The sequence below is a fragment of the Narcine bancroftii genome, chromosome 6 (assembly GCF_036971445.1).
Source record: "Narcine bancroftii isolate sNarBan1 chromosome 6, sNarBan1.hap1, whole genome shotgun sequence".
In the NCBI taxonomy this organism is placed as follows: Eukaryota; Metazoa; Chordata; class Chondrichthyes; order Torpediniformes; family Narcinidae; genus Narcine; species Narcine bancroftii.
The window spans coordinates 146,511,286-146,718,842 of record NC_091474.1 but is presented as its reverse complement, the minus strand read 5'-3'; the positions used below and the strand labels follow the sequence as shown (position 1 = coordinate 146,718,842).

Here is a 207,557-nt window from a genome sequence, read left to right as displayed (position 1 = left end):
ACAATGAAATAGACAACAGACTCGCCAAGGCAACAGACTACACAAAAGAGTCTGGAAAAACAACCAACTGAAAAACCTCACAAAGATTAGCGTATACAGAGCCGTTGTCATACCCACACTCCTGTTCGGCTCCGAATCATGGGTCCTTTACCGGCACCATCTACGCCCCTAGAACGCTTCCACCAGCGTTGTCTCTGCTCCATCCTCAACATTCATTGGAGCGACTTCATCTCCAACATCGAAGTACTCGAGCTGGCAGAGGCCGACAGCATCGAATCCACGCTGCTGAAGATCCAACTGCGCTGGGTAGGTCATGTCTCCAGAATGGAGGACCATCGCCTTCCCAAGATCGTATTATATGGCGAGCTTTCCACTGGCCACCGAGATAGAGGTGCACCAAAGAAGAGGTACAAGGACTGCCTAAAGAAAGCTCTTGGTGCCTGCCACATTGACCACCGCCAATGGGCTGATATCGCCTCAAACCGTGCATCTTGGCGCCTCACAGTTCGGCGGGCAGCAACCTCCTTTGAAGAAGACCGCAGAGCCCACTTCACTGTCAAAAGACAAAGGAGGAAAAACCCAACACCCAACCCCAACCAACCAATTTTCCCTTGCAACCGCTGCAACCGTGTCTGCCTGTCCCGCATCGGACTTGTCAGCCACAAACGAGGCTGCAGCTGACGTGGACATTACCCCTCCATAAATCTTCGTCCGCGAAGCCAAGCCAAAGAAAAGAAAAATATATATAAATAATTACTTTTATACCCTTTTTTGATCCTTTTTATGTGGTCCATGTATAGCTGCCAGACCTTTGCAAAAGTATTATATTTAATCCTTGTATGACATAGGATCTCAACTTTCTTTTATATATTTTGGACTAAAATGTTCCCATAGGTATATAGCTGTTCATTTCTGCAGTCCATCATACTATAAGTAGAGGGGAGTTGGGCTTCCAAGTGATCATGATACATTTTTTCACTATCGCCAGTGCTGTTTTTATAAATGAGATTTGATATTTGGTCAATTTGTCACTTATTTCCATGAAATTGCCTAATAGATATAGCTCTGGGTCGCCTATGAAAGCCACTTCCATTATCCTGGTTAATTTTTCTGTGATTTCTTGACAAAATGGTCTCACGTTCATGCATGACAATGTGGCATGTAGAAAAGTTTCTGTCTCAGACCCACATATGAAACACATCTCTGAAGTTTTGGATTTTGATCTGTGTAACCTTTTGGGGGTAAGTTATAATTGGTGTAAAAAAATTAGACTGATATCAATTATAATTGATATCATGCTGACCTTACACCAATCTGACCAGCTTCTTTCTGAAATCACCACACCCAAGTCTGACTCCCATCTTTCCCCTGGCCTTTCCAACCCTGGTTTTGCACTTTCACTCTGGAGACCATAGTACATTTTTGTTATAAATTTGGATGTACAACAGCCCATCCAAACCATTTGTTCAATTTCACTAGCTTCCCCATCTTTCTCTTAAGAACAATCTAGGTGGAGAAAATAGAAGAAAGTCCCATTGGCCATTCCATATTAATTTTTAATTGTTCAAAGGACATAAGAGTTCCTTCTGTGTAACACTCCTTAATATATCTTAGACCTTTGTCATACAACAAATTTAATATTCTGTTGCCCATGTTCTTAGGCAATAAACATTTTTACACAATGGTGCTTTTATTGATATTCCTATATTTTCCCTATTCATTAATTTCTTGCCATGTTCTAATCATATATATTAGAATGGGTTTATCTGTCTTTTTCTTAAGTGATTTGAAACTCAATTTATAAATAAAATCCTTTGCTTCCCCCTCTCCATTGAGTACATTCCCATTTGAACCCAAGACAGAGGGTTGTCTTCAGTGAATAAGGCTGTAGCTAGGTAATATTTTTTTTAAATCTTGAAGTCTAAGTCCTCCCAGCCTGTAGACCCATGTCCTTTTTTCCAAAGCAATTCTGGGTACCTTATTATTCTATAGGAACTGTTTAATATGGTTGTTTAGTAGCTTTAAAATGTTTTTAGGTAATGGAATGGGCAGCCATTGAAAAAGGTATTGCAGTCTTGGCATCACTTTCATTTTGAGGCAATTAACCCTTCCCACCAAAGTAATCGGTAAGTCTCTTCATGTCTGTAGTTCTCTTTCTCTCTTCCCAAGAAGAGGAACATAATTTAGTTTGTACAGATGTTGCAAGTTATTGTCAGTTTCTATTCCAAGATATTTTATTCCATCCATCTTCCATTTAAATTTACTTCCTTTTTGGTATCTTTCCTATTCATTATTTGTTAATGGCATTATCTCACTTTTATCCATATTTATATTATAGCCTGATATTCTTCCATATTTTTCCAATGTTACTTGTAATTTTTCCAAAATTTTAGCTGGGTCTGATAGGTACAATTGCACATCATTGGCGAATAGACTGATTTTATATTCTTCTTGCCTGACTTTGAAGCCCTTTATATCCAAATTCCTTCTTATTATCTCCACCAGTGGTTCAGTCACTAAAATAAAAAGCACTGAGGACAGGGGGCATCCCTTTCTGCTCGATCTACTCAAGGGAAACACCACCGACATTTGATTATTTGTTATTATTTTAGTTTTTGGTTTATGGTATAAAGTTTTTATCCAATTTATAAATGTTCTGCCGATACTACATTTTTCCAATGTTTTAAATAAAAAGGGTCATTTCAAATGGTCAAATGCTTTTTCTGCATCTAGGAAGACTGTAATACTTGAATTTTGTTCAGATTTAGCCATGTATATTATATTAAATAATCTTCCTTGACTATTTTAGGAATTCCTTCCTTTAACAAATCCTGCTTGTCAAGTATTGTCCTAACCTATTAGCCAATGCTTTCGCTAATATCTTATAATCAGCATTTAACAGGGACAGTTTTTTGTGGGTCCCTATTTTTTGGTAATACTGTAATAATCATGGTTGAGAATGATTCCAGGAGGGTCTATGTTTCCACAGCTTGGTCCATGACATCTCTTAAAAGGGGCATTAAAAATTCTTTGGATTGTCTATAAAACAGGTGGAAATACATCCTCACCTGGTGATTTATTAGCTTGTAGGGTGTCCAGGGCCTTTTCAATTTCTTCCCTTGTGAAGGGAGTATCTAATTCTATCCTCTCTCGTTCTCTCTTCCAGCCTTGTAAGTTCGACATTCAGCAAAAATTCTTTCATTTTTTCTCATCTCCTAGTAATCTTGATTTGTATAGTTTCATGTAATATTGTCTAAAAGTGTTGTTAATTTTGTTTTGCTTATATACTGGAGTGTCTGTTTCTGTTTTTATAGCATTTATCATTCTTGATGACTCCTCTGTTTTTATCTGCCAGGCTAAAACCTTGTGCACCCAGTCACCCAACTCATAGTATCGTTATTTAGTTTTTAATATAGCTTTTTCTGTCCTATATGTTTGTATTATATTATATCTTAGCTTTTTATTCTCCAGTAATCTGTATTTTTCTTGAAGTCCTGTTCTTTGATTTTTTAAAATTCTTTAATATCCTTGCCAAACTGTTTACTTCTGCCATATGTTCCCTCTTAAGATTCTTCATATGGGATATAATTTGTCTCTTTAAATATTCTTGATTAATATTCATATTAGAAAACTATTTATTAGTAGATGGCAGACACAAAATATTTCTATCTGTCTGTTTATATATTCACAGAAGTCTGTTCTTTTAAGCAATGTAGTATTGAGACGCAATCTCTATACATTCTCTTGGTTTTCCATTATTGCTATAGATAATATTAATGGAGAATGGTCTGATAGAAGTTTCACTCGATATTCTGTTATTATCACTCTACTTTTTAACTGGGCAGACATTAAAAATAAGTCAATCCTTGAATGTGAGTTATGCACCCTTGAGTAAAAAGAGTAGTCTCGCTCTGTGGGATTTAATTGCCTCTATACATGGATAAGATTTAGATCTTTGATATATGAAATTATGGCTTTTGCTGTTTTTGTCCTCATTATTGTTCTTGCCAATTTATCTAGTATTGGGTCCAAGCAGAAATTAAAGTCTCCTCCTCCAACTAATATATTTTGTCTTCCCTCTGCTGTTTTAAGAAGATGCCCTTCATAAAGGCTTCATTGTCATAATTTGGGGCATAAATATTCATAAATGTCTATGCTTCTCCTTAAATTTTACAGTGTGCTTTTACATACCTTCCAGCTTGATCAATAGAGGTATCTTCTATTAACCCTGCTGTATTTTTATTAATTAGAATCACCATCACTCTTGCCTTTGAACCAAAGGAAGACAATATTATTTGTGCAATCCATCCTCTTTTTAATTTATCATGTTCCAATTTGGTAGGATGTATTTCCTGCAAAAAGATTATATCCACTTTTAATTTCTTTAATTATGCCAAGACCTACTTCCTCTTCACCATACTGTTTATCCCATTAATATTAAGACTAATAAACTTATCCATACCATTTTTTACACAAATATTGTATAACAATAATATCTTCCCAATTTTCTAAATTCTGTTGTAACATTTCCCTATTAAAAGACATGTCCAACATATACATTGACAGTAGTACCCGGAAGCCTGCTTAAAAAGCCCATGGGTCCTTCCGAAGAAGAAGAATAAACCCTTTGGCGCCCTCTTTTAAAATCGTTCCTCTCCTAGTGCCATCATTCCCCCCCCCCCCTGCCAAGTTGGAGTTCCCACCTCACTGCTTGCCTTACTACCTTTGTCTTTTCAAAGCTCTCCATATAAACTAATGTTTTTTTTTCTTTTAACAGTGAAAACAAGACAGTTCAGTACTATTACTATAAATAAAGATACATCTTTCAGTTAGTCCCATTTTGAAATGGTCTTTTCAGTTCTTTCAGCTATCAACTTTAATCTTTTCAAAACTTTCTTAAAAATTCTTCCACTTATTTATTCCAGAAAATTCATTGATTACATTCTTAGACATCCACCCTCAGCATTGCTGGATAAATCATTGAATATTTTCAGTTTTTAGATTGCAATTGTCTCTTTACCTTGTCAAAATCATTTCTTTGTTTGACCAAGGCAGGACTGAAGTCTTGGAAAAAAATTACTTTTGTGTTGTCCACTACTAATGAGCCTTATTATTTATTTGAATATTCATATGCTGCTCCCAAGATCACATCTTTCTCTTGATAACTTAAAAGTCTTACCAGGACTGGCCGTCATCGCTGTTTGCTGGTTCTTCTGAGTCCAGTGAACCCTTTTAATTTGCAGCTTTGCATTTAACTTATTTTGTCCCACCATTTGTAGGATCTACAAAAGAAACTCACTGGGTATTTTCCCTCTATTCTTTCTCTCAATCCAATGATTCTTACATTGTTACGTCTGCTAAAATTTTCTATATGGTTGATCTTTGTCCATCAGTCCTTTCTTTTGTGTCCCATATTTTTGCTTTTTCTTCCAGTGCCTTCAACCTGTCTTTTGTCCAGCTCAGCCTCTGAATGAGTCATCCGTTCATTTAAGTCTTCCACAACTTCTTTAATTTCCATTACCTTCTCTGATATATATCCCATCATTGATTCCATACTCATAAAATGACTGTATAAAGTTTCCATCATGTTCAGGATTGTGGCTATATCTTGGGCCGACTCCCCAGGTTTGTTGGCTTTAGCTGGGCCCAAGGCCTCTGCTGAGTCCCTCCTCATCAGGCTTCCACTCGATGTTCTTGGCTGTGCTTTTACTTATTCAGTTTTTATTTTTGGTTGCCTTGGTCATTTAGCACCAGTTTTATCCATTTTTGACAATAAATTTTGGTTTTTGAGCTTTTAAACCATCTTTTTAATAGTTTTTGTGGAGACCTCTTTGAAAATGCTTCTGTTCAGCTCATTAACATGACCATTCCCCCCGTTAGAATGTAGCTTTTGCCCTGCTCATGACCTGTTTCCCTAATCAATGATGGAACTTAATGGTTTTAGAAATTTCCATCATGCTACTGGGCATCTGTACATAAACTGATAAATTGGATGTCTGTAAGGGCTTTGGATGTGGGAAAGGCACAGCCAGTCAAAAATCTACCAGTGTGTAAAATACTGTAACTCCTTATTTTAAAATAACTGTAGTACATCTTTACATTGACCAAACTACTTTCAATCACCACTTTCGTCCTGTCAAGCATTGTTGACTGCTTTCTAGAAGACAAATTAAGTGTCAGATGAGGCCTCCTTTCTCATATGGTAACTATGACACTATTTTGACTCTAGGCTTTAGAAGGGATTCCAAGAGACAAAATAATGTAAAGGATATTACACACAAAGTTGAACAAGCCTCTGGACACATCCAGTAAGTGTAATAGGAGTTTGTACAATGAGCCTTGTAGAGCGCTTCAAAAGAACCAAAGACTTGTTGATCCAAACCAAGGCTTTTATTAACTAAAAGACTGGAGCATATCACAAGTAGGTCAACCAGTGCAGAATGATCTGGTCTGGCTAGGAGCAATCCTTTAAGACCTGCCAGTAGGTGTGGCTACACTCTCAGCCAATCACAGTCATCCTACACTACAATCTGTACATATACACATTAATGATAGAATCTGTACTATCACAAGCCTGAAATATCAGTACCTTTCCTGGAGTCAGTTAACAGTAGCCAAATCAGTCAGAGAGGTTTAATGTACCAAAGTCACCAAAGTAACTTGTTTGGGCATCAACTTAAAGGCATTTAGATCAATTGCCATGGCTAAGCAGAAATTGGATAAAGCTATGAGACTGGGGCTCACTGGTTCTAGCCTGTGAGAATTTCTTGAAGGAAATGGGTTTGGGGATATGGGCCAAACACAGGAAGGTTGGACATTTTAGTTTGAGTGGGTAAGTTGGACCAAGGGCCTGTTTCCACATTTTTATGACTATGACACACTGGGTGATAATGCTTGCGACCTTCCTATCCACTATAAGAAAAGTTTCAGGATATTGGACCATTAATAATGTACCATTATGTCCAAAAACAGTTTTTCCAAGAACATAGTAAGCACCAGATTGATAAATGTTCTTATTTGACATGCTGTGGAGAAGGAAATTGCTTAAATGTCAGGTGACACAAACCCTGGCTACTTTTCTGGCTAGAGCATACCAGATGGGCCCACATCTGGTTTAAGATCAGAGCTGATGCACCATTAATAATCACAAAAGACTGGAGTTGTAAAACTATCAGGCTTTTATTAACTATAGACTGGAACAGCTATCAACTAATCGAGGCAGAGTAGAATGGGGAGTATCCAATGGCCTATGAGTAGGATCTGTCCTGGGAGGCATGTCCAGCTGGCAGCAGCCAATGGTTTACCACACTCACCCCTACTTTTTAAGAAAAGTCCTGCAGTATGAGAAAAAAATGAAACATATATATGTATATATTTTACAGATTAAGACTGTCAGGTGGTCTCCTCTGCTGCAGCGATTGATGTGGTAATGGTTGGGGTGCTGGTGTAGTGCCCTGAGCAGCTTGAGGGGTTGGCCTGTCATCACCAACGCAGGTAAGGGGTGTGGTGCTGGTGCATCATTGGCAACAGTGCCCGGGGTGGAGAGTGGTCAACTGAAGGCTCAGAGACCCCTAAGGTAGAAGTGGAGAGAAGTGTCTATTGATGGACAGTGGTGATTAGGGGCCTGATGCTGCCAGATCTCAGACTGAGACCATGTCCTTGTGCCTGTCAGGGAAGACAGCATAGGCATACTGAGGGTTAGAATGGAGGAGGCAGACCTTCTTGACCAGTGGGTCAGTCTTAGATTGCCTGGCGAGCTTCTGAAGCAGGTCCAGTCCTGGGGAGGTAAGCCAGGCGGGCAGCATAGTCCCTGACGCAGACTTCCTCGGGAAAGCAAACATCCGTTCACATGTTGTTGGTGGCCATATATAAAAGTGACTAGATGGAGTGGAGTGCATCTGGAAGGACTTCTTGCCATTGGGAGTTGGAGAGGCCCCGTGACCTCACTACCAAGAGAATGGTATTCCAGACCATGTCATTCTCCCTTTCCACTTGCCTTAGGGTTGTAGCTGGGGGTCCTGTTCATGGTGATCCTCCTTGACCATGATACAACATCACTCACAGCAAAGAGATCCACGAGTAATGGGTGTCTGCAATGCCTTGCCAGAGATGGTGGTGGAGGCTGAAACATTAGAAGCATGTAAGAGGCTCTTAGGCACATGGATGGAAGGAAAATAGAAGGTTACTGTGTAGGGAGGGTTTAGTATTTTTAAAGGAATATATGGTTGGCACAACATCAAGGAGCAAAGGGCTTGTACTGTGCTGTAGTGTTCTATGTTCTAGGTGGCTTTTGGGACCATTGATGAAGAATAAGAGGAAACTCAGTTTGTTTAAAATGGAATAACATTATGATATGTTTAATTTTCTTAATCAAAGAGTACAAAGAAAATGTGTGAGCAGGCTAGTCTTTTATGCAAAATCAAATTTGCAAAACTATACCCCTATATGATTGACATATTGAATAAAATATTTCAAATAAAATCTTGTTTTATGGAATGAATATTAATATAATCTATTGAATTTATTGGTTGGCAGACAAGATTTTCTATTAAGAGAGCAATGTACAGATTTTATAATTAAAAATGTTCAAAAAAATAATCATAGCACACGTTATATCAATAGAGAGTTAAGTATAGATATAAAACTAATTCTATACAAAAAAAATCAAGCAAAATCTTTGTTTTCACATTATGGGTAAAGGTTTACTTAAAATTAAATAAGTCAATGTCAATCTTGAAGTAGACATAGGCATAGTAGTCTTGTTGGCTGACATTCAATCCAGGGATATCCATGTTGGCCTGCAGTAAAATTAAAATAAAATGGGTTAACAAAAATGGTATTGGGGTGATCACTAAATTTATCAGTGTTAATGTCATTTGATAGATAGAGATCAAGCTGTTCTTTTATGACCATGTAGCTAATTCTTTCAGAATAGCACCACCACTTCCCCTTCCCCATTTTCATGAAGATCATTAAATGATCCTTGAGCATACACTTCTATCTTCTGCATAAATTATGTATAAATTACACAGTTTAATATATTTTCCTGTTGTTTCTTTTTCCATGCAAGTTAAAATTTTGATGTATATGTACATTGGTCAATGTGCATAACAATAAACTTTTTATCATTAATTATTTGCAAATATTGATAATACTTTATATAAGGACATTTGTCCTCTGGCATTATAATTTATGGATCAAAGTTCTTTTGGAGTAGTTTAATGCAAAATAATATTTCAAATTTACATTTATCATATAATTTATTGGGTTTTTTTCTTCTTAAAAGCTGTTTGTCAGACACTTTCTGTCAAGGGAGAAACACGAAAGTCTGCAGACACTGTGATTTGTAGTAAAAATACACTGAAATACTGGAGGAACTCAGTCAGTCTTTTCAGAGTCTATAGGAGACAAAGATCTTCAAGGAATAACAATTCCTTGAAGAATCCCTTGAATGACAATTCCTCGAAGGAGGGCAATATATCTTTGTCTTCTATAGATGATTCAAGGACAGGCTAAGTTCTTCCCAGCATTTCTGTGTGTTTTTACTTTCCCTCATGGCTCTAGTATTCATTTATGACTCCATTAACAACAGAATCCTAATTTTAATCTCTTGCAGTATTTAGCAATTTAGTGTTTTGATTAAATTATTAACAACCTAGCACTCACTGACTCTATAATGTGCATGTACTCATGTGAACAAATATACTTAAGGCAGCCTTGTTGAGCTTTGAAATTGTGATAATGGCATTCACACTTCAATTCCATTGTGAAATCTCCAGTTGATGCCATCATATCCAGGTAAATTTGCAGAAAAGTTTAGCAATGTAAATTAGTTGAAATATTTCATTTAGACTCCCAACAGCCTCATGTCATTGATAGTGGGACCATTTTGGAGAGTGGTCTGGTGTTTTTAAATTAGGGCTTAGAGTTAAAATGGTTATGGATAATGTGGATTAAAATTAAGAATCTGATGACCAAGTTTTTTTGGGGGAGTGAAAGATTTTTTATACATCAGTTATCAAAGCACTATGCAATTTTAAAATAATTTATTTGAATGTGTACTTTATTACATTGGCAGAAAAATTCAGCACTGATGTTTATTATTTGCTGTCTTGATTGGACAATTTATCAGATTTCTATAATTCTTATGTGATTCAGTTCAAATAATAGGTACATTATTTCAATTAAACTTGGGAACTGTTGGCTGCAGATGGTAAATAACTTTGAAAAATATCTTTCAAATAAACAGAAAATGATGTGAACACCAAGTTCAGGCAGCATCTGTGAAAAGAGAAATTAAGTCAATGTTTCAAGTTACAGACCTTTTGTCAGAATATTGGGGAAGAGAAATGAATTAAGATTTAAGTTGCGAAGAGGGTGGGGAGGGATGGATAAGACATCAGGAAAACCTTTGACCCAAATGGACCTGGATTCTTTGGCGAACTTTTAATGAAGCCAACTGGTTTATAGATTAACGAGGACTATTAGAGAAAGGGGAAACAAAGTTGTGAAAGTGTCAAAGATGGAGGACATGGCATAAGAACTGTCATGGTTCAGTCTGCAGTTCAAGCTATGCCTTTTGTTCTGTGGAAATATGTGGAATAGTCCTTGATGTTTGAATGAACTGTCAGATGCTGCACCACTGTTTCCAGGCCAATGAACATGAGACTTTACTCCATAACAATCATTACTAATTCTGGGTATTTTGTGCAAAATTAAACCTAAAAAGATAGATGTTGAGCTAGGAACAATGTTCTTCCAAACAAAGAAAGATACAGGCTACGAGAAAACTATGGACTGCCTAAGTATAGGCCTGCGTCCTTCAATTTGACAGAACAGGAGCAGGGCAAGGTGTGACGTCAGGAACTCAGGGCAGGGGAGTGGCTGGAAACATGAGGCTGGGGGGGTTGAAACCTGGCCTGTACCTTGGGCATGTGTGCAGATGGGACATAACCATGAATGCAACAAGTGAGTGGAAAGAGCGCTATAAGATGTTTGGGTATGTAGACAGAACACCTTGGGGAATGGGGTTAAATATGCAGTCAAAATGTGATTAGGATTATAATTGGGGCCAAAGCATGATCATGGATGGATACATGTGGATAAGTGTGCTGATGGAGTGCCGTGGAGTTGGAGTATGACCAGGTATGTGTGAAGTTGAGCAGACACAGAATTGCTGGGTACGGTACAGTCTGAACAACAAGTTAGATGAGCAACTGGAAGCCAGAATCATGAGCCAAGAGCTGGAGTGTGGTCAGCATCATCTGAAATACGGATGGATCATCAGCACATGTGCCTGAAGAAAGAGCTGAATGGAGGGGGTGTATGGAAAATCAAAAGTTGATGAGAGAACAAACCTACAAACATTGGTACTATGCTGCTCTTCTATGTTAACTTTAGTGAAAGAAATAACATTTTATGATACAAGTAGATTAGCTCTGTAAAATTACATTACTAAGTAGTTAATGTGGCTCTCACATTGAGGGCTCCTTAAGTCATAATGAACATCGCTGGATGGACTGATTTCTTTGTGAGCTATTGATCTCAATAATTACTCAATTGTAATGCAGAAAATTTATTTACAGTGAACAAACCCTTGTCAATTCATTGTTGCATATTATGCAGAAACAGTCAATTACTTAAGGAAGGAATTTCAAAATGTAATATGGTTTTGAATTTACTTGTGTTACAAGATAAGTTAGAATAGTTATGGGTAAATTATGACTTTAAAGATGTTTAGTGTAGGTTATACTTCACAAACAGTAACACTTCACAAAAGACAACTCATTTAAAAAGCAAGAGCTTTGCTGAAGCTAGACATTGAGGCTCCAGTTGACTTCGCAGAAGCAATGAAGAATGCTGATCTCTTGTGTATGGGCAATGAAGTCCAGGCTCAGAGATACTGATAAGATCTTTCGACTATTGGGTTTGGAGCCCTGGAAGAGGTCATGTGGTTTTTACAAGCAGAGAAAGAATAAACAAACAGGTGATTTCTCTTTTGGAGAGAGAGAGAGAGAAGTCAGTTCAGACTACAAAATGGCAAGCTGGTAGGCTTGTTGGAAAACCCCATTTTGAAGAGGGTTATGATTTCTGAGTTCAGCCTGTTCAAAATCCTTGTAGCCCTTACAAGAGGATATGGCTGGGTAGAGTGTTTCTTCTGAAAGAAGAGAAACAATAGGAACTCTGTGGTGACTTGGAAGAAGGGGTTATCATTTGGAAAACCCATGATGGGGCAATTTCTTTGGCAAGACACTGAAGTGACTGATTGGAGGAAGTCAGTTTGTGTGTGTCCAACAAGCAACAAATATCTCTCTGAAACCAACAAGAACCTTCCTGAGCAGTAATCATTTAAACATCAGAGCCTGGTGAAAATTCATAAATGTTAAATTCTGTGCACAGTATGAGAATTGCCTGCTACCTGTGAACCTGGAGAAATGAAAAGTGAATGATTGGACAATAAAACAACTTTCCTGAACACATACACATTACATACACATGTGCTTGGGGTTAAGTTAATAGTAATAAGTTCAAGATTGAGCTTGTTATTATGTTTAAAGAAAATTAAAAGCAACTTTTGTTTAAGAAACCATTGTCTGGGTGAATTTCTATTGCTGCTAGGTTTTGGAGTTCTCTGGGCTTGTAACACTCTAAGGACAGGTGCAAAATTATCCTACGAAGATGGTGGGCCTTGTCTTGAACCATTTCCATACAGGATGCGTTCCCCTTATCCAAAATCCATGGGACCAGAAGTGCTTCAAATTTTGGATTTTTTGGGATTTTGGAACATTTTAAAAAATGCACTCATTCACTCAGACTTAAAGATACATGCATTCACATTACAATACAAATATTTACATATGCATCTACACCCAATAATGCACTACTTACGTCCACTACATCCCGTTTTCTGATCAGGTTTCTGAACTCTATTATGTATTACCTTATGGGACCACGGACTAAAAAAGTTTCAGATTTTGGATCATTTTGGATTTCGTGTTTTCAGGTAAGGGGTACTCAACCTGTATCTTCATAGTGTAGAAATGGTATTGTAATCTTAAGCTTTCCAAAACCCTTGTCTATTTACTTAGCTACAAATCTGGACTCATTTTTGCATTGGATTAGCTCTCGTTGGGTAAAGTTGCCCTTTAAGACCTCAAATGGACAATAGTCAATGTTTACACCTGACCACAATTTTCTTTATGAAGCTTTAACAAAAAATTTTTGTTAACTTTCTGTAAACTCTGAAATACTTTGCAGACTTTATTATTCACTGGTCCCTCGTAATTTCCCACCATAGCCTCATTTCAACCTTGTGTCGTGTGATCACAAATGTAGGACAAATTTCAAGCAGCCATCTGCAATGAAATAATTTAAATCAGTTTATGTAGAATGTGGCCAAGATCTTGATTTGGCCAATATGCAAAATGCATTAGCTGCTGGTATTCAGGGTGATACTCCATGCCTCATTGTCTCTCTTCTGTTAGTTACTGTTCTCAAACATAATGTCAATTTGGGGTCACATCTGGAAAGTTATTCTGAACATTAACTAATCAATTGGCCATAAAAATTTAAAACTTGAGTTATAACTATTCATAGGCCTAATTAATCTCCAGAATAAATGGCCAAACAAGTTCCCTCAACCAGTTGCTAAATTATTGGACTAATAATCCAGAGACCTGAGTCCAAATCCAATGAATTAAAAAATAAACAACTACTCTTAGGAATGTGTCATGTTTCCAGCATTTTCTGTTTTTATTTCTAGCCGTGTAAGGATCATAACGGGAATGTCATCCACTTTCAATGTGCAAATAACACAGAGAAGTGATTGGTTACAGGCAATAGTATATAATTTATAAAACTGATTTGCAATGTCTTTTCCAATGCATTTGCTTTTCCTTGTTTATTTGGTTTCTATTGTATTATCAGACTGATGATCACTTGGCTGTTTTTAAAAAAAGGTTGAGGGTGATGCTGAATAGAGGAGGTTACTTGTATTGTTCATAATCATTTGACCATTTGGATCTCAGACCAAAGGGGCCGTTAATGTTGAAGAGTTGCTTCCTTTCCCTATTCTCCTCCTGCACCTTCTACTGCCATTAGCTTCTTGACTGATAAGAAATAATGTCTGGGTTGTGCGCCACAGAACCTAAAAATCAAAAGTTTTGAAATCCACTCTGTTGCAGAACTGTAGCAGCCCACATCCAGAGCCACTGTTTGAGAATGCTGATGTTCTATAAATGTCCTATAATGTCCCAGAGAGAACATGGGTTTCATTGCATGCACGAGTTTTAAACTGCCACATCTACCTCTGAAAGTTGCCAATGTATTAAAGGACCCTTCTCACGCTGGTCACACTCTCTTCACCCTTCTTCTGTTGGGCAGGTGATGCATTAGCTTGAAAAAACACATTTCCAGATTCAAGGATGGTTTCTGTCCTGCTGTTATCAAATTCTTGAATGGATCTCCCATTGGTTAAAAGGTGACACACATGCACTATTTAACTGTACCTTTCTCAATATCTTGAACTTTGTCCTAGTAATCCTGCACTTTTTGACTTGCTGCAATGCTACAACCTCCACAATTGTTTCATTATTGCACTACCCACTATGCTTAAGTATGGGTTGAATGGCTTGGAATATCAAAGCAAAGCAAAGCACCTCACAGTATCTAGATGCATGAGACAATAAGCAATGCAATTCAATAAGTGGAAATACTTGTCACCTGGTGAACAAACTAATCATTGACTTACTGTGGCAATTAAAAGCTGGGGAAATGCTGCATCATGAAGGGATTGTGATTGCTGTTGAAATAATTGTTAATCATTTGCATGCTTTGTGACCTGTGATTACATATCAGTGAATTTTCCCTCGCTTCATGAAAATGGCCATTCGTACCAAGTCATTGTTGCAATGCACGATGGGAAAATTTGCAATCTATCCAAAATTATACTTGCCTCTTTAACAAAAAAAAAGTGAAATGACAGATGCTCACTAGTAATCAAAATGAATGGCAGAGCAGGTATTAAAGGGCCAAAGACCCGACACCAGCTCTTAATTTTTAGGTTCTTCTGTACGTGGAGAATCTCTGCATCCTCACTAACATATCAGGGTACCCTGAACTCTGAGATGTTGCATTAGGTTCGGAAGGCTGAAAATAATGATTCACCAAAGTTAAGTGAGTGCTCCGTATTTATTCCCATTCTTGCCTCTTTTGGTTGCAGAAGTTTACAGCTTTCAATTGGAATCTCTCTTCTGCAGGGAGCTCGCCTCCTTCCTGAAGAAACTATATCAGGTTGTGAACTCAGGAAACTCAACATAATAACATCCCTAAGGAAGAAAAAAAAACTCTAATACCAAGTCTATGAGAAAGAAATGCCAGGGAAATGACTAGCAGAATGATATTTCGGCAAGGACTAGAAGGGCCAAATGGCCTGTTTTCAGTTCTAAATAACAAATTATTAAAAATCTATGATCAGATGGACGGTAATTCAGAATATCTTGGAGCTTTTTACACACTACATAATTGTTGGAGTATTTTTAAAAACTGAATTGCATTCAGAGCACGTTGAGATCTAAAGGCCAACAGGACAGACATTTATAAGATGATGCAATTTGAAAAGACTGTAAAATAGCTCTGTTAATAGTCAATGTGAATTGTCCCTCCTCATAACTTCATAGTCAATGTATACTGCTAGGCATGCATGCAACATGCATCATGGGATTTCCTTCAAGGAGAAGTCTTGCCCTGAAGCTAGTTCCTCAAGCTGAAGAAATTGTCATGGAGTCTGCTGTTGTATTTTTCATGAAGGGGTGTTGAAGTGAAATGTTAAACCTCTGTCTGGTTTCCTACAGTTCAGTAGAGCAGGAAGTTGAGAAGAATGGAATGTCAGGCAAGGACCAACTTCCCTCATGCAATGAAGCAAACTTATCATCTATTATGAACTCAGCATTGCACAACACTTACATCAACAGTGCTTGCTGCAGCAACTTCATCTAAGTGTTTAAAAAGTGCATTCAGCACATCACGTAGTCGTTTCATTGTCTTTTTATTTGGCTGAAGCAGCATGGCCTGAAAGTTAACTGGAAGCCCATATCTGAAAAAAATTCCAATTGTGTGACAGTAATATATTAATAATCGGAAGTAGTCATTCGGAATAATGATATCCTTATATATTTTCACAAAGCAAACCAGAATTAACATCAAATCAAATTGAGCTCTTGAATGTGGCGCATATTCCAGAGTAATCCCAGGTATTTTAATTATTTTAAAATGGAAATCACAACATCAAACGACTTTAACCAATTCTATTCATGCAGTTCTCCCTCCCTTTCCCTGCACTTGTAATTTTTGTTAGTTCTGACAAAAGGACTTCAGCCTGATTTACAAATCCAAGTGAAGCAGTACTGAACACAAATTCCCATGGCCAGAGCTCCACAAGATCAGTGAATTTTTTTTTTGTGCAAGTGACTCGCTGCTGATTGCAAATTCTGGACCATTAGCTTTGTTTCTCTCTGCAGATGGTATCCAGCCTGATGAGCATTTCCAGTGCTTACATCAACAGCAGCTTGCTTTTGTTCATTGTTGGATTGGAGGAGATGGGATGAAAGACTAAGCTATAAGAGAAAAATGGTAAGGTTACATAGCTTGTTGATCAATATCTGGGCAGTGTAAGCATATCTTGTCAGAGGTGTCACCAAGATAGAAGACAACCACATTTCAGCCTCAAAATAATCTATGGTATCTGAAAAAGAATTCACAGAATGTGAATCTAACTCAGTGTCCACTGGCCAATTATATGCGAGTTGTAGTTTGCTGAGATATCTATTGTACTCCAGATCAAGTTTGAGCAGCTGACCCTGAAGCAGACTCTGTGCTGTTTGACATTCATCAAAGGCTGGATCTGGCCCATGAAGGGCTTTCTAGTAATATCAAAGCAGATAACATTTTTATCACTGAAGGACAGATTAGCTGATGATAACATCATAGTGGGCTGCATAAAAAGGGCCGATTAAAAACTTGGTTTAATGGTGTACTAACAACAACCTCTCACTCAATGTCACCAAGACCAAAGAGCTGATAGTAAACTTTAGGAAAGGAAAACCAGAGATGTACGATCCAGTGATCATTGGGGAATGAGAGGTGGAGAAGGTGGGCAAATTTAAATTCCTAAGAGTCACTATCTCAGAGGACCTTTCCTGGACCTAACATACAAATGCCAACATGAAGAAAGCACGTCTATAGTTGCGTAGTGCAATGTGTGCATCCCGGCTGCCTCATGGCTAGGTATGGGTGTGCCAATACGTCTGAGCAGAAAGTGATACCAGCCCGGTACATCACTGGCAAAACTCTACCACCATCAAAACAATCTACAGCAGCAATCAAGGATCCATACAATGGGCTAAAGGGCATGTTTCCGAGCTGCGCCTCTCCATGACTCCATGGGGGACTGGATGGATCTAGGGTGAAGGTGACATCAAATCTATTGTGGTCAAGGCCACAAACTATCTGATGGTAGTTCATTATTAATAATAATTAATTATTATACCTATTTCCTGGAGATTGACTGCCTCTATTGAATATGTTTTAAGCCATCATTCACATTCCAACTGCAGTCCAAGCAAGGGAGGGTAAAAAAAACCAGCAACATCAGGGAAGCCAAGGTATGGTACAAGTTAAGCCGGGCTCTGTTGTAAGAATTTGATCATGACATCAATAAGGGGAAAGAATGGAAGGTTTTTTTTTAATTTATTCTGTTGCTCTCTCCACAATCCACAGACAAATCAGCTAAAATCAACAAGAATTCATAGAATGTAGAACTGTACAGCACAGGAACAGACTCTTTGGCTCATGTGCCTGTGCCGAACATCATACCCAAATTAAATTTAAACTCTGCTTGCACATGATGCATATCCCTCTAGTCCCTGCATGATCATGTATCTATCCAGAAGCCTCTTAAACACAACTATTGTTTCTGCTTCCACCACAACTCCTGTTCTAGACACCTGTTCTAGACTCTGTGTTTCCTTTTAAACTTTCCCCACTTCACCTTAAACAATGTCCTCAGAGTAAAACATTTTTAACATGGGAAAAAGATTGACTGTCTATCCTATTAATACTTCTCATACTTTGTACGCTTGTATCAGAGGTAAACAACCCAAGTTTGTCCAACTTACATGGCCTTCTTGTAATGAGATAACAGAATTGCACACAACGCTCCAAATGCAGCTTAATTAAAGTTTTGTCCAGCCTTTTTTACTTTCATATTCAAATCCCCATGCAATGAAGGCAAGGATGCCACTTTCAAGGAGCTATGAATGTGAATCCCCAGATCCCTCTGTGCATTGATGCTTGTAAGAGCTCTGCCATTATCTGTATATATTCCTTTTATGTTTGACTTTTGAAAGTGCAACATCTCACATTTGTCCGGATTAAACTCCATCTTGTGTTTTCTTTTGCCCCTAGGTGGTAATAATTTACAACCATTTGTGTTCTGTGAGAGCCCTCTACACTACAGCTCCATCAATCTTAGTGTCATTATATTCACATTCTGCTTTTGGATGGCACCAGAAACAAATGTGTCACCTGGACAACCTTGGTTCCATACTCTTATATTCTTCAGTTCTCTCCATCTCTGCTCTTACTTTCTGCAATTTTAAACTCACACATTTTCTCACTTTCCAGTTCCTATTAAGGGATGTTCATTCTGTTTCTGTCCCTTGCTACTGCTTAACCTGCTTAATATTTCCAGAGATTTCTATTTTCATTTCAAATTTCCAGCATCTGCAATTTTCACACGTCAAACTAATGAATACTCCTGATCTCCCTCATGCTATCTTTGACTAAACTTTAAAAAAAAAGTTTGACTTTGACAACTTCTGGTAAGGTTGTGGAGCCATCCCTAAGGTGGGTGACAATTTTTGTAATTGCAGGTTTTCTGACACTTTCAGCCTCATGTGACATGATCTCAGAGAGCTAAATTTTTAACAGTGGATCTGCTATGATGCAGATGGAATCTAATGCAGGTTAAAAGACAGATTTAAAGACAGCTATTTCCTCCTCTGGCTGCCTTTCTATCCTCCTAAAGTTTCAATTACAATTACTCAACAGCTCACTGTTAAAGAATCTGTAAGCTATATTATAATGCAGCTACCGCAACAAAGTTCTAATTTGTGAGATTAACTACTCGTATTTAGGAGTGATCTTTGAAATATGATAATCAATATTATCTACAAGCCTCTATGCTAGGAAAATTGTTCAGAATTTCATGCATGGCTTCAGTACAAATGTTCCCAGACCTAACTTTTCTTCTTTTTCAATCTTTTTATCAATCATATTATGAGGAGAATAGGAGTACATAACCAAAAAGGGGGGAAAAAAATCACTATATGCCATCTTTTAACATATTGCATTACACCACAATTAATGAATATGTTCTTATCTCCTCAAACTGAAATCTTCAAAACAAAAAGTTTTTTTAAATTATTTAAAACCCCACCTAATCTTTAAAAAAAAGAAAAACACTGGGCAACCCATAATGAGAATGTATTCATGAAATTTAATCATTTGGTTTTCACCAGCAAAGAGAAAAGAAATTAAATATAGTCTGGAAGGGAAAATAATTATACTAAGTCATGTGGAAATAATTTATAAAAGTTCGCCAAGTCTTCAAATTTAACAGAAGTATCAAATGTCTGACTCCTAACTTTCTCTAAACTTAAATATGACATAATTTGAGAGAGCCACTGAGTCAAAGTAGATGGATTAGAATCTTTCCATTTAAATAAAATAGCTCTTCTAGCCAGCAATGTAGGAAAGGCTTCAACCCGATATATGGAAGTGGGAACTTGTGCCACTTCCAGAAGTATAATTCCAAAAAGACCAGTAAAAGGGTTAGATTGTAAACCAATATCCAGTATAGCTGACAAAGTCTTAAAAATATCTATCCAACACCTCTCCAATAAAGGACATGACCAAAGCATATGAATTAGAGAAATCACTTTTGATTTACATCTATCACAAATAGGACTAATGTTAGAAAAAATATGAGCCAATTTGTCTTTTGACATATAAGCCTGATGCACCACTTTAAAATGAATCAAAGAATGATGAAGTATTAACCAATCCAAAGATCTTCTCCCATAATTCCTCTGGAAGATGTAACTGAAGTTCCTCTTCCCAGGTCCTTTTAATTTTGTCATTAGAATTTGATTGCAATCTTTGTTTCCCAATTTCATAGCTTTTCCGGTATAAATTGAACCTTTATAAGAGTGAATTATTCCCAATAAACATGCATTTACCTGTTTATAATCATACACCTTTTAGAGTGGTTCAAGACTATTTTACTGATCTTGGGGCTAAAATTACAAAAACATTTAAAGATCTATATAAATTTAACTTTCTTCCTTTGGTAGATTATGTCAGTGGTTTTCAACCTTTTTCTTTCCACTCATGTACCACTTTAAGTCATCCCTTTGCCATCGATGTTCTGTGATTAATAAGGGATTGCTTAAGATGTTATGTGAGTGGGAAGGAAAGGTTGAGAATCACTGCTCTATACCCAATTGTTACTGAAATGTTTTGCTTGAAAAATTGTCATTTGTCCATTTCCTTTGGAGTTCTGAAACCATGCACATAACAAGTCAATGAAGTAGAATTAAAACAGTGGTTTTCAAACTTTTTCTTTCCACCCACATACCACCTTAAGCAATCTCTTACTAATCACAGAGCACCAATGGAATAGGGAACACTTTTTTTTAATATTTAACATTAATCATCACAAACAATAATAATTACTGGATCTAAGTACATATATCATATGATCAATCCATTTATGTATATATATATATATATATATATATATATGTAAAAAAAACCCAACCTCCCAGCTAATACCATCCCTCCTCCCTATCCCAACTACAAAGAAAGAAAAGAGAGATCATTATTTAATCTTAACATTTTATAACTAAAAAGCTTCTTGGCTGCAGGAGTGAAGACATCTGCTGGAGTGGACCGAGACCTCATACGTTAACATCAACAGCTTTCAAATAAGGGCTCCAAACTTTAATGAAAAAAGAATGTTTATCTCTAAAATTATACGTAATCTTTTCCAAAGGAATACAGGCTTTCATTTCATTATGCCATCTTTTCATCCCTAAATTTAAATCAGATTTCCACATAATAGCTAAGCATTTTTAGAGACCACTAATAGAATTAAAGGATGAAGCAAATACCTGGCCTACCCATTCTCTTTTTAGTTGTTTATGTTCTTTCTCTGATAAGTGGGTTTCTTGCAAAAAGTCAATATCCTAAGAAATTAATGAGCCAAAACTCTCTTCCTTTTAATTGGGTTATTGAGCCCATTCACATTAAAAGTTACATAATTCCAACTTTGTTTTGACATATGAATAGATCTTTAAAAAATATCGAGCTCCCGTCTCCGCTCCAAGAGGCCTCCACTCCACAGACCAACCACAAAATTCAACATCTCCCAGAAAGAAAGTAGGAAACCCCAAATAATAAGAAAAAAAAGAAGACAATTAAAAAAAAACCAAAAATGCTGATTAGGTCAGCACTAACTCCCTTATTTAATGAGAAGTGTCCCTCGTCACTAGCAGCACGAAGCCTCAGAGAAAAGAAGCAGAAACAAAAGAGAATCTTCCCCCCCCCCAACAGAATATAATCAATATAAGTCAATCTAATAAGACGTGCTTCTGCAAGATCCACATCTGTTTGCTCTTCCTCAGTTTCAACTCAAACTTCAGTCAGTAGCCCCCCCCAGATGAACTCTTCCCTCTCATCTTTTCTTGATCTCGTTCTTTTTGAAATACAGGCATAAATTCACCATTTTGCTTGATGTTAGGTAGTGAATTAGCAAATTCCAATGCTACAAATTCACTGGAAAAGAATTGAAATTGATGTTGACCATAGAAATCTTTCAAAATGGCTGGATAGTGACATGCAAATTTATAACCTTTATTCACAAAACTGATTTGGCAGGGTTGAATTATTTTCTTCTTTTGACAACTTCATTACTCAAATCAGCATAGAAAAGCACTGTTTTTCTTGATTGTTAAAGGATCTCCTTGTTCTCTTGCTTTCTGTACTGCCATTCTTAAAATAATTTCTATGTCCTGATAACGTAAACATTTAATCAAGGTGGTTGTCCTAGATACAGTTTTTTCCTTAAAGCTCAATGTGCCCTGTCAATTTCCGAACCATTTTGAAAATTCTTCACTCATAAAATTTCAGGTATCCATTTTTGGAAAAATTCTACAGGTTCATTACCCTCAATATCTTCTGGCAAACCAACAATTTTCACATTCTCTCTTCTGCTTTGATTCTCCAACATGTTAATTTTCTGTGTCAAATTCTTTTTCACAACTTCCCAAGCTGTAAAATTCTCTTCAGTTTTATTGACTGGATCTTTACATTGCTCCACATCCATACGGGAATCGTGAAAATCGTCTTCAATTTTCTGAATTTTAACTTTAATTTTATCCACTGATTTGTTACATTTTGATACATCTACTTTTATTGCAGTTATTTCTTCTTTAATTGCATCCAGCTGATGAGTAAAATCTGCTTTAACTTCATCAAATCTAGCATCCATTTTCTGACTTATTAATTCAATTTTATCAAAACAATTTTCAAAAATTTGAGGGTCAAGAGGAGTAGGGGTGACAGTATTGCATTTTACCTTGAACTTCTTGGTCCGCAGCATCGTCTTCAGTCTCTTCTCCTTGTGATTGTTGAACATAACTTTCTTCTTCTACCTTTATTTCTTCTTCTCCTTCTGTCAATGTTGTCAGTGGATGGAATTTCGATTGGGCTTTCTGTTTAGCCCTCGTATGTCCAGCCACTGAAGTAGTCTGGTCCTTCACTTCCCTGAAGGCAATTTCACTAACGCGCATGTGCACTGACTCCGGAGTCAGGTCAGAGTGCTTTTTACAAGCTCCAGCACTGTCCTCCACAGCTCTCCGGGAGGGCAGCACTGGTGCTTGAATTCTTACCCGGGAGGCCTTCTGGAACCAAGATCAGAGGCTGAATCTTCAAGGTAGGCCCATGTTCTTCTAATAGTGTTAATTCAGCTGTAGGTTTTTTTTGATGTTTGAGTTTTAGGTTTCTTCACAGCCATCTTCTGGGAACTTTTAGAAGCAGTTTTTAAATTATTAAAGTAAATAATTTCTTTTTAAAATTCAGGCATTAATTAATTCTGTCAGGAGAGGCATTTTCCACATCTTCCTCCTACGGCATCACGGCAGGCTCACCCGCGCCCACCCCCACCCCCCATAGGGAATACTTAAAGTGAAATGTGAGTGGAAAGAAAAAGGTTAAGAACAACTGGATTATGTGAAACAATCTCTTTCTAAATAGTCTCCTTAACTTTATCTTCAATAGGTCATATTAATGCTATTAAAATAATAATCTTACCTAAATTTTTGTACTTATTTCATGCTATCCCACTTTTTATTCAAAATCCTTTTTTAACAATATTGACTCTATCTTATTATTTAGAATAAAAAGAATCCCAGATTAAGTTCCATTTGCAGAAATTATAGAAATATGGTGGTATGGCTTTGCTTTATCTTAGATTCTTTGCAGACGATGCCACTTTAGTTGCCCATTCAGAGCCAGCTCTCCAGCGCATGACGTCCTGTTTTGTGGAAACTGCCAAAATGTTTGGCCTGGAAGTCAGCCTGAAGAAAACTGATGTCCTCCATCAGCCAGCTCCCCACCATGACCACCAGCACCCCCACATCTCCATCGGGCACACAGAACTCAAAACGGTCAACCAGTTTACCTACCTCGGCTGCACCATTTCATCTGATGCAAGGATCGACAAAGAGATAGACAACAGACTCGCCAAGGCAAATACCGCCTTTGGAAGACTACACAAAAGAGTCTGGAAAAACAACCACCTGAAGAAACACACAAAGATCAGCGTGTACAGAACCGTTGTCATACCCACGCTCCTGTTCGGCTCCGAATCATGGGTCCTCTACCGGCATCACCTACAGCTCCTAGAACGCTTCCATCAGCGCTGTCTCCGCTCCATCCTCAACATTCATTGGAATGACTTCATCACCAACATCGAAGTATTCGAGCTGGCAGAGTCCACAAGCATCGAATCCATGCTGCTGAAGACCCAACTGCGCTGGGTGGGTCACATCTCCAGAATGGAGGACCATCGCCTTCCCAAGATCGTGTTCTATGGCGAGCTCTTCACTGGCCACCGAGACAGAGGTGCACCAAAGAAGTGGTACAAGGACTGCTTAAATAAATCTCTTGGTGCCTACCACATTGACCACCGCCAGTGGGCTGATATCACCTCCAACCGTGGATCTTGGCGCCTCACAGTTCAGCGGGCAGCAACCTCCTTTGAAGAAGACCGCAGAGCCTACCTCACTGACAAAGGACAAAGGAGGAAAAACCCAACACCCAACCCCAACCAACCAATTTTCCCTTGCAACTGCTGCCACCATGCCTGCCTGTCCCGCATCGGACTTGTCAGTCACCAACGAGCCTGCAGCAGACGTGGACATACCCCTCCATAAATCTTCGTCCGTGAAGCCAAGCCGAAGAATCTTAGATTCTGTTATTGGGCAGTTAACATTGGTTACATTATTTTCTGGATCTACTATTATTGGGAAGATTTGGGTTTATTGGGAGCAGCTCTTCCTTTTACACACTCTAAGATTAGTAGGCATACCTTCCACCCAATACTTAAACATACATTACAGATTTGGTTTCAATTTCAGAAGTTCTTTGACTTGAAAGCATTTATTTTATCTAGCACCATTTCTCTTAATTATTTTTTCAACTGTATAATTGATCAAGCCTTCTCTTTCTGGAAAGTTAAAGTAATTGTTTGTTTTTCAGATTTGTTTATAGATAGTAGTTTAATGTCTGTTGAATAATTACCAGTATCTAATAAATATAATATACCTAAGTCACATTTTTAGATGCTTTCAAATTGGAAATTTTCTGAATACTTTACCCCTTAACTTTCCATTATCGTACCAAATGGATTTAGTTGATACTTTTTTTTCATTTGATCCCTTCTCATAACTTTTACCCCTCAGTAATTCTGCATCCTATTACTTACCGAAGAACAGATTCAACAAAAACTCTTAAAGCCTTTATGTGAATCCAGGCGATGTATGCTTCACTAAAATTAACCTTTAACCAACGCAGCAAAGGCCCCTGAAATGAAAGTGATAAAATGAATAAATTAATCCAATTTAAATCAAAGCAAACATCTTTTCACAAATCCAACTTTGATTCTATACTATTTTGACCAAAAAATTCACTTGTTTCTGTTACCATCTTAATTTTGAGATCAAGGTCGACCAGTTCATCAGGCCAAATGGATCATTTAAAGGGTGGAGATAATAATGCTGGGCGCATAGAAACTCTTTTGAACTGTCTTTCTAATGAGTTTCAAAATCCCCTGAACTGAAAGATCAGTATCATAAAAGATGACTAAGGTGTCTGTATTGACAATAACCACACCAGCAGTGTTAATATAAGACAGCTTTAATAAACTAATATGTACACTAAGAGGTCTTGTCTCTCTGCAAGATGAACTTGGAAGGCTAGATGGTAGCTCTGGACTGCTTTATATCCAAGGTCACTGGGATGACCCCTGGTGACCTAGTGGTGTAATTACATGTCACCACTGTCTCCAGTATTTTATTCTGTGGAGCATAGTGACTTATACTGTATATACTTGTGGAATCGTCAATACTGTGTAATAGTCGACCCCAGCCCCTTTTGCCCCAAAAATCACTTGTTTCGAATGACCCGTGTAAAAGTTGACACCCCCCTCCATTTTGCCCCTGACCACCCACCCATCCGAGCTCCCAACGCCCCCACCTTCCCACCCATCCAAGTTGCCGTTGCCCCGACCTCCTGCTCATCTGAACTCCCGACACCCTGACCATGGATCCTTGCCCCAGCTGCCCGCACACTGGAACTCCTGATGCCCTGATCACAGACCTTCACCCCAGCTGCCCACTCAATCAAGCCAGCACCTCGACTACAGTCTCTCTCTGAGGCTCCGGCCACCCATCCAAGCTCCCGTTACCCCTATCACAGACTCGCCACCCGGTTCCGACCATCCAAGCCTTGAACAATGCCGGTACTTAATGCAGTTAAAAGTATGACCTTCATGAAGGTCAACCCCTCCCCAAATTTGACCCAAAAAATTTGTCCAAAAAATTTGATTATTACACGGGCATATACGGTAAATTTTCATGACAGGTGCTCCATTGAACACACAAATGGAAATCTTCTAATTGAAAATCATGGAAGAAAATGAGGTTTTATAAAACTATAATTAGCAGGGCACACTGTTCAAAAGTTACTCTATTGCAGTGGTTTTCAAACTTTCTTTCCTCTCACATGCCACCTGAAGCAATCCCTGTGCCATAGGTGCTCTGTGATTAGTAAGGGTTTACTTAAGATAGTATGACTCTGATGGTGAGGCCCCTCTCACTGCAACCAGCAATGGCTTGGTGCTTATTGGTGAGTTGTGGCAATGAGGTATCCTGCCAAATGGAATTGGCAGTCTGCATGGAAAACCATCCCACAGAATTCATTGTGTTACTATCCCACAACATTTGCAAGAGGTTCTGTGCTGATCACTGCATTATGTTTTCCAGAAAGAACATTTTCATGAAGGGCATTCAGTGCAAAAAGGTCCAATTGCATGGAGCTCCACATGTCAACAAGACCAGAGCTATTCTTCGCAATGCTGGTGCAGGTACAACCTCAGCACATACTAAGCTCAACTTGATGCAGCCACACAGAAAGGTGGCCATCAAGACAAAAGCAATGTTGTGTGGGCCTTTCTTCCCATTGTCTGGCGACTTGCACATCATGGTCCATCAGACCCATCCTATCTTAAATTTGCATAAAAGGAAAGCTAGCTCAGTTGACTGACAGGGTGAAGGGGCAGGATATGGGCCACATCTACAGGCTCCAAGAGCTTGCCATTGAGAGGGAGCACTTCTTCACATGTTATCAAATTTTAGTTGCATCTTGCCTAACCGCCCGAGCTAATTTTTGTTGCATGCCACACCTTCAGAAAGTTGGATGTGAGAGTGAAGGGGAAAGTGGACCGGTCAAGCAAGTTGCTGAAGAGCATGACCTTGCTCTTCCTACAGTTGACTCTCACACTGGTCACAGATGCTGATCAATCTGTGGACTTGGATTTGGGAAGAAGATGGTGACATTCACCATGTACATGAAGGCTTTGACTTGAGTGATCTTACTGCCAGACATCTCTCATCTTAAGCCAACTTCCTTCCAAATGGATTCGACAAGAGTTTCTATCCAGTGCACAAGAATTAAGGGGAGAGCTGGCATCCTTGCCCGACTGCAGACTTGATGGGGATGCTATCTGTGCCATTTACACCATTACCACCACAGTGGTACCTTGTCATTACTCCCTGCTCTGTTTGAGGGGCTTCTCTTCAGTCTCATCCCCTCAAAGATTGGTAATGGAAGGCATCTAGACTGGGATCCTTCCCCAGAGCATGCTCGCGTTGGCTGCAGTGAGCCTCAGTGCAGCCCTCAGCATGTACTCATGCAGCAACTTATCCATGTGCTGAAAGACCAACAGGTTTTAGGCAGACCAAAGTTTTTCTTCCACCAAGTTGATAGTCTTCCAGCAGTTCTTGCTGTCTAACTCTGTGTCCCCAGGAACAGTCTGTAAATCAGAATGTCCTCTGTCACACTGCTGCTGGAGATGAACCATGACAAGGATTGTTGCATCCTTCCCCACAAACTCTTAGCAAATCTGCATTCTGCAAAGAGGTGGGCGACTGTCTCTTCTCCACCACAGGCATCTCGGGGTCAATGTGCATGGAGGGTGATGTTCTGGTTGTACAGGAAGGATTTGACGGGGAGGGCTCCTCTCAATGCCAGCCAGGCTAACTCTTGGTGCTTGTTCACGAGCACCGGCAATGAGGCATTCTGTCAAATGATCTGGATGGTCTGCTCAAGGAACCACCCCACTGAGTTATTGTCTCTCAGTGTCTGCATACATTCCATGCTGACCATTGCCTGGTGGCCTTGTGATCAAAGGGGTTCATCTGGAAAAACTTTTTCACAAGTGATAGGTGGATTGGTAAAGTACAGCTGACTGTGACATTGCACGGCAATGGGGACAGACCCATCCTTTACCACACCTGGGGCAGGTAGAACCTCAGCCTATAGTGGCATTTGGTGCCCTCATACTTTGGCTCCATGCACCCCCTTATGTAGCCACACATGAAGATGGTCATCAGGATGAGGGTCACATTGGGTACACCCTTACTCCCATTGACTGATGACTTGAACATGGATTCCTTCGGACCCTTTCCAATTTTGGATCCCCATATGAACCAGAAAATTGCTCTAGGGACTGCCAAGGTAGAGGTAGTGGGGATGGGCACTTCATGACTGGGTTCTTCCCTGTTATCGAGAGGGAATGCCACACCCAGAGACCCACTTTCTGATGGACTTACACAATCTGCTCCAACCAATTCTTGTTGTATGGCTCAGCCCTTCCAAACCAGATCCACAGCACCTTCAGGTAGTCATATCTGACTGTGAAGGGGATGGTTGATTGGTTGGGCTAGATACTGAAGAGTATTGCCTCGCTCTTCTTCCAGTTAACTTTGGCACCCGATACAGATCCTGGCCACAGATGCTGGTCGTGCATCTGAACAGATAATGGTGACACCATCCATGTACAGGGAGGCCTTGACCTGAGTGCCTCCACTGCCTGGCAACATTACAGCATTTATGCCCGCATCCTTCCTAATAGATTCAGCAAAGGGCTCTATGCAGCATGCAAATAAGGCTGGAGAGAGAAGGAAACCCTGTCTGACTCCAAACTTCTAGGGGAAGCTATCTATTTCCATCCCATTGATTTGGACTGTGCTACAGATGTCCATGAAGAATAGTGTAATCGAATTCCGTATTCCCTCCCCAAAGCACATTTTGAAGAGCACGTCCAATGTGTATGTGCAATATCGGTTGAAACCCTTCTCCTTGTCTAAGCTGACCAGGTAGATGTCCAACCCTGTCTTGCACACAGGCGATGGTATCTCTGAGTAGCATGAGGTTATCAGAGATTTTCCTGCCTGGAATTGTACAGGTTTGGGCTGCCGCAGGCAGATTTGATTCGATTGGTGATGGCCTTGGACAGGATTTTGTGGTCAACGTTTAACAATGTTATTGGTCTCTAGTTTCTGATCTCCTCCTTCTCGCCCTTCTGATTAAAGATGAGGGTGATGATGCCCTTCCTCGTGGATTCTGACATCCTGCCTGCCAGGAGCATAGTGTTGTTTATTTCCAACAGGTCTTGACCCACCCTGTCTCACAGAGCTGTATACCACTTAGCTGGTAAGCCTTCACTTCTGAGAGTCTTACTTGACGCATTGGAATGGATGGAGTCTGTCAGCTCCCTCAGGTTGGTCCAGTCTTTCCCACTTGCTGTTGTCTAAAACCTCCATGATAAAGGTCCACAAGTTTTGAGGGACCATTCTGTCTTCAGCCTTCTTATCGTACAGTTTGGCATAAAAGGATCGGCAGATCCTCTGTGACTGATCTGTCCTCTTCTGTAAGACTATGGATAACAGAGCTCCCTCTGTGAATCTTTTGGAAAAAGAAGCGTGAGCACGTCTCATCCTGCTCCACTGTGTCGGAAGATGTTCTTGGAGGACTCTGAGGTGAATAGAGCTCTTCACCTCTTGGAGTTCCTGTTTTTGGGCTGTTGTATGCTGACCTGTTGATTCACTTTATTTTCCTTTAGTACAGCACTAACATTTCCTGCGTCTTCACCTTTGAACTGACAGATTTTGAACCATTCCAAAGGCTTTCATAAATCATTCTATTGCCCCATTCCCTAAAGCTTTGCTGACAAACAGTGTTCTGTTCTGGACCACTAGACCCAAAAATCTGCTGCTGAACCTGTAATTATGTAAATTAATTGACTCAGAACCAAGAGGCCCAGTTTATAAACATTAAGAATTGACTCACACCAGCAGGCAAATATTACCCTGGGGACACTAATTCAGTTACTTATTCACATTGCCATTAGTTCATCTGCCAAAGTAACAAGTACTAGTCCTTTCACAATAACATTGGTTTTATTTATGCAGTATCGTTAAAGTAGGAAAACTTCAAGGAGTATTATCAAGCAACAGCATGTTGATCCATAAGGAAACAGTAAGGTCAATTACAATGATTTTGAAGATTGTTTCAAAGGAGGGAAGAGTGAACAGTGGTCTGATTAATTCCAGACCACCATCTCACCTCTTCTTATCATGTTCCAGCATTGAAACATTTGTCTTCTAATCACCCACCCCACCCTGAATGACACATCTTCCTCTACCTGACCCCTTTGTTTTTCTTGCTTCCCTTTATCTGGCATTGTCAATCTACTGCTTCTGTTTATCATGCTTCATCTCCACTTGGTTCATCAATCCCATGTGGCATCCTCTTTACACTGGCTTCCCTATTACATTTCTCCGGTCTCGATATATGGCTTCATCTCAAAATGCTGAGCCTTTTTTTGGATTTTTAAAAAATCTCCCATTCATGCTGCCTGACCTGCTGAGTTCCTCTAGAAGAGTATGTTCACCTGTCTGATCTGCAGGCTGCTTTCCATAACTCTGTGAGTGATGTGGCGCAGCGAGTAGATTTCTGCCTCACAATTCCTGTAATCCATGTTCAATTTTGACCTCCAATGCTGTCTGTGTGGAGTCTGTGCTTTCACTGCAATGACTGTGTGGGTTTCCGTGGGTGCTCTGGTTTTCTCTCTCATCCCAAAGACATGCACGTTGTTAGGTTAATAATTTGTCCACAGTATCTACGTGAGTTGTTGAATATTATAAATGTAGGGAGAATATGGAAAATTGGAACTAATTAACCTGTTAATTAAATTGCTTCAACAAATTGTGGCGCAGCAATCCTCCAGATCATATTATCAGATATGTCCTTTGTCCTTGCCATCCCTATGCACGTTAAAGCTGACTTATTTTTCTTTTTCCCAGTTCTTAAACTTTAACTCTGTTTCTCTTTGCACAGATGCTGACTGGCCTGTTGTGAGTTTTCAGCATTTTATTATCTATTTCAGATTTTCAATATCTTGAGGTTCTTGATTGTCAAACTTTTATAACTCTGAAGTACATTCACAATTCAACTTGTTCCATGTTCCAATATAATTCTGTTTGAGCTCAACATCATTTGCATTTATTCTAAGATCATTTGTTTCTGCTGGGTGTTCCACAGGTCATTTAGGCACGAGTGTTTGGATTATATTTCCTATTTGATATCAGGATTACAATACTCACATACTGTTGTTTCTTGTCTGCACTTAGTCGTGTCATTTCCTCCTTCTCGGCATGCAATTCCTCTTCGCTGTAGTTAAATTCTCGCACCATAAACCTAGCACAGAACAGCTTTTTAAAATCTCTGCTGCTATTTTATACAAATTCTTTTGCGAGAACTTAATTGTCAATTCATTTTCACCTTCTGCAAAACCCAGCTGATTCACATTCCACTGGAACTGCTGGAAAGAAAATCAAGCAGGGTGTATAAATGTATCATTCCACTTTTAAAGAAGAAAACCATAATGTACTGAATTCTTGACTTCCAGGCCATCCAATGGAATTTTCCATCTCAAGCATTCTTTGTCGAACAGGTATAAGAGGTGACCTCAGCAATGTAAAATTCTTGAATGGATCTGTTCCACAGCATCAAAATTTCCTTCCAGATCTTTGTGGATAAATATGAAGGAATTTTTCCAACTTTTCTTAACTCTATGGACAGACATCACTTCAGCATGTTTATTGTATACATGGGTTAGAGAGAAAAGTTCCTATTAATGACTGAAGCCTGGAGACACATTATGTACTGCCATAAAAAATTACATGGACAAGACTGTATTAATGTATGCATATGGTTATCTTCTTTAAAGCAAAGTATCAAGAAAGGCATTAAAGACTTAGGTCAAGTTAATAACAAGATTGTAATAAATGCTGTATAATTGCACAGATTAGACCACGGAAAATTTGATTTTTGTCTTGTGTTATAATAGTTGTTTAATTTTGAAAGTAGGAATTATATTCGTAAATTGACCTGCCCCTGCTCTAACTTTGATCTCCCAAAATCTTAATTATTTTACTGTTGCACTTTCATTTGAAACATTACATTCAAAGCACTGATCCCTTTTAATTAATTTTAGCCAAACAAATAATTTATGAAATGAAAATTCAAAGGAGTGAAAGTGAGCAGTGATCCATGTAGGGACCAATAACATGGGTAGGATGAATGATGAGGTCTTGCAAGGAGAATTCAAGGATTTAGGAGCAAAGTTGAAGGACAACCCATGCCACCTGCTAGTGAGGTTAGAAATATAGGATAATGCAGCTTAACACGTGGCTAAAGTCATGGTGTAGGAGGGATGGCTTCAGGTTTCTGGATCATTGGGCTTGCTTCTAGGGAAGGTTGGACCTGTTCTGAAGGGATAGTTTGCATCAGAACTGGAGGGGGACAAATCGCCTTGTTGGAAGGTTGTGCTGCTCCAGAGGGTTTAAACTAGTTTTGCAGGGGGATGGGAACCAGAGTGTCAGAGCAGAAAGGGGAATAGAGGAGGGAAAAGATAATTTGAAAATTGCATATACCATTAGAAGTCAAGGGGCTGTAAGTGGTGGAAATATTCCAAGGTGCATCCATTTCAATACAAGAAGTATTGTAGGAAAGGTAGATGAGCTCAGAGCATAGATTGACATATGGAATTATGACATTGTGACCATTAGTGAAACTTCGTTGTAGGAAATGCAAGACTGGTGTTCAATGTTCCACACTTTTGTTGTTTCAGATGCAATAGAATGAGGTGGGATGATGAAAGGGGGGAGGAGTGGCATTGCTCATCAGGGAAAAGCTTAGGCAGAACAGATCAAAGGGCTCATCTGCTGAGGCTATATGGGTGGAGCTGAGGAACAGGAAAGATATGTCTGCACTCATGGGGTTATATTATAGACCGCCCAATAGTCAATGAGGATTGGAGGTGCAAATCTTTACAGAGATAGTGGACAGCTGGAGAAATCATAAGGTTGTGATAGTGGGTGATTTTAACTTTACATATGACTGAAACTCCAATACTGTAAAAGAACTGAACGGCTTGGAGTTTGTCAGATGTGTTCAGGAAGTTTTCTAAATCAATTTCTAGAGGTACCAACTAGAGAGAGTGGAATATTGGATCTCCTATTAGGGAACAAGACAGGACAGAAGGATGTAAGGGGTTCATTTTGGTGCAGTAATCATAATGCCATTAGCTTATTTATGGAGAAGGATAGATATGGTCCTCCATTTGAGATTCTTAATTGGAGAAAGGCCAATTTTGAGGAAATGAGAAAGGATCTAGAATGTGTAGATTGCGATAAAATGTTTTCTGGCAAGGGTGTGCGAGTTAAGTGAAGGATCTTCAAAGGTAACATTTTGAGAGTACAGAGTTTGTATGCTCCTGTCAGGATCAAAGGCGAGGTTAGAAGACATAGGGAAATTGGGGATCTGGTTTGGAAGAAGATAGAAGTGTATAGCAGGTATAGGCAACATGAAGCAAATAAGGTACTCGGTGTGTGTATATATATATATATATATATATATATATATAGAGATATATATATATCTCTATATATATATAGATATATATCTATATAAATATACACATATATATAAACTAAGAAAAACCTCAACAAAGAAATCATGAAGGCTAAAAGAAGATATGAGGTTGCTTTGGTAGACAAGGTGAAGTAAAATCCTAAGGGTTTCTACAGGTACATTAAGACCAAAAGGATAGTAATGGACCAATAACCCTAACCCTAACCCTTGAAGATCAGTGTGGTCGGCTATGTATGGAGCCAAAAGAGATGGGGATAGATCTTCAATGTTTATTTTGCATCAGTATTTACTCAGTAAACTGGCACAGAGTCCAGGAAAATTAGGAAAACTAGCAGTGAGGTCATGGAACTGACACAGATTAAAGAGGAGAAAGTGCTTTGCTTGAGGGACACTAGTGGAGAAATTGCAGGGGCTCTGGCAGAAATATTTAATATGTCCTTAGCCACAGGTATGGTATTGGAGGGTAGCTCATGTTGTTTCATGGTTTAAAGAAGGCTCCAAATGTAACCCTGTAAATGATGGGCCAGTGAGTCTGATGTCAGTAGTAGGTAAATTATTGGAAGGTGTTCTAAAAGATCATACATTTGAATAGCCAGGGACTGATTAGGGATAGTCAACATGGCTTTGTACATGGTAGGTCATGTTTAACCAATCTGATAGTTTTTCAAGGAGATTACCAGGAAAGTTGATGAAGGAAAGGCAATGGATGTTGTCTACATGGACGTTAGTAAGGTCTTTACAAGGTCCCACATTGGGGGTAGGGTGTGGGGGTGTTAGTCAGGAAGGTTCAAAAGCTCAGCATTCATGGTGAGGTGGTCATCTGGATTTGATATTGGCTATAAGGGAGAAGCCAGAGAGTGGGGGTGGATGATTGCTTCACTAACTGGAGGCCTGTGACTAGTGCTGGGACCATTGCTGTTTGTCATCTATATAAATGATCTAGATGATAATGTGGTAAATTTGATGAGCAAATTTACAGATGTCACAAAGATTGGATGTGTTGTGGACAATGAGGAAGGCTTTCAAAGCTTGCAGAAGTATCTTGTACAATGGAAAAATGGGCTGACAAATTGCAGATGGAATTTAATGCAGACAAGAGTGAGGTGTTGCATTTTGGAAGGACAACACAGAACACACATGCATGGAAAATTGTACAACACCAAGAAGTGCAGTAGAACAGAGGGATCTAGGGATACATAATTCTCTGAAAGTGGCATCACAGGCAGATAGGTTTATAAAGAGAGCTTTTGGCATATTGGCCTTCATAAATAAAAGTATTGAGTATAGGAGTGGAGATGTTTTGATGAAGTTGCATAAAACATTGGTGAGGTCAAATATGGAATATTATGTGTAGGTTTGGTCACCTAACTACAGGAAAGATATCAATAAAATTGAAAAAATGCAGAGAAGATTTACTAGGATGTTGCCCAGACTTAGGGAACTGAGTTACAGGGAAAGGTTAAACAGGTTAGGACTTTATTCCCTGGAGCGTAGAAGAATGAGGGGAGATCTGAGAAATGTATTTAAAATTATGGGGGGGGGTATCGACAGAGTAAATATAGGTAGGCTTTTTTCCACAGAGGGCAGGTGAAATTCAAACCAGTGGACATGGGTTAAAGGCAAAAGGGGAAAAGTTTTGGGGGAACATTAGATGGAACTTCTTCGCACAGAAAGTGGTGGGAGCGTAGAATGGTGCATGAGAGCTAAATTTTAACATTTAATAAGAATTTGGAAGGTACGTGGATGGGAGAGGAATGGAAGGCAATAGACTAGGTGCAGGTCAGTGGAACTAGGCAAAAAAATTGTTTGTACAGACTAGAAGGGCCGAAGGGCCTGATTCTCTGGTGAAATGTTCTATGGTTCTAATGTTCACTCCTCATCTGCTATTTTCTGACATCTGGCTCAGGTCCAAGTTGTATGAAAATACCATTTATAAAGTTTCTGAACATGCTTGTCATTAATTGAGAAAAAATAATTGTTGCTCATTTTTTATAATCTAGAAATCAAAAATGCATTAAATGCAAAGACATCAAAGGAGCAAAAAATCTGCTTGCTGGACAAAATAGTGACTTTTGGAACTAGAACAATAATAATATAATTGAATTAATTCTAAAGGCAAAAACACAATGAGGTTTGGTAAAACCGTTTGGAACAAAATTTACTTGTTTTCTCTGGCTCTGATTTTGAATTCATCCACAGTTTTCTTGAAGAGTGTTACCGTAAAGAGAGCTCCCTCCATGTCTTCAATGATCATTCTGTAAATCAGAAATGTTCCAATTTCAATGAATGTTCGTAGATTTGGAAACAAGTTTGTCCTTAAAAACCCACGGAAGAATATGGAGGGAGTTTTGCCATCTCCCTCTTCCTGGCTGTGGGGGTGAGACCCATCCTCGGAGGATTTAAAATGTCAATATTATTATTTTATTTATCAGAGTGAAGTGCAGATGGTAAATACTGGTTGCGTTTTTATCATTGGTATTTCTGGCAACCTGTACTTTACCATAGTAAAAGAAATGACAATATTGACATTTTAAATGCTTCAGGAGAAGTTTGGCTATCCTAGGATCCATTGTCAGTATCCCCAATGTTTATCTTTGTGCAGTAGATTTATTTTGAAGATGGACTTAATATTTATTTTGGAAGTGGGACTTAATATTTATTTTCATTCATTTATTACAATTTTTGGGTATAGTTGCACTCCGGTAAAAATACATGCTCTGAGTTGTTTGCCCAATTCTTCTTTTTAATGGGCTGCACAGTTGAAAAAGTGCTTAATCTAGGATGTGACATTTTTGCATCCAATTCTTATGGTCCTAGTGCCTGTTGGGAAATGCATGTCCTAAACTTTTGTCAGGAATTTTGTTACCTTTGCATTTTAAAAGCCATTACAGGAAAGCAAATGGCAGTTTTATATGATTCGCAAATGAATATTTTGGAAAATGCATGAGAGTAGCATTCTTTATCATTATCAATGGTAACCACAACCATTCCCTAAAACTGGTCAATCATTGGGCCCATTGAAAGCTTTTTTGTTTTCATCTGTGAAATCAGACCTGTTTATAAATTGATTGCGTGTTTAGTTGCTGAAAATGCAAATTATTAATGTACAGGTGAGAAAACTCTTCCAGGAGCAGGGCCGATAATGGTGTATCACATAATTAAGAATATGCCAATACCATTGATGACAATCCTAGCATTCTGTAGCATATTAAGTGAAAATAAGACAATGTTATGCCTTTTCAGTGAATTTCACTGGTATGACAGACTGAAAATGCCATTTTCATGAGTTTGCACAAAAATGCTGGTGAAACTCATGCAATTTTTTTTTTAATTTAGGGAAGATTGATGCACAACCAGTTTTCAGATCAGAATTTATTGTCATGGAATTTGCTGTTTTGCAGCAGCGACACAGTGCAAACATTCATACAAACATTACAAAAATAAAATAGTGCACAAAAGTAAGGCCGTGTCTTTGGTTCATTGATGAATCTGATGGCAGCGGGGAAGAAGCTGTCCTTGTGCCACTGAGTGCTTGTCTTTAGGCTCCTGTACCTTCCTCCCCTCCACTCATAGGGGGCATCACCTGTATAGTGGGGGTCCTTGAGGATAGCGGCTGCTTTCTTATGACATTGCCTCTTGTAGATGTCACCGATGGAGTGAAGTCTGGTGCCCGTGATGTTGCAGGCCGAGTTAAAAACCCTCTGGATTTTTCCTATTGTGATGAAACTAGCCAGAATGCTGGTGAGCCGTCTTTGTGGTTGCATCAACATGGAGGCTCCAGGACAGATCCTCGGAGATGTTGACACCCAGGAATTTGAAGTTCTTGACCCTCTCCACTACTGAGTCCTTGATGAGGACTGGATTGTGTTCTCCTGACTTCCTCTTGAAGTCCACAATCATCTCCTTGGTTTTGCTAACATTGAGCGCAAGGTTGTTGGTGTGACACCACTCAACGAGCTGATCTATCTCTCTCCTGTACGCTTCCATTTTTGCTCATTGTGATTCTGCCAACAACTGTGGTGTCAATGGCATATTTGAATATAGTATTGGAATTGTGCCTTGTCACACAATCATCGGTGCAGAGTGAGTAAAGCAGTAGGCTAAGCATGCATTCTTGAGGTGCACCTGTGTTGATAGTCAGTGAGGAGGTGACGTTGTTTTCAATTTGTACTGACTCCAATTTGTAATGATGTTTTGGGTCTGAGCCCTTCATTATGGTATGAGCAAATAGCAGAAAGGCATCTGAAATAAAATGGTGAAGGGAGAGGCATGTGAGGACAACAGGCCCACAGGCAAGAGGTCATAGGGATGGGAGGGCACAAAAGAAAAAAAGCTGAGAAGTGATGGTAGAGGGGATAGCTCTCTGAATGGAGAGGGGAGGGGGTGGAGAGCTGGAGGAAAGGAGTCAGAGGAATGGGGAAGAGAAGGCATTTGGCCTCATGCAGTCCCAAACCAGGTCACCTGCAAATTGAAGGAACAACACCGAATATTAACAGGAACCTCGTTTCTGACTTCTCTCCTCCAGCTCTCCAGTGCCTTCCCTCTGCATTCAGAGAGCTATCCCCTATCACTGCTCAGAATTTTTTTCCCACTTGTGCCTGCCCACCCATGTGCACCTACAAATTCTTGCCTGTGGCCCTGTGCTCCTCGCCCTACCCTTCTTCCCCTCCACCCCCACCATTTTATTCAGGTGCCTGTCTGCTTTTTGCTCATACTTTGATGAGGCACTCAGGCCCAAATGTCAGTTATGTGTCTTTATCTTTGCTACATACATAAAAAACGCTGTGTGACTTGCTAAGCTTCTCCAGCATTTTTCTGTAAACTACAATCAACAATGTGTCTGGAGACTTTCTTGTTTAACATGTTCGTGAGTTTAATGGTAGAACTTGGGATAATTAACTCTTTACGTAAACTTATTAAATATTTACTCATGAACAACAGTGAGCATCATTGGCTTCAGTGGTGTTTTGTAAGTTAGACTTGATGCTTTATTGCATACAAATTTATTTTTGGAGTTTCACTTACAAAAGATTGCAACAGTAGAATTTAACGAAAGTTTTTTAGAAAATCAAATACTTGCAGTCCTAATGATAATTATTACAATGTTTTAGTTTATACAAAATACAGCACATGTATCCATATTTACGTGGATTTTTCATCTGTTTATAATGCATGAAGTTAAAGTTCCATTCCTATGCTTCAAGCCTGGGTTATAATACAACAATCAAAGTTAATTATTCCTGTAGTACCTTCAGCATGCTTAAGTAAGTCATAGTTCAAGAGTCTTTTGATTTTTCCTACAAAATATACTTATGGTAAAATTTAAGAATTAAATGGTTCTCAAGGATCATTATAAATGAAGCAAATAAATAGAAAACAGGCATTAATAGCCATTTTATAATTTGGAACAAGATTCCCTTCGGTCTCCCCCCCCCCCCCCCTCCCCAATCTTGAATTGATAACTACAGATAGTTAACTTGTTGGCCAATTACATTAATTCATTACTCCCTCAATAATTAAGAAAATAAAAGGTATGGATAGCTGCTTTAGAGTACAATTGTACTATTTAGCTTGGGATGACATAATAATTAAGAAAATACAACCGCTCATCAAGGTGCAACAGATTATGTTGTATTTTATATTGTATATAGATATGTTTTAAAGGAGATAAGTTGTGGCAAGATTTTTTTTTAGTGTAGATCACAAACAAACATTTCAAAACAGATCTCATTTAAAATGCTGGAGCTCCGAGTGCCTTTGCTAAAACTTTGAAGGGTGCCTACAGGGACTTCAGAAATGGATTGTTGTTTTGGAAAGCAACAGATGAAAGAACTCGGAGGATTAGATTCAGAGCTGCAATCTGTCTGAGTGTAGTTTGCTGTTCTAAGAGGGTCATGTGGTTTTGCAACCAGAGGAAGTCAAACAGGCTTTTCTCTGAGAGAGAGAGAGAGAGAGAGAGAAAGAGAGAGAGAGAGAGAGAGAGAGAGAAAATCAGTTCTAGAGTTCAGCAGCAGCACAGCAGCTGGGACTGGAACATGACAAACTGGCAAGCTTGTGGAAAACCCCATTTTGAAGATGAGTTGTGAGTGCTTAGTTCAGTCTGGTCAAAGCCCTCGTGGTCCATACAAGAGGAGAGGACTGGCTGCCTAATGTTTCACTTGAAATAAGAGAAACAAAAATGAACTCTGTGGTGACCTGAAAGAAAGAGGTTATCATCTGGAAAACCTTGAGGGGGCAAATTTCTTCGGCAAGACACTGATGTGGGTGATTAGAAGGAATCAGTTTGTGTCCATCAAACAACAAATCTATCTCTGAAAACCGACAAGAACCTTCCTGAGTGGTAACCATTTACCTTTCAAGCACCAAAGCCTGGTGAACTTCATAAATGTTAAATTCTGTGCACAGTATAAGAATTGCCTGCAACCAGTAAACTTGGAGGAAATAAAAAGTGAGATTGGACTGTGAATCAAAGAACTTTTCTGAACTTATATATACATTACATTAGAAAGAGGTTATGTTAGGTTAAGTTAATAGTAATAAGTTAAAATTTGATCCTGTTTTTATGTTTAAAATAATTAAAAGCAACCCTTATTTAAGTAACCATTTGTCTTGGTGAATTTCTGTTGCTGCTGGGTTTTGGGGTCCTCTGGGCTCATAACAAAAAGGTTAACAGTTGCTAGATGTAAACTACAATAAATTTTCTGCCTTTCATTTATTTATGTATATAGTATAGGAAGCTGGTGTAGATTATGTTAAAAGATGCAGGGTTTGTTCTAAAAATGGATCTGCATATAACCCAACATCATTTTTACAATGGATAACAGGTGGTTTGATTTTAACTCATTACCCACCCGTGACCCCTCCCAAGCCTCAAAGTATGGGGGGCTGGGGGTTGAAGAAAGGTTAAAATATTAGATATGTCATTCCCTGTCAGTGGCAAATCTTTTTCTAAACTCATTCGGGGACGTAGACTACTCAGACTGAGCCAGTAGTCAATTGCCCATCCCTAATTGCCCTTGAGAAGGTGGTGATGAGCAGTTTTCATGAACTGCTGTAGTCCTTGAGGTGTAGGTATACCCATAATGCTGTTAGGGAGGGAATTCAAAGAGTTTGACTCAGCACGGAGGTAGGACTAATAACATGTTATGAGGGGGGAGGGTGGAGGGTATTGCTAGAAAACCTTCAGTGTCACAATTTCTGTGATGAAAAGTCATATCATCTGCACCTGCATCCACAAAGGCAAATTGAAAAAAAAATGTATTTATTTATTTACTTTTTTAATATGTATTTCATGAGACAAAATTTTATTCCCCATCTCTAATTTGTGAGTGCTGATTTGTAAATCCATAGGGAGAATTTCTGTTAACCAAAAGGCTGCTACCCAGGAGTCTCCTGCACTGTGCCAAAGTTGTTGCTTAATGACATCATCAGTGCAGTAAATTTAACATTGAAGCCTGAATTCCATCAAGAACAGCCATTTTTGGGTAAGCAACTCTTTCAGCACACTTGGTGGGCTAAGGCCTTCAAGGAAACTTGTGGTCTGCCAGGTATATCATTTCACATGCACACCCAATAACAAGCTACAATAAATCTAAGTTGTCCCCAGTCAGATCTCTCAGCTGATGCTCACTCTTAACAGTTTCCAAACTTGTCCTCTCTTCTGATTGCTAACCTCTCAACCAATCTCTACTCCTGGACCTCTTCACTCCCAGTGTTAAAGAAGCTAGCTGTAGCTCCTTGCTATAGAATAGCACCCCACTCACTGTTAAGCCTGCTTGTGCATTAAACATGAGGATACTATTGTTGGGTGGTCACATGGCCTCCCCATTTGAAACTCATTTGGAAGTCATATCACCTGATAGTACATGGTGTACTTTTTGTTTCACTCAAAGTTATAGACAAAGTTACGGTTTGCAGGTGGAATGTCAGTTAAGATTGGTCTCAGGCCGCTGATCAGTGCACACCTTGCCACTGGCTGCTTCAAATCACCTAGCATCCTTATTGGCTAGAGCCCTGTATTTAGCACCAGCACAGAGGATACTCGCTCTTTCTGCCTTGTGGTGATAGCCCCAGACACTGCTCCATGCCAGGTCACTGTTGCAGATATCACTTGGAAGGGTTGCAAGTAAGGTGCACACTGCACTGAAGCTGAGCTGTGGTATTGCTATAGCTCAAATTGCTATAGATCAATATTAGCAGAAGAGCCGCTGCTCTCAACTGATCAGGCATCCGAGAGTGTGCTTATATCCCTGTGGGTTCAGTGGTACCAGATCCACTTCCTTTTATTCAAGGGTCCGGAAAGGTGTGTATAACCCCTGCATATAGTGTGCAAATGTCTGCATCACCTGGTAAAATAATTGTGTACTTTTTAATGTTCTCCCATTTGTTTCCTGTCATGAATTTTCCTACGTTCTTTAATAATTGTGCATGTGTTTTATTCCTGTTACGATTTTTTCCCACACTCCCTTATATTTTCCCCGCTCTTTTATTGTTTGTTGTGTTAGTAAAGTTACGTTTGATTGCAAACCCTTGTATGTAGACTTGTCTCTCTTTGAACCCACTGAACCTGACTCTTTTACAACAAATCAACTAGATAATGCAACCTTGGCATCAACTAGAATTGGATCTCCATGTCTTTACTTTACTGGTCCTTGGGAATTATCACCCAGCCTCCTTGCTAATTTTAGGGCAATCCTAAGGAAGGTGTGCAAATGTTCAACTATAAAATATAGTTAAATTTGAGGTCAAGAATGTTACTAAATTATAATACACCAAGATATTTGCTCTCTGCTTTTCAAAAAAAAAACTCAATCAGAATTTAAGTTACACAATTACCAATAAGAAAGTTTAGTCCTGGATTTAATATTTCTTTCAGAATCTAAGAACATACACCATTTCCTTCCTTAATTTCTCCATCATAAACTCCACCTGCCGACTATTTTAACATGCTTACCACAACACAAGCATATCTGCCTCCCATCCTGCATAACACGATCTGCTATAAACCACCTTTCCTCCACTTGATTGGATCATCTACCCCTCCACAAACACTATCCCTATATTTCAGGCCTACAAAAAGCTTGCAAAGAAGCCTACTTTCCTATAAAGTAATAGGCAGCCCAATAGCTCATTTCACGTGCCCCTCCTTAATATGCTCCAATTTCTCAATTATCTTCCCAATTCCTTCTTGTACTCTCTTGCTACAATCTCTGCTCTGCCCTCCCTCTTGATTCTCACTCCCCACTCTATCAATTCGTTATCAATCACATTTTTCCCAATTCTAACTTCCTCTTTCCTCCTCTCTCATATCATAAATTATTTCTCCTCCCAATCTCCTTACCCACCATCATTCTCCTCTTTAATTCTTTCTCCCAGCTTGCTATTCCTCCTTTCTTCCCCACACATCTCACAGCTATAAACTGGTATCTAAAGTCTTGATTCTTACCTCTGCCAACCCACCACCAATTTGGAGTGAAAATATCAGTACAAGCTCCCATGTTCAATTTTACTGGATTTGGAAGACCAGTAATTGCAGGATTCATTGTCAAAACACCATTCTGCCACTCCTTTTTCTCAAGTATTAGTGTCATGGCCTCATAATAAGACATCAGAGGCTAGAATCAATAGAGGATTGAATCTCATTTAGACCTAGATTTCTATAATAATTATAAATTACCATTCAGTTGCAACAGAATTCAATTAGAAGTAGAAGTGCTATAAATACACAAAACATCTTTCAGCAATTATTCTTACTTGGTTGATCGAGGAACCACCATGTCAGACAGAGACTCATATGTCTTTTGCCAAGAACCATAGTTGGACCTAATGCACAATGAAAACAATGTAAATAGTAACTAGTTATAAAAGCATTCAATAGGACTATCAAAACTCATCTTCACAAATTGTGAAGAAGACTTACTTTGGGACAAAAGCCAGAAGAGTTGTGAGATATTCCGAATCTAACACAAAGTCTTCTTTATTTACAATATCTGCTAAGGTACGGGTCAAAAGACTACCCCTGGAAAAACACAAATGGAGAAAATCAGAGAATGTATCATGAAGGTGACATACAGAGTCAGAGCCTTAGCTCGTTTGGTCTCTGCACAGTAACACCAAACACATCTCCTTTAATCACAATTATTATAATTATAAACATAGTTCACTTTAAGTAATAAGGTTCCTTGATGAGTTTAACTCCAAGCTCCCTCTCATCCTCAACATACTGTTTAATTGTGAGACAGTTTTGTTTATAAGAGTTAATGGAGGTTGTATCCTATCCAAACTAAGCAAAACAGATATCTCCCACTGACTCATTTCATCCCATATGTGTACTTGTGATTCATGTCAGTGGCATAAAACGGGCCAATTGAATATCAGCAGTCCATTTTACACATCGCTACGCTCTCTTTATAATGAGCTTTCTTGCATTCAGACATTCAGAATCGACTCACCTAATGCTAGTGGCATGGACCACTGTGTTATTATTTTTGTGTATTAGGAAGGAAACTGTCTTCTTCCTTCACCATTTAGTGAACTCTCATTTTGTGCTAAAAGCAGGTGATAGAGATAAAAATACAGCCTGAGAAAAGATTATTATTCAATTCATAACTAGAACTGAGTAATATATAAAATCTAACATTTGAAAACCCACAATTGGAAAATGCAATCTGTTTAAAGTAGAATCCTGCAGGTTTCTGTAAAATGTAGCAATAAATACTTTTAGAGGAAACATCAGGTAAACCTCAATATGCATTTTGACTACATTAAGAACTTTTTAACTGATGAGAATAATCTTCGACCTTAAAGGTGAGGAGGTGAACTGCTGATCATTTTGATTTGCTCATATGTTATACGTTCTATACAAATTGTATTTCCACTTTTAGGAAAAGAAATTTGGTAAACTGCCGATATCCATATTCAAGAATCGAGATTTTGTAATATGTTGATATTTCCCACTCTCATGAATTTGTAATAACCAAAATTATATTTGTACTGTTTTATCAGAATTTATTTTCATGAATATGCCATGAAATTCATTGTTTTGCAGCAATGTTACAGTACATATATTGCTGCAATTACATTTCAAAATAAATAACTAGTGGCAACAAAAAGGAGAAAGTGAGATCGTTTCTGTGGTTCATTTTCCAGACATCTGTGTTTTTCACTGCACGGTTAATAAGAAATGACAACAGTTTACATACACTGCTTTTCTTTCCAGATTTTGTAGGTTTCCCTTTGTGTTATTATATGTCATTGCACGAGACTTCAAGTCAGTGTCAATCTGTGAAATTTGCTAAAAATAAGATACAGAATGGATTATTTTTAATGATGCAATTTTATATATAATGTAATTATTCTTAACTATATTATATGCAAGAATCAGATAGTAACTTATTACAATTTGATGCAAGTTTTGCCAATTTGAGATATAGAACAGTATCCATTAAATTACAAGAAAAACACCATCAAAGACCATGACACCATAATCCATTTATTGGGGACAGTTTGGTGACTCTTTTACTCTTATTTGACTTGGCATACAAAATGTTGTTCATAACAAAGGAAAATTAGGTATAATACTGACAGAAATTTAGTGACTATAACTTGCGCATAAATGTGGTGATCGAAATGATTGGAGATTTTGGAATGGCTGGTGGAAATTTCGGCTCAGTTTCCTGCAAATGTAACCTCCCATCAGCTATTTTGGTTCTTGTTGACAAATAATTACAGTAGTTTCCATTGGCCAACTTGGAAAACATTACTCAAATAGATTATGGTGAAACTTAGTGATGGAGGTGTAGCTATTTTTTATCTCCGTATATGCATGACATATGTTTGTGTACAAGAACCATTCATTTTTAGCAAAAACTATTCTACCCTTTGCTGTCCTTGTGTGCTTACATTAATTAACCAAATATTTAATTATATTTTAGTTACCTTGATAGCAATTTAAAATTAGAAGAGGAAATACCCAGATAATTATCAATAATTAGTGGAGACATAAACAACAAAAATATTGTCATTATGCTCAATACATTACAATATTTTGTCTCCTCTTAATGAAGCACTAATTGAATACTGCTTCTATTTAGATAATTGAGAGGGAATACTTACCAACACAATTACATCCTTATGTTATTATGTACTGCCAATGGAAATTTAAGTTATAATTTATCATTTGCTTACATATCATGGAAAAACAAAATGTGCCACTGTAATTTTCAGAATGTGATAGATGTTGCTACACTGGAAGTCATATGGTAACTTACTGATTAAGATAATAATGTGATACAGGCTTGCATGCATTTTCACAAACAGAGTAAAGTTATGAGAAGGTGCCACAGAAATTAAATATGCATTTCCTCATTTCAGAAGTTAGACAGACGACCAACCAACCCTTTCCAGCAGGGGTAACTTAAGGAACTTTGGATGGTTAAAAGGGGCTGAAGAACTTCAAGAAGAGAATATTCAAACCTTAGAAAAAGATGTTTAAGCAAATATCTAAAAGTTTTTAAGAGATAACCAGATAATTTTCTGTAACAATACACATGGAACATTATGATCTGTACAGTATTGTAAAAAAGACTGTGTTCCTAAAGAATGCAATCAATGCAAAACCAAAAGAATATGAGGGAAAAACTTGAACAATAAGATGCAAATTAAAGATTAACACACATTAAGTTCAAAAATTAAATCGCAACAAAATAAGTTATTTTTAACTCCATACCATAGTAAAAGGAAAATTCAACCCAGTTTAACTAATCACACAGATTATCATTCAATCACAACAATAAGTTACACATAAACAATGCAGTGCAAGGATGAGCAAAATGAAAGTAGATATAAAATACTGCTACATGAATAATTACCTTGGTTTTTAGCAAACATTTCCAAATCAAAATATTATAAAACTTAGCAAAAAGTGGATTAATGAAGTTTCAGTCAAACCAACAATTCAATTGAAAACTGTACTATTCAATAAATAAAATATTGGAAACACGGGAATTTTAAAAAATAGAAAGATGCATCAGATATCAGTAAATTAATGAATAAAGTAGCTGCCATCAGAAAATCAATAAATCAGTACAGCAAGCAGGCACAACAGAATTGAAACAATAAATTTACACATTTCTGCAGCTTTCCTTGCTGGCTGGTGGATGTTGCTGACAACTAAAATACTCCAAGTATAAAATTAAAATATTTTTGTTGACAAGAAAAGAGATGACTAAATGGGCTTCAAGCTGAAAAATGATCTCGGTCATGTTTATGAGCAGAGAATGATTCAGGGGAAAACTGTTGGAGACAAGCAGTGAAGAACAGTGAAGAATACTGAGGAAGCACATAAATAATGTGATAGGACTCGTGGCTGAACCAGAACATAAGGCTGAGCAAACAAATGGAACGAGATGTACAGTGTCCTTGTTCAGAGGAATCTAAAAAACTCAAAAAGAATTGCATTAAAGATTTCAAAATGTGATAAAATAGCATATAGAATCTGTACAAGGAATGGGGTAAGTGACTGAGCTATGATAATGCAGATGCTTGGGGAAGCCAGAAAAGACATCATGGTCTCACCTAGCAGCCAGCGTACACAACTGCATCATAACAATAAATGTTGCCAAAGGATTTATAATTACATCATGACTGACATGTAAATGGGTGGCAGAAGCTTGTCACTAGATTGATTTTTTTTCTTCCCAAGACTGGGTAATGAGTTGATGTATATCATTAGTTTTTGAATTGCTGTCATGCATTTCTGCCAGAGTTGTATTTCATCACCATTTGTTTGACATTGTATATGAAGATTTCAATGCTCTCGCAGCAATATATCAAAATAATGAGAATGAGAACTAAGGTCCTGAATTTATGTGGCTTCTGCACAATGTTAGATGTAAAATAGTAAACTAATTTAACACCTTATTAAAATTTCACCAAGAAATTTCTAGATTTCAAACAATATTGACTCTCACCTTGGTAATGACTTCTGTTATGTACTGAAGTGACTGTTTTATAGGATATTTAGCCATGTCCCACTGAAAATGTGTCACGTATCTATGAAGGTCAACTAAAGACAAAAAGCAACAATGAAATCAGTGAGAAACACACACATTGCAGAAGATGGAACCTTGAGTGAATAAAGTGAAGCGGGAGGGACTCTGAGTCATAGAGAGAAATGGTCAACCTTTCAGCTCAAGACCCTTTAATGACGAGTCCCAACTGAAAATGTTGATTGACCATTTCTTTAGACTCAATAAAGAGTCGTGACCTGAAACATTGACTGATGATTTCTGCCCATGGATGCAGCCTGACCCTCTGAAACCCTCCAGCTGCTCTTTGTTCACAAATTAAATCAATGATATAATTGATATTTCTATATTACAATTCGCACATCACTGTAGTGCCACAAACAAATACAGCTCAAACTGTCAACATGTGTTCTCCAAATGAAAAATTTAAATATTTTAAATTTATACATTATGGATATTACAATGCTAAAGTCTGCTTTTTTTCTCCCTTTCTTAATTAACATCACAGCAAATAGGAGGTAATAACAGGAAGTGCAGCTTCTGTTTACCGTTATCAATATTATAAAATATTCGGTAGGTTTCCATAAGCTTCTATTAATGACATAACTTTTCGCTTGGTCTCTAAAACAATTAATTGTGATAATGTCAGAAATTAAAAAGGAAGACGATGCTCCCTCCTGCCTAAAATCATAGTGTTTCTTTCCATGTACCAAGGGTATCTTTACATCAGAACAATCCAACCAGACCTGACTAATAGATTGTCATTTCCTACTAAAAGGTCAAAGAGTAGCGATTCCCAAGAAATTAAATTTGCTCCACCCCTCCTTAGTTTTGGTAACATTGAGTGCAAGGTTGTTGTTGGTCACCATTCAGCTGTTTTCAATCTCCATCCTGTATGCTGACTCATCCCCTTCCTTTATACAACCCACTACAGTGGCATTATTGGCAAATTTGTATATGGTGTTATCGTCGTACCAAGCTACACAAATGTAGGTGTAAAGTGAGTAGAGCAGGGGACTAAGAACACAGCCCTGTGGTGCTCCAGTACTGATGGAGATTGTGGAGAATTTCTTACCAATCTTCACTGATTTTGGTCTGAAGGTGAGAAAATCCACGATCCAATTACACAGTCGGGCGTTACCTCCCATGTCTTGGAGTTTGCTGATCAGTTTTGAGGGGACGATGGTGCTAAATGCCAAACTGTGGTTGATAAAGAGCATCCTAATGTATGCACCTTTGCTCTCCAGGTGTTCCATGGCTTTGTGTAGAGCTAGTGAGATAGCATCCGCTGTAGACCTGTTGCCGCGATAAGCAAACTGGAATGGATCCATGTCACCGCTCAGACAGGAGCTGATATGCTGCAACACGAGCCTTTCAAAACAATTCAACACTGTTGATGTGAGTGCTACTGGTCGATAGTCATTAAGGCAGATTATTACACTCTTCTTGGGCACCAGTATGATTGACTCCTGTTTGAAACAGGTGGGTACCACACCCAGCTGGAGAGACATATTGAAGATACCCACGAATACCTTGGTAGGTTGATCAGCACAGATATTTAATACTTGGCCAGGTACTCCATGCAGGCTGAATGCTTTCTCTGGATCCACTCTCCTGAAGGCAGCACACATGTCATCCTCAGATGGGATGGGATCATCAGGGGGCATGAGGGTGTGGAGGAGTAGTTTTTTGCTGTTACTGTCATCAAATCAGGTGTAGAAGGCATTGAGTTCCTCTGGGAGAGAAGCTTTGGTTTTGTAACAGGTTATGCCATTTAGGCCCTGCCACACCTGTCAGGTAATCCTTGTTGTTGTCTCCAGGAAGGAAGGAGATTAACCTGCAATGTTAATTCTGTTTCTCTCTCCACCAAAGCTATGTGATCAACATTGAACCTATCTAGCATTTCATATTTTGTTTCAGACTTCTGGTCTTCCTTTTTTGTTTATCAGCGTTAAAGGTTGGCCTCTGGTTCATTGTCATTAAAGGACCTCAGAAATGTTACTGAAGTCACCTCATGATCTTTATGGCAGCAAAATGCCATCAAATGCCAAAATAGATTTGTGAGAAATGTGCTGTTAAAATTTGAAACATAAAGTTTGAAAAAGCACAATCATTAAGTATATCAGAATCAGAATTTATTGTCATGAACAAGTCACAAAATTAGGTGTTTGGCGGCAGGATCACAGTGCAAACATTCATATATCATAATTGCTGTCCTATGTACCAACAAAGCTGAGGATGAATTATGTACACTTAGTTCAGAAAGGAATGTATTGTATTCCATGCCAGTTAAGTCATGCAGGTGAAGGATCTGCATTGATGATAAGACACTGAAACAATGTGGAGTTCAATCAAAGTAACTGGAGGAGAGGTTTGATTTCCACTAAGGACAGAACATTCAGCAAAGGTCACTACTCATTATCAAACTATTAAAAGGAGCTTTTGAAATATACCAGACATACTCTGTGAATACCTCAATGTTTTTGTCCCCTGTGCAATGAGAGATAAATTAATTGTGAGTTCATTTCATGTACCCTACAAAAATTTAATACTCTGGAAAATTGTTCAATTCTCCATTCAAATAATCTGGATGCAATTAAATTCCTGGTTTTTTTTTAATCTGCAAAATGTAATGGGAATTGAATAATAAACCCACAATGAAACTTCTTTATACTGTTAAAATAAGACACATATGCTAGTTCTAGAATCCTGTTCGAAAATTTGTATGATTGGTACCTGACTCCAAATGAGAAACTTCCTCTTTAAATGAGTAGCACCTTATAAGATTACGATGGAGAAAGCATAACCACACAATACTGTTGGACTTGTCTTCTTAGCCTGCTGGTTATTAGCCTTCCCAGCTATTTTTCCCACTCCACAAGTGGTTGCTGGATGGCTTTCCAGTCTTGGAAAAAAGATAATGGGAACTCTGATAGATTTATTGTTAGGTGAAAGAGGAAAAAGCACAAAAAAAGGAGAGAGCTGTACATGTTAGGAGGAAGATTAGAAATTGCGCAGATGGGGGTGTACAAGCAGCATTTCTAAAATGACATATCTAACCTCATTTCACTGAAGAGAATTACACAAGAGGATTTTCCTTTGGCAAAAAGACTGTCAAATAATTACATACATAATTTGCTGCGATTATATGGATGTATCGGATAAGGGCTTAGAAAACCAGTCTTCATTGACCTCTATTTCTGCAGCAAAATGTCAGTGTTCAATATGATTTTTTTTCTCATCTACAATGTTCAGATGTGCCAAAATTCTTCCTTGCTGAAGCCGAACAAGTATATAAGATACACCAACTAAATAGTAAAAATATAAATAACCTCAAATACAAGACAGAAAAAAAAATAATAAATATCAAAGGATAAATAAATATTCATAATGGCACTTATCATATATACTCATGTAATAGTCAATCCCATGTAAAAGATGAACCCCCCACCAAATTGCATATTTTCCATATATCCCATGTAAAAGTCAATCTCCCCCCCCCTCCAAAATTTGACCTGACCACCCGCCCATCTGAGCTCCCGACGTCCAGACCCTTGCCTCGGCTGCCCCCACACTGGAGCTCTCGACATCCTGACCACGGATTCTCACCTTAGCCGCCTGCCCATCTGAGTTCCCAAAGTTCCCGCTCCCAATGCTTGATTGATGCAGGTACTAACCGCGGTGAAAAGTAGTATCCGTGTCAAAGCCGACCCAAAATATTGGTTCCCAAAACTCAACTAATACATGAGTATATAGAGTATTTCACCAAGAAACTTTATGGTTAGGGTTAGAGTAGTATCTGGAGGTTTAAGAGCCTGGTAGCTGTTGGAACATAACTGTTCTTCAAACTAGAGAGTCTGGACTTCAGGCATCTGAACCTTTTGTCTGAAGGGGGCAGTGAGAAGAGATTGTGACCAGGTTTATGGGGGACCTTTATGATATTGACTGCCTTCTTGAGGCAGCATCTCTCATATAAGCTGACAGTGGACAAGAGGTCAGTGTCCATTAAGGTGTTGGCCGTGATGTGACCAGTCAGTACACTTTCCACAGAAAACTGTAGAAGCTCAAAAGAGCATTTCAACGAAATGCCATATTTCCTCACAGTACTAGAAGGGAGAAGTGTTGGTGTGCCTTTTTCACAGTTTCCTTGATGAATTGACTCCAAGAGAGGTCCCCTGATATGGAGACCCAGGACTTGAAGGTACTAACCCTCTCCACTGTTGTCTTGTTCATGTTGTTACTAGGCTGCAGCAATTGGCATCAGAAACACTGCTGAATCATTGGGGTCACCATGACTTTCTGGATCAAGAAGAGCTCATTCAGCTCGATCCTCATGTCAAAGCAAACTATTAGCAGGATGAGGGTACAAAACATTTTGCTCACACTGGAGGATTATCAGAAAAACAATGTCATAGACTGCACTTACGTTGCCCTGTGTACACCCCACTATAGAAAAGGGTGTCAACCTGTTTTATGCTCTGCTCTGTGCCTTATTTTCTGGTGCCATTTGTATTTCATTCATTTAAGTGTCATTTCTCTTGATTGCCTTTATTTCAACAAAGCCACCAATTCCCAGGCTGATTATGAAATGAGAGATTTTCTATAGACATGGCTCCTCTCATTAATCTAAAAACAACTTATTCAGGAGAATCTGTAATATGCTCCAGACTATGTTCCCACATTTCTGATGGTCTGATGTTTCACTACACCGAAGGATCAACCCTTAACACTTGGCTCACAGGAAATGAAGAATTACTCGAATGGTATTGACCATCAATCAGTTGCATTGACTGCCAGAGATTGATGCAAAGGACTATTTCATCTGAGCCACGTCTTCTCACCAGTAATCCAGACATTCTTTTAACCATCGTCCTTCTAACCATACCCATTTGACAACCTTTGTGGGGTCTTATGTTCCATTGATTACAGAGCTCCCCATCCCCAAGTTCCCTCTTGGCTATGTTCCTGATCTGCCCATATCCCACATATGAATAGTAGTCAAGTAACCACCTGCACTTTACCAAGGATGGCAAGGTTGCAGGTTCAGCAATTTCAGGCAATGTCTTAATTCACTGGTGTAGATATCCCCTTTTTTAAAATAATTGCCAGTTATCTATTCCTAATTATTTTCTGATCAATGATCAGAAGACTAAATATTTTCACATTTTTAGTTTTCTTCATAGAAGGAGGTTATTCAAACCATTTAGTGTAAGATCATCAATCCTTTCCCCTGTAATCTGCTCTGTTACACATGCTCATAAAATCTGCTCTGATCTTCCTATCACCTACCTCAACTGGAGTGATTTACAGCCACCAATGCCAAATGGAATAGCTTTAAGATACAGGAGGAAACTAGAGCATCTTGTCACAGGGAGAGATGAAAAATCCACACACACAGCACTGGAGTCAGGATGTAGTCTGTGTTTTGTGCTGGTCTCCTCAAGTTTACCATTGTGAAAAACATCATCATTTTGCCACAGCTTATCTAGTAAAATAATGTTCTAATCCTCTGCCATTCATAAATGTTCCATCTACAATGTGCAAACAATGTTCCTTGCCAATCCTTTACATAAATGGCATAGGTATGCCGTAGTTAGAGCTGTTGGTTCAACACTCTGACATTTGGCCCTATCCATGTGGAATTTGCACAATCTCCCTGTGAGAACACACTTTTTTCATAAATTGATAGGTGTATTGGTTACTATTGCAACTACCCCTTGTGTAGGTGGGGTGGGTGGAGGATTGGGTGGAATTAATGAGGCATCTCATTATCAAGAATTAAGTGGGGGGGAATAGCACTGAGATTGCTCTGAGGACCTCACTGACTTGCTCAACTGAATGGTCTCCTATGAAATTTTAAAAGTACCAGATCGTGCCATTTTCAATTATTTGAAAATTTATATTTAAGTTCAACTAACCAAGTTTATTCATTGATCAAATATTAATTTTAGACGGCACCTAAAAGTTAAGATTATGTACTTCATCGTGAGTGTGTCAGCTTCATGATAAAAATTGTGATGGACTGAAATAAATAAGGAGAACTAACTTTGTTGCTATACATTAGAAATAAGAATTTTGACTGAAAGCTCTGATCATCTGTAATGTCACAAAATTCTACAAAAATAATTTAAAGACATTGTTTTTTTAAAATGTGCCCAACACTTTTTTCAAAATTGCACCATTTGTTATCACTTCATGAGAACATATTATGTGAAGTATTTCATGGAATTTACCTCCATTGGCCAATAAATTTTCTTGAGCTTTATCTTTGGAATCCTCCATGATGTCTGCTGTGTACTGTGCCAGCTTCTTCACAATGCTTAAACAAAAATTAACAGAAACATCTCTAAATAAATAACTGCAAATACGATTAACAGGATTTGAATCAATGAAACCATCGATCTCCGATGGAACTTAAGTGCAAATAAAAACAGCTGTAATTTATCTGATGTGCTAACTTCAAAATAGACTCGATAAGATTATTTTTTTGGGGGGGGGGTCCTTTGTTTTCCTTAACAATGCTCCTCACTTATTCCCATTCACCAGCCCAAGGGGAAAAGAGGTCAAAGCAGTTGGTGCAGGACTCTTAGCCAAATACTAGGGTACAAAGACTAAAGTCATACTTGGGGAATTTAAATATTATTAATAAAGCATCAGAAAAGGACCAAAACATTTACAAAACTATATTAAAAAAGAAGAAAATTATGGTCATTTGCTAAGTGTCTCTTCATGTTCTCAGATTACTTTTTTTTCCCCATTCCACAAATTATACTTTATAATAATATTTATATATTAATTTTCCATATGCAGTATCCTTGTGGCCTTACTGATCATCGGCAGTTGGACAGGACAGCTTAATCTTGTGTCAAGAGAGAAGACAAGATTTAAAAAAAGAACTGATCCACTCAGAAGAAATCTGCAGCAAACAAGAAGTAGTGAAAGGACAGTATTTTACAAAGTGCTGATGACAGAAAATATTTCCCCCCCCGCACACAATAGGTGATGAACACATCTGGAATTCTCTGCCTCCCTCCCCTCTCCTCCCCTCCAAAGAAAAGCCTACTGAGATTCAGTCTGTTGATAATTTCAAAAATTAGACTGATGAATTTCATAAATCAAGGTTATTATGGTTTTTAAACCAAAGCATGGAGGTAGAGTTATAATGCAGCTCATTTCTGATCTAATTAAATAGACGATAAGAGCGAAGGGACTAGTCTATTCCTGTTAAACCACGGGCTGGGCCAGAACATGCACCCATTGCCAGACATCCAAGGTGTACAAGACTATTCTGCATTTTCCCATTAAGTCAGTTTGTTCTAATTAAAATACTCTGATCATTCCTGTAAATGGTGGATAATTTAGGCCACATTAAGATCTGAATACATAATCATGTGTCACCATCCCGTCTTTGCATCAGAGGAACACACTTTACAGTAGGTTGTTAAATCACATCAAATCATTGTTCCCATTCTTTTAATTTAGTGCTCTCCATCTCCATACATTATCCGATTTTATTGCCACAGGCCACAGTCCTCATTATCTAATCTAGAGAGATATTTGCTACCTTCCTTATTCTGGACCACTGAAAAGTGCAGCTTCATTCAGTATTACTGACATGGAAATGTCTACAATAACCATGAGCACTGATAGAATGAGGGTGTTGCTTTTTTCCTATGTTTGATTAAAATAAAAATGCAATCTCCTCATTATGTTCCCATATCTTGCAATAAAATGTAATAATCTCAAAATATAGATATTTAATTATTTTAATTAATAGGAAGAACTTTATGAAACTTGGGGCCCCAGGAACACAGGATGCTGCAAAAAGTGGCTGCAAACTCAGCCAAGTCCATCAGGAACTTGAACCTCTTGCCTGTACCCTAATCATAAAGATAAACATTTCCAGGACCACCAAAATATTTGCACTTTTGAAACAGCAGTTATTTTCATGCAATAATTGCAACAGTAAATATTATCTTGTAGCGGCAGCTACACTGCTCCTGCAATAACACACGCAGCCAGACGGGTTGAGCTCAGTGAGCAGACTGTTTTATTGCAGACTGCTGGGCTGCACTTATACTCCCAGCCCGGACCTGGCTGAGAACCACGCTGGAGGGTGCTGACGTCATCCGGGCATCATGTGATCCCCAAGCGCGGGTTTTTGAGCTCCGAACTGGAAGGAAGGGAAACCCCCGCTGGTGCCAATTTGGCTGGCTGCCCCGCGGTGTGGCTTACAAGCAGGGCTGGTTCGCCTGCCTTGTGGTGAGCTGCCACACAGCCGTCCCAGAACCGGCGCCAATGTCCTTTTTTGTTGGGCGGCCTCGCTTCTTGGGCTGGGCAACGACTATGGGCTCGGTGGGATCGAGGTTCGCTGGCTTCAGCTGTGCATGGTAAACAGCTCATGCCTGCCGCCCAAATCCAGCGTGAACATTGAGTCGGAATGCTGTATAACCCTGTACAGCCCCTCGTACGGTTGCTGCAGAGGTGCCACAGTCAGGCCCCGCCGAACGAAAATGAACTCCACAGAAAGCAGCTCGCCAGGAACATGAGTTGGGTGGGTGCCATGCCTGGGCAGGGGTGGGGGTTTGAAGGAGTCCAAGCGTGCCCTGAGGTGAGGAAGTAGTTCATGCGGCGACCACTGGGGATTGTGAGGTGCATTGACGAACTCACCAGGTAGTGCCAGCGGTGCACCGTAGACCAGCTCAGCTGATGACGCCTGCAGATCTTCCTTGGGAGTGGAGCGGATGCCCAGGAGCACCCAAGTCAGTTCGCCCATCCAGTTGCGACCGGTGAGGCAGGCCATGAGTGCCGACTTAAGATGGCAGTGCAGACATTCGACTTGGCCTGTGGGTGGTAGGCCGTGGTGCAGTGTGGCTGTATCCCCAACCTGTTGGCGAGCTGTCCCCAGAGCGCAGATGTGAACTGGGCACTCCGATCGCTAGTGAGGTGAGCCGGGACGCTGAACCGGGTGACCCAACCATGCAACAAGGCTCGGGAGCAGGAGTCGGTGGAGGCATCTGGCATCGGGATCACCTCAGGCCAGCGAGTGGTGCAGTCCACCACTGTAAACAGGTAAAGGTTGCCCCGGGAAATGGGTAAGGACCTGACGATGTCCACGTTAATGTGGCTGAACCATTCCCGGACGTGCTCGAACTCCTGTATGGGCACCCTGGTGTGCCTCTGCACCTTGGATGTCTGGCAATGGGTACATGTTCTGGCCCAGCCCATGATCTGCTTCCACAGCCCATGCCATACGAACCATTCTGCCACCATCTGGACCATGGACCTGATGGATGGATGTGAAAGGTCGTGGATGTGACGGAAGACGTGCCTGCACCACTGCTGTGGAACCACTGGCTGCAGGGTGCCCAAGGAGATATCGCACAGGATGGTGCCTTCGCCGCTCGGAGTCGGGAGGTCTCGGAACCGCAGATGGCGATCTTGAAGGCCCTCGTCTCCTCATCAGCTTCCTGGTCCCGGGCGAGCTGGTCAAAGTTGAGGCCGGGTGTCGGCGCACAGATGGCTGGTCGCAAGAGTGCATCGGCAACCACATTGTCCTTCCCCGCCATGTGCTGAATGTCAGTGGTAAACTCCGACATGAAGGAGAGGTGATGCTGCTGGCGGGCTGACCAGGGATCCTTTGCCATTGCGAGTGCCTTGGTGAGAGGTTTGTGGTCAGTGAAGATGGTAAAAGTCCTCCCCTCCAAAAAATAGCAGAAATGCTGCACCGCCAGGTACATGCCCAGTAACTCGCGGTCGAAGGCATTATACTTGCGTTCCGGTGGGCAGAGCAGGCAGCTGAAGAATGCCAGTGGCTTCCAATGTCCATTCGCCTGCTGCTCCAGGACAGCACCGATGGCTGTGGCAGAGGCATTGACAGAGAGTGCCATATGCAGATCGGTGTGCGGGTGGGCGAGCATGGTGGTCTTCACAAGGCCATTCTTGATGGCCTCGAATGCGGTGCAGGCTTCTGGGTTCCAAGCAAGCGTCTTGTGCTTGGCTGCGATAGGGGCAAACAGTGGGTGCATGATGCGCGCAGCTCCCGGGGTGAAGCGGTTGTGAAAGTTGACCATACCCGCAAACTCCTGCAGCCCCTTGAGGCTGTTCAGGCGTGGGAACTCCCTGATAGCTGCAACCTTTGCAGCGGCAGTCGTGGCTTCTTTGGCCGTGATGGTATGGCCCAAGAACCGCAAGGACTCTTTCCCGAACTGGCACTTGACCGGGTTGATGATAAGGCCGAAGTCGGGCAGCCAGGAGAAAAGGGCACGTAGGTGGGCCTTGTGTTGCACCAGGTCCTTGCTGGTGACAAGGATGTCATCCAAATAAATAAAGACAAAATCCAAGTCCCTGCCCATCGAGTCCATGAGGCGCTGGAAGGTCTGAGCAGCATTCTTAAGCCCGAATGGCATGTGCAGGAATTCAAACAGGCCAAAGGGGGTGATGATGGCTGTCTTGGGTATTTCCTTAGGGTGCACTGGGATCTGGTGATATCCATGCACTAGGTCAACCTTGGAGAAGACCCTCGCAATGTGCAGGTTGGCCGTAAAGTCCTGGATGTGAGGGATGGGGTAACGGTCAGGAATGGTTGCCTCGTTAAGCCATCGATAGTCTCCGCAGGGATGCCAGCCGCTGGAGGCTTTCAGGACTAGGTGGAGTGGTGAGGCCCATGGGCTGTCGGACACAAATGATCCCCAGATCCAATAGGTGCGGAAACTCCTCCTTCGCTACCTGGAGCTTGTCAGGCTGTGTCCTTGGCCAGCCACTGCAGCCATTAACGGCGACCAGCCTGGTCATTTCCCTGCGACGAGCAGGGCTGATGACACTTCTGAGCCTTGGCTCCCCAGCGCTGGTGGTAGAAGCAGAGGCCTGAAGCGGATGCTGTGGCCTTGGTTATGCTCTTGGGGGCCCCTGCAGGGGCTGGGTGTTCTACCACAGCACTAGGGGTGGGCTTGGCGTGGTCGTGCCCGTGCCTCATGACCTGCTGAACCACTGAGCCTTCCAAGAATCATGTGAGCCATAGCTCTTGGGCCTTCTGGGTGACCTTCCTCGGGTCAGTGAAGCTCTCCTGAACCAGCAGCAGCCGGATGTCCCGGGGCATATGTTCAAGGAAGATGTGCTCAAAAAGTGGGCAGTTGGTGTGCTCACCCATGAGTGCAAGCATCTTGTCGATCAGTTCCACTAGGGTCCTGTTCCCCAAGGGTGTCGAATTGCAGCACCCGAGTGGCACGCTGGTGTCTGGATAGTCCGAGGGACCCGGTAAACACTCGCTCGATGGTCTTGTACTTGTCCTCAGATGGTGGGTGCTGAACAAGGTGCAGCATGTGTCTGGCGGTGGCCTGGTCCAGGGCAACGACCACATGGTAGAATTTGGTTGTGTCGGACGAAATCTGGCAGAGGTGAAAGTGGGCCTTCGCGTAGACGAACCAGGTGTCCGGCTCCTGAACCCAGAATTCAGGCAGTTTCACGGATATAGCGCTGACCCCAGGCTCGCTCATGATGGGTCAAAGACGTTTGAGGTCACCAATTGTAGCAGCAGCGACACTGCTCCTGCAATAACACATGCAACCAGATGGGTGGAGCTCAGTGAGCAGACTAGTTTATTGCAGGCTGCTGGGATGCACTTATACTCCCAGTCCGGACCTAGCTGAGAACAGCGCTGGAGAGCGCTGACATCATCCGGGCATCACGTGGTCCCCAAGTGCAGGTTTCTGAGCCCCGAGCTGGAAGGAAAGGAAACCCCCAATGGCACCAATTTGACTGGCTGCCCTGCCGCGTGGCTTACTAGCGGGTCCAGTTCGCCTGCCTTGTGGTGAGCACAATCTATCCTTTGATACCTAACATCTTTTCCGTCTTAGCATATTGTGGTTGTTTGATTTTTGCTATTTTAATTGATGTATCTTGTATACCTATTTAGGTGCAAGTAAGACTTTTAGTCCATCAATACTTAATTAAATGATAATAGATTCACGTTAACAGTGAAATTGTTATTCAGTGCAGTTAACAATGTGTGGTGTGGTCAAAATGTTCCAAAGACATATTTAACCCATGTTTGCAGTACACTTTGACATAAAAAGGCATTGGAGAGTAAAATTGCTTTCCCCTTTAATTGTTATTATTATCTGTTTATATTTTTCTCTGTTCTCTCACCTTGACTGCTGAACTGTGAATTGTTCTGAATTTCAACTTCAGGCCTTGCAGATCTCTGTTGCTCTGTGGTGGCAACAGTTTGGATAAATCTGCTTCAGCCAAGTTAAATCTGCATCGTTTAGAAAAGTTTCAGGTAGAATACCAATGGATGATTCAAATTCACTCTAACTCATTTGTGTACAGTAAATAATGTATGCTTTACCCTTCAACAAAGGTATCAAGTTTTCCTAGTTCATCGGAGAGGCCAACCAATGAATCCAATGTCCCCACCTAGAGGAAAAGGGAAACCATCAGGAAGCCAATGACTTCTAATCAAACTATTTGAAGCAATGAGAAGCTCAGCCTACATACAGCTAGAGTTATTTGAAAAATTTCAAATCAAGTATTTGATCTTAATAGTTAGCATTAAAAATAAGGCTACAAAAAGGCAATAACTTCCCTTGAGAGAATGAACTGTTTGATAAACTAGAGAAACAAGTTCAAAAGCAACTGGGATCTTGAGCAAAAAGAGAAGCTGGAGGGACTCAGAGGGCCAGGCAGCATCCACAGGGAGAAACTGGATCGTCAGTGTTTCGGATCGGGTCCAATCAAATGCAGACTTTAAAATGATGGCCGCTCATTTCTGCCTCATCTTCTGTGTCCCTCCACCTTTCTCTGCTGCGCTCAATAAAGTGTAATCTTATCACAATATCACCATATTTACAGCGAGAAAGAAATGCAGGTCCCACTACAGAAATTGTTTCCGACGGCTTGCGAGCAGAAAATGAAGTTACCTTGAGTTCTGGGATCGGGAATTTAAAATTATTCGATAAACTGGCTTTTTCGGTCACAGTGTTCATTCTCTCCCATATTTGTTGATTCGATTTGTCCACCGGAGCCGAAATTAGCCAGTACTCGCTCATATTGTCCTGTGGTGCGCAAACTTTTCGCTGCACCTGAGATGTCAAACAAATCAGAACTCTTCATGGGGACAATGAAAATCTCGAAGACATCAAACATCTACCTCAACACAAAATTAAATGTGTGGTTTTCAACTAGAACAGGGATACGGACTACGGATATAAACGGAACATATCTAACTAAAAGAAAAAGGAAAGCTAAATCAAAGATTGCCAGGTCAGTAATATTCCTATCTGACTCAGCCGTTTTCACCAATTTCATTGCAGTAATATCTAGTTAACGACCCCTACACCAAATCTACTGTACCTTATAAACGGTGGTAAATCACAATATAAAATGCGAAAAATAAACTATCACCGAAATGATACGATGTTTTAATTGACAAGATACATCTCATGTAAATGTATCTTGTCAATTAAATGTATCTAGCACAAGTAAAACTCATTATCGCATCAGAGTGGCACGACACAGTAACTTAGAAAACTCTATAAAACGTATCTTCTGTTCCTCATCAAAGGGAAAATCATATCGTTATGGAAACGAAATAAATAATATACTGTACTTTGGCGGTTGTAGCCGGCCAGATCACATCCACCTTTCACAATTCTTGTTCTTTATAAGAAATTTATACTTTTTTTCAATAATTAGTGTTTCAAAGCTTACTTACTCACTACTGACACACGAAAAAGAAGTTAGGTTGATGTAAACTCCTGCCACAAATCACCTGATGTATTGCATACAAATAAAAATTACTGAATTGTGAAATTAAAAAAAAAGTCATTCACATTACCTCAGAATTACTCGGTTTGGCAGTGCCGTAGGAATTATTTTTTAAAAAGAATCTTTGATCTCAAACTTGCAATTCGTTCCTCATTTCGGTCAATGAACTAAATTCACAACTTGGTTATGAATAAATAGCCTTTAGATGATCACTGAGCAACGAGCGCCCCTCGACTCTGCGCTCGCTTCCTACCTCGGCTCTCTGGAATCCCAGCACTTCGATACAGTTAAAGCAAGTGTGACAAGGTGAGCCCCGCTGTTCGACTCATGCGCAGAATCGGCTGCGCAGTACACTTGGCCGAGAAGCACGTCAACCACGCCCCCTTCTCGCCATTGGCGAGCACTTTCATATTAGCATAAAGCGGCTTCCTGTCGGCTGGGAAGGGTCGCTTGGTGACTGTGCGGACTGGGGGAAGAAGGCGGCGGGCACGAGGGCGTATGGGGGTAACGTTGGTGTGAATGTGCTAGCCTACGGCTGACGGGATGCAGGTGACCAGTGTCAACGACGTGAAGATCTACAACCTGAGTTATGGCAGGTCGCTGCCGGAGGTGCGTGCGCTGGAGGTGGTTGGCCTCACGCGTGGTTCGGCTCCCCCACGTGGGCTCCCACGACACCCCTTACCCCGGCTCCCCGCTGCTGCTCGCCGGCAACGCCTTCCCTGCCTTTCAGCTTCTCCCTATCCACACCATGGGCCTGTCTGATGCTGTGGAGTCAGTCCGCGGGGCTGCTCGGTGCCGGGGGGGGGGAAGAGTGTTGCGCACTGTGGATCCTCGGATCAATGGGTATTCACTGCGTATGGAAACAAATGCTGGAACTACACAGGAAAAACCTGTGGGACAGGACCCATCAACACTTGGGCAGGCAGGGATTAATCCAATGCAGTATAATTTTCGTGGCCTTGTCAGGGGAGATCTTGAATGACCAAGTAATTTTTTTTGTAAGATGACAACCTGTTTGATAGAGGCATTGAGTTTGATGAATGTCAATTAAGCCTTGGGAAACGCAGGAATCAGAAGCTGAACGTTACCTGCTGAATGGATAGGATAGGATATACGAACAGAGGCAGTGGTTTGGTAGATGCCAGATTACGATAATTGGTGTATTACCTTTACCATAGAGGACTGGTGAACCAGGCAGAGCTGAAATGTGAACAGAGGCAGATGCCAGATAAGATAATTGGTTTATTATCATATACATTGTACAATGTACAAATGTACTGAAATTCTTAGTTGCTGCAGCTGAACAGGTTAAAAAGACTACAATCATACATATAAATTGAATTTGAAATAATCAATAAATACAAAAGAGATAATATTCATAGTTGCCGTAGTGCAGTGGTTCTCAATTTTTTTTCTTTCCAGTGACATACCATAGGATGCAACAGGTGCTCTGTGGTTAGTAAGGGATTACTTGAGGTGATTTGCAAGTGGGGGGTTGGGTGGGGGGGGAGGGGGAAGGTTGAGAACCACTGCTCTAGGGCATGAAAAAAGTGACCGCAACAGTGCAGACAATTCTTTTGTGGTGTCACAGCAGACTGGTTAGTATGGTAAGGGTCAGTTCATGAGTCTGATAGCTGTTGGATGTAGAGATGCTGGTCTTCAGACTTTGTACCTTTCTGGAAAGAGGTTGTGACAAGAGTGGTCTTTTATGATGTTGGCTGTCTTCTTGAAGCAGTGCCTTGTTTAGATGTTTTCAATAGATGGGAGGTCAGAGACTGATGGGCCTGGCTATGCTTGTTATCTTCTGGAGCCTTATGTGCTCCTGACATTTGAAATGCCAGACTGATGCATCCAGTCATTATACTTCCCAGAGTGCACCTGAAGAAATTTGATATTGTTTGACAAAGGGAGAAAGAGTCAAGAAGGTAGCTGATATTATTGATTTTTTTTTTTAAAAAAAGCTCAAATTATAGGCCCGTCGTCCTAATGTCCATAGTGAGTAAGCTATGAAAAGGTGTTCTAAAAGATTGGAAATGCAAGTATTTGGCTAGATAGGACTGATTAGGAATAGTCAATGTGGCTTGTATGTGGTATATGTCATGTTTAACACATTTTTTAAGTTTTTCAGAGTTTACCAGGAAAGTTGATGAAGGAAAGGCTATGGATGTTGTCTACATGGTCTTTAATAAGCCCTTTCACAAGATCCTGCATGATGTTCTTGGTGAGGTAGTAAATTGGATTAGATATTGGCTTTATGGGAGAAGCCAGAGAGTGATAGTAGATGATTGCCTCTTGACTAGAGGACTGTGACTAATGATGTTCTTCAAGTATCGGTGCTTGGTCCACTATTGTTTGCCATCTGTATGATGATAATGTGGTAAATTCGATCAGCAAGTTTGCAGATGACACAAAGTTTGAAGATGTGGATAGTGAGGAAGGTTTTCAAAGTTTGCAGAGGGATCTGGACCAGCTGGAAATATGGGTTGCAAAATAGTAGATGGAATTTAATGCCGACAAATGTAGCGTATTGCACTTTGGAACCAAGCTAGGACATCTACTGTAAATGGTAGAGCATGGAGGAGTGTAGTAGAACAGGGATCTGGCGATACAGATACACAATTCCCTGAAAGTGGCATCATCAGTAGATGGGGTAGTAAAGAGAGCTTTTGGCACATTGACCTTCATAAATCAAAGTATAGGAGTTGGAATGTTATTGTGAAGCTGTTTAAGACTTTGAGGTCAAATATGGAGAATTGTGCAGTTTTAGTCACCTACCTGCAGAAAAAATATTGATAACCATAACCATATAACCATTTACGGCGCGGAAACAGGCCATGTCGGCCTTTCGAGTCCGTACCGGTTGACCAGGTAGAATGTAAAAAAAGAACCTACTTCCTTATGAAACCTAAAACACCTGAACAGGAAAGAAAGTTTTTGTAGACAAGACCTAATTAAGATGACAAGGTTTGTGGTATGTTAAAATGTTTCTTGGCCAACATTTTGCAGAATTTTGATAACTGCAGAAGATTGAAAGAATGCAAGAAAATTTACAAGAATGTTGGCAGGACTTGAAGAGTTGAGTTATTGGGAAAGGTTGAATAAATTTGGACTTTATTCCTAAAGGAGTGCATAGAATACGAGGAGATTTGATAGAAATATTCAAAGTTATGAGGGCTGCAGATGGAGTAAATAAAGGCAGGATTTTTCCACTGAGGTTGGGTGAGTCGAGAACAAGAGGACATGGGTTAAGGGGAACATTAGGAAGGACTTCAGTGGGGGTGTGGAACGAGTTTTCAACTGAACTGGTAAATGCAGGTTCAATTTTGATTTTTTTTAAATATGCAGGCTGGAGTGGGTGATCTGAAGACAAAAGTGGCCATCGTGGAGTCTGTTGTGAATGGTGGCATAGAGACAATATGGGACTGATAGGGCATCGGTGGTGATGGGGGGGGGGGGGTTGGAGGAGAGAGAGAGAGTGAAAGAGGGAGAGTCCAGTGGGGACATAGTGTGGAATTTTTTTTTCTTTCTTTGGCTTGGCTTCGCGGACGAAGATTTATGGAGGGGGTAAAAAAGTCCACGTCAGCTGCAGGCTCGTTTGTGGCTGACCAGTCCGATGCGGGACAGGCAGACACGATTGCAGCGGTTGCAAGGGAAAATTGGTTGGTTGGGGTTGGGTGTTGGGTTTTTCCTCCTTTGCCTTTTGTCAGTGAGGTGGGCTCTGCGGTCTTCTTCAAAGGAGGCTGCTGCCCGCCAAACTGTGAGGCGCCAAGATGCACGGTTTGAGGCGTTATCAGCCCACTGGCGGTGGTCAATGTGGCAGGCACCAAGAGATTTCTTTAGGCAGTCCTTATACCTTTTCTTTGGTGCACCTCTGTCACGGTGGCCAGTGGAGAGCTCGCCATATAATACGATCTTGGGAAGGCGATGGTCCTCCATTCTGGAGACGTGACCCATCCAGCGCAGCTGGATCTTCAGCAGCGTGGACTCGATGCTGTCGACCTCTGCCATCTCGAGTACCTCGACGTTAGGGGTGTGAGCGCTCCAATGGATGTTGAGGATGGAGCGGAGACAACGCTGGTGGAAGCGTTCTAGGAGCCGTAGGTGGTGCCGGTAGAGGACCCATGATTCGGAGCCGAACAGGAGTGTGGGTATGACAACGGCTCTGTATACGCTTATCTTTGTGAGGTTTTTCAGTTGGTTGTTTTTCCAGACTCTTTTGTGTAGTCTTCCAAAGGTGCTATTTGCCTTGGCGAGTCTGTTGTCTATCTCATTGTCGATCCTTGCATCTGATGAAATGGTGCAGCCGAGATAGGTAAACTGGTTGACCGTTTTGAGTTTTGTGTGCCCGATGGAGATGTGGGGTGGCTGGTAGTCATGGTGGGGAGCTGGCTGATGGAGGACCTCAGTTTTCTTCAGGCTGACTTCCAGGCCAAACATTTTGGCAGTTTCCGCAAAGCAGGACGTCAAGCGCTGAAGAGCTGGCTCTGAATGGGCAACTAAAGCGGCATCATCTGCAAAGAGTAGTTCACGGACAAGTTTCTCTTGTGTCTTGGTGTGAGCTTGCAGGCGCCTCAGATTGAAGAGACTGCCATCCGTGCGGTACCGGATGTAAACAGCGTCTTCATTGTTGGGGTCTTTCATGGCTTGGTTCAGCATCATGCTGAAGAAGATTGAAAAGAGGGTTGGTGCGAGAACACAGCCTTGCTTCACGCCATTGTTAATGGAGAAGGGTTCAGAGAGCTCATTGCTGTATCTGACCCGACCTTGTTGGTTTTCGTGCAGTTGGATAATCATGTTGAGGAACTTTGGGGGACATCCGATGCGCTCTAGTATTTGCCAAAGCCCTTTCCTGCTCACGGTGTCGAAGGCTTTGGTGAGGTCAACAAAGGTGATGTAGAGTCCTTTGTTTTGTTCTCTGCACTTTTCTTGGAGCTGTCTGAGGGCAAAGACCATGTCAGTGGTTCCTCTGTTTGCGCGAAAGCTGCACTGTGATTCTGGGAGAATATTCTCAGCGACACTAGGTATTATTCTATTTAGTAGAATCCTAGCGAAGATTTTGCCTGCAATGGAGAGCAACGTGATTCCCCTGTAGTTTGAGCAGTCTGATTTCTCGCCTTTGTTTTTGTACAGGGTGATGATGGTGGCATCACGAAGATCCTGAGGCAGTTTACCTTGGTCCCAACAAAGCTTGAAAAACTCATGCAGTTTGGCATGCAGAGTTTTGCCGCCAGCCTTCCAGACTTCTGGGGGGATTCCATCCATACCTGCTGCTTTGCCACTTTTCAGTTGTTCGATTGCCTTATATGTCTCATCCAGGGTGGGAACCTCATCCAGCTCTAGCCTTAGGGGCTGTTGAGGGAGCTGGAGCAGGGCGGAATCTTGGACTGAGCGGTTGGTACTGAAAAGAGATTGGAAGTGTTCTGACCATCGGTTGAGGATGGAGATCTTGTCGCTGAGGAGGACTTTGCCGTCTGAGCTGCGCAGCGGGCTTTGGACTTGGGGTGAGGGGCCGTACACAGCCTTTAGAGCCTCGTAGAAACCCCTGAAGTCGCCAATGTCCGCGCTGAGCTGTGTTCGTTTGGCGAGGCTAGTCCACCACTCATTTTGGATCTCCCGGAGTTTGCGCTGAAGATGGCTGCATGCGCGATGGAAGGCTTGTTTCTTCTCTGGACAGGACGGCTTTGTAAGGTGAGCCTGGTGGGCAGCTCGCTTCTTTGCCAGCAGCTCCTGGATTTCCTGGCTGTTTTCGTCAAACCAGTCCTTGTTTTTCCTGGAGGAGAAGCCCAGTACCTCTTCAGTGGATTGCAGTATGGTAGCCTTCAACTGATCCCAGAGGGTTTCAGGGGACGGGTCCGTGAGGCGGGTTGCAACGTCGAGCTTTGCTTTGAGGTTTGCCTGGAAGTTTCCTCTCGCTTCGTCTGACTGCAGTTTTCCAACATTGAACCTCTTTCTGGGGGCTTTATTGTTCCTGGGCTTTGGCTTGAAGTGAAGGTTGAGCTTGCAGCGAACCAGCCGGTGGTCAGTGTGGCATTCCGCGCTAGGCATGACCCTGGTGTGGAGCACATCTTGTTTGTCACTTTCTCGCACCAGGATGTAGTCCAGGAGGTGCCAGTGTTTGGATCGGGGATGCATCCAGGTGGTCTTAAGGCTGTCCCTCTGCTGAAAAAGGGTGTTTGTAATGACAAGCCGCTGTTCTGCGCAGAGCTCCAACAGGAGGCGCCCATTGTCGTTGCACTTGCCGACGCCATGCTTGCCCAGGATTCCTGGCCAGGTTTCTGAGTCTTTGCCGACACGAGCGTATAAGTCGCCCAGGATTACAACCTTGTCGGCTGTAGGGGTACGTTGGATGAGGTTGCGCAGGTCGGTGTAGAACTTGTTCTTTTCTGCTGGTTCCGCCTGGAGGGTTGGAGCATAGACACTGATGAGGGTGATGTGACGCTTGTTTTGAAGTGGGAGTCGCATGGACATGATTCGGTCCGAGAGGCCTGTCGGAAGGTTTTCGAGTTTGGAGGCAATGAAGCTCTTGACCATGAAGCCTACACCAGATAGGCGTCGTTCATCCGAAGGCTTGCCAGACCAGTAGAGTGTGTAGCCCGCGCCGCGTTCTTGGAGGCTGCCTACATCTGCCAGGCGGACTTCACTGAGAGCGGCTATGTCGATGTCAAGTCTGAGGAGTTCATGTGCAATGAGGGCAGACCGACGTTCAGGTCGGTGGCTGTCAGTCTTGTCTAGCATGGTTCTGATGTTCCAGCATGCTAGCTTGAGTTTGTGAGCATCTTTTGAGGGGGAGGACGTGGAGGGGGAGGACGTGGAGGGGGAGGACGTGGAGGGGGAGGACGTGGAGGGGGAGGACGTGGAGGGGGAGGACGTGGAGGGGGAGGACGTGGAGGGGGAGGACGTGGAGGGGGAGGACGTGGAGGGGGAGGACGTGGAGGGGGAGGACGTGGAGGGGGAGGACGTGGAGGGGGAGGACGTGGAGGGGGAGGACGTGGAGGGGGAGGACGTGGAGGGGGAGGACGTGGAGGGGGAGGACGTGGAGGGGGAGGACGTGGAGGGGGAGGACGTGGAGGGGGAGGACGTGGAGGGGGAGGACGTGGAGGGGGAGGACGTGGAGGGGGAGGACGTGGAGGGGGAGGACGTGGAGGGGGAGGACGTGGAGGGGGAGGACGTGGAGGGGGAGGACGTGGAGGGGGAGGACGTGGAGGGGGAGGACGTGGAGGGGGAGGACGTGGAGGGGGAGGACGTGGAGGGGGAGGACGTGGAGGGGGAGGACGTGGAGGGGGAGGACGTGGAGGGGGAGGACGTGGAGGGGGAGGACGTGGAGGGGGAGGACGTGGAGGGGGAGGACGTGGAGGGGGAGGACGTGGAGGGGGAGGACGTGGAGGGGGAGGACGTGGAGGGGGAGGACGTGGAGGGGGAGGACGTGGAGGGGGAGGACGTGGAGGGGGAGGACGTGGAGGGGGAGGACGTGGAGGGGGAGGACGTGGAGGGGGAGGACGTGGAGGGGGAGGACGTGGAGGGGGAGGACGTGGAGGGGGAGGACGTGGAGGGGGAGGACGTGGAGGGGGAGGACGTGGAGGGGGAGGACGTGGAGGGGGAGGACGTGGAGGGGGAGGACGTGGAGGGGGAGGACGTGGAGGGGGAGGACGTGGAGGGGGAGGACGTGGAGGGGGAGGACGTGGAGGGGGAGGACGTGGAGGGGGAGGACGTGGAGGGGGAGGACGTGGAGGGGGAGGACGTGGAGGGGGAGGACGTGGAGGGGGAGGACGTGGAGGGGGAGGACGTGGAGGGGGAGGACGTGGAGGGGGAGGACGTGGAGGGGGAGGACGTGGAGGGGGAGGACGTGGAGGGGGAGGACGTGGAGGGGGAGGACGTGGAGGGGGAGGACGTGGAGGGGGAGGACGTGGAGGGGGAGGACGTGGAGGGGGAGGACGTGGAGGGGGAGGACGTGGAGGGGGAGGACGTGGAGGGGGAGGACGTGGAGGGGGAGGACGTGGAGGGGGAGGACGTGGAGGGGGAGGACGTGGAGGGGGAGGACGTGGAGGGGGAGGACGTGGAGGGGGAGGACGTGGAGGGGGAGGACGTGGAGGGGGAGGACGTGGAGGGGGAGGACGTGGAGGGGGAGGACGTGGAGGGGGAGGACGTGGAGGGGGAGGACGTGGAGGGGGAGGACGTGGAGGGGGAGGACGTGGAGGGGGAGGACGTGGAGGGGGAGGACGTGGAGGGGGAGGACGTGGAGGGGGAGGACGTGGAGGGGGAGGACGTGGAGGGGGAGGACGTGGAGGGGGAGGACGTGGAGGGGGAGGACGTGGAGGGGGAGGACGTGGAGGGGGAGGACGTGGACCTGTCCTCGGGCCTGCGCAAAGGAGCTTTTAGGTGGAGTGCAGTGCGCGCAGTACTGGCCCCACCCTTTACACCCATGGTTCGTGTGCCGTGGCCAAGCAAGCTGGGACGTGGCAGCGAGGTCCTTGGGTCGTAGGTTTTATATCGGAGTGGCCTTCTCCTATGCAGGTTTCTTACCCGGGCTGGAGGGGCCTGCCTCCCCTCCTAGGTCGGTCCATACTGCCCGGACCGGGGCCGAGGCCGCCGCAGTTCACCCTCTGCCTGGACTGGGGCCACCGCCTCCCACTCCCTGCCCGGACCGGGGCCTCCGCCTGCCTCACTCGACCGAGGCCGGGGCCGCCGTCTCCCCCTTGCTCCTGCACGTATCGGGGCCGCCGCCGTCTACCCTTCGCCCGGACCGGGGCCGGGGCCGCTGCTGCTCTCCCTGTGCCTGTACTGGGGCCGCCGCCTCCCACTCCCTGTCCGGACCGGGGCCTCCGCCTGCCTCACTCGACCGAGGCCGGGGCCGCCGTCTCCCCCTTGCTCCTGCCCGTATCGGGGCCGCCGCCGTCTACCCTTCGCCCGGACCGGGGCCGGGGCCGCTGCTGCTCTCCCTGTGCCCGGACTGGGGCCGCCGCCTCCCCCTTGCTCCTGCCCGTATCGGGGCCGCCGCCGTCTACCCTTCGCCCGGACCGGGGCCGCTGCTGCTCTCCCTGTGCCCGGACTGGGGCCGCCGCCTCCCCCTTGCTCCTGCCCGTATCGGGGCCGCCGCCGTCTACCCTTCGCCCGTAATAAGAAGACTGTAACCTCTATCTTCATAAGAACAGTCAAGAAGTGATCTCCCTTTCAAAATCCACTTATTTCTGTGGTCCCCTTTTGTAAGGAGTCACATAGTGTGGAATAGGATGTAACCAAAAACGGGTGATGAGAATGGGGGCAAAGGGGGTTGGGAAAGGGAACAAAAAAGTGGGGACATAGGAAAAAGTATAAGGGGTGCAGAACATGGTACATCGCTGCACAGTACAGGCCATTCAGCCCACGATGTTCTTACTTGTGTAAACTTACTCCACAACAGTTTAATTTTTCCCTAGTTTACACCCATAATCCTTTGTTTTTCTTGCATTCATCTTTTGAATTTTTCATTTGTACCAGCTTCCACTACCACCCCTGGCAGTGCATTCCAGGCACACACCACTCTATTTTTTTTTAAACTTGCTTCTCACATCTTTAAGCTTTCCTGCACCATCTCTTTGATGGTAGTGGCTCTGATGCTGGATGGAAACCATCCTCCATAATTCCTTGAGTGTTCTTCAAGCAATAAATTTTGTCAAAAGAGGAAAGGGAGACCCCAATGATTTTCCAGGCTGTTTTGATGATCCTTTGTATTGACTTACAAACATTTTACCATTTTGTCTCCTATCCTTGTCCAAAACTATGCCTATTTATCTGCACCTCAGTGTCCTGGTGTCTAACTTGGGGGTCTATAGAATGCTCCGAACAGTGATTGCTCCCTTCCTGTTTCTGACTTCCATTCACAATCCCTCCACTACATCCTCCCTTTCTGCAACTGTAACACAATTCCTGATGAATAATGCTACTCCCACACCCCACTTTTTACCTCCATCCCTCTCCCTTTTGAAACATCTGAACCCCAGAATTTGCATCAGCTAATTCTGTCCTATCATCCAAGTCTCTGAAATGGCCTCAGATTGTAATTCCATGTACTAATCCATGCTCTGTTCATCATCTTTAATCATAAAGCTTCTTGCATTAAAGTGCACCCATCCAACTGATTGAAAATATGAAAACTGCCTATCCTTCATCACAGTTTCATTACACATAGCATTGATTTTTTTTCATCAACTGCTCCATCACCTGACTTGACACTTTCCCAACCCCGTGCCTAGTGTGTTTAAATCCTCCCCAACTGCTCCAGCAAACCTACCTGCAAGGATATTTTTCCCTCTCCACTTCAGATGCAACCCATACGTCATATCTTCCTCAGAGGAAATCCAAAACCTGAACTCTTGCCCCAGCACCAACCTTTCAGCCACACATTAGAACTATATAACATTACACCACTGAAACAGACTCCTTCAGCCCTTCTAGTCTGTACCCAACCATTTTGTTTGCCTAGTCCCACTGACCTACATCTAGTCCATAGCCCTCCATCCGTCTCTAGTGTATATGTCCAAATTCTTCTTAAATGTTAAAATTGAGCCTGCATTCACCACTTCAACTGGCAGCTTGTTTCTCACTTCCATTACTCTCTGTGTGAAGAAGTTCCTTCACCCTAAACTTTTCACCTTTCACTATTAACCCTTGTCCTTTGGTTTGTATCTCATCTACCCTCAGTGGGGGAAAAAGCTTTTCTACATTTGCTCTGTCTATCCCCCCCCTCATAATTTTAAATCACTCTATCAAATCTCCCCTCATTCTTCTGTGCTGCAGAGAATAAAGTCCTAACCTGTTAACCTTTTCCTGTAACTCAGTTCCTGAAGTCTTGGCAACATCCTAGTAAATCTCCTCTGCACACTTTCAATCTTATTGATATCTTTCCTGTAGTTAGGTGACCAAAATTGCACACAATACTCCAAATGTGGCTCCTCCATGTCTTGTACAACTTTACTATAACATCCCAACTCCTATACTCAATACTTTGATTTATGAAGGCCAATATGCCAAAAGCTCTCTTTCAGGGAATTACCGTACCTATATTCCCAGATCCCTCTGTCCTACTGTACTCCTCAATGCCCTACTGTTTGCCATGGATGTCCTTTCTTGGTTTGTCCTTCCAAAATGCAACACCTCACACCTGCCTCCATTAAATTCCATTTGCCATTTTTCATCCTATTTTTTCCTGCTGGTCCAGATCCCTCTGTAAGCTTTGAAAACCTTATTCTCTGTTTACAATGCTTCCAATCTTAGTGTCATCTGTAAAGTTGCCGATCCAATTTACCACATTATTATCAAAATTATTGATATAGATGACAAACAGTATTAATCAGCCAAAACTTCCTGTTGTTGCCCTCACACATTATTGTGGCACAGGCAGAGATCACCACCCATGAGGTCCTGCTCTTTAGCTTCCTTCCTAACTCCCTATATTCACTATTCAGGTTCTCGAACCTTTTCCAACATCTGTCATTGGTACATTCTATGATCATTGAGCTGTAGATTGCCCAGATAGAATATGAGGTGGTGTTCCTCTAGTTTAAATTGAGCCTCTCTGGCAGTGGAGAAGGCCCAGGACAAACCGGTCATAATAGGAAAGCAGGGGGGAGGTGGGTGGTGGTATATGCAGCTGGAAGCTCAGGGTGGATACTCTGTGAAATGATCTCTGTCCATTTGGTCTCACCAATGTAAAAGAGGCTTTAGATCTAGAATCAAGATTGTCATTTGCACTGACAAATTTTGTTGTTTCAAAATGCTCCGAGTCGTATCATTGAAGTCATGAGTTGTGACTTTTCCTCGGAAGTTTGAGTGTGGAAGTTATCGTGACTTTGCATACTAAATTTTCTTTAGAATTTGTAGTCATTGCATGGAGTTATCTAAAAAGTCAGAATATTTTGGTTTTCTTCACAACCTCAAAAACAATTTTAGGTGCAAATTCATCTCATTTAGTATTTATTATCTTAAACTAAAGCATCTTGTGTTGGGGAATGGAATGCTGCTTTCCATTCCTACATCCACAACAAGCTCCAAACTCTCATTTCCATTTCTTTGCTGCTCACTGGTCCTAATCCCATTTAACTCAAAACAGCGTTAAATAGTAAAGTCTGAAGATGCTGTGATTGTAGTGCAATAAACATTCATGCTGGAGAAACTCAGGCCATGCAGCATCTATAGGAAGCAAAGGGATATAACCAATTCATTGGGAGCCTGAATAAAAAGGTAGAGTGGAGGAATGAAGGGGCGTGGAAGTACGTAAATAGGTGGACATGGGTGAGAGGGCAAAAAAAAGCTGAGAAGTGATGGGGATGGGATAGCTCTGAATGGAGAGGGAGGGAGATGAGGAGGGACATAATGAAAATTGGAGGTTATTTGGAAGGTGCCCAGACAGAATATTGGGTATTGTTTCTCCAATTTGTGAGTAGCTTGAGTCCATAGACAGACATGTCAGTGTGGGAATGGGGCATGGAATTGAAATGGTTGGCCATTGGGAGATCTTCATTATTACAGAGCGAAGCTGCTCAACAAACTGATCTCTCAGTCTTCATCCAGTCTCTCTGATGTGGGAGATCACAACAGGAGCATCAGATAATCTATACAGATTCACAAATGAAATGTTAAGAAGAGGTCTTCCAGGAACTTGAAGCCCTCTCTACCTTTGTCCTAGTAGTGAGGATGGTGTAGCGGCAGGGCTTCAGTTTCAAATCGTCCCCGTAATGATGGCCGACCATGAGTCCTGGGGGCCAGCGTTGAGATAATGCTGGACCCCCTCCACCTCAGGGACGAAGCCTGTGGGCTGAGAAACACATCGAGAGCATCATGACATCTCTTCTGGTTTCGGACCGGCCGAACCGGATGTGACTTAAAAAGTGGTCTAAAAAGGAGATTAAAATGGTTCTTTGCTGATTACAATGCAAGTCAGTTTTCCTTTGCCTCTCTGCCTTAAAAGGCGGCACATTGGTGACCTCTGACAGTTCAGACATCTCTGAACCCAACACATTGGCTTACGAACCAGTGCTGAGCGCGGTTGCCATTAAGCTGCCAGCATTCTGGCCACACAGACCATGTGCGTGGTTCATTCAGGTGGATGCACAATACAACCTCCGCAATATCACCAGCGAGGCTACAAAATTTTTGCACATCATCGCATCGCTATGCAAAGAATCAGCCACTAAAGTTGAACTTTTCCTAAGCAATCCTCTGGCAGAAGGTCAGTAGGAGGCTTTCAAGACCCACTTCCTATGAACTTTCACCGTGACTGAGCTGGAGAGAGGCACATGTTTCTTACCTCTAGACTAACTTGGGGAATGGAGCAGTTTGCATTTGTGTTGGTAGCAGAGCAGTTGCCAAGAGTATTTGTTCACATCAGGAGATGTGCTAGTGGTATAAGGGGAGCATCTTCTTTAAGCTAGCCTGATTGAAGTCCTCGGTGATGACTGGAAAGGCATTGGGATACTCCATGTGATGTTTGTTGATCATGGTGTTTTATGGTTAATAGTGACAGTGCCAGAGGTCAGTGTAGCCATTATTAATAAGGAAAATTAGTTCAGAAGCTGAAAGTGGGAAAGTTACCAACACTGGATGGGCTGCACCCCAGGAACCTGAAAAGAAGTAGATGTATTTGTATTTTTAATGGTCTTTCAAGAATTCCTAGTCAGGAATTGTTCCAGAGGACTGGAAAATTGCAAATGTCACTTCTCCTTAAGAAGGGAGAGAGTCCAAAGACAGGAAATTATAGACCAGTTAGTCTGACTTTAGTGTTTGGTAAGATTCTAGAGTCAATGATTAAGGGAAAGGTTTTGTGGTACTGGAAGCACATTGAGCAGGCTGAAGTCAGCATAGTTTCAGAGGAGATCTTGCCTGACAAATCTGTTGGAGATCCAAACCAGACTGAGGCACAGGGGACTGACACCTCTCCAACTGTTCATCCTACTGATTAATGTCCAGTTATTAGAAAACCTAACTCATGACCTCTGGCAAGGCTGCTTTCTCATAGACAGTTGTTTGCTGCACGAAGATGTGGCTGATAGAGAACACGCTGGGCGCTGCAATTTGACCAGAGGGTTTTTATCATTCATAGACTGGATTGGAACAGATTCTGGAAAAGAGAGAGGGGGTGATGTGTGCTTTTTAGCTAATTCCAGCTGGTGCATGGACATTGGAGTCATATCGACCTCCTGCTCCACTACCTTCAAGCAAATGTCAATTAAATGCTGGTTCCTCTATCTACTCTGAGAGTTCTCATCAGTAATGCTCACCTGAGTTTGTATCCCTCCTGATGCTGATTACAAACAGGCACTCACAAAGCTGGATGATATGGTCATTAAACAAGAGATGTCCTGTCCTGACTTTAACCAGACCTGTCTAAAGAAAATCCTGCCCAATTATCACCAGCACGTAACCAGCTGTACCAGAGGTCCCTGCACACTTGATCATTGCTAAACAAAGATGAGGAAGGCCTACTGTTCTTTCCCAGGATCCCATTTTGGTAAGTCTGATCACCTGGCTTCCTCTTTCTGGCTTCCCACAAACAGAGAGGCTACAGAGATCAAGACAGCCAGAAGGTGGTCATGGAGGCTGAAAAAAGATTATAGGACTGCTTCGAGTCAGTGGATTAGGTATTGCTCAGCTGAGGATCTGAATGATCACACCAGAGCTGTTACAAACTTTATCAAAACAGCTATGGATGAGTGTGTCCTACCAAATAGTTCAGGGTTTTCCGCAATCAGAAGCCCTGGATGAACAATGAAATCTAGAACCTGCTGAGAGCTGGATTCAGACATTTAGTCTGAAGATCAAAAACACTGTACAAGGATCAGGTATGATCTAAGAAAAGCCATCTCCAGGGTGATGTTTCCATTCTTGACCAGAAGCTCCACAATGAAGGATTCCCGAAAGCTGTGGCAGGGCCAAAATGACATAACCCAGTATAAAACCAAATCCTGGTGTAGTTAGAAACAGTAAAGCTTCACTCCCAGATGAACGCAATTTCTGCACCCAATTTGACCACCACGACAAGGCAGAACCACAGTGCATCCTCCTGGCACCTGATGTTCCTCCACTGTCAATAACTGAGGATTACATGTGGGCTGCCTTCAATAGAGAGTATCCAAGGAAAGTGCCTGATCTGGGCAAATTACCTGGCTGGATTCTGAAAATCTGTGCTATCCAACCTGTCGATGAATTCACAGATATCTTCAACCTCTCACTCCAACAGAGCGTGATACCCACCTGTTTTAAATAGGCCTTAATTGGCCTGTGGTAACCTGCTTAAATAACCACTGACCAGTGGAACACACCTCCACAGCGATGAAGAGTTTTGAGAAGCTGGTGTTGAAGCATATCAGTTCCTGTCTGAGCTGTGACATTACCACTGTTTCAATTTGCCTACTGCAGCAAAAGGTCCATCTCACTGCCTCTACACAAAGCCCTGGACAGTAAAGATTTGTACATCAGGATGATCTTTAGTGACTATATCATTATCCCCTCAAAACTGCTTGGCAAACTCCAAGACCTGGGCTTCAATACTCCTCTGTATAATTGGATCCTGGATTTCTGGAGCTCCAGACCACAATTAATGAGGATTCTTGAGAACATCTCCTCCACAATCTCCATCAGCTCTGGAGCATTACAAGGGTGCAGCCTGCTCTAGTCGCTTTATACCCATAACTCTGGTTCAGAATGACAACAACACCATCTACAAATTTGCTGACAATACCACAGTGGGTTGTTTAGTTTTTTTTTAAAAAAGGCTGATGAGTCAACATACAGGAGGGAGATTGAAAACTTGATTGAATGGTGTGATAACAACAACCTCTCACTCAATGTCACCGAAACCGAGGAGCCAATTGTGGACTTTAGGAAGGGAAAACTAGAATTATATGATCAATGATCATTGAGGATACAGAGGTGAAGAGAATTTGCAAATTTAAATTCCTGGGAGTCATTATCTCAGAGGACCTTTCCTGGACCCTACATATGAATTTCATTACGGGGGGGGGAAGCACGTCAGTGCCTCTACTTCATCAGAGGATTGAGGAGGTTTGGTATTTCATCGAAAACATTGACAAACTTGTACAGATGTGTAGTGGAACATGTGCTGACCAGCTGCATCATGCCCTGGTATGGGAGCACCAATGACTGAGTGGAAACATGCAAAAGGTAGTGGACCCACCCCAGTACATCACACCAAATGCCTCCCCACCATCAGGAAAATCTACATGGAACTTTGTCGGAGAACAGCAGCAATCATCAAGAACTCACATGTCCCACGATGTGCTTTATTCTCACTGCTGCCATCAGGAAAGAGCTATAGGTGCCACAAAACTTGTTCCACCAGGTTCAGAAACAGTTGTTATCCCTCCACCATCAGATTCCTAAACAAACTGAATCAGAGATTCATTTAAGGACTCTTTGCACATTATTTATTACTGAATTTTTTTTTCTGTTGCATGGTCAGTTTGTTTACATTTATTTTTTGTTTGCATTTCTCTCTCGTTTATGTATCTTGAGTACAGTTTTTTTGCACTACAGATGAGCAGAAATTCTGTATGACCAGTAGAAGCGAGAATCTCACGGTTGTATGTGATATCATGTATGTACTCTGACAATAAATCAGAGCTTTGAAGTAAGAACCAGGATAGCAATGGCGTCGATGGATTTTGTTTACTTGGATTTTCAGAAGCTATTTGACAAGGTGTCACACGTTATTATTGGACAATACAAGAATTTGTGGAATTACAGGAAAGCTATAATATTGATGGAAGATTAGCTGACTGGCAGAAGGCAATGGGAATAAAGGGGGCTCTTTCTGCACCATTGTATTGCTGTAGTTTTTTTCCAAGAGATATTAGGCTCTTGAACCTTCCCTCTGTTAGATAAAGTAAGTTAATAGATGAGTTGAAGTTTGTTTCTATTTTCATGTTTAAAGATAATTAAAAGCAACTTTTGTTTAAGTAACCATTATTCTTGGTGAATATCTATTGCTGCTGGGTTTTGGGGTCCTTTGGGCTCATAACAGCAGTAAGGAAGACAAATGCAATGTTAGCATTCATTGAGAAGACTAGAACATATAACCAAAGGTGTAATGCTGAGGCATTGTAAGCCATTGATCGGACCACATTTTGTGTATTGTGAGTGGTTTTCATGTAGAAATTATAGCACTTTTTTTGTACCTAGTCCTCATTTAAGCGCACCGTAATGTTTGGAACATTTGGCTTCACAGATGTTTGTAAGTACTCTTTTTAAGAGAGCTAGACTTGCTTCTAAGCTTTTTGTTGTCTTTGCAGTCTGTAGTTGCCATTTTTCTACATGAACCCCAAAGTTGTGCCAATGAAAGTCAAAGAAGCCATTATTAGTCTGAAAAACAAGAATAAAACTGTAAGAGGCATCACCCAAACCTTTGGATGACCAAAATCAACTATTTGGAACATCATTAAGAAGAAAGAGCGTACTGGTGAGCTCCGTAATCACAGAGTGACTGTTCTTCCAAAGAAGATCTCCACTGCTGATGACCAAAGAAGTCTCATCATCATGCAGAAAATTGCCTGTCCAACAGATCAAAAGCGCTCTTCAGGAGGCAGGTGTGGATGTGTCTGTCAGTGACTACTGTCTGTAGATGCCTTCACAAACAGAAATACAGAGGCTACACTGCAAGATGCATACCACTAGTTAGTTGTAGAAACAGGATGGCCAGATTGCAGTTCACCAAGGAGTATTAAAGAGCCTGCAGAATTCTGGGAAAAGGTCTGTGGACAGATGAGAACAAGATTAACCTGTATCAGAGTGATGGCAAGAACAAAGTGTGGAGGTGTAAAGGAAATGCCCAAGATTCAAATTATACTACCTCATCTGTGAAATGTGATGGGGGTGTTAAGGCCTGGGCATGTATGCTGGCCACAGGTACTGGTGAACTTCATTTATGATGTACTGCTGATGGTAGTAGCAAAATGGATTCAGAGGTGTAAAGACACATCTTGTCTGGTCAAGTTTGAGCAAATATCTCCAAACTCAATAGACAGTGCTTCATCCTACAGCAATACAATGATTCCAAACATACTGCTCTGGCAACAAAGGAGTTTTTCAAAGCTTTTAAAAACTGGAAAATTCTTGAATGACCAAGTCAGTCACCCAATCTAAATCCAATTGAGTTTTCCTTCAATATGCTGAAGAGAAAACTTAAGGGTACAAGCTCCCGAAACAGATAGGAGCTGAAGATGGCTGCAGTAGAGTCCTGGCAGAGCATCACCAGAGAAGATACTCAGCAACTGTAATGTCTAAGAATCACACACTTCAAACAGTCATTGCATGGAAGGGATATGCAACAATGAACTAAACATGAGTACTCTAATATGCATACTGTTAATATGTCCCAAATATTATGGTGCCCTGAATTGAGGAGATTATTAAAAAGTGTTGTAATTTCTACATGGTCAAACCAAAATGTATAGAAGTACCTGTTAATAAATCTGGAATGTATGCTTTAATCACATGTAAATTGATTGATTACAAATTTAAAACTGGAGCACAAGGGCAAATAAAGGTTGGGGCTGAGGGGGAGAGAGAGAAGAGTGTCTTTGACCCAAACATTATGGAGGGCACTGTAGCTAAGAGGTTGGAATGAGGTGTAGGGATAATGAAGTTCAGGAGAACATTCCAAAGCTTGGGAGTTTAGCAACTGGAGTCATCCAAGATGGAGCTCATGATAATGAGTTTATTGACATAAACTGTACATTGTACAATGTATTTATGCACCAATATTCTTGTTGCAGCTGATGCTTTTTTTTTTAAAGTCTACAATAGTATTCATTGAATAAAAAAGACATTGAGATATTAATATCAGTGCAAAATAAGTGACTTTACAGTAATGCAGACAATTTTTTGGTGTTTGAGCAGTCCAGGATTAGCATAACGAGGGTGTGATAGTATGGGATCCTATCACCTCTGTATATATTTGTATATAGTGCTAATGACTGGCTGAGAGTCGTAGCCACACCTACTGGCCAGGTCATAAGGAGCTGCACCTAACCAGATCCAGGTCAGTCTGGACTGGTCGACCTCGAGGTACTACGCACCAGTCTTTTGGTAATAAAAGCCTTCGTTTGAATCTACAAGTCTTTGAGTAATTTGACGTGCTACAGAGGGAAGGTTCAAGAGCCTAATATCTCTTGGAAGAAAACTACACTTGAACCTCGAGATACTGGTCTTTTGGTTTCTGCACTACCTTTCTGTACAATGCAGTGAAATGGGTTGTGACAAGGGTGATGGCATTCCTTTATGATGTTGGCTACCTTCGTGGGGCAGTGTCTCAAATTGATGACTATCTGAGGAATAGGTATTCTCGGAGGGCTAAGAAAAGTTAAAAGAATCTAGCGAGTGGATTTGAGGCTGAGGAACGATATGAGCATGTAGCTATGCATTTTGAAATAAAGTCATTCCATTTTTATAGGTCAGTTGGCACATGGACTCTGTGTGTGCAGAGTTACAGATGTTTTCTTCGAATAAAGTTTGTACACAGTTAAAGTTCCTGAAGCCTTGAGGTTCAGGAGATCATGGTTTTGTTATGCTTTTCCAAGTACAATTATGTGGTTACTAAAGTTATAATTATTGGCTACAATCTCAAGTTCTATGCTTCAAAGTTGGTTTTTGTTTTAAAAAATTAATACTTTAGTCAATTCTTCTCGGTGATCTATAGTTGGATGATTATTGTCAATCCCCTGGGAAAAAAAAATTCCCCAATATCTATCAATTGCTGAACTAGACTTACAGTGGGATTTAGTTGAATTCTTTTTCCTTTCAGTGGCTTTCGGATAGAAAAAAGAGATCATTGCAGAAGAATGATATTGGTAAGTATGCAATTCAAACAACATTTTTAATCAGAATCAATTAAATAATTTTTCATTGCTTTTTTTTGTTTGCGAATTGTGTTTTGATCCTCTTCCATGAACTATAATTGCAGAGTCAGGACAGCGAGAGCTGGAGTCCGATTAGAATAGCAATTTAGTTTAACTTAGACTAACTTAACCCCCTTCTAATTCTAAGTGCACGTATGGGTCATGTGTATGTGTCCAGGAAAGTTCTTTGTTTCACTGTCCAATCATTCACTTTTTACTTCTCCAAGTTCACTGGTATTAGCCAATTGTCTACACTATGCACAGAATTGAACATTTATGATCTTCTCCAGGCTCTGGTGCTTTAACTTAAATTGTTACTGCTCAGGAAGGACTTTGTTGGTTTCAGAGAGATATTCATTGGACTTGCAAACTGATCTCCTTCATCAGTTACTTCAGTGTCTTGTCGAGGAAACTTGCCCCTTCCAAAAGATAACCTCTTCTTCCAGGTTACCACAGAGTTCTTGGCACCAGTTTACCAGTAAAACATTAATCAGTTTTTGAGCCTGGACTTCTGCTCAAGCATGCTGTACCATTAAAGACGATAGTCCATTTCAATTCTACAACATCAGTCCAATTAACATCTACTTGTGAAGTCTTCATAGGCACTCTTCATGGTTTTGATAAAGTTAATAGCAGACATGAAGTCCACACTTAGGAATAGCTCTTGCATTTTAAATGAGATATATTTTGTAAAATGTTAATGTCTCTTGTGGAATGTAAACTAATACCTAAACCCTCACAATCTAACCTTGCCCTTTAAGATACGTTTTATAACATAATTGTATTAACTTATACCATAACATAGGATAAAGTCTTGTCTAGGCCATTGCTGTGAGCTTCCTGTGTCGGGAGGGAAATCTCTAAATACTTTGGGTTGGTTAGTGATACTTGACTTTATGCTTTTGTGTTGGGAAATGTGCAAGTGGAAGATCTTGGCAACTGATAAGTAGATGGGTTTTATTCTGATAGAAGCATGTTAGTTGTTTCTTAACAAAGATGCAAGTTAATTGTTGCTTAACAAAGTTTTGCAAGTGCAAACGTTAATATGTGACCATTTGAAAAGCTGAATATTGCAAGTCCAGAACCGATATAGTGGTGTAAAGAGTACATTTGGAATAAGATGCACAAATGTAAGATTTTCAATATCCCATATGCTGTTGGACTTTGAATTTTTTACTTTTATTAAATAGCAAAGATGGAGGCAAATGGATCATGGAATTTTTTTTTGTTGCAGTACATAGCAAGGAGCTGGGAGAAACCAAAAGATTGGCATTATCCCCACAAATTCCTGAAGATAAAAGGAGAGTTGGTTATGAATGATGTTTGTTATATATTTAAGTATAATGTGCAGATACAATGAACATTTTGGTTGCTGCAGCTTCCTGGCGCATAAAACAACACTCATGAAGAAGAAAAAAATTATAATGGGGGGGGAAAAATGAATGTTTACAGTTGATCATGGTGCAAAATTAAGGATCACAGATTAAAATTTACAGGATTTTTTTCCATTATAAAATGCAATACAAGAATAAGACACTGGGTAAGTAGAATTTTATACAGGTCATGCTCTTGATACTGCATGTCAATACCCAGTTGAGTTATAATTGCACCAGTGATGATATGAAGGTAAATTATGAGGATTATCAATTTTAATTGAGAAGCAAGTGGGAGGGCTCTAGAGGTGAGCAAAATCTGCAGGTTCTGGGGGTCTACTGCAGTAAGCACAAGATTCCTGATAAAAGGCTCGGGCCCAAAATGTTGATTCCCTTTAACTTCCTGTAGGCTCTGACCTGATGAGTTTCTTGAGCAATTTTGTATATCAGGTAGGTTCTGGGTGTATTCATTGGAACAGTGGAAGCAGAAGAGATTTTATTACGTTAACTTTTTTTTAAATTGAGAGTACACCAGACTTTTGGTGAGCCTGTAGAATTTCTCACAGTTCATGCTCTAGCCCATCTTTGCCATTGTGAATTTGGAGATATGGCCTTTCACTTCCTTATCTAAGTGTTGTGATTTGGAAGTCATGGGACCTTGGTAGAAGAGGTTCCTCTTGTTTAAAAGGTCCTGAACACTAGCTCTGACAGCTAGAGAACAGCAACTGGGCATGACATGGGCATGACATAATGAACCCAGTGGCCTACTGTGGCTTAAATACATATAGATCTATGATTAAGGTAATGTTACACAATAATTGGAGGTTGTAGATGTAATATCCAGGCAGTTTGAGTAATGAATGTTCATCCTTGCATAATTCACAAATTGCTGCCAAAATAATCTTGGATTTATGTATTTTTTTTTAAATTTGTTATGAAATTATGGGGAGGAGAGCAAATAAATAAACCTTTTTTTGGCAATTCTCCTTTCATGATGCATCTTTGCATTACAGGAAACTGAGAAACCAACCTCTTTCTTTAAACACAACCCTCCAGCGCCCACCCATATTTACATATATGGGAACTTGTGCTGCACATTGCATTAGATCAAGGATCTCCTTTTTTTTTTAAAAAAAAAAAAGCACTCTGGTGTATCTTGTTAAAGAAGCAGTAGAAATTGTAAGTTGTGTAAAAGGAAGACATATTTGTGCATTACCTTAGTGTTGAATTTGTAATACAAGACGTCTAAAGGAAAAAGCAATCAGAAAATGCAGATAAAACTTCTCCAATCATAGAATCTGAGGAATGAAAGGTATAACTCTGCACCAGGTTTGCTCCGATGCCATATAATTTATTCTTGTTACGAATGTTGAAAAGATGTGCTTGCTTTTCTATTGCTACCCCCATATTCTAACTTGCTGATGAACAAGGTTCTTGTCCAAAATAGTGAGGCATTTTGCTACATCAACGTGGTTCACAAGATAAAACTATTGCAAAGGGAGGTAAGAACGTCAACTTTATTTGCACAGGGATGATTTTTATGGAGAGTAAACTGCTATCTGCTAACTTAAGAGCTGCCAATGTTCCTTTCTTTTTTTTTTCCCCTTTACTTGGCTTTGAAGAGTTGAAGATGTACAAACAGCCAGATGAACTTTGCTAAAAGTATTGCATTCAGTGTGTACTTGTTAACGTAATTAAACAGTGTTCCAGAGGTGAACAGCAAAGAAATGGGTTCCAGTGCCATGGTCCATGCCAGTCATTGCCACCTAAAAATGAATGACTCTGAACTTCACCTTTCAGCAGTATTGTCTTGAAAATATTGTCTATGTAAAATAGATATGGGTGCCACAGGACTCATACCACCAGGTTCTGGAATAGTTGTTACCCCTCCACCATCAAACTCCTAAACAAATGACTCAGAGACTTATTGAAGAACTTTTTCTTTGCACATTATTTATTACTGAATTTTTTTTCTGTATTGCACAGTGAGTTTTTTGGTATGCATATTGTATACTAATATGTAGACTTGTATTCTTCTTGAGTTCAGTAAACTGTACTCAAAAATATGTATACTTGTACTCTTGAGTACAGTAAACTCTCCAAGAAGGACAAGTAGAAATTCTGCTTGGCCCATAAGAAAAAGAATCTCCAAAGGTTGTATGGGGTATCATGCATGTAGTCTTGACAATAAATATGAAATTTGAAAACATTGTTGGCAGTTACGTGATTGATATTAGAGAGCTAAAAGCAATTTATTTTTGTTCTTTTTAGGTTTGCGGCGAAGAATTGAACTTATCCAGGACTTTGGAATGCCAGCAGTTAGTACCAGTATTAAAATTTCACCAGATGGCCAGTACATTATTGCAACTGGTAAGCTATATTTCTTTAATGAATTGTGTATCTTGTCTCATATTTTATTGTTGTCTTCTTTCAACTAAGTTTAGAAAAAAAACCTAATGGCTATTTAAATTAGTTTCTTCTGAGATATAAGAGATTTTATTTAAATTGTACACTTAATTTTTGTAAACTATTAATTGACCATTTCTTTCAAATGATAACAAATTTCCCAGGTCTAGAGGGCAAATTGGCTAAAACGTGGCAGTTGGGGGAAAAAAAAGATAATGAACAATACTGACAGATTGGAAATGGTCTGTTATCGGGCTCATTCAAAAAGTATAACCTTTTTTCTTGGCGTGTTCCAAAGTTGAGCTAGTTTTTTTTTTAATTTTTTTTTTTCACACTATAAACCACTATTCTAATTTTTTTTCTCATGCAGCAAGGTAATAAGAAAGTAAAGAGGGAGTTGGATAACTGAGCAAGAATGGATTATGGGGAAATAAGTTGGAGAATAGGATTGCACTGAAAATTAGCATAGACATGATGGGCTAGATGTTGTAAATATGATGCAATTGTTTGTAATACCTGTCATGGTACTGAAAAAATATAATTTCCATACATGTTTAAGTTGTGAGAAATAAAATCTTGTAATCTTTGTGTGAATGGCATTAGAAATCTGTTTTTAAAATGTACTGTAGTGTTGAAGCTGAAAAACTTGGATCATTTACTGCTTTCATTTTCAGAATTGGAAATTTTTACCAACTGAAATCTAAGAAGTATTAAAATGATTCTTAGGAAATTTGTTTTTAATTTTGGTAATATTAGAGAAATAATTTTTAGAATTAATGTCATACTTTATATTTTCTAATATGAATGATTTATTTATCTCTTAAAAGGCACTTACAAGCCAAGGATTCGATGTTATGATACCTACCAGTTGTCAATGAAGTTTGAACGCTGCTTAGATTCAGAAGGTTGGGGGAAAAAAAAATCACTTTCTTTTAACTTGTTAAAAGATTTAAAATATTTAAGTGTCCAGAGATGGTGGGATTTGTTTTGGGACAGCTTTGTCTAGTGGGCACAGAGTGGATGATTGATGCAGGAAAAGGATGAAAGCGGAATTATAGAGAAACGAAAGGTTATGGATACTTATTATGAGTATTTGAATAATGAAGTTTAGAAGTTAAAATTCCACAGATGAGCTTTACTTGCAAATTGACTAAGGGGATTCGGGAATAAAGAAAACTTACTAAATTTAAATGGAATAGTTCTTATTTTTAACCTGTATATTGAACTTGATTCCATGATTTTTGTGATATCTATACACTGCTCAGTGATGATAAGACTATACAGAATAGACATTGGGGAAACTCAAAATCATTGCAGAAGTCAATGACTTCTGATCCGAACTGGGGTAAGTTATGTGCAGGAGATAACAGATACTGAAGAGAGGAAACGTTGACCAAAAAAGACAGAAAACGTCTGAGAGTGGAGACCAACATTATCCTGATGATGCAGATGATATTTGTGGTGTTATTAGGAGGTGGTCAAGACTGAATGAGTGGTGAGGGGTAAGAAGAACAATGCAGGACTGTATGCAATACACAAATGTGCTGGAGTAACTCAGCAGGTCATGCAGCATCCGTATGGGGGAAAAAAACGGGCAACCACATTTTGGGTACGGGCCCTTTGTCAGGTAAAGGCAAGAACAAGAAGATGCATGACTAAAAAGGTGGGAGGGGAAGAATGGAGGGAAGAAAGGGGCAGTGGGAGGAGCACGGATGAATAGGTAACAGGATCCAGGTGGGAGGTTAGAAAAGTAAAAACATAAGAAAGTTGGGGGGTGGGAAGATAGCAGAACTGTATGATGCAGAATTTGGCAACAACTGGAAATCTAAAACTTAGAATGCTGTAGATAGTTTGCACTTATTGCAACAACTGTGGAATGAGGAAAAGGTAAATCAAAATCGCTTATTATTTACCCAATCTCAGAATTTTTTTTGCAATGAACCTTGATTTTTTTTAATTACTTGTCAGTTTTATTAGAATTTTACTTATTTTCTCTTACAGTTGTTACATTTAAGATTCTATCAGATGATTATTCAAAGGTAAGTAACTCCTGTCATTTACTATTTGAAAATTCCAAAGTTTACATTTTTATTTTGTTATGCTTTGAGACTTCTCCAAGCACTTCAAGTACATATCAAAGTTCTACTTCTGTTCTAATTTTAATGGTTGCTTTTCTGTTTTATCACAGCTAGTTTTTCTACATGGTGACCGCTACGTAGAGTTTCATTCACAACATGGGTACTATTACAAGACTCGTATCCCCAAGTTTGGTAGAGACTTCTCGTACCATTATCCATCATGTGATCTCTATTTTGTAGGAGCAAGGTGTGCAAATGTGTTTTTATTTTTAAATAATATTTCCTTCATGAATCAAAAAATTGATATGAAGCCTAGAGATGATATTTATAAAACATTTTGGAATGTTTAATAAAACTTATTTTGAACTATAGCCAAAAATGCTGAATATCCTTTGGTCAAGCAGCATTTGCAGGCTTCATGTGTTTCAGGTGTTTTTTTTTCCCCTATTGCTTTGAAGTTTTTTTTATAAATGGTTTTTTTTCAATGTTTTTATTAACTTTGGAAATTTTACATCCAAAAATACAAATGTTAAAAGTCAAGAAGATGCATTACACTTAAATCATATCATTTCATCCAAGGTTCCCCTCATTTTAATCAGATTATATTGTATTGATATTTTATAAATAGGGAAACTCTAAAGCAGTGGTTCTCATCCCTTTTCCACTCACATTACCACTTTAAGTAATCCTTATGCCATAGGTGCGCTGATTAGTAAGGGATTGCATAAGGTGGTATGTGGGTGAAAAGAAAAAGTTTGAAAACCATTGTTTTAATCATACCTAATTGACTCATTATGTGCATGGTTTCACAACTCCAAAGAAATGAGCCAATGACAATTTTCCTCAAGCAAAATATTTCAGTAACAATTAGGTCCAGAGCACTGATTCTCAACCTTCCCTTCCCACTCACATCGGTTTTTTTTAAATGTCACAGCTGTAATGATTAGAGTGTGACCTTTATAATTAGCATTCGTCTTTAGATTTGACAGGTTTCAGGACATCAAATTAACAACATGATGGAATTGCATCAAGTCACAAGTGCATTTTTGAATAACTCATTGAACTACATCTGGATGGACCGTAAAGCACCTGTGCAGGGAAATTGTTGCTAATGGCAATGAATCTTTCATTTGTATTTTCCATTAAATACTGTTGTGCTTTAACTTTTGTTATCTACAGCTCTGAAGTCTACAGATTAAACTTGGAGCAAGGACGGTTTTTAAATTCTCTACAAACGGAAGCTTTGTAAGTATTTTAATTGGGACATATGTTAAAGAGGGGGTGGGGGAGTCAAAAATAACTGGCTCAGCACAAGCACGAGAAAGTCCAGGTTAGTGGCTGGTGGATCATAAACAGAACTGCATGCAAGGGGGAAGTGATGTAAGCAGTTTATAACAGAATATAAGATGATTGTAGTCAATGCTGTTTTAAAAATGGGGTATGATGTGAGTTTTAAAATACATTCAAGATAAGATTGGAGTAATTAGCTAGAGATTTTGAATATGAAGAGATGCATGTTAAACCAAGAAGGGTCATGATATTAATACAGACATGTGTAGTGATAACTCGAGTCCTTAGTTTAAAATTATTTTTTTACCTTTGGGTCCATGGAGCTTGAATGTGTATGTTTATTTTGTCAGCCTACCACAGGGAGGAGCTATTGGCCCATTAAATAGGCTTCTCTGGCATTTTGTGTTTTTACTTCAAAAGAATTTTGTGATTCACTTCCATTAAATAGGCATAATTGCCCAACTCTGAAGAAAAAAAAAATGGAAACTGTAGTTTATATTGAGGCTGGAAAAAAAAGTGAGCATTGACTATAGAATTAAGTGATCACATTGTTTTAACTTTTTTATTTAGCTCGTGCATCACCAAGGCACAGAAATTTGGGCAGAACTCCCTTTTCAAAACTCTCCTAGGTTCTTAAGATTGGTGTGCAATTATCAAAATGGCAGGTTAATATTCTCCAAGAAGACTGGGATAATGATTAGAAGAGGAATATTTAAGCCATCTGTTTAATACACATTTATAAATGAGTGAGAAAAAATATGGGGTTGAGTTGGAAATGAAAAGAAAATGAATAAAAATTCAAACTTTATTCTGACTAATAATTTTAATAATTTTATGTTTGCAGCCAGAACAATGTTTGTGATATTAACCCTGTACACCACCTGTTTGCTACTGGGTCAACTGAGGTAATGCAAACCACTAATTGCAAAACATATTAATGAATAACAACCTTCATAATGTTATTTTTACCTTCTGAATAAATCACTTTTCTCTCAACTGTCAAAATGGTCGTTTATCTTTCTCTTGAACTACACAAATCCCTCATTTATTCTTGAAACTATGCTTGCCTGTTCCACATTCTCCAGCTAGAGGAGCAGTCTTTTAGCTTTTGTCCAGTAAATCTCTGTATCAATGCAATCATCTTTCATTCCTGCTTGAAATTCAAATGAATATAAATCAAACTTGTTGCTATTTTTTCTGGGACCAAGTTAATCACCAAGGAATTAATCTTGTGAATTTTGAGTACCTTGGGATTGGTTCCACTGTAGGAATAGTCTACTGCAGGTACACAAATCTAGATTGCACATGGTATGCAAGCTTGCTAAATAATGTAAAGTTGCAGCATCTTCTATATTTCAGTACTTTAACAATGTGTAATGCTGTCAATATAAACTTGAAGAACCAAGTCTGATGCTGACCTATATGGCAGCTGGCTGGTTTGGGTCTATCAGTTGAAAATGGCCTATTTATTGCTGCTTTCAATCCTTTTGACCAATCCTCAATCCATGTTAATATTTCTTCCACCTCATGAATCCTTGTTTAATGTAATAACTATGCAAATATGTAATATCTTCAATTTCTATTTTTATCCTCCCAAAAAATATCTTGTTGAGCAAGTTTTCCCCTTCATAAAATAATGTTGAACCTGCTGTGATTTTTGACCTGTTACTCAAGTGTCCTCCATAATGTTGGGACAAAGACACTTTTTTTCCCCCTTTTATTTGCCTCTGTAGCGCATCGGATGTCCCCCAAAGTTCCTCAACATGATTATCCAACTGCACGAAAACCAACAAGATCAGGTCAGATACAGCAATGAGCTCTCTGAACCCTTCTCCATTAACAATGGCGTGAAGCAAGGCTGCGTTCTGGCACCAACCCTCTTTTCAATCTTCTTCAGCATGATGCTGAACCAAGCCATGAAAGACCCCAACAATGAAGACGCTGTTTACATCCGGTACCGCACGGATGGCAGTCTCTTCAATCTGAGGCGCCTGCAAGCTCACACCAAGACACAAGAGAAACTTGTCCGTGAACTACTCTTTGCAGACGATGCCGCTTTAGTTGCCCATTCAGAGCCAGCTCTTCAGCGCTTGACGTCCTGCTTTGCGGAAACTGCCAAAATGTTTGGCCTGGAAGTCAGCCTGAAGAAAACTGAGGTCCTCCATCAGCCAGCTCCCCACCATGACTACCAGCCCCCCCACATCTCCATCGGGCACACAAAACGGTCAACCAGTTTACCTATCTTGGCTGCACCATTTCATCAGATGCAAGGATCGACAATGAGATAGACAACAGACTCGCCAAGGCAAATAGCGCCTTTGGAAGACTACACAAAAGAGTCTGGAAAAACAACCAACTGAAAAACCTCACAAAGATAAGCGTATACAGAGCCGTTGTCATACCCACACTCCTGTTCGGCTCCGAATCAAGGGTCCTCTACCGGCACCACCTACAGCTCCTAGAACGCTTCCACCAGCGTTGTCTCCGCTCCATCCTCAACATCCATTGGAGCGCTTTCATCCCTAACGTCGAAGTACTCGAGATGGCAGAGGTCGACAGCATCGACTCCACGCTGCTGAAGATCCAGCTGCGCTGGATGGGTCACGTCTCCAGAATGGAGGACCATCGCCTTCCCAAGATCGTGTTATATGGAGAGCTCTCCACTGGCCACCGTGACAGAGGTGCACCAAAGAAAAGGTACAAGGACTGCCTAAAGAAATCTCTTGGTGCCTGCCACATTGACCACCGCCAGTGGGCTGATAACGCCTCAAACCGTGCATCTTGGCGCCTCACAGTTTGGCGGGCAGCAACCTCCTTTGAAGAAGACCGCAGAGCCCACCTCACTGACAAAAGGCAAAGGAGGAAAAACCCAACACCCAACCCCAACCAACCAATTTTCCCCTGCAACCGCTGCAACCGTGTCTGCCTGTCCCGCATCGGATTTGTCAGCCACAAACGATCCTGAGGCTGACGTGGACTTTTTACCCCCTCCATAAATCTTCGTCCGCGAAGCCAAGCCAAAGAAAGACTCCAGGTATAAATTTGTAATTAAACCATTCACTTGTAATGAAAGTGCACATTGCAGATTTTATTCAAAATTATTTGTATAAATTTTGGTTTGACCATATAGAAATTGCCTTCATTTCAGGGCAACATAATGTTTGGGACATTTGCCTTCACAGGTGTTTGAGTACTCGGGTATGTTTAATTACTTCATTGGTATAGGTATGAGAGAACTAGACTTGCTTTTGATAGTCTTTGAAGTCTGTAGTTGCCAATGAAAGTCAAAGAAGCCATTATTAGTCTAAAAAATGAGAATAAAACAGTAAGAGACATCGCCCAAACCTTTAGATTACCAAAATCAACTATTTGAGAAGAAAAAGCATACTGTTAAGATCAGTAATCACAAAGGGTCTGATATTCCAAGGAAGACCTCCACTGCTTATAACAGAAGAATTCTTGTCAACAGGCAGAAAACTCCCCAAATTGCTTGTTCAAAAGATTGGAAATGCTCTTCAGGAGGCAGGTATGGATGCATCAGTAACTACTGTCTGAAGAAGACTTCATGGGAAAAAAAAAATGCAGAGGCTACACTGCAAGATGCATACCACTAGTGTGACAGATGATGTTGTATTTTGTATTCTATATAGATATGTTTTAAAGGAGATAAATTGTGGCAGGTTTTTTTAGTGCAGGTCACATACAAACACTTCAAAACCGATCTCATTTAAAATACTGGAGCTCTTCTCAAGCTAAGCAGGCTGGCTCTGAGTGCCTTTGCACAAGCTTTGGGGAGTGCCTATAGAAACTTCACAAATGGATTGTTGTTTTGAAAAGCAACCGATGAAAGAACTCAGAGGATTAGGTTTGAAGCTGCAGGCTGTCTGGGTGCAGTTTGCCTTTCTAAGAGGGTCATGTGGTTTTGCAAGCAGAGAGGGTCAGGTTTTTTTCTGAGAGAATTCAGCTTTAGCAGCAGCTGGGACTGGAACAGGACAGCTGGCAAGCTTGTGGTAAAACCCCATTTTGAAGATGGGTTGTGAGTTCTTAGTTCAGCCTGGTCAAATCCCTTGTGGTCCATACAAGAGGAGAGGACTGGCTGCCTAATATTTCTCTTGAAATAAGAGAAACAAAAATGAACTCTGTAGTGACCTGAAAGAAAGAGGCTATCATTTGGAAAACCCTGATGGGGCAGGTTTCTTCAGCAAGACACGGTCTTGGCTGATTAGAAGAAATCAGTTTGTGTCCAGCGAACAACAAATCTCTCCTTTCAAGACTTGCCTGCAACCAGTAAACTTGGAGGAATGAGATTGGACTGTGAATCAAAGAACTCTTCTAACTTGCGCACATTACATACACATGTGCTTAGAATTAGAAGGGGGTAAGTAAGTTAATAGTAATAAATTAGAGTTTGATTCTGTTTTCATGTGTAAAGATAATTAAAAGCAACTTTTGTTTAAGTAACCATTTGTCTTGATGAATTTCTGTTGCTGCTGGGTTTTAGGGTCCTCGGCTCGTAACACTAGTCACAGAAACAGGATGGCCAGATCAGTTTGCCAAGAAGAATTTAAGAATCTGCAAAATTCTGGGGAAAACGTCTTGTGGACAGATGAGAACAAGATTAATCTGTACCAGATTGATGACTAGAGCTAAGTGTGGAGGCATAAAGGAACTGCCCAAGATCCGAAGTTACCTCCTTTGCCATGGTTTGCACTCCTATCCTCGCATTGAAAAAATGGCAACTACCAGCTCCAAAGGTGACCTAAGGTTTAGAAGCAAGCCTTTCTCTCTTGTACCTGCACCAATGAGGCAATTAAACATACTCACAAAAATGCGTGAAGCCAAATAGCCCAATCATTTATGGTGCCCTGAAATGAGGGAACTATGCATAAAATATGCTGTAATTTCTATATGGTCAAACCAAAATGTATACAAATATCCTTGGAATAAAATCTTGAATGTGCACTTTAATTACATGTGAATTGCTTGATTACAAATTTAAAATTGGGGGCAAATAAAGGAAAAAAGTGTCTTTGTCCCAAATATTAGGAAGGGCACTGTATGTCCTTGGTGATTGATTCCATGATTTTTGTTGTTTCAAATGTTCTGTTTTTCCTACCTTTAAATGCCACTTCCAGAACCTGAATAACTTTGGAAGGTTATTCCACATATGTATACTATCTCTATTCACCTTTTTGAAATCTTGGATGGTTTAATGCATTCAGTGGGTTTATTTGGTTTTATTTCTTCCTTTCCTCCTTTCCTCCCCACCACTCCCACAACCAAAATTTCTGTGGTAGCATGAAGTATTCACTCTTGTTAGTTCCTTTATTACCTCAATTTATTCTTGGATTAAGTCCATCATTATAGGAATTTGTTTTTTAAATCTAGACTGCCTTATAAAAAATATTTGAAAATCTGAGATTATTATTGAAGCTAACTTGTTTCAACACCAGGATTTTGTTGCATTTGTTCCTTGGTAGTTTTTGCTTGATTGTATTCAGAACCCTCATCAGTGAACTCCTTGTCTGCAAGCTCCTTTCCAGCAAATCAAAATCTCAAAGTGGGGGTGCTTGGTGATGATTGCAAAGGGTTGACTTTCCTGGTAAGAAAGCAGTGGGTGTTCACCTTTAGAACATTTTAAATGGCATTCAGACTTGTATTGTAACTGGCAAGTAAAATTTGTGCCATTTTTAAGATGAATATTGCCCAGTGGGTGTAAAATGGTGAAAAAATGTTCTTAATTTGTAATTATGACATTATAACAAGACGGGTCACCTATTGGAGTATTGGAGATCAGTGTAATCTATAGCAGTAAATGAATGCAGCTTGGATGTTCAAATACAATGGAGAAGGGGAAAATTTTCTGAATATTGAAGTACTTGATATGGTGCAGAAGGTGACTAGGATTTAAACTGATAAGGGGTGTCTATAAGATGGCTTTGAAGTAGCCTCTGGATATGCAAAATCCAAACAATGTTTGGTTCTTGTAGCTGGTGAGGATGAGCAAATGTTGCTTTCTCGTGGCCAGGATTAATGGGGCTGGTGTGTAACTTGAAGTGGGAGCATACCTTGTTTTAGACATACAGCATGGCAATAAGCCTTTCTGGCCCATGAACCCATGCCCCCCCCCCCCCACACCAATTAGCCTACAATCCCCATATGTTTTTGAACGGTAAGAGAAAACCAGAGAACCACTCAGACATGGGAGGTGGGGGGGAGGGTGGTTGGTGGAAACAAACTCCTTACAGACAGCTTTAGATTTGAATGTGGGTTCCTGGTGCGAAAATAGCATTACCCTTACCCATTATTTCAAAGGTGTCCTATCCCTTAAGTTAGTATTGGTAATGAGACAGTCAAAGTAATTTGTTGATTGTCTTCTTCTTTGGCTTGGCTTCGTGGACGAAGATTTATGGAGGGGGTAAAATGTCCACATCAGCTGCAGGCTCGTTGGTGGCTGACAAGTCCGATGCGGGACAGGCAGACACGGTTGCAGCGGTTGCAGGGGAAAATTGGTTGGTTGGGGTTGGGTGTTGGGTTTTTCCTCCTTTGCCTTTTGTCAGTGAGGTGGGCTAGATTGCTGATAAACGTAGCAACACCAGGATAACCCTTTTGAAAGATTTGGAATTGTACTTGTTGAACGTATATATAAATTGAGAACAGTAGGCCTTACAATTTGCTCCATTCAATAAAATGTGGTTGATCTGATTATAGATAGCCAGCAAAAAAAGCTATAATGTCCTTTTTCCCACTTATCAAGAATTTATCTACTATGGCTTTAAAAATAAAAACATTTTGAAAAATTGAGACTGTTTCCATTGCTCATTGAGAGTTCCAAAGGCTCATGACCTTTTTAAAAAAAAAAAATTAAAAAATAAGAATTTTTTGCTTCATCTCTGTATAATGCTCTTTAGTGATCCTTAGCTGTTGAAGCTTATTGGATAGTGGATTAATTTTGTGGTTCATGGTTGCTTACAGCAGTTTTAAACTTCATAAAATCTTTCTATTGGATACAATAATTGAAAGTATTCTGTTAAGAGCATGTTGCAATCTTAAAAAAAAAATCAGTCTGAATGTTGAACTGCGATTAATTGGGTGAAAAGAATCGTGTGAATTATTTGGATGAAATATGAATTAAATACATTTTAAGCTCTTTTTAAATGTTATTTTTGCAATTTTAGGGTAAAGTCGAATGCTGGGATCCACGAACAAGAAATCGAGCAGGAATACTTGACTGTGCCCTGAGCACAGTAACAACTGAAACAGAGTAAGAAATACAATATCATACATCTTTTGGCAATACAAATGTTTTCAAGGTATTAGAATAGCACATAGGTGCTACTGCATTGAGCTTAAACAGGATGACAGCTCAGTGTAAGCTTTTCAGTTGATTAAATTACTGTGCAACATTGAATCAGTTATCTGAAATGCGAGAATTTGTGTAATTAAAGTGTAAAAGCAGATGGCAGAATACTTTCATGAGGGGGGGAGTTTTGAGAGAATTGAGAATTTAAAGTAATGTTGTCCTCATTTTCTCCCACAACATTGTTTTCTTGTTTCTCACTGCCAGTATTGTTGACCTGAACACAATGTGGCAGGTGGTGGGATCCCATTGGTCCTGTCTTTATGCAGCAGAATTGGAAATTAACCAATGTTAATTAAATTTATTGTTGCAATCTACTAATTCTTGACTGTTTTTTTTTCTTAAAGTTGCAGACCTAAGATAGAGGATGGAAAAAAACAAACTGCAGTAAGAACTTGACAGGTCAAATTCCATCAGTGCAGGAAAAAGGATAGCCATGTTTTGGGACAGATCTAGAGATAAGGGGCAATACAGGGTGGCTTGGTTAGCTTAGCAGTTAACGCAATGCTGTTACAGCGCCAGTGACCAGGGGTTGGAATCCTGCGCTGTCTGTAAGGAGTTTTAAACATTCTCCCCACATCTTTATGTTCCAGTTTCCTCTAAACCTTCAAAGCATACTGTGGGTGTGGGTCAATGGGGTATAAAGATCTCTGTCAAGGCCCCAGTAATTTCCTCTTTGGATACTGGGTCTGTTGACCTTCATGTTTATCGGAAGATCCCAACACTACCTCCTCCTTGATATCAGGATGCCCTAGAATATCAGCATGTCCTTCCTTGATCTTGTTACCCTCTGACCCTGATAAATCCTGATGTGAAGTACTCACATAGTATCTTGCCCACTTACTCTGACTCCAGGCATAAATTCCTTTCTTTGTCCATGAAGACTCCTTAACTAAACACTATTATGCTAGACCTCAGCAGGTCAAGGAGCATTGATGGGAGGAAAAGAGTGGTTCCTATTTTGAGCTAGAGCCCTTTATCGAGACTGGAAAATGTAGGAGAGAACAGGGTGTGAGAGGTGTGGCAGGGACCCTGTAAACCAGGTGAGGTAAAACCTTATAGACAGGGCAATAGATTGGCAGGTACCAGACAAAGGGATAGAGGCAAGAAAAACAGGTCAGGTGGAGGATGAGGAGCCATACTGGGTGGAGTCAGTGATTAGAAAACAAAAGTTGCCAGTGCTGGGATCTGATGAGAACAGGAAGAAGTCAGGGAAGATGGAGGGGAGAACAGAAGAATCATTGGGAAGCAAGTAGAAGAGAGTGGAATCAGGAGGGGAGGATGGGAATAGATAGGGGATGGGTGATAAAATGATGGGGTAGAGCTGAAGGGATACAGAAAAGACGATGGATGTGACCTAAAAGTCTAGTTCATACCCAGGCAAAATATGAGGTGGCCATCTACATTTTTAGTAGAGAGACCAAATGCAGATTATGTGAGCACTTCAACAAATACCTATGCTCCATTTGTGGGTCTAAACTTGAACTTCCAATCACTTTAATTACTCCCCCAACCATTCCTACAGTGACATGTCTGACCTTGTCCCCCAACCATTCCTGCTGTGACAAGTCTGACCTTGACCTTGTCCCCCAACCATTCCTGCAGTGACCTGTCTGACCTTGACTTTGTTTCCCCCAACCATTCCTGCAGTGACATGTCTGACCTTGACCTTGTCCCCCAACCATTCCTGCAGTGACATGTCTGACCTTGATCTTGTCAATGCAATAGCAAATATAAATTTGAGGAACAGCTCATCATATGCCTCAAACCTAACAGTATGGGTGTTGATTTTTCTCCTTTTGCATAGCCAACACCTCCCTCTAATCCCATCGTTTTCATCTCTTTACCTAGTCCTGTTCTATCTGTTATCCACCTCCACATCTTGTGTCATATACTCTTATCACTCTGTACCCTTCTCCCAGCTGCTTTCCTTTATATATGTAATTTCACCTATTCTAACTTAATGTTGATAAAGTGTTCAGACCTGAGATGTTGACTGACAATTTCTACTTGTGGATGTTATCTGACTTGTGAGTTCTTCAAGCAATTCTTTTTGTCTATAATATAAACCTAGGAGTGTGATTGTATTTTGTTTGAGTTATACCCAGATTGAAAGTATAGCAATGTTTTTCATACATGGCAAATAAAAAGTTGGCATTTTGTCCAAAAAATATAAATACTGTTCTGTTTCTTGTTAATATATTTTAATTATAGGATTCGTCAATTACCTTCTATTTCTGCTTTGAAGTTCAAAGGAGCATTACATATGATGGTTGGGACCACCACGGGTCAGGTGTGTATCACTATACAAAATGTTCTTTCAACTGAATTTGCTCATTAGGCACAATTTAAAAATAAAAGTCAAATGGGCCTACCCTGGTCATAGTGCCTCGTATGTCCTTTCATTTAGAAAGACTGAAGCACAAAAAGAGCAATGAACCTGCCATTGCATATCAGAGATGTGGAAGGAACCCAGATCACTACATGGTCATGTGAAAATGCCACACAAATGACATGAGATCAGAATCAAAGTTGAGATCCCTATAGCTGTGAGACAGCAGCACTAACTTTTAATTATTGATTCCATTGTCAATTTATTTGCTCTCCTCAATGAATTTCGTGATAATTCCAAAGTTATCTGACTTCATGTTCACACAAGTTTCCAATATGTGAGAAAGACTGCTACATTTGCAATGTTCGGACTAAACTGAGTTTGTGATTTATTTAAAAATCTATTTGGGCTGGACCAGAAGTTCAAAGAATTTCTGCATCAGGAATTGCCTTTGGATTGCATGAAGATTTTCATTTGAATCTGGTATTAATTTTCCACAGATACTTGCAGATTGACAAACTTACAGTAATTAAAATTTCCACTATGTTGACTGTTAAAATTAACCATATACATAATCTTTGTCTTTCCCTATCTTAATAATTTTAATCATAAAGGTGGAATATTATCATTTGTTGGCAAATTGATATATAATTAAGTAGTGTTTTTGCACAATTTTGTTGTAGCAAATATATTGGGAATTATAACCATGAACATTTTGGCCTGTTTCACATTGGAGCATACACTAAATATACAGCTATGCAAACAATACATTTAGCAATTATGTGGTGCATTTAACATGCATCTTGTATTGAAATTCATGCACTTCAGTCATGCAATCTTGCTGGATTATGTTGACCTTGGTATGTATTTGGCAAAATGGCATGTATTAATACATGTGAGAGTCATTTTAGAATGAGGCATACAACAGTAACAGACCCTTCTGCCCCTGACTCTTGCCCCATAAAATACACAAATTGACCTACAATCCCCATATGTTTTTGAAGGGTAGGAAGAAACCCATACAAACACTTTGGAAGGTTATTCCACATATGTATACTATCCCATACAAACACTTGTTGCAGATAGTGTGAATTCAAAAGCAGGTTGCTGGCGTTGTAGTAGTGTTGCATTTACTGTGCTGCCTCGATAGATTTAAAACATTGCAGATGTAATAAATGTTGGCTGGTGTGATGAGGCAGAAAACTAGAAGAATATGGATGAGGAGAATCAATGGGCTTAGTGCAGATGAGTACTTAATGGTTGGAGCATGACTGGGCCAAAGGGCTTGTCCCTGCTGATTGGCACTGACCACAAGGATATATATTAGCCATTAACCAAGAGCTCACTGGATGTAGTACTGATGGCTACAAAAGCAGATCAAAAACTAGGAATTTTTCAGTGAATTGAACAGTTTATGATATCACGGAGTTAAAATTAAGTACTCTATACTTACCTGAATGAATGCAATTCCAATAACACGAGTGCAGTACAATCCAGGACTAAACAAATCAGAATTTATTGTCATGAACAAGTCACAAAATTTGGTTTTATGGTCGAATTATAGTGCAAACATTCATATTATAAACCATCTTACAATAATATTTTTTTTTAAAAAATACTGCCTGAAAGGCATTGTCTTTGGTTCCTTGATTATTTAGGAATCTGATGGCAGTGGGGAAGAAGTTGTCCTTGTGCCACTGAGTGCTCATCTTTAGGCTCCTGTACCTTTTCCCAATGGTAGCAGTGTGAAGAGGGTGTGGCCTGGGTAGTGGGGGTCTTTGAGGATAGAAGCTTTTTTTTAAGACTGCCTCATGGAGATGTCCTTGATGGAGTGATATCACAGGCCAAGTTAACAACCCTCTGGAGTTTATTTTTGTCCTGAGAGTTGATGCCTCCATACCAGACAGTGATGCAACCAACCAGAATCCTCTCCACAATACACTTGTAGAAGTTTACAAGAGTCTTCGGTGGCATACCGAATCTCCTCACAAAGTATAGCTGCTGGTGAGGCTTCTTTGTAATTGCATCAACGAGGAGGCTCAAGGACCAATCCTCGGAGATGTTGATACCTAGGAATTTGAAATTCTTGACCCTCTCCACTATTGAGCCCTCGATGAGGACTGGGTCATGTTCCCCTGACTTCCTGCTGAAGTCCACAATCATCTCTTTGGTTTTGCTGACATTGAGTGCAAGGTTGTTGTCATTACACCAGTCAACGAGCTGATCCATCTCCCTTCTGTAGGCTTCCTCATTGCCATTTTTGATTCTGCCGACAATTATGGTGTAATCGGCATTGGAGTTGCGCCTGGCCACACAGACATGGGTGTATAATGAGTAAAGCACTGAGCTAAACACACATCCTTGGGGTGAGCTTTTGTTGATAATCGGTGATGTTGTTTCCAATTCTTACTGACTTGGTCTTTTGATTAGAAAGTCAAGGATCCCGTGTCAGAGGGGTGTAGCTTCTTATCAGCCCTGAGGGAATCATGGTATTAAAGACTGAGCTGTATTGACGAAAAGCATTTGTATGTACGTATGGGAACCTCTGCTGCAAAGAGAGGTTGAAAATGTCTGACTATTTTGGCTAGTTGGTTGGCACAGATTTTTCAGTACGCTGCCAGGTGTGCGGTCAGGGCCTGATGCAAGGAAGGGTTCACTCTCTTGAATGATTTTCTGACATTGTCCTCAGAGACCGATATCACAGGGCCCTCAGCCTTTGCAGGGATTCTAGTAGGCACTGTTGTGGTTCTTCTCAAAGCAGGCATAGATGTTCAGCTCATCAGGTAATGAAGCATCATTCAGAACCTCTACCACTCTTGCCATCACTGGCGTACTATTGCAGTGAGCACCATCTACAAAATGCCCTATAGTTACTTAAATATTCTCTGCCAAACCCATGACCTGCCACAAAGATGGCACAGGGGTACATGGGAACATGAACTTCTCAAAATTGCATGCCATTCTGATCATAAAATCTATAATTTTTCCCTCACGGATCTTCCTAGAACTTCCTCCCAACAGAATTATAGGAGTAGTTTAACCAGATGGTAAAACTAATTGCGGCTCAAGAATGTAAGTCGCCATCTTCTGGAGGGTGTGTAGGTAAAGGCCTTTCCAAAAATGCCTGCATTTTGAAAAAGGAATTGGCTGATCAAAAAGTGTGTGTCCAAACCAGGCCTTTAATTTCATGAAAGGGTAAAAACAAAATAAGAGAAGTGGATACAGAATGTTTGCAGTCATGGGATGAGGCTAACTGGAACCAGCAATGCAGGATGGTCATTTAGTCCAAAAGGGAAATCAGAGAAATTATTTTTAACCAAGGGATGGTGACATGGAATTCTACTGCAGATTGGTTTAGATTCATAGCTTAAATGCATTAAATTAGGAGACAAGACCAGCTTTGAAGGAGCCTCAAGCAAAATCTAAATGCCAGCAAGGATTGGTTATACTATATATTTCAATAAATCTATGTAATGATTAAACTCACAAGAATCCAGTATTCTAGACCTTTCATGTCACCAGCATTGTGAGGTCTCATTCCATAAATCTTGTGATTGCTGAACATTTACCTGTAATTAGAATGCTTCCCTTTCATAAACAAAATCTTAGTTTGCACGTTAGAGAATAATGCAGTTTATTGTTCACCAACTTCTACTAATCAAAGCCTATATTCCCTTTCTAATATTCACAAAAAGGTTTTGTTGTATGATCTTCGTTCAAGTCATCCACTGATTGTGAAGGACCATCTCTATGAGCTACCAATTAAATCAGTTGAATTCCACGAGCCGTTGGATTTGATCATTTCAGCAGATTCCAGAATTGTAAAAATGTGGAATCAGAATACGGTAGGTCATTAATATTTTGAATATTAAAAGGCGTTTTCAAGAAGTAAAGCAGTCCACTTTTGGACACCAGAAAATTTTAGCTGTGGCCTTTGTATTGATGCACGCCTATCTGTGAAGTCTTGAACCAGAAATTTAAGTACTTTTTTTTTACTTCCATTTTAAATTTTGACTAGAAGTATTGAATTTTCCTGTGTAGAAATTTCAAATCGCTTTGTCGCATCACTGGAGGAAGCTATCTGGTCATCTAGTCTATTTCACAACCATTTATCTTTACATACTGTTTTTTGATATGCAAGTTATTTTCTTTCGCATACTGTATTTGACAGCATATAGGTGTGGCATACTAAGACAGCAGCAATGGGAATCACCAAGACAATGGTTTTCGTAAAACAGTAATTTTTATTATAAATGCCCTAACACTTTTTACTTGACTCTCAAACTGCAATGGTTTGGGTTTTAACACACGCATACATTTGCGCAGAATGAGAGTTCAGTTAAGCTTGATTCTGAAGAGATGATTTTGAAGTTCACTCTCAGAAAACTTTTGTGTGGAAACTCAGTCTTTACTCCTATTCAAAAGCAATTATGGAGTAAGTGTGAGGCATCCGATCTCTTTAAATGGTTTGCTCAAAACCAATAATGAAGTATTTTGAAACATCAAGTCATCAGACCACTTTAAAGCTCATTTCTTTTGTAGAGTTGCTTTCAGAGCAATGTTTCTTCATACAAATGATTTTTCTGTCTCTTTCTTGGAGATTTTGGAATCTGTTTTTCACATGATGAAACTCCTCTTTTCCAACGAGACAGTGGCGGGGCTATTTTCTTTCATGATGATAACCATCTGAAAATGGGTATGTTTCAAATGACAGATCAAATATTCTTTCTTAATCAATAGTGATAATTTCCATGGACATGAGGCTGCCCTCTTTATCTTAAGGAGACAGTCAGAAGGGGTATTTGTCCTTCAAAAGCCACTTAATCTGTGTTATTAAAATGAATTTTACCAATGTCCTAGTTGCATGTTCTCTCCAAGTTTGACCTATAAATACACAAACTATTTTTTTCCTAAAATTACACGCTAAAAATGGCTGGGGAGGGGGTCCTTTATACTGTCAAATATGGTACCTATCTGATTCTCATTTTGAAACCCCTGACTCACTTTTTTTTTGCCGTAGTTGTTGCAGGTCAAGTTATTTTTCATCTTGCCTTCCACCTGAATCTTTAGCCCATCACTTGAAATTTCTCACCACTGGTCTTACACAATCCATGATTAGGAATATCTCTCTCTTCACTCAGTTGAAGCTTATCATGACCCTGTATGCGTCTCTAATTTTCTGCTGGCATTGCTTCAAAAAGAATAACACAGCCTCTTCAGTCATGTACTTGACTTCATATCTAAACCCTCATAAATTTTCACATCCTTCCCAAGTTGTGCTAACCAGACATAAAGCAGTAATTCAGTTGTAATTAGTGCTTTATAAAGGTTCATGTAACTCCAGTACTTTTTAAACTCTTGTTCCTAAATCTCATGCTTTGTCAAATTTATTATCATCCGATTATATTTGTACAACCTGACAAAGCAGTGTTCTCACATACATAACATACAACAGACAAATTTTATATGTGCAGTACATATATAAAAATAAATATTGTTAAACAAATTGTAGTCTCAAAGGATTTGTATGAGCACTTCATCAGTCGTTCAGCAGTCTCGCTGCCAATGGGAAGAAGCTGTTGGTTTGTATTTTAGCATGGTGGTTCTGGCTCTGATATTCCTGATGGGAGATGCTGTGTGCGGGGTGGTAAGGGTCCTTATTGATTTTGTGAGGTCTCTTCAAACAATGATTCCAGTAGATCATGTTGATTTGAAAGGGAGAGTTGTTGGGAAAGACCCCAGTGTCACTCTTGTGGTCCTGTGGATTGACCTCCAATCCAATGTTCTGCAGCAACTGTACCACCCAGTAATGCAGCTAGCCAGCATGCTGTCAATAGAGTTCCTGTAGAAAGTTGACAGGGTGGTGGTCGATAACCTTGCCCACCTCAGTGTTCTCAGGTAGTGCTGTTCCTGTTGTGTCTTCCTGGCAAATGAGGAGATGTTGTGAGTTCTTAAATGGTGCTGTCTCCACGGGTAAGTTATTAAGTGAAGGGTGGTCATTCTTCGTCCTCCTGAAGTCCTTTGTTTTGTCCATGTTGAGACTCTGGTTGTTGTTCTCACACTATTTCACAAGATTTGATGATCCTACATATCATGCCACTTTCAATGCCATGTTTCACTTTACTGCATTGGACATGATCTATCCTTTATGTTACCCTACCTATATCTTTTGCAGTCCTTTGTCTTCACTGGTGCCATGATTCCAGGTTTAGTATTTTGTGGAGATACAATTTTTTTTTTGTGCATCATTGGTCCCGTGTTTCATGCTTTGCCAGGAACAAATTCACGAATGGAACCTCTATGCAAAAGGGGTCATTAAAATATTTGAAGAGATCCATTGCCCAGTTGCATTGCTTAAGTGAAAACTGGCTGGTAGAATGAGTGTAGAAAGACTATGGTGATGGGATCTTTTCTTTTCCAGGGAAAAATATTCACCTCAATTGAATTGAAGCATGAAATCAATGACTTTTGCCTTTATCCTAACTCTGGTAAGTACAAATTAACCTATACAACAAATCAGTTATATGTATGTTTTATGATTCAATTTATTAATTCACCGTACCTTAGAAAGGCACAAATTTCGAAGTCTTTTGTAATGGGCCCAGAAGCTTCAGAGTTACAACTAATCAGGAATATATTGTCATGTCAATTGACCATATAATTTCAGTATTTCATGTTTCATACTTTTAAGAAGCAATTGCATATTTTTGTGAAATAAGATGGTGAGCACATAGCAGTTGGTGCAATGCCGTTTCAGCGCCAGTGGTCAGAACCAGGGTTTGAATCGGGCACTGTCTGCAATGAGTTTGTACGTTCTCCCCATGTCTGTGTGGTTTCCTCCGGGTGCTCCATTTTCCTCCCACTCTTCAAAAACATACCAGGGTTGTAGGTCAATTGAGTATAATTGGGCAGCATGGTCTTGTAGGCCGATAGAGCCTGTTACTATGCTTTGTCTAAATTTAATGATTTTTGTCTTCATTTATTTTCGATGTTTATGATTTTTACCCATGCAGGAAGACTTGTGGCAGAATAATAATGAAGTTGCTGACATAGACTTGTATAATGTATTTGTGCACCAAAATTTCTATTTGCTGAAGCTGAACTGATGCTGTTTTTTAAAAAAAAATTTAAAAACTCCAAATCAACTTAAAATAACGATGATGGTACAGATATTCACCGTGTAGCGTCCACGATATGTTCTGTGAAATTGGACATGATCTGATGTGGACGTTGTGAGAACAACGTGGGGAATGAGACAGGGCTCTGGGCAGAGTTGGGCAGTGGGATCTGTTTGGGTATACAGTATACAACTTCCTATAGCTAGCGTTTTTTTAAAATAAATTTAAATTGCTGCGGACTTGCTCACAGTAACAGAATAAATATGGGAGGATGGGCGTATATGTGGTCGGACATCACCTGAACGGATGTTAAATGGCGCATCCCTGTATACGTTGTGGAATTTTTAAAAAAAAATAAATTTAAATGATCAATAATAATCACCAATATCTTAGTTCAAAAAACCTGGTAACTTGGCAATCGTGCAGACAGTCCTTTTGCGCTTTTGGAGCGGTCCCTGATTAGTATAAGGAGAAGATTCAAGAGCCTGGTTGCTATTGGAAATAACTGTTTTTCAACACAGAGATGCTGTTCTTCAGGCTTCTGTATCTTCTCTCTGAAGATAGCAGTAAGAAGACGTTGTGACAAGGGTGATGGAAGTCCTTTATGATGCTTGGGGCAGCGCATTGAATAGATGCATTCAATGGGTGGGAGGTCGGATGGACCAGACTTTGTTACCTTCTACAACCTTCTGCATTCCTGGGAAGTTGAATTTCCAACCCAGGCTGTGATACAACCTATCAGTATTCTTTTAACAATGTACCTGCAGAAGTTTGTTCACGTCTTTGACAATATGCCATATCTCTTCAGACTTCTTACAAAGAAGAGGTATTGGAGTGCCGACTCCTTCTTCTTGAATACCTCCGTAAGCTCTACAAATGCCATACAAATCTTTAACCTGTTAATGATGTCCAAACCATCTTGTTCGAATGCATTCAAATGTTCATTGAAATGTAGCCAAGAAGCATTCCAAAGGAGAAATATCTTTTCCTTTTATAAATATTGGAAACCTAAGATAACATTTATGTTTTATTATCCAAAAAATCCCTCTCAGCATTCTTCAAATTACAAATAATTTTCCTTTGTTATGAGCCCAGAGGATCCCAAAACCCAACAGCAATAGAAATTCACCAAGACAAATGGTTACTTAAACAAAAGTTGCTTTTAATTATCTTTAAACATCAAAATAGGATCAAATTGTTACTTATTTCTATTAACTTAATCTAATTAACCCCCTTCTAATTCTAAGCTCACGTGTATGTAAGTTCAGAAAAGTTATTTGATTCACAGTCCAATATCACTTCTCATTCCTCCAAGTTCACTGGTTGGAGGCAAGTCTTATACTGTGCACAGAATTTAACATTTATGAATTTCAACAGGCTTTGGTGCTTGAAAAGTAAATGGTTTCCGCTCAGGAAGGTTCATGTCAGTTTTCAGAGAGAGATTTGTTGCTTGTTGGACACCCACAACTGATTCCTTTTTAATCAGCATCCTTCAGCATTGTCATGCTTTTTTTTTAAATTTTTTATTTTTCACACCATAAATCACATTAGCCATGATATACACTTTTTCTTTTTCACACATATACAGTGACTTTTTCTCCCCCACCCCTCCCTCCTCCCAAGCCACCCCCCCACCCACCCCTCTCATCCATTTTATGTATACAATCTAGGTTGCATTAAACCAGTCAGACAATGTTGTCATTCAACAAAAATACACCAGAAATTCTACTAAGTCCATTCTTTTCTTTCCTTCTCCTTCCATCAACTTAGGTAATGTTTGTCCCCGGTAGGTTTTCACTATTGTATTTAATGTAAGGCTCCCATACTTGTTCGAATATTTCAATATTATTTCTTAAACTATATGCTATTTTTTCTAATGGAATACATTTATTCATTTCTATATACCATTGTTGTATTTTCAAATTTGCTGAAGAAACTTTCCTCATCAGGGTTTCTTTCTTTCAGGTCATCACAAGAGTTCCTTTTTGTTTCCTTTATTTGAAGTGAAACATTATGCAGCCACCCCCCGCCTCGGGTCCCCCCGCCTCGGGTCCCCCCGCCTCGGGTCCCCCCGCCTCGGGTCCCCCCGCCTCGGGTCCCCCCGCCTCGGGTCCCCCCGCCTCGGGTCCCCCCGCCTCGGGTCCCCCCGCCTCGGGTCCCCCCGCCTCGGGTCCCCCCGCCTCGGGTCCCCCCGCCTCGGGTCCCCCCGCCTCGGGTCCCCCCGCCTCGGGTCCCCCCGCCTCGGGTCCCCCCGCCTCGGGTCCCCCCGCCTCGGGTCCCCCCGCCTCGGGTCCCCCCGCCTCGGGTCCCCCCGCCTCGGGTCCCCCCGCCTCGGGTCCCCCCGCCTCGGGTCCCCCCGCCTCGGGTCCCCCCGCCTCGGGTCCCCCCGCCTCGGGTCCCCCCGCCTCGGGTCCCCCCGCCTCGGGTCCCCCCGCCTCGGGTCCCCCCGCCTCGGGTCCCCCCGCCTCGGGTCCCCCCGCCTCGGGTCCCCCCGCCTCGGGTCCCCCCGCCTCGGGTCCCCCCGCCTCGGGTCCCCCCGCCTCGGGTCCCCCCGCCTCGGGTCCCCCCGCCTCGGGTCCCCCCGCCTCGGGTCCCCCCGCCTCGGGTCCCCCCGCCTCGGGTCCCCCCGCCGCGGGTCCCCCCGCCTCGGGTCCCCCCGCCTCGGGTCCCCCCGCCGCGGGTCCCCCCGCCGCGGGTCCCCCCGCCGCGGGGGTCCCCCCGCCGCGGGTCTCCCCCCGCCGCGGGTCTCCCCCCGCCGCGGGTCCCCCCCCGCCGCGGGTCCCCCCCCGCCTCATCCATTACTCCACAGCATGTCCAATTTGCGCCTAATTGTGAAGTCCTTTTGCAAAGGTATGTGGAGCCTGAACTGTCTGGCTTGAGCAGAACTCTAGCATTTTAAATGAGATCTGCTTTGAAATGTGTGAATGTGACCTACATAAAAAAAAAACTGCCACAATTTATCTCCTTTTAAAACCTATCTATGTGCAATATAAAATATAACATTATCCGTCACACCTTCCGTGACTTTCCGATAGTTTCAGAAATATTTCTGAAATATACTTTAGAATGTATCTTTTTAAATCTATTGATGTACCCTCCATGTAGCAGTTAGCACAACGCTGTTGCAGTGCCAGTGACCAGGGTTCGAATCCAATGTTGTAAGGAGTTTGTACGTTCTCCCTCTGTCTTCATGGGTTTCCTCCGAGTGCTCCAATTTTCCTCAAACTGGGACATTGCTTTGTTGAGCACCTCGGCTCTGTCTTCCACAATAGCATGGATCTCTCAGTGGCCGCCCATTTCAATTCTCTCTCATTCCCTTGCTTACATGTTTGTCCATGCTCTCGTGCACGGCCAGTCTGAGACTACTGGTAAATTGGAGGAACAACATCTCATCTTCCAACTGGGCATCCTCCAACCGGATGGCATTAATAACAACTTCTTTGCCTTTCGCTAAACCCCTTCACCTTTCCCTATCTCTATCTCTCCATTCCATCTCCTTTCGCACAAACATAAGCACTTTTATCATATTCCAATAACACCTTCTGTTGATCTGGGTTCCTGACCCATTGTTTGAATTTTGATACTTTCTGTAATTTCTTCCTTCTGGCTTATTTCTTGAAGGACTCGGGTCCGAAACATCAACCATGCATCTTTGTCTCCTATAGATGCTGAAAAGACTGGCTGAGTTCCTCCAGCATCTCGGTTTGATTTTACAGCATCTGCAGGCTTTCATGTTTCTCTCTGGTTCAAGATTCAAGATCCAATTTATTGTCATTGTAATAAAACAGTGTCTTAAGGCAGACAGATTCTCCATCAGCAGAAATTGCCTGAAGTGCCTCTTACAGTCAGAGAGAGAAGCAAAAGCGTCGTGACCCCCACCCCCGCCTGAGTCACTGAGTGTCCGTGATTTGCCTCCAGTACTTTCGCAGCCACACAGAGTCCAGTCAAAACCAACCCAAGCTCCAGATCTGAACCTCTACCATGGTCAGAAACCCTTCAGCATCCCCTTTGCATTAGACTTTTATACCTGGTACCCCTTCAGCCAGTTTCAAGACATTCTACAGCCCAGTGCGAGTCTCCCGACAGCAGTCTCTAGCATTCCACAGCTTCTGTGGATTCCTCACCTCGAGTCGCCAGCATGCATGGGTCTTACACGCCCCCCCCCTCCCCCTTCACTGGTCCACCGCCGCAGTTACCATCCTGTCGGTCGTCTGCTCTGCTTCTCTTTCTCAGATGGGGGATGGTCTCCACATTTTCTAGTGCCCTGCACCAGTCCTCCACTCCACACCACTCCATTGGAGTCTGCAACCCCTTATGGCTACTGCCGATTATAGGAGCTGCTATCTTTCCTCCCACACTTCAAAATGTACCACATTGTAGATCATTTGGGTGTAATTGGGCATGATGAGCAGGAGGGCTGGAAGGTCCTGTTACTGTGTTGTATAAATTTAAAATTTTTAAAAAAAGGAATGTGATATTTGCAGAGAGGAAATGATGAAACAATGTATTTTGAAATTATGCCCATAAACTCAGTTGGAACACCATCTAAAGTAAATTACCTGCATACACTTTTAAATCAAATAAATGCTATGTGTCAATTCTTTTGTTTTTATCTCTAATGTTTCTCCTATTGCTACATATTAAAAGAATTTAAGAATTGTAGATAAATTGTAGATGGGGAAAGTAAAATGCTGGATAACATAACAATTACAGCACGGAAACAGGCCATTAGGCCCTTCTAGTCCGCACCGAACCAAACACCCCTTTCTAGTCCCACCTCCCTGCACAATGCCCATAACCCTCCATCTTCTTCTCATCCATATACCTGTCCAACCTTTTCTTAAATGTCCAACCTTTTCTTAAAATTCTTAATTCTTTAACCTCACTTGAATGAATGTTTGATGTTGGCACTTTTATATCAACTGTATACTTTGGTATGTCAAAACTCCCCACCACCACCTTTCAGTCTAATTTTAAAGGTTTTATGGTATATACAGTGTATAATTCAACCCCCATTTTCTGGCTGCCTGAGGTGCCCTATTGATGGGCACGGGCTGATCTGCTGGAAGTGATTGGTATCATGGAGGGTCCATTGACACAACGCAGCATGCAATGAAAATATGAAGTGAGCTTTAAGTTGAAAGTGATAGAAATGGCCAAGAAAACCAACAACTGAGATGCTGCAATAAAATGTGATGTATATAAATTGGTAAGAGACTGGAGGAAGAAAGAAGAGACTTTAAGAAAAATACCAAAAAGGCAATGTTCTTTGAGAAAAGGAATCACTTATTGGCCAGAGTTGGAAAATCATGTTGCAGAATGGGTACGTGAACAGAGGCAAGGTTGCTACGTAGTCACCCAAAATAAAATAAGAGCCATTTGCACTGCAGTGGGCCAAGTTGCACCCAGATCTCAGTGATGGTTTTGAGGCTACAGTAGGCTGGTGCAATCATTTCATGAATAAGAAAAAATCTGGTATTACACTAAAAAAAATACAGAAACTACCAAAAGATCTTGATCATAAAGTTGTAAAAATTTTCATCAGATTATTATGCGGAATCGGCAGAAACACTAATTTGCATTGGCAAATATCGGAAACATGGACGAAACTCCCATAAATTTCGACATAGGCAATAGAACAGGGGAATGGAAAGGACCAGGCTTACTTTGGTATTATTGTGCGTGGGCAACGGCCCAGAGTTAAGACCTATGGTAATCTTCAAACACAAAATTAAACTGAAAATGAAGTTCCCTGCAGGTATTTTTGTGCATTTTCATGAAAAAGGATGGATGGATGAATGAAAATGGTGTAACACTGGATAGAGAATGTGTGGAACAGGTGGTTTATGCAAAGAACAGAAATTGCTGGTCATAGCCACTTAACTGAGAATGCTAAAAGTAGATTAGCAGTATATAATGCTTAAATGGCAGTTATCCTGGGATAGTTTGATGTTTATATTGCTTCAACAAGCCATTCAAAGACGGGAGTCACGTGATGGAGTAGTGGCCGGACGGTGAACTCCAGCCCTCTCCAGAAAAGTCGGGAAAAACAAGAGAAAATACAAAGGCACAGAAATACAAGTTAAAGAAAAGTGAGTATAAAGGTGGAAAGAAGATGGAGACAAAAGGAGAAAAATCAAAATCAACGGAAAGAAGAGAGGAAGAGAAGACAACGGAGGAAAAAGGTGAAGGCCTTACCTGTCCGAAGAGGCCCGCTGTGGAGAGAAGACCCCACTACCTCAGGTCGGTAGAAAGAGAACTACAACAATGGCTCACAGAGCCGAGTAAAAGTGCGCAACCGCGCATGCGCGACTCCTCGCGCATGCGCGATGCGCATACAAAAAAACACACCGACGGGAGGGGGGACCAGCTGGGGAGTCGATCTCCACAGCCGGCAACGACAGCTGCAGAACACCTGCAGCAAGAAGAGACCACAGAAGACAATAGAAACAAGAAAGAAGAGGAGGAAAGGGCAGCAAAGAAACAACAGATGGTCAACCTAGAGGAAGAAGAAGAGGAAGAGGAAGAGTACAGGGAAATAGAAGAAGAAAAGATAGGCAAGGTAAAGGAGGTACTTGCTCTTGTTAGAGGATACATGGAGTCATTTAAAGAATGGCAAACACAGGAATTCAATGATTTAAGAAGAAGAATAAACAACACAGAAAAGAAAATAAATAAAATGGATACGACCTTAACAGAAATGGGGAAAAAAATGGACAAGATGGAAGAACGGGCAATAGCAGCAGAAATGGAGGTAGAAGACTTAAAAAAGAAATTGGAGGAATCTAATAAAAAAACTAAAGAGACACAAGAATTACTAGCCCAAAAAATAGATATAATGGAAAATTATAACAGAAGAAATAACATAAAGATAGTGGGCCTTAAGGAAGATGTAGAAGGCAAGAATATGAGGGAGTTTATAAAAGAATGGATCCCTAAGGCCCTAGGATGTCCAGAACTACAGCAAGAAATGGAAATAGAAAGGGCACATAGAGCATTGGCCCCTAAACCACAACCACAACAAAAACCAAGATCTATTGTAGTAAAATTCCTAAGATATACTACAAGAGAAAAGGTACTGGAGAAGACAATGGAAAAAGTAAGAGAGGGCAACAAACCACTGGAGTATAAAGGGCAAAAAATCTTCATTTATCCAGATATAAGCTTTGAACTCCTAAAGAAGAGAAAAGAGTTCAATGCAGCAAAAGCGATTTTATGGAAGAAAGGATATAAATTTACACTGAAGCATCCTGCGGTATTGAAAATATTTATTCCAGGACAACAAAACAGACTATTCTCGGATCCAGAAGAAGCACGAAAATTTGCAGAACAATTACAAAAATAGACTGAGGGATGAAGACGGGTAATGAGAGCAAAAATTATCACGATTGATATGTATGTGGGTAAAGACAAAAATAGACTGAGGGATGAAGACGGGTAAGGAGGGTAAAAATGACCACGATTGATATGTATGCGGGTAAAGAGGTATAAGAGTGAATAGAGACAATGGGCATATGTGAAAGTATCTGTAATTAGAGGAAAACATAGAAAGTATAGACAAGAATTAATAAGGGAAGGTAATGGAATAGAGAGAATAAGGAGGGAACTAAAAGAGTGACCTTTGTGACATATAAAAAACGAAATCTTTTCTGGGGGGGGCTGGGTGGGGGGAAAAGAGCGGTCACTGCAAAATCAGTTGACGCTTGCGAGTGGATTCGCAAATCCAAATGGAGAGGGGAGATGTGGTTGTCCGACAAGGGATAAAGGGCAACTCAGGAGGGGAAGGGGAGATTGGGGATAAAGAAGATAGAAATAGGAGAATAAGGAAAACGTTGGATGTTGTAGGAATGTTGTCTGGTAAAGAGTTGAAAATAAGAAAACAGAAATGGAAAAGGAGGAAAGGTAATGATGGAAAAACGGAAAGAGAAGATAAACAAAATATAAAATGGCTACGCTGAACTATATGAGTCTAAATATTAATGGAATACATAACCAAATTAAAAGGAAGAAACTACTAAATTTACTGAAAAAGGAAAAAATAGATATAGCATTTGTCCAAGAAACACATTTAACTGAATTGGAGCACAAGAAATTAAAGAGAGATTGGGTAGGACATGTAACAGCAGCATCGTATAATTCAAAAGCAAGAGGAGTGGCTATATTAATTAGCAAAAATGTGCCATTTAAAATAGAAGAGGAAATAATAGATCCAGCAGGGAGATATGTTATGATAAAATGTCAGATATATTCAGAGCTTTGGAATCTACTTAATATATATTCACCTAACGAAGAAGATCAAAAGTTTATGCAAGATATCTTTTTGAAGGTAGCTAATACGCAAGGGAACATACTAATAGGAGGGGATTTCAATCTGAATTTGGATCCAAATATGGATAAAACGGGGAAAAAAATTAACAGGAAGAACAAAGTAACCAAATTTATAATTAAATCAATGCAAGAAATGAAACTTGTGGACATATGGAGGAAACAAAACCCAAAAGAAAAGGAATACTCATACTACTCGACTAGACATAAAACATACTCAAGGATAGACCTATTCCTGATATCAGCCCACATACAAGGGAGAGTTAGGAAAACGGAATATAAAGCTAGACTATTATCGGACCACTCACCCCTGTTATTGGCAATAGAGCTAGAAGACATCCCTCCAAGAATGTATAGATGGAGATTAAACCCCATGCTACTTAAAAGACAGGATTTTAGAGAATTTATTGAAAAACAATTAAAAATGTACTTTGAAGTAAATACGGAATCAGTGGAAGATAAGTTTATACTATGGGACGCAATGAAAGCATTCATTAGAGGGCAAATAATAAGTTATGCAACCAAGATGAAGAAGGACTATAATCAGGAAACAGAGCAGTTGGAAAGGGAAATAATAAACATAGAAAAAAAATTAGCAATAAAGGAAGATACAACCAAAAGAAGAGAATTGGCGGATAAAAAAATAAAATATGAAACATTACAAACATATAAGGTGGAGAAGAATATAATGAAGACAAAACAGAAATATTATGAACTAGGGGGAAAAACACACAAAATCCTAGCATGGCAGCTTAAGACAGAGCAAACTAAGAAAATGGTATTGGCAACAAGGAAAAAAGACAAACAAATTACATATAATCCAAAAGAAATTAAGGAAAACTTCAGAGAATTCTATGAACAATTATACCGAACCGAAAACGAAGGGAAAGAAGGGAAAATAGATGAATTTTTGACTAAAATTGAACTACCAAAACTACAAATAGAGGAACAAAATAAATTAACAGAACCATTTGGAACAGTAGAAATACAAGAGATAATAAAAAATTTACCAAATAATAAGACACCAGGAGAGGATGGACTCCCAATAGAATTCTACAAAACATTTAAAGACCTAATAATACCGCCCCTCCTGGATGTAATCAACCAGATTGACGAGACACAAAACTTACCAGATTCATGTAAAACAGCAATAATTACAGTGATACTAAAACAAGGGAAAGATCCACTCTCACCAGCGTCATATAGACCAATATCTTTGCTAAACACAGATTATAAGATAATAGCTAAACTATTAGCGAACAGATTAGCAGAACAGGTACCGAAAATGGTAAATTTAGACCAAACTGGATTTATCAAAAAAAGACGCACAACAGACAATATTTGTAAATTTATTAACTTAATTCATGCAGTAGAAGGAAATAAAGCACCGGCAGTAGCAGTTGCTTTAGACGCAGAGAAGGCCTTCGACAGAGTAGAATGGAATTACTTGTTCAAAGTATTGCAAAAATTCAGTTTACCGGAGAAGTATATTAATTGGATTAAAGCATTATATAAGGGACCGTTAGCGAAAGTGACAGTAAATGGACATGTATCAAAGCAATTTAACTTAAGCAGGTCAACGCGACAGGGATGCCCACTATCACCATTATTGTTTGCGCTAGCTATAGAACCACTAGCAGAATCGATAAGAAGAGATAATAATATAAAAGGAATAAAAATAAAAGACAGGGAATATAAAATCAGTCTGTTTGCGGATGATGTGATAGTGTACTTAACAGAACCAGAACTATCAATAAAAGAACTATATAAGAAATTGAAGGAATATGGAGAAGTGTCGGGATACAAGATAAACGTAAATAAAAGTGAAGCAATGCCTATGAATAACGCGGATTTCTCAAAATTTAAGGAGGAATCCCCATTCAGATGGCAAACGCAGGCAATAAGATACCTAGGTGTGCAAATAAACAAAAATCTAGGCCAATTATATAAACTCAATTACAATCCACTAATGAAAAAATTACAGGACGATTTAGAGCATTGGAAAGAGCTACCACTAACACTGATAGGAAGGATAAACTGTATTAAAATGAACATTTTTCCAAGGATACTATACTTATTTCAGGCATTGCCAATACAACTGACAGAAAAATTCTTCAAAGAGTTAAAGAAAATAATAAGGAGATTTTTATGGAGAGGGGGGAAACCGAGGATAGCACTAGACAAATTAACAGAATGGTACAAACAAGGAGGCTTACAATTGCCAAACTTCAAAAATTATTATAGAGCCGCACAATTAAGGTACCTATCAGATTTTTATCAAACAAGGGAAAAACCAGACTGGACGAGACTAGAATTAGATAAAATAGGGGAAAAGATACCTGAACACATATTATATAAATGGGACGAAAAATTGGTACAACATAGAACTTCTCCAGTATTACACCATCTCCTCAATATATGGAAGAAGATTCATGTAGAAAGAAATAAAATAAATTACCAAATACCAAAACTAATATTGACGCAAAATAAGCTACTCCCTTTTACAATAGACAACCTTGCCTTTAGAAAATGGGAAAAAAAAGGAATTAAAAGAATAGAAAATTGTTTTTCAGGAAGTAGATTCTTATCCTTTGAACAAATGAGAGATAAGTACAATATAACGGGAGATACAGCGCTGGCATATTACCAACTGAGATCCTACTTGAAAGATAAATTAGGAAGCAACTTGAGTTTACCAGAGGGAAGTAACCTTGAATATGTGATTACAGATACAATGTTAATCAAAAGATTTATAAAAAATATGTATATTAAACTGCAAGAAAAGGAAAATGAGGAAACAAAATGGTAAAACTAAACAAAAATGGGAACAAGATTTAAATATAAAGATAAAAAAGGAAACATGGGAGAAGTTATGCTCTGGAACGATGAGAAATACAATAAATACGAGGCTGCGTATGATACAATATAATTGGTTACACAGACTATACATTACACCGCAAAAGTTAAATAAATGGGACCCAACAGTATCTGATAGATGTTTTCGATGTAAAAAAGAAAGGGGAACAACAATTCATGCAATCTGGACATGTGAGAGAGTAGAAAAATTTTGGGATGATCTCAATCAGATATTAAATAAAATAACAGAAAACAATATACCAAAGAATCCAGAGATCTTTCTCCTAAGTAACATAAAAAATAAAGAATTTGGAATTGACTTGGAGGATGCACAAAAAAGATTTGTTAAGATAGCCCTAGCTGTAGCAAAAAAATGTATTATGTCAACCTGGAAATTGGAAGATAATTTGAAAATACAACAATGGTATATAGAAATGAATAAATGTATTCCATTAGAAAAAATAACATATAGTTTAAGAAATAATATTGAAATATTCGAACAAGTATGGGAGCCTTACATTAAATACAATAGCGAAAACCTACCGGGAACAAACATTACCTAAGTTGATGGAAGGAGAAGAGAAGAAAAGAATGGACTCAGTAGAATTTCTGGTGTATTTTTGTTGAATGACAACATTGTCTAACTGAATTAATGCAACCTAGATTGTATAACTAAAATGGATGAGAGGGGGGGGGGGATGGGGGGGTGGCTTGGGAGGAGGGAGGGGGGAGGGAGAAAAAGTCACTGTAAATGTGTGGAAAAGAAAAAGTGTATATCATGGCTATTGTGATTTATGGTGTGAAAAATAAAAAATTTTAAAAAAAAAACAAAAAAAAAAACAAGCCATTCAAAGACCATGTGCATGAAGAATGGAATACATGGATGTCAAGTGCAGAAAAGTTGTTTGCAAAAGGTGGGGCAATCCGTTCTGTATCACTTGATGTGCTGTGTAACTTCATGCTCAAGACATAGGACAAAGTTAAAGTACAGACTCTGATAAAACAGTTTTTAAAAAGTGTGGTATCTCTCATGCAGTTGATGGCACGGTAGATGATTTAATTGTGGGACACTGACAATGAAACTGAAACCACCTCATCAGATACAGACTGGGATCCATATAATGACTGTTTAAACAGTGAGAGTATGGATGTGCTTGCTCCCATCTTTACTTCAGACGATGATAGCAAGAATGATTTTGAAAGGTTCTAAATGTGTTGTTCTTTTTCGATAATGATAGCATTTTGAATGGTGTTATTTGTGTGGTTATTTTCAAATTAAAAAAAAACTCCATGAAACTCTGTCGCAGTTTTTTTTTGGTTTTTCAAGGGTGGACTTGTACACTGCATCATTGTGGATTGGATTTTGAGCTGAATTTAAGGTCTTAAAAGTATATCCAGTGTATAAGTTTGCCCACCCCCCCATTTTTTTTGTTTTTTTTGGGTTTCATGACTCGACTTGTGCACTGAAACATGTGGTAGGATTTATTCTGTATAACCTTTTCAAGGGCCTCTTGAAACTAATCACTTTTAATAACATCTCATTAAATCTCCAACGATGAGCAGTTTCTACCACCTCAGGACCAGGACAAGAAATTAATAATAAAGAATGATCGGACAAAAACCTCTTATATTCAACATGAATGATTCTACCTGGTTGTTGTGTTGATCCCAAAAAGAAATCAATTCTGGAAAAAGAATCATGTCGTGCAGAATTAAATGAAAAATCTTTCTCAGTCAAGATTTAATCATCTCCAAATTTCAACCAAATTCAAATCTTTCATTAATACAGCCAATCGTTTCGCCATTTTTGCTTTCTTCAAAGTTTTTGGAGATTTATCCAATACTGGATCCAAACAGCAATTAAAATCCCCACCTACTAAAATATTCTCATCCATCTGGTTCAAATTCAAGAATGTTTCAGTTACAAATTCTTCTTCGTCTTCATTTGGAGGGTACACGTTCATCAAAGTCCAAGCTTCTGAAAAAACTTTACAGTTAACTGTCAATACTCTACCAGCACTGGCAGAGAAAATTCCAACATAAAGGGTAACTTTTTTTATGTATTAAAATAGCTAACCCTCTCACCTAAGAGTTAAAAGACGATGCAATGACATGACCACATTTCAACTTTAAATGTTCTTTCTCAGTCAAATGACCCTCTTGTAGAAATGCAATATCAACCTTCATTTTTTTTAATGTAATCCAATACTTGCTTCCTTTTAATTGGGTGATTAAGCCTTTTAACATTAAAAGTTGCAAAATTCAAATTATTCATTTTTTCATTTAGAGTGACACTTAATACAGTCAACACTAGAACAAATTAAAAAGCTCCTTTTTTTAAAAAAAAAACCCTTAAAGCACTACCAACTGAACTAAAAACAAAAATTAAAAACTCAAGAAACTAAAAAGAATATATTTTTTTTAAATCCTAAAAAAAACTCCACCTTAGTGGTACCCCCCCCCATCTATAAACTGGGTGTGGTCAATACCACTAGTGGCAGATGAATGGAAGTTTCAGAGGTATCCACTCCCCCCCCCCCACCGATCTTTTAAAAAAACAATGTACAAAATTGTGACATTCAGCCCACAGATTCTATTCCACGTTCAGTTTGTCATCTTCTTGTCAATCAATCGTTGAGTTTCTGTGCCTTCTTCCCATTCCCATTCCTGTTCTTCTTCAGAGAGACCTGCAACTTCAACTGCTTCTGCAATTCAGAACTTGACTGATTATCTGGTAAGGAATTAGCAAAAATTAAAGCATCGCAATCATTCTCAAAAAAATGAGTCTGAAAATTCTCATAAAACACCTTCAAAACAGCCAAGTATATACCCTTCTTCCTCAGAACCACTTTCGCAGGATTAAATTCCTTACATCTCCTAATAGCATCTTGGCTCAAATCAGTTTTTTTTAAAAATCCTGTTGCCTTGAGTCATCAAAAGAACAAGAATTGCCAGTGGAAGTTGACCTGGGAAAGGTTTCTTCCATATCGCTCTGTTCTCAATCTAATTCCAATCCATCTGGGAAAGACTCTTCACCCAACATTTCAGGAATCCATTTCTGAAAAAAATTTACAGGTTCCATGCCTTCGATATCTTCTGGAAGACCTACTATCGTAATATTATTACGTCAACTCTTGATTTTCCAGCGAATCAATTTTCTTCAGGAATTCTCTTTTCTGAATATCCCAACCAGTGATGGAGTGTTCATTATAATCCATCTGTTCTGTATATCTCTCTACCTTGTCATTACAGTCAATAAAAGCCTACTCAATCTTCTTAAACTTGTACTGTATCCACAGCTTTCAAACATTTATTGACATCCATTTTTACTGCAGAAACTTCTTCATATATATTGTTCATTTTCCCTTTCATATCATCAAATTCATTGAATATGTCAGAGATCACATTACATTTTTTCTGCAATCAAATGAAGGTTCAGTACGAAGTAAGTTCATTTTATGGGATGTTTTAGAAACATATTTAAGGGGTAAAAAAAATCAGTTATTCAGCAAAAGTTAAACAATATTTGGCAAAGAATCAGAATTTGGAGAAAGATAGAGGTGTTAGAGGAGAAATTCCAAAGGAATTTGACAGAGGATAATAAGGCACAGTTATCTAGATTGAAATTATGTTACAATACTTGGCAAACTTATAAATATGAGAAAATGATACAAAGATCAAAGCAATGTTGTTATGGGTTAGGAGAGAGGGCCCATAAAGTTTTGGCTTGGCAGTTAAAGACTGAACAAACTTCAAGGACAATAAATGTAGTTAGGAGAAACTTGACGGTTACTTAACCCCAGGAGTTTAATTATGAATTTCATATATTTTATCAAGATTTATATACTTCTGGGGTGACTCAGGATAGTGATCAGATTGAATCTTTTTTGGCTAACTTAAACTTACCTTCCTTGAATGAGAAAGATGTAAATGAATTAGATAGTTTTTTTTTTACTGAGCTAGAACTTGAGGTATTACAAACTTTGCCTAGTGGGAAATCTCCAGGAGAAGATGGGTTTGCAATGGAATTTTCTAAAGAATTTTATGACTTATTACTTCCGATATTTATGGATGTGCTCAAACAAGCTACAGAAACTGGTTTGTTTCTGGAGTCTTTTTCTAGGGCATTAATTACAATTATTCCAAAGGAGGCTAGAGATCCTTTGAAAGTTGCCTCATATAGACCGATTTCTTTATTGAATGTGGATTATAAAATTGTAACAAAAGTATTAGCTAATAGACTTGCTAAATTTTTACCACAACTAGTACATGTAGACCAAGTGGGCTTTATTAAAAATAGGTATTCAGTCGACAATATTACAAAATTGATTGCAATAATTAATGCATCAAGACAGCAACTCAACCAACCAATGATAGTAGCGCTAGATGCGAAAAAGGCTTTTGATAGTGTTGAGTGGAATTTTTTATTTAAAGTGTTAGAAAGATTTAAATTTGGACCACTCTTTACTGGTTGGGTGAAGGCTTTGTATAAAAATCCTTCTGCACGGGTGGTGACAAATGGACAGGTGTCATCTGCATTTAATTTGTCTAGATCAACTAGACAGGGCTGCCCATTGTCACCTGCCCTTATTTGCATTGGTTATAGAACCATTGGCTCAGGTAATTAGACAGAATGTTGACATTAAGGGAATTAAAGTTGGTGAGGAAGAATATAAAATTAATTTTGTTTGCAGATGATGGGTTGATATATTTAACACATCTTAGAAATTTTCTGGGGCAACTTCAAAATTTGTTGAACCAAAATGGAGAAATGACTGGTTATAAAGTCAATTGGGATAAGAATGAGATATTACTAATATCAGATGAGGATTATTCAGATTGTAAACAGTTTACAAAGTTTAGGTGGCCTGTTAAAATTAAATAATTAGATGTAACAGTGGATAGAGATTATCAAAATTTATATAAATTAAATTACGTACCTTTATTAAATAAGATTAAGTTTGACTTGAACAGATGGAATGATTTACCCCTATCTTTAATAGAAAGAGTAAATTGCATTAAAATGAATGTAATTCCTCGTATTCAATATCTTTTTCAATCTTTTCCTTTTTACCAAAAAAAAATTTTTTTAAGGAATTAAATACAGCGGCACGATTGTTTTTTATGGAAAAGTAAATTACTGAGAGTTTCTTTACAGAAGTTGACATGGAGATATGAGTTGGGTGGATTTCAACTACCAAATTTTCAGAATTATTATGAAGCAGCGCAATTAAAATTTATTAATATGATGTTTGATATTGATCAACCTCCAGTATGGGCTAAAGTTGAACTGGCTCAGATTTTTGAACAAAACGTACATCATTTTATATATAAATGGAATCCTTATTTTTTTTTAACGAAAGTATAAATTGCCCGGTATTAAAATGGAGACCTGGTATAAAAGGGATCAGATCATAGGAACTAAAGGTAAAATCTCAGCTAAAACACTGTTATATCAGAATAAAACGATTCCTTTTTCACCTTAATAACCCCTACTTGAAAGCTTGGGAATTGAAAGGTATTAAATTGGTGGAGGACTATTTTGAAGCTGGTAAGTTTCTTTCTTTTACTAGGCTCAGGAAAAATTTGGGATATCATCAAGCTTTTTATTTGCTTATTATCAAGTTCGAGCATTGACAGAAAATTTTGGACGGTATCTGGTTTTACCTGAACAAACTAAATTTGAGATATTAATTGTTGATAATATAATGGAAGAAAAGGTTCATTTCTGAAATGTACACTTTGTTACAAGAGAAGATGGTTAAGGTCGACTTGTATAAAATGAAGGATAAATGGGAGAAGGATTTATCTATTATGTTATCTCAGGAGGAATGGATGAATAAGTGTGTAGACAGTGTTACGAAATTAATTAATGTGAGATACAGTTTAGTCAATTATAACTTTTTACATCAGTTGTACTTGACTCCTGAGAAGTTGAAAAAAACAGTTTTAGTTCTTCAGGTTTGTGTTTTCTTTGTGGACGACAGACAGGTACTTTCTTACATTCATTATGGACTTGTGAAAAAGTTAAACCTTTTGGGAAAAAATTATCAAATTTTAGGAAGATTTGTTCAAGATTGAACTATAACTTGATCCGTTATTGGGTTATACTACTACATTAACAACCGGATTACGATTGGATAAATTCCAAATTGCATTTCTACGTCTGAAGTTAGCTGTAGCTAGAAAATATATTGCTGTTACATGGAAGAATAATGTTGAATTGAATATACAAAGAAAGATGGCATAATGATCTAAAATCATCTCTTTATTTAGAGAATATAACTTATAATTTATGAAATAATTATCCTTTTTTGTTAAAATGTGGAATCCATATTGGAAATGTATGGGTTTGGATATACGGTAAATCTTTTTTTAAAGATGTAAAGGGTTGCCACACTTCACAGCAACCGACAATTACCTGTATTGTGCTCCGACATGGGGGGAGAGATTAAGTGAGTGGGGTGGGGTAGTAAGGATATAGTGTTTTTTAGTAAGTTGCTTTGTATGTATTTTTAAAAATTTATAAATAAAGTTTTCAATAAAAGAGAAACTAATAACTTACTGCTCGGGCTCTTTGATCTCTAATGATGGTAATCAAATTAAGATCTTTCATCTTTTGCTTGGCACCTGGTGTTATTAACATTTCTCTAACTTGCTGTTGCCATGTGGCATTCTGGTTTTTGGTTGAAACATGTATAAAAGCTGGTAAGTCATGCTGCAGCTATACAACACTTTGATTAAGCCACAGTTAGAACATTTGTCTGCAAATTTAGTAATTGCATTGCAGAAAGGATGTGGAGGATTTTGAGCTAGTGCAAAAGAGGTCACCCGGATGTTAGATTGGAGAATATTAGCAATTGGGAGAGCTTGGAGAGACTTATCTTGTATCTTGGTTTCTTTGGAGACTGAAGATGACCTGAAAGAGGTGCATGAATCATGTGATGTATGGATTAAGTAGATGGTCAGCCTTTTTCCCTGGTGAGAATGTCAAATACTGACAGGTACAAGTTTTAAGTTTTTTTTGGGGGGTGGGGTGTGCAGAGTGGGGGCACGGAGCTTTTGAAAGATTTGCAAGACAAGTTTTTACAAGGATTGTAGATATCTGGAGCATAATATGATTTTTAGTATTTTTTGAATATAAACTGCTGCACAGACTTGTGACATTGTTTGAATTATACTATGCACAATAATTGATGTAAATTGATTACTGTAGTTTGTACCATTTTATAATGGGCAGGAAAGCAGTGCCAGAATTTGGGAAGGTATTTTAATATCAAACAAGGGAATATCTTCCCTTGTTAGAAAGGTGCCGGGCATTGGTTAAATTAAAATCTTGAATTAGAATTTTTTTGGATTTAATTGCCAGCCATTTCCTCTTTTGTTAAAATGTGGCAAGTATGTTATACATGGCTAGAAACTCATTGTACCTTTATTACGCTCCCAGAACTTCAGATGTTGATACAGGAAAGACCCAGCAAACAGTTATGAAAATTGTCATATTGACTGCAACAATAAAATATCTTGGATTATAGTAATAAAAATGAATATTTACTTTTTCAGGAATGTTATTTCTGGCTAATGAATCGCCCAAGATCAATACATTCTATGTTCCTGTAAGTATAACTCTTCAACCTCTTTCCACACTCACTGGGTAAACGGAGGAGCAATTTGGAACAATGGCTGATTTTATTTTTGTAAGATTTCATATTTTAATTGCTTTACCCACCTGAGTTATTAGATTTAAAATTGAGATTTGAAGCATATTCTGAAATGTATCATAAAGTGGGTAATAAGTAAGTAAGGAGATAACTCTTCCTCAAAATTTGTGCTTACAAGCTGATGCCAAAATAATTTAATTTGAAGTACACATTGCATAAATGCAAGTTGTCAAGAGTAACAGAAGAAAAGTATATAGTGTTTTTTTGGCAGTGGTTATTAAGACGTGTTAGTAATTTTGGGTAGAATTTTAAATGTTTACAGTTTAAAAATTAAGCATGCTTTTTAGAAAAGTTCTTGTTTTCTCTGTAACCTCATTCTTGTGTCATAGATACTATTTTAAGTTTATCTGTTTTAATAATAAAGACAAAACTAAGTATTTTTAAATTTAGCTATTTACAATTTAACAATTAATATTATTTTTCAATGGGAACATAGTCATTGGGACCTGCCCCCCGTTGGTGTTCATTCCTGGATAACTTGACAGAGGAGTTGGAAGAGAACCCAGAATCTACAGTGTATGATGATTATAAATTTGTCACCAAAATGGATCTAGAAAACCTTGGTAAGTTGTATAATTATTTTTACATTTGGCCAATTTATTTATGAAATGAATTGCATCCAAATCCTAAAACATCATAAATATTGTATGTTGTAATACATGTGCAAACTTTTTGGAAAGCCCAGACAGCATTTAATAAATAACCTAGATTTTATCCTGCAGTCCTTAACTTGAATGTTGATATTAATTTGAATAAAATGTGGTTAATTTCTATCCACTGCTAATTAAAACCATTTCTTAGTGTATACTTTCAAGTTACCAGATGGAAAATTGAAAATCTTTCAAATAAACAAAGCAACTGCTCTATAATGTTAACATGGCTCCTAAAGTGCTTGTCAAGCTTTCGTACTTCATTTTTCCCCCAATATTATAGTGTTTATATAGTTTTTGAACTGTACATAATCCATATTGTAATGTCATCTATTTTTTATATTTTGGTGGGTTTTTTTGCTTAGAATATGATCACTGCTGTAGTACTTTGTCCAGTTAATTTTTAACTGTATATAATAGGAAGCTTCTAATCACTGGCTTTTTGTACAAGTTCAAGGCCATCTTCTGGGAGGTCTCTTGAATAAATTAATTACTTGGAAACAATTACAGAAGCATATTGATGTATTCAGAAGTACTTGAGGATTAAAACTGTCAATGAACCACTTAACCTATTTTGATTACTTTCTGCATCAAAAACAAGCATCAAGGATTTTGGAAAGGGAAAACAATGGAAATGTCCTGAATTGTAATTGATTAATCAATGAAAATGTGATGAAAAATTCTTGGTCTTTTACATAAATAGAAGAAATTATTAATCCACAAAGTCTGAAAAGAGACAAAAGCCACAGTGCGAAAGGTGGAAGTTATAGAATGCCACTTGAGGGAAAACAATGGGGGATTTTGAAAGACAGGGATGAGGATATTAAAGACTTGCTGGGAGACCAATGGTTATTACTGATCAATGTGGGTTGGGCATTGTTAGGTCTGCTTTGTTCACGAATGAGTGAGTCAAACACCAGACTGAGTCGAAATCAAGGTTCTTTGTTCTTTATTACCGGATTGTAACACTTGCAACTAACAGTGTTAGTTGGAGAAGGCGCATTCTGCCGTTATCAGCAAGTGGTGTTTTTTTTTATACCTCAGGATACGTACTTAGTAAATTATCATACTATTACATTCTTCTCTGTTAGTCTGCTGCACATCATTCTTGTTAGTGCAAAGCTTATCTTGAGTGTACAAGGTCACATCTGCATCTTGTTACGGCCCAGCACTGGGTGACTCCTTCTTCATTCCCAGCTCATGATGTTTTTACCTAACACCATACAGGGGCTCCCAGGTTACAGATGACCTGGCTTGCAGAAATCTGACTTTGCACAAATTCTTCCATGCATTTTTCAAGCATAAAAACATGTTTTATGTTGCTCGTTAGTGACTGAATACAATTTATTTTCCTCTGGTTTAGTATATTTTTTTATTTTAAAAAAATAGATTTTCTGAATTGTGAAGAAATCTGCTTATAGACAGTGTTAGGAATAGAGCCCTTGTGTAACCAGGACAGAATATATTGTATAATTTTGATGCTTTATGGTTGACAGAATGATGATGCAGAATGTGAAGCCTATAAGAAAAGGGTTGAGGAAATGAAGGTGTCGAATGCAATATTATTGTTGAAGTGACTCGATAATTAATGTTGCAGACATTATTAAGGATATTGGTGATAAATAGCATTTGAGTAAATTTGTTTATAATCTAAATTAACTCATGGCATTTTGCATTTGCTTGATTCTGCCAAAATGAGTAGTCTGAAGATAATACGGGGAAGAGGGTTGTTATCAATAGAAAAGATGTAACAGACCTAACAGCTTTGTCAAATGCAAAAAGTATAATCATCATGTTAGATAAGTATTCAGGCAGAACACAGGATATGGTGGTGAAATGGAGAGCAGTTTTATTTAATGGGCACTGACCAACTTGCTGCCTTGGTTACCACTACACAGGAGAGTTCTAAACAACACTGAACTGTCTTTGGTAGATGAGGAATGCAGACTAAGCAAGTGTACTGCAAGAATGTTTGCCAAAATAACTTGCTGAAAACATTAGTTTCCTGCTTCAGACACTAAATCTGTTATCTTGTGCTGCAGAGTGTAATTTATGCTGTGAAGGGAACGAATTAGAATGGAGTGGTGGAACTCCAGTTTATCCTGGAAGTTTGAAAGAGGATTAGGATGATTTTCAAAGATTGTTCAAAGTGCATTCAGGATTTCCCACCACTTCATTGAATTTTTTTTTAAAGTTAGCAATATTTTTAGGAAAATCAATAATAATAATAATAAACGTTAAAAAAAAATTGTGTGAAAGCTAAATATTCTGTAAGCAATAGTCTTGGCAAAAATTGCAAATATTCTGTGCTGTGTACCTTTTTAACTGCAGGTCTTGCTCACCTGATTGGCACTCCAATGCTTCGAGCATACATGCACGGATTCTTTATGGACATTCGACTGTATCGCAAGGTATCCAAATGTGCCAGTTCAGTTGCTTTCAGGATTGGTCCTTAAATTGTTATTTAGACTATAGTGTACTATACTTGTGTTTATTTAATATTTAATCTATCCCTTTAGTACATAAAATAGCTAAATTGTAAATGTTTAGAAATTTGTTCATTTCAATTAAATCCAGGTTGAAATTGCTTATTGGAAGATTAACAACTTTCCAATGGGTTTTACTAATTCTTGAATTGTTTAATTAAAAAGGTGAAATCTATGACAAATCCATTTGCTTATGAGGAATACCGAAAAGATAAGATCAGACAGAAAATAGAAGAATCTCGTGCACAAAGAGTCCAAGTGCAGGTAAGAGGCTACTGCTCAGTACAAATTTTGAATGGTACAGCATATGTTTTTGTGTTAGAGGCTAGATTTATTTTTTAACTTTATCATAGGTGTAGCGGTTTGTGCAATGCCTTTACAATGTTAGTGATCGGGACCAGGGTTTGAATCCCGAGCTGCCTGTAAGCAGTTTGTATATTCTCCCGTGTCTGCATGGGTTTTCCCCAGGGGCTCCAGTTTCCTCACACCGTTTGAAATGTACTGCAGGTGTAGGTTAATTGGATATAAATTGGGCGGCATGGACTCGAGGGCCGAAATGGGCTTTTACCATGCTGAATGTCTACATTTTTTTTAAATTAAAAAATTTGAAATCAAGAATGAATGACGTTTGCTTCTCTCTCCCTATTTTCCTGTGCTAACAAAAAAGTGAAATTTAAACATTAATTATTTCTTATGATGGAGATGTGACGTTTTAATCATGCACGTAAAAATAGAAAGGACATGACAACAACCTAAAGATCAAAAAAAAGTTGAAGTACATTTATGAAAGAAAAAACCTATTTAACTACTGTATATTTCAGCATTACAAGTCAACCTGCGCACAAGTCGACCCCTATTTTTCAGCCTAATTTTAAGGGTTTTATGGTGTATCCGATGTACAAGTGGACCCCCATTTCTGGATGCATGAGTTGGCCCGTTGACTGGCATACAAGTCGACCCCCCCAAAGATCACAATGCCTGAAATGGGCCATTGACCAGGATGGATGTTGACCCACAAAGGTCGTGTGGATTGATCTGCTGGGCATTGGCTGAGGTGATTGTATTCATGGACAGTCCATCGAAACCAACAACTGCGCTGCTGCAAGAAAATGTGATATACTTGAGAAGTTGGTGAGAGACTGGAGGAAGAAAGAAGAGACTAAGAAAAATACAAAAAAAAATGTTTGTTGAGGAAAGGAGTCGTGTTGCAGAATGGGTACGTGAACAGAGGCAAGATTGCTACCCAAAATAAAATAAGAACATTTGCATTGCAGTGGGCAAAGTAGCACCCAGACCTCGGTAAAGGATTTGAGGCTACTGTAGGCTGGTGCAATTGTTTCATGAACAGGAAAAATTTGGTATTACAGCAAAAGACAAAAATTGCACAGAAACGACCAAAAATTCTTAATCATAAAGTTGTAAGTTTTCACCAGTTTATTGTACATAACTGGCAGAAACACCAGTTTGCATTGGCAAATACCAGAAATATGGACAAAACCCCCATGAATTTTGACATGATAGGCAATAGAACAGTGGAATGGAAAGGTGTTAAAACTATTCAAACCAGAAGTACAGGCCATGAAAGGATCAGGTTTACCATTGTGTATTGGCACAATATTCTTCATGGCCGACAGGACAAAATTAAGACCCATGGTAATCTTCAAATGCAAAATTAAACTGAAGATGCAATTCCTTGCAGGTATTTTTGTACATTTTCATGAAAAAGGATAGATGAAAATGGTATAAAACTAAGGATAGACAATGTGTGAAACAGGTGGCCAGGCGGTTTACGCAAAGAACGGAATTTGCTGGTCAAGGATACGTTTTGTAGCCACTTAACTGAGAACACTAAAAGTAGATTAGCACTACATAATACTTACATGGCTTTTATCCCATTTGACATCTATATTGCAATCTCTCAATGTCTGCTTGAACAAACCATTCAAAGACCATGTGCGTGAGGAATGGAATACATGGATGTCGAGTGCAGAAAAGCCATTTACAAAGGGCGGGGCAATGCGTGCTGCATCATTTGATGTGCTGAGTAACTTCATGTTTAAGGCATGGGGCAAAGTTAAAGTAGAGACTAATAATTTAAAAAGTGCGGTATCTCTTGTGCAATTGATGGCACAGAAGATGATTTATTGTGGGACACTGACAACGAAGCTGGAACTACCTCATCAGATACAGACTGGAACCCATATGATGATTGTTTAAACAGTGAGAGTATGGATCTGCTTCCCGACATCTTTGCTTCAGACAATGATGGCAAGAGAGATTTTGAAGGGTTCTAAATATGTTGTTGTTTTCAGACAATGATAATGATTTTGAAGTGTTGTAATTGTATGTTTTCAAAGGTTGATGTTCACCTAACCTGCTTTTCAAGGGTTGGCTTATACTCTGGATCAGCACATATTGGATTTTGAGCTAAATTCAAAGCTATATCCAGTGTACAAGTTGACTCCACCCCCTATTTTTTTATATTTTTGGGGGGTTTCACGACTCGACTTGTATGCTGCAAAATACTGTATTTTGAAGTTCTTTTGGGACTGTCACTGTTAGAATAGTTGAGGGGGAACCGGGGGATATGATGAATTTGGATTTCAGTCGGCTTTTGATAAAATTCCACCCAGGAGATTGATTAACAAGGTTAGAGCATGTGGAATTGGGGTTAATGTATTAACTTAGATTTCAAATTGATTATTGGATAGAAAGCAAAGAATGGGAATAAATTGATCCTCGGGTTTTTCTTGGGGTCTGTGCTAAGAATCCAGGCTGTTCATGATCTATATTTAAGATTTAGCAGGGAGGAAGAAATGTCACAATTCCAAGTTTGCTGGTAATATTAAACTTGGTGAGATTAGGAGGATGTAAAAAGGTTATATGGGAGCGTTGAGTGAAGAGGTAAGATTAAAGCAGATGGCATACAATGTGGAAAAATACAAGTTGTCCACTTTGAGCTTAATAGAAATGATGAAAGATTGGATGGCGTTGATTAAGCTGGATGAGTGGGCAAAGGTCTGGCAGATGGAGTACAATGTTAGTAAGTGTGAGGTTATCCACTTTGGCAAGAAAAATAAAAGAGCTGAATATTATTTAAAGGGTGAAAAACGACAGCATGCTGTTGTGCAGAGGGACTTGGGAGTGCTTGTGCATGAATCGCAAAAAGTTAGGTTGCAGGTGCAGCAGGTTATTAAGAAGGCAAATGGAATGTTGGCGTTCATCGTTAGAGGAATTGAATTCAGGAGTAGGGAGATAATGTTGCAACTGTATAAGGTACTGGTGAGACCACACCTGGAGTACTGTGTCCAGTTCTGGTCTCCATATTTGAGGAAGGATATACTGGCTTTGGAGACGGTCCAGAGGAGGTTTACTAGGTTGATCCCTGGGATGAAGGGGTTGACTTATAATGAAAGATTAAATCATCTAGGATTGTATTCGCTCGAGTTCAGAAGAATGAGAAGAGATCTTATAGAAACATATAGGATTATGAAGGGTATGGATAGGATAGATGTAGGAAGGTTTTTTTTGAGCTGGCCGGGGAAACTAAAACGAGAGGACACAGTCTCAAGATTCGGGGGAGTAGATTTAGGACAGAGATGAGGAAAAATAGTTTTTCCCAGAGAGTAGTGAATGTTTGGAATTCTCTAACCAGGGAAGTGGTTGAGGTTGCCTCATTAAATATATTTAAAATTCGGTTAGATAAATTTTTACATGATAGAGGAATTAGGGGATATGGGGAGAAGGCAGGTAGGTGGAGTTAGGTCATAAATTAGATCAGGCATGATCGTATTGAATGGCGGAGCAGGCTCGATGGGCCATTTTTGGCCTACTCCTGTTCCTACTTCCTATGTTCCTATTCTCAAAACCTAATTAAGCTTGTACACGTCACTGAAGACCAACAAGCAAATGCAGCAGAAGGAAATTAGCAAGATAAATAATATGTTGGTTTTTATTGAGTTGATTTTGAGACCACATGCAAAAAAAAAATTGAATTACATTTATTCAGGTCATGGCACAACCAGAATATTCTGTACAGTTTGATCTCCTTGCCAATGAGGAAGTGTGGGAAAAATTTATTGGACAGGTTCCAGAGATGGCAAGTTGCAAAATAAGGTGAGATTCTGGAGAATGAGAGGAGATTTAAGGCCTGGTGACATAGTTTAAGAATATCAATAGACCATTTAGGGAGGAGAAATTTTTTCTCATCAGCTCCATGGTTGTGGAAGCTTGGAACAGAATTTTGAGCATGGAGGGAATCCAGGGATGTGTTGTGCGTACTGGAAAATGGCACTGGGGTAGAAGGTCTTGATGAAAGGGCAGTGTGGCTAACTTTTTTGTGATCTTGTGTACAAAATATGAAAGTCCTGAAGATATTGAAACCAATGTATTTCTGCTTTTTTTAATTGCGGCCCAATCTTAATTTGCCCTGCTCCACCTCAATGTGGAAGATTCTAAAGTGATGCCACATACAACAGTGTTGAGGGGTCTTGGTCTTTTCTCTCTTTGTATCAGACTATTTTTGTTATTGTTCTAGAAAGCAGTTTGGATAAATTGTAAATCTTTGATCTAAATAAGTTGCAACTGAAAAATATTATTTTACAGTATAAAATCATTTTGAACAATTTAGCAATGATTTGTCGTTTTTAAATAACTTGGCAGGTGTTGTGCTTGGTTTCAACTGATTTTTTTTTAAACATGCTGTTGAAGAATGCAATTGATTTTATTAACAGTATTTTTTTCAATCTGAATAAATATTGAACCATGCTCAAACATGGTATTCTCAATGTGAGTATTCCCAAAGGTATGGTTTCAGCAAATATTAAGCAATGAACTATTTAGAGATGTTTTTTTTAAAATCTTTTAGACAATGTACATATTTTGCATTAACACTAACTTTTAACATTTCCATGTACAGAAATTGCCAAAAGTAAACAAAGAGATAGCAATGAAGTTTATTGAAGAAGAAAAAGAAGAACAAGTGCAAAAGAAAAAGAAGGGAAAGGTAACAATTTAACTATTATTGATCTGGGTGATGTGGAAAAGGATAGGTTTAACAACTGCAATTGCAAAGAAAGGAGTTGGTAATTTTGGTCTTAGTTGCACAGTGTGGAAACAGGCCCTTTGGCCCAACATACCCATGCCAACCACAATGTCCCACCAGCACTTGTCTCACTTGCCTACATTTGGCACATGTCCCTCTAAACTTATCCATGTATCTGTCCAATTTTTCTTAAATATTGCACCTACGTCAACCATTGCCTCTGGCAACCTGTTCCATGCATTCACCACCCTCTTTTCATTTTAAAAGTAAACCCTCATTCCTGTTAAATCTCCCCTTGCCTTAAACAAATGTCCTCTGTTTACTGATTCACCAACTCTAGGCAAAAGACTATTTGCATTCACCCAATCTATTTACTGCAATGAGATCACCCCTCATTCTCCTGTACTCCAAGGAATAATTCCCTAGCCTGCTCAACCTTTCCCTTTGGCTCAGGCTTCTGAGTCCTGGCCACACCATCATAAATCTTCTCTGCATTCCGTCCAGCTTCACATCTTTTCTGTAGCATGGTGTCAAAAACTGAACACAATACCCCAGATGTAGCCTCATAAATGTCTCGTGCAACTGCAATATGACCTCCCAACTTCAATAGTCTATAGTCTGACTAATGAAGCCCAAGTTCAGGGAGGCATTAAAGGTCTTGCAGTGCCAATTTCAAAAAAAAAGCTGTGACTTCCTAAATTTTCACTCTGGATTGACACTGCACCAAATAATTTGTCATCCATTTCATTGCCTCAGATGAAGTGTTTTCATGCATATTTAAAATATGCAGAGTCATTTATTGTGCACATGACCTTGTGGAAATGTAAACAGAATCAAAATTTAGCGATGAGAGAAAATGTTCCAGGTGATGTCCTTGAATAATGTAACTGGGGGAAAGACTCCCCTAAGTTTAGGTGGAGTTTCACTTAGTCCATGATTATGTCTGTCTGTCTACCCTCCACTTTCAATAGTACCACAAAAAACAAGTTTTTTGTTTTTGAAATTCATTCAAAGATTCAGAGTGAATTTCAACTTTAAAATCTGCTAAATCAGATTAGAGTCTCAAACTACTGTCATAACTTTGAAAGCAATAGTTGGTAAACATGAACTGGGAAAATAGATTAAAGGATAGACATAGTAGATCAGCTGTGGCAGTTATTTATTTTTGAATGAACCTGATAAGTTTGCATATGGGATGCAGAACTAGGATGGTTTGAAGGGAATGGGAGAACTGGCATTGAGTGAATGAGGTGCCAAGCTATCAGGATTCCTAATCAATCAGTTTTTTTGTTGCTACATTTCATAAATCTCAGCAATGATCTATATTAATGAGGGACAAACTATAAAAAGAGGCTGCATCTTCTGTGAAAAATTAAGGTCAAGACACATTGGAACAAAAGAAATAGTATGAATAGGTCAGGAGATTGGAGCATTTTTTTAAAAAAAAACCAAAAGTGACTAAATTATAAAAAGAGAAAAGACAGTAAATTTTTAAAAAATGATAGAAGCTTGTATACATTTAAAGGATACAAGTAACTGAAGTAGACATCAGTCTCTTGGAGATAATGACTGGAGAATATATAATGAGATATAGATTCAATTTAAATTTTTCTTTGCAGTAGAAAACACTAAAAGTTTTCCAATAATAATAGATAACCAAGGAACAACAAAGTTCAAGTTTAATGTTGCATCTCAAGATGCAGTGATAGAGGTTGTTTTTCGAGCAGACCAGTTGACCTCTCATACATAGTACAGCAAGTATAACAGTGCAAATGTGCCGAGGGACAGAGAGATCAGTTGGTACTGAACAAAAACAGCAGAACTTTACTATTCTGAAGTTCATTCAGACATCTGCTAACAATGGGAAAGAAACTGTCCTTGAATCTGGCACCTGATCTTGCACTTGTGAACCTAACGGGAAGGGGTAGATAGAGAGGATGGCCAAAATGGGATGGATTTTTTTAACGTTGGGTGAGGTTGAAGATGTTTGTAAATATTACTGCCTGATAGCCTGTGTAGGCACAGAAAACAAGTTACTTTCTGTGGGTTCACTTTCCATACATGATGGTGGGTATGGATGTGCCTGAGATTAAAGGGGTGTTTGCCATTCCTTTACTGGTCTACTTGGAGTGTGGAATACAATGATCTTACCTGGGATTAAAAATATGAACTTCCTTTGACCCTAGTACCTCTGTAGGGTATTAATTGATGTGTTCAGCAAAGAGACTCACTCAACCTCAGGTTTAGTACAGCTTAGACCATTTTTACTCAAGCTACTTGGACATGTTGATGTACAATTAATTTCCAATAACTTTGCATTTGTAGAGCTCGTTGAAAGAACCAAAGACGTTGATCCAAACCAAGGCTTTTATTATCAAAAGACAGGAGCTCTTCACAGGTGGCTGACCAGTCCGGAATGATCCGACCTGGCTAGGGACACAACCCTTTAAGGCCCAGACAGTAGGCGTGGCTAAGCTCTCAGCCAATCGCTGTAAGCAGAGTCATTACACTGTAGATATTGTAACTATACACATTGGTGATAGGTCTGTACTATCACATTCACCCCTTCTTGGAGAACTGACCCTGGGGTGGAAGGGCTGAAGAGGGAGAAGGGAAGGAAAAAAAACGAGGGAGAGAATGAATGGAAGGGGTAGGTTAAGGACTGTAGCGGTCAGGGGGTCTGACCATCCGGCATGACTGCCGTGGTGCCGGGATTGGGGTCGCTGGAGTGGTGTCGCCAGCGGGCTCGTCGGGTGCAACCGCTCCTTCGCTCAATTCCCCAGCCGTGTTGTCGGCAGGGTGGCCCGGGTCGTTGGGGTGCTGTTGGTCCTTCTGTTCCGGCACAGGGCTTGGGGAATAAAGAGTTGGGGAAGGTTGGGTTGAGGTGGTTCCTGGGCCTACCGCGTCCTGAGCTAGGTCCCGCACCGAAACAGTGTCCTTCCGCCCATCTGGGAACTCAACGTATGCGTAATGTGGGTTCGCGTGGAGTAGAGTCACTCGGTCGACCAAGGAGTCGTTCTTTGAGTGCTGGATGTGGCGTCGTCTCCGGGGGTGGCTGTGGCGGTGGCAGCAGCAGCGGTAGCGTCAGCCCCGGGGGTGGTCGTGGCTGTGGCTGTGGCAATAGCGGGCTCTACAATCGGGACCGAGGCCGGGTCAAATGTTCCGCACGGGGGCGAGAGGCGGGCCAACATCATGGTTGCGAGGGTGGGCTGCCCCTTCCGGGTTCGGCGTCTCCGTGATGTCAGGCGTTGCCGTGCAGGGGAGCCCTCGCTCTCATTGGACAAGAGCTCTGGGGAAGAAGAGTTTGAATGGGATAGTGGCGGTTGGGCTTCACACGAGGCACTGTGTTTCCCGGCGGCCATTTTAGACCTACAGACTGCAGCAAAGTGGCCGTTTTTAAGGCACTTCTGGCACCTGGCTTTTCTTGCTGGGCACTAAGACCTATGCTTGTCCCTCCCGCAGAAATAACATTTTGGGTTCGCAGGGGGCAGTGTAGCAGCAGCCGACAGGCCGTCAGTATCTCGGGGGGTGATAGGGTAGAAGGGCACTCTACTCATATCAGAACGTGGGGTCCAGTCCCTAGAGAACTTGTTTGACTTTAAGGCTGCATCCTCCATTGTGATTGCAATCCGGGCCACGTCCTCTAGTTTTTCTACCCCTAGTTCGAGCAAGCGCTCGCCGGGCCGTTGCTTCCTCGATGCAAGCACGAGCCGGGCATGAACTCTGTTTGTTGGTTGATCGTACAGTTCTTTCAGTACCTTTATGGCTGCGGTGTAAGTGGTCTCATCCTGGATGTTCTCGTAGACTCTCAAGGACACCATAGACAGCAATGCTGTTAGACGCTGGTTATCCTCCTCCACCTCAATGTGCCTTAGGAAGTTTTCAAAGTTCAACAGCTAGAACTTAAAGGCTTTGAAGGCTGTAGCTGACTGTGGGTCGATGTCAAGTTTTTCTGGCCGAGTCAGACGCTCCATCCCTTTTTAAAAAAAATTCTTTTTGCTAATAAAATTGTAGAGCTCGCCGAAAGAACCAAAGACTTGTTGATCCAAACCAAGGCTTTTATTATCAAAAGACAGGAGCTCTTCACAGGTGGCCGACCAGTCCGGAATGATCCGACCTGGCTAGGGACACAACCCTTTAAGGCCCAGACAGTAGGCGTGGCTAAGCTCTCAGCCAATCGCTGTAAGCACAGTCATTACACTCTAGATACTGTAACTATATACATTGGTGATAGGTCTGTACTATCACAGCATTTTATTAATTGTTCTAACTTATCACATGACTAAATCACAAGACTGGCTGCTTGGACTTGTATACTACCCATGCAAAGTGAACTGGCCGGGAGCATTCCAAGCAGGATTGTATTTCCTTGAGTTCCAAACCTGGAGTCTTCCATCTGTGATTACGGGTTATTGCTACTGATATCCATGAAGCTCCTTTTATATTGGTTTCTTCTCTTCCAGTAGGTTTGTTGACTTGCCCTTTCTCAGGACCCCGTAACTGAGGTCATTTCTTTCAACAGTAAACAAGACTCATTATTCTATGGTTCCTTTTTTATGCTAAGTTATGCACCCAGGCCTCTATCGAGGTTCAGAAAATTTTCACTTAAGGTTATGGCTCTTTGATTCCCTTTCCTCTTTGCAGGCTAAAGAGTTTGTGTAAAGTTGTCTTCCTTTGCTACCATGCTCAAAGGCTTAGCTGTTAGCCCTACAGCTGAATTCCTATCACTGGAAGAAATCTACCAAACTGATAGGGCTAAAGGCTGAGAAGTCCTTTTGGATCCTAGGGTCTAAAAGGAAATAGCTGCAGAGGTGCTGAAGATATTGATTAGCAGCTGCCAGAACCCCCCTGGATTCTGCAGAGTTCCCAGAAGATTGAAAAATGCCAATTGAGGACCTATTAATCAAGCAAGAAACTACAGGCCAGTTACTGAAAAAAAAATACTAGAATCCATTGTTAAGGAGGCAGTCTCCACATGGTTTTATGAATCCAAAACACATTTGGCAAATTAGTTCTTTAAGGATTTAACAGAGTGGATAAAAGGGGACTAGCAGCTGCCGTCTGTTTGGATTTCCAACTATCTTAATACATTGGCGTGGATTGGAAAATGGCCAACTTTAAAAAAAATTTTAAAAGTTGGCATCAATATGTTATTTTGAGATTGGCAATAAGGAACAAGTGGGATGCCACATGGATTAGTGGGGATGGCTAAACTATTTGGTCTGCATTAATAACTTGAACGGAGTACTGAAGCCAGATTGGCTGATGCAATGATAAGTGGATTACCAAATTGAGCTTGCAAAGGATGGAGGTTAAGCAAGTGGGCAATAGGATGACAGATGGAGTATAATGTGGTAAAAATAAGATTATCCACTTGGGAAAGTAAAATGAAAAAGTAGTGTCGTTTCGAAGGAGATTACAAAATATTCTCATACAAACCATCTGGAGGCTTCAGTATATTTGCATGAATGATAAGTAATTTGAAAGGTTTATAAGTTTTGATTTTAACAGGGTGCTGATGAGACTGCATATCATAATCATATAGCACTGAAAGAGGCCCTTTGACCCATCACATCCATGCCAATCTTTTTGCCCATCTGCACTAATCTGATTTTCCTGTAATAGAAGCATATCCTTCTATGTCTCACCTATTTAAGTATTTGTCTAAAAGCCTCCCAAATCAAGTGCTTGCATCTGTTTCTGATTTCACCTCCATTTCCAGCAGTGGCTTCCAGATATTTACTGCTCATCGGTTATATTTTTTAAATTACGATATCCCTACCTTTCTTAAACATGCATTCTTTTTGATTCTTCTACTGTGGAAAAAGTATTGCTTATCTGTACCTCTCATATCTTGCATACTTAACAGAATAGGTTTTTTAGTGTAGGTCACATACAAACACTTTAAAACAGTTCTCATTTAAAATACTGGAGCTCTGCTCAAACTAGACAGGCTGGCTCCGAAGACCTTTGCAAAATCTTTGGGGAGTGCCAAAGGGACTTCACTAATGGATTATTATTTTGAAAAGCAACAGATGATAGCACTCGGAGGATTAGGTTCGGAGCTGCAGTCTATCTGAGTCCTGTTTGCTGTTCTAAGAGGGTTGTATGGTTTTGCAAGCAGAGAGAGTAAAACTGGCTTTTCTCAGAGAGAGAGGTCAGTTCAGCAGCAACAGCTGGGACTGGAACAGGACAAGCTGGCAGCTTGTGGAAAAACCCTATTTTGAATCAGTTGTGAGTGCTTAGTTCAGTCTGGTCAAAGCCCTTGTGCTCCATACAAGAGGAGAGGACTGGATGCCTAATGTTTTACTTGAAATAAGAAAAACAAAAATGCACTCTGTGGTGACCTGAAAGAAAGGTTTTCATCTGGGAAACCCTGAGGGGGCAAGTTTCTTCGGCAAGACATTGAAGTGGCTGATTAAAAGGGATCAGTTGTGGGTGTCCAGGAACAAAATCTCTCTGAAAACTGTCAAGAACCTTCCTGAGCGGTAACCATTTACTTTTCAAGCATCAAAGCCTGGTGAACTTCATAAATGTTAAATTCTGTGCACAGTGTAAGAATTGTCTGCAACCAGTGAACTTAGAGGAATGAGAAGTGAGATTGGATTGTGAATCAAAGAACTTTTCTAAACTTGCACATTACGTACATGTGCGTTTAGAATCAGAAGGGGGGATTAATTTAGGTTAGTTAATAGTAATAAGTTAAAGTTTGATTCTGTTTTCACGTTTAAAGATAATTAAAAGCAACTATTGTTTAAGTAACCATTTGTCTTGGTGAATATCTATTGCTGCTGGGATTTGGGGTCCTCTGGGCTTGTAACAATACTTTTATCATGTTACCCCTCAACCTCCTTTGCTCTGGGGAAAACCAGCTCAACCTATCCAATCTTTCCTCTTAACTAAAGTTCTCCAATTCAGCAGCATCCTGGTGAATCTTCTCTGCACTCTGTCTGGTGCAAACACATCCTTGTAGTGTGATGACCAGAACTGCACCCCAGTATTCCACAAGTACAGTGTTCTGTAAAGTTACAACATAATGTCCCAACTCTTGTATTCTATGCCCTGGCCTATTAAGGGAAACTTGCCTTGTGTTGCTTGTGCCATCCTATCAATCTGTGCGGATACTTTCAGGGGCGTATGGAAATGAAACCCTTGGTCTCTCTTTAATGAGCATTTCTTAGTGCTCTGTTATTTACTATAAATGTCCTGCCTGTATTTGAATTCCTTACCGTAAGGAGTTTGTACGTTCTTCCTGTGTCTGCCTGGTTTTCCCTGGGGGATCCAGTTCCTCCCCCCCCCCCACCCTTCAAAAAGTACAGGGGGTTGTAATTTAATTAGGTGTAATTGGGTGGCAAAGACTCGTGGGCCAAAAGGGCCTGTTACCATGCTGTTTGTCTAAATTTAAAATTTTATTTAAAAATGTATCATTAATCCATAATCACCAATTTTAGTGTCATTTACAAACTTACCACTGGTATCTCTTGCCTCCAACTTGTTAATGTGCATCACAAATAGCATCGGTCCCACCACTCACCTCTGTGATACACAACACTAGTCTCGTTTTACCAGTCAGAAAAGCATCCTTCCACCAGTACCCTACTGCCAAGCCAATTTTGGATCCATTGAGCCAATTCATCATGGATCCTATGTGCCTTCTCCTTCTCAGATAGCATACCACGAGGGAAACAGCTGTTTGGCTTCATAATTGGCATCTGTCATTTAAAGAGAAATAAAAGGATGAAATTTAAATTGGTAATTTTTAATAATTTTTCATGAAATTGTTGTTTTAATGTTTTTAAATGACATGGGGAATGGTGATTTATTTTCCAGAAATATGGATATATTGGATAGATTTGGCCTTTCAATAAAAAAAATTGATCTGTTTTATTATGGGTTGCAAGTAAAATTCATCTGGATTATTTTCCTGTTTATTTCAGAATCTACCAAATATTTTGCGAGATGAGCGCTTTAAGGTCATGTTTGAAAACCCAGACTTTCAAGTGGATGAAGCCAGTGAAGAATTCCGACTCTTAAATCCAATTGTGTCTAAAGCCTCAGAAAAAAGAAAGAAGAAACTTAAGCAACTACAGGAGCAGGTGGAGACTGGACAGGTAATACCTTAATACATTAAAGGTTGTATCTCGGGTTCCAAGGTTCTAATGTGATTAAAAAAAACATAAGAATTTTAATGGATCCAGTGTATGGAAATTGAATTGTAGGAAATGACTGGAAGAATGGTCTTCTCCTAAAGCAAAAGTTTCCTCCTTTTGGAATAAACAACTGTTTAATGTCCTGAGTATCATTATAGTTGGAGAAAAAAAGTTGAGTCATAATTGAATGAAATCATCAATGGGTTTCTAAAATCCCACAGATGGTGCAATGAATAGTTTTGGTCTTGTGTATATATATATAAAATAATGCAAATACATTAGGTTTTTTTTTAAATAAAATATAGACAGCTTAGTCCAGGTCCTTTAACCCACAAAGATGTGCTGATCGATCCAAAATAATTCCACCATTAATCTAACTAACCTCACAGCCCATAATCCTTGATTTTTCTTGCATTCAGGTACCTATTCAAGTGTATTAAATGTCACTATTGTACCATTCTCCACCACCACACTGTACATAATGTATTATAATAAAAGATGCTGGCTGTTCACCCAATTTATGCCTCTCATAATCTTGTACACCACTTTTAAATTGCCTCTCATCCTTTGTCACTCTAAAGAGAAAAGTCTTGGGTCAGGCAGCCTTTTTTGGGTGTGTTCTCCAATCCAGGCAATGTCCTCTGCACCCTCTAAAACTTCCATGTCCTTCCTACAACAAGGCTATCAGTCCTCATTATTTCTTCAGAAATCTCAATTTTTTTTTTCTCCTTGAAGCTGTCTCTGCATTTCTCTACAATATACACTGTCTGTGGAACCATTCACCAAAAATTTTGTGCACCCTCTTCAAGGTTTCTGGAACAGCTGGAAAATTGGGCAACTAAATTGCAGCTGAAATTTAATTTGGACAAGTGTGAGGTGTTATACTTTGGGAAGGATGAACCAGGGGAGGACTTGCATAATAAACATTAGGGTGCTACAGAGTGTGGTAGAATAGGGATCTGGGAATACAGGTAAGTGATTCCTTGATGTCACAGATGATAGGGTCACAAAGAGAACTTTTAACACATTGTCCTTCATCAATCAAAGCAATGAGTCCAAGATTTAGGATGTTATGTTAAAGTTGTATAAGATATTGGCGAGGCTGTGTATGGAGTACTGTGTGCTCTTTTGGATACCTACCTCGGAGCAAAGTATCAATAAGATTGAAAGAGTACATAAAAAATTTAGAAGGATGGTTCTGGGACTTGAGCTGAGTGATAGGGAAAGGTTGAATATGTTCTGACTTATTCTCTGGAGTGTCAGAGAATGGGAGATTTTATGGAGGTATACAGAATTATGAGGGGTGTGGAAAGGGTAAATGCAAGAAGTCTTTTTTTCCCCCACTGAGATTGGTTGAGACGGGAACGGGACGATATGGGTTAAGGGTAAAAGAAATGTATAAGGGATCATTGGGGAAAACTTCTTCACAGGGTGGTGAGATTGTGGAATGAACAGTCAGCATAAGTAGTGGATGAAGGTCCGATTTTCAAAATTTAAGAGAAATTTGAATAGCTGGTGGGGAGAGTTGTGTAGAGCTATGTCCAGGTGCTGCATAATTGAACAATATGGAATTTTTGTAGAGATTAGATGGGCTGAAGAGCCTTTTCTGTGCTGCAGCAATCCATGGTTCAAGTTACAAGAATAATTGTTTTGGCATTTTCAAAATTGCCTTTGTAGTAACAATTTCACCATTATGATCTATAGGAAGAGGAAGAGTTGGAAGGAAAACCTAGTGATGCGGAGAGCTCTGAAAGTTCTGATGATGAACGTGGCTGGGTTGAAGAGGTTCAGAAACAGCACAAACTCCTGCGCAGAGAACAAAAGTTGAAACTCATGGAAAGTAATCAGCAAGTTCATTCAAAACCAAAATTCTTTGAGATCAAAGCTGGAGAAGAGTTCAGAAGTTTTCAAGATACTGCCCATAATCAAAAGATGCTCATGTGAGTGTTGCAACTGTTTCGCTAAAGAGATTTTTGCTTCTCCAACTGGCATACATAATAGCAATTTTCCTAGTAGTGTATATATTTTTGAGAATGTTACCAATGCTCCAGGTGTAATTTTGAAGAGTGATTCCTCAAGCTTCATTGGTATTTGGGAGTCCATGGTAAGAGATTTCAGAGGAGATGTGGGAGATTGATTCTTTCACAATGAAAATTAGATAGGAAAATCCAAAAGATGCAGATGCTGAAAATCTGAAGTGAAAACACAAAATGCCAGGAACACTTGCATGTTTAGAAAAACAAATGGAAAATGATTCGTCTGAACCCAAAAAGAACATTTGGATGTGTTTATTCACCAACTGAATCTGGTAGATTTTTGAGTCAATAATAAATAATAGGGTTGTGATGGATGGCAGAAATGGAATGTAGATCAACAAGATTCTCATTTAAGGATCGAATAAACCCAAGTGGTTTAAAACCTTGATCCCATGAGGCATGTTATTGCTCAATGTTAATCTCTTCCTTCTCAAATATAGCACCTATTGGAACAAAAATGCTTCATCTATGGATTTAAAATTTACATTTGAGAACTTTTTAACCGGTAACAGGATGTCATATTTTGTAAGTTATTAGAATTGCTTCTCAACTGAAGTTATCAGTATCGATTCTTCTTTGCCCTGAATGCATGGTTATGCTGATTAGTTAGTAGCAAGGCTATTTGCTTTCAGAGGTTAACTTTCGATGAACACTAAATTCTCTGACCTGTTCCAACAAGCATCTTGTAGCCTGATAAGTATTTTGTCCTTGGTTAGCAATCAATTGAAAAACAACTTGTTTTTGTTTCCCTGGATGTTGGCCCTTGCCTCATGAAATCTGGATGCCAACTTACCCATAAGACTTCATTAATTTGTTGGCTTGAGAATACTGAGCAAGATGAAAGGATGGAATTTGAAACCGCAGATGTGGTATTCTCAGGATTGTTGCCTGTGCCATGCATCAGTGAGGGTCAGAATAGTAAGTTGTGGCAGATGAATGCGTGGCTGAAGAGTTAGAGCAGGGATTCAGATTTGTGGATCATTGGGATCTTGACTGGGGAAGGTATGACTTGTTCAAAAAGGATGGACTGTACCTGAACTGGAGAGTGACCAATATCCTGGTGGGCAGGTTTCCTTGAGCTGTTAAGGAGGGTTTAAACTAGTTTGGCAGGGGGTGAGAACCAGAATCTAAGGACAGAAAATGGGAAAGAAGGTGGAAAGGATAATACAACATATTGTGGGTTTGTAAGGGAGGATGGATAAATGTAGTCGATGGATTTGAAATGTGCCCATTTCAATGCAATGAGTATCAGGAATAAAGGATGCATGGAATTACAAGATTGTACCATTCCAGCGACTTGGCTGACGCAAAGACAGGATTGGCTAATACAGGTACCTGGGTTCAGATGTTTTAAAAGAGATCGGATAGGATTAAAAGATGAGTGAGTAGCATTACTGGTCAGGGATAGTACCCCTGGTGTAGAAAGAGAGAATACTATGGAGGGATTGTCTATTGAGTCGATGTGGGTGGAAGTCAGAAATAGGAAAGGAGCGTTCATCAGCATCAGAATTTATCATGAACATGTCACGAAATTCGTTGTCTTGTGGCAGCATCACAGTGCAAACATTTATATAAACCATCTTACCAAATAAATAAATAGTGCAAGAAAAGTCAAAGTAAGGCAGCTTCTGTGGTCCATTGTTCATTCAGGAATCTGATGGCGGAAGAAAAGAAGCTGCCTTTATGGTGCTGAGTGCTCGTTTTCAGACTCGTGTACCTTTTTTTCGATGGTAATAGAGTGAAGAGGGTATGGCCTGGGTGATGGGGGGTCCTTAAGGATAGAGCCCACTTTTTGTTTAGACACGGCCTGTTGTAGATGTCCTCAGTGGAGTGAAGACGGTGCCGTGATACCAGACAGTGATGCAACCAGCCAGAATGCTCTCCACAGTACACCTGTAGAAGTTTTCAAGAGTTTTCGGTGACATGTGAATCTGATCAAGCTCCTCGCAAAGTATAGCTGCTGGCGAACCTCCTTCATTATTGAATCAATGCGGAGGCTCCAGGATGAATCTTTGGAAATTATGACACCCAGGAATGTGAGGTTATTGACCCTCTCCGCTTCTGAGCCCTTGATATGGACTAGTTCATTTTCTCTTGACTTCCTTCTGAAATCCACAATCATCTCCTTAGTTTTGCTAAGTTGAGTACAACATTGTTGGCATGACACTACTTATCTAGCTGATCTATATCCATCCTGTAAGCTTTCTCATTGCCATTTGTGATTCTGCCGACATCTGTGGTGTCATCAGCAAATATGTAGATAGCATTGGAATTATGCCTGGCCACACAGTCATGGGTGTAGAGTAAGTAGAGCAGTGAGCTAAGCACGCATCCTTGAGGTCCACCTGTGTTGATCCTCAATGAGGAGGGGATGTTGTTTCCAATTTGTATTTACTGTGGTCTTCTGATGAGGAAGTCAAAGATCAAATTGAAGAGGGGAATGCAGAGGCCCAGGGTTTGGAGCTTGTTGACCAGCACTGAGGGAATGGTGTTGAAGGGTGAGCTGTAGTTTATGAAGAGCAGCCGTGTGTGTGAGTTGATGTTTTTTAGATGATTCAGAGTCTGCTATGGAGCGAATGTGATAATAGGTGAATTGTAGTGAGTACAGACCTTTGCTTTGTGTTAATTCTGGCCATGACCAATCTCAAAGCATTTCATCACAGTAGATGTTACTGGGCAATGGTTGTTGGGGTAGCTCATTCTTCTCTTCTTGGGAACCAGGGTGATTGGTGCCCTTTTGAAGCAGGAGGGAACCTTCAACTGCAGCAGTGAGAGATTGAAAATGTCCGTGAACACTCCAGATAGTTGGTTGGCTCAGATTTTTAGAGTTGTGGATGCCTGGAATGCTTTGCCAGGGTATGTCATCAGGGCTTGATGCCTTGCGAGGGTTCAACCTCTTGAATGGTGTTCTGACGTTAGCCTCAGACAGATGTCACAGTGTCCTCAGCCTTTACAGGGATTCTCATAGCATTGTTGAGTTCTCCTTCGCAAAGCAGGCATAGGTGTTCAGGTAATCGGTAATGAAGCATCACAGCCATCTATAGTGTTCATTCTCACTTTGTAGGATATGATTGCACTCCTATAGGGAGTGTATTGGGGGTTCATTGTATTGGAAGTAATCTCTTGGCTCCCACAGAGCCCTTGAAACACTGAGGAACAGATTAATAGGCAGATTTTGGAATGGAGCAGAAATAACAGGTTTATTATTATGGCAAACTTCAACTTCCCAATTATTGACTGGGACCTCCTCGCTGCAAGAGGAGGTTAATGGTCAGATACTTAACAGTGTGGAAGAACAGAGGGACCTTTGGGTCCAAATCTGTAGATCTCTCAAGGGTACAGCAGAGGTTGATATGACAGTTAAGAAAGCCTATGGTATGCTGTACTTCCCCTTTTCACTACCTTATCAGAAAACCCAAGTGCTATAATCTTGTTTCAAATATAGTCTGTCTTTACTGTCTCTGTTGTTCATGTGATTTTCGAACCATGTTTAGAATGAAATTGAAGGGATCTTTTTTTCTCAGGCATTCACAGGAAGTATACACCTGTACTTCTTTGGTCAGTTAAAATAAATTGGATTTTTTTTTGGTTGACATTCATGTTGATAATTTACTTTGTGTAGAAGCTACAATAAAAGATACAGGAGTAACCATGCCAGCGCCACCAGGCTGAGGCACAGCTTCTTCCCATGGGCAGTGAGAACGCTGAATGACCAAAAGGACTGCTCACTTTGACCATCCGAAACTCCCATATTTACAATTTATTTTGGTTTACTTGTCCTGCATTTTTATTATTTACTGGTGTTGTCATGTCTGGTTGTGTGTCTGCATGTTCTGCGGGTTGTACTTGTGCAATCAGATGACAATGAACTGGACTCGGCTACAATGATGGACTGTTTTAGCTTGAACTACTGTTTTCAGAAAGTACAGGTAATGACAGACACAGTTATTTACCGAACCTGAGAACCAGCTTTATTCAGCCTCATTATACCTATACTCCTCTTGGTGCCTGCCACATTGACCACCGCCAGTGGGCTGATATTGCCTCCAACCGTGCATCTTGGCGCCTCACAGTTCGGCGGGCAGCAACCTCCTTTGAAGAAGACTGCAGAGCCCATCTCATTGACAAAAGACAAAGGAGGAAAAACCCAACCCCAACCAACAAATTTTCCCTTGCAACCGCTGCAACTGTGCCTGCCTGTCCTGCATCGGACTCGTCAGTCACCAACGAGCCTGCAGCAGACGTGGACATACCCCTCCATAAATCTTCGTTCGTGAAGCCAAGCCAAAGAAGGAGAAAGAAGATACTGCACAACCTAAGTGGTTATGGTTATAATACTGGTCTAAGAAACCAGAGTCCTAGACTAATGTTGCTGACTGGTTACATCACAGCCTAGTTTAGAAAGATGTGTGCCCAGGAACAAAAGGCTGAAGAACATAGCAAATCTAGCAAGTCCATTTCTGTGCGATACTTCCTCAAGAATGCATCCAACATCATAAAGAACCATCAACTTGTTCATAATCTGTTCCTGTTGCTCTCCTCTGTTAGAAAGTATAGAGGATGCCTGAAGTCCAGCGCCCACAGGTTAACGTGCAGCTTTTTCCAATGTTAAATCAGACTCTTTAACGTCCCCATACTACTCAACCCAGAAGCTTCTCTGGGATCATATTAACTGCAATATTGAAGGTGCATGTTTCCTCTTTCACTGACTTCCACTGTGAATAATATTTTTTATATTTATTATCTCTTTATTCTCTCTTGGTGTATTGTAATACTTTATATCTAAACTCGATGGGGACCAATATCCTTGCCATGGGGAATTTAAACTGAAGTTGCAGGGGGTAGGAAACAGAGTGCCAGAGCAGAAAGTACAGTAGTTGAGCGAAAAAAATTTAAGCCTGCAGACAGATTGAGAATGGTTATGTCAAACTAATCTTAATGCTTCTCTACGATTACCAAGTGGCCTGATGAAGGAAAGGGTGTGCATGTTATCTACATGGACTTTAATAAGGCTCTTGACAATGTCTTACCTGGGAGGTTGGTCAAGAAGATTCAGTTGCTTGGTAATCAGAATGAAGTAATAAATTGGATTAGACATTGGCTTTGCTGGAGAAGATGGAGGGTTATGGTAGATGATTGCCTCTCTGACTGGAGGCCTGTGAATAGTGGTGTGCCTCAGGGACTGGTGCTAGATCCATTGCTGCTATTCATCTATATCAACAAACTATATGATAATGTGGTAAATTGGATCAGCAAATTGATCGGGGGTGTAGTGAACAGCAAGGGAGGCTTTCAAAGCCTGCAGTAGAATCTGGACCAGCTTGAAAAATGGCTGCAAAATGGAACTTAATGTGGGCAAGTGTGAGGTGTTGCTCTTGGGGAGGACAAACCAAGGTAGGGCTTGCACATTAAACAATTGGACATAGTTGAGTGCGGTAGGACAAAGGGCTTTGGAAATACAGCAATATAATTCCCTGAAAGTGACGTCACAGGGAGATGGATTGTAAAGAGAGCTTTTGGCATATTGGCTTACATAAGTCAAAGCACTGAGTACAGGAGTTGGGATATTATCTTAGTTGTATATGGCCAAGTATGGAGTATTGTATGCAGATTTGATATTCATAAGATTGAAAGAGTGAAGAGGACATTTTCAAGAATGTTGGCAGGAGTTGTTGGGTAAGCACCTCTCCTCTTGTATCCAAGTAGCACCTTTTGCTGGTTGGCCAAAGTTTCATCTTTATTCTGAAGCTTTCCTGTTCTTATTCATTGAAGAATGTCTCAGTAATATATCTTTATCTCGAATGGACGTTGTGCGACTGACTAAGTTCCTCCAGCATTTGTATTTTTTTAGTGCATTCACAGCATCTGCAGACTTTTGTATTACACACTAGATTAAGACTTTATGCACTGGAGTGTTAATGAATACCAGGAAATTTGATAGAAGTATACAAAATTATGAGGGTTACAGATGGGGTAAATCAAAGCAGGATTTTTACACCGAATTTGAGTGAGACAAGAGCAAGAGGGCACAGGTTAAAGCTGAACTTCTTAACTCAGAGGGTGGTGAGTGTGGATCGAGCTGCCAGCAGAAGTGATGGATGTGGGTTTGATTTCAACATTTAAGAGAAATTTGGATAGATACATGGATGGGGGGGTATGGAGGGCTATGTTGCGGATGCAGGTTGATGGGACTAGGCGGAAAAATAGTTTGGCACGGATGAATGGGTGAAAGAAACTTTCTGTGCTGTAGTGTTCTATGGTTGTATTGAAGACAGTATATCTTGTGTACCACTTTGGCAAAAGCAAGAAAAAAAACTTCATTGTACTTGTGTTACTCCAATTATTGAAGGGTAAGATCGTTTCAGTTATTTAATTATATAAATTTTGCATTGAGATTTGGTATCAGTAATCCGATATTTTTTTTTAATATAACAATTAATTTTTTTTTTGCTTCCTTATCTGGTCTGGAAATGATCAAAGGTTTATGGCTTGTGTGAAATTGAATAGCACCCCAGTTAATTGTGTGAATGTGCATTGCACAATAAGAGTACCTACACCAAGGACTACAGCAGTTTAGAAAAGCAGCACCTTCCCAGAGGAAGTTTAAATTTGAACAGTAATTGTTAGCCTTTGTTGACAGTACAAGGTTTGTGACTCAATGTCTAGTAACTAGTATTTTTTTCATTATAGTATATTTTGTGTTCCTTGTACTGCATAGAACATCATTTGAAGAGCGTGTGAAACAGGAAGAAAAGTCTGGAAGGCTCCAGTTGTCTGATACCACTGTCGGCAGTAAACAGTTAACATTTGCCCTTAAAAAGGTAAGCCAATTGCACAATCTTTACAGTATGATTGGAATATTTTTAGAAGAATAAAGTATCATATTTGACAGTATACAAGACCCATGGGCATATAAGCGCCACCCCCCCACCCCCCCCCCCCCCCCCCCGGGTTAGTGGGAAATGTTAGGAAAAATTTGATTTACAGGTAAATCTTGGGAAAAACATGCAACCAGGATGATGGTAAAACTCATTTTAATAATAATACTGCTGTAATTAACAAGAGAAAACCTTTTACAGGAGAACATAAAACAAGTAACTATCATAAACAAAAACACAATAAAAGATTTGGGAAACATCAAAAACTGTAATCATCTTCAAATCCTGAACATTTGTCAGTAACAGCACTGTCAAAGCCCAAAAACTCATCATCACTCCTTCTGGTATCGCCATCTTCAAATAATGCATCGTCTTCAGTGCCATCAAGGGAATTACTAATTCCACACTTCTTAAAAGCCTTAACAATAATTCTAGCTCTTACATTTTCCCAAGATGTTTTCACCCACTCACACAACTGTGAAATGGTGGGACGTTTCACTCTTTTTTTTTTGAAACTTTATTTATTAATTTTAACATATAAAGAAAGTCAGTAATTCACATACAAAAAAAAATACAAAACGAAGTAATACAAATACAAAGTAACATAATTAATACAATACCAATCTCAAAATCTCCCCCTGACAACTAAAAACTAAGACTAAAAGAAAAGAAACTATTTTTAACCCCTAAACCCCCCCTCCCCACCCCCACAATAAAGAGTGAAGAATTAATAGTATAATAAGAGAAAAAAAATTTTTTTTAAATATCTTAAAAAGAAAATCAATATATATATTTAAAAAATATTAATTAAGTATTAATTATTAGTCCACAAAATTTTTATTATATAAAACTATATATAAAAAAACAAAAACAAACATAAAAATACTTAAAACGAAAAAAAGCCAACTAATAAAAAAAACTAAAAAAGGAAAGAAAAAAAAACATATATATAGAAAAAAATATATATATAAATGAAAAGTTTTTTTTTAAAAAGAAAAAAAATGAAAAAAAAATGATTAATTCAAACTTATTTAAATTGTATATAATCAATAAATGGGGTCCACTTTAACTCATAAAAAGACATCTTATCTTGTATAGAAAATGATATTTTTTCCATGACCAAACAAAACTTCATCTCTGAATAACACCTATCTAAAGACAATACATTTCTATTCTTCCAAGTAATCGCTATACATTTCTTAGCCACTGCCAACGCAAAATAAATAAAAGAAATCTGGTAATTATCTAATTCTAAATCAATCAACGGTTGCATATTCCCTAATAAAAATATATCAGGGTCTAATACAATATGAAGATTATATAGATTATTAAATACAGATTGAATACCTTTCCAAAATTGTTGTAACCGATCACACAACCAAACAGCATGTAAAAAAAAATACCAGAAACCTGATCACAACGAAAACAAAGATCTGACTTACTAAAACCAAATTTTTTTAATTTTTCGGGTGTTAAATATAATTGATGTATAAAACTATAATTGATCATCGCCAATCTAGCATTGATCAATTTTCGAACACTGTTACGACAAATTTCAGACCAATCTTCTTCAGTTATTGTTAAGCTTAAATCTTTTTCCCATTTCATTTTATCTTTATCCCAATCTATTTTACTTTCACATTCCAACAAAATACGATACAAGCCTGAGAAAAACCCTTTTTTGGAAATGAGAGCACGTATTTCTCAAAATCAGTTTCAGACAATAAATTCATTTGGCAACCACATACCTGTTTTACAAAAGATCTTAACTGATAATACACAAATATAGAATGACCACTTATATCAAATCTCTTTTGCAATTCTACAAAAGAACAAAAATGACCTTCTAAAAAACAGTCAGATAAATTATGTATTCCTTTCTCCTCCCATTGTTTCAAAATAGTATTAGATACCGTGAAAGGAACAAGTTGATTATTAAATAATGGTAATCTTCCCGACCACTTATTTTTCAATCCCATTTTATGTAATTTACTTGTCCATAAATTCATTAAATGTTTCAATATTGGTACATCATAAGTTCGTAACAAATTTTTATTCCATCGAAATAAAAATTCATTCGAAAATTTTTCAGAAATAACTGCCAATTCTATCTGTGCCCAACTAGGCGTTTCTTGTGTGGCCATTAATACGCTAAGAAATCTAAATTGAGCTGCTTCATAATAAAATTGAAAATTAGGTAGTCGTAACTCTCCAAATTGAAAATCCCACATCAATTTTTTTCAACGCCACCCTAGGGAATTTTCCTTTCCACAAAAAATCCCTAATTACCTTATATAAGTCCTTTTTGTAAACAACAGGGAATTGATTGGAATAAATATTGTATACGAGGAAAAATATTCATTTTTATAGAATTAATTCTTCCTAATAAACCCAAAGGTAAATCTTTCCATTTAACTAAATCTGCCTTAATCTTCTTCATTAAAGGAAGATAATTAAGTGAATATAAGTTTTGGCAATCAGTATTAACATTAATTCCCAAATATTTAATTTGTTTCGTCCACTTCAAATTCGTAATATTTCTAAACATTGAATAATCATCTTTACTAATTGATAAAATTTCACTTTTAGTCCAATTAACCTTATAACCAGATAATTGACCATAAATCTCTAAAGAATCTTGAAGTGCTGGCAGAGAAACATCAGGATCCACCAAATAGAGCAAAACGTCATCCGCAAATAAATTTATTTTATAATCTTCATTCGAAACTCTCATACCTTTGATACTTTCATTCTGACATATTAATTGTGCTAAAGGTTCAATAACTAAAGCAAACAAAGCGGGTGATAATGGACATCCTTGTCTAGTAGATCTTGTTAAATTAAAAGATTCTGAAAGCAAACCATTAGTAACAACTCTAGCTTTCGGGCCATTATACAAAGCCCTAATCATACCAATAAATGAGGGACCAAACGAAAACTTCTCAAGTACTTTAAATAAAAACTTCCACTCTACTCTATCAAATGCCTTTTCTGCATCCAATGAAACCACCATTGGATAATTCTTCTGAGATTTAGATCTATTTATTAAAGTAATTAATCGTAAAATATTATCCGAAGCATACCTATTTTTAATAAAACCTGTTTGATCACGATGTATTATCTTTGGTAAATACTGAGCTAACCTATTAGCCATAACTTTAGCCACTATTTTATAATCTACATTTAACAATGATATAGGACGGTAAGAAGCTACCTGTAAAGGGTCTTTATTTTTTTTGGTATAACTGTAATTATAGCATTAGAACAGGACTCAGGTAAATGAAAAGTATCATAAAGTTGTTGTATTACATTCTTAAATAAGGAAGATATATCAACATAAAAACTCTTATAGAACTCAATAGAAAAACCATCTCCACCAGGCACTTTTCCATTTGGCATATCTTTTATAGCCATTTCAATTTTATTATCCATAAAAGGTTTATCTAACTCCTGTCTATCTTCTTGAGTTAACTGTGGTAAATTAATATTTTTCAAAAAAGAGTCTATTGCATCTTCTTTTATCTCTTTACATTCAGTCAAATAAAGTTTTTTATAAAAATTACAAAATTCATCATTAATTTCTTTTTGACTAAAAGTAATACCCGATTTATTTCTAATAGCTGATATAATCCTAGATAACTGTTCTTTTTTTAATTGCCAAGCTAATACTTTATGAGCTTTCTCACCCCATTCATAAAATTGATTTTTTGAACGATTCAACAGACATTCAAATTGATATGACTGTAACTTATTATACTTCAACTTTAAATTAGTTAATTGGATCTTTTGAAATTCAGTAGCTTTCTTTTGAAATTCTTTTTCACACATTGTTATTTTCTTCTCCAAATCCTCAGTTTCTCTAACTCTCTCTTTCTTCAATTTAGATGCATAACTGATAATTTGACCTCGTAAAAAAGCTTTCATTGCATCCCACAAAACAAACTGATCAGAAACAGAATGAACATTATTAGCAATGAAATCCTCAATTTGTTTTTTCAAATAAACAATAAATTCTGGCTTTTGTAGTAACATAGATTTAAATCTCCATCTTAAAGTATGTTGTGTAACTTGAGAACTTTGATATTCCAATAATAACAATGAATGATCCGAGACTAACCTTGCCTTATAATCCACAGATATAACTTTATCCTGTAAATGTGCCGAAATTAAAAAATAATCGTCTTGAAAAAGAATTATGTCGAGAAGAATAAAAAGAAAAGTCTTTCTGTGTAGGATTAAATCTACGCCAAATATCAACTAAATTCAAATCTTTCATCGTATTAGCCATATGTATCGCCATCTTTTATTTCTTAATTACCTTTGGATACTTATCTAATAACGGTTCTAATACCATATTTAAATCCCCCCCAATCATCACATTGGAATTAGCTTGTCCCAATAATAAAGATATTTCTGTAATAAAAGCAGAGTCTTCAACATTTGGGGCATAAACATCAATCAAAGTCCAAGCTTCATTAGAAATCATACAGTTCAACTTAAGTAGTCTTCCTCCATTTTTCTCCTCGTCTTGCAATTGAAACGGTAAATTCTTATGTACCAAAACCGCAACTCCTTTTGCCTTTGAATTAAATGAAGAATAGAAGACTTGTCCAACCCAATCCTGCTTAAGTTTCAAATGTTCTTTATCTGTCAAATGAGTTTCCTGTAAAAAGGCCACATCTACTTTAAAATTTTTTAAATAAGCAAGTACTTTCTTACGCTTTATAGGATTATTCAAACCCTGAACATTAAGAGAAGCAAACTTAAATTTCGACATATCTTTCAACAATTAGAAAAAAAAACCCCAACTCTTTCCCCTTTACCCTCTCTTAATACAATCAAAAAAAAGAAAACAAAAAGGAAAAAAAAAATTTTTTTTATTTAAAAAAAACCCCTTCACTCTTTAATCTGATAATACAAAAAAAGAAAAGAAAAACCGGGTAGGAGGTTAAAAATACCTCCTCCCGTCTAAACCGCACAATGCGGTAACTCCCCAAAAAAAAATGGGTGTGAGATAACTCACACGTAGCTGATGACTGCTGGAAAATACTGCCCATCCAGTATTAAAAGAATTTTCTTTTAATCAATTTAATCTCTACGGCCACCCTTATCTCCATCTCTTCTTGGGGATCATTTCCCTTCTTCCATCTCCAAATTTTTCTGAACAATTTTATCTCTCTTATCTCCCTTATCTCCATTTCTTCTTGAAAATCGACTCCCTCCTTCTGTCTCCACCCCCTTTGGAGACCGTGGTGGACTACGTCTTTCTTGAAATTGCGTAATTGACAAAGATTGAGCAAAATCCATAGCCTCCTTAGGATTATCAAAAAATTTGGGTTGATAACCATCTTGAAAAATCTTCAATACTGCTGGATATCTAAATGTTGCTTTATATCCTTTTCTCCATAACACTTCTTTCACAGGATTAAATTCACGCCGTTGAAACATAACTTCTTGACTCAAATCCGGATAAAAGAAAACACGATTATTTTCGACCAACAAGGGGGATCTTCTTTGTTGTGCATTTCTTATAGCCGTGCGCAAAATTGTCTCTCTATCGCAATAATTTAAACAACGAACCAAAACCGATCTTGGATTTTGTCCTGAAAAAGACTTTCTTCTTAAAGCTCTATGGGCACGTTCCAAAATTAAACCGTCCGGGAACTTATCCCGTCCTAACACCTGCGGGATCCATTCAGTAAAAAATTTTCTTGGATCCGGTCCTTCCATACCTTCTGGTAAACCAACAATTTTTATATTATTCCGTCTAGATTGATTTTCTAAATAATCAACCTTTTTCATCAGATTCTTATTCTGAATTTGTAAATCTTCAATTGTTTTATTTACTTCTTGCATTTGTTCCTGTACTATATCCATTTCATGATCAACATCTTCAAATTTTTCTTTCACTTCAAGCTTGAAAGCTCCATAATCAGCCATCTGTTTAGTGATAGTTTCCGTCAAAACCTTAAGCTCAGTATTAGTTTGAACTACAACTCTGGATAATTGCATCATTGTAAGATGTATCTTGGTTTCAAAATTCTGAAAATACATATCCATTTGAGTAGATTCAACTACAATAGGCTCCTGCCGTTTCTGTTTCACTGAAGGATCTTCTATTTCTTCCCTCATTTTAACTTTAGCAGTTTTTCTTATAGTTTGGCTGCGTGTAGAAACCCCTGCCACAGCCTCCTCAGCAGTATCTGGAGGTCTGTGGCTAGGGATATTCTTACCCCATATTTTATCAAATACTTCTTGTAAATCGGGTTTTAGTAAAGTCTCCTTTGTTAATAGTACATCTTGCAGCACTGGTGCTTTATCCAAGGTTAAATCTCCACTCCCTGATTCTCGCACATGCGCCCAGCTAGCCCTTTGTTCTAAGGGCTGCCGGGCTCCATCTTCAAAGAGTCCTACGGACAAAGAACTGGACTCCGCTGCCGAACCTCGGATCTCCTCCCCTGGGTCCATCTCGCACTGTAGTCTGGCTTCCCGTGTGCAGGTAGGCTTGGAATCTTTAAGTCCTGGAAAATGTAGTTTCTTGACAATCTGTTGTCGTTTTTTTTTACTTTTCTTCAACAACTGTACCATCAGGGATTAGCCTAACAGCTCTAACTATTTTTAAACTTTTAAAAAGTTTTAACGGGCATTTCTAGACAAAACAATAACAAAGAGTCGGGAGAGGACTGGAAGGCACGTCTGATCCTTATGCCATCTTGCCACGCCCCCCCCGGACGTTTCACTCTTCCTGCTTGTGTTAGTTCATGGTCCTTTTCTACCAGCCATTTGTTCCATGCTATTTTTAAACGGCTTGTTTATATACACATCTAAAGGCTGCAATTGGCTCGTCAAACTACTAGAAATAACAACTATCTGGGTTTTCAGTTCTCCTGCCTTGTTTTTAAAATGGCTTCAGTTCTGTGCGCCCTGAATTGATCCCAGAAACAAAGTGCAGCTATTTTTAAGAGTCCACTGGAACACCTTAGTCATATTTTCTGTAATCATAAATTGATTCCAACTTGGTCCATCCAGCCTTTTGGATGAACATGAACAAACACACAGCGTGGTATTTTTTCTTTGGGGTTGTGTCTTTCTTTTAAATATTGCTAACATCAGCAATGAACTACCACATCTTCTGAGTTTTTAAATATTTTATGTTAGTTTTCACAGACTTACAAAATCCAATAAACAAAACCATTCATGTACATATGCTTACCCAAAGTCCATATTTGCCCCAACCCCCCCCCACCCCCCCCCCCCAACCCAATGACAGCAAATACCATTCCAAAAACTTATCTCGATCCTGTGAAAGAAATTCTAACTCTTGCTTTGAAGGAGATTTTTTATTTGGAGTTCTTGTTGACAAAAAGTACCTGAGCATTTGGCAATGAAAATGTCTAAAATTGATAAGATTTGCTCTAAGGGAACCATGGATGATGAAACAGGTGAGACAACTAGTCAAGTGAAAGAAGGAAGTATACATTAGATATAGGAAACAGGAAGGCCTCATGAGAAGTATATGGTAGCTAGGAAGAAGCTTGAGAAAGGACTTAAGATAGCACAAAGGGGTAATGAGAAGGCTTTGGCCTGTAGAATTAAGGGGTTCTATGTGTTTGTGAAGAACAGAAGAATGACCAGGATAAAGATGGGGCTGCTAAAGGATAAAGGAAGCAACGTGCCTAGAGGCTGTGGTTGTGAAGATTCTAAATGAATACTTTGTGTCAGTATTCACAAGAGAAAAGGATCACGATGAGGTCGAAATTGAACAGGCCTATTTGCTGGACAGCATGGAGATTAAGGAAGTGGAAGTGTTAGACCTTAAAAACATCAAGATTGATAAATCCCCGGGATCGGACACTATACACCACAGGTTGCTGTGGGAAGTGAGAGAAGAAATAGCTGAGCAGTAGCTATGATCTTTGGGTGCAGGGGAGGTGCCGGAGAATTGGAGAATGACAAATGTAGTCCCCTATTTTTAAAATAAATAGTAATTGGGAGAATCCTGGGAATTGTAGCCTGGTGAGTCTTACGTCAGTGGTGTGCAAAATAATGGAGACGTTTCTCCAGGATAGGCTCTGAACATTTGGAGAAGTAAAACGTAGTCCAAGATATTCAGCATGGCTTTGTGAAGGGAAAGTCGTGCCTCACGAGTCTAATTAAGTTATTTGAGGAGGTAACAAAAGAAATTGATGACAGTAGGGCAGTAGATGTGGACTACATGGATTTTATCAGAGTATTTGACAAGGACCCCCAGGCGAAACTCATTCAGAAAGTCATGAGGCAGGGGGGCGTGGCAAGATGGCGTAGGGAACAGACGTGCCTTCCAGACCTCTCCTGACTCTGATTAATTGTTTTGTCTTTAAGTGCCTGTTAAAGTTCTTTTAAAAGTTTATAAATAATAAGAGGTGCTGAATTAATACCTAATGGATTATATGCAAAAAAAGTAAAAGAAAACATCAACAGACTGTTAAAAAAACTACATTTTCTGAAATTGTCTGAGCCTACTTGTTTACAAGAAGCCAGGACTCAACGTAGAATGGATCCAGAAGAAGACGTACAGAATTCGGCATTGAAACTCCGTTTTGAACCGGTAAGGCTCTCTGAAAGTCGCACTCAGCAGCTTTCAGAACAAAGAGCTGGCCGGGTGCCAGTATTTCACACAATGGCCACTGCGAGTGCTGTTACTGAGACTTTGACAGTTGAATCAGCTGGGGCGCCATCAGCTGGAGAGTTAAAGAGCTGTCATTCGACTGCTACAGTGGTGGCGCTGCAAAATGCATCTTCAATTACAACGGTTTTTCCAGACATCGATTCAGTGAAGATGATTAAAGAGATTTGGCTTAAAGATAACCCTGATCTTCAGTCTCTTGGCATTGCTGGGGGGACTTTGAGAGGGATTTTTATACGAAGTCAAACTGCTAGAAAAGATACTAAATTAAGGGAAGGGACAGAAGATACTGTGGTCTCTAAGGAACAGCAAGATCCCATTATGCCTGAATCTACTTCTGTTGAAATGTCTGTTAAGGATCTTGAAGATAAGATATATTCTGTATTGAGTCACTTAGCTAATTTTGTGAACCTGTTTATTTCCAAGATTAATGCGATGGCGGAAGCCATTAATGGAGCTTTTAAGCTTGAAACCATTGAAAGATTTGAAATGTGTGATCAAGGTTTAGTCGATGTACAGGATCAACTGCAAGATGAAAATAGAATAATTGAAACATTGCAGATCCAAAATAAAAATTTAGCAAAAAAGGTTGATTATTTGGAGAATCAATCTAGACGGAACAACATGAAAATTTTTGGTTTGCCAGAAGGCATAGAAGGACCAGATTCAAGAAAATTTTTTTATTGAATGGATTCCACGAGTGTTAGGACAGGATAAATTCCCTGAAGGTTTAATACTGGAACGTGCTCATAGAGTTTTAAGAAAATCTTTTTCAGGACAGAATCCAAGACCTGTTCTGATCTGTTGTTTAAACTATTGTGACAGAGAGACAATTTTACGTACGGCTATTAGAAATGCCCAGCAAAATAGATCTCCTTTGATGGTTCAGAATGATCCTGTTTTCTTCTATCAAGATTTGAGTCAAGAAATTATGTTTCAACGACGCGAATTTAATTCTGTGAAAGAACTGTTGTGGGGAAAAAAGACATAAGGCAACATTCAGGTATCCTGCGGTACTGAAGATTTTTCAGGGTGGAAATCAGCCAAAGTTCTTTGACAATCCTAAAGAGGCTATGGACTTTGCTCAGTCTCTACCAATCATGCAGTTTCAGGAACGATGTAGTCCTTCAAGGTCTCCAAAGAGAGTAGAGATGTAAGGTGGGATCCAGATTTTTAAAAGAAATGGAAGCAATGGTGGCCGAAGTGGTAACGTTGATTTAAAAAAAAAAAAATTTTTTTTTGAGAAGAGTTTAAATAGTTTAAATAATGATGATAGTTTAATGAAATGGGAGTTGGGAGAGGGAACTGGGTGGGCACTAGTTTCCAGAAGTCATGAGCTACCTGTGAGTTATCTCACACCCAATATTTTGGGGGAGTTACCGCTTTGGGCGGTTTAAACAGGAAGAGGTAGTCGTGACCTCCGACCTGTTTTTTTTTCTTTTTAATTTTCGGGTTAAGAAGTGAAGGTTTTTTAAAAAAAAAACTTAAATAAATAAATAAATAATTAACTCTTTTTGTTTTCTGATTGTAATTGAGAGGGAATTAGGAGGTTTTTTTCTCTTTTTTTTCCCTTTTTTGGGGGTTTTTTCTCTTTTTTTCTCTCTTTTAAGAGGATGATGTCATAGAAGATAATAAGTCAAAAATTGAGGATGTTGAATTAGATGAAGAGGAAGATGAGGGGAAAGGTGATGAGAAGAAAAAGAAGAAAACCAAGTACAAATACATTGAGGGAGAAGAGTTTAATAAAATTAAGTTAATTTCGATAGAGAATTTTGAAGATGTTATAAATGAAGAATATGGAGAATTTTATGAGTTTGAACTTTTCTTTTTTTTTCCTTTTTTTTATATAAGGGGAAGGGAAGGGAATAAAAAGTTTATCTGATTGTTTTTCTAAGGGATGTTTTTGTTCTCTTGATGAATTATAAAGGAAACTTGGTATTAATGGAAATTCTGTATTTATGTATTATTAATTATGGTTTTTTGTATAACAGATATGTGGTTGATATATGATTTTAATATTTGAACTTAGTTTTAAAGTGGATTTCATTTGTTAAATACATGTATTATGTTTGATTTAAATATATGTTTATGGGTATTATTTTAGTATTGATATTTTTTTTGTTGTTAGTAATTTTTTTTGTTGTTAAGTTTTATCCTTTTTTGTAAGTGGGGTTTTTTCTATTTTATTTACAACATTGTTAATTAATTCTTCACTCTTTATTTTGGTGAGGAGGGTTGGACTAATTTTAAATTAGACGATTAATGTTGTGTTATAATTATTGGGGGGGGTTAATTTAACATAACATAACAATTACAGCACGGAAACAGGCCATTAGGCCCTTCTAGTCCGCACCGAACCAAACACCCCTTTCTAGTCCCACCTCCCTGCACAATGCCCATAACCCTCCATCTTCTTCTCATCCATATACCTGTCCAACCTTTTCTTAAATAATACAATTGACTCCGCCGCCACTATTTCTCCCGGAAGCTCATTCCACACAGCTACCACTCTCTGAGTAAAGAAGTTCCCCCTCATGTTACCTCTAAACCTCTGCCCCTTAATTCTTAACTCATGTCCTCTTGTTTTAATCTTTCCTCCTCTTAATGGAAATAGTCTATCCACATCCACTCTGTCTATCCCTTTCATAATCTTAAATACTTCTATCAAATCCCCTCTCAACCTTCTACGCTCCAAAGAATAAAGACCTAATCTGTCCAATCTCTCCCTATACTCTAGATGCTTAAACCCAGGTAACATTCTGGTAAACCTTCTCTGCACTCTCTCCACTCTGTTTATATCCTTCCTATAATTAGGCGACCAGAACTGCACACAGAACTCCAAATTAGGCCGCACCAACGTCTTATACAATCTCAACATCACCTCCCAACTCCTATATTCCATGCAATGATTGATAAAGGCCAGCATACTAAAAGCCTTCTTCACCACCCTATTCACGTGAGTTTCTACCTTCAGGGAACGATGTACCGTTACTCCTAAATCTTTCTGCTCTTCTGTATTCCTCAATGCTCTCCCATTTACCACGTATGTCCTATTCTGATTCTTCTTACCAAAATGAAGCACCTCACACTTATCAGCATTAAATTCCATCTGCCATTTTTCAGCCCACTTTTTGAAGCAGCCCAAATCCCTCTGCAATCCTTGAAAACCTTCTTCATTATCCACTATTCCACCTATCTTAGTATCGTCTGCATATTTACTAATCCAATTCACCACCCCATCATCTAGATCATTAATGTATATAACGAACAACAATGGACCCAATACAGATCCTTGAGGCACACCACTGGTCACCGGCCTCCAACCTGACAGACAATTATCCACTACCACTCTCTGGCCTCTCCCTTTCAGCCAATGTTCAATCCATTTGACTATCTTAAAATTTATACCTAAAGACTGCACCTTCCTAACTAACCTTCCATGTGGTACCTTATCGAAGGCCTTACTGAAGTCCAAATAGACAACATCCACTGAGCTACCCTCATCCACATTCCTCGTCACCTCTTCAAAAAATTCAATCAGATTGGTCAAACATGACCTTCCTCCCACAAATCCATGTTGAGTGCTCCTGATCAGACCCTGTCTATCCAGATGTTTATAAGTACTATCTCTAAGAATTTTCTCCATTAATTTACCTACCACAGACGTCAAACTTACAGGCCGATAGTTGCCAGGCTTCCTCCTTGAACCCTTTTTAAATAACGGAACCACATGCGCAATGCGCCAATCCTCCGGCACTATCCCCATATCTAATGACATTTGGTCCCGGAGACTTATCCACCTTTATATTCTTCAAAAGCCTTAAAACTACACCTTTTGTAATCTCTATATTCCCCATATTTACCCAATTTGCTTTTTTTATCTCACATCTCCCAATATCCTTCTCCTTAGTGAATACCGAAGAAAAGAAACTGTTCAATATCTCCCCCATTTCTTTAGGCTCCACACACAGTTTTCCGCTCTGATTTTCTAAGGGACCAATTTTGTCTCTAGCTTTCCTCTTACCATTAACATATTTGTGGAACTCTTTTGGATTAGTTTTCACCCTGCTTGCCATAGTTTTCTCGAACCTTCTTTTAGCTTTCCTAATTCCTCTCTTAAGATTCCTCTTACATTCAATGTATCTTTCAAACATCCCCTTAACTCCATGCTTCTTATATCTAATGTACGCCTCCCTTTTTCTTCGAACCAAGTTTCCAATATTCCTTGAAAACCACGGCTCTCTCAAACCTTTTGCTCCTCCTTTTAACCTAACAGGAACATAAAGCTTTTGCACTCTCAAAATCTGATCTTTAAAAGACTTCCATCTCTCTACTACATCCTGCCCATAAAACAAATTGTCCCAATGCACACCCTGCAAGTCCTTTCGCATCTCCTCAAATCTAGCTTTTCCCCAATCAAAAACCTCAACCCTTGGCCATGACTTCTCTCTTTCCATAATGACATTGAAGCTGATGGCATTATGATCACTGGACCCAAAGTGCTCGCCAACACTAACCTCCGTCACTTGACCCATCCCATTTGCCAACAGTAGATCTAACACTGCTCCTTCTCTGGTCGGCACCTCTACATATTGTTGTAAAAAACTATCTTGCACACATTTCACAAACTCTAACCCATCCAGTCCTTTCACAGAATGTGTTTCCCAATCTATATGTGGAAAATTAAAATCTCCCATAATTACAACCCTGTGCTTATCACAAATATCTACTCTCCCTACAGATTTGCTCCTCTAGGTCTCGGTCCCCTTCGGGTGGTCTATAATACACCCCTACAAGTGTAACCTCTCCTTTCCTACTCCTCAGTTCCACCCAAATAGCCTCCGTGGATGTGCCCTCTAATCTATCCTTCCTAGGCACCGCTGTAATATTTTCCCTGACAAGCAATGCAACCCCACCTCCTCTTGCCCCTCCGGCTCTATCACACCTAAAACAACGAAACCCAGGGATATTCAGTTTTGTTTAGTTTAATGATGTAGTATTCTAATTTTTATTTTATTTTTTATTATTTCTTTAAATGTAATTTTTATTCATGTCATAAAATTTTAAATAAAGTTTTTAAAAAAAAGTCATGAGGCACAGGATCAGTGAAACCTTGGCTGTGTGGATTAAAAAATTGGCTTGCAGGAAGAAAGCATAGAGTATCCATGGAAGGAAGATATTCCGCCTGGAGGTCTGTGACTAGTGGTGTACCACAGGGATCTGATCTGGGACACCTGCTCTTTGTGATTTTTGTAAATAACCTGGATGAAATTGCAAAAGGATGAGTCAGTAAGTTTGCAGATGATACAAAGGTTGGAGTTGTGGATGAAGCTAAAGGTTGTCAAAGGTTACAAGATGATATAGACAGGATGCAGAGTTTGATAGAAAAGTGGCAGATGGAGTTCAATCCAGAGAAGTACAAGGTGATGCATTTTGGAAGGACAAACCAGAAGGCTGATTACAGGGTTAACGGTCAGTTATTTAAGAGTGTGGATGGGCCTACTCTATTCATTTTTTTAAAAAAAGAAAACTAACCAAAACAAAAAAAATCTGAGCATCTTATCCTGAGGGTTACATATATTTTGTAGCTTTTGATTCATACCATAAATCAAAGGTAAGACTATATCTCATCAAGAAGAGTGAGTGTATGTCAAAAGCATTTACATCAAATGAAAATAAGAATAAAAGGTCGCCATGTATCTTCAAATTTCACCAATGAATCAAATACATCATATCTATTTTCTGAACTTTTAAGACATAATATAAAAGCCATTGAAACACTATTGGAGTTCTAGAGTCTTTCCATTTGAATAACATGGCTCATGTGTGTGGACTGTGGAAATGAAAGTTTAAATTTCTTGACCTTTCCTTCACCCTTTCCTTCACAGTCTGAGGAGCAAAAGAGGCGACAGGAAGCTGAGGATGAGCATCACGAAGAAAGGAAACGACTGAGACGTTCGGCAGAACATCTCCGAGGCAAAGCTTCAAAAAGGAAGCAATTCTTCTGAAACCAATAACTGAGTTTCAGGATAGATGGCATTTCTAAAACTACGTTCAAAGCATCAGCAAAATAGAAATCAACAACAAAAGCTTTTTGCAGTGACTTTAGACAAGAAATCATGTCATCTGCTACGTCAGATCAAACCATTTGTTGAAATTTCTGTTTGGGACCTTGGAAATTTGTATTTTTGCAAAACATTCTAAATACCATGTATATTTATCAGATTAGGGTTTTTTAACAAAAATACAAAATGTGTTTCAATATTAATATTCAGCATATTCTTCCTCATCAGCATTTTCTATGGATCGTATTTTATAACTTTAGCATTCTAAATTAAACAATTTTTCGTGTATTGATAGGAATTTTTCCATATATAAATATTGGGACTGTTCTGTGTAATTTACCAGTGTTAAATTTTTTCAAATAATCCTTTTTTAAAAAATGTCACACATCTGGAGTATTACAGCATTCATCTACAGTATAACTTGTGGTCAATTCTTGTCTCATTTTTTTTTAATGCTTTTTGGGTGATTTTTAAACTTCACATTTAAAAAGCCCCTAAATTTTTGTAAGACGTTGGGTTGTTGATGCTACCATTCAAATCCCTTGTTTTCTCTTTTTTTGTTTCCATTTCAATTTCTTCCTCTTGTCTATTCTATTTAGCCTTGTGTTCTCCATGGTAGCTGGCAGTGAGTTGGACATCTTTAAAAGGAGTGGTTCCCTTTTTTATTACATTCCCACAATCTCTGGTATTTGCAATGATTAGTTTTATGAGCAATTGAAGTACTGAACTAGTAGCTTTGAATACAAATGCTAAATAGAAGTCCAGTGTGTTGCTTCCTGCGATCCAAATTGACAGCCATGCTGCATGTCCTGCTAGACAAAAGTGCTGTCCTGTTTGGGGTAGCTTGGACTGTACCACAGCAATCTGCCGGAAGGATCTTTGACAATTTGTGAAATAGTGATGCCTGGCTTCAGTAGTAGTTCTCCATGATGCCTAAGCTTTTATTTTCCTTGGCCAAATCTTTTGCTGGTTGACAGCTGAATCACATAATTGAGGCCCAGAATTGATATGAGCACAAACTTGAAATTTCTGACAGGATTCATTTTCATTACCATGCCCAGAGCACGTCATGATGAATTTTTTTTGTTTCAGATTGGTGATATGATGTACATGTACACAATCCTTTATCCGGATATCTAAAATCCGGAAAGCTGCAAATCTGGCAAGTGGGGACCGGCGGTTGGGGGGAGTAGGCCGGGCGGCTGAGGGACCGCGGTTGGGGGGGGCCGAGGGACCGTGGTTGGGGGCGCGGCCGAGGGACCGGCGGTTGGGGGCGCGGCCGAGGGACCGGCGGTTGGGGGGCGCGGCCGAGGGACCGGCGGTTGGGGGGCGCGGCCGAGGGACCGGCAGTTGGGGGCGCGGCCGAGGGACCGGCGGTTGGGGGGCGCGGCCGAGGGACCGGCGGTTGGGGGCGCGGCCGAGGGACCGGCGGTTGGGGGGCGCGGCCGAGGGACCGGCGGTTGGGGGGCGCGGCCGAGGGACCGGCGGTTGGGGGGCGCGGCCGAGGGACCGGCGGTTGGGGGGCGCGGCCGAGGGACCGGCGGTTGGGCAACTGCAAGGGGGTGGGGGTGGATACGGTAGTACAATGCGGGTGGACTTTCCGAAATCCGGAAAAATCCGAAACACACTGTCCCCTAATGGTTTCGGATAAAGGATCGTGTACCTGTATAAATACACTTTAACCAGCAATACTTCTGGTAAACTATAAGGAATATTGTGAAATACTCATCTGTGCAATTTGCTTCTAATATACCTGACAGCAGTAGTGGAATTTGTGATTGGCACACTGTGAGAAAGATTACATGTTATTTTTTTTTTTAATTTTTAAAAATTAGACATGCAATACAGTAACAGGCAATTTAGAATAAAGTTTCTTAATTTAAACTACAGAAAACTTGTACAGCATAATTTAGTATACTATAAACAATACAAAGTGTTCCTTTTATTCTATAATAGAACATGATGCTGTACATGTTAGTGGGTGTATCTATTGAGAAAATTAATATCTGAATGAATGTTTAGGAAATATAGATATACAACAGATGTTTTTTAGGTATGTTGGAACACAGCTGCTCACCAGAACCTTCCTTTCTTTCTGAACCGTTAAGTTCTTTTCTCCTTTTATCTTCAAATAGATGTACAATCCTGAAAGTTGCTTCCTAAAAATATATATTTTTCAATAAGCACTTTTGACAAAAGTATGAAAGAAGTGTACCTTTTCAATCAACTGTTTGTTCAATGCTTATAAAAGCTTTCACCTTCTGCTGCCTAAAAGAGCTTTTCTACACAGCTATTGTGATTCAAATAAAAATAAAATCAGTTTCTTGTAGAGTTCTAAAATACATGAAAGCAACAGGTTCTTGGGGGAAAAAAAAATATATATATATATGTATGTATATATATATATATATATATATATATATATATATAAATAAATGTAGCCCCCACCTGTCTGTCATTCTAATGGGAATATTTTTGGTCCTGATCCAGTAGGCCATTAAATGATTCAGATGCCAAACGTGAACTTACCCAATAAGACACGCTACTAATCTACTGTCCCTGCCTCTTGCTTTATGCTGTTGTAATTAGCCTTTCCCCAAATTAATACTTCGATGTTTTGTAACGTCCATAAATGTTCTGAAAACTGACAGTTTATGATCAGAGTTTCCAGCATGCTCTCCCACTGAATTTCTGATGACCTATTCAGACTCATTGACCAATACAATGGAGACACGGACGACAGATGCTCAAAACTGGAGAAAAAAATTGAAACTGGGTTTTAATCCAAATTGTCCATTTCCTCACAGATGCTGCCTGATCTACTGTTCTCCTTTAGCAATTTACATTTTTTCCCCAGAGTACAAGATCTAATATAATGCCTCAAACATGGAAGTCTGCAGATAACATGAATGTAGTAAAAAAGCACAGAAACATTGGAAGAACTCAGCTGTTCTCACACCATCCATAGGAGGTAAAGATATATTACCAAAGTTCCAGTCCTGAACCCTTCAAAGTACAATGCAACTCTGATCAACCAAAATTGTAATTTCCAAAATCCTCATTTATCCAATATTTTTTTTTTAAATGGGGATTTCAGAAATTCTCATTTATCTGAAATTTTTCACAGCCAAACTGACCTCATGGTTTGAAAAAAATTCACTTGATATGAAATCTGAACGATGATTGTCTTTGTTTCAGGTAACTCCATCCCCTCTCTTTCCATTTCTCCTTTACCTTCCCCTACTGACTTTTCTCTCCCACTCTCCCTATCAAATTACATGCCACTGTCTCCCAGCCACAAGTGGTCAGAAGAATCCTTTGTCCCAGCGTCATCAAGGAGAGCAGCCTCCCGGGCAGGAGTGGGACCTTGGGCTCAGTGGTGTTCCCTCCCCTCCCTCCTATCCTCTTCACTCCCTCCCTCGGCACACCGTAGCTCCCAACGCAGACTCCAAACCCTCCCCTTGGCCTACTACCATGTGCACACACTGAACTCACCGATGTACAATAAGCCTAGGGGAGGATTTGGAGTCGGGAGTTCTGGTGACCAGGGAGACAGAAGCCTGCCAACTCACTAGTAAATGTTCCATTGGCCCAGGAAGCCTCCCCGGGGATCAGCGACAGCAGTGGAGACGTGTCGGGGATTGGCGGCAGCGGTTGGGAGGTCTTGGTGAATGGCAGCAGCCACCTTTTTAGAGAATTAAACATTATTTTAATGCTTTAAAAAAACTTCCCTTGTTGTATCAATGTTTAAACAACAACAAACAAATGATTTGCAGTTACTACTGGGTAGTTATCCTAAAAAAATGTTTATCTGACATAGGCCCGGTCCTAACCATTTCATATAATCTAAGTTGTACTGTACAAACAAAAAGCAGGCAGGCCTATCAAGAAACCCTCCTAGATCCACATAGCAAATACTACCCATCTTTGCCTTTAGCACTAAGGAAGTCCCAGCCTATATTGGAGAAATTTATGTCACTCAATCCAACATTTTTTTTCAATCTGCCTATATATCTGTTCCTCCATCTTTTATTGGTTATTGGGAGACCAATAAAATAACCTTATCATAGTACTTGTGTTTCTTATTCCTGAGTTCTTCTATATTGCCTGACTGACGAGTCCTCCAGGATGTCCTCTGTCCACCGGTGTCATTCTCCTGATCAATAATGCAATTGCCCCACCTCCTTTAATGATGTTTATTTGCATGCACCTTGTACCATGTACATATGCCTGAAATTCTTGCTTATTACAGCTGAACAGGTATTTACAAAGGAAAAACTATAATAGTAAAATAATTAAAGGACAATAAATGCATAGAGTGAAAATAAGTATCTTACAATAGTGCAAACCATCAGTGTACCAAAGGGAGATTTAAGAGTGACAGCTATTGGAAAGTATTCTTTAACCTAGAGGATTCTGTACCTTCTGAAGGTAACAAAGAAGAGGTTGTGATACCCTCCATGATGTTTGCGACAAATGCACTCCCCCCCCCTGCTTTATTTGCCCCTGTGCTCTACAGTTTTAAATTTGTGATCGTACAATTCACATGTAATTAAAGTGAACATTCCAGAGTTTATTCAGGGTTATTTGTATAAATTTTGGTTTGTTTGCACTTTTTGAATGAAATCCTGTCATTTCAGGGCATTATAATATTTGAGACGTTTGGCTTCATAGGTTTGTGAGTGAAATAACTTCTACTTTGGAAAAAGGGACCACTTGACAACTTCAAGCTCAAAACAGCTTTATCTGGGACAGCATATTCAGAGGTTTGTTTTCTTCCTCTGTTGTTTTTCCTCTGCAACACACAGCATGGTCTTGAAGCTATATGCAAGGCACACTGGAAGTAAAAGAAGACTGAAGTAAAACCCTTCCCTTACTCTGGAAATGGCCTCACTTTCAAAACAGCTCGCATTGCAACAGTGAGTATTCAATTATGTTTAATTGCTTCATTAGAGCTGGAATAAGAGCACGAGGCTTTTGAACATATTTGGAGTCTGTAGTTGCCGTTTTTCCATTTGAAGTCCAGAAAAAGAAACGCAGATGCTACACTGCAAGATGCAAACCATGGCAAAGGTGATATGCTTTGGATCTTGGGCAGTTCCTTTATGCTTCTACACTTTGGTCTTGCCATCACTCTGATACAGGTTAACCTTGGTCTCATCTTTCCACAAGATTTTTTTTCCAGAATTCTGCAAGCTCTTTTAAATTCATCAGTGAACTGTAATCTGGCCATCCTTTCATGTTGCTAACTAATGGTTTGCATCTTGAAATGTTGCCTCTGTATTTCTGATCATAAAGTCTTCTGAGGATGGTAGTCATTGACATATCTGCACCTGCCTCCAGAAGAATGTTTCTGATCTGTCGGACATATGTTTGGAGATGTTTCTTCATTATGTTGAGAATTCTTCTGTCTTGGAATACTAGTCCCTTTGTGATTACTGAGCTCACCAGTTTGCTTTCTTCTTGTGTTCAAAACAGTCAATTTTGGTAATCCTAAGGTTTGGGCAATGTCTCTTCCTGTTTAATTGTTTTTCAGCCTCATAATAATTTCTTTGACTTTCATTGGCACAAATCTGGTCCTCTGTTGATCTCCAGTTATTTGGCCAGCAACGATGGAGTTGTCTTTTTTTTAAACATTCTGTCATGAGGAAAGGGTTCGATGGAGTTGTCAGTGAATCTGTAGATTTGAGTTGGAGCTGAACTTGGCTAAGCAGTCATGGGTGATAGGGCAGGTGATTAAGCACACTGCCTTGGAGTGCCCCTGTATTTTTGTTCAGTAAAGAGGAGCCGATGTTGTCAATTTACACTGTTTGGAATCTACTGATGAGAAATTTGATCCGTTTTTAGAGGAATGGACAGAGTTCCAGGTCCTTTAACTTGATCAAGTGTTTTGCTCATATGATGGTGTTTCAGGTTGGTGCCAATACCTACTGAGCTGTAGTCAATTAACAACAGCCTGTAATTGTTGTTTCTGTGGTCTAGGGGAGGCCAGTGAGATGGCATCTGCCGTTGACCTGTTGTGTCAACAAGAGAATTTAAGTAGGTTCAAATCCTTCCTGAGATGGGAGTTGATTCACCTCCATTACCAAGCACCACTTCATGATGGATGTCTGTGCCATCGGTCAATAGTTATTGAGGCAGGTCACCTCACTCTTAGCTAACAGAATGATGGATGCTCTTTCAAAGCAGGAAGGGACATATGACCACTGTAGTGAGATGTGCTATGATTTTCTCTTCCAAACTGAGTATAGAGGGCATTTAGCTTATCCAATAGAGATGTATGACAATTAATGATACTGCCTTGTTTTGCCTTATAGAGTGTACTGGCATGCAAGCCCAACCACAGCTGTCAAGCATCTCTCTGAAGCTCCAGACTCCAGCTTACTCTAGAATTGTCTCTTTTCATTATGAATGTCTTCCCAGAGTTTGTACCAGGTCTGCCTGCATATTTCTGGAACTCCAGTCCTAAACACCACAGATCTGCTGTTCAGTTCACAAATTTCATGTTTCATCAATGCCTTCAAGTTAGGATATACCTGGATAGTTATTAGTAGGAATGCACTCATCCACACATTTCCTGATAATGTTGGTGACTACTATGATGTTCACTTGGATCTGTCACCAAGTCCTTGAATATTGCCCAGTTCACTGACTCAAGATGGTCGTGAAGCCACTCCTCTGCCTCCCCTGACCATCTCTGTGCCGTTTTCATTGTTGGTTCTGTGCTCTTCAGTTTCTGCCCATCTGCAGGAAGAAGGAGCACAGCAAGATGGTCCAACTTTCCAAAGTGCAGATGTGGAATAGAGTGGGAGGCATTCTTGTAGCATAGCAGTAGTCGAGAGTGTTTGATGCCCTGGTGTTGCAGGGGGTATGGTGAGGGTAGTTTGGAATTACTTTCTTTACACTGGCCAGAGTGCCAGAGCAGATAGAGGAGTGGAGGAGGGAAAAGATGATGTGAAAAATGCATGCACCGTTAGAAGTCAGTGGGTGGAATGTGGTTGCAATGATCTGAGGTGCCTCTATTTCAATGCAAGGAGTATTGTAGGAAAGGCAGATGAGCTTAGAACATGGATTGACACGTGGAATTATGACATTGTGGCCATTAGTGAAACTTGGTTACAGGAGGGGCAGGACTGGCAACTCAGTGATTCAGGCTTCTGTTGGTATAGGCACAATAGAATGGGGTGGATGAAAGGGGGAGGAGTGCAATTGCTTGTCAGGTAAAATATCACAGCTGTCAGAGGGCTGTCTTCTGAGCCTATATGGGTGGAGTTGAGGAAGGGGAAAGGTATGACCACACTCATGGGGTTGTATTTTAGACTGCCCAATAGTCAACGAGAATTGAAGGAGCAAATCTGCAGAGAGATAGCAGACAGTTGCAGGAAACATAAGGTTGTGATAGGAGGAGATTTTAATTTTCCACATACTGCTTGGGACTCCCAGTAAAAGGGCAGGATGGCTTGGAGTTTGTCAAATGTTTTCAGGAAAGTTTACTAAATCAATATAGTGAGGTACCAACTAGAGAGGGCAATATTAGGGAATGAGACAGGAATATTTTGGGTCCAGTGATCATAATGCCAGTATTTCCAAGTTAATTATGGAGAAGGATAGGTCTGGGCCTCAAGTGAGGTTCTAAATTGAAGAAAGGCCAATTTTGAGGAGATGAGAAAGCACCTAGAATGAATGGTTTGGGATAAGTTGTTTTTAGGCAAGGATGTGCAAGGTAAGTGGAGGACCTTTGAAGATTAAATTTTGAGAGTACAGAGTTTGTATGTTCCTGTCAGGGTTAAAAGCTAAAGGAACCTTGGTTTTTAGGGATATTGGAGATCTGGTTCTGAAGAAGAGGTGTATAGCACGTATAGGCAACATGGAGCACATGAGATACTTTATGAGTATAAAAAATGCAAGAGAAATCTTAAGAAATAAATCAGAAAGGCTAAAAGAAGACGTGAGGTTGTTTTAGCAGACAATGTGAAGTAAAATGCTGAGGGATTTTACAAGTATATTAACAGCAAAACAATAGTAAGGGACAAAATTACTTCCTTTGAAGATCAGAGTAGTCGGATTTGTAAGGAGCCAAAAGAGATGGGGAGATCTTGAATGTTTTTTTTTCATCAGTATTCACTCAGGAAATGGTCGCAGTTGTGGGAAGTAAGGAAAACAAGCAGTGAGGTCATAGAACCTATACAAATTAAAGAGGAAAAAGTGCTTGCTTTCTTAAAGCAAATAAGGATGGATAAATCCCCAGGGCCTGACAAGATGGTCCCTCAGACATTGAGGGAGGCTAGTGTAGAAATTGCAGGGGCTTTAGCATAAATATTTAAAATGTCAGCCATGGGTGTGGGGCTGGAGGATTGGAGGGTAGCTCATGTTGTTGTTTTAAAAAAAAGCTCCAAAAGTAATCCTGGAAATTATAGCCCAGTGAGCCTCAAGTCCATAATAGGTAAATTATTGGAGGGTGTTCTTGGTAATGGGATAGCCAGAAACTAATGAGGGATAGTCAACATGGCTTTGTGCATGGTAGGTCGTGTTTAACCAATCTTATAAAATATTTCATTGAGATTACCAGGAAAGTTGACGAAAGAAAGGTTGTGCATGTTGTCTACATGGACTTTGTCAGGCTTTTGATATGGGAGTTTAGTCGGGAAGGTTTGGATGCTAGATATTTATGGTGAAATAGTGAACTGGATTCAACAATGGCTGGATGAGAGAAGCCAGAGAGTACTAGTGGATGATTGTTTCTCAGACTGCAGTCCTGTGACTAGTGGTGTGCCTCCAGGATTGGTGCTTCAACCATTGTTGTTTGTTATCTACAGTATATTAATGATCTGGATGATGATGCGGTAAATTGGATTAGTAAGCCCTCTGCTCTCCTCATTTTACACCTAAGACTATGTGGCTCAGTACGACAGTAACACCATCTACAAATTTGCTGACAAAACCATGGTAGTGGGTTGTATAAAGAAAGGGGATGAGTCAGCATACGGGGCGGAGATTGAAAACTTGGCTGAATGGTGCACCAACAACAACCTTGCACTGATTGTTGACTTCAGGAAAGGAAAGCCAGAGATGGACAATCCAATGATCATTGGGGGATCAGAGGTGAAGAGGGTGAGAAGATTTCGGTTCTTTGGAGGGGGGTCACTATCTCGGAGGATCTTTCCTGGACCCAACACACCAATGGCATAGCATAGTGAATAAAGCACGTCAGCGCCTCGACTTCCTCAGGAGTTTGCGGAGGTTTGGTATGACACCTGGCAAATTTCTAGAAAAGGTGTGGTTGAAAGTGTACTGACCAGCTGCATCACAATCTGGTATGGGGACACCAATACCCCTGAGAAAAAGGTAATGGACACAGCCCATGACACTATTCAGTACATCTACAGAAAATGCTGCTGTCAGAGAGCAGCAGCAATCATCAAAGACCCATATACCCCAGCACATGCTCTGTTCTCGCTGCTGCCATCAGAAAAGAGGTATAGGTGCCACAACACTCGCACCACCAGGTTCAGGAACAGCTGCTATCCCTCTACCATCAGATTCCTCAATGACAAACTCAGTCAGAGACTTGTTTAAGGATTCTTGTGCACTTTATTGATTTTTTTTAAAATCTTTCTGTATTGCATAGTCTGCTTGTTTACCTACGTTATCTATGTTCAGTTTTATTTCTTTATGCTGTGTACAGTTTATTTTTTTAGCACTACCAATTAATGGTAATTCTGCTGCACCCTCTGGAAAAAGTAGTCTCAGGGTTGTGTGTGATGTCATGTATGTTCTCTGACAATAAATTTGAAATTTAACACTCAGATTGGAGGTGTTGTGGACAGCAAAGAAGGTTTACAAAGCTTGCAGAGGGATCTGGACCAGCTGGGAAAATGGTCGATGGAATTTAATGCAGACAAATGTAAAGTGTTGCGTTTTGGAAGGACAGACTAAGAAAGGACATACATGGTAGGGCACTGAGGTGTGCAGTAGGACAGAGGGATCTGGGAATAGAGATACATAATTCCCTGAAAGTGATGTCACAAGTGGATAGGATTGTAAAGAGAGCTTTTGGCATATTGGTCTTCATAAATCAAAGTACAGAATTGAGTATAGGAGTCGGGAATGCTCCTTATCTGTTATAAGACATTGATGAGGCCAAATTTAGAGTATTCTGTATAGTTTTTACAGAATCAAAATTAATATTGTCATGTACAAGTTATGAAATTTGGTGTTTTGTGGCAGCATCATAGAGTAAACATTCATATTATAACCATTTTACAACATTACTATATATTTGAAAAATGCACAAAAAGTAAGGCAGCGAATTTAGTGAATTGATTATTCAGGAATCTGATGGCAGTGGGGAAGAATGGTAGGAGAGTGAAGAGGGCATGGCCTGAGTGGTGGTGGGGGTCTTTGAAGATAGAGGTTGCTTTTTTAAGACACCGCCACATGTAGATGTCCTCAATGGAGTGAAGTCTGGTGCCTGTGATGTCACAAGCTGAGTTAACACCTTCTGGAGTTTATTCTTATTCTGAGAGTTGGTGCCTCCATTACCAGGCAGTGATGCAACCAGCCAGAATGCTCTCCATGGTACACCTGCAGAAGTTTACAAACTTCTTTGGTGACATACCGAATCTCCTCAGACATCTCGCAAGGTATAGCCGCTGGCAAGCTTTCTTTGTGATTGCATCAACATGGAGGCTCAAGGACAGATCCTTGGTGATGTGGCACCTAGGAATTTGAAGTTCTTGACCCTCTCCACTACTGAGCCTTTGATGAGGACTGGGTTGTGTTCCCCTGGCTTCCTCCTGAAGACCGCAATCATCTCTTTGGTTTTGCTGACGTTGAGTGCAAGGTTATTGTCGTTACACCATTCAACATAGTCACCTAACACAGGAAAGATATCAATAAGATAGAAAGAGTGCAGAGAAGATTTACTAGGATGTTGCCTGGACTTCAGAAACCAAATTACAGGGAAAGGTTAAATAGGTTAGGACTTTATTCCCTGGAATGTAGAAGATTAAGGGGAAGTTTGATAGAGGTATTTAAAACTGAGGGGGGATAAGGCAGAGTAAATGTAGAAGGCTTTTTCCACTGAGAATAGGGGAGATACAAACCAGAGTAAAAGGGAAAAAGTTTAGGGGGAATATGAGGGGGAATGCCTTCAATCAGGTGGTTGTGTGGAACAAGCTGCCAGCTTAAATGGTGAAGGTGGGTTCAATTTTAACATTTAAGAATTTGCACAGGTACATGGATGGAAGAGGTATGGAGAGCTATGGACTGGGTGCAGAACAGTGGGACTAGGCCAAAATAAATGGTTCAACACAGACAAGAAGGACTGAAGGGGCCCGTTTCTATGATTTAACGTTCTATGGTTAAGATTGAAATCCCCTGAGATGACTGAGAAGGTATTGGGATGTGATTGTTGGCCACAAAGTGTAGATCTTCCAGTGCTGTCTTAACATCTGCCTGCAGTGGGATGTAGACTGGAATTAGTGAAACAGAGATGAATTCCCTCGCAAGGTAGAAGGGTTGGCACCTCAGCACCAGATGTTCCAGATGAGAGAAGTCCTGGGACAGGATCGACACAACAGATCACCACAAAGAGTTAGCTGAGGTCTGCTCCCTGGATCTTTTTCCTTTCTGTGGGGACGTTTTCAGATCCATCTGATGTCAAGAAAAATTATGCCTCTGTGTAGTAGAGTACTCAGCAATCCCTTGTGTTCTTCTGGTACAGCAATGTTCTCCGTTTTATTCTTCAGAGATTGTACATTGGCTAATGGATACTAGGAAGGGGAGGGCGGTGCGGACCCCTTAATCTTCGAGACAACTGCAGTGACCATGTCTGAAGCTTCCAATGCTGTGTTTACTGACCTCATTAAAAGGCTTAAAAAAGGCTTTAACCCTTCTCTATTGTATCTGCAATATTTCAGCCCCGAAATGCTGAGTTTTACAGTCCAGTTCTGCTCTCAACCAAATCCCTGTAATTACTCCATTTTAGTTCCTTGTACTGCAGGCTCTTGTGTTCATCTGTCTTACATAACCTACTCCTGGCATTGAAATAAATAGATTTAAATTCATCAGCCCCATTGTGTTTGTTGACCTGGCCCTGCCTATTCTGTGTTTCAGTGTGTTTAAAGACAAACCTGTGGTTTGTGGATATCCAAAGCTGGTGGCACAAGGTCAAGGCTTTATCTGTCTGTGAGCCAGTGCAGGAGTCCGTAAATAGTCAAGTCACCTTTACTTATCGTTCATACCATGCATGCATGATAAAGATGAGATAGCGTTTCTCCAGGACCACAAAGCATATTTACATAAATACAAGTTAGAATAGAAGTTAAAACACATTGAAATATTAAAATATTAATGTGTATACAGTAACAGTCCATGGTACACTGTCCATATATGTTCTAGGAATTCAGGAGCCTGATGGTTTGGGGGGGAAAAAAACGTGCCCAATCTAGATGTAAGGACCCGAGTGCCTCAGTACCTCCTACCAGATGGCAGAAGGGAGAACAGTTTAGGTGAGGGATGTGTGGCTCCTTCACAATGTTTATTGCTTTTCCCCTGCATAGATTGTTGTAAATGTCCTTCATGTTAGGAAGAGAGCCCCCAGTGATCTTTTCCACTGACTTCACTATCCTCTGCAGGGTCTTGCAGCCCGAGGAGGTACAGCTTCCAAACCAGGCAGTGATGCAGTTGCACAGGATACTCTTGATACATCCTCTGTAGAATGCAGTGAGGATAGAGGGTGGGAGATGAGCTTTCCTCAGCCTTTGCAGGAAGTAGAGGCTCTGCTGGGCTTTTTTGGCTATGGAGCTGGTGTTAAGGGACCAGGTGAGATTCTCCACCAAATGCACTCCAAGGAACCTCAATGGTGGAGCCATCAACGGTCAAAGGAGCATGGAGCCCTCGGCCCTCCTGAAGTCGACCAACATCTCTCATTTTATTAACATTCAGATAAAGGTGGTTGGCTCTGCATCAGTCTATTAGCAACTGCACTTCATCTCTGTAAGTGGTTCGAGCTGTATTTAGCTGCTCAGTCGTGGTTCAGCAGAGTGAAAACAGTGGACTAAGAATGCAGCCCTGGGAGTTGGGGGGGGGGGGGGGGGTGGTGGGTGCGGGGGTTTGGCCATGCTCAATGTGATGGTCTTGGAAGTGCTGTTACCAATCCAGACTGCTTGAGGTCTCCTTGACAGGAAGTCGATCCAATTGCAGAGGGAGGTGTTTAGACCCAGCAGGTTCATATTCTTATCTAGTACTGTGGTATGATTGTGTTGAATACTGAACTGAAGTTAATAAACAGCATTTGAACATGTGAGTCCTTATTTTCAAGGAGAGTGAGGGCTAGATGGAAGACAATAGCATCATTTGAAGAGCGGTTGGATCTGTATGCGAATTGGAGGGGGTCCAGTGTTGGGGGCAGCAGAACCTTGATATGCCCCATCATGTGCCTCTTGAAACATTTAATGACGATGGATGTGAGCCCGACAGGTCAAGGATGACTTATTCGGCATGGGGACAATGGTGGCAGCTTTGAAGCGTGTTGGGACCACGGTGCTTCTCATGGAGATGCTAAAGATGTCAGTGAGGACATCTGCTAGTTGAGCTGCACATCCCCTGAGTGCTCTGCCTGGGAATGTTGTCCAGGCCAGCAGCTTTCCATGGTTGACCTTGCCTAACTCTGTTCACGTTGGCCACTGCAAGACACAGCACCTGATCATTTGGAAGATGGGTTGTCTTTTTGCTACCACATTGTTTCTCACCTCAAAATGCATGTAGAAGTGTTCAGTGCGTCTGGGAGGGAGGCATCACCAACACAGGGAGATGGTGAAGTCTCATGATTGGTGATGTTTTGTATGCCCTTCCACGTGTGTCATGTAACCTTGCTGTCCAGGAAGTGACTGTGAATATGCCCGCTTTGCTTCCCTTTTTTTTTAATTTTTTTATTTTTCACACCATAAACCACATTAACCATGATACACACTTTTTCCTTTTCAAACATATACAGTGCCATTTTCTCCCCCCCCCCTCCCATCCCACCCTCCCTACCTCCCCCCTCCCGTCCATTTAAAGTACAAAATCTAGGATACATTAAACCAGTCAAACAATGTTGTCATTCAATAAAAATACACAAGAAATTCCACTGAGTCAATTCTTTTCCTTTCCTTCTCATTCCGTTAATTTAGGTAGTGAATGACCCCGGTAGGTTTTCGCTATTGTGTTTCATGTAAGGCTCCCATATTTGTTCAAATATTTCAATATTATTTCTTAAACTATATGTTATTTTTTTCTAATGGAATACATTTATTCATTTCTATATACCATTGTTGTATTTTCAAATTATCTTCCAATTTCCAGGTTGACATAATATATTTTTTTGCTACGGCTAGAGCTATCTTAACAAATCTTTTTTGTGCATCCTCCAAATCAATTCCAAATTCTTTGTTTTTTATGTTACTTAGGAGGAAGATCTCTGGATTCTTTGGTATATTGTTTTCTGTAATTTTATTTAATATCTGATTTAGATCTTCCCAAAATTTTTCTACTTTCTCACGTCCAGATTGCATGAATTGTTGTTCCCATTTCTTTTTTACATCGAAAACATCTATCAGATATTGTCGGGTCCCATTTATTTAACTTTTGAGGTGTAATGTATAGCCTGTGTATCCAGTTATATTGTATCATACGTAACCTCGTATTTATTGTATTTCTCATCGTTCCAGAACATAACTTCTCCCATGTTTCCTTTTTTATCTTTATATTTAAATCTTGTTCCCATTTTTGTTTAGTTTTACCATTTGTTTCCTCATTCTCCTTTTCTTGCAGTTTAATATACATATTTGTTATAAATCTTTTGATTATCATTGTATCTGTAATCACATATTCAAAGTTACTTCCCTCTGGCAAACTCAGACTGCTTCCTAATTTGTCCTTCAAGTAGGATCTCAATTGGTAATATGCCAGCGCTGTATCTTCAGTTATATTGTATTTATCTTTCATTTGTTCAAAGGATAATAATCTATTTCCTGAAAAACAATTTTCTATTCTTTTAATCCCTTTTTTCTCCCATTCTCTAAAGGAAAGGTTATCTATTGTAAAAGGGAGTAACTTGTTTTGCGTCAATATTAGTTTTGGTAATTGATAATTTGTTTTATTTCTTTCTACATGAATCTTCTTCCAAATATTGAGTAGATGATGTAATACTGGAGAACTTCTATGTTGTACCAATTTTTCATCCCATTTATATAATATGTGTTCAGGTATCTTTTCCCCTATTTTATCTAATTCTAATCTGGTCCAATCTGGCTTTTCCCTTGTTTGATAAAAATCTGATAGGTATCTTAATTGTGCGGCTCTATAATAATTTTTAAAGTTTGGCAGTTGTAAGCCTCCTTGTTTGTACCATTCTGTTAATTTATCTAGTGCTATCCTCGGTTTCCCCCCTTTCCATAAAAATTTCCTTATTATTTTCTTTAACTCCTTGAAGAATTTCTCTGTCAGTTGTATTGGTAGTGCCTGAAATAGGTATAGTATCCTTGGAAAAATGTTCAATTTAATACAGTTTATCCTTCCTATTAGTGTTAGTGGTAAATCTTTCCAATGCTCTAAATCGTCCTGTAATTTTTTCATTAGTGGATAATAATTGAGTTTATATAGTTGGCCGAGATTTTTATTTATTTGTACACCTAGGTATCTTATTGCTTGCATTTGCCATCTAAATGGTGATTCCTTCTTAAATTTTGAGAAATCTGCATTATTCAAAGGCATTGCTTCACTTTTATTTACGTTGATCTTGTAACCCGACACTTCTCCATATTCCTTCAATTTCTTATATAATTCTTTTATTGATAGTTCTGGTTCTGTTAAGTATACTATAACATCATCCGCAAATAAACTGATTTTATATTCCTTGTCTTTAATTTTTATCCCTTTTATATTATTTTCTGTTCTTATCAATTCTGCTAGTGGTTCTATAGCTAACGTGAACAATAAAGGTGATAGTGGGCATCCCTGCCGTGTTGACCTGCTTAAGTTAAATTGCTTTGATACATATCCATTTACTGTCACTTTCGCCAATGGTCCCTTATATAATGCTTTAATCCAATTAATATACTTCTCCGGTAAACTGAATTTTTGCAATACTTTGAACAAATAATTCCATTCTACTCTGTCAAAGGCCTTCTCTGCGTCTAAAGCAACTGCTACTATTGGCGCTTTATTCCCTTCTACTGCATGAATTAAGTTAATAAATTTACAAATATTGTCCGTTATGCGTCTTTTTTTGATAAATCCAGTTTGGTCTAGATTTACCATTTTCGGTACATACTCTGCTAATCTTTTTGCTAATAGTTTAGCTATTATCTTATAATCTGTGTTAAGTAAAGATATTGGTCAATATGACGCTGGTTTGAGTGGATCTTTCCCTTGCTTTAGTATTACTGTAATTATTGCTGTTTTACATGAATCTCGTAAGCTTTGTGTTTTATCAATCTGGTTGATTACTTCCAGGAGGGGCGGAATTAATAAATCTTTAAATGTTTTATAGAATTCTATTGGGAATCCATCCTCTCCTGGTGTCTTATTATTTGGTAATTTTTTTATTATCTCTTGTATTTCTACTATTCCAAATGTCTCTGTTAATTTATTTTGTTCCTCTATTTGTAGTTTTGGTAGTTCAATTTTAGTTAGAAATTCATCTATTTTCCCTTCTTTCCCTTCGTTTTCAGTTCGGTATAATTGTTCATAGAATTCTCTAAAGTTTTCTTTGATCTCTTTTGGATTATATGTAATTTGTTTGTCTTTTTTCCTTGATGCCAATACCATTTTCTTAGCTTGTTCTGTCTTAAGCTGCCATGCTAGAATTTTGTGCGTTTTTTCACCTAGTTCATAATATTTCTGTTTTGTCTTCATTATATTTTTCTCCACCTTATATGTTTGTAGTGTTTCATATTTTATTTTTTTATCTGCCAATTCTCTTCTTTTAGTTGTATCTTCCTTCATTGCTAATTCTTTTTCTATATTTACTATTTCCCTTTCCAACTGCTCTGTTTCCTGATTATAGTCCTTTTTCATCTTGGTTCCATAACTTATTATTTGCCCTCTAATGAATGCTTTCATTGCATCCCATAGTATAAACTTATCTTTCACTGATTTCATATTTATTTCAAAATACATTTTAATTTGTCTTTCAATAAATTCTCTAAAATCCTGTCTTTTAAGTAACATGGGGTTTAATCTCCATCTATACATTCTTGGAGGGATGTCCTCTAACTTTACTGTCAATATTAAGGGTGAATGGTCCGATAGTATTCTAGCTTTATATTCTGTTTTTCTTACTCTGTCTTGCATACGAGCTGATAACAAAAATAGGTCTATTCTTGAGTATGTTTTATGTCTAGCCGAGTAATATGAATATTCCTTTTCCTTTGGGTGTTGTTTCCTCCATATATCCAAAAGTTGCATTTCTTCCATCGATTTAATTATAAATTTGGTTACTTTGTTCTTTCTGTTAATTTTTATCCCAGTTTTGTCCATATTTGAATCCAAGTTCAGGTTGAAATCCCCTCCTATTAATATGTTCCCTTGCGTATCTGCTATCTTCAAAAAAATATCTTGCATAAACCTTTGATCTTCTTCGTTAGGTGAATATATATTGAGTAGATTCCAAAACTCAGAATATATCTGACATTTTATCATTACATATCTCCCTGCTGGATCTATTATTTCCTCTTCTATTTTAAATGGCACATTTTTACTAATTAATATAGCTACTCCTCTTGCTTTTGAATTATACGATGCTGCTGTTACGTGTCCTACCCAATCTCTCTTTAATTTCTTGTGCTCCAATTCAGTTAAATGTGTTTCTTGCACAAATGCTATATCAATTTTTTCTTTTTTCAGTAAATTTAGCAGTTTCTTCCTTTTAATTTGTTTATGTATTCCGTTAATATTTAATAGTTAATAGTTCAGCGTAGCCATTTTATACTTTGTTTATCTTCCCTTTCCGTTTCTCCATCATTACTGTCAGAAATAAAACTTCTCACACATGAGTCTCTTTAAAACTGATGACACGACAAGCTTTATTTACAAGTCTGCAGAGTTGGACTCAACTGGTTTCTCACCAGTTAAGCCCCGATACATACAGTGCATTGATTTTTATACCCTTATTGTTTGCCCTTCCCCTTCTTATTAATACTGTTTTAATTGGTTAGTATTGCAAAAGTATTCTAAGTATAACTGCATTTTTAATTATCACGTTCGTTACGTACGCTGTGAACTCTACATACACTAAATTCTGTTTCTCACCCTTCTTATCAATCTTTTGTCTCCTGCATGTCTCTCACTATGACCATGAAAAGATAGGTTTTAAAAAAACATATTCAGCAGAACCTTTTGTCCTTGGCTGCTAGTAAGCTCCCTGTCCGTTCTGGCTCCCCTGTTTATGATTAATCATCACATTTTAACTTAAGTCATTTTAACCTAAATTCTCTATATAACAATTACCTTTCCTTCTTATCCATTTCTGTTTTCTTGTTTTGAGCACTTTATAAGACAACATTTCTAAAACATCAAACATTTTCCTTATTCTCCTATTTAAAACTTCTTTAGCCCCAATCTCCCCTTCCCCTCCTGAGTTGTCCTTTATCCCTTGTCGGACAACCACATCTCCCCTCTCCATTTGGATTTGCGAATTCACTCACAAACGTCAGCTGATTTTGCAGTGACCGTAACTCCTCCCCACCCAGCCCCCCCCCCCCAGAAAAGATTTCAATTTTCATATGTAACAAAGGTCACTCTTTTAATTCCCTCCTTGTTCCCTCTATTCCATTTCTTTCCCTTATTAATTCTTGTCTATACTCTATATATTTTCCTCTAAATACGGATACATTCATGTATGCACACTATATATATATTTCTTCTTTGGCTTGGCTTCGCGGACGAAGATTTATGGAGGGGGTAAAAAGTCCACGTCAGCTGCAGGCTCGTTTGTGGCTGACAAGTCCGATGCGGGACAGGCAGACACGGTTGCAGCGGTTGCAGGGGAAAATTGGTTGGTTGGGGGTTCAGCATCATGCTGAAGAAGATTGAAAAGAGGGTTGGTGCGAGAACACAGCCTTGCTTCACGCCATTGTTAATGGAGAAGGGTTCAGAGAGCTCATTGCTGTATCTGACCCGACCTTGTTGGTTTTCGTGCAGTTGGATAATCATGTTGAGGAACTTTGGGGGACATCCGATGCGCTCTAGTATTTGCCAAAGCCCTTTCCTGCTCACGGTGTCGAAGGCTTTGGTGAGGTCAACAAAGGTGATGTAGAGTCCTTTGTTTTGTTCTCTGCACTTTTCTTGGAGCTGTCTGAGGGCAAAGACCATGTCAGTAGTTCCTCTGTTTGCGCGAAAGCCGCACTGTGATTCTGGGAGAATATTCTCGGCGACACTAGGTATTATTCTATTTAGTAGAATCCTAGCGAAGATTTTGCCTGCAATGGAGAGCAACGTGATTCCCCTGTAGTTTGAGCAGTCTGATTTCTCGCCTTTGTTTTTGTACAGGGTGATGATGGTGGCATCACGAAGATCCTGAGGCAGTTTTCCTTGGTCCCAACAAAGCTTGAAAAACTCATGCAGTTTGGCATGCAGAGTTTTGCCGCCAGCCTTCCAGACCTCTGGGGGGATTCCATCCATACCTGCTGCTTTGCCACTTTTCAGTTGTTCGATTGCCTTGTATGTCTCATCCAGGGTGAGAACCTCATCCAGCTCTAGCCTTAGGGGCTGTTGAGGGAGCTGGAGCAGGGCGGAATCTTGGACTGAGCGGTTGGCACTGAAAAGAGATTGGAAGTGTTCTGACCATCGGTTGAGGATGGAGATCTTGTCGCTGAGGAGGACTTTGCCATCTGAGCTGCGCAGCGGGCTTTGGACTTGGGGTGAGGGGCCGTACACAGCCTTTAGAGCCTCGTAGAAACCCCTGAAGTCGCCAATGTCCGCGCTGAGCTGGGTTCGTTTGGCGAGGCTAGTCCACCATTCAGATGGCTGCATGCGCGACGGAAGGCTTGTTTCTTCTCTGGACAGGACGGCTTTGTAAGGTGAGCCTGGTGGGCAGCTCGCTTCTTTGCCAGCAGCTCCTGGATTTCCTGGCTGTTTTCGTCAAACCAGTCCTTGTTTTTCCTGGAGGAGAAGCCCAGTACCTCTTCAGTGGATTGCAGTATGGTAGTCTTCAAATGATCCCAGAGGGTTTCAGGGGACGGGTCCGTGAGGCGGGTTGCATCGTCGAGCTTTGCTTTGAGGTTTGCCTGGAAGTTTCCTCTCGCTTCGTCTGACTGCAGGTTTCCAACATTGAACCTCTTTCTGGGGGCTTTATTGTTCCTGGGCTTTGGCTTGAAGTGAAGGTTGAGCTTGCAGCGAACCAGCTGGTGGTCAGTGTGGCATTCCGCGCTAGGCATGTCCCTGGTGTGGAACACATCTCGTTTGTCACTTTCTCGCACCAGGATGTAGTCCAGGAGGTGCCAGTGTTTGGATCGGGGATGCATCCAGGTGGTCTTAAGGCTGTCCCTCTGCTGAAAAAGGGTGTTTGTAATGACAAGCCGCTGTTCTGCGCAGAGCTCCAACAGGAGGCGCCCATTGTCGTTGCACTTGCCGACGCCATGCTTGCCCAGGATTCCTGGCCAGGTTTCTGAGTCTTTGCCGACACGAGCGTTGAAGTCGCCCAGGATGACAACCTTGTCGGCTGCAGGGGTGCGTTGAATGAGGTTGCGCAGGTCGGTGTAGAACTTGTCCTTTTCTGCTGGTTCCGCCTGGAGGGTTGGAGCATAGACACTGATGAGGGTGATGTGACGCTTGTTTTGAAGGGGGGGTCGCATGGACATGATTCGGTCCGAGAGGCAGGCTTCATGGTCAAGAGCTTCAGTGCCTCCAAAAAAAAAAAATATATATATATATACATATATATATATAGATATATATATATACATATATATATATATAGATATATATATATATATACATATATATATATAGATATATATATATATATACATATATATATATATATATATAGATATATATATATACATATATATATATATAGATATAGATATATATATATACATATATATATATAGATATATATATATATATACATATATATATATACATATATATACCTCTTTACCCACATACATATAGATCGTGGTCCTTTTTACTCTTATTACATGTCTTCATCTCTCTGTTTGTTTTGTAGTTGTTCTGCAAATTTCCTTGCTTCCTCTGGATCCGAGAATAGTCTTTTTCCATAAGATCGTTTTCTCTGTATTGGACTCCTTCCTCTTCTTCAGGAGTTCAAAACTTATGTGTCTTTTTAGTTCACAGTCTTTTGTACACTCGTTACACGTCTTCTTCTCTCAGTCTATTTTGTAATTGTTCTGCAAATTTTCGTGCTTCCTCTGGATCCGAGAATAGTCTGTTTTGCTGTCCTGGAATAAATATTTTCAATACTGCTGGATGCTTTAGTATAAATTTATACCCTTTCTTCCATAAAATCGCCTTTGCTGTATTGAACTCCTTTCTCTTCTTCAGGAGTTCAAAACTTATAACTGGATAAATAAAGATTTTTCGCCCTTTGTACTCCAGTGGCTTGTTGTCCTCTCTTACTTTCTCCATTGTTTTCTCCAGTACCTTTTCTCTTGTAGTATATCTTAGAAATTTTACTAAAATAGATCTTGGTTTTTGTTGTGGTTGTGGTTTAAAGGCCAATGCTCTATGTGCCCTTTCTATTTCCATTTCTTGCTGTAGTTCTGGACATCCTAAGATCCTGGGGATCCAATCTTTTATAAACTCTCTCATATTCTTGCCTTCTTCATCTTCCTTAAGGCCCACTATCCTTATGTTATTTCTTCTGTTATAATTTTCCATTATATCTATTTTCTGAGCTAACAGTTCTTGTGTGTCTTTAACTTTTTTATTAGATTCCTCTAATTTCTTTTTTAAGTCCTCTACCTCCATTTCTACTGCTGCTTCTCGTTCTTGCACCTTGTCCATTCTTTTTCCCATTTCTGATAAGGTCATATCTATTTTATTCATTTTCTCTTCTGTATTGTTTATTCTTCTTCTTAAATCATTAAATTCTTGCGCTTGCCATTCTTTAAATGACTCCATGTATTCTTTAATAAGAGAAAGTATATCCTTTATCTTGCCTTTCCCTTCTTCTTCTATTTCACTGTACTCTTCCTCTTCTTCTTCCTCTGGGTTGGCCATCTGTTGTTTCTTTGTTGTCCTTTTCTTCTCTTCTTTCTTGTTTTCGTTGTCTTCTATGTTCTCCTTTTGCTGCTGCTGTTCTGCAGCTGTCGTTGCCGGCTGTGGAGATCGACTCCCCAGCTGGTCGCCCCTCCCGTCGGTGTGTTTTTTTGCATGCGCGGTTGCGCACTTTTACTCGGCTCAGCGAGCCATTTTTGTAGTCCACTTTCTACCGACCTGAGGGAGCGGGTTTCTCTCTCCACCACGGGCCTCTTCGAACAGGTAAGGCCTTCTCCTTCTTCTTCCGTTGTCTTCTCTTCCTCTCTTCTTACCGTTGGTTTCGATTTTTCTTTTTTCGTCGCCATCTTCTTTCCACCTTTATACTCACTTTACTTTAATTTTTATTTTTGTGCCTTTGTGCTTTCCTTTATTTTTTCCAACTTTTCTGGAGAGGACTGGAGTTCACCGTCCGGCCACTACTCCATCACGTGACTCCTCCCCCCCCCCCCTGCTTTGCTTCCCTGATGGCCTTGGACACCTTGGCTCTTGCAAAAGCTAGGGATTCTATGCTGTCCGCTTTGAAGGCAGCATCATGGTTCCTGAGCAGCACATGATCCTCCGCAGTCATCCATGGCTTCTGATTTGAGTGAGTTATGATGGTCTTAGGCACAGTGACATCGTTAGTACACTAATTAATGTAGCTGATAAATGATGCTGTATATTCCTCCAGATTGATGCAGTCGCCATTGATTCCTGCTTCCTTGAACTTGTGCCAGTCAGTGCTTCCGGTCTTGAGCGGCTGACAAGCGGTCTGTATGCTGGGATTAGCATTACAGAGATGTGGTCTGAGTATCCAGGGTGGGAGCGGGGTTCTACCCGACACGCATCAGAAACATTCGGATACACAAGGTTCAATGTGCTCGCCCCTCTCGTAGCAAAGTCCGCATATTGGATAGCCCTGACTTTAGGTTCGCCTGGTTAAAATCGCCAGTGATAATGATCAGTTTGTCAAAGTGTGCAGTCTGCAGTTCGTTTATAGCCCTATACAGTTCTCAGATGGTCTCCTTAGCGTTAGCGCAGGGGTGGGGTGGTGGGGTGTACACTCCAACTATGAGGACGGTGGTGAATTCCTGCAGTAGATAGAATGGTCTACATCTGACCATCACAAATTCCATTAGCAATGAACAGTGTCTGGAGACTCGTGCAGAATCTTCACACCATTCTGTATTGATGTAAACACTCAGGCCACTGCTACAGTCTTTACCACACAAAGCAGCTCTGTCGGGCCAAAATTAAGTGAGCCCTTCCAACTGAATGGTGGCGTCCGGAACCCCTGTCACTGAGCCACATTTCACTGAAGACCAGAGCACAACAGTCCCTGTGCTCTCACTGCCCAGACTCCGGAGATGGATGCCATCCATTTTGTTCACCAGGGAACCGACGTAAGTGAACCAGATGGATGAGGAAGCCAGGCAGCAGGGGTTTGCCTTCAGCCTAGCACGAACCCCTGCTCGCTTTCCGCACTTCATTCCCCCCTTGTGCACTGCTACCTTCTCCTGCGTGATCCCAAGACTTTAGGCCTAGTCCCCGCAGCAGCATATGTTCACGTAGATCTTTCCGGAGGTGAGTAGATTCATTTCTAAATAACTTTTAAAATTGTATGCTGTAGCGTCAGGTAGCCAGGACTCTTAAAAACTAAAATTATGTAACTATATAACAGTTTAGCTACGATCTTTAATGTAATTAAAAGAAAAATCAAAACTACTGTGTCTGGAGAGGCCGCTGCATCCGACATTACGCCGTTGTATCTGATCTGGAGTGTTGCTGATCGTAATTTTGTGGACGGTAGAAAATGGATAGTCAGGAATGCTGTAGAGACTTCAGTAGCAGATGAACAGAAGCAAAGGTGGGTATTGGAAAACGTTCAAGGAAGAAATGGGCTTTAATGATTACAGGAGATGGGAGGTGATCACATGATGGAGTAGAGGCTGGTTGGGGAAAAACAGCCCTCCATGGAGAAAGTTGGAAAAAAGGTAGAAAAACAAGGCAGAGAAGAAAAATATTTAAAAGTCACAAGATAAGAAGATTAAGAAGATCTTGAAGATGGCTCCAAAGGAGGAAAAGGCTACAATGTCAAGTAAAGAAGAGATAAAGAAATCACCAGAGAAAAAAAGAGGAAGGCCTTACCAGTGTCTGGGAGCAGGGAGCTCTCCCCAAGAGGATGGCCTGATCGGTGAAGTCGGTGAGCAGGCAGCTGGGCGGCAAAGTCCCACGGTGTGGTCTCGAACGTTGGCTTGCAGAGCCTGTAAAAGAAATGCCAGCCGTGCATATGCAGTACGCATTGTAGAGAGGACGCCTGTGGGAGCGGACGCCAACAGCAAGACGCTGAACCGGTAATGGGAGAGGCCGCGGAGAAGACACCGATAGAGGCAGGATCAATACGGAGCCAAGAAATGGAGCTAGAGAAAGAAGATCAAGAGGAAGATACAGACATATGTACAAAATACAAGGTTAAAAACAGAAGCAGATGATTGATAAGGAATACTTTGACAGTCTAAGATTCTAATGGAAACAATAATGGCTGAGCTTCAGTACTATTTAATAAAAACCATGCAAGAGACAGATATAAAAATGCAAAGAATGGAGAAGGCTATGGCAGATATGATAAAACGAAGTGTTGAAGTGGAAGACAGAGTGATAGGCTTGGAAATGGAGCTGAATTGAGTTATGAGAAAAATTGGAAGATCGAGATAAGGAGATTGAGAAGACACATGATTTATAGGCCCAAAAAATTGACATTTTTGAGAATTTAAGCAGATGTATAAAAATAGTGGACCTGGAAGAAGGGGCAGATATAAAAGGATTCATAAAAAGATGGATCCCATAGATCTTGGGAGTAGAAGAACTCCAAAAAGAAATATAAATTGAAAGAGCCTCCAGAGCATTGATGCCAAAGCTGCAGCCACATCAGAAACTGGGATCCATACTAATAAAACTACAACGATATACAAGAGAGAAAATATTGGAACTGGCAATGAAAAGAGTGAAAGAAAATAAAGAATCATTGGAGTACAATGGGAAAAAATATTTTTTTTAAATTCAGATATTAGCTTTGAACTTTCAAAGAAGCGAAAGGAGTTTAATTTAGCAAAAACTGTACTATGGTAAAAAGGTTATAACTTTGTCTTATGGCATCCAGCAGTGTTGGAGATATTCATTCATCCCTGGTGGGCAAAATAGACTGTTTTCAAATCCAGAAGAAGCTCATCGCTTTGCAGACCAATTACAAAATAAACAACAAGAAGAGGAGTAAAGGAAATACTAAAAGAACACTAGATCAGAATTAGAGACACTAGACAGACAAGATTTGTTAAAAATAAGAGCAATAATGTCTGTAAATTTATTAATTTAATCCATACAGCACAAATAAATAAAACACCAACTGTGGCAGTAACTCTAGATGCAGAGAAAGCTTTTGATAGGGTGGAATGGAATTATCTATTTAAAGTACTACAGAAATTCAAATTACCAGAAAAATGTATTCATTGCATTAGAGCACTGTATAATGGTCCTTTGGCAAAAGTGGTAACAAATGGATATGTTTCAGACCACTTTAAATTGAGTAGGTCAACTAAGCAGGGATTCTCATTATCACCTTCCCTGTTTGCTTTGGCTATGGATCCATTGGCAGAGCTGATAAGAAAGGAACCTACGATGAAGGGAATAAAAGTAAAAGAGGAAGAATTTAAAATTAGCTTATTTGCGGATGAAATTATAGTATATTTAACAGACCCAGATAAATCAATAAAAAGGTCATATACAAAATTGAAAGAATATGGGGCAATATCAGGATACAAGATTAATATTGATAAATGTGAAATGATGCCAATGAACAAAATCGATTATACAAAATGTAAAAGGGAATCCCCTTTAAATGGCAATCATAGTCCATATGTTACCTTGGTATCAGGATAGATAATAATTTTAATCATTTGTATAAATTAAACTACCAACCATTAATTTAAAAAAATACAGGAGGATTTAGAGAAATAGAAAGATTTAACATTAACTTTAATATGGCAAGTAAACTGCATCAAGATGAATGTATTTCCGCGGCTACAATATTTGTTCCAAAAGCTACTGATTCCCTTGATGGGGGAATTTGTTATGAAACTAAATAAATTAATAAGAAAGTTTTTATGGAAGGGTAAAAAATCAAGTGGCTTTGGAAAATTAACATGGATGTACAAACGAGAATTGCAGCTACCAAATTTCAAAAACTATTACCAGACAGCACAGTTAAGATATCTATCAGAATTTTACCAGATGGGAGAAAAACCAGATTGGCTCAAGATAGAATTATATAAATTAGGAGAAAAGGACTGAAACATTTACTCTATAAATGGGATAAGAAACTGGTGCAACACAACAATCTACCAATACTACATCATCTACTAAAAACATGGAAGAGAATGCATCTGGAGTGAAAGATGATAAATTTTCAAATACCAAAAATGTTACTAATGCAAAACCCATTAATATCTTTTACAATAGATAATTTATTTTTTAAGGAGTGGGCTAGAAAAGGAATTAAGAATAAAAGTTTGCTTTTTGGGAAATAATTTATTAACATTTGAACAGTTAAAAAATAAATACAGAATATCACATGGTACAATATTTTCATACTATCAGTTGAAAACCTATTTAAAAGAAAAATTGGGAACTAGCCTAAGATTACCTGAGAGTGGCTGCTATGAATGCTTAATTACAGACTCTGCAATAGTTTAAAAAAAAAATTATTACAAACATGTATAGCAAATTGCAATACAAGGAAAATGATGAAGCAATATATAAACCCAAACAAGGTTGGGAAAAAGATTTAAATATACAAATAAAGAATGAAACATGGGAGGAACTATTCACAGGAACCATGAGTAATACAATAAATACTCAGTTTCATATGATACAATACAATGAATGATACATAGATTATATGTTCCACCTCAAAAGTTAAAAGAATGGAACCCAACAATATTGGATAGATGCTTCCATTGTAAACATTACATGCAATTTGGACATGTACAAAAGTGAAAATTTTGGGGGAGGATTTAAACCTAATATTAAATAGAATTACAAAAGATAGGATACCAAAAGATCCAAAAATCTTCCTGTTAAACAACATAAATGACAAAGAATTAGGCCTAAAATTAGACTGGGCTCAAGAACTATTTATTTTGATTGCGCTCACAGCATCAAAAAAGTGCATAATGATAACTTGGAAAATGGAGGCAACCTTAAAAATACAACAGTGATACATAGAAATAAACAAGTGTATTCCATTAGAAAAAAATTACCTACAATCTATAAGACAAATCTGCTTTATTTGAACAAATTTGGGAACCATACAAAGAGTATATTAGAAACTGCCAATTTCAGACCTCATCTCTTAAAGTGATACAAGTATGAAAATATTTAAATTTGAAATTTTGGATGACACAATCTCTTTCTTCTTTGCTTTTGTGTTCTATTGTTTATTAATTTTCTTCTTCCTCTCTTTTATTTCTTGCTTTAAATTATAGGGGGTGGGGAGGGTGGGAGGAAGGGGGAAAAATGAAAATGTCACTATATTTTAATGATGAATATTTGTATATGTTATTAATATGGTTCATGGTGAAGTATTAAATAAAAAATATGAAAAAATTATTACAGGAGATGAGGTCTGAATTTCACTGCCCCAGTTTAATAAGATATCAAGCTGTTTGAATTGTTCAGTTTCAAATAGTTGATCAGTGAGGAATTGCATCAGGATTGAGGAGCAGGGGCTGAAAAATGTGACTTTGATCTTCCTAGTGACCTCGAAGAAATTTATGCTCTTCCAGTATTGGATATTTTCAAGTGATTGAGATACGCAAGAGAGGAGAGCTTGCAGTTGTCAGAATTCACAGTAACACTGACACTGGATTAAATCTCACTAGCTGGTACAAGATGGAACTGCTTGAACTACTGGTTTAGTTTAGAGATACAAGGCCACCTTCTGGCCCATGAGCCCACGCTGCCAATTAAACCCATGTGACCAATTCACCTACATCTGTGCAATGTGGGAGGAAACCCACGGAGGTCATGGGGAGAACGTACATACACTGCCAGATTTGAACTGGGGTCACTAATGCTGTAACAGCATTGTGCTCGCTGCTACGCTAAATAACTGCTTGCAACTAGTCCCGCAACAAGGCTAACTCCTGCTGGGGCATAGCCTCTTGTATTGTAATAAAACGTAGATTATTTATTTGTATTGAAGAAATGGGTCTGTTGCAAAAACATTTTTAAAACAAAAAACCAATAAAAGTTCTGTAGTTAACAAAATTGGAAATAAAGTTCAATTATTTGAAAAAGCTTTTGGGATGGTGCTTCGTTATTGTGCGCGGGCATGGTCACCTTCTTTGAATAGAATAAAGTGTGGAGGTGGAGATTGAGGGTCTTGACCCAAAGTGTCACCCAAAGTGTCACCCAAAGTGTCACCTGTCCCTCTGCCGCTGAGCTGGTTTGGTTCTCTGCTCTGGAAGCAGTTGGCCACTAAGTTCTGATGCAATCAACATGGTGGAAGCAGTTGGCCACTAAGTTCTGATGCAATCAACATGGTGGCAGGGCAGGCTGGCACCCCGCTCCCTTTTCCCCCATTGTTACACACCAGTCTACAGCCTCTAGGTACAAGCAGCAGCTGCAAGTCAGGCCTCCAATTGGGCTGATGAGCCCCAGCCAGAATTGCCCACCATTTTACAGCAGGCGCGTTAAACACAGAGTAGGGAGATACATAGCTCCCAAGGGACCACAGAGACTGCTGCCATCCCCGCCCACAGCAGAGGCACTCACATCAGGCCGCAGCCCAATTCCAACGACGCAGGATTATTCACCTTGTTCTTGGCCTGAGCTGTTGATGGGTAACAATCTCCATGGCTATTGTGACACTGGCATTTATTCTCAAAGCAACAGTTGCAACCGACCGCTATTAGCTTCATCAGCTGCACGATTTTACTGTCTCCGCACTCCCAACGTCTACTTTCATTAGCCGTACATCATGCCTTCTGAGCAGATGCCAGCGATTCATTGGGTGATCAATCAAATCTTAGATGGGCTCCCTTACCTTCCGGGTCCCTAAGCTTAAGCCTAATGGGTAATCCGCCACTGTGCACTAGAGGCTTCATTGGCAACCAGACCAAGCTGTAGTAGTCTTCAATACTGTAGTCTGACAAGATTAACCTTGTGATTTCATGTCCCAAGAGTACATGAATGGGAAAAATCAGGCCGCAATTACAGACAGGGACCAGGTAAATAAGTCATGGCCTAAACAGTAAGGGAAAGGTGACAAAGATGTAATAATCTTGAGCAAAGGATTGCCGGAGGAACTCAGTAGGTCAGACAGCATCCATGGATAGAAATAGTCAGCCAATGTTTCAGGTTGGCCCCTATGTGTTTTTTAGATGTTTATGTATATGTTTAATTGTATAGGCAACAAAGCTAGGGGAGGGGCCCAGATGAGAGGGTATCCGACAGGAGGTGTGGGAAGTGGCGATTCAGGTAGAGGGAGAAAACATTGGAAAAGGAGAGGGAAAATAGATTTTTTTTTTAATTACTGTAAGGATTGAAACAGTTGAACCAAATTGGGGGGCAGGTTTTAAAAAAAAAACTGGAAAAAAAAAATCGCTGTTCGTGCTATTGGTTTTAAGGCTGGCCAGGAGAAATGTTGATTTGTTGATCTTCAAGTGTACGTTTGGCCTCATGCTGACAGTAGAAGAGGCCGAGAGCGGACACGTCACTGTCAGAATGTTGGTCTTTGCCTCATTATAGGGTCCAGACCCAAACCATTGACTGACTCTTTCTGCCCACGAATGCTGCCTGATTTGCTGAGTTCCTTCAGCTTCTCTTCCTTCGTTCACTCCTAATACATTCAAGACTTGGGGTAGGAACATGAGGCAGGAGATAAATTTGCAAGAATGCAAGTTTGAAAGGTTGTTGCTGTTATTAGAATTAGCAAATACAGGAGTTGGGGAGAAATGTTGGGTGCTTAGTAGGAAGTGGATCGAGGGAGCAGCATATAAATAGTTAGACATGAAGGTGGAAGACAGTGCATTCTTTTGCCAAATAAAAGCAAAAGCCAACAATAGTGGTATGTTTATTGTCACACTATATACTGTAAATTGATTTAGCAAAATACAGTGATGGTGATCCAATAAATGAATCTTCATGGAACTAGTTGAATAGATGAAGGGGTTATAATAGTGTTATATTTTTGACTGCTGCTAAACTAAGTGACCTTGCAGCTCTAAGCACATGACTTTAGAGCACAAATTACATGTCATCTGGCTTACAAATGTAATAAAGACAAAAATTACAAGTTGAACTTGAGGTGATGCTAGGTATTAATCTTGGAACCACTGGCTCTGATGTTCATAATGTATAAGATGTGAATAGCATGATCTGTAAAACTGAAATTGGACCAAATATGTCAAATTGGCTCAGAAACAGCACAGATTACAAGAGAAAAAAATGATTGTTCCAAGCTGATGTGGCAGTATTTAATGTAGCCAAGTATATAACTTAATGTCTGATTCTGAAAATATTCTGGCCTTGCCTACCCCAGTAACAGACTGACAAAAGCAGTGAGTCACACAAAGATGGAAATTCTAACTTTAATCTTTATCATTATAGATTGGCTTGACCAATTGGATGGCAAGGTGGGAGTGCTAATCACTTCAGGATATGAGTTTAGGTGGAAGCTTTGGATGGTCAGTTTGTTTACATTTCTTTATTTGTCTACATATGTACGTTGAGTCAGTTTCATTTTGCAATCAGCAGGGAAAGGAATCTCGGTTGTATGCGATGTCATGTATATACTCTGACAATAAATCTGAATATGAAATCTGGATGTAACTCTCCAAGTGAGCTGGGAGCAGCAAACCAAGACTCCATTCAGTCTGCTTTGTATGGTCTTTATCTCCCTGGACTGACACTTGTGTTAAATATCCACTCGTTGATCAAAGAGTCTGCATCTGGTCAGTTACACCTATTCTTTCCACCATGTCACTAACCTGAGCTCATGCTACAATTCCGGATCAGTGAGTTGTTTTTTCCATTAGTCTAAGATCAGCTTGGCCACCAATCTAATGGCAGGAATGTGATGTGAGAATTTTTTTGTCATGTACATAAGTACAATATACTGCTACCCTGAAATTCTTAGTTGCTGCAGCCAAAAATGTACACAAAATATTCCATCAACAATAGAAAAAAATAACTTGCCACAGTTCAAGGTTCCTTTTATTGTAACATACAAAAATTGTAATAGAACTATAGAATGCTACAGTACAGAAAAAAAGCCATTTGGCCTCTCGATGCTGACCATCATCTCCCTAGTCCTGCTGACCTATTCCCAATCCATAACCTCCAGGTCTCTCCCATCCAAGTATCTATCCAATTTGTTCTTAAAACGCGATCGAGTCTGCATTCACCACATCAGATAGCAGATCATTCCATACTCTCACCTCTCTGAGTGAAGAACTTCCCCCTAATCTTCACCCAAACCTTCCCCCTTCATCTTAAAACTATGACCTCTCGTATTTATCTTCCCCCCCCAGTCTAAATGGAAAAAGTCTACTCGCATCCACTCTGTCTATACCTCTCACAATCTTGTAAACCTCTATCAAATCTCCCCTTGTTCTTCTTTGCTCCAAGGAATAAAGTTCTAACCTGTTTAATCTTTTACTGTAACTCAACTCCTGAAGACTCTGCAACATCCTAGTAAATCTTCTATGCACTCCTTCAATGTTATTGATATCCTTCCTGTAGTTAGGCACCCAGAACTGCACAAAATATTCCAAATTTGGCCTCACCAATGTCTTAAACTACTTCAACATAACATTCCAACTCCTGTCCTCAATACTTTGATTTATAAAGGCTAAGATGCCAAAAGCTTTCTTTACAGTCCTGTGTACATGATATACTTCAACTGCTGTAAGGCAAACAAAGAGTTGCTATAAGCATTGCCTGGCGCCTCTAACAATAGCCATTGTGCAATATGAGAAATGCATAGTCACATTTGTTGCTGCAAAAAAAAAATTCTCTATTGCAGGCAGATCGCTTGGTGTCCTTAAATAATTTATGATTTGGGTAGTATGGGGAGGTAGGAAAAAAATCTGTTCTCGAACTTGGAGATGCCAAATTTCAGGCCCCAATCCTTCTGCCTGACGGTAGCAGTGAAAAGAGATGGAGATTAGTGATGGGCATCCTTTATGATGTTGGCTGCCTTTTTAATAAGGCATAACATCACATAGATCTCTTTGATGAATAGGAGGTCAGTGCCCACAATAAACTTGGCTTAGTTTACCCTCTTTCCCACAGCTTTTTGTGTTCATGGCCACTCAAATTTCCAAACCAGGCACTGATCCAATCAGTCAGTATAATTTCCACAGAACACTTGTAGACACCACTACCCCTGAATGTAAAGCCCTGCAAAAAGTAGTGGAGACAGCCCAGGACATCACAGGCAAAACCCTCCCCACTATCGAGAGCATGTACAGGAAACTCTGCTGTCGGAGAGCAGCAGCAATCATCAAGGATCCACATCACCCAGCACATGATTTGTTCTCGCTGTTACCATCAGGAAAGAGGTAAAGGTGCCACAAAACTCGCACCACCCGGGTTCAGGAACAGCTGCTAACCCTCCACCATCAGATTCCTCAACAACAAACTCAATCAGGGACTCATTTGAGGACACGTGCACTTTATTGATTTTGTTTAAATTCTCTCTGTATTGCAGTCAGTTTACATTTGTTATTTGTTCTTTTTGTTTACATGCATACACTATGTACAGTTTTTTTGTGCACAACCAATAAGTGTTAATTCTGCCTTGCCTGCAGGAAAAAGCATTTCAGGGTGGTATATGGTGCCATGTATGTATTCTGACAATAAATCTGAAATCTATGTAGCACACAAACAAGACAGGAGAGAGCAGGCAACCCTACCTGACTCCAGACATTATGGGGAAGTTATCTGTTTTCCACCCATTGAATTTAACTTCACTATGGACATCTGTGTATAGTAGTTTACTCCAAAATTCAGAATCCCCCCCCACCAAAGCCACTTTTGGAGAGCACATCCATAGGGTATGTGGGCAATATCCGGTCGAAAGCCTTCTGGTCCTGGCTGACCAGGAACATTTGTGCCCAAACCTCATTGTGCTCTTCCTCCCCTCTGAAGATTAAACTACTTTATAAATGCATGTGGATTATTGTCCAGTCTAGTTATTAAATTGCATTAAATTATTTGAGCAGTTCATCCAGAAATCAGTCATAATGCAAAACTGAAACTTGGCCCTGGTCAATTATTGCACTCCATATCTTCAGTCGAAGCGTATCATTACTATATCCAGAAAATTACTCCTAATCAGAGTTAAATATGTAGGTTTCCATTTTAAGGCTTCTGGAAATATTCAAATAGTACTGTGATCAGTAATTAGCTTCAAAATTGCAGGCTATAAACCTTACTTTTAATCAGGAATACTTTAGAACCACAATACCTAAATTAATTTCTTTCATCCTTTCTTAAAATAACATTTTCCAAGAGCAGCGATAGTTTTGATTGTTTTTGCTTCCTTTTCTTACTCAACCAAAGTTATAATGATGAAAATTTGCTTTGAAAATGTTGCATGTTTTAAAAATAAACATTCATTCTCTTTTCATTATAATTATCTATTAAAGTTAAACTCCAAACTTAAGCAGGTCGTCTAAAACTTGTGATCTGAAAACAAATCACTTACTGTAACTCATCCTTGATTTATTGGTGTCTGTTTTCAACTAGTCTTTAGCATTTTGTCACATGTTTTAATGACTTGTATTGAACGTGCCCTCAAGCTATCATCGTCAAAGGATCCTGTTACAAACCATTTTAGTTAAAAAGAACTTCATGCATTCATATCAGGAAAATGTGACTGTATTTCTGAAATGCAGATGAACTGAAATTTGAGACAACACATGTTCACTTGTTGATGTTCAGGATTATACATTCTAAAATATAATTAATTCATTACAAACTTAGTATGAACCCAAGGGTCTCAGCAGAAGATAATTTCAGATCATGCACAGGAGCCCTTTGAAAATTGTTCTTGCAGCAACATGACACTAGGATTGGATGTTTCCCAAATGTACCTTCACCAGACTCTCCCTGAGATGTAAAAAAACAGGGTCTCTGCTGATCTCCTCTTCCTTTCTGGTGTACATCTAAAAGCTCTGTCAGCTGGATAGCAACCCAGCATTCATTCTCACTCTACTGGCAAATAAGCAGGGGATGCATGGTCAAAGTCTGCAGCTCAACAGCCAGTTTAAAGTGAGGGTCTAGGCCAAATTGATTAGTCCGTGGGCTATCTGTTCTGGTGCTTCTCTTTGCAGGTTTCCAAGCTCCTTGGATGTGACTCCCACTGGCAATTCAGTGAGGTTTAAAAAGGTTTCCAAAATCTCCGTGTGAGTTGTACAATTTATAAACCTACTTGTGGTCGATATAAGAATTTAAATTGACAAAATGCAGCCAAGCTCAATGACTTAAGTATTCACCACAATATTTCTAAGAGGGAAACTCTGAAAGCTCTCTCCTTGTCATTGATTGAACCAAGCAGATTTAAATGCTGTATCAGTCAGATACTGTGTGGTCAAGTCAACAGGAGTGCAGAAGGTAAAATGGTGAAACTGAATGAGAGAAGTAAGGCAAAGTCAGTAAAATATTCTGGCATCCAGTTGTCAAAGCTGCAAGGGTTTAAAAAAAGTTTCTAACATCTAGATAATTTGAAAATGTTTAAGAATTAAATTAAAATATAAAAAATGTCAACTAAATATATTTATATATAATTTAAATAATTAAATTGTAAAGCTATGAAATTATATTTCCCTTTACTTTTCAGCAAGCTATACAGTTCCTGTTGAAATCAAAAGGATTTCTACATACAGTAGTCCCCCTTATCCGTGGATGGATATGTTCCAAGACCCCCAGCAGATGCCTGAAACAGCGATAGTACCGAACCCTATACAGTATAGGGTTCACTTACTGTCCACAATACATTCTGTGAAATTGGGCATTATGTGATGTGGAGGTTGTGCAAATACTATGCTATATACTTAGCAAACCCATATGGGATACTGTAGTGTACCTGTAAACTTTGTATTTGTACGTAGGGATTAGTATAGGGACCAACAAGGGGCTGTGAGGAGAGAGAGCGAGGCAGTGGAATCAGTGTGGGGACCAACACAAGGCTGTGGGGAGAGAGTGGGATCCGTTTGGGGACTGATACAGGGTTGAGGGGAGAGTGTGGGGCAGTAGAATCAGTTTCAGACTGCGTTTGGCCGTGGTTTCAGGGTAACTGAAACCGCCGAAAGTGAAACCGTGGATAAGGGGGACCACTGAATATCGATAGATATTAGAGTGTAAATATTAAAGAAGATGGAAATGGAGTGGAAATATTAAGGTTTTTGAATCCTTGAATGTAGATAAATTACCAAGCCTGGCTAAAATGCAACCACAAACATGGAAGAATTTATTTTCTGACCATCATTTTCAAACTCATCTGGATAAAACTGGTAGACCCGAGGATTGCTAACTTTGTAACAATGCTTAAAGGCATACCAGGAGAGACATTGAATAATTCTGGGCTTGTCATGATAATCTTGCTTGTAGGTAAATTATTGAAAAATAATTCTTAAGTATGATACAAATCAGCATTTATAAAGGAAGGGATTAAACAAGGAATGATTGCATGTATTTGTTGAGGGAAGCTTTGTCTTGGCCAGGCAATTGAAATTGTGGAGGAGGTGAAGAGAATTGTTAAAAGGGAAAATATTATTGATTGTGATGTAGAATAAATGATAAGGTAATTGTGCTGGAACAGTGTAGGATTCTGTCAGACCACAGGTAGAGTACTGCATACAGTTCTGGTCACATTGCAGGAGGGATGTGATATGATTTCACAACACAAGTTAGAAGAGGGCTTTATGTCTGGAAAATTAGAGTAAATGAGTAAAAGATCATGCAAGATGGCATTTTCTTTAGAACAAGGAGAGCAAGGGAAGGCTGAGCTGAATTGCATAAAATTATAGAAGTATAACAAGGACATTAAGAGCCTCTTTCCCTCACCAAAACAATTAATTACCATTCCATAGATTTAAAGTAATTCATAGAACATTTAGAGAACCTGGTGAGACCATATCAGAGTATTGTATGCAGTTCTGATCACTCAGCTATAGGAAAGCTATCATTAAGCTTGAAGGATACAGAAAAAATTCACAAGGACGTTACTGGAACTGGAGGTCTGAAGTTGCAAGGAGAGGCTGAAACTTCTCTCCGTGGACTGTAGGGGGCTGGGGGAGACTTTATTCGAGATTCATATAATCATGAAGGCTATTTTCAAGGTAAATACTTATAGTCTTTTCCCCCAGGTAGGGAAGTCTAAAACTGGAGGGCATAGATTTAAAGTGAAGGGAGAAAAATTTAATAGGGGCCTGAGGGATGCACTCAAGGCAGTGGGAAAATGGAACAAGCTGTCTGAGGAAGTGGTAGAGATGGGTACAATTGCAATGTTTAAGACTGGCACATGCTCAGCGAGTTTAGATAGACAATGTAATGATCACAGACAAGTTGGGCTGATGGGCCTGTTTCTGTGTTGTCGAACTCTGCGAGGCAATAAAACTGACCTTTGTTCATCACCTTTTAGAATTGACAATTCAATTCCACATCTTGCCCTTGTCCCATCGCTTCTGTTCATCTAATCTAACAATGTTTATCAATCACATTCTTAAAAGATCCAATTGTCCTAGCATCCATAAAAGTCTGTAAGCAAGAGATGTGGGGAAAAAAATATTCTTGCTTTTATCCCTCAATGTCCTTACTCTAATTTTAAGATTATGTCCTCCTGTTCTTGATACTACTACCACATTAACCTGCCAAATCCTTTCCAATTTTAAACTCCATGAATAACCTTTTCTACTCTATTCATGGAATTATCAACTGTTTTAACAAATAAATAATTTTAATTAATTTGCTTTATATTACTACATGAAAAGGAGGAGGCATGATGAAGCCTAAGGTAATGTTGCAATTCTATAAATCTCTGGTGAGACCAGACTTGGAATATTGTGTTCAGTTCTGGTCACCTCTTTGCAGAAAGGATGTGGAAGCTATGGAGAGGGAGCAGAGGAGATTTACCAGGATGTTGCCTGGATTGGAAAACAAGTCTTCTGAGGCAAGGTTAGCAGATCTTGGGCTTTTCTTTGGAATGGAGAGGTTGAGAAATGACTCAGTTCATAGCTGAGAAAACTGTTTAACTTTTTCCCAAAAAAACATTTATTTCAATGTTTGTAGCTTCATTATAGCATTTATTTATCCTTGATGAAATTTAAATGCGAATTTCCTTATCCACATTTTGTTTTCTGGTTATAAAGAATATTTTTAAACTTCTGTAATAGTACAAGTGCTATTAATATTTAAACATGACAGTTCATATTATGTGAAAACAAAGTTTAAACATGTCCCAAAAAAGCATTTATTTTAATGTTTGTAGTTTCATTTTAGCATTTATATTATGCTTTTTTTAAATGGAAATGTGGATGTGAATTTCCTAATCTATATTTTGTTTTCTTGTAGAAAAGTATTTTTTCCAACCTCTGACAACGTTTTACATGTGCTCTACTAGATTCTGAGAGGCAGATTTTGAGAGATTTGTAGATAAGGTAGACAGTAGCACATTTTTCCTTGGGTGGGACATCTCTTCAAAGCGAAGGGAAGAAAGTTTGAGGGAGACATCAGGGGGTAGGTTTATTTTTTTTTACACAGAGTTGTGGGTGCCTAGAATGCATTGCCAAGGGTGGTGATGAAGGCTGGAACAATAGGGCCATTTAAGAGATTCTTAGACAGGCATATGGATTAAAGCAAAATAGAGAATAGGGTGGCCATTTCCAAAAAGGAGGACATGGTCATATGTTATATATTTATAAAGGTTTATGTGATACAGTGTATTTCAAAAATATATATACTTTTCTAAAATTTAAACTGTATTGCAAAAACAACAAATGCAAACAGACTATATATATATATATATATATGCATGCGCACACACACACACACACACACACACACACACACACACACACACACACACACACACACACACACACACACACACACACACACACACACGCCTGTGACCATGTCCTCCTTTCAGAATGAGGTAGGGAGGGTTTAGTGGTTTTTGGTAGGTATATGTGGGTTGGCACAACATTGTGGGCCAAAGAGTCTGTACTGCACATACATACTCCAGATATTTTCTGGTATTTTCAATACACCTCTGGGTCCTTGCATTATATACTTAACAATGTAATTGAATTCTGGAAGTAATTTATTTTCCCCAAAACAAGTACAATTGATTGTTTTTAACTGCAGTTATTGAGAAATATTCTCCCACATATTACATTTCAATTTAAAAGTACTTGGTTTGCTACCACATTAAGTGTTTGAAAACTTTCATTTTGCTTACTTGGTACTGGGAAACACCACAGAGCAAACTAAAGATTTTAAAGATTTGCTAACACTTCATGTTTACCCTACACTATTGTTCTTCTTCACCCCAATTTAGTATTCTCTGTTTCTTTCATGATTTATTCTCTCCTGTGGCTCAGAACTCAATGACAGGCCATCTGTGGTTCCTGTTGTATTTCTGCAAGCCTCACTCGGGGCTGTTTGTTTGTAGTTCCACTGCTCCACAGGCCATCATGGCTGAGCATTCGTTTGCAGAACCATGGCTGCAGAGACCATCATGGCTGAGCTGTTTTCTCACATCTGATTTCTTTTTGCTTCTCCGATCAGAGGTTTCCAATAATAAAGGATAAAGTTCAAGAAAGGAACAAGATGCATTTAATTTTCTTCTAAAAGAACAAAGAAAATTAAACAATATAGGCCACAATATTTGTGCAGAATATGATTCTAAATTAAACTAAATTTCTTCTGCCTATACATGGTCCATACCCATTTATTTCCTGAATAAGTCTTGAACAACACCTTAAACACAACTATTATATTTGATTCAACCACTAATCTTGGCTGCCCGTTCCAAGCCCGCCACTTTTTCTGTTTAAAAAAAATGACCTGCACATCTCCTTCAAACTTTCATTTCTCACCTTAAATACGCATTGTCTACTATTTGACATTTTTATCCAAAGAAAATGATTCTGCCTACCCTATTGATGTCTCTCCTAATTTTATATACTTCTGTTAGGTCTCCCCTCTATCTCTGACGTTCTAGCAAAAACATCAAGAGTTTATCCAACCTCTCTTTGTATCCTTCATATAGTACAGCATTACCAGGTGCTTAACAAGGAAGTTTGGTCACTAAGACACAGAAGATGATTCAGGAAATTGAGCAACCACTTTACATAAAGCATAAATGATGTGGATCATTGATGATTGCTGCTGCCCTCCGACGGTAGTAATCCCTGTGGATGTTCTCAATAGTGGGGAGGGTTTTGCCTGTGATGTCCTAGGCTGTGTCCACTACTTTTTTTGAGGGCATTATGCTTAAGGATATTGATGCAGCTGGTCAGCAAGCTTTCCAACATACATCTGTAGAAATTTGCCAAGGTTTCTTGAGTGATACCAAACCTCCACAACACCTGAGGAAGCACTGATGTGCTTTCTTCATGATGCCATTAGTGTATTGGGTCTTGGAAAGATCCTCTGAGATAGTGAGTCCCAATAATTTATATTTGATCACCCTCTTTACCTGATTCCCCCAATGATCACTGGATTGTATACCTCTGGGTTTCCCTTCCTGAAGTCAATAACTGGCTTCTTAGTTTTGGTGACATTGAGTGCAAGGTTGTTGTTGGTGTACCATTCAGCCAAGTTTCCAATCTCCTTCCTGTACGCTGACTCATCGCCTTTCTCTATACAACCCACTACTGTGGTATCATTGGCGAATTTATAGCAAGTTTATTGTTTATTGTTGTACTGAGCCACACAGTCATAGGTGTAAAGTGAGTAGAGCAGGAAACTAAGAATGCAGCTCTATGGTACTCCGGTACTGATGGAGATTGTGAAAGAGATGTTCTTACCAATCTTCACTGATTGTGGTCTTGAGGTGAGGAAATTCATGATCCAATTACACAGTTGGCTGTTAATTCCCAGGTCTTGGAGTTTGCTGATCAATTTTGAGAAGATTATGGTATTAAATGTGAATTGTAGTCAATAAAGAGCATCCTGATGAAAGCATCTTTATTGTTCATGTGTTCTAGGGCTTTGTGTAGAGCCAGTGAGATGGCATCTGCCATAGACCTGTTACTACAATAGTCGAACTGGAATGTATCCATGTCACTGCTCATACTTCAACACCAGCCTTTCAAAACACTTCACTCTTGATGTAAGTGCTACTGGTTGATGGACATTAAGGCAAGTTACTACACTCTTCTTGGGCACCGATATGATTGATGCCTGTTGGAAACAGGTAGGTAACACACCCTGCTGGAGTGAGATGTTGAAGATGTCTATGTATGCATTGGTAAATTGGTCAGCACAGATTTTTAATACTCGGCCAGGTACTTGATCTGGGCTGGATCCTTTCTCCTGAAGGCATGTCATTCTCCAATACGAACAGAATAGGATGATCAGGGACATGGGGGAGCAGAGGTGTGTTCTTCACTGTCACTGTGGTCAAATCAGGCAAAGAAAACATTGAATTGCTCTTGGAGTGAAGCTTTGCCATCTCCTACTTCACCAGGTTTGGTTTTGTAGCAGGTTATGTCATTTCGGCCCTGCTACAGCTATTGGGTGTCCCTGGTTGTTTCCATTTTTATCTGGAATATCCACTTCACCTAGGTGATAAAAAGCAACACAGAAGGTCTTGTATTTAAATGCCCCCAGTATAAGAAAATTATTTATTTAAAAATTTAGATCTACAGCACTGTAACAGGCCAATTTGGCCCGATGAGTCCGTGCCACCCAATTAACAGTACATTTTGAAGGCTAGGAGGAAACTGGAGCCCCCGAAGAAAACTCACGCAGCCTCGTGGAGAACATACAATCTTCTTACAGACAGTCCTGGCTGCTGGCACTGTAAATACATTGTGCTGATGATCATCTAGCAGTGCACCTGGAAATTGGTAGGTATGGCATTGTGGCCATCTCTGAGTCATAGCTGAAAGAAGATCACAGCTGGGAATTAAATGTCTGTGGATACACAGTGTATTGGAAGGACACAAAATTAGGCAGAGGGGGTGTGGACATTCTGCTGGTTAAAAATTGAGTTCAATCTTTGGAAAGAGAAGACATGATCAGAAGATATAGAAACTCTGTGGGTAGAGTTAAAAAACAGTAAGGGTAAAAAGACCCTGTTGGGAGTTGTATATAGTGACAAGGATGTGGCATGAAAACTACAGAGGGAGTTAGAGAAGGCATGCAAAAAGAACAATGTTACAACAGTCATGGGGGATGTCCGTGTGCAGGTTATTGGAAAAACTATATTGGTGCTGGATCCATAGAGAAGGAATTTATCAAATGCTTTCAGGATGACATCTTAGAATAAATTGTGGCTGAGCTGACCAGGGAAATGGCAATTATGAATTGAGTATTATGTAATGAATTGAATTTGATAAGGGAGCTGAAAGTAGACGCAGGATCATAATATGATAGAATTCATCTTGCAATTTGGGAGAGAGAGAGAAACTAAAATCAGAGCTGTCCGTATACAAGAGGACTAGTGAGGTACGTTGTCTCCGCTCCATCCTCAACATCCATTGGAGCGCTTACATCCCTAACGTCGAAGTACTCGAGATGGCAGAGGTCGACAGCATCGAGTCCACGCTGCTGAAGATCCAGCTGCGCTGGATGGGTCACGTCTCCAGAATGGAGGACCATCGCCTTCCCAAGATCCTGTTATATGGCGAGCTCTCCACTGGCCACCGTGACAGAGGTGCACCAAAGAAAAGGTACAAGGACTGCCTAAAGAAATCTCTTGGTGCCTGCCACATTGACCACCGCCAGTGGGCTGATAACGCCTCAAACCGTGCATCTTGGCGCCTCACAGTTTGGCGGGCAGCAACCTCCTTTGAAGAAGACCGCAGAGCCCACCTCACTGACAAAAGGCAAAGGAGGAAAAACCCAACACCCAACCCCAACCAACCAATTTTCCCCTGCAACCGCTGCAATCGTGTCTGCCTGTCCCGCATCGGACTTGTCAGCCACAAACGAGCCTGCAGCTGACGTGGACTTTTTAACCCCTCCATAAATCTTCGTCCGCGAAGCCAAGCCAAAGAAAGAAAAGTGAGGTACAAGAGAGGAACTGACAAAAATTGATTGGAAAGGCACAGTAGCAGAGAGGATAGCAATGACTGGATTTTCTGTGACAACTAAGGACAGGTATATTCCAAAAGAGAAGAAATATTTTGAATGGAAAAATGACATGACTCTGGCAAGAGAAGTCAAATCTAAAATAAAAGTAAAAGCGTATGCAAGGAAGCAAAAATTAGTGGGAAGATACAGGACTAGGAAGCTTTTAAAAGCTTATAGAAGGCAATTGAGAAGATAATTATGGAAAAGATTAATGTTGAAAGAAAACTAGAAAATATCAAAAAGAACACTAATAGCTTTTTAAATACATTTATTTATATATGTATGTATGTATATATATATATATATATATATATATATATAAATATATTCTCTTCTTCTTTGGCTTACCTTCGCGGACGAAGATTTATGGAGGGGGTAAAAAGTCCACGTCAGCTGCAGGCTCGTTTGTGGCTGACAAGTCCGATGCGGGACAGGCAGACACGGTTGCAGCGGTTGCAGGGGAAAATTGGTTGGTTGGGGTTGGGTGTTGGGTTTTTCCTCCTTTGCCTTTTGTCAGCGAGGTGGGCTCTGCGGTCTTCTTCAAAGGAGGTTGCTGCCCGCCAAACTGTGAGGCGCCAAGATGCACGGTTTGAGGCGTTATCAGCCCACTGGCGGTGGTCAATGTGGCAGGCACCAAGAGATTTCTTTAGGCAGTCCTTGTACCTTTTCTTTGGTGCACCTCTGTCACGGTGGCCAGTGGAGAGCTCGCCATATAACAGGATCTTGGGAAGGCGATGGTCCTCCA

At 39.8% G+C, this 207,557-nt stretch overlaps 2 protein-coding genes across 6 annotated transcripts; one reads left to right on the top strand and one right to left on the bottom strand.

Moving 5' to 3' along the window:
• Positions 1-8,676: 8,676 nt before the first annotated feature.
• LOC138736574 (V-type proton ATPase subunit C 1-B-like) lies at positions 8,677-61,804 on the bottom strand. Of its 5 annotated transcripts, XR_011340405.1 has the most exons (14): positions 61,543-61,803; positions 60,626-60,787; positions 60,055-60,122; positions 53,939-54,024; positions 47,649-47,743; positions 44,880-44,971; positions 43,598-43,696; positions 43,432-43,500; positions 35,841-35,933; positions 31,347-31,440; positions 25,106-25,203; positions 15,964-16,093; positions 15,206-15,326; positions 8,677-8,798 (listed from the first exon to the last, which is right to left on the bottom strand). XR_011340405.1 is itself a non-coding variant. In XM_069886296.1 (13 exons), the coding sequence occupies exons 2-13, from the start codon at positions 60,752-60,754 to the stop codon at positions 8,703-8,705; spliced, it is 1,149 nt and encodes a 382-aa protein (XP_069742397.1). In that variant the 5' UTR covers positions 60,755-60,787; positions 61,543-61,802; the 3' UTR covers positions 8,677-8,702. The 5 variants fall into 5 exon arrangements, 4 of the variants coding, with proteins under 4 accessions (XP_069742397.1, XP_069742398.1, XP_069742399.1 ...); XM_069886296.1 differs by lacking the exon at positions 15,206-15,326 and having other exon boundaries at positions 61,543-61,802; XM_069886297.1 differs by lacking the exon at positions 15,206-15,326 and having other exon boundaries at positions 61,726-61,790.
• An 81-nt stretch (positions 61,805-61,885) lies between these two features.
• On the top strand, positions 61,886-164,394 carry nol10 (nucleolar protein 10). Its single transcript, XM_069886294.1, has 21 exons — positions 61,886-62,081; positions 81,265-81,310; positions 85,003-85,101; positions 85,965-86,042; positions 87,139-87,176; positions 87,326-87,462; positions 88,395-88,460; positions 89,350-89,410; positions 95,684-95,769; positions 98,080-98,158; positions 101,893-102,042; positions 104,619-104,685; positions 124,060-124,112; positions 124,654-124,780; positions 127,199-127,278; positions 127,519-127,617; positions 132,272-132,358; positions 140,335-140,508; positions 142,252-142,487; positions 149,302-149,404; positions 164,015-164,394. The coding sequence occupies exons 1-21, from the start codon at positions 62,016-62,018 to the stop codon at positions 164,132-164,134; spliced, it is 2,052 nt and encodes a 683-aa protein (XP_069742395.1). The 5' UTR covers positions 61,886-62,015; the 3' UTR covers positions 164,135-164,394.
• Positions 164,395-207,557: the final 43,163 nt, after the last annotated feature.

What these genes read in the sequence shown, in the direction of transcription:
- nol10 (XM_069886294.1), top strand. Translation starts at nt 62,016, where the DNA reads ATGCAGGTGACCAGTGTCAACGACGTGAAGATCTACAACCTGAGTTAT. An exon ending in TCTCTACAAACGGAAGCTTT is followed by an intron (nt 88,461 to 89,349) that starts GTAAGTATTTTA and finishes TTATGTTTGCAG; the next exon opens with CCAGAACAATGTTTGTGATA. An exon ending in TTGCTACTGGGTCAACTGAG is followed by an intron (nt 89,411 to 95,683) that starts GTAATGCAAACC and finishes TTGCAATTTTAG; the next exon opens with GGTAAAGTCGAATGCTGGGA.
- LOC138736574 (XM_069886296.1), bottom strand. Translation starts at nt 60,754, where the DNA reads ATGAGCGAGTACTGGCTAATTTCGGCTCCGGTGGACAAATCGAATCAA. An exon ending in CTTGATACCTTTGTTGAAGG is followed by an intron (nt 54,025 to 60,054) that starts GTAAAGCATACA and finishes TTTTTGTTTAAG; the next exon opens with CATTGTGAAGAAGCTGGCAC. An exon ending in AAATTTATTGGCCAATGGAG is followed by an intron (nt 47,744 to 53,938) that starts GTAAATTCCATG and finishes TTTTGTCTTTAG; the next exon opens with TTGACCTTCATAGATACGTG.